Here is a 288,358-nt window from a genome sequence, read left to right on the forward strand (position 1 = left end):
AGTGTATAGATAATAAGATAGATCCTATAGTGATAGGAGTGGTTTTCCTGGTGGCTCAGACAACAAAGAATCTGCCCGTGTTGTGGGAGGCCTGGTTTCCATCCCTGGCTTGGGAAGATCCCCTGAAGGAAGGCCTGGCATCCACTTCAGTATTCTTGCCTGGAGAATCCCCATGAACAGAAAAGCCTGGCAGGCTACAGTTCATAGTGTCGTAAAGAACCCAACATGACTGAGCAACTAAGCACACACATACCACTAGAAATAAATTTATGCACGCATGCCACCACACAAAAATAGATAAGTAAAAGGCCTTTTGTTTATACAAAAGGCAAACATTTATACCATCAAGCATCATTTTGGAAAGGATGAGGGAAAAATAAGAAAAACAAAATACCACCAATGTATAAATGGAACACATGAAACTCATTACTAATGCTTTTGTAATTTTTACTATGTGCCAATCACTTTTTAAAATCTTCTAAAATATTAACTCATTGAATCTAGCAATAGTTGGAAACAAGTATAGTCTTACAGGTGAGATAAATAAAGCACAATGAGATGAAAAAACTTATCAATCCTCACTAATAGTATTAATAAATGACATAGGCAGAATTTTAACTCAGATCATCCGACAGAGTCACAATTTAAACCCTGTGTATAAGGCTTTGGGAGAAGTTAATGAAGACTATATTCTTTGCAGCCAAAGATGGAGAAGCTCTATACAGTTAGCAAAAACAAGACCAGGAGCTGACTGTGGCTCAGATCATGAACTCCTTATCGCCAAATTCAGACTTAAATTAAGGAAAGTAGGGAAAACCATTAGACCATTCGGATATGACCTAAATCAAATCCCTTATGATTATACAGTGGAAGTGAGAAATAGATTTAAAGGACTAGATCTGATAGATACAGTGCCTGATGAACTATGGACGGAGGTTCGTGACATTTTACAGAGGCAGGGACCAAGACCATCCCCATGGAAAAGAAATGCAAAAAATCAGAATGGCTGTCTGAGGAGGCCTTACAAATAGCTGTGAAAAGAAAAGAAGCAAAAAGCAAAGGAGAAAAGGAAAGATATAAGCATCTGAATGCAGAGTTCCAAAGAATAGCAAGGAGAGATAAGAAAGCCTTCCTCAGTGATTAATACAAAGAAATAGAGGAAAAAACAGAATAGGAAAGACAAGAGATCTCTTCAACAAAATTAGAGATACCAAGGGAACATTTCATGCAAAATGGCCTCGATAAAGGACAGAAAAGATATGGACCTAACAGAAGCAGAAGATATTAAGAAGAGGTGGCAAGAATACACAGAAGAACTGTACAAAAAAGATCTTCAAGACCAAGATAATCATGATGGCGTGATCACTCACCTAGAGCCAGACATCTTAAAATGTGAAGTAAAGTGGGTCTTAGAAAGCGTCACTATGAACAAAGCTAGTGGAGGTGATGGAATTCCAGTTGAGCTATTTCAAATCCTGAAAGATGATGCTGTGAAAGTGCTGCACTCAATATGCCAGCAAATTTGGGAAACTCAGCAGTGGCCACAGGACTGGAAAAGGTCAGTCTTCATTCCAATCCCAAAGAAAAGCAATACAAAAGAATGCTCAAACTTCCGCACAGTTGCACTCATCTCACACACTAGTAAAGTCATGCTAAAAATTCTCCAAGCTAGGTTTTAGCAATATGTGAACCATGAACTTCCAGATGTTTAAGCTGGGTTCAGAAAAGGCAGAGGCACCAGAGATCAAATTACCAACATCTACTGGATCATGGAAAAAACAAGTAAGTTCCAGAAAAACATCTATTTCTGTTTCATTGACTATGACAAAGCCTTTGACTGTGTGGATCACAAGAAACTGTGGAAAATTCTGAAAGAGATGGGAATACCAGACACCTGACCTGCCTCTTGAGAAACCTGTATGCAGGTCAGGAAGCAACAGTTAGAACTGGACATGGAACAACAGACTGGTTCCAAATAGGAAAAGGAGTATGTCAAGGCTGTATTTTGTCACCCTGCTTATTTAACTTATATGCAGAGTACATCATGAGGAACGCTGGGCTGGAAGAAGCACATGCTGGAATCAAGGTTGCCGGGAGAAATATCAATAACCTCAGATATGCAGATGACACCAGCCTTATGGCAGAAAGTGAAAAGGAACTAAAAAGCCTCTTGATGAAAGTGAAAAAGGAGAGTGAAAAATTTGGCTTGAAGCTCAACATTCAGAAAAGTAAGATCATGGCATCTGGTTCCACCACTTCATGGCAAATAGGTGGGGAAACAGTGGAAACAGTGTCAGACTTTATTTTGGGGGGCTCCAAAATCACTGCGGTTGCTGATTGCAGCCAAGAAATTAAAAGACGCTTACTCCTTGGAAGGAAAGTTATGAACAACCTAGATAGCATAGTAAAAAGCAGAGACATTACTTTGCCAACAAAGGTCCGTCTAGTCAAGGCTATGGTTTCCCCAGTGCTCATGTATGGATGTGAGAGTTGGACTGTGAAGAAAGCTGATCGCCGAGGTGTTGATGCTTTTGAATCGTGGTGTTGGAGAAGACTCTGGAGAGTCCCTTGGACTGCAAGGAGATCCAACCAGTCCATTCTAAAGGAGATCAGTCCTGGGTGTTCAATGGAAGGACTGATGCTGAAGCTGAAACTGCAATACTTTGGCCACCTCATGGGAAGAGTTGATTCACTGGAAAAGACTCTGATGCTGGGAGGGATTGGGGGTGGGAGGAGAAGGGGACGACAGAGAATGAGATGGCTGGATGGCATCACCAACTCGATGGACGTAAGTTTTTGTGAACTCCAGGAGTTGGTGATGGACATGGTGGCCTGGCGTGCTGTGATTCACGGGGTCACAAGAGCAACTGAACTGACGTGAACTGAATGAAGACTAATTAGTTGTTTATACAAATGGGAGTTTTGAGAGGATGTAGCATAATAATAAGTGTGTATAGATATTGCTGAGGTAAAGTATGGACTTGCCTTGAAAAATAAAAGCAAAAGGGATGATAGCACTTTAAAATTTTATTCTTCTGTGTCTCTCTTTGTCTGTGTATTTGCCGGTCTCTGGCTCTATACAGACAGAAGATCAGCTAAAAAACAAAAACATAAGTACTTTCTTTTTTTATTTCAGTGGGCATTGCTAGAAACAACCCCAAACTACATGATGCTATTAAACAATTGGGTGAGAAATAAAGACCTAGGATCATGATAAGCAAGCTAGTTGCACAGAAGCACGCTTAGGAGCTGGAGGTATTGATGGCAATGTTACTGGGAAAATATAGAATCACAATATAATAAGCTTATTTTTAAACAGTACATGCTGTTTCTTTAAGTGTTCTGAATTTATATTACATTAAAAACATTTTACCATAATCTGCAATTCTGTTTCCTCTCTGATTCACTTGGCCAGTAAACAATCTCTCCTTTATTTATAGAATGTTTAAGCTACTCTCGGATAACCTTTCCTAATTGGAGAAGTCATTTTAACAGTTTCAGTAAAGTAAACTCAACTCTTCATGTATAGTAACCAGTGAAACTAATTGATAATTTTCTTTCACAGTTGATTTCAAAACATTTCTGTAATGAATCCTTTGGATTATTAAATGAATAAATCTTTAGTGAGATAAAAGTAACTGCATTTATAATACAAATATTAGGTAATTCAGTACAGATATAGGCTGGAAGAGGCACAGGGAGAATTACTGTACAAACTTGAAAATAAAAAAATCTAGAAAATTAATTAAAAACAAAAATATATACAAATAGAAACAAATATGAATATTTCAATTTATTCCTTCTTTTGTTCTAAATTAATGCTTAGCTATTAAGTAAAATATATTATCAAAGTAATAAAATTCCTGAAAATTAAAGATCAAAATAAGAAAGAGGAAATACTAATGAATATGTAATGACAAAATATTTAAAATTTTATTGTGGGAGTCAGATTTTATACATACACACATACATAGTTTTTACTGGTAAACAAACAACAATATTTCATAATAGTTCACATATAGGTATCCCTTGGTATCTGAAGGGATTGGTTCTAAGACTGCCCCCCTCACTCCCATGGACACCAAAATCTGTGCTTGCTCAAATATTATATAAAATGGCATAGTACAGTCAGTCCTTCATATTTATAGGTTCCATATCCATGGATTCAAATTCCATTCATGGTTGGTTGAGTCTAAGGATGAATAGCCTATGGCTCAGGAGAGCCAATGGTTCGGTTCAGTTCAGTTCAGTCCCTCAGTCGTGTCTGACTCTTTACGACCAATGAATCACAGCACGCCAGGCCTCCCTGTCCATCACCAACTCCCGGAGTTCACTCAAACTCACCTCCATTGAGTTGGTGATGCCATCTAATCATCTCATTCTCTTTCGTCCTCTTCTCCTCCTGCCCCTAATCCCTCCCAGCTCAGAGTCTTTTCCAGTGAGTCAACTCTTCACATGTGGTGGCCAAAGTACTGTAGTTTCAGCTTTAGCATGAGTCCTTCCAATGAACACCCAGGATTGATCTCCTTTATGATGGACTGGTTGGATCTCCTTGCAGTCCAAGGGACTCTCAAGAGCCTTCTCCAACACCACAGTTCAAAAGCATCCATTCTTCAGTGATCAGCCCTCTTCACAGTCCAACTCTCACATCCATACATGACCACTGGAAAAACCATAGCCTTGACTAGATGGACCTTTGTTGGCAAAGTAATGTCTCTGTTTTTAATATGCTATCTAGGTTGGTCATAACTTTCCTTCCAAAGAGTAAGCGTCTTTTAATTTCATGGCTGCAATCAGCATCCGCAGTGATTTTGGAGCCCCCCAAAATAAAATCTGACACTGTTTCCATGGTTTCCCCATCTATTTCCCATGAAGTGGTGGGACCAGATGCCATGATCTTAGTTTTCTGAATGTTGAGCTTCGAGCCAACTTTTTCACTCTCCTCTTTCACTTTCATCAAGAGGCTTTTTAGTTCCTCTTCACTTTGAGCCAATGGTACTTGTTACTAAATAAGAAGAGATTTTAAAGACAATAACAGCATCAGTGAAAAACAATTGAATGCCATAACTGATACCTTTAATAGGATAGACTATTATAGTTTCACACAATGGAAATATTGACTGCAACTTGTAGAACATAGTATTGGCAATAACCTTTCACAGTAAAGATTCAGCCAAGCAAGTAGGCCATTTGGGTAATTTCCACTTGCTGAGGATAAATGCCTATCCATTTTTTTTTCACTTTTATTGAAAACAGTAACCCCTTTATATCCATTTCATTTTTCTAATCACTCGGATATTACTTTACTAATTACCACAACTCTATTTGAACTTTGTCAGAGTTCTAACCTGATGATTCTAATATTCCAAAGTATGTAAAAATTACACTTCTTTCTCACTTGACAAAACTGATGATAAAATTTTGAAATTAACTTTTCTACATTTACCTGTGCCATTTTTTCATATTATGTTTTGTTTAATTAATCAATAAATTTCCTCTTTTGTTTCTGTTAATTATATTTGTTTATTCAAATATAATTGTTTAATTATATAATTATATTATATAATAAACAAATATAATTATATTTGTTTATTCAAATATAATTAAATATAAATAATTATAATTAAAATTAAAGTTTGTTACATTTGAATACACCTGACTAATCTATAGCTTTCCTTTTATTTTTGCTTTGTGTTATCATAGACTCTACTTAATCTTTCTTTTTTAAATTTATAAGAGAGGTAGAAACTATTCCAGGATTCTTGCCTGGACAATCCCATGGACAGAGGAACCTGATGGGCTACAGTTCATAGGGTCACAAAGAGTCAGACATGACTGAAGTGAGTTGGCATGCAGCACGTGCATGTGCACACACACACACACACACCACATATACAGATATATATATATACACACATCTACTCCCTCTTGAGCCTCCCTCCCCTCCATCCCAACCCTGATTAATCTTAACTTCAATTTACTTACAACTTAGATTTATTTTAAAGCTTGCAAATTACCTATTATATTGCTGTCTCTACTTGTGCATCTTCTTAGCTTCTAATGCGTGACATTAACTATGAGTTGATTTAAAATATGAATTCTTGGCAGAAGGAACATTACTTGTCCAATTTAGACATCATCTTCCTTCTTGCCCAAATCCCTCATGATAAATCAATTCATAGACCCATAGGTAAATGGTATATATGCTAATGGACTTTCCTGGTGGCTCAGATGGTAAAGAATTTGCTTGCAGTGCAGGAGACTTGGGTTCGATCCCTGGGTGGGGAAATCCCCTGGAGAAGGAAATGGCAACTCACTCCAGTATTCTTGCCTGGAGAATCCCATGGACAGAGGAATCTGGGGGACTACAGTCCACGGGATCACAAAGAGTCAGACACAACTGAGCGGCTAAAACACATATATGTTAATGTTAGACTTCGTTAGTTGTATAAAAAGGTTCCTTAAAATCTGTGCAGTTCATAAGGCAGCTAAAAGCAGAGCAGTTTCTCTTAGCTGGGAATGGATTCCATCATTGACTTGTCAAGCATGAATCATTTATTGGAGATATGGATGAGGTTCTGACTTTCCACTCACTCTTGAATCTATTACAATCTTATACACCCAACACTCACCTTCTCTTTTGAAGGTCACCAAACATTGCCCACTGACAGATTTTTCTCTCTTGCCTTATCTTTATACAACATTGATTTCACGGTTGAGGTCTCATCGATATTGATCCTTCAAAGATTTTTCTCAGCATTTCTTGATAACTGTTAAGAACAGAGAATTAGTATAAATTCAGTTCAGTTGCTCAGTTATGTTGGACTCTTTGTGACCCCGTGAATCGCAGCATGCCAGGCCCCCCTGTCCATCAGCAACTCCTGGAGTTTACCGAAACTCATGAACATAGAGTCGATGATGCCATCCAGCCATCTCATCCTCTGTTGTCCCCTTCTCCTCCTGCCCCCAATCCCTCCCAGCATCAGGATCTTTTCCAATGAGTCAACTCTTGTCATGAGGTGGCCAAAGTATTGGAGTTTCAGCTTTAGCATCAGTCCTTCCAATGAACACCCAGGACTGATCTCCTTTAGGATGGACTGGTTGGACCTCCTTGCAGTCCAAGGGACTCTCAAGAGTCTTCTCCAACACCACAGTTCAAAAGCAAAAATTCTTCTACAAGATAGTACAATTTGTATTTTAAGAAAACTCAGGCAGAAAACATAGTTGAACAAAGAACCATGGCAGCTTTCATAACTCGAGGCAAGCGTAGAGTCTAGACATGAGCTGAAAAAAAGTGGCCTTTTTAGGAAGGAGAAGAATACAGTTAAGCCTTAACAATACTTTAGGTTGGCAGAATGAATATAATAGGGAAATGTCCCAATTGAAAACAATTTATTTGCATACAGTTGTCCTCTTAATTTCATGCCCCCAATTTTGTCAAGAAAGCAAGTAGCAAGGAAGGAGGAATCACATAGTCACATGTATTCTGAGTGTTTAAAATATGGATTCCTGCTGAAATTTCATACAAATGGAAATCAGTAAATTAAAAAAAAAAAATCTAAATTGAGAGCCCAGGTCAAATACTGACAAACAAAAAGGTAGCAGCGACACAACAGATTGAGGCTGAAATAGTCATAGTTGTACTCAATATAATTAGTTGTAGTCATAATTTATAACTAACTTGGGGGCTTTCTTGGTGGCTCAGACAGTAAAGAATCTGACTGCTAATAAGGTAGACCCACATTCAATCCCTGAGTGGGGAAGATCCCCTGGAGAAGGTCATGGCAACCCAAACCAGTATTCTTGCTTGGAGAACTGCATGGACAGGAGAGCCTAGTGGGCTACAGTCTATGGGGTCACAAAGAATAAGAGATGACTGAGTGACTAACACACACACACACACACACACAAAGTCATAGCTCAACTCTAGTAGTTCAAATTGAAATTAAAACCTTTAAGAACCTGAGTAATTAACTTATCATTATAATCCAAGAAATAGGACATTTCTCAGACTTAGTGTAAGAAAAAGAAAACAATACAGAATATTCTCTACTCTGTTTTGAATATACTCATGCATTATGAGATATGAAAGAAGAAAAATGTAAATGATTAATAAAAAATTCGGTCAATAGAAACAGACACACAGATAAATTAGTTATTAAGAAAGCAGATAGACTACTCTGCTCAGGCTGCTTTAAGAAAATATCATAGACGAGGTGGCTTAAACAAGAGATTTATTTTCCCACAGTTCTGGAAGGTGGAAAACCAAGATCAAGTTCCTAGCCAGTTTAGTTTCTGGTGAAGTCTCTCCTCCTGACTTGCAGACCGACACTTTCTTTCTGTGGTTCCCCACATGGCCTTTCCTTAACACATTCATGTCGAGAGAGAATGAGACCTCTGGTATTACTTTTTATAAGGACACTAATCTTATTCAATCAGGCTCCCTTCTTTAAGACCTCTGCTGCTAAGTCATTTCAGTCGTGTCCGACTCTGTGTGACCCCATAGACGGAAGCCCACCAGGCTCCCCCGTCCCTGGGATTCTCCAGGCAAGAACACTGGAGTGGGTTGCCATTTCCTTCTCCAATGTGTGAAAGTGAAAGTGAAGTCGCTCAGTCATGTCTGACTCCTTGCAACCCCATGGACTGCAGCCTACCAGGCTCCTCCATCCATGGGATTTTCTAGGCAAGAGTACTGGAGTGGCTTGCCATTGCCTTCTCCACTTTAAGACCTCAGTTAACCTTAATTGCTTTCTTAGAAGCCCTATCTCCAAATACAGCCACTCTGGTAATTAAGAGTTTCAGCACATGAATTTGGGGGAGGTGACACAAATATTCATATCATAATAGCAACTGTAATTATGTTAAATAATTATATACTTAAAGGTTGAAGATATGGTCAATAAGTAAAACAAAGAAACAATAAGAGAAGAAGCTGGATAAAGCAAAACTTCTGAAAACTTTAATTCTTCAGTGGGAATTAATATCACTTTGGACCTACAATTGAAAGAGTCATAGAATTTGAAGGTAGCTCAGTAGAAGTTATTCAAATCAAAGCAAGAAGAGATTCATCAATGTACTTTGAGATAGTATCTCCAGTAATTGAAATCTTAGAGGAGAGGAGAGAAATATAGGAGAAGGAAAATATTTCAGGAAAAACTGACCAATTTTTTTTTTCAAATTTGATTTAAAATGACATCTGATAGTTTCAAGAAGTTAAAACAGGATCAGCAGCAGCAACAGCACATACACACACACACACACACACACAAAGAATCATGAAAGATGAATGAATATAAAGAAAATGCATCCAGCCATATTTTGCTATTTTGTTCAACTTTCTGAAAACTAGTTAATAAGAAATTCTGAAAGTAAGAAGGTAGAAAAGAAAAATATCAGGGAGCAAAAATAATATTGATGACTGACTTATCAGAAACAGTATAAGCCACATGGCAATGGGAATGATATCTATTAGAATCAATAGAAGAATAAAACAGAATAAATGTGAATAAATCAGAGTTAAATAACTAAAAAATTAAAGATAAAAAACTTTTTTGAAAGTAGAAAAGAAAATAAAAACACATCATTCATAGAATTTAAGTATGGTAGCCATCTCATATGAAGTTATATAGATGCTAAAAGAGTATAGAAATTGGAAGAATATTCATAAATTGCTTAAAGAAAACATAATCACAGTCTAAAATTATATATACAGCTTAAAATATATTCAGATAAAAGAAAACAAATGTATTTCACTGTGAGCAGACTGTTACTACAAAAAAGGCTTAACTACATTCTTTATCTTGAAGAGAAGTGGCAGCAACTGGAAATCTGGATTTTTTTGAGAAAACAAAGTGCATTAAGAATGGTAAATATGTAGTCAAATATATTTTATTCTAAATTTCATTAAGAGACACATGGGAGTTTCAAGGGAAAATACAACTTTCATTTGTGTGGTTTATAATTTAAGTAGATATGAGAGTTATAGCAGAAGATGACCAGGGGAGTCTATACACATGTATGGTTTCTGCATTTATGTCAACTATTATAAAATCCAAATAACCAGAAAGTTAATGGATGATATATTTGAAAGGTTGTTGCTGAATCACCCAAAGACACCAGGACTCTTGGCCTCCAGAGGAGAAGAATTCAATCTGGGGCCACAGACAAGGTTTGATAGCTCAGAGCTGTTGTGTAATAAAGTTTTATTAAAGTATAATTAAAGTATGAAGGAGATAGAGAAAGCTTCTGAGATAGACATCAGAAGGGAGTAGAAAGAGTATCCTCTTGCTAGTGTTAGCAATGGAGTTATATACTCTCCAATGAATCCAAAGAATGTCTGGAAGTTATAAAGACCAGACCTACTCCCATAATTTACATTTTAAAATAACAGGATTAGCCAGAAGGTTTAATCCAGAGACTGCCTTCAGGCAGGATACATTACTGTTATCAGTCAGTTCAGTTCAGTCCTCAGTCCTGTCCAACTCTTTGCGACCCCATGAATCACACCACGCCAGGCCTCCCTGTCCATAACCAACTCCTGAAGTTCACCCAAACTCATGTCCAAGAGTTGGTGATGCCATCCAGACATCTCATTCTCTGTCGTCCACTTCTCCTCCCGCCCCCAATCCCTCCCAGCATCAGAGTCTTTTCCAGTGAGTCAACTCTTCACGTGAGGTGGCCAAAGTATTGGAGTTTCAACTTTAGCATCAGTTCTTCCAATGAACACCCAGGATTGATCTCCTTTAGAATGGACTGGTTGGATCTCCTTGCAGTCCAAGGGACCCTCAAGAGTCTTTTCCAGCACCACAGTTCAAAAGCATCAATTCTTCGACGATCAGCTTTCTTCACAGTCCAACTCTCACATCCATACATGACCACTGGAAAAAACATAGCCTTGAGTAGATGGACCTTTGTTGGCAAAGTAATGTCTCTGCTTATTAATAAGCTATCTAGGTTGGTCATAACTTTCCTTCCAAGGAGTAAGCGTCTTTTAATTTCATGACTGCAATCAGCATCCACAGTGATTTTGGAGCCCCCCAAAATAAAGTCTGACACTGTTTCTACTGTTTTCCCATCTATTTCCCATGAAATGATGGGACCTATTGTTATATAATCCTTGTAAAGTCCAGACCTATTGTTATATAATTCTTGTAAAGACCAGACCTACTCCCATAATTTACATTTTAATATAACATGATTAGACGTGATTTCAGTTCACATGATTTACGTTTGACTGTAGACTTCCTGGGACCCTCGGACTGGCAGATGGCCGAGCAGATTGAGAGGTGACAACCTCCCAATGACCAGATCCCTAGGCAGGTCAAGGCAGGTCGACATCCTGGGATCCCCAGGATGGAGTTGGGCATTCAAAAGGTCTCCAGTGTGACTGTTACTGGGTGGGATTAAGGAATTGTAATCTTAACCCAAAAGAATAGGAAAAACAAGAGACCTCTTCAAGAAAATTAGAGATTCCAAGGGAAAATTTCATGCAAAGATGGGCTCGATAAAGGACAGAAATAGTATGGACCTAACAGAAGCAGAAGATATTAAGAAGAGGTGGCAAGAATACACAGAAGAACTGTACAAAAAACATCTTCACAACCAAGATAGTCACGATAACGTGATCACTGACCTAGAGCCAGACATCTTGGAATGTGAAGTCAAGTGGGCCTTAGAAAGCATCACTACGAAAGAAGCTAGTGGACGTGATGGAATTCCAGTTGAGCTATTTCAAATCTTGAAAGATGATGCTGTGAAAGTGCTGCACTCAATATGCCAGCAAATTTGGAAGACTCAGCAGTGGCCACAGGACTGGAAAAGGTCAGTCTTCATTCCAATCCCAAAGAAAGGGAATGCCAAAGAATGTTCAAACTACCACACAATTGCACTCATTTCACATGCTGGTAAAGTCATGCACAAAATTCTCCAAGTCAGGCTTCAGCAATATGTGAACCATGAAGTTCCAGATGTTCAAGCAGGTTTTAGAAAAGGCAGAGGCACCAGAGATCAAATTGCCAACATCCGCTGGATCATGGAGAAAGCAAGAGAGTTTCAGAAAAACATCTATTTCTGCTTCATTGACTATGCCAAAGCCTTTGACTGTGTCGATCACAAGAAACTGTGGAACATTCTGAAAGAGATGGGAATCCCAGACCACCTGACCTGCCTCTTGAGAAACCTATATGCAGGTCAGGAAGCAACAGTCAGAACTGTACATGGAACAACAGACTGGTTCCAGAGAGGAAAAGGAGTATGTCAAGGCTGTATATTGTCACCTTGCTTATTTAACTTATATACAGAGTACATCATGAGGAACGCTGGGCTGGAAGAAGCACAAGCTGGAATCAAGATTGCTGGGAGAAATATCAATAACCTCAGATATGCAGATGACACTACCCTTATGGCAGAAAGTGAAGAGGAACTCAAAAGCCTCTTGATGAAAGTGAAAGAGGAGAGTGAAAAGGCTGGCTTGAAGCTCAACATTCAGAAAACAAAGATCATAGAATCTGGTCCCATCACTTCATGGGAAATAGACGGAAAAACAGTGGAAACATTTTCAGACTTTATATTTTTGGACTCCAAAATCACTGCAGATGCTGATTGCAGCCATGAAATTAAAAGACGCTTACTCCTTGGAAGGAAAGTTATGACCAACCTTGATAGTATATTAAAAAGCAGAGACATTACTTTGCCAACAAAGACCCGTCTAGTCAAGGCTGTGGTTTTTCCCGTGGTCATGTATGGATGTGAGAGTTGGACTGTGAAGAAAGCTGATCGTCGAAGAATTGATGCTTTTGAACTGTGGTGTTGGAGAAGACTCTTGAGAGTCCCTTGTACTGCAAGGAGATCCAACTGGTCCATTCTAAGGGAGATCAGTCCTGGGTGTTCATTGGAAGGACTGATGCTAAAGCTGAAACTGCAATACTTTGGCCACCTCATGCGACGAGTTGACTCACTGGAAAAGACTCTGATGCTGGGAAAGGTTGGGGGCGGGAGGAGAAGGGAACGACAGAGAATGAAATGGCTGGATGGCATCACCGACTCGATGGACATGAGTTTGTGTGAACTCCGGGAGTTGGTGATGGACAGAGAGGCCTGGGGTGCTGTGATTCATGGGGTCGTGGACATTCGGACATGACTGAGCAACTGAACTGAACTGAACTGAATATTAACCCATTGCTGCTTTGTTCACTGCAGATGGAAACAGATTATCATGATGTAAAGCAATCCAAGCCTGTGCCCTGAGACTGGACTGGTGAAACAGGCATAAGACTTATCCTCTTATTGCTCTTAGGAATGTAAGTCACTGATTTCCTCCTCTAGTCCTCCATAAAAGAAGGTTGCTGCTGCTGCTAAGTCACTTCAGTCGTGTCCAACTCTGTGTGACCCCACAGACAGAAGCCCACTAGGCTCCCCCGTCCCTGGGATTCTCCAGGCAAGAACACTGGAGTGGGTTGCCATTTCCTTCTCTGATGTGTGAAAGTGAAAAGTGAAAGTGAAGTCGGTCAGTCGTGTCTGACCCTTAGCGACCCCACGGACTGCAGCCCACCAGGCTCCTCCATCCATGGGATTTTCTAGGCAAGAGTACTGGAGTGGCTTGCCATTGCCTTGTCCAGAAAGAAGATTAAGGTGTTTCTAATGGTAAACATTTCATTGGCTCAGAGGTTAAAGCGTCTGCCTCCAATGCGGGAGACCCGGGTTCGATCCCTGGGTCGGGAAGATCCCCTGGAGAAGGAAACGGTAACCCACTCCAGTATTCTTGCCTGGAGAATCCCATGGATGGAGAAGCTTGGTAGGCTACAGTCCACGGGGTCGCATAGAGTCAGACACGACTGAGCGACGGGATAGAACAGAACAGAGGTCATAACAGAAGTAATGACAAAGGAGTGGGTTATCTGGTCCTGTTAGAGGCATTGAAAGCTTAGTCACTCAGTCGTGTCCGACTCTTTGCGACCCCATGGACTGTAGCCCACCAGGCTCCTCTGCCAATGGGACTTTCCAGGCAAGAATACTGGAATGAGTTGCTATTTCCAAGTGTATTTTAATAATAGTAAGCGGGATGGAACAATGTTCCCTACAAGGGAGCAGGGTCCTGGTTGTAGGATTAATAAGTGACTTAAGAACAAATTGATAAGAGGTAACAGACCAGAATTTCCATAAAAGTGGAGTGGAGATTTGATCCAGAGGTATGTTTGTAACTTTAGGAGAAGGGTGGTAAGGGTTTGGGCCCAAATGGCCTGCAGGGCTAAATCCCAAAGTGGCAAACATTATCCATGGAAGTACAATTACCCTTGAAGAGATGCCACCAACAGATGCACTTTTAGCAGCCATTGTGTGTCTGTCACCTGCCTCAACATGTTCACTGAGAGATGTTGTTTTTGCACATGTGGTAGGAAACGTGGATGATAAAGGTCTGAATGTCCTGAGAGACTGGATATTATACAGTTTTTCCCTCCTCAGGGCCAGCTATTTTCTGGTTGTCCCTCCAGAAGACTGTAGAGGCAAAATTGTGGGCCCAGGTGGGGCTCAGGAGAACAGAATGAAACAGGAGGGAAGGAGGCAGGCAATAACTTTTGAAAGAATGACATAGCCCAAGGGCATAACAAACCAATGACAATCAATTGGGTCCAAGATGACAAGTCAAATTCAACTAAATTTTGATCCTTAATCTTCATGCTAAATGACACACCCAGAGGTGCCAGGAGAGTTCCAAGGTACTGTCAAAAGCCTGAGGAGTGGATGGTTCCTCAGTTGTTAGAATGATCCTCCTACTCATTAGTGTATGAAATCACCCAGCTCCAGAAAACTAACCTCACCACATTCCATGGCCACAGCACTTGTCCTCAACGATGTCCCACACACTGTGGAGTGTGCTTCTCTCTGAATCTGAATAAATCCACCTCTTACCTATAGCTATATCTCTCCCTGAATTTTTTGTAATGAGACATCAAGAGCCTGAGCTTCAGTTCAGTTCAATTCAATCATTCAGTCGTGTCTGACTCTTTGTGACCCCGTGAATCACAGCACACCAGGCCTCCCTGTCCATCACCAACTTCCGGAGTTCACTCAAACTCATGTCCATCGGGTCGGTGATGCCATCCAGCCATCTCATTCTCTGTTGTCCCCTTCTTCTCCCGCCCCCAATCCTTCCCAGCATCAGAGCCTTTTTCCAGTGAGTCAGCTCGTCACATGACGTTGCCAAAGTATTGGAGTTTTCAGCTTTAGCATCAGTCCTTCCAATGAACACCCAGGATTGATCTCCTTTAGAATGGACTGGTTGGATCTCCTTGAAGTCCAAGGTCCTCTCAAGAGTCTTCTCCAGCACCACAGTTCAAAAGCATCCATTCTTCGGTGATCAGCCTTCTTCACAGTCCAACTCTCACATCCATACGTGACCACGGGAAAATCCATAGCCTTGACTAGACAGACCTTTGTTGGCAAAGTAATGTCTCTGCTTTTTAATATATTATCTAGGTTGCTCATCACTTTCCCATCTATTTCCCATGAAGTGATGGGACCAGATGCCATGATCTTTGTTTTCTGAATGTTGAGCTTCAAGCCAACCTTTTCACTCTCCTCTTTCACTTTCATCAAGAGGCTTTCTAGTTCCTCTTCACTTTCTGCCATAAGGCTGGTGTCATCTGCATATCTGAGGTTATTGATATTTCTCCCGGCAACCTTGATTCCAGCTTGTGCTTCTTCCAGACCAGCGTTCCTCATGATATACTCTGCATATAAGTTAAATAAGCAGGGTGACAATATACAACCTTGAGGTACTCCTTTTCCTATTTCGAACCAGTCTATTGTTCCATGTACAGTTCTGACTGTTGCTTCCTGACCTGCATACAGGTTCCTCAAGAGGCAGGTCAGGTGGCCTTGTATTCCCATCTCTTTCAGAATTTTCCACTGTAGTAAGGTGCAACCTGAGCTTCAGTAAGTCCTATAGCCAGGCACCATGGGTTTTGGCCAGACTCAAGTCCCAGTAGAGAGGAGCTGAAGGATAGGAGTAAAAAGCAGTGGAAAAAAACGTAGTGAGGAATCTCCTTCGTAACCTGCTGTCAAATCTGCTAAATACCAGATCTGTGCTCACAATTTTCATCGGCCTGATCCTTGGCACAAAGAAGATTAAGGACAGAAGAAACCCTTAACTTCTTGGGCAAAAGCTTCTAAGGTATAGCATATAGAGACTTGGGAAAACCCTGGGGAGCCCATTGCCACTCGCCTGTTTGCAAAGGGTTTGAGGAAACAAGAAATGAGAGATTGTAAAGGAATTAAGATTTCATTAACTGTAAGTCTTTCCAGCCGTAGGTGTGAGGACTTCCTACCCCAGCCAGAGGTCTTCTGGAATCAGTGAATTAAAATGGACTGAAATGGGAGAATTTAATTCAGATGACCATTTTAACTACTACTGTTGGCAAGAATCACTTAGAAGATATAGAGCAGCCCACATAGTCAACAAAAGAGTCTGAAATGCAGTACTTGGGTGTAATCTCAAAAATGACAGAAAGATCTCTGTTCATTTCCAAGGCAAGCCATTCAATATCATGGTAATCCAAGTCTATGCCCCAACCACTAATGCCAAAGAAGCTGAATTGAACAGTTCTATGAAAACCTACAAGACCTTTTAGAACTAACACCAAAAGAAGAAAAAACAAAGATGTCCTTTTCGTCATAGGCAATGGAATGCAAAAGCAGGAAGTTAAGGGGTACCTAGAGTAACAGGCAAATTTGGCCTTGGTGTACAAAATGAAGCAGGGCAAAGGCTAATAGAGTTTTGCCAAGAGAATGGACTGGTCATAGCAGACACGCTCTCCCAACAACACAAGAGAAGATATCACACATGGACATCACCAGGTGGTCAGAATCAGATTAATTATATTATTTGCAACCAAAGATGGAGAAGCTCTACAGTCAGTAAAACAAAAAAAAAAAGAATGGAAGTTGACTGTGGCTCGTTTCATGAACTCCTTATTGCCAAATTTAATTTGAAGAAAACAGGGAAAAGCACTAAAGCATTCAATTCAGTTCAGTCACTCAGTTGTCTCTGACTCTTTGTGACCCCATGGAATGAAGCACACCAGGCCTCCCTGCCCATCACCAACTCCAAGAATTTACCCAAACTCATGTCCATTGAGTCGGTGATACCATCCAACCATCTCATTCTCTGTCGTCCCTTTCTCCTGCAGCCTTCTATCTTTCCCAGAATCTGGATCTTTTCCAAGGAGTCATTTCTTCATATCAGGTTACCAAAGTATTGGAGTTTCAGCTTCAGCATCACTCCCTTCGAGTGAATATTCAGTACTGATTCCCTTAGGATGGATTTCTTGGATTGCCTTAAAGTTCTAGGTACTCTCAAGAGTCTTCTCCAATCTCAGTTCAAAAGCATAAATTCTTCGGTGCTCATCTTTTTTATAGTCCAAATCTCACATCCATACATGACTACTGGAAAAAGCATAGCTTTAACTAGATGGACCTTCGTCTATTTTTTAATATGCTGTCTACATTGGTTATAACTTTTCTTCTAAGCAAACCATTCAGGTATGACCTAAATCAAATCACTTATGATTATACTGTAGAAGTAACAAATAAATTCAAGGGATTCAATCTGATAGACAGTCTGAAGAACTATGATCAGAGGTTTGTAACATTGTACAGGAGGAAGTGATCAAGATCATCGCCAAGAAAAAGAAAATCAAAAAGGCAAAGTGGTTGTCTGAGGAGGCCTTACAAATAGCTGAGAAAAGAAGAGAAGCTAAAGGCAAAGGAGACAAAGAAAGATATACCCATTTGAATGCAGTGTTCCAAAGAATAGCAAGGAGAGATATGAAAGTCTTCCTCAGTGATCAGTGCAAATAAAGAGAGGAAAACTAGAGAATGGGAAAGACTAGAGATCTCTACAAGAAAATTAGAGATTCCAAGGGAATGTTTCATGCAAAGATGGGCTCAATAAAGGACAGAAATGGTATGGACCTAACAGAAGCAGAAGATATTAAGAAGAGGTGGCAAGAATATACAGAAGAACTACACCAAAAAGATCTTAATGACCCAGATAATCACAATGATGTGATCATTCACCTAGAGCCGGACATCCTGGAATGTGAAGTCAAGTGGGCCTTGGGAAGCATCATTATGAACAAAGCTAGTGGAGGTGATGGAATTCCAGTTGAGCTATTTCAAATCCTAAAAGACGATGCTGTGAAACTATTGCACTCAGTATGTCAGCAAATTTGTAAAACTCAGCAGTGGCCAAAGGACTGGAAAAGGTCAGTTTTCATTACAATCCCAAAGAAGGGCAATGCCAAAGAATGTTCAAACTACCGCACTGTTGCACTCATCTCACACACAACCAAAGTAATGCTCAAAATTATCCAAGCAAGGCTTCAAAGTACGTGAAACATGAACTTCCAGATGTTCAAGATGGATTTAGACAAGACAGAGGAACCAGAGATCAAATTGCCAACATCAGCTGAATCATTGAAAAAGCAAGAGAGTTCCAGAGAACCATCTACTTCTGCTTTATTTACTATGCCAAAGCCTTTGTGCAGATCACTACAAACTGTGGAAAATTCTTAAAGAGATGGAAATACCAGACCACCTTACCTGCCTTCTGAGAAATCTGTATGCAGGTCAGGAAGCAACAGTTAGAACTGGACATGGAACAATAGACTGGTTCCAAATCAGGAAAGGAATGCGTGAAGGCTGTATACTGTCACCCTGCTTATTTAACTTATATGCAGAGTACATCATGTGAAATGTTGGGCTGGATAAAGCACAAAGTGGACTCAAGATTACCAGGAGAAATATCAATAACCTCAGATAAACCAGATGATGCCACCCTTATGACAGGAAACGAAGAACTAAAGAACCTTTTGATGAAAGTGAAAGAGAAGAGCAAAAAGTTTTGGCCACCTGATGTGAAGTACTGAATCCTTGAAAAAGACCATATGCTGGGTAATATTGAAGGCAGGAGGAGAACGGAATGACAGAAGATGAGATGGATGGATCTCCAACTCGATGGACATGAATTTGAGCAAGCGTTGGGAGTTGGTGATGGACAAGGCGTGCTGAAGTCCATGGGGTCGCAAATAATCAGACACGACTGAGTGACTAAACTGAACTGAACTGATGCTGTGAGAAGTAAGATTTAAAATCAATGATCTAAGTATGTAACAAACTATAAAGGGGAAAAAATTGAACACAATCTAGGGGGAATAAAAGAAATAATAAACATAAGATTGTAAAATCAGTAGAAGATAATAGACAAAAACATTTAAAATTAGCCATCATAATTTGATACTTGAAATCAATAAATTTCTAAACCACACAAAGGCTAATTAAGGCAAAATATTGATTCAAATTTCAAATATTTAGAGTAACTGAGCATATATTATTGCAGACCATTTAGACATTAAAACTGTAATCAAAGATTTTATAATAATTTTCAAAAATAAATTAGCAGTGTTGATATTTCTTACATTAAGAAATATTTTTGAGATAAAGTAGAAAATATGTATTTGTCATCAGTTCACATGGTCTTCTGGTTCTGGAAAATACATACCAATAAATCAGATGAAGAAATCAGGTAAGAATTATAAATTTAACGTCATGTCACAAGATGTCCCTTTCATTTTCCTTTCTTCTTTGCACTTTAGAGATTCATTTGCCTCATAAATAGTAACTGTTTTCATTCAGAGAAGTTTTGTTTAGTAAAGCTCAATATTCTATGGGATAAGCATCTGGTTTATTACAGATGTGGTATTTTATCTTTGCATTAAAAAAAAAACTAATTGCTTAAAATACTTACTGGAATTGTCAGATGCAGCTTTGGTAACCCATGAGGCAATCAGAAAGTTTAGTCTTACTGAACAGCATTGTCTTATCCAGTGATTCTGAATTGTAGACCCCCCTTCAATCTAATTGTTGGTGATAGTAATAAGCACATTAAAGAAAAGTTTCTCTCAGGCATAGTACCCGAGAGAAATTTTACTCCCTCCAGTGCTTTGTTTTCCCAAGTCAGAAAATGTAAATGAGTTATAGAAGTACAGTCCCTCCCTCATCTGAACATCCCATGAGAAATATACAGGACTAATGCTGTGAATCTCTACCATGGATATACACAAGATGTTTCTGAATAGTCAAGAAAGTCTCATAATGTGCATCAAGAGGTACACCACAGGAGACACAAGACTGAAGTTCTAATTACCTTAGATATTTTTTGATATCAATAAAAAGAAAGTCCTTTCCCCATGACCATGGCCTCCACACTGGACCTGGTTTCTCCTCTTCAACTTTGAGAGGAGTTTATCATACAAAAATTACCTTCCTAAGCTTTATTTAAGTGTGGCACTTCAGGCTTTTCCTAGAGAAGACATGACTTCAAGAAATCAACTAGATTTTAACAAGGTGCTCAATATAACAGTCTTTAGAAGACTGGATTACTTATACCTGAAAAAAAATTAAAGGAGTCTTCCAAGTTGATGTCTGTCTGCACAACACAAAGTTCTTTTGTATTATCAATAACTCTAGCTCAGTTCAGTTCAGTAGCTCAGTCGTGACTGACTCTTTGCAACCCCATGAATCACAGCACACCAGGCCTCCCTGTCCATCACCAACTCCCGGAGTTCACTCAAACTCATGTCCATCGAGTCGGTGATGTCATCCAGCCATGTCATTCTCTGTCGTCCCCTTCTCCTCCCGCCCCCAGTCCTTCCCAGCATCAGACTCTTTTCCAGTGAGTCAATTCGTTGCATGAGGTGGCCAAAGTATTGGAGTTTCAGCTTTAGCATCAGTCCTTCCAATGAACACCCAGGATTGATCTCCTTTAGAATGGACTGGTTGGATCTCCTTGCAGTCCAAGGGACTCTTAAGAGTCTTCTCCAGCACCATAGTTCAAAAGCATCAATTCTTCGACGATCAGCTTTCTTCACAGTCCAACTCTCACATCCATACATGACCACGGGAAAAACCAAAGCCTTGACTAGACGGACCTTTGTTAGCATGTCTAAAAAAATAAATAAATAAGCAATGCTAGATAGTGAAAATATTAATAGAAATTCTTGGATTGGGGGTTTGAAAACTATACTTCAAGAGCATTTTATCTATATCTCACTCAACATATATGTCAGGTCCAACCATAATTCATCCTTAGAAGACTCACTCAGACTCATTCCCCAAAGAGGCTGGTTCAATGTATCAAATCTTACATGTTGTTCAAGTGGGATGTTTTACCAGAAAAAGAAAAATGAGTAGAGAAAACTCAAAGTCACAAAGTCTTGCATTTATCATTAAACAAAACATAATCCTATCATCAAAGAATATTTATTTCATTGGTGCAATTCTGATGTTTCCCTTTAGGAAAAGAGACTATCTTTTACTCTCAGTATAAATTGGGCTAAAAACATTTGGTTTTTCCTTCATATATTCATATACTCTCTCTCTTATACATACACACACATACACACACTCAAAGCAAAACTATTTCTATGTTAAAAAAATACTAGCTGATTAGAGTAGTTTTATTTTATGCTATGCATATAGACAGTGATGTGGCAAATATTCGCTTCCCCCTTTATTTGCTGTCTTCCTCTAATACATGTGGTGGATTTCCCTGGTAGTTCAGCTGTTAAATAATCTGCCTGCAATGCAAGAGAGGCTGGTTCAATTTCTGGGTCAGGAAGATCCCCTGGAGATGGGATAGGTTACCCACTCCAGCATTCTTTGGCTTCCCTGGTAGCCCAGATGGTAAAGAATCTGCATGCAATGTGGAAGACTTGGGTTCAATCCCTGGGTAGGGAAGATCCCTTGGAGGGGAGCATGGTAACCCACGCCAGTATTCTTGCCTGGAGAATCCCCACTGACAGAGGAGCCTGGCAAGCTATATTCCATTGGGATGTGAATAGTGGGACATGACTGAGTGACTAAGCACGGCGCTATTGTTGTAACCATGGCAGTACAGATCTCCTGATGCAGGAAGCAGAGATGAATGATAGCCATAATTTTGTCCCCTTTGCATCTGCATCATATTAATTAAGCAGCCACATTCTAACCATGAAAGCAACATTCATGTTCTAGACTGCCTAGTTCTATACTGCCTTATTCTAGACTTCTTATTGCATAGGGGAAAATTAGAGTTAGAAAATATTTTTTCATAATTTTACTCAATACTGAGTTCTAACACATGGTAATGAATGGGACCAACTTCTAATTAAATTATTTTAAACCACATTTTCCTGTGAGACGAGATGGTATAGTTCACTCGGCATATGCTTTAGCTTTCAAAAAGCAAATAAAATACAGAATTAAGCAACACTGACCAGAAGTGGGGAAGGAATAAACCAAACATTAGATTCAAAATGTAAGTAACAGAATCTGTGTTCATCACAAAGAGTGACCCTTCTTCTTAAAAAACCCTAATAGCTTCATATCTCACACTCAACAAAAGCCAAAATCATTCCTGTGACTTAAAAGACATTCATGATGTATTTATTCCATTGCCCTTCTGATTTCATAACTTCTTTCTAATTCGGGAATGTCCCTTTCACCTGTGGGAACTACAGCAAAAGCAAAATGGAGGCCACCGTACAAGTAAGGTTGAATATTTAATAGGTGTAAATTAAGCTGGGAATATATTTTAGCTTCCTAACAATAAATAATATAACTTTATTATGACTTTGTGTGCATATGTGAGTAAAACTAAGTTGTTTATACATATATAGAACTACAAGTGTTCAAAATGTTTAAAAACTGACATTATTGTCTATGTGTGGATATTTACTTGTGGGCTGAGTAGGTAATATTTAGATGAGCAGTCAAATAAGAAGTACATAATTCTTACATCATTATATGTTTATTCCATGAGATTTACTTACTTCCTTTTCAGAAAAAATATTATTTAATAAAGATGTTCACACAATTTTTATGTTCTCTTACAGAAATGCCAAATTTATTAAACCAGTTAGTTCAATTTGGAGATTCTTTCTCTACTGAAGCAATAACAATGGGAATTGCCAAGAATATTTCTTAAAGCAATATTCACATTGAAGAAAAAGCATGAGTTTTACATATTATTTTCCAATATTTTATTCAAGTAGATTAATTATTATTTATTAAATTTTTAAAAATATTTCAGTATTATGTAACTATGTTTCTTTTTAACATTCTTTTAAAGCAAAATATAGACCTTTAAAGAAAATTTAAATATGCATTTATTTTAAATTTTTCAGTGTTGGAATATAATACAGACAAAAAAAACCAATATATTGATAAATTTATTCAAATCTCTCACAGTGGATATATAACTTGAACTAAAATGACCAAAGCTGGAATCTATAGGAATAACTTCCAAGAATATTAGTACACTCAACATAATAAAGGCAATATGTGACAAATGCACAGCAAACATTATTCTCAATGATAAAAAATTGTAAGCATTTCCACTCAGATCAGTACCTAGACAAGGGTTCCCACTCTCACCACTATTAATCAACATAGTTCTAGAAGTGTTAGTCATGGCAATCCTGGGAAAACTGGTCAGTCACTTGTAAAAGAATGAAACTAGAACACTCCCTAATACCATACACAAAAATAAACTCAAAATGGATTAGAGAGCTAAATGTAAGACCAGAAACTATAAAACTCCTAGAGGAGAACATAGGCAAAACACCCTCCAACGTAAATCACAGCAGGATCCTCCATGATCCACCTCCCAGAATATTGGAAATAAAAGCAAAAATAAAAAAATGGGACCTAATTAAAATTAAAAGCTTCTGCACAGCAAAGGAAACTATAAACAAGGTGAAAAGACAGCCTTCAGAACGGGAGAAAATAATAGCAAATGAAACAACTGACAAAGAATTAATCTCCAAAATATACAAGCAGCTCCTGCAGCTCAATTCCAGAAAATAAACGACCCAATCAAAAAATGGGCCAAAGAGCTAAACAGACATTTCTCCAAAGAAGACATACAGATGGCTAACAAACACATGAAAAAATGCTCAACATCCCTCATAATCAGAGAAATTCAAATCAAAACCACAATGAGGTATCATTTCACACCAGTCAGATTGGCTGCTATCCAAAAGTCTACAAGCAATAAATGCTGGAGAGGGTGTGAAGAAAAGGGAACCCTCTTACACTGTTGGTGGGAATGCAAACTAGTACAACCACTGTGGAGAACAGTGTGGAGATTCCTTAAAAAACTGGAAATAGAACTGCCATAAGATCCAGCAATTACACTCCTGGGCATACACACAGAGGAAACCAGAATTGAAAGAGATACATGTACTTCAATGCTCATTGCAGCACTGTTTATAATAGCCAGGACATGGAAGAAACCTAGATGTCCATCTGCAGACGAATGGATAAGAAAGCTTTGGTACATTTACACAATGGAGTATTACTCAGCCATTAAAAAGAATACATTTGAATCAGTTCTATATGAGGTGGATGAAACTGGAGCCTATTATACAGAGTGAAGTAAGCCAGAAAGAAAAACAATACAGTATACTAGCGCATGTATGGATGTGAGAGTTGGACTGTGAAGAAAGCTGATCGCTGAAGAATTGATGCTTTTGAACTGTGGTGCTGGAGAAGACTCTTGAGAGTCCCTTGGACTTCAAGGAGATCCAACCAGTCCATTCTAAAGGAGATCAATCCTGGGTGTTCATTGGAAGGACTGATGCTAAAGCTGAAACTCCAATACTTTGGCCACCTCATGTGACGAGTTGACTCACTGGAAAAGACTCTGATGCTGGGAGGGATTGGGGGCGGGAGGAGACGGGGATGACAGAGAATGAGATGGCTGGATGGCATCACCGACTTGATGGACATGAGTTTGAGTGAACTCCGGGAGTTGGTGATGGACAGGGAGGCCTGGTGTGCTGTGATTCATGGGGTTGCAGAGTCGGATATGACTGAGCGACTGAACTGAACTGAACACATATATATGTAATTTAGAAAGATGGTAATGATAACCCTGTATACAAGACAGCGAAAGAGACACAGTGTATAAAACAGTCTTTTGGACTCTGTGGGAGAGGGCGAGGGTCGGATGATTTGGGAGAATGGCATTGAAACATGTATATTATCATATTTAAAACGAATCACCAGTCCAGGTTCGATGCATGAATCAGGATGCTCAGGGCTAGTGCATGGGGATGACCCGGAGGGAGGATAAGGAGAGGAGGGAGGTGGGAGGGGGGTTCAAGAAGGGGAACATATGTACACCCGGGGCAGATTCATGTCAATGTATGCCAAAACCAATATAATATTGTAAAGTAATTAGCCTCCAATAAAAAAAATTAAAACCCTTGATCTGGAAGATTCCCTGGAGAAGGGCATGGCAACCCTCTACCCTGGAGAATCCCATGGACAGAGGAGGCTGACTGGCTACAGTCTATAGGGTTATAAAGAGTTGGACATGACTGAAATGACTTGGCACACATGCATACATGGTATTATGGAAAGCTGTTATTGAAATGACTGAATTAAAAATCAAATTTTAAAAAATCTTTAAAAAAAAGAAAAATAAACAAAAGGAATACAGATTTTGAAAGAAGTAAAACCGTCATTGTTTGCAGATGATATGAAACTCTACATACAAAACACTTCCTAACACCACACACAAAAATAAACTCAAAATGCATTAAAGACCTAAATGTAAAACAAGAAACTATAAAACTCCTAGAAGAAAATAAAAGCAAAACACTCTTTGACATTAATCACAGCAAGATTTTCTATGACCCACTTCCTAGACTAATGAATATAAAAACAAAAATAAACAAATGAGACTTAATCAAACTTCAAAGCTTTTGCACAGCAAAGGAAACCGTAAAGAAGATGAAAAGGCAAGCCTCAGAGTGGGAGAAATTGATTGTAGTGAAGCAACTGACAAAGGATTAATCTTCAAGAATCATAAGCAGCTCAGGCAGCTCAATATCAGGAAAACAATAAAAAAAATGGTCAGAAGATCTAAACATACACTTCTCCAAAGAATACATACAATCAATAAACACATAAAAAATGCTCAATATTGCTTTTATAAGAGAAATGCAAATTAAAACTGAAATGAGGTATCATCTAACACCAATCAGAATGGTCATCACCAAAATTCTACATACAATAAATGGTGGAAAGGATGTGAAAAAAAGAGAACCTTCTTGGACATTTGGTAGTAATATAAATTAATACAGCCACTATGGAGAACAGTATGGAGATTTCTTGAAAAACTAGGAATAAAACTACCATATGACTCAGAAATCCCACTCCTGGTCATATACCCTGAGAAAAACACACGATTCTAAAAGACACATGTACCCCAATATTCATTGCAGCACTGTTTACAATAACCAGTACATGGAACAACCTAGATGTCCATTGATAGATGAATGGATAAATAACTTGTGGTATATATATACAAAGGAATATTACTCATCTGTAAAGGGAATGAATTTGATTCAGTTCTAGTGATGTGGATGAACCTAGAGCCTGTTACAGAGAATGAAGTCAGAAAGAGAAAGACAAATATTGTATATTAACCCATATATTAATAAATGGAATCTTGAAAAATAGTACTGATGAACCTATTTGCAGGGTAGAAGCAGACACACAAATATAGATAATAGACTTGTGGACACAGTAGAAGGAGAGGGTGGGATGAATTGAGACAGTAGCATTGAAATATATATATTACCATATGTAAAATAGATATCTAGTGGGAATTTGCTGTATGATGTAAGGAGCTCAGCAGGTGTTCTGGGACAAACTAGAGGGGGGAGGGTGGCAGGTGGGAGGGAGGCTACATAGGAAGGGGACATATGTACACCTATGGATGATTCATGTTGATGTATGGCAGAAATCACTACAGCATTGTAAAGCAATAATCCTGCAATTAAAGTAAATAAATTTAAAAAATATATTAGTACATGTTTGCTTTATAGTCATAAACGTATCTTTGCTTCTTTGTTTTATTAACTTTTTATTGGAATAACATTTTGGTTACATATTTCACATATTGCTTTTTGATTAGAAAAAGAAATTTAAAAAATAATAATTCTTTCAAAATTGCAATAGTATACCTAAATCTGTTGGGTGTTTTATACAGTTTTCACATATAAATAAATGTACATAACCATATACATACAGATAATGTGGAGTCAATATTAAGTTTATATACATCAAAAACCACAATTTGCAGTTCATCTTAAGCTCTTTCCTTGTTTTGCTTATAATTTCTACTGCGTTATGAATCTTGTGCACATGTAAATCAAATTTAATTGTCTTAATAGTATTTAGTTAATATTCTTACTATATATCTGGGAATGGTTACCAGGCCAAATGTTATGTATGTTACTTGTCTTACATTTTACTCTTACCTTTGTTTCCTCATTTAATTTAAAAGTACAAAATCAACAATATCCGATGGACTCTGTGTCTGAACCACCCATTGGGAACTAGGAATTGTCTCTGCAAAGATTGTTCAATATGATCATGTCCATACAAGGATCTTTTTCTATTTTCTTAATTATAAACAATTATTTTCCATTCATTTTCTCAGTTATTTGAAATGTGCTAACTCTATTGACAAGGGCTATAATTGCATATGACTTTTTCTAAGGCCAAATTCTTTATTTCCTTCTTCTCTCTCTTTGTCTTTTATCTCTCTCTGCCTCCTTTCCTCCCTCTTTTCCCTTCCTTCCTTCCCACTTCCCTTCCTTCTTCTTTCCTTAGTCATTTTCATGAGTACTATATCAATAGTGCACTAAAATAAGCACCCTGAAATTTTTACCTTCCTGGAATGATATTTTCTATATAAATATATAGTTTTTATTTAATATGATCAATGAGACAGTAAGTCCTTTGTTTCACTAGCTATATATAGAAGATTAAGTACATCTCAGTTAAAATTTTTATTTTATTCTCCATTTCCTTCAATAAAATTATATATTTCCATATACTTTTTTATATTCACAATGATTGGTATTATGACTGGAGTGTGTGTGTGTGTGTGTGTGTGTGTGTGTGTGTTTTAGTCACTCAGTAGTGTCCAACTCTTTGTGATCCCAGGGATTGTAGCCCGTCAGGCCACTCTGTTCATGGGATTCTCCAGGTAAGAGGAGGTATTAGGTACTTTAATGGAAAGGCAAAAATTATATTTGACTTTTTCCAAGAAAAGAGTGGAGGTGTTTAGATTGAGACTCATTTTTTAACTGAAATTGATTTTAAAATTACTTGATCATAATTTTTAAATCAATTTCAGTTAAAAAAAAAAAGAGCCTCAAACTAGATCCCCTGGAAGAAGACACAGTCACCTACTCCAGTATTCTTGCCTGGAGAATCCCATGGACAGAGGAACCTGGTTTTCTACAGTCCAGTGTGTCACAGAGTCGGACATGAATGAAGTGACTTAGCACACATGCACATTTTGCAATTTAACTACTAAAAAGTGTATTGAGATGGAATTTCTCTATTTTCCTACTATATTTCAGTGACTTTAACAGTCTGAAGAAATAGAAATGGTGGAAACTCACAAAATGCACATATATATGAAATACTTTACTAATGAGTTTATTTTTTAGCTGATTCTACCACCCATGAATGCACCTCATCTAAATTGTCATGTAAGTCTGAATGATCAATATGAATAATCATTTTTAATGGTCAGTTACATTAAGCTTTAGAGGTAGATGCAAAATTTTAATCATTGAATATACTTTATGTTATTAAAACAATCTAAATCTGTATATTCAGCAAATTTTACCTTTTAATTAATGAAGCAACTTATTTAAATAAAACATATAAGATGTGTTCATATCTGTATCTAATTCCCTTGGTAAACCCTAATCAAAGATCAAAGTTATATCAAATAATAGTTAAAGACTCCAATTTTCAAGTTGAAAGTGGTATTGAGATAATTATAGTTTCACATGCAATTGTAAGAAATAAGGCAGAGATCCCTGTATATTTTGTCCATTTTTCCCATGGGTAACATTTTGTAAAACTATAGGCTTCCTTTGTAGCTTAGTCGGTAAAGAAATTGACTGAAATGCAGGAAACCCAGGTTCGATTCCTGGGTCTGGAAGATCCCCTGGAGAAGGAAATGGCAGCCTACTCCAGTAATCTTGCTGGAGAATCATGTGGACAGAGGAGCCTGGCAGGCTACACTTCATAGGGTCACAAGAGTCTGACACGACTTAGTGACTAAACCACCGCTGCCATAGCAACATGATGAGGATATTCACAGTGATAAACTGTGTGTGCTCAGTCATGTCCCACTGACTCTTTGGGATCCATGGACTCTGACTCTTTGTGACCCCAAGGACAGTAGTACGCCAGGCTCCTCGGTCCTCTATTATCTCCCAGAGTTTGATCAAATTCATGTCCATTGAATTGGTGATGCTATCTAACCAACTCATCCTCTGCCACCTCCTTCTCCTTTTACCTTCAATCTTTCTCAATATCAGAGGCTTTTCAAATAAGCCAGTTCTTCCCATCAGGTGGCCAAAGTATCAGAGCTCCAGCATCAGTCCTTCCAATGAATATCCAGGGTTGATTTATTTTAGGATGTCTTTTAGGATCTCCTTGCGGTCCAAGGGGATCTCAAGAGTCTTCTCCAGCATCACAATTTGAAAGCATCAATTCTTTGGTGCTCAGCCTTCTTTATGGTCCAACTCTCACATCCATACATACAAACCATTGTCAGCAAAGTGATGTCTCCGCTTTTTAATACACTGTGTAGGTTTGTCATAGCTTTCCTTCGAAGGAGTAAGAATCTTTTAATTTCACATCTGCCATCACTGTCTACAGTGATTTTGGAGGCCAAGAAATTAAAATTTCTCACTGTTTCCACTTTTTCCCCTTCTATTTGCCATGAATTGATGGAAACAGATGCCATGATTTTAGTTTTTTCATGCTGAGTTTCAAGCCAGCTTTTTCACTCTCCTCTTTCACCCTAATCAAGAGGCTCTTTAGGTTCTCTTTTCATTTTGTCATTATAATGGTATCATCTACATATCTGAGGTTGCTGATATTTCTATATTTCTAGGGTAGTGTCATTTGCCTATCTGAGGTTATTGATATTTCCTTCAATCTTGATTCCAGCTTGTGCTTCATCTAGCCTGGCATTTCACATGATGTACTCTGCATATAAGTTAAATAAGCAGGGTGACATTATTCAGCCTTGGCATGCTCCTTTCCCAATTTGAAACCAGTTCATTGTTCCATGCCCAGTTCTAACTGTTGCTTATTGATAACCTGCATACAGATTTCACAGAAGGTAGGTAAGGTGGTTGGGCTTCCCAGGTAGCTTAGTGGTAAAGAACCCACCTGCCAATGCAGAAGACATAAGAGATATGGGTTTGATCCCTGGGTTGGGAAGATCCCCTAGAGAAGGAAATGGCAACCCACTCCAGTATTCTTGCCTGGAGAATTCCATGGACAGAGGAGCCTAGTGGGCTACAGTCCAAAGGGTAGCAGAGTCGGACACGACTGAAGTGACTGAGCAGGCAGCAGGCAGGCATGGAAGGTGGTCTGGTATTCCCATCTCTTGAACAATTTTCCACAGTTTGTTGTGATCCACACAGTCAAAGACTTTGGTTTAGTCAATAAAGCAAAATTAGAGGCTTTTCTGGAACTCTTTCTTTTTCAATGATCCAATGGATGTTGGCAATTTTACCTCTGGTTCCTCTGCCTTTTCTAAGTCCAGCTTGAACATCTGGAAGTTCTCAGTTCACATACTGTTGAAGCCTCACTTGAATTTTGAGCATTACTTTGCTAGAATGTGGGATGGGTACCATTGTGCAGTGGTTTGAACATTCCTTGTCATTGTCTTTCTTTGAGATTGGGGGGCTTCCCTGACAGCCCAGTTGGTAAAGAATCCACCTGCAATGCAGAAGAGCCCAGTTCTGTTCCCCACTTGGAAAGATCACCTGGAGAAGGGATAGGCTACCCATTCCAGTATTCTTGGGCTTCTCTTGTGACTCAGCTGGTAAAGAATACACCTGCAATCCTGGAAACCTGGGTTTGATCCCTGGGTTGGGAAGATCCCCTGGAGAAGAGAAAGGCTACCCACTCTAGTATTCTGGCCTAGAGAATTCCATGGACTATATAATCCAGGGATCGCAAAGAGTTGGACATGAATGAGTGACTTTCACTTCACTTCACATATTTGGGATTGGAATGAAAACTGGTATATTCCAGTCCTGTGGCCACTGCTTAGTTTTCCATATTTGCTGGCATATTGAGTGAAGCACTTTCACAGCATCATCTTTTAGGATGTAAAATCATTCAACTGGAATTTCATCACCTCCCGTAGTTTTGTTCATGGTGATGCTTCCTAGGGCCCACTTGACTTTGCATTCCAGGAAGTCTGGATCTAGGTGAGTGACCGCAACATTGTGATTATCTGGGTCAGGAAGATCTTTTTTGTATAGTTCTTCTGTGTATTCTTGCCACCTCTTCTTAATATCTTCTGCCTTTTTTTAAGGTTCATATCCTTTCTGTCCTTTTTTTGCTCATCTTTGCATGAAATATTCCCTTAGTATCTCTAATTTTCTTGCAGAGATCTCTAGTCTTTCCCATTCTATTCTTTTCCTCTAATTCTTTGCATTCATCTCTGAGGAAGGCTTTCTTATCTCTCCTTGCTATTCTTTGGAACTCTGCATTCAGATGCATTTTTTTCCTCCTTTGTTTTTTGCTTCTCTTCTTTTCTCAGCTATTTGTAAAGTCTTCTGAGACAGCCAGTTTGCCTTTTTGCATTTCTTCTTCTTGGAAATGGTTTTGATCACTGCCTCCTGTACAATGTTATGTAACTTTGTTCATAGTTTTTCAGACACTCTATCTACTGGATCTAATCTCTTGAATCTATTTGCTACTTCCACTGCATAGTTGTAAGGGATTTTATTTAGGTCATACCTGAATGATCTAGTGGTTTTCCCTATTTTCCTCAATTTAAGTCTGAATTTGGCAATAAGGAGTTCATGATCTAAGCCACAGTCAGCTCTGCGTCTTGTTTTCACTGACTGTATAGAGCTTCTCCATCTTTGGCTGCAAAGAATATAATCAATCTGATTTCAGTATTGATCATCAGGTGATGTTCATATGCAGAGTCGTTGCTTGTGTGGTTGGAACAGGATGTTTGCTTTTACCATTGCATTCTCTTGGCAAAACTCTTTTAGCTTTTGTCCTGTTTCATTTTGTAGTCCAAGGCCAAACTTCCTGTTACTCCAGGTATCTGTTTACTTCCTACTTTTGCATGACAATCCCCTATGATGAAAAAGACATTTGTGTGTGTGTGTGTTAGTTCTAAAAGGTCTTCTAGGTTTTCATAGAACTGTTCAACTTCAGCTTCTTTGGCATTAGTGGTTGGGGTATAGACTTGGATTACTGTGATATTGAGTGGTTTGCCTTGCAAACGAACAGAGATTGTTTTTGAGACTACACCCAAGTACTGCATTTCAAATTCTTTTATTGACTATGAGGGCTACACCATTTCTTCTAAGGATTCTTGCCCACATTAGTAAATATAATGTATAATGGTCATCTGAATTAAATTTGACCATTCCAGTCCATTTTAGTTCACTGATTCCTAAAATGTTGATGTTAACTCTTGCCATCTCCTTTTTGACCACTTCCAATTTACCCTAATCCATAGACCTAACTTCCCTGTGGCTCAGACAGTAAAGAGTCTGCCTGCAATGAGTGAGATTCGAGTTCAATCCCTGGGTCAGGAAGATTCACTGGAGAAGGAAGTGGCAACCCACTCCAATATTCTTGCCTGGAAAATCCCATGGATGGAGGAGCCTGGTAGGCTACAATCCATGGGGTCACAAAGAGTCAGACACAACTGAGAGACTTCACTTTCACTTTCATGGACCTAAGATTCCAGGTTTCTATGCAATATTGTTCTTTACAGCACTGAGTTTTACTTCCACCACCAGTCACATCCACAACTAGGTGTTGTTTCTGCTTTGGCTGAGCTTCTTCCTTCTTTCTGGAGCTATTTCTCCACTCTTCTCTGGTAGCATATTGGGCACCTATCGACCTGAGGAGTTCATCTTTCAGTGTCACATCTTTTTGCCTTTTCATACTGTTCGTGGTGTTTTAAAGGCAAGAATACTGAAATGTTTGCCATTCCCTTCTCCAGTGGACCATGGTTTTTTAGCACTCTCTACCATGACCTGTTTGTCTTGGGTGGCCCTACACGGCATGGCTCATAGTTTCACTGAGTTAGACAAGGCTGTGGTCCATGCGATCAGTTTGGTTAGTTTTCTGTAATTGTGGTTTTCATTCTGTCTGCCCTGTGATGGATAAGGATAAGAGGTTGTATATATCAGTATATATTTCAGTCCCAAACTCCCAATTTATCCTCTCCCTATTACCCATTTGGTAACCGTAACTTTGTTTTCTATATCTGTGACTCTATTTCTGTTTTGAAAATAAATTCATTTGTACCATTATTAAATTCTACATATAAGAAATATAACATAGTATTTGTATTTCTCTGCCTGACTTACTTCACTCAGTATGACAATCTCTAGTTTCATCCATGTTACTGTGAATGGCATTATTTTGTTCTTTTTATAGTTGAGTAATATTCCATTGTATATTTGTACCATATATTCTTTATTCATTCATCAAAGGAAATTTAGGTTTCTTTCATATCTGGCTCTTCTAAATAGTGCTGCAATGAACATTGGGGTGCTTGTATCTTTTCAAATTATGGTTTTCTCTTGATACATGCCAAGGAGTGAGATTGTTGGATCATATGGTAGCTCTATTTTTAGTTTTTTGTTTTGTTTTTTAAAAGAACATCATTATTGTTCTCCATAGTGACTGTACCAATTTACATTCCATACCAAGAGGGCATGAGAGTTCTATTTTCTCCATACCTTCTCCAGCATTTATTTATAGGTTTTTTGATGATGGCATTGTAGTTTTGATTTGCATCTCTCATTATTAGTGATGTTGAGCCTCTTTTCATGTGATTTTTGGCTAGCCGTATGCCTTCTTTGGAAAGATATCTATTTATATCTTTCACCCATTTTTTTATTGAGTTTTTTTTTTTATTGAGCTGCATGAACTGTTTGTATATTTTGAGGGTTAATCCCTTGTTGGTCACTTGATTTGCAAATATTTTCTCCCATTCTATGGGTTGTTTTTTCTTTTGGTTTATGGTTTCCATTGCTCTGCAAGAGCTTTTAAGTTTAATTAGGCCCAATTTATTTATTTTTGTTTTTATTTTCATTACTCTAGGAGGTGGATCAAAAAAGATCTTGCCATAATTTATAACAGATGGAGTTCTCCCTATAAGACCTGTGTTTTTAACATGTTATTTTGGTTCATACTCGCAAGTTGTTCAATTTTATAGAAATATGTGGTAAGAAGTTCTATAATTGGAAAACTATGATAATCAGAGCTCTAACACATCTTTTTAATCACACAGGCCATTCTTTATATATCAAACATTAGTGTACCCCTATTATATCTTGTTGTGTGCCTGTCTGAACAGCAAACTGAATAGAATTTACCAAAACAATTGCTTGACCTGTTTGATACCCTTCAGCAGACCACAAAAGATTAAATGCTTTCTGTCTAAAGCTATATATAAAGACTAGATATTTCTGAAGTATACAGTTGTATTATATATTTCTAATTTCCTTCTTCCAAGACAATAAGTCAAGACTGAGAGGAACATATGCAACGGTACAACAGTAATTCGAAGTAATTAAGTGGATAGTGAAATATTTTGAAATCTAGCAGAGGCACATTAAATACTCGCATAGAATGGAATTAAAGGTATTAAACCACTGATACTAACAGAACTGAAGAATATATCAGAGAAAAGGAGGTATTTCTCCTAAGCCTGATTTCATGTTTCCTGCAAGATACAACATCTGAAGATTACCTACAGAAAAGAATTGAGATACATACTTATCTCACTTTACATTTTTATACACTGTTTTTAAAGAGTAAATCAAATTACATAGTCATTTAAAAAACTGAGATATATCCAAATTCCCAAGGATGCTAAGACATGTAATGAAAGTAATGGAAAGATTATAAGATATACACTCATAAGTCAATTCATTTGAGTTTGGAACATTTGAAGACAAACACAATTTTAATTTTATGGGTTTAAATATGACAGATTTCTTCATTTCCCTAGAGATATTTATGCTTGGGTTAAAAAACAAACAAACAGACAAAAAAAAAAAAAAAAACAGCTTTTTCAACAAATACCAGAACCCTTTACCTCACCCCAGCTGTTAGGTGACTGGGGAACTAGCAATGCAGATATTTGTTAGTACACACTAGCATAATTGTATGGTAGCTTTATTTGTATGCATTCCTGTAATAGTAGAGTCCTAATGCATTTTACTTGATAAATTTTTATGCAGATCTTACAAGAACATTTTTTCGACCACATGTTGGAACATTTGTGCACAAAAAATTCCCATCTTTATGCTTGAAATTTATGGGAACACAATTAAAATGAGAGGGGTCCAAAGGTATCAAGATAATTACATTTTTCTAATCTTACTAAACAAGATAAATTACCTGCAGGCCCTCTTATAAAAGATGAAATCTTCATAATAAGTGAATTAATCAAGCAGCAGCTTGCTACTGCACTTGCATTTATAACAGAAATGATTCAAAGACTTATTTTATGGGGAAATTAATGGAAACAGGCTTTTCATTCTTCTGCACCAATTGAAAACCTCAGCAACCAGCTGCCCACTTGTCAAGAAAACAGAAAGAAGCTGGAAACAAAGATAAATAAAAACACCTTTTTCCTGGCACTTTTGAAGAGAAAAAGGAGCTCTCATTTACAGCAGCCATCTGTTTGTTATTTAATATGGGTGAATTACATGCTGTAATGAGTTTGTTTCTGCATCACTCAGTGCAATGGAACACAAGTTCACTCTCATAATGTGCAGCAGTTTTTAAAAGCTAATCATTTAATTGGACACAATCGTCAATGACAAATGGAGATGTAAAAACTCAGCCAGCTGTAGAGTGAATATGTAATCATTGTGAAATCATATTATTTTACACGCTTGAAAACTTCTTAATAGTATCTGATGTTGGTCATCACCGCAGACTGAAGAATTGAAGAAACATGGTGAAAAATAGCCTTTCAAATGGCTTTATATAATTGGCCTGTATTAATGCCGGTTTTAGAACTACCATTTTACTTCAGTGCCTAAAGTCTCTCTAAACTGCTTATTATTGTGCTAATTTCAGATTTGAGTTTTATATATTTTTCAAATATTCCATGCTTTGGTAGGCAAGAGTTATCGTTTTGGAGCAGCCCTTTTTTTTTTTTTTTTTTTTTAATCTGCTTTAGTAGAGACATCCACTGATTTGTTGCTCGTGCATGTGACACCACATACAGATAAACATGGAGACCTGAGAGACTGTGTGCCAACAGATTTTTTTTAATCACATGCACACAAAAGCTGTACTTCTGGAAACCAAACCTGAGTGCCTACACCTGCACTCAGAATTTATACAATGCTGCCATGGTCTTTAACAGAAGAATAAAAATCTCCATGACAAAGAATTCTCCCTTTGGATTTTCTACAAAAACACTATGCTTGTTAATAAATTTTCACAATGAGAGTCATCTTCCAATTTCTAGGCAACACAAAGAAATAAAAACAAAACTCAAGTTACTGAATGGGCTATTTTTGTACTTAATTATATAATTTGTGCATGTTTTGTATCTTGTGTGATTATTAAGGACACTCTAACAATATATATTTTCATCTTTATTGTCCTTCCAAGAATGTTAGATGTGGTGAAAAGTTCTCATGACTGAAAAAAATGGGATGGACATATCAGTATATAATCATTTTGGATTAAAAGTCTATTGAGTTATCTCTATCCTCCATTTAATTGCAAACATTTACAACCTTATCAGCAGGAGAGGTAAGAGATATACCTGTTTTGGAAGTCCCTTGCTATCTTATCATCTCTACAAAAATGTTTCAACCACTATTTTCAGTTCCAACAAAACACAAAAGAATTCATGTCTTACATAACAACTCCTATCTCAACAGATTACCTTTCATTAGTCATGTAATGTTCTTTGCTCTAAAGAAGCTTATTTATTTGTCTAATTTTATGTTAAAAAATCAAGGTTTGTTTTTTGCCAATGCAAGTCCCTAATGAAAAAATGCAATAATCTTGGTTTGGTTTCTTTTCAGAGCTCTTAGCAGCCTTTTAACATAGTGACCCCTTAATAAATAGTGTTTAACAAACTTGTGGTTTGTTAAATTGAGAGCAAGCAAGCTTTGAATGCTCTCAAAGAATAAACACACGAAAAAGGGATGTACGTTAATGTTTTTCTCATGTGCCACATTACTATTGAAATACAGAAATTCTTGACACCAAAAATGAAACACAGTACCAAAAAAGTAATTCCACAACCAGAAAAGAAGCAAATTCACAAAAAGAAAGAAACACGGGTATAAAGACAGAACAGAATAGCAACTTGAACATACTAATCACCAAGAAAATAAGATAAAGATAGAGGTATTGTAAATTAAGCAAACAGTCCAAATATGCAGTGCAAGTATGATCTGAAAGAAAAAAACTGCCACACTCTTTCTAATGAATCATTAACAGATAGGAAAGCTGGATAAATCAAGATGAGAAATATAGTATCTTGAAGAAATCCAAAGTCAGCCCTAAATGTAAATTCATACAAGCACAATTAGATCAATAACTGTTCTTGAGTGAACCTATCTAGTCACTATGTTTAAGTTCAAGTCACTTGGACAAAGCTATTCTGATATGAAGAAATAATGACACATCAGAGAGAGCTTCCTTGGAGAGAGACCCATGACTTGGACATTACTCTGAATGATGTGTTAAATGTAAATTACTCACAGGAGAAAACATAATGCTAATGCTAGTGCAAGTCACTCAGTCGTGGCCGACTCTTTGCGACCCCATAGACTATAGAGTCCATGGAATTCTCCAGGCCAGAATGCTGGAGTGGGTAGCCTTTCCCTTCTCCAGGGGATCTTCCCAACCCAGGGATTGAGCCCAAGTCTCCTGTATTGCAGGGAGATTCTTTACCAGCTGAGCCACAAGGGAAGCCCAAGAATACTGGAGTGGGTAGTCTATCCCTTCTCCAGGGGATCTTCCCGACCCAGGAATCAAACTGGGGTCTCCTGCATTGTAGGTGGATACTTTACCAACCGAGCTGTCAGGGAAGCTCATTTTAAAATTTTGCCTTGGTTTGCCTTCAAAACTACTGCTGGCAATAGGGATCAGGAAGAGTCTCAAGAGAAATAGTATTAGTTTAAAAGGAGAAATGCCAGTCAATTGCTGAATGCCCTTATAAGGAAGAAAAGGAGAATGTGTGTTCTAGGATTTATGCTCTAGAAAGGTATGTGTGATCACTGGGAACCCATCACAAAGAGTCAGACATGACTGAGCGATTGTCACTAGGGTTCAAGTGTTTATCCTATATAATTTTGAATTTTCATTGTCTTGTCCACTGCCTAGCTCATAGCAGAGATTAATTGAACTGAATCTCCTAAAGACAGAAATTGGTTATTATCTTTTAATTTCTAGTGTATTGTACACAGTCTAATTCATGACAGAGACTCAATAATATTTGCTGATTAAATGTTGAACGGCTAGTTGGACAGACAATAAATGATATGTGGATGTTACAAAGATGCAGAAGAAGCAAATATTTAGTGTCTGTTTTCTTCTCTTTAAATATAACTTCAGATCTTGAAAACTAAAGGAAGCTCACTCAAATAGTTGATATTACACCTGATGAAATTGAAGCCAACTTGCTAAAATCGATGTCCAAAGTAATCTAGCTAGATCATTCTGATTTCCAGGCAATGTGCAATCACATGATCTTGAGATCTTAATTGGATAGATTTCATAAAATGGTATGCATTTAGCTGAGTTAAATTAAAACAAACAGGGAAAAGGGGTTGACCAAATGTCTTTCTATAATAAACGTCAATACGGACAAAAATTCTTAAATCTCAGGCACTTCTCTCAAGAAAAAATTTTTAAAAAGAGATCATAAGTATATCACTTCATTTGTAATAATCATCATTCTCAAAATCGAAGTATGGAGATTAAAATTATACTAAAATCTATATCACAGTGAGAAGAATCAAGTACAGTGTTATTACCAGTTGGTGACATTTCTTTCATATTGAATAGTTGAATTGATAATTGAATTCAATAATGAAAATAATGCAAATATAAATTCTTAATTAAATAATCTACGCAATCTAAGAAAAATTGAAGACAACCTTTTCAAACATTTATCAAATGTTTACACTTTATTTTCTGTACTTTGGAAATAATCAACAGTCCAGTTTAATAATTCATCAACTGATAAATATGAATAAAACAGGCAAAAAAGTAAAGGTAAAAAGGAGACAAATAAAAACACCACAAAACCAAAACACACAACAACAATACCAAATCCATGTACATAAAATCCTTAATTCTATCTTACATACCTTTCTAAGCAATGCTGATTAGCTGGTTTCTTAACCCATAATAAATTACTAGTTATAAAATAATATTACTTTAAATTCATAGTCATAAAATAACATAAATTGTAATAAAGATTACTATGAAACAAATTTTGTAAAAAATAAAAAATTTATATCAAAGGATGAATTGAGATATTTTACCACCAAAAATTATCACGGCACTAGAATCATTGTATGAGAGCAAAATTAATAATTTAAAAATATATAGTCTTATACTTTATTCTTTTTATGCTTTTATACAGTGTCATTTTTTTATTTTGGTGGCTCCCAGTTTTTCCTAAACTTTTTATATCATAGCTCACAAAACAGGCATCATTTATACACAACATTCAAGTAGGTGGATAAAGATGCTGAGGTAAGTGGCACTCCAGTAGTTCAAGGATTTGATGTCTCAGTAACACTATTACCCATTTGAAACATCAATGAATCCTGCACCAGGCAGCTCTGCAGTTATTTAGAAGAAACTATTCATATTCACTAATAGCTTTATGATGACAAAATTATCATGAATTTCTTCTGCTATTTCTGTATAACTCTGAAAGAAATAGTGCCATCAGTTATGTGTTTTACCACCTTACTTCATAAAGAGATTTTTGTAAATTTGGAAATAAGATTATGGCTAATTTTTTGATTAAATATTGAATTTTTTGAATGAATGGACATCTCTTTTAGGTGTGAGAGATTGTTTTCACTCCAGTATATTAATATTGATAAAGTTTAATGATTTTGAATCTTGGATATATATAAAGTTACACAAAAAAGTTAATAAGGAATTAAAGTGTTGTTGTATTAGTCACTCAGTCATGTCCTACTCTTTGTGATCCCATGGACAGTAGCCCTCCAGGCTCCACTCTCCATGGAATACTCCAGGCAAGAATGCCAGAGTAGGTAGCCCTTTCCTTCTCCAGGGAATCTTCCCAACTCTGGGATTGAACCCAGGTCTCCAGCATTGCAGGTAGATTCGTTACCATCTGACCCACCAGGGAAGCCCAAGTGTCAAGGATTTTCAAAACTGAACTCTGTGTCAAACTATGATCAGAAGGAAGTTCTCTACAGAAGGAAGACTTTCTGCTTTATTTGCCCCTCTATAAGCCTGTCTTCTGAGAGCATGAGCCTGAGGATGAGATATTCCTTATTACTGTAAAGATGATAAACTTAAAAAAAAATAGCAAAAATATTCCAAGGGTCTCCTACTGTATAAAAACATTGCTTTAAGAGAGATAGAATGAAGTGGCTAGATAAAGAATATTTTCTTTGTATTTTCTTCTTCAGGCACCTATATGGAACAAAGACTAACACCTATGAAAAAGCCCTGCTTCAACTTGTTTATATTTTTTTCACACATGAGTAAAATAATGTATACTGCTTTTACTATATTTTCCTTGAAAAAATAGAAACAGACTATTTCCCCAATGCCAAAATAAAAACATTCACTTATTTTTAATGAAAACTTGCTTATTTTAGTAAAAATTTATTTTTAATCTATATTTTATATAGCTATAACAAACACATGCAATATTTCTGATAGATACGCAGTTTCTTTCCACCTGCTCAATCATTCCCTTACACATGAAGTTCCAACAAGTGCACACCATTTAGCAGTCTTTTATTGTTTCACGTTTATAAAGAAATTTACATCTGTCAATCAGTAGGCTGGAAGTCCATGGAAAATAAGGTAATTGACCATAGTTCCCACCTAAATTCAGGCAACCCTAGAGTAACAAGGATATTGTTCAGAGGGCAAATTATTTCTTTTAACTGAGGAATTATAAAAGCATTTATCACAGTGCGCAACTATTTTTCTTACTAATATTGTAACTCATCCATTTAACTGTCATGGAAGCCCCTGCATCTATGCTCTTAATGTAAATGAATAGAAAATAACTGGGTGACTACAATACCTGAGTTAGCAAGATAAAGCATAATGCTTTTGCTGCAGACAAAAAATGAAAAAAACTTTTTAAAAATATACCGTTTAACTAACATAATGCATGTTTCTTTAAAAGCCATTTTTCATGTATTGAGATGATTCTGCCAGCTGCAAAATGACAGAAATTTAAATTCTCCAAAACTGGAAATTATAAATAAGAAAGGCTATATAGAGAAGGATCATTATAAATAAAAGAAATTAAATGTCAACAAATAAATGCAGAATAAACTCATGGGAAGGTGTGGAGACCCAAATTCTGCCATTTGAAATGCGTTATCTTGAGCAAGTCATTTTAATCTGAAAAATGTTGGAAATGCTATACTTTAGGACATCAGTGTGAAGGGTAAACACCATGATATATACAAAGTATTTAGGCACTTAAGTTGGAATGAATACAGGTGCATGGCTAAGAGCATAAGCTTACACTTGAGGTATATGTTAAGTATTCAATCCTCTTTATCAAAAGGTAAAGACAATAAACTAATTTTAAAATTTCTTACATTAAGAAATGTAATATGTTTTACTTTTGTCTTTTTGCAAGTTGCATTTTTCTAACCTGCATTTTAACTTATTTTCATTTTCTGCTTGGGTTTTAAATCACAAAAAGCAAAATCTATGCTGTGAGTTAACTTCACTAGATGGTAAACTTACAGCAGGAAATCTATTCTTGCTGCAATTATTTCCCTAGGAACTGCCAGGATATTTTCAGGAACATCATAGGTACCCAAACTATGATTTTGAGATGTATGAACAAGCAAATTTTCTTAATTTGGTGACATTTCTAGCTATAACAATTCAATCATTAATACATAACTATTAGTTGAGTATCTACTATGTACAGTGCTTTGTGTTGGAAAACGGAGATACAATGACTTAGCCTCTTTCCTTGGAAACACACTATTTAATGATGAGATAGAACCAGAAACCCACACACACAATATGTAAAGTTGTTTCAACAAAAGGACAAAGGAAAATCTAGATGGGAAGGAAGATGGGGGATTGGTGGTGGAAACTATTCCAAGGGACTGACATTTGACTTGATATTGACAGGGGGTAAAAAAAAAAAAGTTTTCAGCAGAGACATCACTTTACTAACAAAGGTCTGTATATTCAAAGGTATGGTTTTTCTGGTAGTCATGTACAGATGAGAGAACATAATGAAGGCTGAGTGCCAAATAATTGATTCTTTCAAATTGTGATGCTGGAGAAGACTCTTGAAAGTCCCTTGGACAGCAAAATTGGACAGAGTGGAGTTCAAACCAGTCAATCCTAAAGGAAAAGGGTCCTGAATATTCATCAGAAGGATTGATGCTGAAGCTGAAGCTTCAATACTTCGGTCACTTGGTGTGAAGAGCCGACTCCTTGGAAAAGTCCCTGATGCTGGGAAAGACTGAGGGCAGGAAGAGAAGGAGCAACAGAGGATGAAATAGTTGGATGGCATCACTGACTCAATGTACATGAGTTTGAGCAAACTCTGTGAGACAGTGAAGGATGTGGAAGCGTGCTGCAGTTCAGTTGGATTTGCAAAGAGTCAGTCATGACTTAGCAACTGAACAACAGATAAAGAAGAGTTGTAGGGAGGAGAGATTTCTAGGAATAGGGAAAAGCCTGTTCATAGGCAATGATTTTTGAGAGAATGGCTAAAAGTAACTCAGTGTGACTAGTCTGTCTGTAGTGGCACACATTTTAGAGTGCCTTGTAAGCCATGTGACAGCCACTATGTAGTCTTCGTAATTCAACTGATGAATGCCTTAGTCTCTAGGAACTACTCTAACAATATACTATAGGTCAGATGACTTCTAAACACATATTTCTCACAGTTCCGGAGACCATGAAGTCCAAGATCATGGACCCAGCTTATTCAGTGTCTGGTGAGGGCCTGCTTCCATGTAGCTGGTGTCCTCATATGGAGGGAGAGGCAGGGATCTCTCCAGGACCACCTTTATATGATATTAATCCCACCCATAAGGGTTTTGCTCTCATGAGTTAATCAACCAAAAGACCCCAAGTCTTAACATCATCATACTGAGGGTTAAGAATTCAACAGATGAATTTGGGGAGGATTAAAATATCCAGTCTCTAGCAGGGAGCCAGTGTCACTTTTACATAAAGAAGTGATTTTTTTTTTTCTCTTCATGTTGCCATTAATTAGACCATGCATATGGGGGGAAATAGCCTTAACAAATACTCTTACTAGTGATAATGAAAGCCTTGTAGAAATTAATCAAAAATATATAACAGGAAGAGAGAAACTAGACATGACATTTTCCTGTTTATTATTAAAATAAATAGAGTCTCTCAGCCACCATCTTTTTCACTGGTCTGTTATGAAAATAAAACAGCCAATGAAAAACAGACATTATTGCAAATGTATTTGGCTACATGAAAATTATCTTATGTTCTGTGATCAGAATTGTTCTTCCGTTTATTGATTGTATGTCAATATACTATATTACTATGGTATACTATGTTGCTGGAGAAGGCAACCCCACTGCAGTACTCTTGCCTGGACCATCCCATGGACGGAGGAGCCTGGAAGGCTGCAGTCCATGGGGTCGCTGAGGGCGGGACATGACTGAGCAACTTCACTTTCACTTTTCACTTTCATACATTGGAGAAGGAAATGGCAACCCACTCCAGTGTTCTTGCCTGGAGAATCCCTGGTGGGCTGCCGTCTATGGAGTCGCACAGAGTCGGACACGACTTAGCAGCAGCATACTATGTTGCATTGCAGAGAAGAAAACCACAAAAGAACTGGTGAAGAAGCAGAGTAGATAGTTGATGAATTCTTACTTTATTTAGATGCTGTTTTTATTAAATACCAGCATTCCAACTAGATCAACTTCTTCATTATCTTTCTAGCAATGCATAAACATTTCTAAGAACAGTGGCTGATGAGTACAAATGATAAGATTAGGGTGTATTTCACTATGCAAACTGCAATACAGAGTTTTGCTATTTGATTAAGAATGTAATGACTTTTCTTATTTTTGCCCTTCTGTTTCTAAATGTGTGTGACACCATCTTGATCCTGGTAAAAAGGATGAAGCATAACAACACAAATAACACTGTGCTGGATTATTTGACCAAAAATGAAAAAATAAAAATTGATAGTCAAAGCACAAAAGTAGGGGAAAAGTATAGATTGAAGGTAACTGGAGGTTTTCAACATCGGTCAGTTTGGCATTTTCCAGAAATCATCTAGTAATATGATCACATTGTTTATCATTAAACTAGGACACTTTGGAAGTGAAATGAGTGCAGTTAATCATTATGCCAAGGCAATAGGTATAAAGAGTCTTCCCCAGGCAAACTAGAGTGTATGGTCATTCTGCCAATAGTACTTTCTTTTGTATTATAATCCTCCTTTAATGTCTATATATTAACATAAGAAATAATTTTACTGAAAATAAATTTGTGGCATTTTAAATAATAATTGAGACTTATAAAACTGTCTAATATTCATTGTAAATAAACAATTACGAATGTTGAATCTTTCACAATCCAGTCTTTGCAGTTTTAATCATCTGGACATTGATAAAAGCTGAGAAATGATTAGAAATGACTTTTTTTTCCTTAGAAGTCTCTGTTCAATATCAAAGTGTGCAGTCTTTGAAAAGATCCCAGTTCCTTGTGCTTTGGGAGCTGAAGTTCTTGGTACTGCCTCTTCTACTAAAATAAATCAAGAAACAAATGTGGATGTTCTTTCCCACTTGGAACCTACTCTTTTTCAACAAGAATTTCAAATTCATCTTTGTTTCACTAGAGTTCTTGCTTAAGTACCACTCAGAACAACTTAGAAGGGAATCTATGGCCTGTCCTCTTAGAGTGGACCCACCTCTAACTGGAGAACCCAACCTGTGAAACCTGCCATAATCATCAGCCATCCTAAATCCTGATCCCATCTTCTAACTCTTTAACCATCTTCCCTTTGTCTAATCCTATCACACTAAGGACAGTGTGTGTACAGGTGTGTTTCTGGCTTATTTTAAACCACAATATGCCGAACTGCCTGGTCCATGAGTTGGGCTCACAGATTTTAAGCCCTGACAATCTTCTAACTTCAAGCAGCTACTGATTATACCACCCCCCTCCACCATCATACACAAACACCAGTTAGCCAGTGACAGCATCTGTGCCCAGACATCTCCTAACCTTGGCTCTCCACAAAATCTGTATCCTTCTGCTATTCATGTTTTGATGTTGTTGAGCTTAGTTTTGTTCTCTTAGGTAAGGGGCATATGCTTTACGTCCTGGTCATGGGTGAAGATACTGACCCTCAGTTTTTCTACCACCCTCTGTTAAAACATGGAAATCCTCTCTCACAAAGGGAGTCACAATAAAAAGTTAGATTCCATAGTTCTTTTAGTTGTATAATGAAATTACTATAGAATGAGTTAAATGGGCTTTTATAAGTTTATCAAGAAAGGAGTTTCCAGGAGAAAGAAGAAATTGTTTTCAGATTCAAACAGAGACCACTCTATTTTAAATTTAGGGCCGTATTTTCTAAAGCTACTGCAATATCCTAAAGGACTCCACTCTATTTGCCCCAGATAGTTGGGCTCACTATCTTTAAGCCCTGACAAGCTTCTAACTTCAAGCAGCTACTGATTATACCACCTCCCCCACCACCATACACAAACACCAGTTAGCCAGTGACAGCATCTGTGCCCAGACATCTTCTGACCTTGGCTCTCCACTATATCTGTATCCTTCTGCTATTCATGTTTTGATGTTGTTGAGTACTGCACAAAGACTTATTGAGAAAGGCAAATATCTCTGTTTGACTTTCCTTTAGGGATAAAACTGAATGATGAAATGTATAAGCTTGAATCATTTGCATTATCTCTTTGAATCACGCAGTTGTGAGCCTTTTCTTATTTAAAAATCCAAATCTCATCTAGGCTAGGTTTATGATTCTTACATTCTGCTATCTTTTGTTAGATTAACAAATTCTGTTAGAAAATAATTCGTTAATCTAAATTCTGTTTAAACAAAAGTATCACCTATTTTGTCATTTCCCAATGAATGAAAATTCACATTGAATTCTATTAATGCAGATTTTAAAGATATTCTATGCTTACTTTGATTTTTAAGGCCTGGGTACCTGCAAATGTACATACTTCAGAAATTATCAATACAGGGTGCTTTCCTAATTGATTGATTTCTATTATTTCATTTCTTAAGTTTTTTATTTATCAAAGAAAAACCTCTCAGCCTCTATACCTTTATTAAAATACATTGCATTATTTTCTCATACTTCTCTTTATTTGTCACCATATATTATGATATGAGTATGGATTTTGAATTTGTCTCCACAGTTCCTCCTCTGGAGTAAAGTCATATAATTTATTTGTTAGAAGAAGAAAGTGCCTAAGATTTTTGACTGACTAATATAATTACTCTTGAGAGGAGACAAAGCAGAAACCTAGTTTATTTTGATGTTTGCCAGCATATCTAAAATGCCAACATGGAAGAAGCTCAGAAGAAAAATGCTGGAATCTTTCAGATGTTAAAGGAAAGTAGGATAACAAAAAGCACAAAAAAGACAGCAAAATCAATAGATGTGCTGATCTATTCACTTTTATTACTGAACTTCGGGGTTTTGAGCTGAATTTCAGCTATTTCACATGTCCCTGGATATAATGAAGGGATGATATAGGCTCCAGTAAGTTATGGGGTTTATCTCATACGTGTGAGTGCCTCATAACTTATTAGTGCCTGAAGCTATAATGAGTTATGTTACAGTTCTCATACAGAGCCTCCAAAACTTGTAACTCACCAAAACCTTGGGCAATTTCATTTATTTAATGCCTTTTTAGTATTGGAACTCTAATCCAGAATTTGTTAATTTTTTTTCATAGTTACTGGGTAGTGTCCCCTGTGGTATGTTAAATCCAAAAGGTCATAAGTCCCTTTATATTTTGCTGAAGTGAACATTCTCTGCCACACCATCTAAAGAATAATATTTGGGGGTGGCACACTAATACATCATGTCAAGCTGACATTTATATCATGAAGTTTACTGTTTTCTGGAGATATTGTTCATAATATAAGCCTTTGACTTGTTTGCAATCACAACTTGGTAGGATATAGTGTTCTGTTAGGCCTCTCTGGTGGTGGTTTGCAATGAATATGTGACTGATCTACAAATTTTCAGAGATGTTTGCCCTTTCATTGTGGTAGGAGTATAGAGAAGATGATAAAAGGCTCTATTCATCAAATGTTGTTTCTGTGGGAGTATCTTTACATTTTCCTGGATTCTCTTTTCAGGTGGCCAGATGTGTATATATGCGGTTTATCATTCTGAACAATAGCCCTGTAGAAAATTGCATTTGTTGGAACTGATTCCAAAAACAAAGTTATATTAAAAGTGAGGGTTTTTTGAACATAATAAAACAAGATTGCTTTTGTTTGAATTTGCTTCTCCACTGTATTACAGCTTTTAGGAAGCTTTGTCGTAGAATACAACATTGAAAATATAGTGGAGAAATTCACTAAGTGCTAAGATTCACCTCTTGTGAAAAAGAAGTTAAAGTAATTTTATGAGAAAATGAAATTATTTAGCTTAATGAATAAAAGTGTTCTTGAAAGAATTCAACTTTTTATCATTTACAACCTTATAATGAAACTAACATTTTACGACCTGAAAGCAATGTCTCCTAAATTAAATATGGCTATCATTTTCATATTCCTGTCACTAATGATTACCTGTCTGTAGGAGTCTACACATGAGATTCTAGCTATAATACATATACTTATACATTTCACCATATGAAGAATGGGTTTCTATCCACACTTACCCCAGTGTGTATTCAACAAATACAAACCAATTTTACATGAAACTAAAAGTACAATTAAAAATAAAATGAAAAAGAATGCATTTGTATAATTGAATCACTTTGCTGTACTATAGAAATTGACACAGAAAATTGTAAATCAGCTATACTTTAATAAAATAAATTTTAAAAAGGTCTTTCTGCCAGGGAACAATACAACATAGTCTATTTAAAAGTCAAAAGTTATTGCTGAATTTTCTCCTTACTGGAATATCTATACAACTTATTTCTATTCCTGTGAGTAATTGAGAGATGATGGAATTTATATCTTACATTTTTAAAGCACTTACATTGCTAATTCCAAAAACAAAAGTCCATTAAAAAAAGATCTAATTAAAATAAAGTAGTTGAAATCCCTGGAGAAAACTAGTTTTTCCCTTAAGAGCTCAGCTGCAATCAAGAAAAGCAGATAAACATCCATGTCAGAGAAATTGACAGACCTAAAATTGATTTCCTTAAAAGTTAAAAAAAATTGTAATGAGTTAATATATTTGTAAATAAGCAGGGAAAAAAAAGAAAAGAAATAATATATTATAAGTGCTCTCCCTCTCATCACAATTTTGTTACTTTGAATTTTATGTTTGTTTCTAAATGTTGGTCAATTTATATTAAAGAGCAATTGATTTTATTATAAATGAAATATAAAAACTAAACAATTTAATGAGGCGCTGACAATTCCAAAAGAGAGATAAGGGAAGCTTTATAAAGGCAAATGAACGAGGACACTCTTCAGCAAATGCAAAGAACCAACCAGAAGAGAAATGAATTGTTTTCACAAAAATGTGGAAAGTTGTTTTTTATCTCCATTGTCTTCTTACCACTTTAAAACAAAGAAACATATAGAGGCCTCTGAATACTGGCTTGAACCAAAATTTTATTTTGATTCTTGATTTAAATATAATGAAATCAAAAGAAACTTTGTTCTTTGTTTTCTTTAGGAAATGAAGTTAAACTAGAGTGTGCCTTTACCTAGAAGTATAGCTGAGTAAAAATTGTCACTTAAATCATCTTCAAAGTTCAAAAAATTCTAGACCTAGAGAGAGCAAGTTTGCTTGATTTTTTTAATTGAAGTATAGTTGGTTTAAAATATTATCACTTTCAAGTGTACAGCATAGTGATTCTGTATTTGTACTGATCATACTCTGTTAAAAACTGTTGCAAGATGATGGTTGTAAGGAAAGATAGTTTATATGTAGAAAACTAAGGGTACTAGGCACATTTAATCTTTAAGGAGCAAAACAGAAGTTAACAATAATCAATTTTAAAATATCTTTTGGTTCTTAGATTATGTGGGCAATTATTGTGTCTTATTTTCAGAGGATATCTCATTCTAATAGAAATAACACAAGTGCATAGAACAGACTATTAATGGAAATAATTTGTTAAAAAAATATTGAAAGGAGTATGAAACAAAGTTAGTAAAACGCAGGAGGGCATGGCAAACCACTCCAGTATTCTTGCCTGGAAAATCCTCATGGAGAAGACTAGCGGGCTACAGTCCATGGGGCTGCAAAGAGCCGGACATGACTAAGTGACTAAGCTCAACACAGCACAAATCTAGAATATTAAAACTGGATAAGAAACTCAAAGAGGTAATATAACTTGATGAAGGATATAGAACCTATTAAAAGCAGCTTACTCCTTGGAAGGAAAGTTATGACCAACCTAGATAGTATACTAAAAAGCAGAGACATTACTTTGCCAACAAAGGTCCGTCTAGTCAAGGCTATGGTTTTTCCCGTGGTCATGTATGGATGTGAGAGTTGGACTGTGAAGAAAGCTGATCATCGAAGAATTGATGCTTTTGAACTGTGGTGTTAGAGAAGACTCTTGAGAGTCCCTTGGACTGCAAGGAGATCCAACCAGTCCATTCTAAACGAGATCGATTCTCGGTGTTCATTGGAAGGACTGATGCTAAAGCTGAAACTCCAATCCTTTGGCCACCTCATGTGACAAGTTGACTCACTGGAAAAAACTCTGATGCTGAGAAGGATTGGGGGCTGAAGGAGAACGGGACAACAGAGAATGAGATGGCTGGATGGCATCACCAACTCGATGGACATGAGTTTGAGTGAACTCCGGGAGTTGGTGATGGACAGGGAAGCCTGGTGTGCTGTGATTCTTGGGGTCGCAAAGAGTCAGTCATGACTGAGCGACTGAACTGAACTGAAAAGCAGCAATGTGGTTAAAGCTTTTGTTACATTCCTATGATCTATTTTGCCTTATATTGTAGTATGAAGAATATCTTATTTCTTCAACTGTTATTCAATCAAAATACTTCAAATTTTAAATTTATAGCTTTCAGCTGTTGTTTTTTAATCACTAAGTGGTGTTCAACCCTTTGTGACTCCATGGACTGCAGTATACCAGGCTTCCCTGTCTTTCACTGTCTCCTGGAGTTTGCTCAAATTCATACCCATTGAGTCAGTCATACTGTCTAACCATCTCAACCTCTGCCACCCTCTTCTCCTTTTGCCTTCATTCTTTCCCAGCATCAGGGTCTTTTCCAAGAAGTCGACTCTTTGCATCAGGTGGCCTTCCAGTGAATAGTCAGGGTTGATTTCCTTTAGGATTTTGGATCTCCTTGTTATCCATGGGACTCTCAAGAGTCTTCTCCAGCATCGTAATTTGAAATCACCAATTCTTTAGTGCTCAGTCTTTCTTATGGTCGAACTCTCACATCCATAAATGGCTACTGGAAAAACCAAAGCTTTGACTCTACAGACCTTGGCTGGCAAAGTGATGTCTCTGCTTTTTAATATGCCATCTAGGTTTTTCAAGGAGCAAGCATCTTTTAAGTATAAGTGTTTTTTTTTTTTTTTATAAATTACTGGTCTTTACATGGGAACCAGATGGTAGCTCAGATGGTAAAGCGTCTGCCTACAATGCAGGAGACCCGGGTTTGATCCCTGGGTTGGGAAGATCCCCTGGAGAAGGAAATGGCAACCCACTACAGTATTCTTGCTGGAAAATCCCATGGACTTAGGAGCCTGGTAAGCTACAGTCCATGGGGTCGCAAATATCTAAGTGACTTTTGTTTATATTTATGCATAAAAATCTTCGAGAAATATCTTGAATGGTACATCCATATTTGCCTCATTTCTCCAGTCTTAAAGTAAGGTTGATCAATGCATCATTTTAAACTAATTACATATTATTATTCTTATGCGTAACCCAAACTAAGCTTTTACTTGGGAGAATTTTTTAAAACTGATATAGGATGTTAACAGGAATACAGACTAACTACTTTATTCTTGACAAACAGTTCAATTGCCTTATACTTCCATATTCTTTATCTCTTTATTAGTCTTATTTAGAAACTTTAATATTCATAATAGGAAAACAAAAAGCAATTGGGAAAATACATCCATTCGTATACATGAATCTTTGTAATCGTGTATCTCAAACTGAGCTGGGGAAGCAGTTACCTACTTCAAGCACATTGTTTCATCAAAAGTCTTCCTGGCTGTTTCAAATAACTTAGATTTGCAGAGAGGATAACTGGAAGGGTCTGGAAGAGTGCTGAAAGTTTTCTGATGTTCCAATCATTGGCTAAACAAAAGTACCTTAAGCTGGATGGCTTTTAAACACAGAAATGTATTTCTCTTGGATCTGGTAGCTGGAAATATGATATTAGGGGCCCTCATCTTCCCAGTTGGAGGCTTGTATCTTCCCGTGGTAGAAGGGACAACTTAGTGCTTAAGAATTTTTTTTATAAGAGCACTAATTCCATTCATGAAGGTGAACCCTCAAGATGAAATAATTCCTAAAGTCCTCACCTCCTTTAACACCAATGACATTGGCTGTTAGGTTTCAGCAGATGAATTTTATGGAAACAGATTCAGTCCAAAGTAGTTGAAGAATGGAGACATATATATGGAGAGAGAGGGAGATTTTCTTTGTCTCTTTTCACAGACTTTATCCCTTAGGGTAGTTTAGATTCACAGTAAAATTGAGAGGAAGGTAGATTTCTCATGTACCTTCTGTCCCCCACATACATAGCCTTTCCTATTATCAGCATCCCTCATCAGATTGTTACATTTCCTACAGCTGATGAACCTATATGCTGCGGCTGCTGCTGCTAAGTCGCTTCAGTCCTGTTTGACTCTGTGTGACCCCATAGATGGCAGCCCACCAGGCTCCCCCTTCCCTGGGATTCTCCAGGCAAGAACACTGGAGTGGGTTGCCATTTCCTTCTCCAATGTATGAAAGTGAAAAGTGAAAGTGAAGCCACTCAGTCATTTCCGACTCTTAGCGACCCCATGAACTGCAGCCCACCAGGCTCCTCTGTCTGTGGGATTTTCCACGAAAAAGAGTACTGGAGTGGAGTGCCATTGCCTTCTCCAGATGAACCTACATAGACTCATCATAATCATCTAAAGTTCATAGTTTACAATATGTAGGGCTCGCTCTTAGTGTTAACAACTTCTATGGCTTTCTTATACGTATGTAATTGCAAGCATCTACCATTACAGTATCACACAGAATAGTTTCACTGCCCTAATATTCCTTTCTCTCTGCCTCTTCATCTTCCTCTCCGCTAATCACTTGCTACCATCAATCTTTTCTGCTATCTCCAAAGTTTTGCCTTTTTCAGAATGTCATATAGTTAAAACCATACAGTATGTAGCCTTTTCCTAATGGTTTCGTTCACTTAGGAATATTTATTTAAGTTTCCACCAAGTCTCTGTGGCTTGATAGCTCATTTGATTTTAGTGCTAAATAAAATTCCATTGTCTGGGTCCACTACATATTTTTTTCTCATTCACCTATAATTTGGTTGCTTCTACATTTTTGGCATTTGTGAATAAAACTGCTATAACCATCCATGTGCATGTTTTTGTGTGAGCATAAGTTTTCAATTTGTTTGGGTAAAAACCAGGAATCACAATTGCTGGATCACATGGTAAAAAACATGCTTAATTTTGAAAGAAACTGTTAAGCTGTCTTCCAAAGTGCTGCACCATATTGTACTCCCACCAGCAATGAATGAATAACCCTGTTATTTCACATTCTCTAAAATTTACTGTGGTTGGTGTTTCAGATGTTGGGTTGGTTATTACACTAAGTGTATAGCCTTATGTGCTGCAGTCCATGCAGTCACAAAAAGTTGGACATGACTAAATGACCGAGCAACAGCAATAGTATATCTCATTTTAATTTACATCTTCTGAATGACATATGATGTATAGCATCTTTCCATTTGGTATATCTTCTTTACTTAAGTGTCTATTAATGTCTTTTCTCCAGTTGTTAATCAAGTGGTTTTTTCTTATTGTTGAATTTCAAGAGTTCTTTGTATATTTTGTACAATAGTTATTTATTAGATGTGTCTTTTGCAAATATTTTCTCAAAAATTGTGACATATCTTTATTCTCTTGACAATGTATTGCAAAAAGCAGAACTTTTTAACTTTAAAAGTTCAGCATATTTGTTTTGTTTAAGGATCAGTCCTTTGGTGTTGTTAAAATGTCATCAACAAATGCAAGGTCATCTAAATTTTTTCAGACAGTATCTTCTAGGATTTTTATAGCTTTGTATTTTGCATTTTAGTTTTTTGATCTTTTTTGTGTTAATTATTTTGAATCTTTGTCTAGATTTTATTTTATTTTGTATACATCTGTTTCTATACCCCCCTTTTCTTTTTTGGATGTATGATTCCTATAGCACCATCTGAAAAGACCATTTTATATATATCATATTGTTTTTCTCAAAAATTGATTGACTAATTCTAGGCTCTTTAATCTGTTCCATTGATCAATTGACCAATACCACATTGTCTTGATTACTGTAGCTTTATAGAAAATTTTTGAGTTCAGTATTATTAGTCATACAAGTTTGTTTTTCTCCTTTGAAATTGTGTTGGCTATTCTGAGTCTTTTGCTTTTCTATATATATTTTATAATCAGGTCACTGATATGCACAAAATAATTAGCTGATATTATGATGGCAATTTTTTTGAAACTATAGATCAATTTGGGAAGAATAAACATCTTAATAATATTGAGTCTTCCAATCATAAATGTAATATTTTCCCCATATTTTCATTCTTTGGTTTTCTTCATTAGAAATTGCAGTTTTCTTCATATAGATTTTGTATATAGTTTGCTAGATTGTATAGTTTTCTTCATTTAGATCTTGTATGCAGTTTTCTAGATTATATCTAATTATTTTATTTTTGAAGGTGCTGCTGCTGCTGCTAAGTTGCTTCAGTCGTGTCCGACTCTGTGCTACCCCATAAATGGCAGCCCACAAGGCTCCCCCATCCCTGGGATTCTCCAGGCAAGAACACTGGATTGGGTTGCCATTTCCTTCTCCAGTGCGTGAAAGTGAAAAGTGAAAGTGAAGCCACTCAGTCGTGTCCGACTCTTAGCGACCCCATGGATTGCAGCCTACCAGGCTTCTCTGCCCATGGGATTTTCCAGGCAAGAGTACTTGAGTGGGTTGCTATTGCCTTCTCCCTTTGAAGGCACTATTATAAATGATTTTGTGTTTTTGATTTCAAATTCTACTTGTTCATTTTTGGTATATAAGATTAGAATTGACTTTTGTATATTAACCTTGTGTCTTGCAACCTTGCTATAATTGCTTATTTGTCCTAGATCTGTTTTGTTGTTGGTGGTTCTTTCAGATTTTCTATGTAAGCAATCATCTGTGAACTAAAACAGTCTTATGTCTTCCTTTCCCATTTTTGCACTTTTTCTTTTCTTTTTTTTTATTCCATTCACTAGAATTTCAAGTGTTATGGAGCGGGAGCATCCTTGTCTTGCTCCTTGTCTTAATGGGAAAGCTCTGCATTTCTAATTGAGAATGATGTTAGCTATATAATATGTTCCTAAATTATTGAGAAGTTCTAATCATGAAAGGGTGTTGATTTGTATCAAATGATTTTGTTACCTCTATTTATATGATCATGTGGTTTTTTTTCTTCAACCTATTGATGAAATGGATTATATTGATTTTTGAATAGTGAATCAGCATTGCATATTTGAGATAAATCTCACTTGATTGTGATATTGGTAGACATTTTCATGAACATATAGATAATAGTTCCTGAACATATTGTCCCACTTGTGTAACAAGTAGAGGAAAAAACTATTGCTAAATGTATGTCAATCATTAGTATGTATGCATGTGGGTGTGCATGCACAGAGAGAGACAGGCCAGGAATGAGAGAGAGAGTGTTTGAAAATAAGATTCAAAAATTCTCTTTTGAAATAATCCATATTGATGATGAATGTATTCTTGAGGAGACTATATGTACTGCAGTCAAAAATATGGTCTCCAAAGCCAAGTCACATTGTTTCATATCCTATTTCAAGTAATCACAAGCAATCTGACCTTGTTCAAGCTTCTGAGCCTCTTTGTGTCTTTGCTTCCCATCCCTAAATAGGAATGATGATGAAAATGATCATTTCTTCTTCCTAAAGTTGCTGAAATAAAAGAATTAGTACAGATAAAGGACCTAAGAAAGCATCTGGTATTTTGTCACCCATATTTAGTATCCATGGTTACAGATAAAGAATCAATGAATTATGAATGAAAAATATACAAGAAATGACAGGTTGAAAGGTACCAAACTTGTGTTCAAGACCTTAATTTTCTCATTATATGTAATTTGATAAAATTAAGTTTTGCAAATCAAAGAACTTCACAATATCTTCCAGTGTGTTCTATTTATTCATATTTGTTTGACTTTTCCAAGGTATTTTCCATTCTTTTTTGATTTGGAGTTAATCTGAAGATTCTCTCTTTTAGATTATCCATTGAAAACCAAGAAATTTTAATTGGCAAATAAGTTAATTTCCAAAATAATACGTATAATAACCAATGTGTTCATGGATATGCACACAAGTTATTTTAAAATAAATTAAGCAAAAATACTTGGAAAAAAACCTTTTTATATCCATGTTGTTGTTGTTCAGTTGCTAAGTTGTGTTTGACACTTTTGCCAACCCATGGACTGTAGTCCACCAGACTCCTCTGTCTCTGGGATTTTCCAGGCAAGAATACTGGAGTGGGTTGGCATTTCCTTCCCCAGGGGGTCTCCCCAACCAATAATCCATGTCAATATGGATTATTTCATATCAGGATTTTTGCATCTTATTTATGAACTCTCTCCATCTGTGCGTGTGTGTCTGTCTCTGTGTGTGCACGCACACCCACATGCATGGATACAAATTGTTGACACATATTTAGCAATAGGTTTTTACTGCATTGGCAGGTGAATTCTTTACCATTGAGCCACCAGGGAATTCCTTTTTAAATCTGTAGATAGTAGTAATAAAAATGTTTCATTAATATATCCAGTCTAGTAGTGAGAAGTATTTGCAGGTGATTTTTGTAGAATTCACATGTTTGTTAGGTAACCAGTGAAATGGTGCTCTGGTGCAATAGAATTCTAAGTAAAGTAAATTGGTTTATACACCTCACAATAGTCCTCATATGGCAAATGGGAGGCTTGCCAGTGACTCTGTGTGGGAGATAAATGATGTATGGAAGACTTGTTTCATATTTTCTCTAGAACTATTGGTGGTTCAGACGGTAAAGAATTTGCCTGCAGTGTGGGAGACCTGGGTTTGATCCCTGGCTTGAGAAGATCCCCTGACATGGCAAGCCACTCCAGTATTCTTGCCTGGAGAATCCACATGGAGGGGAGCCTGGCAGGTTACAGTCTATGGGGTTGCAAAGAGTTGGACACGACTGAGTGACTAAGCACATATATAATACAATTTGCAATCAAAAGAATTTGGTTAAACCATGCCTCTTTTGTTGGAGAGAAAGCCTGTATTTTTTTTCCTTTTGCACAATAAATCTTTTACTTATTTTGTATGTTAATCGTACTGTAAATTATACATATTGCAATATATGTGCTTATAAATGAATTTATGAATATGCATTTCACAAAATAGTATTCTTAGTGTCAAAGAGTTTTTAGACAATTTTTATTTATTTATTTGACTGTACTACAGTCAATAGTTACAGCAAGCAGGATCTTGCATCTTCCTTACAGTTCTGGGGATTTTTAGTTGTGGCATGCAGGCTCTCTTAATTGCAGCATGGGAACTCAACACAGAATGGGGATCTAATTCCCTGATCAGGAATCTAACCAGGGCCTCTGCACTGCTGGTAAGGAATCTTAGCCACCAGACCAACAAGGAATTTCCTAGACAATTTTAAAATTATTTTTGGTACAAGAGATTGTTATTTTGGTCTTTATTTTTATTTCCCCCCATCATAAGATGAAAAAACTGCCCCCAAAAGACCAGCCAGTACAGCAGAATGATTGAGACAATTGCAACACATTTAGCAATAGCTTTGGCTTTCCTTTTTGACACAAATAGGATGAGATATCTGTGAACTATCTCCTGCTTTACAAAGACACTTCATATAACACTATTTCACTATAATCATAGCTTAACGCATGAGCAAGTACTTAGATCTTCATTGTTTCAAATGTTTAAATTGAGCTACACTTTGGGGGTATTTATTTTTCTAGGAAAAATATTTTCAGAGTCATAATTTAATCATAAGGAATAAGTAGAGCAGAAAGTTGGAGGTCTCCCTGCTAAAGTTTATTTTATTTTTTTCATTTGTGTGACTCCTATAGACCAGTTCTTTGTTTTCTGAAGGTCAGGTGACAATTACACTAACTATAAACATTCATTCTATTTCACTACTAAGTGATTTCTACTTTAAATTGCTTCTAAATCTTTTCTCACCCACCTTAAATCCAATATTTATTTTAACCTTGAGCTGCCTAAGACCTTTAATAGGAAGCTTCAAAGCATTTTAAAAATCGTATCCTTTTTAAATCTTTCTCATTTGAATGCAAGTGCCTTGAAAGCTCAAACAGTGTTGGTTGTTCTTATTGAAGTTTATAATGCTTTAGATATTCAAATCAGCTCTATGTCTTCCATTTGTTATGCAAATCTTTAAACTTTATATACTGCATGGTTTATCTACATTAATACAGCTTTCACTAACAGGTCTTACCAGAGCAGACATATACTCTAAAGGTGCATATTTTTAGTGTCTTGAATTACCATAAAATCATAAAAATAGTGTGTATTGCTTTACTCTAATCTGACTCAGTTTTATGTGGTTGTTGAAAGCCCTTTTACATTCCATTCTGTGTCTGGAGGTCTGTGTATAAAACTGATTCAGAAAAAAGCAAAGTGAAGACACCTGCTGGCTTATAGCACAAATAGTAAAATATCTTAGAGCCTGCTGAAAGGAGAATTGGAACAATATGTCATTACTGAAGGCTCACTTGCAAGTTCTAATGTATTATAATGAAAACAGTATGACAAAACTAATGAGACAGTGAAGATTTGGGTAATTGTTCCTACAATGTATGGTAACTTTTCCAGCCGTTATTGGCAAACATAAAACCTAATGAGATTTTATTAATTTAAATGCAGTACATCTGCAAAACATTTCCTTCCTTGCATTCTCCTCTGATAGTCTTCCTTTCCTCATGGACTTGATCCTTTTAAGTTAATTGTTCTGTATCATACACTCTCCAAACAAAATAGTTGACATTAACCTGAATCAAACTTTTTTCCATTTATTTTTGCATATCTTGTCCTGAAACATATTATATACAAGCTTGTGTAGATAATCAGTCCAACATTTAATAGAGAGCATAATATTTGCAATTATAGCAAAAACTGTTTCTGTTAGACTCTTTTGAGTGTCCTTTTAAAGCTCTAGAAATGTCATTATTTTCTTGCTTCGTGAAAGGGAAGAAATTAATTTCCTGTTATTATCAGCCATATGCTTTAAATTGTCAAAAGATGAAAAATGAACATGTAGAAACATTCTGCCTATTGACTGCCTCTTATTTAACCAATCACTATTTGGTAATTTTTTAAGTATTACATTTGATAGAGAGGCTCGGTCTACTTCTAAAGACTAAATTTCAATTTTCTCCACGTTTTTACATATGTAGCACAAATGTTCTTTTGTTTAAAAATGAAAATATTTTCATCATAAAGGACTTTAAAAATAGCATCGTTTTAGACATGAAAAAACATGGAGAATACTGATTTGCTAATTTGAATCTATAATTCATATCCATTCTCAGCTTAATTCACTTTGCTCTGTATCTTTGTCAAACTATCCTGTCATAAACACATCATAGGTGAAATCTTGACTTTGCAGTGTTAGGTGAAAGAACATTTCTTGATAAAGGCACTGGTAACATTGCCATCTCTTTGGTAGAGAAAGCAATAGAGCTGTCAGGAAGTTCAAAAATTATATTGTCTCTACTAGAATAACTGGAAAGAGATCATATTCACTTTCCCTCTGAGTTTTGCAGGTCACTGTGGATTTACAGTACAGCATTTTATTACAGTTTGAGAACTTGGTTAAAAAAGCATAGTTTTCTAGTTCATTGTTATCAAACATTTTTTCATGAAAGCAGATAGACTGGATCAAACTCTAACTATTTCTCTGTGAGTTTTCTAGGTTCTGATTATGACAAAAAGTATTTAAACAGATGGCTATTTTTCTTCTATATTTTTGAATTTAGGTGAATACACTTTATTTTATAAATGAGATAGGATTTGCAGAATATCTTAAAACAATAACTTTCAATAACCTTTTGAAAGTTGGAATCAAAAAAATTTTTAAAGACTTACTTTCCACAAAATAACAAATATTTGGATAATGAAATTAAAGCAACATGTTCTTAAATTTGCCATATGTTCTACAAATATTGCTTGTTTTTTGTTCCAAAATATGTATATCACTTGGAGGAAGCGTTTCCTGGAAGAAATTACAAAACAACTTGTGCCATAGGAGAATGTAAACATATTCTCTTTCCCTTGTTGATTTCATGACAAGGCTCTAAGGTACTTAGTTGTATACTATTTAGGTAAGTATATGATTTTATTAATGCCGCTTAGAGTATTTTCATATACCATGATCTGATGGTTTTCTTTATCGTGATATATTTCAGTGAAGCATATGTTTTGTTGTAAATCACAACAAAGAAAAATAAAGTTGAATGATATCTATGAATTTCTATTGTCAATTGCATCTTTAATATTGAAATAATTCTCATGAAATTATTATTAAAGGATGAGATCTCTGGTTCAATCCTCTAAACTTTGTGTTATCTTATTATCTGTTGTGGCTGCTTAATTTACTCTGCAAATATTTTTTTAAGAATAGCCTATACATCAGACACTGTTATCCATTTAATCTTGCCTATTCTCTCCAAAAAGCTTAGGGTATATGAGAATAGGCATGTAATGTGTATAATTACACAAGTATGAAATTTGTAATAAAATATACAGATTCCTATGGTTTAATTGCTATTTAACAAAAATATGTGGTCTTAATTCTAACTTTATATTACCAATTTACATAGATTTGTGAAAGATTTTCTACCCAATTGTTCAATGTTAATCTCTCTCTCTCTCTCACACACACACACACACAGACACACTCACACACAAAATGGATGAATCATTTGGTTCTTTGGTAATAACAGTTAAGAAATGAGTTGTAAAATAATTATTAAGTTCTTCCTACCTTACTTAATCAGAGACTGTACTTTTCCCACTAAAAACTAAAACATAATGAAAATACTTTATGGTAAGATAGTATAGCATAAAATACATTTTTTTGTATTGCCTGATTTTTCTCATAAGAATCTTTTTAGGAGCTCAGTCTCAACTCTCATATGTGTATTTCACCTAATCTTTGCATTGTGTGTGTGTGTATACTTGAAAAGTAAACTTTAGTCAGACTGATCTTGATACAAATCCTGTATGTTAATTACCAGCTATGGAAATTTTCACAAGTTATTTATATTTTCCAGGCTCCAGCTTGCCTACCAATAAAATGGGGATAAAATGGATATAATGATGAATACTTTGGAGAATAATTGAGAACATTATGTGAAATAATGTTTGTGACATGTGACAGCAAACTATGGCAAAAAGAAGCGTCTTAAATAAATGCTGCTCCTTTCTCTCATCTTAAACATCTTTTTGCTTAATTACGACTTTTATTATAGGTTAACACAACTCAATTTCCTGCTTTCCATGAACATAAAAATTGATGTCCTGCCAGTTTCAACAACCTCGGCTCTCTGTAAACTGAATAAAATATACTTAATAAAATATTGCTTTCTTTTATGGAAAGAACACTGACAAATCCAGTAAAAGTCCTTTATTTTTTCGTTCTCTTCCTCTTACTGTCATGCAGTTCTTGCTTTTGCTTTTTCTTCCTAAACTGCAATGCTAAACACATGGTAGAGAAACACTGTCTTTGAAAAAATAATGAAGTGTCAGAGAAGGAGGTTGTCAATGGACAAAGTAAATTACCTATTTAACAGCATTTTCAATGAAAATTATGTAGTTACAACATTTTTTTAATTAAGCTTCTTATTTTGTATTGGAGTATAGACAATTAGCAATATTGAGATAGCTTCAGGTGGACAGGAGAGAGTAAGATTTTACATTTTGGAAACTGGTAAAAGACATATATGGTAGCAGCAGTGTACTGAGGGTGGGGTGGGAAGGAGCAGTCAGCCTGGTGCAGGCGATGAGAATGTATATTGTCAGTAGAAATTTCAAAAACAGTAATATCACTAACTAAATATCTATATTTTATTGTAATGATAGTGTAGTAATTGAGCAACAATTTCAGTGATAAACTCTTCAATCTGAACAGAGTACACACACCATGCTAATTAGTGAGGGATGATTACAATTCCATAGTCTCCAAATATGGATGTGGAAAGTATTTTTCCGATCTCATGTAGAAAATGAGAGTGATCAGTGACTTATAGTGTTCAGTTCAGTCGCTCAGTCGTGTCCGACTGTCCGCGACCCCATGAATCACAGCACGCCAGCCATCACCAACTCCCCGAGTTCACTCAAACTCATGTCCACAGAGTCGGTGATGCCATCCAACCATCTCATTCTCCGTCATCCCCTTCTCCTCCCGCCCCCAACCTTTCCCAGCATCAGAGTCTTTTCCAGTGAGTCAACTCGTCTCATGAGGTGGCCAAAGTATTGCAGTTTCAGCTTTAGCATTATAGTGTTACTGAGGTACAAGTTAGGTGACCTTATCCACAAAAATTGCTTAGGTCTTGGAGCATATTTTATAGTGACAAATAGCAAATAAGCTATTTTGAAAGAATCATATGGATCATACTAAAACAATATGGGTAGATTACTTCGCTCTTGGTACATATTTTAGGCTCAATTTTTACTAATGTTTATGTTCTTGATAGCACAGCAGAAGCTAGTTTTAGATGTAATAAAAATATCTATTTTTTTTTCAAAAACACAAGATCATGTGATTCAAGGAATACTTCAAAAGAAAAGGGTTGGAAGAGAAGTCAATTTTTCTGTCCATTTACCATGTGACATCATTTCCAATTCATTTACCATTTTACAGTAGTTGAAAAATGTGTAATAAATTCATAGATTAAATACCACTCTAACTAAGAATAATCAATCAAAAATGACAGCTGATTGATTTCTTTTGTAAATGAGAATATACATGTTGTTTAATTGATTTCAATATGCTTGAAAGATGATTTGAAAGTCATATATTCAAAAGAATATTGCTGCTGTTTTAGGGAGAATTTGAGAAGTTCAAAAATGGGACTCATTGACTGACTTGAGATCTTTTTTCCTTTCAGGGCAAGGAAATTTATAACCCAGTCATTCATTTGGAACTCACTGTGAATGCAGATAATCAGAAAAAAAAAAATTAAGCTCATGAAGAAGTCTCAGTATTTAAATTTATCAAGAGTTTCTTCCCAATTACTTTAGAATTTGAATCAAACTATTTTGAATGAAATATAGAATGCCTCTTCTGTAAAGAATCTGCCTGCACTGCAGGAGACCTGGGTTTGATCCCTGGGTTGGGAAGATACCCTGGAGAAGGAAATGGCAACCCACTCCAGTATCCTTGCCTGGAAAATCTCATGGACAGAGGAGCCTGGTGGGCTGCAGTCCATAGAGTCGCAAAGAGTCAGGCACGACTGAGTGACTAACACTTACTTACTTATATCATGAAGAAAAATTATGACCTCCCTTGAGTACTAATGATTACTGAACCTAGGTACCATAACAGGCAAGAAACAGATGGCTCTACAATGCAGGAACATTTTAAAATAAACAGTAATACAAGTTAGAATACAATTCTTATTAAGAATGCACTTTTAACCATGTTAACTGTTGTTTATTTTGTTCCTTAAAACTATTCATAGATCCTGGAAAGGGGAAAATCCTATTAATAGAGAATATGATGAAAGTGTAGTATTAACTGTATTATTTACAATTAAGTCATCTCTGAGAAAAAGAAAGATAAGAATTGTATTTTGGTTTCATGAGACAAGGCCTATAAATATTTTTAATTGCATTCATGATATTTGAGTAGGCTTATTACATATATCTACTCATTTTCTTATTCTAAAATATTTATGTTTGTTTATATGGTAGCCTAACACAGAAGGTCCACACTATGAAATTTTTTCCTCTGACTTGGTAATCTTAAGTGTTTAATTGACCATTTAAAAGCATAGATCATTTCTCTAGTGAACTAATTTAAAGCATAATGGTTAAAGATGTATATTTTTAACACCCAGCATTCAATGTCTTTGATGGCATATTTCCTTGAGAATAACATACTACACATGTAGACAAAAATTGTGATAAATACATTACTTAATCTAATAAAGGTTTAATGATGATGATGAAGATTTACATATGGTTTCTTTTACCAGGTTTGATTTTCACAAATGACTGACCTTTGTTAGGTCTTTTAAAGCACAGAATTACATGACAGAAAGGAATACTCCTTCATACCTGATCGTGCATCTTCAGATCTAGTAGAAATACTAGATCTAATACTAACATAGCAGTAGGAAAATGAACTGTGGAGTTAAATACAGTTTGAAAATCTACCTTCTCCATTAGCCTTTATGTGTACTTTGGCCATTTGTTTCTTATTTCTATCCTTATATAATTAAGGGTGTTTATGGGAAATAGATGGAAAAACAGTGGAAACAGTGTCAGACTTTATTTTTTTGGGCTCCAAAATCACTGCAGATGCTGATTGCAGCCATGAAATTAAAAGACGCTTACTCCTTGGAAGGAAAGTTATGACCAACCTTGATAGTATATTAAAAAGCGGAGACATTACCTTGCCAACAAAGGTCCATCTAGTCAAGGCTATGGTTTTTCCCGTGGTCATGTATGGATGTGAGAGTTGGACAGTGAAGAAAGCTGATCACGGAAGAATTGATGCTTTTGAACTATGGTGTTGGAGAAGACCCTTGAGAGTCCCTTGTACTGCAAGGAGATCCAACCAGTCCATTCTAAAGGAGATCAATCCTGGGTGTTCATTGATAGGACTGATGCTAAAACTGAAACTGCAATACTTTGTCTACCTCATGCGACGAGTTGACTCACTGGAAAAGACTCTGATGCTGGGAAAGGTTGGGGGTGGGAGGAGAAGGGGACGACAGAGAGTGAGATGGCTGCATGGCATCACCGACTCTGTGGACATGAGTTTGAGTGAACTCCAGGAGTTGGTGATGGACAGGGAGGCCTGGCATGCTGTGATTCATGGGGTCGCAAAGAGTCGGACACGACTGAGCGACTGAACTGAACTGATTGAACTGAATTATACATTTTGCACCTAATTTTATGAACATTAAATGAGCTATGTGATTTGTTTGATATGTATCAGCATTTCAAGTCATTTCTTCTTGCGATTTTCTTATCATCTAGCATAAAAAAATTATTGTGATTTTTTAATTCTGCAAAATAAAGTTTTAATTCATAATTTTTTTAAACATCATAAATATTGGAATACAAAGTTTCAATAGATAATAGATTGTATAAATTACATTTTATAGAAGTTATTAATGATCATTTTTAGGGTACCAACCAAACAGATTCAAAACTTTGCTAGAGTTTATTAAATTATGATTAAAATAATGAAATATTGTCTCTGAAATTTGACTTGTACATACGAGATTCACTGAAATCTGTTTTTTCAAAATCTGAAATTTCCTTTATTCAGAAATAATGAGGAGAAACAAAACAAACACAAAAACGAACTTGGATTCTTATTGCTTCAATGAGACATTACTACAAAGTGATATTTCAAAGCGATACTTCAAGTGAAAATCTCATTTCCACAGAGTCAGGAAATTCTCTGAAATGACATACTTAGACGAACACATGAAAGTGAAAGCTGCTCAGTCATGTCTGACTCTTTGTGACCCCATGGACTAAATAGTCCATGGAATTCTCCAGGCCAGAATACTGATTGGGTAGTCTTTCCTTTTTCCAGGGGATCTTCCCAATCCAGGAATTGAACCCAGGTCTCCCACATTACATGCAGATTCTTTACCAGCTGAGCAACCAGGGAAGCCCAAGAATACTGGAGTGGGTAGCCTATCCCTTCTCCAGGGGATCTTCCCAATGAACATGTGTTTCGTTACTATGATGTTGTTGCTATTATTAGTTTAAAGTTGTAATTGTTTATGCACCTCACCTATTGAATTTTTAGGCATGCATTATGAAAACTCTAGGTCATTCTAATCTATATTCACAGAAATGAATGGTTAGTTTTAATTTCCTTTTCCAGTAATAGTTAAGAATTTGACATATAGCCATAGCATAAATAAACAAAGAAATAAAATGTACCAATTGGTGTATAAAACAATTTCTCCAAATTTATCATTTCTGTCCTTAAGATTGCTGCTCACATATGCCAATTTATGACTTGCTAGCATTTCCCTTTGACAACTTTAACAGCATACAAGTAGATTCCTTAACAGAACACAATAAGAAGTGTTAGTGATTGCATCTTTTAAAATTAAAATAGAAAGTAAAATGACTAGTTTTAGTCTTAATACAGTGTTTCACTAAATTATTCAGTCTGACTCCATAACAGTTTTAAACTATCCAAATAAAAGTACTTTTATCACTTGGAGTATTATTATTATTTTTTTTGTCTAGTTTTTAGAGATACTTTTCTAACTAAGCTATCATCGGTGATTAATCAGAAATATGTAGACTTTCAAAGTCATAGAGAAGTTGATTAATAACCTCAGTGTTTGATCCACAGTCAGCTAAACAATATTTACATTTGTATGAACTTTAGCTACAGTTAACACCGGAAGAGAATCCATTCTGCTTTGTGTCAGATCAAATTATTGTAAAATTCTTTCATATATCTATAGTAAAATGCTTGTTTTTAACCTTTTATTACTCAGTTTTCCCCACTTTTAGTTAATACGGATGTAATTACACTTTATTATTCAGAATCCACCTTCTCAAATCTAGGAAAACAGCTTATTTTGTAAACAAAGAATTTTCTCCAGGCCAAGCCTTAGACTTCGGTTTAAATATCCCCATTTCTTTCAGTAGTTTTGAAATGATAACATTTTCAGGATTTTTCTTATTCCATCTGGCTTTTTCTGAATTCAACAAACTTTAATCATATGGTATATTTTTGGTGACAGTTATTTTACTCAAATGGGGTTAACTAGGACTCTCTTTTAGAAGTGTGTTGAAAATTATGCACCATTCTCAGAAGTACAGCATGATAGATTATATAGCCAGGACATAGGATAAATGTATTTAAAGAAAAGATCCAAAGCCTCTTTCCTTTAAAATATTATTGTAATATCCTATTCAGATTCTGCTTAAAATTATAAATTATTCATTAAAAATATCAGCAAGTCTTTAACATTCTTTATATCAGATATGTATAATGTATAATAATAAATATGCAAAAATTAGAAGAAAAAATCAACTCTCTTAGTCACCTGTGACTACGTATAATTCCAAATATATTAATCTCAGATTTTCTTACTGTTAGTCAGGAAGTTAGCCAGGAGCAAGGAGAGATGGCACTGACGGCTGAACGTCTAATAGTTGCCTAATCCTGCCAAGCTATTTACCAATTCTGCCCCTTCAGTATTCCAAAATGATCAGGGGACTGGAAAAATTCCCCACTGGCCTACTGGAGGGACTTTCCCCACTCTGGCACATGTACACACTTCACCCCATCATGTCCTAAGACAATCTTTGGCTGCCATTAGGCTCATTAAATGTCCATAAATATTCTATAAATACGTGCATCTAATTATAACAGATTGAACTATGGAAAGGACATGTGCAGTAGAGTCTCTTGTTATATAACCTGCAACTATCAATTAAGAGGGCTTCCCTTTTGGCTCAGCTGGTAAAGAATCTACCTGCAATGTAGGAGACCTGGGTTTGATCCCTGAGTTGGAAAGATCCCCTGGGGAAGAGAAGGGCTACCCACTCCAGTACTCTGGCCTGCAGAATTCCAGGGACTGTATAGTCCATCAGTTGAGACTGTCAATCAATGACTTCCTGGATTATGTAAAAAATCCTACCTTAAAAACTCTGCACCCAGCCCTCTAGGACCATTGCCTCTATTGGTTTGGCTGACCTCTCTCTTAAGGTGTTCTCTCTGTTCTCTCCTTGTGTGTGTGCTCAGTTGCTCAGTAGTGTCCGAGATTTGTGACCCCGTAGACTGTAGCTCACCAGGCTCCTCTGTCCATGGGATTCTACAGGCAAGAATACTGGTGTGGGTTGACAAAACTCTCTTGCAACCAGTAAAACTGCAGATTCTTCTGTGTCCTTGGGGTTTCCCCGGTGGCACTAGTCGGTAATGCAGGAGATGTAAGAGACATAAGTTCGGTCCCTGGGTCAGGAAGATCCCCTGGAGGAGGGCATGCAGGCACGAGAACCAAGGTCCACAGTAGGAGGGTTCTGCAGACTGTCTTCTGCTACCATTACTTTACCCCCTAAGAGTTTGGATCTCTACAGTTGAGATTCCTCCAGCATCAGACCAGAACAAGAACATTTAATTCAATCACATGACTAATTAGATAAGGATTTCAGAATTGCCATCTGACTTGGCCAAGTCTTTGATAAATTTTCTTATCAATGCCTTTTCTGGTCCAATGTCTACTCTTTCTATAAAATATTAAAAGAAAATGAATAATGTACCTTGTAACACTTTTCTATGAGTGTACTTTTAGCTAGTCAAAAAATCAAAGCAAAACAAAAACAAAGTTATGTTTGGCAAGACTCTCTACTTCTGTAAAATAGTTCAATTATCATATAGCCAAAGATTTTATAAAAGCTTTCCTGCCAATAGTTTTGAACATAATTATTCTTTCCATTCCACTAGAAGAGTTACAGAGGAAATATCTCTATTTCATTAATGACAAATTGAGCTTGCCCACTGAAGTGAAAGAAGACACTGGAATGTTTTTGTGGAAACTGAGTCACAGATAGAGTGTGTAATTGCCAAGGTTCAGACACTAAAACTAATAAGTGGTAGAACTGAAACCCAATCCAGATTTTATTAGTTCCAAAGTCTGTATTCTTTCACTGATACTTCACTATGAAGATCAGGAGTCTTACAATGAGGAAAAAATTAGATATTTTTGTCAAATCAAATATGCATATGATCAAAATGATTCAGATATGCAACTAGCTCACTATTAATGTAGAGAAAATCATAGGGATAGTGGAAAATCGAGAGTGATTTCACATTTTACAATGAGCAAAATTGATGACATGACAATGAACAGGGTATTTTAAAACATAAGTTGCAAGGAATATAAACTGGAAGAAGAGGGTAAATGTACACATTAAAAGAGATGTAGGGTGTCGACTGTTTGTATGAACTATACAGGAACAATTAGGGAAACCTGAGAAATGAATTCAGTGGTTGATTATGTTTAGGAAATTGTTGTTAATTTAGAAAAGTTTGATAATATTGAGTTTATATTTTAAGAAATGGTTCTATATTTCTTAGAGTTTTCCATCAAATGTTTACTGATAAATTTATTTGGAATTTTCTTCAAAACATTCTGTGTGCCTTGGCAGGTGGTTAATTAGAAATAAGACTGGCAGTAAGTACATACAGGAAAAGCCTTTATGCGTTTCTTTCTACATTATTGTATTCAGAAACTTTATTAATAGGTTAATAACTTTTTAAAGTATCTTTGTTTATAGAAATATTGAAAAGCTGTTTATGTATTTATTTCTAAAAATATATATCAATCTCATGATATAAAAAAAGATGCCATCATCTTACTGGGTAGCATTTACAATTTGTTGAACAATACCAGTATTTCTTAAATTGCACTGTATTTCTACCACATTCCATATGTTTTGGTAACATAATCAAAAGTTTTAAAAAAGGGCGTTTCAAAGCCATTTTTAATCAATGAGAATATTTCCATTAGTAAGGATTTTATAGCAGAGATCTGAAGTCACAGTCTTTTTTGGTTTGGTGGGGGTGTCAGATATTCTGTCTACATTGTCTATTATTAGAATGAATGTCAACACAGAGGGAATGATGTTCATGCTGTCACCAGGCGAATGCTTAGACTACATCTGAACATTATTTTTCAGGAAAAATTGTTCAATGATTTGATCACTTGTCAGAAGCATCTCACTGAAGGATCTTGCAAAGACTTCAGTCTTCTTTTCTTTTCCATCTGGAAAACAAAGAACAAAGACCTCATTCTTCAGTACGGTGTATTGAAACCCGTGCATTTTACATAAATCCTTCTGAACATTAAAACTATATTGAATTTGCTTTACCTTTTTGCCACCTCCATCATTGTCATTACCAATTTTGTTATTGTTATTATCCACAGGCTTAACCCAATTTGTTCAAACTTTGGAAAGTGGTGGTGGGGAGGGTGCTCAGAGAGAGTTGCTATATAATTTTGTGCTGAGAAACTTTAAAGAGAGCTCTGTAACCAAGTTATATAGTAGATAATACTGATGAGTATGCTGTAAAGAATATTTTTATGCAGATGGTATCCACAGTGGTATATCTACAATTTCCCCTAAAATTGCCTTCTGTCTTTGAATGATCCACACTGTAGCTGAAAGCAAAACTTCAAAATACACTACCTCTGAAAAAGAGGTCACAGTATGATAGCTACTACCACCTCATAGGAATGTTGGGTAAACAAATGAGTTAATTGATGTGAAAATCCCTTGAGCATTTCAGAAGGAAGATGCAGAAAGAGATCAATTTTTTTCATATTGTTTTAATATAGTTTAGGAGATGCATGCTATTTTACATATAATATTTCTATATCTATATATATGATTAATTATAGAAAATGAAAGACAATTTATTTCTGTATTTATGTTTCTATACAATGGCAGTATATAAACCACTACCATTCTACACTTTTCAAGCTTTTCATATGAATAATGAATGAATACATTCTTGTGCTGGTTGTTTCATCTTTATACATGTTATTTTTTAATCTCATGGAGAAGACGCTATGTACAATTGCATAGACTTGGAAAATATCAGTATATTTGGCAAGTAAAAATTAGAGATTCAGATCCAACTCCTTCCCTTTAAACTCATCAATACAAAGATCTAAATATGTATATTTTCTTAGTAGGTAAATAACATTTGAATTAACATACAATTAGGTATGTACTATTAGCTCCAACACTTGAAATTTTACATGCAGAATTAACTTCTTTTGAATAAAATAAATAAAAGCATTATATTAATCATAAATAGTTTTATAAAATACATTTGGGCCAATAGTTATGTGTATAGAAAATTACACTAGAATTACCAATTCATAAATATTATGAAGATTTTTAGAAGGCAAATTCTTATTTTAGGCCAAACATTAACAATAAAAGACTCTGCATTCCTTATGGGCTACCTTTAAATAATATATTTGTTAACTCTTTGTAGAAACATCTCACTCCAATTTAGTTTTGTATTCATCTCCTTACCCAAAATTACTTTAAAAGACATATACGAAACTTTCTTTCACTGACATGCAAATTATTGATAAAAACTTTCTTAGGGAAATGTACATACTGAAAGACCACTAAAACTTAACCTTGTTGCCCTGGATCATATAGCATTTCCTACTATATGATTTAATCACTAAGGGAGAGCTAAATTTGAGCACCGGTAGAAATTAGTACTTCTGAGAACTATCATCTACTCTCTTGTGATTTAATTCTTACAGAATATTTCTATATTTGTGGAATGCAAAGGATGAGTGAGTTCTCACCAAAATGACTAGGGGACAAAACACAGCAAGACATACCTTGAAATGTCAAAATACCATGCTTAGAGATGAGTATATAAGAGATTCCAGAGAAGGGTGAAAGAATCTATTTTATTTATTTTATAGAATATTTAGAATGGTGTTGGATTATTCAACAGTATCTAAGAAATTTGGAATAAAAATACCTTAAAATTCAGATGAAAGTTCATTTCAAATTTCCAATTCCATTTTCCAGAATCTAAACAATTAAATAGATGGCAGAATTTTCAAACATATGGGGCATAAAGAAGAAAAAATTATCTATACCTTTTCTCATGAAAATAGAATTTGGGGGCCTGTCAGATAGAGGACTCTAGTATTCTCACCAAGATTAATGAATGAAAAATCCAGGTAGGAGTAACTACCTAGCTCCTAGCTTCTTTCTCTTCAAACATTTTGTCATGACTTTCATTTCTCAATTAGTAAAACAAGTCTATTGTGTTTAAACCTGCATCTGTTCATAGTGGGAGAGGAAAAAGCTTCCTATCTGCTTTTGTCCCATTGTTATTTAAATGACAGAGGAAAATATCCTTAGAAATAAATTGCAAATAAATGTCCACCATCCCGAGTCTTTCTCACTTGCCCTTCAAATGATTGTCCTGTATTTAAATCCAAGGACTTCAGTTTTATAATATACATACTTTAGTGGAAAGAGTGACTTTTGTCAGGGGTAGGGGACAGTTGGCAAATTCATACTAAATTTGGATAGTTATGAGAAGCAAATTTGCAAAGACATGATCTAGACTTCCATGAAGGAGGAAAAAAAAAATTAGACAGTTCTTTAAATAAGAGCTATTGGGTTTTTAATGAGCCAGTAAAATCAACCCAATCAAACCAAACTAAACAAACAAAATCATGTCAAAACCTGTCACCAGTCCTTAGGTACAGGGAACAGGACAATTGTCCTATTTACTGTGTCAAAGGAAAGTGTACTATTTGACCTAACTTGTTCAATTCATGAAGGTGAACAAATAGGGATTTTTTTCCTATCTTTTTTCTTTACAGATTAAATTTTCCATATTTCCTAACAACAATAATGCTTTTTATGTCATGTAACCCATTAATATTTGTAGCTATTTTGCATTTAGTTGGTTTCAAATACTAATATGTCATTACCTAAAGCAATTAGCATTTTTATTTTGGCCATTTACTGATACAACCATTACCATTGCTTCATACCACTTCTGTATAAATATGACACCTACATGATTTTTAAAGGATAAAAATCAACATTCAAATAGGATTCTCTTTATTTAAATAGACTTATTAGAAATTTAAAGCAGATGAAGATGGTTTCAATGAAATGAATAAATAATTAAGGCAAATCTGTATACTTGTCAGGAACTCCATATTAAGAATCAGGTGAGGGGAGACAGTCTTCTGACAGAGCTGTCATTTTTTTAGTTAAAGTTAATGTTAATTTTTTTTTTAAATCTTGATGTTCTTTTCAAGATTACTTGATCAAACCAAAAGCCAAAAAAAGAAGCTGCCAGATAACTTACACAGGTAATAATCAGAACCTTTAATCACACATAAAAAGAGCCATTCAATTCTATGTATTGCAAAAATCATCAGCTGGTTGGGAAGGCAGGTTTTTGTACTTCAAGCAGTTTTAATCATTGATCAGGTTGTGAAATAAAATAACAGACTGCATTTTACAAACTGGTCACTAGCAATGCCTCGTCAGCAGACCTAGACAATAATCCCTGAGTGTTGTAGGACTGCAGCCGTTAATAACCTGGCTTGTTAGTTGAAAGCTGGCAAAGTCTCAAGCATTTAAGAGGATTACTGCTATAAACCATATTAATTTTTTTCCTTAACATTCAAGTCCATGGTGATGAAGAGCTTCTGTAATAGAAAGAGTGAAGTCAAACACATAACAGAACCCCGTGCAATTCCTTTTTGTTTAGTGACTGATTTTACAAGAGAAAAATAAAAGTCAGGCTTCATTGTACTAAATTGGAATATTAATGTTTGGTGAAATAATTTTGAATTGCAAATCCTGCCAAATAAAATAAGACATTACTACAGAGTAGCTTGCCAAAAAGGATGTATTTCTAATAAGACTTGTTCAAACAGACTTTTAAAAAAATTAGCTTCTCACTCACTATAGAAAGAATTAGGCAAAAAGCCCAATAAAATCAAAGCTTCCAACTTTTGACCTCAAAGAAATGCATCAGTTTGTGTCAGAGGCAACAGTGCGTGGGTTAAGAGTATAGACTTTGAACATGACTGCCTAGGTTAGAATTCTGATTTTATCACCTTAGGCTACTTGTTAGTTAAGTAATTACATATCTCTCTGCACCTCAGTTTCCTCACCTGTATAGCAGATCATAATAGCACCTAACTCTAGGACTGTATTAATGATTACATGATTTAATATTTGAATAGTTCATTAAACAGTACCTGGCACATCAAAATGCTGTGTAAAGTTTGTAAAAAATAATGATATAAATTAATGAATTTCAGAGGTATAATGAATTAATAAGTTTCACTACATTTGGTCTTTGGTATAGAAGACAAAAGTCTACATTTATAGCTGTTCATTGAAAAATTCTTAAGCAGCTGGTGTTTGCAGGTAAAACTTAAGATAAATTTGAATCCATACACCTCTGAAAATTACACACTTGAAATTATTTCCATGTAGTCACAGTTATTTTATTAGAACTTTTGAGGATGTGCATTCAGAAAATAGGAAAACTGTTAAGGAAAATATTATATATTCATCGTTCTCAACATTAAGGTTTTGCTCAACAGAACATTGTTTTGTGAAGAGTCAAGCTCATAAAGAGTCAGAATATCAGAAATTTTTTCATTTAAAGATGTTTAAGAAACACCACAGGACCTTGCTGAAAAATGTATCCTAGGCTAGTCTAACTCTGATGCCTTGTCATTGAGTCCATTAATCTGCATTTTAACAAAAGTCTTACATTTTTTGGAAGTTTCTCTTGAGAACACATTTTTTAGAAATAATTTAGCTAAGTACTCCTGCTATGGGCTTCCCTGGTGATTCAGATTCCACAGAATTTTGCCAGAATCCAATTGAATGAAATGGATAAGGGGCCAGAAGGTGGACAATGAAAGAGATAAAATGAAACATGTGATAGTATGCTGTTTGTTCATGTTCAGATTTGCTCAAGAGTACATGTATCTATACTTATACTTCCCTGGTGGCTCAGTGATAAAGAATCTACTTGCCAATGTAGGGAATGTGGGTTCAATCCCTGGGTCAGGAAGATCCCCTAGAGAAAGAAATGGCAACCTACTCTAATTTTCCACTGGGAAATCCCACGGACAGAAGGGTCTGGTTGGCCACAGTTCATGGGGTCTCAAAGAGTTGGACACAACTTATCAACTAAAACAGCAACAATATATATCTATATTAGGTTATTTTAATAATAAAATATTTGCTTGGAAGAGAAGCTAAGGATTAAATAACCAATCAATACTTGAAGACTCATTTGGTGTATCTCACCAAGAGATACCCAAGAGAGCATACTTGAAATCTACATCTTTTGCATCAACATATTCAACGATCTTACTGAAGTCATATTAGTTTGTTTTTGAAGATATTTCCTCAATGATACAAAAAAGTTAATTTGTAAGCTTTGTTTCACTTAGTGTCCTAATTATTTGTGGCAACTGTCTTCAATCAAAGGCATTTTGTCACATAGAGACAGCTTTCATGGACGTAACCAGACAGTTCTTCATAGTTCAAATTTATAACATTCTCAATTTAATTAGTTTGACAGAATTTAAATAATACCTATTGACGTTTTTCAGTGTTTACTTAGATGTGCCTTGTAGTATTGCAATTCATCTTCATAACAGTCTTAAGAAATGGTTATTGTTATCTCTCCTGCTTTGTAGATCAAATAACTGAGTCTGTAATAGATAATCTGTTCAAGGTTACCCAGGTCATAATGGACAGAGCCCAGGTCTCAAGCCCATTTCTCTTTGACAGATGAGAAGCTCCTTTCCTCTTCCTCATGCCTTACCCCATGCCTATTTTCCATCTAGTTATTCCTGAGTTATACCCTTTTATAATCAACTCCTGATGTAGTAAGTAAAATATTTTTTTCTGAATTCTGTGAGCTGCCCCAGCAAATCAGTTAAACATGAAGAGGGAACTATCGGAACCTCTGATCTATAGCAGATTGATCAGAAGCACGGGTGACCATCTGGACTTCTGAAATAGGACTGAGGGTGGTGGGGCTGGGCTCAAGGTCCTGAGGCCTTAACTTGTAAAATCTAATGCTATCTCTAGATAAATAGAGTTAGGACTTACTTGAATTGTAAGACACCTATCTGGTGACATAGAATTGTTAGGTGTGGAGAAACCACCTGTATTTGAATAAAGTATTATTGCTGTATAATTTTTTCAACTATACCCTGCCAGTAGATATTTATTTCTGGCAATGCAAGGTAATGGTGGAAAGAGTCTGAACTTTGAAATCAGAAAGGTGAAATGAAAACTTTCATTTTGTCACTTACTATGTGACTAGGGCCAGTTAATTCACTGAGCTTTTGTTTCTTTACTTGTAAGTTATGAGTAATATCCAACTCAAAGTAACATTGTTATGTGTATTTGTTCATAATATACGTACAGTGATCTTAAACAATCAGTGTTCATATGTAGGTGTCATCCATTTATCAAATGGTGAATTCTGAATTAAAAATTCTATTTTGATTTGTTTATTTGCATTTCAGACTGTGGGATTTACTGTATTTTACATCAGTTGTGTCATTTACCATTTCTTACATTAATTTGTTAAATATTATAGAAATTATGACACTTTCCACCTTCCTAGAAGTTCCAGTTAGTTTATTTGGGTCACTTTGATGGGTACTGCTTCAGTATTAAGAACTTTAAATATGATTATTGAGATCAGAAGTGTGTATGTGCGCATGTGTGTCTGTGCAAGTGCACATTTGTACTTATTTGTCTAAAATGGGAAAAGCTAGTCAGAAGTATATTTTCAAATTTCTTTAGAGTTTAGTGTCTTACACTTGAGTCATTTATAAATGTTTATTAACAGGGATGAGCAGATATCTTTCATATGTTCTCATTTTCAAGAACTATTTGACCTTGCATAAATTCAAAAATATGTAACACATTTTAAATGTTCTCATAATTCTCTTATAGTTTTATTTATCATTATGTAAAAATAAACAATCTCCCTGTTGTTTCTTTAACTAATTTCTAATACTGAACAATATTTCTATCACATATATTAATCTATCTTTATTAATATTTTTGTAGTGGAAAGATTCATGAACTTTCTTCTTTCAACATACACAATAAAATCTATCGCAGTAAATTGATAAATATCATACATATATATATGTACATTGCAAATCTAATTGAAATTCTTTTTCTCCAGTATCCAATTTCAGAAATTATTGATAACCCTATTTAGAACAATATTAAATACAACTGAAATAATAAAGGTTAGGAGTGGATATTGGTAGTTATAGATTTATAATGTAACCTTTCACTTCTTAGCTGGAGGTCAAATCTGATTTTATCAATTGAATATGATTATTGTACAGATACATTTTATCTAAAATTATGATTCTTTACTAATTTAAATGCAGTTATATGTGTTTTCCTTTATCCTAGGGAATCTAGCACATAAAAAAGATTTAACTCTGTGTCAATAAAAATGTTTCCTTGTAAATCAATCTATAAAAATTTCATAAGCTATATGTCGTGACAGATTAATATTCTGTAGTTAAGAATCAGATTACTTTGAACCTGCAAGTCTTAAAAATAATCAAACAATATACAGAAATATTCTGTGGAGCAGATACAAAAATTCAGTTAGATCTGTGGATTAGTAATGACATCTTTAGTTTAAGCATAGAGAATATAAATTCTCAGCCATCTGCTCTTTTGGATCTGTTTTCTAAGAACTGCTGACATGATAGCTAACAGATTTAGAAAGTTTATTCAGCTTGCAGTGACCTAGTATGTGACAGTATTGATATATCCCACTATAAAGTGGCTCTAGGAAAAGTCAGGATATTATAATGCACAGCAAATTACACCTGTGAGAAAAACTAATGAAATAATATCACTTGAGATAGGTTTTCCATTATTTTTAAAATATGTTTTCCCCAAAGACAAAGTAAATCCAAAGTTACTACTAAATAATTGCTTTTTTAAAGTGTGTTGACAAGCTGCCATTATTTTATAATTAATGTAGAGCTAAATTTCTACAGTCCTAGTTTCAGTAGGATGTGGTAGGATTCATTCTATACTTCTCTCTTCCAGAGTAAATTTCAATTAAAGGATATGGACAGTGTCTGTCCATGGAAATTATTAAGAGGATGGTTTTTGGCTAAATTTCACATGATTGATGTTATGAAACAAAATCAGTCTTCTTCATCAAGTAAAATTAAGTGTCCAACCATTAGTTATCTGAAGAAGATAATAAAAATATGTTAATTCACAAGGGACAGTATTTTTGCTATTAAACTGAATTAAGGAAAAGATTAATAAGCACTTTGAATTAAATTGGCATCAAAATAACTGATATATAACTGACATATATATTGCTATAGTTATGTAGATATATCGATGGTTTTATATATCTATCTATCGATATAGACAGACATATATAGTTGTAAGTATACATAGATAGTGAAGCTGAAACTCCAATACTTTGGCCACCTGATGTGAAGAGCTGACTCATTTGAAAAGACCCTGATGCTAGGAAGGATTGAGGGCAGGTGGAGAAGGGGACGACAGAGGATGAGATGTTAGGATGGCATCACTAACTCAATGGACATGAGTTTGGGTAGACTCCAGGAGTTGGTGATGGATAGGGAGGCCTGGCATGCTGTGGTTCATGGAGTTGCAAAGAGTCGGATACGACTGAGCGACTGAACTGAACTGATATATAGATAGACAGAGATAGAGATTTAAATAGATCACAAGCATTCATAGTTCTATATTTTCTGTTTAACTGTCAAAAGGCCTGACAGCATTGAGTCTTATTGAATATTTGGCGAATGAATTAGCAGCATAAGAAAGATTCATACCCATATACTTTGACTCATAGTTAGTTCTCTTTTTCCCACTTTATATCCATTAAACTTATTCCTGTAGAACATGATAGAATTTGCTTGAAATCTGGTTGAAATGTATGCTTCTTTGCTTAAGTCTGTGAAGGTAGTCTGTTGGTCAAAGAAGATAAAAGACATTGTTCTTGCTTCTATTTGAATAGATTATTAAGTAGAAATTAGAAGACATAGTCTTGTATCTGCCACTAAAAACTGTGTCTTGTTCTTTCTGGAATTAAGATTATTTCTTTGTGCCTCTGTTTCTACACCTTTGAAACAGAGATAATCTTAGCAGCTACAAAGTAGAAATCTTCTAAATATCTGATATCATATACAATGGTATTTTCACAAAGTAAACACTGACTAAATATTCTCTCTTAACAGTATCTGCATTAAGAAATATGAACACTGAGAACCTACAAGTATGGAATACTGCTTTTTTTTTCTTTTGTTTATCATGTATAAAAAGCTAATGGAAACACTGCCTTATATTCACTCACTTACTTTGAAGCTTTTATATGCTTTTGTTATAGTCATCCTCTCATTCTGTCATTACAACCCTCTCTCCAGTGTCCTCTATATCCGCTAGCCATAGATCATGGATCAGTGGACATAGATTTTTAGACTCAGAAGGACAGAATAGGAGTTCTCTCTCACAGCTGCTGCCTCCATATTTGTCTGTTCCTCCTACTTCATTATCAGTAATATGTTTTACAGCTCTATAACACTACCAGCTTAAAAAGAAAACATATGTTTTGCTTACATATTATATTCAATGGTAAGTATGTAAGTTTTGACCTAGAAGAAACAAATGTGTATGTATAATAAAACAGTCAGATTTGCCTTTCCTATGTATAGATTTGTAGGCTGATCACTTACTATGCATACAAAACTCAAATACGATTGGAGAATAAAAACATGTCTTAAAATTCTGGTAAGAGGCATATCTATAGTCAATTATATAGAAGACATTTAACAACTAAACTGAGTAATGTTTATTTGTGCATAGAAATATTATTTCTAAAATGCATCATGTTCATCTTCCGAAAAAAATCATTAAAATTATGAATCCAATCCAGTTTCCCTAAGGAAATGTATGCCTATTGTTCAGTTTTTAATATCACTTTCCTAAAAGTCAAATAAAGAGACTTCTGATTAAGATTGCAGGTGCTCTAAGTCATTACAGTCATGTTTGATTCTTTGTGACCCCATGGATTGTAGCCTGCCAGGCTCTTCTGTCCATGGGGATTTTCTAGACAAGAATACTGGAGTGGGTTGTCATGCTTTCTTCCAGGGGATCTTCCCAAACCAGGGATTGAACCTGGGTATCCTGCATCTCAGGCAGAGTAACAGAGACCACATTTATCCTACTGCTTATGCGACTGAAAAATATTGACAAAACGTATAGTGCTATGCTCTTCAAACATGGAAAACCTGGCAGTGCAAAACAGTGATCTCTGAGAGAAGAAAGCAAACATTGTGAGTCTACACTGCCCCAGGTGATTTCCTGGGGAAATTCTAAACCACAACTAAGGGACGGGAAAACAAGTAGAACATAATGATCTCCCTGAGTATAGAGATTAGAGATGGGAGGACTTAAGGATGAAGAGGTTACAGTTCACAAGAAAAAATAACAAACAGGAGATATCTCCACAGAGAAAGCTAAAGAGGGTCCCTTTTGAGTCTTCAGCTATGAATAAATTTAGAGTACTAGAGTAAGAAAACAATATGGACCATAGCCCACCAGGCTTCCATGTGTTTCACTATCTCCCAGAGTTTGCTCAAACTCATATTCACTGAGTCAGTAATGTCATCTAACCATCTCATTCTCTGTCACCCACTTCTCCTCCTACCCTCAATCTTTCCCAGCATTAGGGTCTTTTCTAATGAGTCAGTTCTTTTCATCACGGGGCCAACATATTGGCATTGCAGCTTCAGCATCAGTCCTTCCAGTAAATATTTAGGGTTGATTTCCTTTAGGATTGAATGGTTTGATCTCCTTGCAGTCCAATGGACTCTCAAGAGTCTTCTCTAACACCACAGTTCAAAAACATCAGTTCCTGGGTACTCAGCTTTCTTTATGGTATTATTAATGCTTCTAAACATTATTACTAGGTATTCTAAATGTTATTGTCAATATTGATATGCATTTTCGATACAAATATTTTTCTTGCTACTTAGTTTATTTTGGACAATATAATACAAACAAGTCATCTATAACATTTAAAAATTATACTGACATTTCTATATATTGACTTCCCTGGTGGCTCAGACAGTAAAGCATCTGCCTACAATGAGGGGTACATGGGTTCAATCCCTGGGTCATGAAGATCTCCTGGAGAAGGAAATGGCAACCCACTCCAGTATTCTTGCTGGAAAATCCCATGGACGGAGGATCCTGGTAGGCTATAGTGCATGTGGTTGCAAAGAACTGGACACGACTGAGCAACTTCACTTTCTTTCTTTCTTTTCTATATATTAACGATGATCTATCAGAAAGATAAATTACGGAAATAATCCCATTTACCATCATATCAAAAAGAGCAAAATCCCTAGAATAAATCTAGGTCTTTTGCTGGGCCACAGGGGTAATAAGTAAGTAAAAGACCTATACTTAAAAAACCATAAGACATTGATGACAGAAATTGAAAACAACACAAACAGAAGGAAATATATACTGTGTTCTTGTATTGTAAACATTAATAGTGTTTATTTTATGTAAACATTAAACTTACTACCCAAGGCATTCTATTGATTCAATGCAATTCCTATCAAAATATCAATGACATTTTTCACTGAACAAGAATAAATAATTCTAAAATTTGTGTGACCCCAAATACCCAAAATGATCTTAAGAAAGAAGAATAGAGCTGGAAGAATCATGCTCCCTGACTTCAAACTGTATTACAAAGCTATAGGAATCAAAGCAGCATGGTACTGACACAAAAACAAACACATAAATCAATGGAACAGAATAGAGACAAACAAACCCATGCATTTATGGTCAATTAACCTACTACAAAGGATGCAATAGTATATGAGAAGAGGCTGCATGGGGAAAACTGGACAGCTATAAGTAAAGGAATGGAATTAGAATCAACTTTAACACCATATACAAAAATAAAAGCAAAATGGATTAAAAACCTAAATGGAAGGCAAGATATTATAAAACTTCAGTAGGAAAACATAGAACAGCCTGACATAAATTGCAGCCGCATTTTTTTTTGTAACCTCTCTCATAGGGTAATGGAAATGAAAACAGAAATAAGCAAGTGGGACCTAATTAAACTTAATAGTTTTTGCACAGCAAAGGAAACCTTGGACAAAATGAAAAGACAACATACTGAATAGGAGAAACTATTTGCAAATGATAAAGAGTTGATAGCCAAAATATACATAAAGAGCTCACATAACTCAACATCAAAAAACAAACAACCCAATTGAAAAATGAGAAGACCTGAATACACATTTTTCCAAAGATAAATTATGGATGGCTAACAGGCACATGAAAAAATGCTCAACATTGCAAATCATCAGGGAAATGCAAATCAAAACCACACTGAGCTATCAACTCACACATATTAGAAAAGTTATCATCAAAAGAACACAAAAAACAAATCTTGGAGAGAATGGGAAGTAAGGAGAACGATTGTATGCTGTTGGTGGTAATGTAAATCGGTGCAGCTTCTGTGAAAAACAGTTAAGGAGTTTTCTCAAAAATAGCTAAAAATAAAACTAAGCATTTGACCCAGCAATTATGCCCCTGCATATATATCTGAAAAACACAAAAATAATGATTTGAAAAGATTCATAAACCTCAATATTTATGGCAGCACTACTGGTAAAGTATCCAACTGCCAATTCAGGAGATGCAGAAGACATGGGTTCAATACCTGGGTCAGGAAGATCCCATGGAGGAGGGCATGGCACTCCCACTCCAGTATTCTTGCCTGGAGAATCCCCATGAACATATTGGAGGAGCCTGGTGGGCCATAGTCCATTGGGTCACAAAGAGCTGGGCACGACTGAAGCAACTTACTAATGTGTGTATATACACACACACACACACACACACACACACACCATTACTGAGTACTACTCAGCCATGAAAAAGAACAAAATGCTGCTAATTGCAACAACACAAATGGACTTGAAAGGCATTGTTCTAAATGAAAAAAGTCAAAGAGAAAGACATTTTGTATGATATCAATTATATGTGGAATCTAAAATATACAACAAACTAGTGAAAAAAACAAAAAAATAAGAAATTCATAGATATAGAAAACAAACGATTTGTTAGCAGTTGGAGAGGGAAGGGTAGAGGGGCAATTTAGGATAAAGGATTAAGATATATAAGTTATTAGGCATAAACTAAGCTACATAGGAAAACTGTACAGCACAGGAAAATAGCAACTATTTTATAATAACTCTAAATGGAGTATAACCTTTGAAAATTGTGCAGATAGTATGTTAAAAAGCAGAGACATTGCCAACAAAGGTCCGTCTAGTCAAGGCTACGGTTTTTCCAGTGGTCATGTATGAATGTGAGAGTTGGACTCTGAAAAAAGCTGATCGCCGAAGAATTGATGCTTTTGAACTGTGGTGTTGGAGAAAACTCTTTAGAGTCCCTTGGACTGCAAGGAGATCCAACCAGTGTGTTCTAAAGGAGATCAATCCTGGGTGTTCATTGGAGGGACTGATGCTAAATCTGAAATTCCAATACTTTGGCCACCTCATGCAAAGAGTTGACTCACTGGAAAAGACTCTGATGCTGGGAAAGATTGGGGGTGGGAGGAGAAGGGGACGACAGAGAGTGAGATGGCTGGATGGCATTACCGACTTGATGAGTTTGAGTGAATCCCGGGAGTTGGTGATGGACAGGGAGGCCTGGCATGCTGTGATTCATGTATTAGTAGAATATTGAATGGCTTCTTTCTTGACTGACTTTCCTAGAAATAATGTTCCAATCTCTCACCTGATAAAGTAATACTTATATTATTTTCTTTATTTTTTACTTTCTCTTCTAGGCCAACTTCTAGCACCACCAAAATCTAGAAGATAATCATAATGTTGCTGGTTGACATAGGCTGCTTTTTTTTCCCTCATATTTTTACTTTGGTTTATTCATTTGCAAAATGTGGATAATAATATTACTGCAAAAGTAAGATGATACAAAAATAATAAATGATTAATAAAATGCTTTAATAGGTGCCATGAATCTAATGAGTGCTATATGACTTTGCTATTATTATTTAAAAGTATATTTGTAAAGGATAACTTAAGAAGGAACTGAAAGAAAAAGCTGAACAAAGAAAATGTAGTTTAACGAAATTGGAGGCCTGGCAAAAGCTTTCAGTGGAACTTCGAAACATTCAGAAACTTTTTACTATCAAAGTCATCTAATCAATCTTAACACATAGAATCAATATGTTCACAACCTTCTTTAATGTTTTCTAGTCCCATTGCTTGAATTTTCATAGAATTCACTCAGTAAAATTGGCAACAACAACAAAAATTAGAAATAGTACAAATCATTGTAGGAACTCTGAAATAAAACCCATTCAAAAATCAATGTGTCTACTTTAAATAACACATGTACTTCAAGGGAATTGCTTGAGAATTTGGGAACTGAAATTCTCAAATTTTGGGTTCACTCAATGAGTTATACTTTTTAAAATTTTTTCCAAACTTAAGTTTGGTAGAAAGTGAATATGGGATCACGTATTCAAGAGTAAATACATGTTGTTTATTGTTTTTAAGGCATTTAGTGAATTGAGAACGAGGAAAAAAAGTGACCTATTCTTCAAAATTTTTAGCCTAATCATAATGAAAATACTGAAAAGTGATATCAACAATTCTACTTTTTTTTTGGTTTAATATTTCCTTTCTCTTTATTCTCATATTTGATTTTAGAATAGCTTTATTTTGTCTTTATCCATCATGTTTACAAAATGACTTTTGTCCAACATTGGAGTTCTGAGAAATCATTTGTAAGGCCAGGCTAGCTGTGAGGAGAGGCCAACTCCTGGCAACACTTAGGCCTGATGGACTGCACCAACCACTTACCAGTTTGACTATCTCTTCATGGCTGCTTTCCTTTTTTTTTTTTAATTGGAGGATAATTGCTTTAAAATTGTTTTGCTGGTTTCTGCTGTACAACAGCATGCATTAGGTACAAGCATACATATATCCCCTTCCTCTTGAGCCTCCCTGCCACTGACCCCCTGATTCCACCCCTCTAGGTTATCACAAAGCACCAAGCTGAGCTCCCTGTGTTATACAACTGCTCCCCACTAGCTATCTGTTATATACCATGTAATATATGCATGTCAATGCTACTTTCTCAATTTGTCTCACCCTCTCCTTCCCCCTCTGTGTCCACAAGTCCCTTCTCCAAGTCTGCGTCTCTATTCCTGCCCTACAAATAGGTTCATCAGTACCATTTTTCTAGATTCCATATATATATATATATATATTAATATATCATGTGTCTTTTCTCTTTCTGACTTACTGCACTCTGTAGAGCAGACTCTAGGTTCATCCACCTGACTAAAACTGACTCAAATTTGTTTCTTTTTATGGCTGAGTAATTTGGCCACCTCATGCGACGAGTTGACTCACTGGAAAAGACTCTGATGCTGGGAAAGGTTGGGGGCGGGAGGAGAAGGGGACGACGGAGAATGAGATGGCTGGATGGCATCACCGACTCTGTGGACATGAGTTTGAGTGTACTCCGGGAGTTGGTGATGGACAGGGAGGCCTGGCGTGCTGTGATTCATGGGGTCGCGGAGAGTCGGACACGACTGAGCGACTGAACTGAACTGAACTGAATATTCCATTGTGCATCTGGTCCCATCACTTCATGGGAAATAGATGGGGAAATGGTGGAAACAATGTCAGACTTTATTTTGGGGGGCTCCAAAATCACTGCAGATGCTGACTGCAGCCATGAAATTAAAAGACGCCATGCGACGAGTTGACTCACTGGAAAAGACTGATGCTGGGAAAGGTTGGGGGCGGGAGGAGAAGGAGACGACGGAGAATGAGATGGCTGGATGGCATCACCGACTCTGTGGACATGAGTTTGAGTGTACTCCAGGAGTTGGTGATGGACAGGGAGGCCTGGTGTGCTGTGATTCATGGGGTCGCGGAGAGTCGGACACGACTGAGCGACTGAACTGAACTGAACTGACTCCTTGGAAGGAAAGTTATGACCAAACTAGATAGCACATTAAAAAGCAGAGACATTACTATGCCAACCAAGGTTCGTCTAGTCAAGGCTATGGTTTTTCCAGTGGTCATGTATGGATGTGAGAGTTGGACTGTAAAGAAAGCTGATCGCTGAAGAATAAATGCTTTTAACTGTGGTGTTGGAGAAGACTCTTGAGAGTCCCTTGGACTGTCATGAGATCCAACCAGTCCATTCTAAAGGAGATCAGTCCCGGGTGTTCACTGGAAGGACTGACACTAAAGCTGAAACTCCAATCCTTTGGCCACCTCATACAACAAGTGAACTCATTGGAAAAGACTCTGATGCTGGGAAAGATTGGAGGCAGGAGGAGAAGGGGACGACAGAAAATGGGATGGCTGGATGGCATCACTGACTCAATGGACGTGAGTTTGAGTGAACTCTGGGAGTTGGTGATGGAAAGGGAGGCCTGGCGTGCTGTGATTCATGGGGTTGCAAAGAGTCGGACGTGACCGAGCGACTGAACAGAACTGAACTGAATATTGCATTGTATATACATACAAAGCTTCTTTATACATTTATCTGTCAATGGACATCTAGGTTGCTTCCATATTCTGGCTATTGTAAATAGCACTTCAATGAAGATTTGGGTACATGAGTCTTTTTGAATTATGATTTTCTCAAGGTATGTGCCCAGTAATAGGATTACTGGGTCATAGGGTAGTTTTATTTCTAGTTTTTTTTTAAATACTCTCCATACTGTTTTCCTTTGGTACTTATGATTCTTTGACTTCAAATAGATTACATTTTAAAGAAAAAGTTCATAATTTTCAGTTTTATAAGTGGCCTAATTTGATGAGAGATCTACCAGTCTTCTATAATATTTCAGAAAAAATATCTTTGTTGCCTGAGATTTTTGCCAGCAAGTGAGAATGTGTGTATTATTCTATGAAAAACTGATACTTTGATAACTATAATTAATAGTCACAATTAGATTCAACAAAGAGATTTTGATTCTATGGATTATCAAATTTGTTTTGAAGTTCAGTTCATTTCAGTTCAGTCACTCAGTCATGTCCTACTCTTTGCAACCCCATGAATCATAGCACGCCAGGCCTCCCTGTCCATCACCAACTCCCGGTGTTCTCTCAAACCCACCTTTAGCACAATATATCTAAGCTGTGTTATAAATGGTTTTATATAATCATGATGATTCATTTGTCCTATTTCATGTAAACAGCTTCAAAGCATTTATTTGAAAAGTGGACAGGAAGGATAGTGTTTATGAGCTTAGATTATACAAACTACAGGAAAGATATAACTAGAGATTGGCTTCTAATAGATGTATGAACTTGAATATAATCATTTAACATCCTTAGGCCTTATTGCCACTTTTGTAAAATTGAAATAATATCTATTCTAGAGAGTTATTATAAGAATTGAATAATATGATGTCTTGGCTTAGATTCTTTTTTTTTCTTTAATTGTTCTTTTTAAGATTTTTTTATTATTTATTTATTTATTTTAATTGGAGGCTGATTACTTTACATTAATATATTGGTTGTTTTTGCCATACATTGACACGAATCCTTCCCGGGTGTACATGTGTTCCCCTTCTTGAACCCCCCTCCCACCTCCCTCCTCCGCATATCCTCCCTCCAGGTCATCCCCGTACACCAGCCCCAAGCATCCTGTATCATGCGTCAAACCTGGACTGGTGATTCATTTCACATATGATAATATACATGCTTCAATGCCATTCTCCCAAATCATCCCACCTTCACCCTCTCCCACAGAGTCCCAAAAACTGTTCTATACACCTATGTCTCTTTTGCTGTCTCGTATACAGGGTTAAGGTTACCATCTTTCTAAATTCCATATATACGTGTTAGTATACTGTATTGATGTTTTTCTATTATACCAGAAGCACAATCTGAAACAGGAGTTCTAACACAAGAAGTTTATCTGGGTGTAACTTCAGGAAACTCTGATACAAACAACAAGAGGGTAAATGAAGTGAGACAGAGAGGAAAAAATAGCCTAGTAAGTTTATCTAGAAACGAATACTGAGGGTAGGTGGAGCTTAATCCAGCTGTTCTGAACAGGAATCCTCTTAGTTATTTCTTCTCAAGGGGGAGAACCTGGGATGTTATTTGAGGCACATTATAGTGTTTGTGGGGTGGTCTTCCTGGGTGGCTCAGTGCTAAAGAATCCACCAGCAATGCAGGAGTCGCAGGAGAAATGAGTCCAATCCCTGGGTGGGGAAGATTCCCTGGAGGAGGGCATGGCAACCCATGGCAACCACTCCAGTATTCTCACCTGGAGAATCCCCATGGACAGAGGAGCCTGGTGAGCAACAGTCCATAGGGTTGCAAAGAGTTAAACATGACCGAAGTGACTTAACACACACACACACTGTGTCTGTGTAGGTGTGTGTAGTAATGTGGGAGGTTAATTGTCAAGCAATTTCTTTCTTTCTGAGTTGGCTCTTGCCCAGAAAAGGTCCCAGGCAAAGAGATGAAGATGAACTCTGGCCAGTGTTTCTCAGTCAGGGCAGAGGATCACTGAAAGTACCTGCTTTTGTTTCATCATCCAGTGTTTCACAGGCATAAGGAAGTAATAAATAAATAAAAGGTAATTTTTACTATGGTTTCACAGATTCCTTGGTAAACTCCTCTTGGAAATGGAGGTACAAATAAGGTTTATTTCAGAGATCCCCTGAGAAACTTCAATGACAGTATACAAATACTAATAGTATCTGGCACAGTTAAAGGCTATTAAACTATGCTACTCATATGTTATCACTTTTTTTATTACCAAGGTATGAATTTAAAACTGTGGTCTTTCCTATAACATGTCCTAAACAATTTAACCTAATTAAGCAGACAATAATTTAATTTATTAATATATTAGGATAATACCAGAAATTTATAGATCAAATGGCAATGTATTTTCACTATAATTCTTGGTCAGTGTTGTTATGTTAACCAAGGCTTTTGGATTTGACACCTGAATATACAGCAAGAGAAAAAAGAAAAATCTCAAAGCTTTCAGCAAGAATTATCCTAGCTAAAGTTCCCTTGTAGGTGCTAAAATTTCCAACACTTTCCAACAACTTTCAACTAAAAAGTAGTTGAAGAAAATTCCTGAACATACAGGTACAAATTATTTTGATTTAAAAATTTAAATTATCTCCCATATTATGAAATCTTTTATACTAATTTGAGCTATGTTTCTTTTCCACTCAGTCATTTTTAGAAATATAATAACTGACTACATTGTTGGTAATATTTATCTTTTGGAATTTTATATTAAATATTTAGTAGATTTTTTCCCCTGAAATAAAATCAAACTTAAATCTTTTTTCTCAGAGTATAATGATATCAATCTGAATTCTTAGAAACCATAAAACCGTAGAGCTGGGAGGAACCTTGGGAACTGTCTAGTACAGACACACTATTGCACAGATGAGGAAATGAAGGTCCAGAGGGGAAACATGCCTTAGCCAAGGCTGCATGGCTCATTGGCCTACTGTACCTCACTAAGTTGCATTTGCTGAGCCTTTCTTTTTTAAAACCATAATTAACATATTCATTTCCTTCACCTTGGAGGTATTACTTAATATTTGTAAAACGTTAGTTTTTTTTTTTTTACCTATCATATGATAATGATTTTATTAACATGATTTTTACACACACAGTTATTTGTCAAGCATTCTTCAAAACACTTTACAAGTAAGTGTTTTATAAGAGCAAATGCTTTGCAAGTATTTATAAGTCTTTGATGCTTGTGCCAATACTGTAAAGTAGTTACTATCATCATCATTATGTAAAGGATGTGATGAGATGCCCCACAGAGATTTTGTGACTTAACCCACAGTCACACAGTTAGTAAATCATAGAGCAAGGCTTGAAACCCAGGCAGCCTGACTCCAGAGGTCATAGTCTCAATATTATATGAGGCTGCCTCTCATGACTCAAACTAAAATCACAATAATGCATATGAAACCAACAGAAGTCAGTGTGATCTTTATCACTATTTTTAAAACATAGGAAAACAATCAAGATATCTAAGATACAACTTCTTATGTATTAATATTGGCTCCATTTTATTAGCTGTGAGGCCCTAGAAATGTCACACCATATTTAGATTTGCAGGTTTTTAATTTAAATATTGGGAACAATAATATTCCAAAGAAATATAATTATATTAAAACAATGATATCAATATTTTAATACACTGCATTATATTAATATATTGCCTTATATTAATACATTCTCTATAAAAGTTCATTATAAACTTTGAAGATGCAGGTAATGGTTCATTATGAGGAGAAATTGTACAGTGTATGACATACGACCAGTATTAAATGAATAGTAGATGGATGAACAAGGAAATCCAACCAATCAATCCTAAAGGAAATCATTCCTGAATATTCATTGGAAGGACTGATGCTGAAGCTGAAATTCCAATACTTTGGCCACCTGATATGAAGAACCTACTCATTGGAAAAGACCCTGACGTTTGGAAAGATTGAAGGCAAGAGGAGAAGAGGATGACAGAGGATGAGATGGTTGGATGGCATCACCGAGTCAATGGGCATGAGTTTGAGTAGGCTCCAGGAGTTGGTGATGGATAGGGAAGCCTGGAGTGCTGCAGTCCATGGGGTCACAAAAAGTCAGACACGACTGGACTGAACTGAATTGAGGATGGATGAACGGTGAAATCCAAACACAATTTGAAATTTTGACAATTAAAAAATTTTCCTCCATCACAATCAAGAAAGAAAAGGCAAGCAAAAATAATGAAAAGATAATAGGAAAAAGGAGACATCTATTGTGGAGACCATGGAAGTAAGCCTCTTAGACCGCTTCAAGAAATAGAAATCGGTATAGGAGCAAAGTTGACCAACAGTCTCACTTACGAATCCCTTTTGGATTTTCTACCATATTCTTTCAAGTAGATCCATCCTTCCCCTTGCTGTTCCCAGCCAAAAGTTGAATATAGCCAGGATACAGTACTGGCATTCCTGCAGGACAGAGATCTCTTCTAAAGAGCAACTTTTGTTGGAGGCTCCCTTTTGTCCTAGTAGATATTTTCACATACCTATTCTAAATCTGAGGTCTTAGGTTCCTCCTACCCAATCCTTTAATTCCCCTCTCTCTTATCCAGGCTTACTTCATGGTCTGTAGACTCTCACCTTATCTTTTCCAGTACCCCCCTACATTTTCCTTCATAGACTGTCCCCTCACTGAGTCTGTTATATTTTGAACTCATCTTGGCAACTTCCTTTTAGAGGACCTGAACTCACACACCTATTATTTCACCATTCCGAAATTATTACACTTAAACATTTAGTGTGTGGTGTTCTAGAGCCATTTCATACTGACTTACAAAAGCTAAATGTATATTATTTTCCCAGATCAGGCAGCTTCCCAGATTTCCCACAGGTAGCTTCAAATCAGCAACATAAAAGTATTTACCTTGTATAAACTGTTTCCTCCCAGTGAGTCAATTTAGAATCACTTACCAGCACACATCAAGTGTATATCTTTTATATATATGAAGTAATATATTAATTAGTAAGCTATTTCTTCCACTTTTCAATAAATGGTGGATGGTTTTTCCAAATCCATATTCTTCTACTATAGCATTTTTTCAGTTTTGTATTATTTTACCCTAGAAATAAAGCATGCTATATATAGCTAATCCTCTACTGCTGAATATTTATTTCCAACATTATTTTAATGAAAATTCTGCCTACATAAGCAATATTATACTTATCTCAAGCTTTTGATTATCAATACAAGTTAGTTTTTAACATTTTAAAGTTAAATAACAACAATAACAAATTTTGTTATAAATTCCCATGTCTATGACAAGAAGTTTGTAACGACATAGTGAATACGTTTTAATGTGTTAAGTATCAACTCTGCTGTCAGTCTATTCTGGTCAAACCTGATCCTGCCACTTAACAATTATGTGACTTTGGGAAATTTGTGTTTTCACTATTTCTTCATTAAAATTGACTTAAATTTACTTCACAAATTTTTGTGAATATATAATTTGTATACATAAACAGCTCAGAAAAGAGCTAACATAAATAGTATCACAAACCTGCATATGTTTATTATTATCATAAGTAGTATTTAAATGTAGTTCAAAGTAGTGATAAATGCAGCTTTCAGATAGTATGGTAGACTTTACCTGGGAATTTCATATATGTTTCTTTTTGTGGTGAAATGAGTAAAGAGATAATACTTGTTATTTGCTTATGTAGCATTTAGCATGTAACAGTACACATATGTCAGGGAATATTATTATTCCCACTGATAGTATATACATTTCGTTAGCTAGAGGTTGGAATGTGGTTGTGCCTAAGTTCATAAGGATGAAAAATTGTAAGCTCCCTGATACCTAAAAATGAAGAGGAACCAGATATTGGTGTGTATTTGCAGTGTATAACACACTCTCAAATATCCAATTTTCTAAATAAAAACATAATCAATTAAATTTGGAAAAATTTAGTGGAGTATAAAATAGAATATTATTATTTTTTCAGATTATGTTTACAGTTAACATCCATAATAATGCTTGGAATTAATTCAAGTTATTTTACATGGGATAAGAGCATTTGTATAAAATATATATCAACAATTATATCAATAAAGTACAAGACCCATGTACTCTATGTTTTGTGTTTGGTTAATTAGTTATAAAAATTCTTGTCCCTGTCCTGGAGCTCACAAAAGCCAAAGCAATTTTCAGCAAACTAAAAATTATAAGCCAAATTCAGTCTGCTGCCTGATTTTGTAAATAAAGTTTTATTAGACCACTTTTACACTCACTCATTTAAGGATCTTCTGTTGCTGTTTTTGCCATGCAATAGTGCCTGATTTTGTAAATAAAGTTTTATTAGATCACTTTTACACTCACTCATTTAAGAATCTTCTGTTGCTGTTTTTGCCATGCAATAGCCAAGCTGAAAGCTTTTATCAGAGACTCTATGATCTGCAAAGCATGAAATATTTACTACCAGGCCCCTTTATGTTAAAAGTCTACTGACTCCAACTATAAAAACAGAGACTGAGGTTATGAAAATTAACAACTAAACAAGCACACAATCAAACAGAACACAGTGAAATCACATGAAATTTCTATAAACAAAAGTCAATTGATATAGTTAGCATATAAAGAAATGAGGAGCATTAGTTGAATTTTGACAGGGAGAATTCAGATTATTTGCTATAGCAAACAGTATAACCTAATTACAATACTGGCTTTGGTAACTCATGTAATTCATAAGAACTGTGCATTCAAATCACTGGTAAACCTCACCAGTTAAACAAAACCTGAGATATACTACAATTAAGATCTAAAACTTCAAGGCCTTCTCTCCCCATCGTCCAAAAAAAAAAAAAAGACATAAAATACTGTTATGCTGAGATTTTAGAGAAAAGGCAAGTGAAGAATAAGTAATTATGTGGAAAATTTGGGCAAAAGCCACATATTTGCCTCAATTACAAGCAATTTTAAAAATCACCTTGCATGGTTTAATTTTGTAATTTCTAAGATTAAAAAAGGAAACAAAATCTCTACATAAAATGACATGCTTTAAACGTGAAGGGATTCATGATGTAATAGCTCAGGTAAATCTTGGTCTTTAATGAGTATTAGTATTTTTAATGTGCCTTAATTAGGGATAAGAAGTCAGGAATAGTGATGGTATCAAAATTGTAAATTATTTTGTCCCTTTTCAATTTTATCTTGTTTTATTTTCATTTGACCTCTGCTTGTTAGTTAACTACATTTTGTCTGTCTCCAGCCAGAAACAAAGCAGCAAATGCTTTCTGAGATAAGAACAAGTCCTTGTCTTCTGCTTCTGTTTTTCGCCTTAGAGTACATAAACAGGAAAAAAGGGCCCTTGTATTAAAAGACTCCCTGAAAGCAATCTGAGAAACCATATATCTCTACACAGTTTAGGTTTTCACCGTAGTTTTAAATTAATAAGTTAGACTAACTCAAAGGCTTTAATCTAGACTATGGTATTGAGGAATGTACATTAGACATTTCTGTTTCATTTTCTACAGAGCTAGATATAAAAAAGAGTATTTTTTCTTTATTTTACATTTGTTGAGGAGTATTGAGGACCTTAATGCACCATATTGACAGAGTAATAAAAATAGCAAATTGCATTTCAGGCCTTGTGCCAACATCATTAAACTCCCCATCATACCCAAAACAATAATGAGAGCAAAACAAAAGCTTCAGCTCTTCAACTAAACCAGGATTTGGACTGAACTGTAGTCAGTAGCCCTTGACTTAGGTTCCTTTTACACTGAGCCATTGAACAACAGTTCTAGTATATTTTGACTTCAGTTTTACAAACATTCTGTCCTTCTTTCTTCCCAGGTTTATTTTTTAAAGAAAGAGTTTCATTGACACCTGTTCTGTGAATTGGTCACTTAAATGCTTACTGTTACAAAATGATTGAGGGTCCCTCTCCCCATACCCAGCTACCCTGCTCTTCAGATTTACATGTGAAGAATTTAAATGTGCCAGAATTAATACCCCTTTGAGTTAAATCAGTGACCCAAAAAGCCCATTCCACAATTTTAATACTGCACTTGTCCATGGCAAATTGAGCAATAGAAAGGGCTGTTTGACCCACTCTACTAAAATACAGCTCTGTAAGTTATCAGAATATATTAAAAGGAACTCTTCTAAGTGGTCCACTCTGTTTGAAATCAGTCAGAAAAGGATAAGATTTTATGGTTGCATTTATAGATTACTAAAACTGCTATTCCAGGTGGCACAAAGTAACATTTAAAAGACAAAATTTAATTTGAATTTTCAAAGAAGATGCTTTAAAAACATGTTAGTATTTAAAAATATGTATATAAACATTAGAGTGCTATAGCCCTTAATTTAAACCCATGTTTAAATCTACTATGTTAGCATTCATTTAGAAATAAGACAAAAAATATATATATATATTCTTTATTTTTCCCTTAATTTTCATTTATTTTAGGAAAGAAACAGTCTACTTCTAAAGTCCAGAATCTTTTTTTTTTTTTAATAGGCGTCACTGGAGATACTGGTAGAAGAGCAAACTGGGAGAATCATGCCATATATACTCAGAACAAAAATTTTATCTGTTACTTTTCTGAAAATTCTTTGTAATAGAGAGTGCTTGAGTATAACTGCTCAACATTATACCATGTCATCTTCAATTGCTTTATACAATATCTCAGGAAATGGTCCAGCAGGTTTGTAGTACCTAAAATGAGATTCATCTCCAATATCGATTCTCTTATCCCAAGACAGCACTCACAACTTGAAAGTCCTCAGATGCTTTGAAATCCTCATTTTTGTTCAGTTGACTGTGAACATAGCTGCTTGTTCTTTCAAAATTGCAATATGTGGGCAAGTTTTCACTAAATTTCTTCATGAACCATTTAAACTAACCTACTTTCAAGGATTTCTGGAACTACAAACTCAAAATTTTCAGGTACTTTCCCCTCCCTGATTGAATAAAACTAATTGTGAAATAGTTCCAACATTAGTATCCCCCAAATGAGCAAATAGTCTTGTATCTTCACCTCAGTACTTTCTGAAATACCTCATAAGAAACTAGACCTCTATTTTACCATGACAGGACCATTGCCTGCACCATGGTGTGTGATCAGTATGAAGTGATAAATCAATCTTTTGTGCAATCTACAATAAAACACTGTTTCCATGGACTAGATTGTCCTAGCCTAAGGAATGAGTTAACAATGGGCCCAACTTATCTCTTAAGTGAGAAGATAATTGCCAAAATAAATATGAGTAAGGACAAATGAAAACCCAGAATAACTTTACCTAACAATGGACAAAAGAGTAAAGAGTAGAGAGGAAGTCTGAATATCAGGGATTAAATGATAATTTGGAGAATCAGATGAGGTTATTTGTAGATTTAGTTTGAACAGAGAATGGGAATTGGGGACTAAATAACAACTTGGTCTTTCATTGAATAGGAATGGTTCATCCTGAACCACCGTTAAAGGCTTAGTGAACTTAAGGTTGGAGGATCAACTTTCCAGAAACCTCAGAAAAGGAGAATAAAATAATCCAGAAGAAATGGGTAGTAGATGAGATGGCAGTCATTGATTAAGAAGCATAATTGAATGTCTATAAAGAAGATTTCCTCTAAAAAGTTTAGTAACCACCCTAAAAGTACTTTGCTATAATTATTTTTTTTATGAATGAGGTACTTAGAAAAATTCATAAATGTTGCCTGTGTTGGATGATAGTTTTAAGATACTGAACCAAACTCCCCTACCTGCAGATCAGAGTAAAATAGTGTGGAGGTAGCTTGCATCAGACAGGAGTGTACAAGACTTGTGTAGTGGACTTTGGTTAACTTTTTCCTGATATCTATTCCTCTTGTTCTAGTAATAGTTCCACTATTTTTTTCAAGTCTTGGTCATGTTGTTTACATATTATTACATAATAACAAAATATTGCAGTTGTTATATAATATTAAAACAAAATATTATATAATTAGAAGAATTAATACTTATTCTTAATTAATAATTAAGAATTAATACTTAGTAAGGCTCATTTGTATAGCTCTTATAATACACTGAAAACAGTGATAAGAGTCTAATCTTCAGTATATTGGTGCTATTATTATCTGCTTTTTTACTGATGAGACAATTAAGCCACAGGAAATGTTAGTATCTTGTGCATGATCTGTCAGTGAAACGGTGGAACCAGGATAAACTCAGAAAGTCTAGTTCCAATTCAGTTTATAAAATTCTTCCATATTTGCTAGCTATAGTAAATATCACAATTTATTTTGCTAAGTGCTTGAGAAATATGTTTCTTGAAAATTTTCTGCAAGCATACATAAAGTTTCCTCACTGTTACAATTGAATAATATTTGTGTGAATATAGCATAATTCAACAAATTCATCCCCCACTGATGATTGTCCAATATTTTGCTAGTACAAACAATGAGATAAAAAAATCTTTATGTATAAAATTTTACACATTTAAGAGTGAATCTTTGTAATAAAATGATTGCTGAATCAAAGAATATTTAAATGTAATCTCAACTGATACCATCAAATAACTTTCTAAAAATAGCACACATAGGAATACATTTTTTTCCCCACAGCTGGCCAGAGAGTATTTTATCAAATGTGGCTTTTAATTTCTCAGACTGATAGATGAAAAATGGAATCCCAATATGCTTTCACTTATATTTCTTTTCATTATTGAGTAAGGTTGCACAAGTTTTTACAACTTGAAGAAATATTTTCCTTTCTTTTCATTGTCTCTTGATATTACCTTTCCACTTTTCTATTATGTTAACCTCTTGTTTTCTATAAGAGTTACTTACATATGAAGAAAATTATTCTTGGTGATATATTTGCCACCTTTTCCCACTAGCTTTGCAATTTTTTTCATCTTGTCTTTTGATTTATCCTACCTTTCTCTATTTGATTTTACAAAGCAATTTATCTGTGTTTTTGATTAGTACTTTTATGATTTTACTTCAAAACATTTATTTCATTTGGAATTCGTCAGTTAGTCTATTGTGGCGCTATTAAATGTTATATATTTTACATGTGATATTTTTGGCTAGGGTCAGTAGGGTATTGAATGCTTTGTTTTCATTTATTGAGTCTTTCCTTCACAAACATGAATTCTTACTATACATGTGGGCTATGGACATACAAATATGTTTAAAGCTCAGACCAAAAGAACGTCAAAGGCAGTGAAATAGTACTTTCTGTTTCTTGGTTTCTGTATTTCTATAAATCTTGACTAATACACGCAAGAGTAAATTTAGATAACAATGCTAAATTCACCAAAACAGTTAATCAAAAGGATACTTTTAAAAATATTTAAACATTTTTAACTAGAAAGTTATCAAGCACTAAAACATTATTTCCCTGGACTAGTATCTAAGCTTAATTGATGGCAAGTTAAAGAGTAAACATTTTTAATGGTGTAATGGAAGTTCTGTTACTTAGCATAGTTTCTCTTCAATGAACTGTCATTCTAATAAACCATTTTAAATCTCTTAATCATCATGAATTTAGTAATTTAAGATATTTTCTACCTTTTCTAGGAATGGAATTTGTTCAAGATTAAAATATCACCTGAGAAAAATTAAAATATCACCTTGATGAGATTTTGCATTGTAGATCTCATCTTTAAAATCTTATGCATAAGATCCTTTATTTGTATAGAGAAATTGGAATGAATGGTCTCTAATTTAACTCTCAGATCTAGAATGCTATGATACTTGACTATTTCAAACTTTCATCTAGAGTCACTGATTATTGGATAGATGAGTACAAACCAACAGAATGTAGCCTCAGCGCAAATTTGGTTCGAGGGCCAGTTTTCAAAAAACACAAATTGCAATGAAGTCTCATTTTTTTTTTTTTTACTTTAACAAAATCTAAAATGAGAATCATTTAAAATTCTACTTCTTGAATTGAGGCATACATTATTAATCTATTCTTTTTTAAAGTAAATCATGTTGAACATCGCATAAAAACAATGGAGAATCAGAATTAAAATACTGAGTAATTTCTTAGCCACAAAAACCTATAACCAAATATTAACTTACAGAGGTTTCTATCTCAGTTTTGAATCATTCAAAAGATTCAAAATAGCATATTCTAAGACATCAATTTACTCTGTTCATAGGAGAATAACCTTAGTGAACTTTGACCCATCTATAGCTGCTAACCATCAGCTTCCAAAGGAAAATGAAGCTTTCTTCAATGATAGACATAAAAACACCGAGTATATTCCTAATTGCCCAGCTGGCTGAGTTTAGAATAAAACACTGCAAAGCTGATTGGTGAATTGATTTTGCCATTTGTTGTGGTTTTCTGCAAGCATCTAATCAATTGGATAGTTTGTGCTGACCCATTTTTGGGTTATTTTGTTCTCTCTGTTATATTTATCTTCAATACCATTTAGGTTTATATATTTTATACATTTGCAAAATGAAAGCACTCGCAAGCTGATTCTAGACCTTTTGTATGACAGGTACATATAATGTACAAGTATACATAATTTTAAAAACTAAGAGTGTTCAGCATAATAAAAGTTTCTACATCACATATATTCAGTGTTTGTAATTAAATTAAGCTGTGGAATAAAAATTTTGAGATACAAGAATTTGAAAATTGCATCAATGATGAATTTCAGACTTCTTTTCCTTATATATATGACCCATTAATTCATACATTCCAGAATTTGGAAGTAACCTTAATTGTCCTCTATTCCAACAATCCATCTCATGCTGGAATTCCCTCTACAACAACTCCACCATGTGGTTATTTGGCCTAAATCACCACCAGTGACAAGAAACACAGTACATCCAGAGGGAATTGATTTTATTATTGTTCAGCTCTGATTGCTACATAGTCCCTGTTCGTGTTAAACTCAAACTGATCTATCTGAAACTCTTAACAATTGATTTTAATTCTACTCATTAGTGCCTAATACACTATTAGTGAGCAATCACCCTCACTAATGTCACATTCCCATTTAAAGATCTTCCTTCCAATATACAAACAGGTATTCACTTCAGTTCAGTTCAGTTCAGTCGCTCAGTCGTGTCCGACTCTTTCACCTAAATCCATGTACATTTTTGACTGATCTCTTTCAAATATTTTACAGTATGTTGGTAGCCAATTCTCAGAGTAAAGACAAATTACTGTTTCACCTGCCATCTTTCTTGACATGATGGTACTGAAAACTGAAGAGATAGTGATAAAAATCACACACTACCAAATGGCTGTCAAGACTCTTGAGAGTACCTTGGACTGCAAAGAGATCAAACCAGTTAATCCTAAAGGAAATCAACCTTGAATATTCATTGGAAGGACTGATCCTGAAGCTGAAGCTCCAATACTTTGGCCACCTGATGCAAAGAGTTGACTCATTGGAAAAGACCCTGATGCTGAGGGCAGGAGAAGGGGGCGACAGAGGATGAGATGATAGGATGGCATCACTGATTCAATGGACATGAGTTTGAGCAAACTCCAGGAGATAGTAAAGGACAGGGAAACATGCTGTGCTACAGTCCATGGGGTTGCAAAGAGTCAGACACTAGTGAGCCACTGAACAGCAATGTAATCCAAAGCTTCTCAGGGGCTCTGCAGCACCTCCAGCGGCACGTTTCCATGCCCATTTTGTACACTCAGGCATGAAGTTTCCCTTCTTCCACATCTCAAGTCTCACAGAGAGCACTGAAATTCCACCTTTCACTTCTGCATCATCTGTCAAAAGAAGAAAAAAAGGCAGAAGAAAGCTAAACCATTTCAGCCTGACTCGGTTGTGTTTTTTTTTAATTATTATTATTATTTTCCTTAAGTCTATGTTTAAATATTTGTGCAAGGAATAAAAAAAAAATGTACTTTTTTTTTTTTTTTTTTGGTTAGCCGTAGTCTCAACAACAACAAAAAAAATATAGTTATTCTTACTAAAGAGGTTTCCAAATATTGGTATTTGTGAAATATGAACAAGGCTTGTTCATTGTTAGGTCTTAAATCAAGTCATGAGAGATTTCAAAAGATTGAGAACCACAGAAAAAGATGATATTTCACACCCACAAAAATTAAAATGCTTGCAATATTTGTCAAGGATGTATAGCAATGAAAACTCTCACACTCCTGGTAGAAGTATAAATTTGCAATCAACTCTGAAAACAATTTTTCTGTTATTTAGTAACAATGAATATGTGTAATTTCTAACGCAACAATTTCTAGTAAATCTCTTTACTATATTCACCAGGTGACACATGCTAAAATGTTTGTGATAATATAATTCTGGGAAAAAGGATTTCAACAATAGTAGAAAATATAAATACATTTTTTATGAATACATGGCAGTAACATGTTTAAGAATAAAACTTAAAAACATTATGTGTCAATATAAAAATCACAAAATAATATCAATATTATATCTTTTATATAAAGAAAACTGGCAAGAATAAACAATTTATTATTCAGTGATACTAACATGTAGTGCTTTTAAAAGATGAAAGTAAGTCATAAATGGAGAAGGCAATGGCAAGCCACTCCAGTACTATTGCCTAGAAAATCCCATGGACGGAGGAGCCTGGTAGGCTGCAGTCCATGGGGTCGCTAAGGGTCAGACACGACTGAGCGACTTCACTTTCACTTTTCACTTTCACACATTGGAGAAGAAAATGGCAACCCACTCCAGTGTTCTTGCCTGGAGAATCCCAGGAATGCGGGAGCCTGGTGGGCTTCCGTCTATGGGGTCACACAAAGTCGGACACGACTGAAGTGACTTAGCAGTAGCAGTAACAGAAAGTCATAAAAATTTATATAAAAGATTCTCTTTGGGGGAAAGGAGAAAAATAAAGATCACAAGTATAGGAAACGGGAACATAGAGAAATTAAAGTGAGATTAGATATGTCGGGGAAGTATGTAATATCCTCAGGTCTGTCTTGCAGCAAAAATTTGAAACAGAGGACCAGTGTTACAGCTTGTAGTTCAGCTTTATTTGGCAAACAAAGAAAATACAGCCTCGAGGCGTGAGGGTGGGCCTACCCCAAAGAGGCATGTGGCTCAATTTTGACTCTTCTTTTTATATGTTTTTTTTTTCCTCCTCCCCCTGAGCCTGCCCTATGTAAATTGTGTTAGCCAGGAGGGCTGTTTGTTTCTCCTGATTCTCACTGTGATTCTTGGACCTTCCTTTGTTCTATTTTTGTGGGCTTTTTCCTTTCTTTGTCTTTTAGCCACCACTATTTTGGACTCCTTTTTCTAATTCTGACTACCTAACATTTCCCCCTTAAGAGATGGGAGGCCCAGTTCTTTGGGAGTAGGGGTGTCGAGGTCTCTGGCTACTTACTTCCTGCTGAACTGGAAGGGAGAGGGGCATTAGGCCTCTTCCTCTTGCTATTCTAAAGCCTCAGAATCTTTATACTGATGTCCATCTAAGAGTGACTGATATTTTCCGTGGTCAGATATAATTTTATATATCCTTGTTGAACTGGAACTGCAAGTTGTAGCTTATTGATCTGGGCAGAGACAAAATGGGTTAGACAATTGATAATACATGGAGTAATCATAAGAAGCATCAATATGATTATAACAGGGATTAATAGGGTCATTCAGTTCAGTTCAGTTCAGTTCAGTTCAGTCGCTCAGTTGTGTCCGACTCTTTGCGACCCCATGAATCACAGCAAGCCAGGCCTCCCTGTCCATCACCAACTCCCGGAGTTCACTCAGACTCATGTCCATCGAGTTGGTGATGCCATCCAGCCATCCCATTCTCTGTCGTCCCCTTATCCTCCCGCCCCCAATCCCTCCCACCATCAGAGTCTTTTCCAGTGAGTCAACTCGTCGCATGAGGTGGCCAAAGTATTGGAGTTTCAGCTTTAGCATCAGTCCTTCCAATGAACACCCAGGACTGATCTCGTTTGGAATGGACTGGTTGGATCTCCTTACAATCCAAGGGACTCTCAAGAGTCTTCTCCAACACCACAGTTCAAAAGCATCAATTCTTCCGCAATCAGCTTTCTTCACAGTCCAACTCTCACATCCATACATGAACACAGGAAAACCATAGCCTTGACTAGACAGACCTTTATTGGCAAAGTAATGTCTTTGCTTTTTAATATACTGTCTAGATTGGTCATAACTTTCCTTCCAAGGAGTAAGCGTCTTTTAATTTCATGGCTGCAATCAACATCCGCAGTGATTTTGGAGCCCCAAAAAATACAGTCTGACACTGTTTCCACTGTTTCCCCATCTATTTCCCATGAAGTGATGGGACCAGATGCCATGATCTTTGTTTTCTGAATGTTGAGCTTCAAGCCAACCTTTTCATTCTCCTCTTTCACTTTCATTAAGAGGCTCTTTAGTTCCTCTTCACTTTCTGCCATAAGGGTGGTGTCATCTGCATATCTGAGGTTATTGATCTTCTCCCAGCAATCTTGATTCCAGCTTGTGCTTCTTCCAGCCCAGCATTCCTCATAATGTACTTTGCATATAAGTCAAATAAGCAGGGTGACAATATACAACCTTGATGTACTCCTTTTCCTATTTGGAACCAGTTTGTTGTTCCATGTCCAGTTCTAACTGTTGCTTCCTGACCTGCATACAGATTTCCCAAGAGGCAGGTCAGGTGGTCTGGTATTCCCATCTCTTTCAGAATTTTCCACAGTTTATTGTGATCCACACAGTCAAAGGCTTTGGCATAGTCAATGAAGCAGAAATAGATGTTTTTCTGGAACACTCTTGCTTTCCCCATGATCCAGCGGATGATGGCAATTTGATCTCTGGTGCCTCTGCATTTTCTAAAACCTGCTTGAACATCTGGGAGTTCATGGTTCACATATTGCTGAAGCCTGGCTTGGAGAATTTTGAGCACGACTTTACTAGCGTGTGAGATGAGTGCAATTGTGTGGTAGTTTGAGCACTCTTTAGCATTGCCTTTCTTTGGGATTGGAATGAAGACTGACCTCTTCCAGTCCTGTGGCCACTGCTGAGTTTTCCAAATTTGCTGGCATATTGAGTATAGCACTTTCACAGCATCATCTTTCAGGATTTGAAATAGCTCAATTGGAATTCCATCACCTCCACTAACTTTGTTCGAAGTGATGCTGTCTAAGGCCCACTTGACTTCACATTCCAAGATGTCTGGCTCTAGGTGAGTGATCAAGCCATCATGATTATCTTGGTCGTGAAGATCTTCTTTGTACAGTTCTTCTGTGTATTCTTGCCACCTCTTCTTAATATCTTCTGCTTCTGTTAGGTCCATACCATTTCTGTACTTTATCGATCTCATCTTTGCATGAAATGTTCCCTTGGAATCTCTAATTTTCTTGAAGAGATCTCTTGTTTTTCCCATTCTGTTGTTTTCCTCTATTTCTTTGCATTGATCACTGAAGAAGGCTTTCTTATCTCTCCTAGCTATTCTTTGGAACACTGCATTCAGATACTTATATCTTTCCTTTTCTCCTTTGCTTTTCATTTCTCTTATTTTCACAGCTATTTGTAAGGCCTCCTAAGACAACCAATTGCTTTTTTGCATTTCTTTTCCATGGGGATGGTCTTGGTCCTTGTCTCCTGTACAATGTCACAAACCTCCGTCCATAGTTCATCAGGCACTCTATCAGATCTAGCCCCTTAAATCTGTTTCTCACTTCCACTGTATAATCATAAGGGATTTGATTGAGGTCATATCTGAATGGTCTAGTGGTTTTCCCTACTTTCTTCAATTTAAGTCTGAATTTGGCAATACGGGGTTCATGACCTGAGCCACAGTCAGCTCCTGGTTTTGTTTTTGCTAACTGTATAGAGCTTCTCCATTTTTGGCTGCAAAGAATATAATCAATCTGATTTTGGTGTTGACCATCTGGTGATGTCCATATGTAGAGTCTTCCCTTGTGTTGTTGGAAGAAGGTGTTTGCTATGACCATTGCATTCTCTTGGCAAAACTCTATTAGCCTTTGCCCTACTTCATTCCGTGCTCCAAGGTCAAATTTGCCTGTTACTCCAGGTGTTTCTTGACTTCCTACTTTTGCATTCCAGTCCCCTAGAATGAAAAGGACATCTTTTTTGGGTGTTAGTAATAGGGGCATTCAGTTCAGTTCAGTTCAGTTCAGTCACTCAGTCATGTCCGACTCTTTTCGACCCCATGAATCACAGCACGCCAGGCCTCCCTGTCCATCACCAACTCCCAGAGTTCACTCAAACTCATGTCCATCGAGTCGGTGATGCCATCCAGCCATCTCATTCTCTGTCGTCCCCGTCTCCTCCCACCCCCAATCCCTCCTAGCGTTAGACTCTTTTCCACTGAGTCAACTCGTCGCATGAGGTAGCCAAAGTTTTGGACTTTCAGCTTTAACATCAGTCCTTCCAATGAACACCCAGGATTGATCTCCTTTAGAATGGACTGGTCGGATCTTCTTGCAATCCAAGGGACTCTCAAGAGTCTTCTCTAGCACCACAGTTCAAAAGCATCAATTCTTCGGCAATCAGCTTTCTTCACAGTCCAACTCATTAGCCATCTCCAAATCCTCCCTCTCCAGAAGGATCCCCAAAGAGAGATTGTAGCCACCCTGATAACTCTCCAGCTCATTCTTCGAGCTCCTGTAGGATATGAATGTTTTTCTTGAGATTTGTGAGACTTTCTTTAACTTAGATGGAGGTATTGACCCAGAAACAACATGTCTCACTCAGATGGCTCAAGTCCCTCCTTGTTCAGGGATCAGGAGATCTATCTCTTGTGTGTATTTTGGAGTTCAACTCCTGCCAAGCTGTGTTGGCTTTTAGAGTATCCTGAGAAATCTTATCCCTTGAAACTTAATTTTGGGTGTGTTCATTAAAATGGCATTCATTTGTAGTCCTGAATATGTATATGAGATCTCCCAAGGGCTCACAGGTGAATTGAATGTACTCTTCCATTTTCTTCCACAGCTTGACTTGTGAGTATTGAATCCAGGAGTTGTGTCCTGGTACATTGACTTCTGTGGGGGCCTCCTAAATTATCTTTTTTATCGCTGATTTTAAGAATTTGTTGCCTCTTTCTACTTTTCCTGAAGACTGAGGCCTCTAGGCACAGTGGAGATAATACGTAATGCCCAATGCTTTAGAGATCCCTTGAGCCTTTGGGGACCCATCTTTCCAGACTTCAATTAGGACTTGAGTCCCTGGAGAATATAGTGGTAGTTCTTTAGAATCTTTTGGGTCTTGGTTGACACCCCACAAGTGCATAATTTGCTGGAATTGCCCAGTGGCCATGTAATAAATTGGAGGGTCTGAGCTTCTGGATCAAGAAAGAGGTCATTGACATAAATAAAAGGTCTCCCATATAGCATCTCATAAGGACTAGAACAACCTGATCCTTAGGGGCAACACAGGTACGGAGGAAAGCTATCAGTAAACCCTCCTTCCTTCCCATGGGAGTCTCCTAAATTATCTTTTTTATCGCTGATTTTAAGAATTTGTTGCCTCTTTCTACTTTTCCTGAAGACTGAGGCCTCTAGGCACAGTGGAGATAATACGTAATGCCCAATGCTTTAGAGATCCCTTGGGTAACCTTAGAAGTAAATAATGTCCCATTGTTGCTATGTAACGATCTGGACAGACCAAATCTGGTGATGATTTCATGAAGCATTTTTTTTTTTTTTTTACCACCTCCTCAGCCTTCTAAGTCCTGGTGGAAATGCCTTCAACCCATCCTGTGAATGTATCTATCATGACTAGTATTTATACCCTTGAGAAACTGGTTCTGGGTGAAGTCCATCTGTCAGTCATCTCCTGGTTAGATCCCACACCACTGGATGGGCTGGGCCAACTGGGATATATGAGAACCTTGGGGGTTGTTCAACTGACAAGTGGAACAGGAGGAGACCACTTGCCTTATAGTTGCTTGGAGGTCTGTTCCTCTGAGGGACCATTCCAGTAATCTTTGTAGAACCTGACCCCTAAATGAGTAGTGGCATGTAAGGAGTTAACTAATTTCCATTGGAGGTTGCCAGGCAAAAAAAAAGGAGTCCCTCCTTTTGGAACCACCCCATATGATCTTCTTGAAAACCTTCACTCTCAGTTTTAAGAGTCTCACCTCCAGTATATGAAGGGATTTCTGGCAAATTAGCCTATGGAACTAAGGTGGCAACCCCTATTAGGTCGTTGTTCTGTAATACTGCTCTCTTGGCTGCCTGATTGGCTGCTTGGTTCCCTCATGCCACTTCTGTGCTCCCTTTCTGGTGTCCTTTACAGTGGGAGACTGAAACCTCAGTAGGCAGATGGACTGCCTCCAAGAGCCTAAGGATTTGATCACCATATTTGATTAGGGATTTTCAGGTGGCCAAGTGGTCTCCTTCTTTCCAAATAGCAGCATATGCATGTGGCACCAGAAAGGCATACTTGGAGTCAGTGTAAATAGCAACTCTTTTTCCTTTTCCAAGTTCTGATTCTCAAGTCAGGGCTATGAGCTCAGCTAATTGGGCTGAAGTACCTGGTGGAAAAGGTTTAGCCTTTTAGTCTCAAAATTGGAGACTACTGCTTATCTGGTTCTTCTTTTTCCATCAAGACAAAGCTGCTTCCATCAGTGTACCAGATTTCCTCAGGACTAGCCAGAGGATCTTCTCACAATCCTTTTCAGGTTTTTTTCCAATGGTCCAAAGTTTATAGGCAGAAGTGAAAGGGAAGAGAGCTCTTGAGGGTAGGCGTAGTCAGGCCTGGATTTTCCATCAGCACTACTTGATATCTGAAGATCCTTTGATCAGACATCCATAAATGGCCTCTCCCATTCAGGAGTTCTTTCACCTGGTGCCTGGTTAAAAACAGTTAATTTGCTCCCAAAGGAGAGTTTTAAAGCATCTTCTATAAGGACTGCAACAGCTGCAAGATTTTGAAGGCAGGGAGGCCAGCCTAGGGTAGTTGGGTCAAGTCTCTTGGATAAGTAAGCTACAGGCTGGAGCTTAGGTCCTAACTTTTGAGTTAATACTTCCATGGCTATTCCTTCCTTTTCATGAACATAAAGTTGGAATGCTTTTTCTGGGTCTGGTAATCTCAAGGTGGTGCTTGATTTAAGGCTTGTTTCAGTGTAGCAATGACAAATCACTTCAGTATTCTTGCCTTGAGAACACCATGAATGGTATGAAAAGGCAAAAAGATAGGACTCTGAAAGATGAACTCCCCAGGTTGGTAGGTGCTCAATACCCTACTGGAGATCACTGGAGAAATAACTCCAGAAAGAATGAAAAGAAGGAGCCAAAGCAAAAACAATACCCAGTTGTGGATGGGACTAGAGATGGAAGTAAACTCCAAAGCTAAAGAGAGCAATATTGCATAGGAACCTGTAATCTTAGGTCCATGAATCGAGGCAAATTGGAAGTGGTTGAACTGAAGATGCAAGAGTGAACGTCAACATTTCAGGAATCAGTGAACTAAAATGGACTGGAATGGGTGAATTTAATTCAGATGACCATTATATCTAATACTGTGGGCAAGAATCCCTTAGAAGAAATGGAGTAACAATCACAGTCAACAAGAGTCAGATATGTAGTACTTGGATGCAGTCTCAAAAACAACAGAATGATCTCTGTTCATTTCCAAGGCAAACCATTCAATATCATGGTAATCAAAGTCTATGCCCATACCAGTAATGCTGAAGAAGCTGAAGTTGAATGGTTCTATGAAGACCTACAAGACATTCTAGAACTAACACCCAAAAAAGATGCCCTTTTCATCATAGGGGACTGGAATGCAAAAGTAGGAAGTCAAGAAGCACCTGGAATAACAGGCAAATTTGTCCTTGGAGCACGGAATGAAGCAGGGCAAAGGCTAATAGAGTTTTGCCAAGAGAACACACTGGTCATAGAAAACACTCTTCCAACAACACAAGAGAAGACTCTGCACATGGACATCACCAGATGGTCAATACCAAAATCAGATTGATTATATTCTTTGCAGTCAAAGATGGAGAAGCTTTATACAGTCAGCAAAAACAAAAAAGGGAGCTGACTGTGGCTCAGATCATGAACTCCTTATCACCAAAATCAGACTTAAATTGAAGAAAGTAGGGAAAACCACTAGACAACTCAGGTATGACATAAATCAAATCCCTAATGATTATACAGTGAAAGTGAGAAATAGATTTAAGGGACTAGATCTGATTGACAGAGTGCCTGATGAACTATAGGCAGAGCTTCTTGACAATGTACAGAAGACAGGGCTCAAGACCATCCCCAAGAAAAATAAATGCAAGAAAGCAAAATGCCTGTCTGAGGAGGCCTTACAAACAGCTGTGAAATGATGAGGAGTGAAAAGCAAAGGAGAAAAGGAAAGTTATATCCATTGGAATGCTGAGTCACAAAGAAGAGCAAGGAGAGACAAGAAAGCCTTCTTCAGTGGTCAGTGCAAAGAAATAGAGGAAAACAATAGAATGGGAGAGAGAGATCTCTTCAAGAAAATTAGAGATACCAAGGGAACATTTCATGCAAAGATGGGCTCAGTAAAGGACAGAAATGGTGTGGACCTAACAGAAGCAGAAGATATTAAGAAGAGGTGTCAAGAATGCACAGAAGAACTGTGCAAAAATGATCTTCACATCCCAGGTAATCACGATGGTGTGATCACTCACTTACCCAATATTAGTCATGCTGGAGAACTTGGGGATGTCCTGGGTGTTCATTGGAAGGACTGACGCTAAAGCTGAAACCAATACTTTTGCCACTTCATGCAAAGTGTTGACTCATTGGAAAAGACCCTGATGCTGGGAGGAATTGAGGGTAGAAGAAGAAGGGGACGACAGAGGATGAGATGGCTGGATGGCATCACCGACTCATGAACGTGAGTTTGAGTGAACTCCAGGGATTGGTGTTGGACAGGGAGGCCTGGCGTGCTGCGGTTCATGGGGTTGCCAAGAGTTGAACACGACTAAGCGACTGAACTGAACTGAACTGATGCAATATTGCTCTTTATAGCTTTGAACTTTACTTCCATCACTAGTCACTTCCACAACTGGGTTTTGTTTGCTTTGGCTCCGTCTCTTCATTCTTTCTGGAGTTATTTCTCTAGTGATCTCCAGTAGCATATTGAGCACTGACCAACCTGGGGATTTCACCTTTCAGTGTCCTATCTTATTGCCTTTTCATACCATTCATGGTGTTCTCAAGGCAAGAATACTGAAGTGACTTGCCATTTCCTTCTCCAGTGGATCACATTTTGTCAGAACTCTCCATTATGACCTGTCCATCTTGGGTGGCCCCACACGGCATGGCTCATAGTTTCATTGAGTTAGACAAGGCCAAGGTCCATGTGATTAGATTGGTTAGGTTTCTGTGGTTGTGGCTTTCCGTCTGTCTGCCCTTTGATGGAGAAGGATAAAAGGCTTATGCATGTTTCCTATTAGGAAAGACTGACTTAGGTGGACATTGGGCCTTGTTCTGATGGTTACAGCCATGCTCAGTAAATTTTTAATTCAATTTTCTGTTGCTGGGTGGAGCTGTGTTCCCTCCCTGCTATTTACCTGATGCCAAACTATGGCTGAGAAAATGAAGAAAATGGTGACCTCCTTCAAAAGATCTCATGCATGTACTGCAACACTTGGTGCCCCCAGTCCTGCAGCATACCGCCATGACCCACGCCTCTGCTGGAGACTCCTAGATACTCACAGGTAAGTCTGGGTCAGTCTCTTGTGGGGTCACTGATCCTTTCTTCTGGGTCCTGGTGCACAAGGTTCTGTTTATGCCCTCTAAGAATCTATTTCCCAGTCCTGGGTAAGTTCTGGCAGCTTTATGGTGGGGTTAATGGTGACCTTCTCCAAGAGGACTTATGCCGTACCCAAGTCTGCTGCACCCAGAGCCCCTATCCCTGTGGCAGTCCACTGCTGACCTGTACCTTGATAGGAAATGCTCAAACACAGTTCTGTCTCAGTCTCTGTGGGGTCCCTGGGTCCTGGTGTGCATAAGGTTTGTCTGAGCCCTCTGAGCCTCTCTGGCGGGAGTGGGGTTTGATTCTAAATGCAAATTTGCCCCTCCTACCATCTTGCTGAGGCTTCTCCTTTTCCCTTGGACATGGGGTATCTCCTCACAGCTGCTCCAGCGCCTACTGTCTTACTGGGGTTTCTCTGACCTTGGACGTGGGGTATCTCCTTAGCTGGGCACCGCTCCAGTGCCGTGCAGCTGCCGCTTGCTGCTCCCAGCTCACAGAAATGAAATCACCCAGCTCACAAAAGCTAAACACACCACATTTCATGGCTGCCACATACACCCGCTACAGTGACACACACTCTGTGGACTGTGTTTCTCTCTGAAATGAACAAATCTACTTCTTAGCTATTGCTGTGTCTCCCACTGAATTTTTTTGCAATGAAGCATCAAGAACCTGAGCTTCATTATATCCTAAAACCAGAGACACCATGGATTTAGTCTGGGCTCAAGTCCTAGAGGGACATGACTGAGTAACTAAGCAGAGCACAAGGTCCCTAACATGTGGGTTTGAGTCCCAATCCTAGGTAAAAAGTTTCAAACACAACTTTCAGAAATGGAAAGATGATGATCTACACAATATTTTGTAAGCAGTGGCATATATGGAGAGGAGTTCTGAAGGACAGGAGGAAAAAGCAGTGGGAAAAACTTGCTGAGGAATCCACTTCATAATCTGCTGGGAAATCTGCTAAATACCTGACTTGTGCTCACAGTTTTCATTGGCTTGATCCTTGGCACAAAGAAGATTAAGGACAGCTTAATAAACAGAGCTGTTGCCTCTTGGGCAACAGCTTCTAAGGTGCAGCAGATAGTAGAGAGCCTTTGGGACACCCTGTAGAGTAGTTCTGTAAGAGTCCCTCAGTTGTACCCTCTGCCACTCACCTGTTTGCAACGGGGTTCAAGGAAACAAGAAATGAGAGATTGTAAGGGAATTAAGATTTTGTTAGCCACATGTCCTTCCAGCCATAGGGATGAGGACCTCCTACCTTAACCAGAGGTCTTCTGGAATCTGAGCTTTCTGCCAAGTTTGTTTTTGCTGTCCCAGTTTCTAGCACACTGGGCTTTTTGTCACTTCCATTGCCCTGGGTTTTCTTTGTGTTCAGCTTCCAACGTGTGAGCTTTGCCGAGTTGGGCTTCTGCTGTGCTTGATCTCCACCTCACAGGTGCCAAGCCGAGGTTGTTTCAGCCAGGTTAAATCTGAGAAATGGCACCAGATATGTCAGGGGAGTGTGTAATATCCTCAGTTCTGTCTCACTGCAGCAAAAATTTGAAATGGTGGACCAGTGTTAAAGCTCTGTTACAGCTCAGTTTTATTTGGCAAGCAAAGGAAAATGCATCCTCGAGAAATGAGGGCAGGCCTACCCAAAAGAGGCACGTGGCTCAATTTTGGCTCCTCTTTTTATACTTTTTTTTTTTTCCTCCTCCCCGTGATCCTGCCCTGTGTAAACTGGGCTAGCCAGGAGGGCTGTTTGTTTCACCTTACGTTCTCACTCATCTCGGATCGTCCTTTGTTATATTTTTGTGGACTTTTTTCCTTTCTTTATCTTCTAGCTATCACTACTTTGGACTCCTTTTTCCTATTCTAACTACCTAACACATATATTAGGTGGAAGGCTGTTTATAATGTTAATATTGTGTATACATTATATCTATTCCTGTGTGTATAACGTGGGCTTCCTATGTGACTCAGTGTTAAAGAATCTGCCTGCCAAACAGATTATGTCAGTTGGGTCCCTGGGTCAGGAAGATTACCTGGAGACAAAAAGGGAAGTCCATTTCAATATTCTTGCCTGGAAAATCCCGTGGACAGAGGAGCCTATCAGGCTACAGTCCATGGGGTTGCAAAGATTCTAACAAGACTTAGTGATTAAACACCAACAATGTTTACATGTTTCATTGAAAACATGTAAAAGCTAAGGAAGATATAAATATGTCTAATTAAAATAAGTTTGTATGAAGCGATGTAATAAAGATTCAAAATAAAAAGGCAAAGACATGAAGATAATGTAAACATAAGTAGGACTTAATTATGAACCTGTCTGACATTTAATATTCAGAGTATTAAAGTCATTGAAAAGACACATTACATAATAATTTAAGGCAAATTTTATGAATACGTGACAGTTCTAATTCTATACAGAACAAATAACACAGGCAAGGGGGCAAAAACTATTAGAAAGGCATAGTGAAGTCCGTTTCAATATTTTTTCCACTTATTGATGAGTCAACACAATACCTAAAGGGACTTATAATATTAGGCATTTAAATTTTATTTTTTAATGAATAAAATGAATCATTAAACTACAGCATTGGTTAAAGCTATTAAATGCAGAAAATATTACAATAAAATAACCAACAACATAAGGGAATTGAATAATTCCATAATATACATATAAAAACCTATATATCTACCTACATAAACACATTTGCACATATATTTCTTTCTGCACCTAATTATCTACAATTAATGCTAAAATTTCAAAATGCTAAAGATTTTAAAGGCCAAATATTCTGATTTTAATCTAATAAAATTAAAAATAAGAACTAAAGAGTGAACAAAAACATACTTACTGGCTTAAAAATAAGAAAACATCAGTATATAAACATTGGAAATAAGAAAAAATCAAAACTGATAATGCAAATTATCTAGCAATCAATTAACCACATTTCATTTGATTAGCAACACGGTATTCAAAGGAGGATGTGAAGATATTCAAAGACAAATGAGAAGATGATTGCCTTCCTTATTAAATTACGCAAAAAAATAAAGAAACTAGGAAATTGCTCTAATGGTTTTTTCCATTATATTTACTACTGTCAGCAAGAATCCCTTAGGAGAAATGGAGAAGCCATCATAGTCAATAAAAGAGTCTGAAATGCAGTACTTGGGTGCAGTCTCAGAAATGACAAAATGATCTCTGTTCATTATAAAGGCCAACCATTCAATATCACAGTAATCCAAGTCTCTTCCCCAACCAGTAATGCTGAAGAAGCTGAAGTTGAATTGTTCTATGAAGACCTACAAGAACTTCCAAAACTAACACCCAGAAAAGATGTTTGTTTCATCATAGGGGACTGGAATGCAAAAGTAGGAAATCAAGAGATATCTGGAGTAACAGGCAAATTTGATCTTTGAGTAGAAAACGGAGCAGGGCAAAGGCTAACAGACTTTTGCCAATAGAATGAGCTGGTCATAGCAAACACTCTTCCAAGAACACAAGAGATGACTCTACACATGGACATCACCAGATGGTCAATATCAAAATCAGATTGATTATATTATTTGCAGCCAAAGATAGAGAAACTCTATACAGTCATCCAAAACAAGATCAGGAGCTCACTGTGACTCAGATCATGAACTTCTTATTGCCAAATCCAGACTTAAATTGAAGAAAATAGGGAAAACCACTAGACCATGCAGGTATGACCTAAATCAAATCAGATATATCATACAGTGGAAGTGACACATAGATTCAAGGGATTAGATCTGATAGAGTGCCTGAAGAACTATGGACAGAGGTTTCTGACATTGTTCAGGCTGCAGTGATCAAGATTATCCCCAAGAAAAAGAAATTCTAAAAGGCAAAATGTTTGTCTGAGAAAAGAAGAGAAGTGAAAGGCAAAGGAGAAAGGGAAAGATATACCCATTTGAATGCAGAGTTCCAAAGAATAGCAGGAAGAGACAAGAAAGCCTTCCTGAGCTATCAGTGCAAAGAAATAGAGGAAGACAATGGAATGGGACAGACTACAGATCTCTTCAAGAAAATTAGAGATACCAAGGAACATTTCATGAAAGATGAGCACAATAAAGGACAAAAATGGTATGGACCTAACAGAACCATGAGATATTAAGAAGAGGTGGCAAGAATACACGGGAAAGCTATACAAAAAATCTTCATGACCCAGATAATCAGGATGGTGTGATCAGTCACCTAGAGCCAGACATCCTGAAATGTGAAGTTAAGTGGGCCTTAGGAAGCATCACTACAAACAAAGCTAGTGGAGGTGATGGAACTCCAGTTGAGCTCTTTCAAATCCTAAAAGATAATGCTGTGAAAGTGCTTAAGTCAGTATGCCAGCAAGTGTGGAAAACTCTGCAGTGACCACAGAACTGGAAAAGGTCAGTTTTCATTCCAATCCCAAAAAGGCAATACCAAAGAATATTCAAACTGCAGCACAATTGCTCTCATCTCACACGCTAGCAAAGTAATGCTCAAAATTCTCCAAGTCAGGCTTTAATAGTACATGAGCTGAGAACTTCCAGATGTTCAAAATGTATTTTAACAAGTCAGAGGAACCAGAGATCAAATTGCAGTTGGATCATCGGAAAAGCAAGAGAGTTCCAGAAAAGCATTTACTTCTGCTATATTGATTATGCCAAAGTCTTTGACTATGTAGATCTCAACAAACTGTGGAAAATTCTGAAAGACGTGGGAATACCAGACCACCTGACCTGCCTCCTGAGAAATCTGTATGCCGATCAAGAAGCCACATTTAGAATTGGACATTTAATTACAGACTGTTTCCAAATTGGGAAAGAAGTAGGTCAAGGCTATATACCGTCACCCTACTTATTTAACTTGAATGCAGAGTATATTGTGAGAAATGCTGGGCTGGATGAAGCGCAAGCTGGAATCAAGATTGCTGGGAGAAATATCAATAGCCTCAGATACGCAGATGACACCATCCTTATGGCAGAAAGTGGAGAGGAACTAGAGCCTTTGATGAAAGTCAAAGAGGACAGTGAAAAAGTTGGCTTAAAGCTCAACATTCAGAAAACGAAGATCATGGCATCTGGTCCCATCACTTCATGGCAAATAGATGGGTAAACAGTGACACACTTTATTTTCTTGAGCTCCAAAATCACTGCAGATAGTGACCTTATCCATGAAATTAAAAGATGCTGGCTTCTTGGAAGAAAAGCTATAACAAACCTAGACAGTATGTTAAAAAGCAGAGACATTACTTTGCCGACAAAGGTCTGTCTAGTCAGTTATCGTTTTTCCAGTAGTCAGTCACATGGATGTGAGAGTTGGAATATAAAGAAAACTTAGTGCCAAAGATTTGATGCTTTTGAACTGTGGTGTTGGAGAACTCTTGAGAATCCCTTGGACTGCAAGGAGATCCTAGTAGTCAATCCTAAAGGAAATCAGTCCTGAATATTCATTTGAAGGACTGATGTGACGCTGAAGCTGAAACTCCAATACTTTGGCCACCTGATGGAAGAGCTGACTCATTGGAAAAGACCCTGATTCTGGGATAGATTGAAGGCAGGAGGAGAAGGGACAACAGAGAATGTGATGGTTGAATGGCATCACCAACTCAACAGAGATGAGTTTCAGAAAGCTCTGCGGGTTGATGATGGACAGGGAAGCCTGGCGTTCTGCAATCCATGAGGTAGAAAAGAGTCAGACAGGCCTGAGCCGACTGAACTGAACTGAGTGAAGGAAAGTAGAAATTTGTAGTTTTATAAAGATAAGAGCTAAAGTTGAATAAACAGGAAAAGAGGAAAAGTAAATGTAACCACTGGTTTGCTAAAGATGAAAATGTCATTTAGAAGGTTTGTGATAATGAAGAAATAAGAAAAAGGAAAAACAATAAAAGTTAAGGGAAATTAAAATAGGTGTGTATGTATGTGTGCGCGCACGTGTGTGCACTAAGTTGCTTTAGTAGTGCCTGACTGTGAGACACTATGGACTGCAGCCTGCCAGCTCCTCTGTCCATGGGATTCTCCAGGCAAGAATACTGGAGTGGGTTTCTATGTCCTCCTCCAAGGGATCTTTCCGACCTGGGGATTAAACCCACATCTCTTATGTCTACCTGCATTGGCAGGTGAGTTCTTTACCACTAGTGCCACCTGGGAAGCCCAAAATAGCTATAACCATAAGTAAAGTACATTAAAAAAAAACCTGAAAATTTATGATAATTGAGTTATTTATTAATGAACTAATAAACCAGTATTTACCAAAGAGTCATTGGAAACTATAAAAATTGGAAAAGTTGATTTAAAATCTATCAGTAAGAAATACACCAGAATGATTTCTATATGAAGTTTTAAAAATATGTTATTTCAAATTTGGAAAATGTTATAAAGCAACCTGATTTCTTTAATGCACCTGCATAAATTACACCAAAAAGAAAATCAATTTACAGAACTGCAAGCAACATCCAAAAATAAGAACTTCTAAATTCATTTAAATTAATATCAGAACTATTGCTATTGTCACTATTGCTTTTACAGAAATAAAAAAAAGGTTTTCATAATAAAATATAAATGTGTATTAACATATAAGATTAAAAATCTACAATATTACTAATGGCACTATATCTTATTAAATAAAATGGTGAAAATTATAGGCAGTATATTCCTGATGAATATTATTATACTTTGAAACGTAAAACAATCCAAGTGAATAAGAAACATACCAAAATTCACTAAAGTAATTCAATATGAAACAATACTAAAATACTTAGCTGTTATCCTAAATAACAAACAGCAAAAATTGAAATGTGTATTCTATGCATAATAGAAACAATCATCACAACAAAAGTTATTTGGCAAAAGTTAAAAAGAAAGATGTGTGTGTGTTAGTTGCTCAATCTTGTCTGACTCTGCGATCCCATGGACTGGAAACTACCAGGCACATCCGTCTATGGGATTCTCTTCTCCAGTCATCTTCTAGACCCAAGGATTGAACCCTGGTCTCCTGTACTGCAGGCACATTCTTTACTGTCCAAGTTACCAGGGAAGCCCCAAAAGAAGGATAAGTGTGAGTGCTCAGTCGCAATCTATGTATGTAAAACTCAGGAGACTAAAGATGCACATCAAGATAAGAGCAAATAGAAACATAAAACACATTCTTATTTATAATCATATTACAAAAATATAAAATTTCCAAAATCCAAGTATACACTTTATTACACTAAAACAAAGTACTAATTTACTTTATTTAGTATCCAACAGGGTCACTACACTAAAAATATATACTTTGGTATATTTGAAGACAGGTTAAGGGAAAATATGACAACTAGCAGTGAGACTAGTTGCCAGGGACACATAACCATCTGTGCCATGACCTTGACCGTTGACACAGTAGCTAATTATAGAAAAGTGTTTGAATGAATGGTTTTGAAAAATAATGCATTAGAAATATGTGGCTATTTCTAATACTTGAGCAAGAATAGAACCATGAAATTGAAAGATGCTTGCTTCTTGGAAGAAAAGCTGACAAACCTAGATAGCAAACTGAAGAGCAAAATCATCACTTTGCTGAAGAAGATCCATATAGTCAAAGCTATGATTTCTAAAGTAGTCATGTATGGATATGAGATTTGGGCCATAATGAAGGCTGAGCATCAAAGAATTGATACTTTCAAATTGTGGTGCTGGAGAAGACTATTGAGAGTCCCTTTGACTGAAAGGGGATCAAACCAGTCAATCCTAAAGGAAATTAACCCTGAATATTCATTGGAAACATTGATGCTGAAGCTGAAGCTCCTATTCTTTGGCCACCTAATGCAAACAGCCGAGTCAATGGAAAAAGATTCTGATGCTGAGGGCAGGAGAAGAAGTGTGCAACAGAGGATGAGATCATTGGATGGCATCACGGACTCAGTGAACATGAGTTTGAGCAAACTCCAGGAGATAGTGAAGGATAAGGAAGCTTGATGTGTTGCAGCCCATGGGGTCGCGAAGAGTCGGAACATGAGTGACTAAACAGCAACAGAAAGGATGGAATAGTTTTTTTTCAAAACAATATTATTATTTCACAGATAATGATTGTCAGGTACTCTGTTCTTTACTGTTATCATTCTCTCAGGTATCACTAAACAAGTTAATATCAGATATTCACAGTATAAGAAACTTTTCAGAATACTGTCTGCTGTATTCTGTCCCTACTGTGTCTATGGCCTTATTTTTGTTCTTATGTAGGGACAAGCATTGGAATACAATAGAAATTAGTATGCAAGTATTTTGAGTTAAGCCAGCTAATAACTTGCCAACTGCTTTGGCTTTTTCTTTAGAGCATTATTCAGTGTTTATAAAAATGATCTGCCAGTATTCGATTTCTGTAAGCTAAGGCACATGTTTCTCCCCATATAATGTGGTATCTGCGCTCAGAAGGCAGGAGCAGAAAGGATGGAGGAGGTTTCCACATCTGTCTCCTCCAGGTGGCAGTTGTATCTCCTTCCCCACTGTTTTCTTCATTAATGCAAATTTAGCCTTTTAAGAATTGGCAATTGTTTTGCAAAATTTGAGCATTTTTTGTCCCCTTAGAGGAATAGATCTGAGGATTTGCAGGACTGATTAAATTAAAAAAAAAAAAAGTTATGGAGTAATCTTGTGTCCTCATGTATATTGCTGTGTTTCTCAACCTGACGGCACAGTTTACTGGCATGATTATCAACACTGTAAACAAATCTTAATTCCAAGAAACCTCATCCTGTGAGGAATTTGGATAAGAAGTCTGAAAATGAAATATTTATGTTCTTTTACCAAATGGATGGAATCTGAATCTTATCCTAAGATGCAACTCATTCTCTTCCCCACTAAATCTTTAAAACATGTGAGTGCCTGGCATATATACACAGTTTATAATTGCAATTGGATGTAAGAGGACTTAACAGCATCATAATCTTTGTAAATTTGACAGTCATGAAGAGAAAGGAAATTTTAAATATAAGAAGCTTTCAGAGAGAAATACTGTAGGAAGAGGTTATGTATCATAAATAACCACCTACACAAACGAACATGTTACTCTGCACGGATGGCATAACAAGTTGTCATTTAAACAGACCACCTGAAAGAGAATCCAAATCCAAAAGAAACCAGTTTGTGGAAGTGATAGCCTCCCACATTCTGGACAGTAGTTTTAAAGGAAAATGCGGAATCTTAAACATCCCAGAGGAGACAAAGACTCAAGAGTAAGATACCCATCAATGTCCAACTAGGAAATGAAAGCAAGTCAGTGTATTCACAATTGGGAACTTAATACAGACAACTGGATCCACAGATGGTGGCCTACTGAATTAGCAACAGCAGGAAGCCAATACCACCCCAAGCTAGGAAGATAGGGAGAGAAGCAGGGTCCTGGGGTCACCCCGCAAAAAGGCGAGTGGAGCTGCCCAGGGGAAGAGAGAAGCACAGAGGAAATGCAGCTGCCAATAGAGAGGGAGAGGGAATAACACTCTTCCTTGCTCCCATCCTCTCGATCTCCTACCAGTGCCCCCCAAACTCAGCCAGAAGACAACAGACAAGGAGCAGCCCTTTGCAAGAGGGAGCAGGAAGGAGCAATGACATGGAAGGAAGGTGTCTGAGAACAAACAGGCCTTGGACTGGGCATAAATTCTGCTCAGGAATATAATGTTTTAAAAAAATAATTTCCCTTTTATCTACTTATTTGGCTACACCAAGCCTGGGCTTCCCTCATAGCTCAGTCAGTAAAAAATCTGAGGCCTGGGTTCAATTCCTGGGTCGGGAAGATCCCCTGGAGAAGGAAATGGCAACCCACTCCAGTATTCTTGCCTGGAGAATTCCATGGACAGAGGAGCCTGGTGAACTACAGTCCATGGGGTCACAAGAGTCGGACACGACTTAGCGACTAAACCAAACTACCACCACCACCAAGCCTTGCTTGCAGCATGCAGGATCTACAGCTGTGACACTCGAAATCTTAGTTGCAGCATGTGCTATCTTGTTCCAAAACGAAGGGTTGAATCCGAGCCCACTGCACTGGGAGCATAGAGTCTTAGCCACTGGACCACCCACACTAATTTTTATTGTGCTGTTATAAATCCCACACAACTTACCAAACTTGAATTAGAAAAATTCTTTTTTCTAAGAAATTGTTATCTTACTTGGACTTAAAAGTTTAAGGCTAGGCACTACATGTACAGTGACTCTAAGACTTATACAATATTAATTCTAATCAAGTTTCTATAGTTGAAAATAAATGTTTTTCGAAAACTTAAAAAAAAGAAATAAAATAATGGAAAGGGGATTTTCTGTGTTTTTCCTTTAAAAAAATTGCAGAAAATATCCTTCATTTCCATGTTTTCATTCATTCACTTATTCAGTAAATAGTCTCTGAAAACCTGTGTTCGAGGAATGATGCTAGTTGCTGTTCAGTTCAGTTCAGTCGCTCAGTCGTGTCCGACTCTCCACGACCCCATGAATCACAGCACGCCAGGCCTCCCTGTCCATCACCAACTCCCGGAGTTCACTCAAACTCATGTCCACAGAGTCAGTGATGCCATCCAGCCATCTCATTCTCTGTCGTCCCCTTCTCCTCCCGCCCCCAACCTTTCCTAGCATCAGAGTCTTTTCCAGTGAGTCAACTCGCCACATGAGGTGGCCAAAGTATTACAGTTTCAGCTTTAGCATCAGTCCTTCCAATGAACACCCAGGATTGATCTCCTTTAGAATGGACTGGTTGGATCTCCTTGGGTATTATCTGCAGGAAATTAGATTTTAGAATGGCAGACTATGTGTGTAGCAGTTCTAGTATAAACTGTGCAATAATAAGATGTTTAAAAGGAATGCTCACTGGAGATAATGAGAGCTAAATGAGAAAGTTCTCATAGGAAATGGTGACCTGTGGCAGGCAACTTATAAGATGTTTTATTTTTGGAATGATGCAGTGCTATTCCTGGAATTCCTTCTTGAAAAGTTGTTCTTTGTTCAGTTGCTAAGTTCTGTCTTACTCTTTGTGAACCCAAGGACTGCGGCACACAGACTTCCTTGTCCCTCACTGTCTCCCGGAGTTTGCTCAATGTAATGTCCATTGAGTAGATGATGCTATCCAACCATCTCATCTTCCGTCACCTTCTTCTCCTTCTTCCTTCAATCTTTTCCAGCATCAGGGGCTTTTGCAATGAGTTGGCTCTTCTCATTAGGTGGCCAAAGTATTGTAGCTTTAGTTTCAGCATCAGTACTTCCAATAAATATTCAGGGTTGATTTCTTTTAGGTTTGACTGATTTGATATACTTGCAGTCCAAGGGACCCTCAAGAATCTTCTCCAGGGCCACTGTTCTGAAAGCATCAGTTCTTTGGCACTCAGCCTTCTTTATGGTCAAACTGTCACATCAGTACAAGACCACTGGAAAAACCATAGCTTTGACCATAGGAACCTTTGTCAGCAAAGTGATGTCTCTGTGTTTTAATACATGTCAAGGTTTATCATAGTTTTCCATACAAGGAGCAATTGTCTTTTAATATTATGGCTGCAGTCACCATCCGCAGTGACTTTGGAGCTCAAGAAAATTAAATCTACCCCTGTTTCCACTCTTTCCCTATCTATTTGCAGAAAATGATGGGACTGGATGCCATGATTTTAGATTTTTGAATGATGAGTCTTAAACCAGCTTTTTCACTTCTTGGAATGACCACTGTGCAATTCCTTCCCCTTGAGTGGGGATTGGATCTAGTGACATGCTTCTTGTAAGAAGTATAGAGCAAAAGTGATGGGACATCACTTCTGTGATCTACTGATAAAAGACCAAATTCCATGTATCTGGAATGTTCTCAGGCTCTTCTCCCATGCTCATACTGCTAAAGCAGTATGGTACCATATGCATATGCTCATGTGGCAAAGAACTGAGGTCAGCTCCTGGCCAATGGCCAGCAATGAGCTGGGAATGCTCAGCTCATGAGGAATTGAATGTCAACAAACATGTGTTTGAATTTGGGAAATGGAAGTGAATACCTGAGATGCCTGTAGTCCTGGTGCACACTCTGACCACAGATTCATGACAGACTCTCAGTCAGAGGTCAAAGTTCTGCTTGAATTCTGGCCCTCAGAAATTATGAGATGATATTTTTTTGTCTTAAGATACTCTTTTGGAATAATTTGGAAGTAGACTGGTAACTGAAACAAAGCTTCAGCAACACTGAGTGGAAGGATTATTAACTCAAGTAATAATCTTTGAGAGTCTCTTGTACGTTCATTTCAGTTCAGTCTCTCAGTCGTGTCCGACTCTTTGCGACCCCATGAATCACAGCATGCCAGGCCTCCCTGTCCATCACCAACTCCCGGAGTTCACTCAAACTCATGTCCATCGAGTTGGTGATGCCATCCAGCCATCTCATTCTCTTTAGTCCCCTTCTCCTCCTGCCCCCAATACCTCCCAGAATCAGAGTCTTTTCCAGTGAGTCATCTCTTCTCATGAGGTGGCCAAAGTATTGGAGTTTCAGCTTTAGCATCAGTCCTTCCAATGAACACCCAGAACTGATCTCCTTTAGAATGAACTGGTTGGATCTCCTTGCAGTCCAAGGGACTCTCAAGAGTCTTCTCCAACATCACAGTTCAAAAGCATCAATTCTTCAGCACTGAGTTTTCTTCACAGTCCAACTCTCACATCCATACATGACCACTGGAGAAATGATAGCCTTGACGAGACGGACCTAGGTTAGCAAAGTAATGTCTCTGCTTTTTAATATGCTATCTAGGTTGGTCGTAACTTTCCTTCCAAGGAGTAAGCGTCTTTTAATTTCATGGCTGCAATCGTTAGGTACTCCATATACAGTAATGGACAAAACTAAGGCCTGTACTCATCCACCTATGGCCTAATAATAAACTATCCAATAATAATTATGCAAATTAAAAAAAATTAAGTTGTGCTAAGTTCAATGAAGGAAATGTGTGTGTGCAAGGAGTGTGTCAAATAAGGGTATTCTGGCTAGGCTGGGGAGCATGTTATGCCTCCCCTTAAGAAATTACATACTGCAAAAAAGAAGTAGGTATGAGGGTGAGACTAAAATTTTTTGTAAGGAACAGAAAACTCTCCTTGCTAAGTGAAGGGAAAACATGTGCAAAGACCTTGGGGCTAGTACCTAGAAAGACAAAGACTGTGACATGTTAAGCCTTATTCTATAAAACATTAAGTACTTGGGATTATTTCCTAGAAAGCTATAAGATTTTGAAGTTTGAGCAAGGACATTAATAATCATATTTATCATTTTAGAGGGGCTGCTACTGTTACCTTGTGAAGAAAGCATGGATACTGAGATATCAACGAGGATCTGAGAAAAGATGGTGGCTTTGCGACTGTGATGATGATGACTATGATGGGTATAGAGAGTAGAAAGGGAATAAAATGATCTATAGAGTGTAATTAGCTGTGATGCTACAACATAAAATTATAAAATGTCTAGATATTACAGAAACCCAACATATTTACTGAATGTGAATGTATTTTGTTTCATCAATCAGAAGCGCTTAATGATAACTTGTAATGTATAAAAATATTCATCATATATGGGGAAATGATGCAAAAAGATTAATTCTACTTTGCTATAGGTTTCAATAGAATAATACTGCTTTTGTTCCTCTACAAAGATGATCGTAATAACTTACTTAAAAGACTTAATTTTTGCCATAGATTTGCTAATGATTTTTATATTTCTATGTTCATCCATTTCAACTCTTTTCTTTTCTAACACAGCTACAAAGATTGACACAAATTGAGAAAAATAATTTTATTGAATCCATTTGAGGAAGAGAAAAGTATACAGTACATAATAGTGGAATAATTTCTCACTTATTTGCCAACTTTTTTTTTTTTTCCTTAAGAAGATCAAAGTTCAGGTAATTAGTAATGTAAAGTGATATATTCCCAAAAATCTATCAATGGATACTTGAATGAAAATGATCTTCTTCTTTAATACAAGAGATTCTAGGAGATAATTCGGTCTAATCAGTTGAAGGGACACTTTCTTTCAAATCTAACTTTGTATAAAGAAGACTATTTCATGTTATCAAGCATTCCATATTATTCTATTATACAAAATATTATAGTCAGATCAAATGATACTGCATCTTTGATGATGAGCATATAGCAGCAGGATTCTTTTTTTTTTTAACCTATTGTGTAGTTATATGGATCATTTAGAGGAAAACTAAAAATAGCACATTTACTCTGATATGGCCCTTTGCTTTTCAACTTATATCCTACTTCAAATAGATACATAACAGTTATGACTTTTCTCTAGTTAGACTCTCTAAAGAGTCACTTCTGAAAAAAAACATGCCATGAAATGCAGTCAGTATTATACTTATTATTTTAAGTATTTTATAATACTTTAAGTATTTTATAAATAATATGTATTTGTTCCTCTCCAGAGGACTATGAAATTACCAGCTTTCCTAATTAATATACATGTTTTTTTCTGTATCAAGTTTTATAAAAGTTTTAAACTTAATCATTTCCTCTAAAATGCTACAGAGCAGCACCTAGAAATTTGCTTTATTTTGAATTCTGTACTACCTTCAGCTCCAAATTCTGTGATTTTCTTAATAAAAGCACATCTTGTTTTGCCAAAGGCTGGTGCTTTCCCAGGAGTCTAGTTCCCTGCCTCCATTTAATGATTATTGGGCATAATTGTTCAGGTTTCACTGATTAGCATCTATCACCTTGACAGCCGTTTTAACCTTATTCCGATAAAGGGCAAATACTGTCTCATCATCTTTGGGTTATTACACTTTGTTCATACTCAGTGATTATTGACTCTGTACCTCCAACTCATATTTAAATAAAAGGCCACTTATACCATATTAGACAACCTATGCTTTAATTTTATGAAGGTCATGCTTATGCCAGGAGCTGTTAAGCCATCAACCTAGACTCCAAACATCTGCTCAGGGTTAGCATTAGATAGATCCCCAGAAATCCACAGTAGAAATACAATGAAATTGCATATAGTAAAAAAAATTAGAATGCATTTAATATTGTATCAATATCGAAGAAAAACTATTTAACAATTATATGTGAGGGATTGTTCTGGCCACTACAACTTAGCTTACATAGAAATTTGATAAACACTTTTATTGATCATCCATTGAGAAATTAAATACAGATTTCTGGAAACAAATACAAAAGATGATGAATAATTTCATTCTTCTTTCTTCAGCTCCTAAGGGTTTTTCTTAAAAGCAAAACTAAAGTATCATAATAGGAATATCTGTAAACATACATTTTACAAATGCATGATACTTAACACCAAATTTTACTGAGTACCTTAAAGGAAACACTTATGCAATTTTTTTTTTTCATATGATAATATAATTCTGTAATACTGCCAAAAGCAGTAAGGAAGTCAGTCAAATAATATCTTCTTCCCCAAAGTTTGGCAGGAGATCGTGCTCTGTTCTTAAAGAGAAAAACTGCTATTGAGATATCTGCCTTTGTCATTTACAGATCAATCTACTGCAGATTGTTTCACAGTGGAGCTCTTACACAGAAGATAACTAACAGGGACGAGGAAAGAGATCTCTTGTCCTAGGACTGAATTACCGCTGCACTACTGTTTCTAATTTTGACAAATTAATCAAACAAGCCTTCCACTCATTGCTGTCTTAACCCTTATATCACAATTGAGCCATGGGCATTTTTACTTCCTTTGCACGCTAAAGATCATAAGACCTCAGAAATTTATTCATATAATAAAAGTTGAAGGCAAAATTTAGCATGAGTTTATATTTAGTCACTGAGTATGTAAAATTGGTGAAACCACTGATTTTAAAATTAAGTCTCTAATATATTCTCTTTCTTAAGAAAAAATATATAATATTAACTTGTAAAAATTAAATGGTGTGAATTCCTTATACAAGTGTTCCAAGAGACAGACTTCAGGCTCAGATTTATCAGAGCATTGAAAAGATATGGAATAATTCAAACATTTTGACCTCAATAGAAAACATTCAGTTCAGTTCAGTTCAGTCGCTCAGTCGTGTCTGACTCTTTGCAACTCCATGGACTGCAGCATGTCAGGCCTCCCTGTCCATCACCAATGCCCAGAGTTTCCTCAAACTCATGTCCACTGACTCGGTGATGCCATCCAACCATCTCATCCTCTGTTGACCCCTTCTCCTCCCACCTTCAATCTTTCCCAGCATCAGGATCTTTTCAGATGAGTCAGTTCTTTGCATCAGGTGGCCAGAGTATGGGGGTACTATAGAAAACATTAGTCAATATATAATAAATTTCAACTATTTTAAGATATTATTCAAAAGAGCAGATAATTATAACTTACTAAAATCCATGTGTTTGTGGGGACATGCCACATGATATAGGTGAGATCACAAATCATTGGGAAAATTAAGGGTTGCTTTTGGGAAAACTGATTTACTCTCTGGAGAGAAAAAAAATAAATCTGGATTCCTATATTTTATATTTTACAAAGATAAAAAATTAAAAACCAAGCTATGAAATGCCAAACTTTGAGGTTAATACAAAGAAATATGAGATTGGTGCTGGAAAGAACTGCTTAAACAGCACAGTGAAAATTAAATTTCATTACATTGAAATTAAGGACTTCTATTGAATAAAGGACGCTATGAATAAACATAGAAGTCAGAAGACAGGCTTGTAGATATTATATACAGAAATAAAAACACCCAAGGAATTTATTACCTTTGGCTTTATCTTCAAATTGATAATATCCAGAATCTCACCACTTTTTATCATCTTTTCTGACATCAAGTTCAAGTTGTTATCTTCTTTCTCCTGGTTGCTACCATAGCTTCTTGAATGATCTCTCTGCTTCTACACTTGCCCACCTACTGTCTCTTTCCAACATAGCAACCAGAATGATTTTTTTTTACATCATAAACCAGAGCATATCATTCTTTTGCTCAATAATTGCCACTTTTATCCCATCTCACTAACAGTAAAAATTGTGTCTGGTTTCTACCTATATTTCCTATCATTTATCCCTTCTGTTGCTTTCATGCTCTTCTTCAAATAGTTGGTATTATGTGCTCATCTTAAGTCTCTGGTTAGCTTCTCCCAGGGATGCTTCTTCCAGATAGTTTCCCAAATAACAGCCACGACTTCTCTGGCAACCCACTCCAGTATTTTTGCCTGGAGAATGTCATGGACAGAGAAACCTGGCAGGCTACAGTCCATGGGTTTGCAAAGAGCTGGACATACTGAGCGAGTAACACACATAACACATCTCCAAGTTCTCATTGAAATGCCACCTGCTTGAAGAGTTCTACGCTAATCACCCTTCTCCCAATATCTTTATCCTGTCCTACTTTTCTTTCTTCTCTGCTTATCACCTTCTAATGTACTATTTAATTCTCTCATTCATTATTACCTTGCTTATTGCTTTCTACTCACTACCATCCTCCTCTGAAACTGAAAGGAGTTCAGTCTTGTCTGATCCTTTGTGACCCCATGGACTACATGGTCCAGGGAAATCCTAGGACAGAATACTGGAGTGGGTAGCCTTTCCCTTCTCCAGGGGATTTTCCCAATCCAGGGATTAAACCCAACTCTCCCACATTGCTGGAGAACTCTTTACCAGTTGAGCCATAAGGGAAGCCCACCATCCTCCTCTACTGTCAATTAAATCATTACCTTCAGGCTAGAATACTTTTGTCATCAATCTATTGCTCACCTGGTCTAAGTGCTTAAAATCAATGCTTACAGAATAGTGTGTGTGTGTGTGTGTTAGTCACTCAGTTGTGTCCAACTCTTTGTGACTCTGTGGATTATAAGAGCCTGCTGCCAGGGTCTTCTGTCCATGAAATTCTCCAGGCAAGAATACTGGAGTGGGTTTCCATTCCCTTCTCCAAGGGATCTTCCCAAGCGGGATTGAACTCTGGTCTCCTGCATTGCAGGCAGATTCTTTCCCATCTGAACCACCAGGGAAGTGTCAATAAAAATCTAATTAGTGAATGAGTTAATGAGAAAATGTATGAAGAGAAGGAAATTATAAAATTGTCCTGAAAATCAATAAGCAAAGATGAGAAGCAAGCATTCCAGGCAAGAAATTGTCAAAATTAGAAACTTGTATATCACCATGGTTAGATGAGGTGGAGAAAGGGAACCTTCCTCATGCACTATTAAGGAATGAAGCTGTTAAAACCAGTTTGGGATTATACTGGCAATTCTTTGTTAGGTTAGTTATGTTTATCACCCATGGCTCAGTGATCCCTTGGGTTGCTAGTCATCTCACAGGAGGTGCCTATACACATATTTGTTACAGTATTTTTTGAGCCAGTAGGAGATTGGAAAAGACCTAGTTATACATGACTAAAGAGGCGGATAAATAAAATATACAGATGCACACCATGGAGTCCCATGAATTAGTTACAAATCAGGAATTAGCTATGTATCAAGCAAACCAGATTATAGTTTATAGAGCTAGGAATTAGATACATATCAAGGAAACTAGATTATAGTTTATAGACTGATTATAGAAATAAATACTGAAACCATGAAGAACATAACTGAAATACAACTTTGGTGCATGCAAATTAAAAACACACAATGCGACGCATGATACAGGATGTTTGGGGCTGGTGCACGGGAATGACCTGGAGGGAGGATACGGGGAAGAGGGAGGTGGGAGGGGGGTTCAAGAGGGGGAACACATGTATACCCGGGGCAGATTCGTGTCAATGTATGGAAAAACCGACCAATATATTAATGTAAAGTAATTTGCCTCCAATAAAAAAAAAAAAAGAAAACCAAAAAAATAAAAAACAAAACCACAATGCTTATTTTACAAGGACACACATGTGTTCAATAACTTAGATCAGTCATATTGTAGTGGTTGTCTATTAGGAAGAGAGAAAAGGGCCTGATGATGACCAAAACCAACTGCAGCAGTATTTCAATGGCACAAGAACAGGATCTGGCTCCTAACCTGCCCTCCAGGAGCATTAGCATCTTTTGTTGCTTCTTTCATCCCTTTTCTACCTTCAGTTTTTTGAAGTCTACCCAAAAATACAGGGATTTGCAACCAAATCCCTGTATTAAATTCCTTGTGTAAAACATCTAGAATGGTTTATCTTTCCTTGACTGTATGTTGACCAGTACAATACTTGATGACATTAGTCTACAATGACTGAATGATTAGATCAAGCTTTGAAGTTGAGAAAAAAGAAAGTAAAATGGAAATGATAGGTTTAACAGGTATAGCATTTAAAAGAAAAAAAAATGTCAAATGAAAATATATTTATAAGCTAGAATTTATTTAAATATTTCTTCACTTTACATTTGGGTTTTCCAATAATTTATTAACAGATGGTTGGTGTGTGTGTGTATGTTTAAAGAGAGAGCAGGAGGATAGAGAGCAGAGAGAGAGATAAGGTCAAGGAAATAATCATGGAATATTGTACCAGTAGGGCATGTTATCCCCAGAAATAAGGTATGCTTTGGATGAAGCAGTTCTGTTTTATGAAGAAATTTTCTGGAAGGAAGGTCAAATATCAGGCTTCAATGGCCAGTACCTCTGGCAGCTGAAAAATAAGTGCCTTGATCCTGAGGGGGAATCTGAGCAACACACCACAGTGGACAATTAAGGTGCCAATTTTCTGTCACACTGTCCATTACACCAACTTGTATCCTCTCCTTTACCATCTGTGCCCCATTGAGACTGGGTGTGACAATTGGAAAAGTGTGACCCTTTATCTTCCTCCCTCCCACCTTCTTCCTTCCCTCCTTTCTCTCCTTTCTTTTTCTCCTTAATAACATATCTCTAAGAAACAAAAATAGGGTGGAAATTGTGTTTGATATTGATAGCAGATCAATCATTTCCCTTCCTACTTAAAAAGATTAGAACAATAATTCTTTTGTTCATCTATTTCTTAAGTGCAATCTTATTAATTTATTGCTGTGTGTTCAATAATTAAAAAAGAAACCTTACGTTTATTTTTAATTTTGAAGGCATTCTTATTCAGCTAAATAGTTCTCTGGCTTTTTTTTATATAAACATGTATCTTGATATCAGGATGAAATAAGCACAAGATAGTGACAGCCTAATGACAGAATTACAAGAGCTGCCAAGTAGAAATGAAATGTTAGATATAAGGCATCCAAATATTATTTTTCTTCATATCTAGTTTGTCTTGTAAGTGAAGAGGAATTATCTTTCAGAAAGTAATCTGTAGGCAGAGAAGTTAAAATATTCCTATCTTTTTTCCAGTAATATGAATTATGCTCTATTTAGTGGAAATTTTTAAACTCATGAAAAAAATTAAGCTCTTCTTATGAGAGGATCATAAAACGAGCACTCAACCTTCAATTACACTAATGCCAACAGCCAATTTTGTATATTAAAATATTTGGAATGCATATTAGTAACTCCTGACTTTTTAATGTTTGCAATAGCATAAATATTTTGGTATTATATATTGTTTCATCCTAGCTAAACTGATGTTGAGTAAGTTACTTAACCTTTTCAAAGTTTTGTTTTGCTTTGCTTTTTCTTCTGTAAAAAGGAAATAAGAATTTATATCAGTATATGTAAATAATTAGATTTATCAAGGCATAGATTTGTTTGATTTCATAATCTAAAGAAACAGAATTTAAATTTCTGAAACATTTATGTAATCTTTTACGGTAAATATAGGAAGGATAAATAGTCATTCTTCAGGATTATCAAATCTTTTGTTTTTCATTAAATACCCAAAGGTGTGCCTTCCTTGACACCCATCAATTGCAAAGCTAGAGGGGATGTGGATCAGAGGAATCAATGCCCTTCACTCTGTCATCCTAGGACAATGCTGTGCCAGAGTGCCTCTTATCAGAAAGCAGTTTCAAGCACAAAAAAGTGAGCACGTGAAATTAATTTCTCTTAAAGCAAATTTGTCCACTTAGATTGAAACAAGGGCCTAAAGACTCATGTACACAGACATAGACACATGTGGTTTCAGTCCAATACTGAAAAATTCTCAGACCTAGATACCTAAGTTCTGTAAATCAATGAACTAGAGTATTGCATGAAAAAAATTCCAAGTTGGAACTCTCCTATATTGAACTTGAATATGAGGGGGCCACTGCCCTTCCTCAAAGACCAGCAGCTCATGTGGGAACTAGGCTTATGCTGTCATCACAGATCAGACATTGCTGGTTAGTTAAAGAATCGGTTTTATTTTTGTTTTCCTTTCTTTCTTTGTTCCTTTTTTCCTTATTTGCTGTCTTCCTTTTCATTCATAATAATAACCTGTGGCACAAAGAAGCAGTGAAAGTAGTGTGTTCATTGGCTATCACTAGAAACTAGAAAAATAGATAATTGTAGCTGTATTTACTCTCCAGAATTATGGGATACCCATGTTGATTAAATCAGAAATAATCATATACCATCCAGGATTATTTCTAATATATGGTCCAATAATTGCTCAAATGCTCAATAACTTCATATTAGAGCTATATAACATGTGACGATATCATCAACCAAATACTTCAAAATTAATCATTTTTCCAGATTTTACTTGGTTACCACTATTATTTTAAAATTGCCATATTCAAAAGTTATAAATTATATATTTTACAAAAGTCTGTGTAAAATATATTTGTATTTCAAGTGTACCAGAAAATGTGGGTGGAGTGAAGGGCAGGAGTAAGAGAGAAAAGAAAAGGAAAGCCATAGTTCCTGCTACCACAGTAAGGAGATCCCACTTAGGCAATTACATCTGACATTGGTTCATTAACTTTTATAAAGCATCTTAAACTTATGATGTCATCGTTCAATAAGTCAGAGGTCCTGATCTTAAATACAATAGTCGTCTAAAAGGATAAAGATTAGTGTGAACTAGAAAGGTCAGAGGAATTAAAAATGAGGTATAACTTGAAGTGGAATATGAAGGATATTTAGAATTAAATATGTGAAGAATAAAAGGAAAAGAGTCTGTAGAGAAGAAAGGAGTGGAATCAAAACTTTGTACAGTTGACTTTGAACAATGCAGTATTTAGGACCACTGACCACAGCTCCACACAGTTGAAAATCTGTGTTTAATTTTGACTCCCTGCAAACTTAACTACTAATAGCCTACAGTGGATCAGAAGCTTTATGAATAACATAAATAGTCATTAACACTAATTTTGTTTGTTATATGCCTTGTATATTGCATTTTTGCAATAAAGTAACTAGAGAAGAGAAATGTTACTTAGAAAATTGTAAGGAAGAGAAAATATATTTACAGTAGTATACTGTATGTTTTGATATGTAAGTTTACATTATCTGTTTAAAATATCAGTCATTTGTTATTGTTTTCATCAATATTGTCTTGTTGATACAAAATATTATAGATATATTACTAACACTTTAAAATGAAAAAGTAATATGAAAAAGAAATTTACATTTATTCACAGGTATAATGATTCATGTATTAATAAGGAAGAAGCAATATAATTGCTTATTGTTGTCTAGTGTAATTGATACAGTAGCTTCATGGTAACCTAGTCTATATACTAATGAGCAAATCTTTTAAAAAACATATGGCATACAGTATTATAGTAATATTAATAATAGTGTATTAGAAACACTTTTTTAAACACTTATTTATGATGGCAGGCTGACACACAGTTTCTCCAAATATAAGAGAGAAAGACATACTATAAGGTAATTAATTCTTTGAAAGCAAAGTTATAAACTAATAAGAAACTAACCTTTTATTAATTTATATTAAATATCATTCCCCTTACTTCTATGAAAGGATAGGCCATCCATTTCAATGTGAGCTTCTCACACAATGTCTTACACATATATTTTTTATATATTTATTAAAAAAAATATGGAATTCCATAAGTAAGTAAAGTCGCTCAGTCGTGTCTGACTTTTTGTGACCCCATGGACTGTAGCCTACCAGGCTCCTCCCATAGGATTTTCTAGGCAAGAATACTGGAGTGGATTCCCATAGGATATCCTAGGCAAGAGTACTGGAGTGGGTTGACATTTCCTTCTCCAGAGGATCTTCCCCACCCAGGGATAGAACCCAGGTCTCCCGCATTGTAGGCAGACACTTAACCATCTGAGCCACCAGGGAGCTATTCAAATCCTGAAAAGATGTTGCCATCAAGGTGTTGCATTCAATATGTCAGCAAATCTGGAAGACCCAGCACTGGCCACAGGACTGGAAAAGGTCAATCCTCATTCCAGTTCCCAAGAAGGGTAGTACTAAAGAACATGCTAACCATTGGACAATTGCACTCATCTCCCACGATGGTAAGGTCATGCTTAAAATCTTGCCTGCTAAGCTTCAATATTATGCTAACCAAAAACTTCCAGATGTCCAAACTGGGTTTATAGAAGAAAGAGGAACCAGAGATCAAATTGTCAACATTTGCTGGATCATAGAAAAAGCTAAGGAATTAAATCAAACAAACAAACATAAAGAAAACCTCTGTTTCATTGACTACGCTAAAGCCTTTGACTGTGTGAAAGTGAAGTTGCTCAGTTGTGTCTGATTCTTTGCCACCCCATGGACTGGAGCTTATCAGGCTCCTCTGTCCATGGAATTTTCCAGGCAAGAATACTGGAGTGGGTACCATTTCTTTTTGCAAGGGATCTTCCTGACCCAGGGATCAAACCCATGTCTCCTGCATTGCAGGCAGACACTTTACCATCTGAGCCACCTGGGAAGGCCTTTGACCGTGTGGATCATAACAAATCCTGGAAAGCTCTTAGAGAGATGGGGATACCAGACCATTTAACCTTTCTCCTGAGAAACCTGTGTGTGGGTCAAGAAGCAACAGTAAGAACCTTGTATGGAACAACTGATTGGTTCAAGATCGAGAAAGGCCCATGACAGGGCTGTTTGCTGTCACCCTGCTTGTTTAACCTATACACTGAGTACATCAGGAAAGATGCCAGGCTGCGTGAGTTACAAGCTGGAATCCAGATAGGTGGGAGAAACATCAGCAACCTCAGATATGTGGATAATATCACTTTAATGGAAGAAAGCAAAGACGAAAAAAAGACCTCTTGATGAGGGTGAAGGAAGAGTGTGAGAGAGTCAGCTTAAAACTAAATATTAAAAAAAAAAAGAAAACTAAGATCATGGCATCTGGTCCCATTACTTCATGGCAAATAGAAGGGGAGAAGGTGAAAGTAAAGACATATTTCCTCTCCTTGGGCTCTAAAATCACTGTGGATGGTGACTGCAGCCATGAAACAAGAAGAAAATTGCTTCTTGGCGGAAAGTGATGACAAAGCTAGACAGTGTGATGAAAAACAGAGACATATGCCTACAAAGGTCCATATAGTCAAGGTTGTAGTCTTCCCAGCGGTCATGTTTGGTTGTGAAAGCTGGACCATAAAGAAGGCAGAACACCAAAAAATTGATTTCTTCAAACTGTGGTGCTGGAGAAGACTCCTGAGAGTCCCTTGGACAGGAAGGAGCTCAAACCAGCCAGTCTTAAGGGATATTAATCCTAATATTCTTTGGAAAGACTGATTCTGAAGCTGAAGCTTCAGTATTCTGGTCATCTGATACAAACGGTTGTCACATTGGAAAACTTCCTGATGCTGGGAAAGACTGAGGGCAGAATGAGAAGAGGGCATCAGACGATGAGCTGGCTGGGTGGCATCATTGATGCAATGGACATGAACTTGGGCAAACTTTGGGAGATGGTGAGGGACAGGGAGGCCTGGTGTGCTGCAGTCCATGGGGTTGCAAAGAATCAGATATGACTGGGTGACTGAGCAACAGCAACCATTGAAAAAAAATCCATATATAAATGGTGCTGTGCAATTCAAACTATGTTTTCAAGGGTCAACTATACATAACTACTTAAAAGTTATATTGTAGGGTTGTTTCTCCTAGAAACAGGCTCTAAGAAATTAGAGCATTTAAGGAATTATCTTTGGAATTACCACCTGTGGATAGGTCAGGAAGAAAGCTGGATTTGATAAATAACTTAGGCTTGATATATTCCCATTGATGACACAGCCAACCCTATATGTTGACTTCAATGTCATAGGCAGCTTGAACTTGGCATGGCTCTTCGGAGTTATCTTAAGTTGGAGAGGAAGGGAGGCATGTATCAGGTATCTATCAGTGTTTATCAGGCACTGGCTACCATCAGTTCATGAAAATAGGCATGACTTTGAGTAAGAAAGATTTCTTCAGATGAGACAGTCTTCAAAGCAGGCTGAATCTGAGAGCCATTTTTGTTATTCTCATAGAAGTGGGGGAAAAAGAACTTCATTCTTAAATGGGAATCTGAGCATCACATCAAAATCTACCATATTATCTAAAACTACATTTTTATGTTGTTGTTAGCAATAGCACAGACATATTTCAATGAAAGAATATAAGTCCAAAAGAATGAATACACCATAGCTGAGAATTGAATGAGATATTTTATGTTGGAGATTAATAGGCGATATATTTAACGTATATTTTTGGAACTTGGCTTGAGGGTTATAAAATCTGAAAGAGGAATTTGAATTTGATACAAGTAAGCAATATAGTCGGAGAAGGCACTGGCAAGCCACTCCAGTACTCTTGCCTAGAAAATCCCATGGATGGAGAAGCCTGGTAGGCTGCAGTCCGTGGGGTCGCTAAGTGTCGGACACGACTGAGCGAGTTCACTTCCACTTTTCACTTTCACACATTGGAGAAGGAAATGGCAACCCACTCCAGTGTTCTTGCCGGGAGAATCCCAGGGACAGGGGAGCCTGGTGGGCTTCCATCTATGGGGTCGCACAGAGTCGGACACGACTGAAGTGACTTAGCAGCAGCAGCAAGCAATATAATAGTCTTTCTGTTTTCATGATTGGATTATTACACCAGTGGAATGATGGATGAGCTGAAGGACAGAAGACTGAATGTAGAGAAGTCAACTAAATGATCCTTTAATGACAATGGGGTTAGTAAATATGGGTGGAAGTGTTAATATGGGTAATAAAAATATTTACATATATATGAGAAACATTTTAATAACATAAAAAAGACAACAATTAAGCATAACAAGAAGAGAGAAACAATGAATTGGATTTTATGTCAGTGAGTGTGCATGGTTAGTCCTATCTGACCCAATGACTGTAAGTAGCCCACCAGGCTCCTCTATTCATAGAAGTTTCCAAGCAAGCATACCGAAGTGGGTTGCCACTTCCTATCCAGGACATCTTCTTGATGCAGGGATTGAACCCTCTTCTTCTGAATCTCCTGCATTGCAGGTGGATTTCTTTATTGCTGGACTGTTGGAGAAGCTAACAGGAAGACTTAAAAGACATTGGCACCAGGGAAAGAACTTCTGCATTTTTATAGACTTTCAAATTAAAAATTAAATTATAGTATTGAAAATTTTATTATCAGGAAGTTATAGGAAAATTTGAATATTTTAAAGCAAGGGATTTTTAAATTGTGTAATGTAGATAGGCTTCCGCAATGATCATGTATGGGTGGTATCCCAAGTAATTGATTTTACTGTGCATTTAGAACTGGCAACACTAGAATTCATTAGTTTGAGAGGAAAAGACCCCAGAAGGTGTGAATAACCTATGCTTTATCTGTGTTGCATCAGAAGTTGGTTATACTTCTCAATAGGCTCAATAGCTGGCCAGGAAAAAGGGTATATCCACAGACCCACTGCTTCTTTTCATGTGTTATGAGACAGATCCTCTAGGCTCTGGATGAATAAATGATAACAGGCTACGTAAGGAGCTGACACATTTGGGATTTCTCTAGAATCTTCAGTGAAGGAGATATTTTTGATAGTAAACTATCAAAATAGCACTATGCTACACAGTTGGAAGGAAAGTGAGTATCCACATTGCAATATATTTATTTCACAGAGTGACTTTAAATTGAATTTTCTATCAAAATTCAGTTAATTTTTGCAGTTTTTTAAAATAACACTTTATTGGAATAAAATTCACATACAAGTAACTCTTTTAACTATTCAATTAAATGGTTTCATGTCTATTCATAAGGCTGTATAATAATCACTATTTAACTATATAATATCTTGTCTCCAGTCAGAGTTCCATAATCATCAGTGGCCACTCCCCATTCTCCCCTTGCAACCACTAATTTCTGCTCTGTCTCTATGAAGCCCCTCATCTGGATTTCTCAGACTTTTCATCCTTTCTTTTTTAAACAGAACTTATAAAGAGTAAGGACAATATTTGACCTCAAATCCATTTCATGCTAAGATGAAAAAAAGCCTTAAAGAAAGAAAAGGAGACCAAAAGTAAACCAGTGCAAACACCTCTTGATTCCTTGGTTTTTAGTGTAAGTAGAAATTAATGAACATAAATGAGTGATAAGTTCTTAAAATGAGATGCTAATGTTACATTCTCCTCCAGTATAGAAGGTAAGAGTCAGACACCTCTAACACAACAGTGTTAACGCCAACAGTGAAGCAAATGTTTCTATTTCTACAGCAGTCCTGAGTCAATGACATGTGAAACCATATTTGAGTTGAAAGAAGAAATTAATTAAAAATAGAAATGCATAAACGTGGAGTTTGAAGAATTCTCCAGGGTCACTTCCTTCCTGCAAAGTAAAGTTTCTTCAGGTTCTCTCTCTGAGTAAGACTCCCTCTCTGCCAACTTAGTGTGACTAGAATGATTGTCCCAGCCAGCATTGTGGCTTGCCTTGTTCGCACTACCTGTTCAGATAATCAATCAGGGAACAATGTAAATGCTGTTGCCTATGTCAATTAAATTAAGTCAAAAGTGTAACAGCAGTGGAAAAAAAAAAGAAGATCCAACAGTAAAGCAAAAGCCCAAGACACTGGAGCACCTTATGGTATGAGCAAACAATTCACTACACAATTTCTAGAGAGAAGAAGCTCACAAACTGTTAAATACTGTTTTCCTTTGGGTAAAATTTTAATTAAAAAAACAGCATGGATGCAGATTTCAGATTGTCACTATTCAAATAGCTGAGAAAGCTGTTTGAATTTTAAAAACTTATAGTATGTCATTTAAAAATATATATTTTGCATGTATTTATATATGATTTGATCAATGTTTGTAAGATCACAGTAAAACAAGAAAAAAAATCAGGATAAAGTTGGCCTTTGTATGTTACATTGTGGGGAAATAAGAGGCTGGTTCACTTAGGTTTCGGTGAGCTTGGTTGTTTCCTGATAAAATTATATTTTTTAAATTGCTGTAAATAACCTAATCAAATGTCTCGTGTCTTTATTAATCAGTTATTCAGTGAAAGAAATTGATAAGAAACCAAAGGAGATCTTAGGAATGAACTATGTAAATAATTGATACTGAGAAAGAAGAAACAAAAACAGCAAACAAAGCAAAATAAACAGAAATTGACTAAATGAACTGCTTTCTTTATTGCTGAAATTATATGCTGTGGCATTATTCATAAATCTGGGAGTTTGAAAGTGGTTCTTATTGAATGATAGATAAATTTCCAAGTATTTTTCTTTTTTTTTACAGAGCACCTTAAATAGTTAGAATTACATTTACAGAGGTCTATTTTGCTTGATTTTTATATAGTTCTTTTGAAACTACTATATCTAGAAATAAACCATACAACCAGCTGACAACACAGGCTTTACTCTTCACTTTCGAAAGGTTTCACTATTATGCAAAGCCATATTTATCATTTCAAAATATGTAGTATGTAAGCATTTAACTTAGTGTATATATTATAGAGTTTTTCTTGTTATTTCTTTGATATCATTGCTAACAAAAGATTTTCTACAATGGAAACTGTAGGTAGTCAAAAATTTATTTATATGAATTATATACAAACATAAACTAGGCATACAGATTTATGTTTTGTGTGACCCTTTTAACTCTCTGTGCTTGCTGTTAAGTTGTATATTTTTCCACGGGAGCACGTAACTCATGAGAAAATGACTAACATTGAAAACTCAGTTAAGTCTCAAAAATAGGCATTAGTTCTCAGACATGACTCTCCTTTTGGGAAATCAAAGTTTTTATTGCTGGATAAATTAATGTTTCAAATGTATGAATACAGATGCTGCTTGCAAATTTGTCACAATCTGTCTTCCAGCAGAAGAATTTATACTGTATACAGTAATAGAAAATAGAAAACTGCATATTTCACTAAATTGCAGCTGTGTGTGGAAGATTTATGTGATTATTTTTTGTCAGTGAAACATGTCATGAAACACCCATGTATTTCACTGGAGAATTGCAAATGGACCATGTATATTTATTTTAAAACTTATTCTGCATTTATTTCACAAAGTATATAATGCCCTTATCACATTAAAAGAACAAGTATATTAAATCTGTTCAGAATAATTTCATTACTTCAAAAGCCAGTTTATATTTTAAACACTGAACAGGATTTTAACTTTCAACTTTAGGAAAGTAACCCATATACTTTTCTATCCAAACATTTTGTTAGATCTTGAAAAGCTGTCAACACTCAACAAAATGAATTATAAATGTATTAAATATATCATGAATTTATTATTGGTAAATAAGCCTGAGCATTGTAGGCCCAAAGGCAAGCATTATATGGAAAATTACCTGATTGTCCATGTCATTGTGTGTGTATGCTTAAAACCAACAGCGATTTCTTTTTTTACCTAAAATAGTTACATCCTGTGTTATTGTTATGTATGTGTGTGCTCAATTGCTCCAGTCATGTCCTACTCTGTGAATCTATAGACTGTAGCCTGCCAGGCTACTCTGTCCATGGGGATTCTCCAGGCAAAGGTCCGTCTAGTCAAGGCAATGGTTTTTACCGTGGTCATGTATGGATGTGAGAGTTGGACTGTGAAGAAAGCTGATCACCGAAGAATTGATGCTTTTGAACTGTGGTGTTGGAGAAGACTCTTGAGAGTCCCTTATACTGCAAGGAGATCCAACAAGTCCATTCTAAAGGAGATCAATCCTGGGTGTTCATTGGAGGGACTGATGCTAAAGCTGAAACTGCAATACTTTGGCCACCTTATGCAAAGAGTTGACTCACTGGAAAAGACTCTGATGCTAGGAAATGTTGGGGGCGGGAGGAGAAGGGGACGACCGAGAATGAGACGGCTGGATGGCATCACCGACTCTGTGGACATGAGTTTGAGTGAACTCCGGGAGTTGGTGATGGACAGGGAGGCCTGGCGTGCTGTGATTCATGGGGTCGCGGAGAGTCGGACACGACTGAGCGACTGAACTGAACTGAACCATTCCCTTCTCCAGGGAATCTTCCCAACACAGGAATCAAATCCAGGTCTCTTGAATTGCAGGTGTATTCTTTACCATCTGAGTCACCAGAGAAGCCCATGCTATAATTGTGTATGTGTCTGTCTGTATAGTATTATTGTTTGGTTTTGGTATCTTTATTCCATTCATTTCTCCTATTGAATCAACTATATCAACTCTTTATATTCTTTCCTTATTTCTATTATTCCCTCTTTTGCTTTCCTCCCAAAGAAATTTCTTTTGTAACAATGTCACTGCCATAATACTTAAAAGTTTCACTTTCTGCCAAAATACGTGTGTTAAAAATTCTGCTTGATCTTCCTAACCCAGCGAACGAATTCATGTCTCATGTTTCCTGCACTGGCAGGCAGGTTCTTTACCACTAGCATAGTATGTATCATGGTGCTGGGATAAACAACAACAACTTGCCTCTGATTTATACTACAAACTAGAGGATAAGAGTAGTTTCTTTCCAAAGAAGTTGGAAATTGGCCCTCCTCCAGTCTGTCAAAATATTAACCTAGAGATGAAATTGATGCCACTGGATCATCAACTGGACCATGGCATAATTTCCAGAAGCCATGGAGCATTATAACTAGAGAGTCAATAACTAAGTCATTTCTACAATTGAAAATAAAAAGATGGTCAGAACTTATACTTGAAATCAAATTGAGGTTAACTTTATAAAAAATTAATTCCTAATTTGTAATTTGACATGAAATTTTCTAGAAAAGCTAGAAGAATAAAATGGGTCATAAATATTTCTTGCTCCAATATCTAATAGAAATATAAAATAGCTCAAAAAGGAAAAAGAAAAAGTAGAAGCAGCATCCAGGTGAGGCATGGGACAGCCTCACATCATGACATTTCAAAGGCAACCACAAAAGAAAACAGAAGATTCTAGTTTCCAAAGACAAGGCTCAATTCCCAACCCAAACTCCACCCTCCAGAACAGAGACTAAAGAGTCATCAAAATCCTGAAAGCTTTCATTAACACCCCTAAATTGGAAAATGATGAGCCATCAAGATTCATCATCCTTTTCATTTTATATCTTGGGGCAGGTGGGAGAAGAGACTGATAAAACATGGGATGTAACAACCTAAATTTGCTAACTAATGGAAGCATAGGATATAGAGGGTCACAATGAAGTGAAAAAAAATTTGCAATTCTATGAAATTGTATCTTGTATCTTATGACTATGAAATTCAGGCCTTACTAGAATACACCGTACTAGACATTTAACACTGTATCAAAAACGAAAGAGCAACTTTGGCCATCAAGAAAGTTTAATTCGGGCTGTAGAAAAGGGGCACAGGTAGAGAAACTGATCTCGGAAAGATGTAAGGGGAACCAAACAGATTCTAATTAACGCATCTTTTCAGTTTAAGCACAAGCAAGATGCAAGTTATCACATGACAATTATATGAATCAAGGAAATATCAATAACCTCAGATATGCAGATGACACTACCCTTATGGCAGAAAGTGAAGAGGAACTCAAAAGCCTCTTGATGAAAGTGAAAGAGGAGAGTGAAAAGGTTGGCTTGAAGCTCAACATTCAGAAAACAAAGATCATGGCATCTGGTCCCATCACTTCATGGGAAATAGATGGAAAAACAGTGGAAACAGTGTCAGACTTTGTTTTTTTGGGCTCCAAAATCACTGCAGATGCTGATTGCAGCCATGAAATTAAAAGACGCTTGCTCCTTGGAAGGAAAGTTATGACCAACCTTGATAGTATATTAAAAAGCAGAGACATTACTTTGCCGACCAAGGTCCGTCTAGTCAAGGCAATGGTTTTTCCTGTGGTCATGTATGGATGTGAGAGTTGGACTGTGAAGAAAGCTGATCGCCGAAGAATCGATGCTTTTGAACTGTGGTGTTGGAGAAGACTCTTGAGAGTCCCTTATACTGCAAGGAGATCCAACCAGTCCATTCTAAAGGAGATCAATCCTGGATGTTCATTGGAGGGACTGATGCTAAAGCTGAAACTCCAATACTTTGGCCACCTCATGCGACGAGTTGACTCACTGGAAAAGACTCTGATGCTGGGAAAGGTTGGGGGCGGGAGGAGAAGGGGACGACGGAGAATGAGATGGCTGGATGGCATCACCGACTCTGTGGACATGAGTTTGAGTGAACTCCGGGAGTTGGTGATGGACAGGGAGGCCTGGCGTGCTGTGATTCATGGGGTCGCGGAGAGTCGGACACGACTGAGCGACTGAACTGAACTGAACTGAACTGAAAGTAGCAAAAATGGAACTTCCTTGGTGGTCCAGTGATTAAGAATTTGTCTTCCTTAGAGAAATGTCTGTTTAGGTCTTCTGCACAATTTTTGGTATCACCTCACACCAATCAGAATGGCCATCATTAAAAAATGTACAAAACAATAAATGTTGGAAAAGGTGTTAAGAAAAAGGAACCCTCCTGCACTCTTCATGGTAATGTGTATTGTTACAGCCACCATGGGGAACACTATCGAGATTTCTTTTTTAAAAACTATGAATAAAATTACCATATGACCTAGCAATCCCACTACTGGGCATATGCCCTGAGAAAATCACAATTCTAAAAGAAAAATGTACCCCAGTGCTCATTGCAGAACTATTTACAATAGCAAGGACATAGAAGTAACTTAGATGTCCATCAGCAGATGAATGGATGAAGAAGTTGTGGTATATGTATATACAATGGACTATTACTCAGCCATTACATGGAACAAATTTGAATCAGTTGGGAAGTAAGCTAGAAAGAGAAAAACAAATGTTGTATATTAATGCACATATATGAAAACTAGAAAAATGGTCCTGATGAACATATTTGCATGGCAGCAGTAAGGAACAGACTTGTGGACAGATGAGGGAAGGAGAAGATAGGATGAATTAAGAGAGTAGCACTGAAGCATAAGCATTGCCATATGTAAAATAGATAGCCAGTGGGAATATGCTATATGATGCAGGGAGCTCAACCTGGATCTCTGTGACAACCTAGAGGAGTGGGATGGGGTGGAAGGTGGGAGGGAGGTTCAAGAGAGGGGACATATGTATACCTGTGACTGATTCATGTTGCTGCATGGCAGAAACCAACACAACATAGTAAAGCAATTATCCTCCAATTAAAAATAAATAAATTAAAATAAGAAAAGAATTTGCCTTCTAATGTAGTTTTGATCCCAGGTTGGTGAGCTAAGTTCCCATATGCCTCATGGCCAAGAAATCAGAACAAAACAATGGAAGCAATATTGTGACTAACTCAATAAAAACTTTAAAAATTGTCCACACTCAAAAAAAACTTAAAATTAAAAAAAAGTTATTATTTTTTTAAGTAGCAAGAACAAAATGAATTTGAAGAAAGAAAGAAGGAAGAGGAGAAAGAGAAAAAAGAGAGAAAAAAGAAATGATGGAGGAAAATATGTAATATAAAAAGTCACAAAATAACTGGTTTTTAAAGAAAATATAAGCCAGAGTAAGAATAAATTTTCTGATAAATGTTTTATGATATAAATGGAAACATTAAGACAATTCATTATAATAAAAACTCTAAAACCACATTATAAACAAATCAAAAAACTAGAATAAAATGGAAGATTGTGAAGCAAAATAAACAAAAGGAAACTGATATAAGGATAATAAAATTAATATATACACTGGAAAAATTTAGAGGAACTGCAAATTACTGACATAAAACTTTGTGATAATAGAAGATAATATGAATATTTTTGAAAAATTAAGGTAATTCAGGAGACAATATAGGTATGAGGCATAAATAGAGATAATTCAACATAAAGTTTGGAGAACTAAAGAGAAACAAAACTTTTTAAAATTCAAATGGGAGAAATTTAGACGCAATGTAAAACAAACGAATTCATAGTGTGAAAGAGAGACAGTAATTCCAAGCAAGTGAGGGAAAAGCACAGAAACTACTGGTTTAGCCACAGTAATTAAGCATTATTTTGACTCCTACTTGAAATAATGTTCTGATAATGAGAAAAAGAACTTCCCTGGTGGCTCAGACAGTAAAGAATCTGCCTGCTGCAATGTGGAGACCTGGGTTCGATCCCTGGGTTGTATCCCTGGGTTGGGAAAATTCCTTGGAGAAAGAAATGGAAACCCACTCCAATATTCTTTCCTGGAGAATCCCATGGACAGAGGACCCTGGTGGGCTACAGTCCGAGGAGTCACAGTCAGATATGACTGAGTGACTAAGGACAACACAATGAGGGGGGAAAAAAAGGAAACTGCTCAAGAATGGGGAGACAGTGTTGGTAAGTATCGAATCCTTTTGTGAGTGAAATAACTGTGGGAATTGTGGTTTCAGGACACATGTGAATGTTTAGACCTTGTCAGTAAATAATGAAAAACATAAATAACCAAAAAATTGGTGGTCTAGTAAGTGGAAAACATGAAGAGTTCTAATGTTCTCTTCTTTCCTAACAGAAATCAATCAATATTATCTAAAATTGATATAATTTTCAAAGAACTCTTTCAACTTCTGAACATTTTTTGAAAATTCTTTTCCAATTCTTGTAAATTTTAGGGAATGCTTCTTAGATACAGAAATTTTTTTTAATGGGAGAATTTTGTTCAATTTAATTCAGCTTTTTTAAATTTGTTAAAAAACTATTACACTTAAATATTTTCTTAAAATATACAATACAAAAATTTACCCTTTCTAGTATTACTTTTTCCTTTTTTTCTATTCATTTCTTCCTTCCTTCTCCTTTTTTTCTTTAGTTTATGCCTTCTTTCTTTGCTTATTTTTAAAGTATTGTAGCATACCTACTTATTTCAATGGTTCTCAAACATTTTGTTCTCAGGAACTCTTTCCACTAAAAAATCATTAAGGACATCAGAAAACTTTTGTTCATGTGATTTTTATCTACAGATATTTATCAAACGTGAGCATTTAAAAATATATGTTTTTTTAATCTATGTAATCTATTTAGTTTATGTAAAATTAAAATCTCAAATATTGACTTTTTTATAAAAAAATCTATGGTTTACAAGCAAAAAATATTTAGCAGGATGAGTGACTTTTTCTTATCTTTTTACAGTTCTCCATAAGGTTAGATTAAAAAAAAAGCTTCCACACTCAATCTGTTGCAAACTTTGTCTGTATCAGAAGTATTAATAGATAAAGTAAATCCAGTCTCATGTAGATAGACAGTTGGAAAACTGAGGAAAATAATTACATTCGATACCACACTAAAACTCAACAAAAGGAAGTTTCCCACAAAACTAGTTGCATTATGAAATCATATCAATGAACTTTTCATAATCTATCACATTAAAATCCATTGATCTACCTTGTACATTGAATAATTATTTAAACATGAAAAATTTTGTAACATCACATGTTGGTCATTTGGAAAATATTGAATTCATAGAGTTATATAGGTCTTAATATTAACATTTACATACACAAAATGAGAATAAATTACATTAATTTTGCCTTCATTCTCATCAGCTATATCTATAAGGACCAGGATGTGGTTAAGTTCGCAGAGGCAAATTTCAACATATTTTGTCTGTCAATCATTCTTCAAGGTAAGAGAACGTTTCATGGAAAGTGGGGCTAGTGTAGTGCACAGCACAAATAAGCACACAAAAGCTTTACTTCAAGGTAACCAAGATATTAAATATGCTCCTCTTTCAAGAATATTTTGAAGTGTAGCTGGATCTGTTTTTAACTATTAGCACATTGTGATGAAGATTACAGTGACTCTAAATGCTATTTGGTGAAACTGCCTTAATTTGTAATAAGGGAGCAAGTTATACAGAACCCAGCTCTAGTATCATCAGTGCAAAAGACCATTCAGTAAAAAAGGCATGTATTGTCTCAATGTTACAATAAAAATAGTTTAGCCTTTTTTATTCCCTAAAATGATTCCTGAAGATATCCAGGGCATGGCAGACTAAATTTTAAGAACTACTAAACTATTTTATTCATCTATCCATCGATTTAGTAGGCATTAAGACATATCTGTCTTATGATATGTGTTAATTTTACAATGGTTTAAATATTTAATGATGATTAAAAATTTTAATAATGCTTATGTCTTGTGAAATCAGAGTGTCTTTATTTTCTTCTTTGTACTTTGCTATACTGCTTGAAATATATATAAGTAACATTTTTAAAAGATGATGTCCTATTCTTAAAAACAAGAAGAAATTGTGAGAGATTCATTACTTACAAACTTCTGTAAATGAGAGAAACAATAAAAACAAAGATATAATAAGAAAGGTAATGTGGGAAGAAATAATTAGACAAGACTAAATGGGACAAGGGCAATGTGAACATGCAGAAGAGGCAACAAACCAGAGAGAATGTAAAGAATTGTCCTGCTTACAGTGGGGCTGGCCCTTGCTCTCTTTTGGAAGGAACTAAAATCTGCTATCAGAACCACCTGTGTATCTCCTACAGTTTGGTACACAAGAGCCAGCTCACATTTCTCCTTACAGAACATATGTTCAATCATTTTAAACAAAGATTTTGATCTTCTTCACAAAGTTTCTGGCAAAAAAAAAATCATTCTAAATATCAAATCCTAGTGTCTACCGTAAATAAAGTCAGAGTAAGGTTTTCTTGAGAGTCCCTTGGACTGCAAGGAGATCCAATCAGTCCATTCTAAAGGAGATCAGTCTTGGGTGTTCATTGGAAGGACTGATGCTAAAGCTGAAACTGCAATACTTTGGCCACCTCATGGGAAGAGTTGACTCACTGGAAAAGACTCTGAGGCTGGGAGGGATTGGGGGCGGGAGGAGAAGGGGACGACAGAGAACGAGATGGCTGGATGGCATCACAGACTCGATTGACATGAGTTTGAGTGAACTCCGGGAGTTGGTGATGGACAGGGTGGCCTGGCGTGCTGTGATTCATGGGGTCGCGGAGAGTCGGACACAACTGAGCGACTGAATTGAACTGAACTGAAGACTTTCTTTCACACAAGTACTCACACACACAAACCATACAGACCTATGTTTAAATTGGGTTATTTGTTAGGATATGAAACAAACAGCACAAGGGTCATCATTTCACTTCTTATTGGGTGCTTTTAAAATATCTTGTTACTTTATTAACAGAAAATTAAATAGAAAAAGTGCAACATTCATTTTATTTATATCAAACAAAAAAGTACTATTACAAATGGTTTTGAGCCCTCCCTTACACATAACCAGACACAATTTACAAACTGAGTGGACTATTTCTACACTTTGTTTCAACAATTGTATCTTTGAGAGTACTTAAAACACTCTTGATTTCTAGTGTCATCCTTTTAGGAACAAAGATTAAAATTGGAAGCCAACATTTTTAAACTGTGAAGTGCTGGATCCAATTACTCACAGCAACTAAAAGCAGAGTTTATTTTAATAGGATTTGCAGTAAAACAAGGCATATAAAAATCAGATGCATAGGCAAAGGCTTTTTCATCTTTAATCATTAAGCTACCAGTACAAATTGAGCCCTGAAGTTATTTCATTCCCAAAGGAGATCAGAGATTTAAAGAATTCAAGGGGATTAAACATTTGTGTTTGAGTGAACATGCTAAGTGTTTCTGTGCTTACTATCATTAAAATAGTATTTCCAATACTTTATTTTAGATCCATATACCATATTTTTTCTTCTTCTCTAAATGATGTCTTGTAACTCCTAGGAAGTGACATTAATAGCTGATACAGTGAATGCTTTGTTATTAACTATTCCAAATATTGCCTATATTTAAAGTTTTGCTTTTTTTTTTTTTCTAAGACATTCTTCTTCCTTAGGCATTTCTGAGTCTCTAATTGTCCTGTTTACATTTGATCTCAAATTAGGGAGGAAAACTTAACAATGGTAGAATAACCTTTCATTAAGCTATGGCTTCTGAGGATAAATTTTAGTGTATATCAGAATCAAAGAACTAATGTACAAAGATTCAAAGTTTGGGTGTTAAAATATTAGCTGTGAAAGCTTTTGGATCTGTAAATATACAATTAATGACCCTTTTTTAAATTTCTTATGTAGGATACTATTAATATGTATAAATAGAGCATTTCCATGGAAGAGGCTTAGTAAGCTAGATGGATAAATACCATAAGAATTTCTGTTAAGCAAGGATTAAGGAAAGTAAGTTTATTCAAATAAAATAAATATTGAGTACTTGGTGTCTATGGCTATTTTAGTCACTGAATTGCAAAATACAAAGTAACTGTATGTCAATAACATTGTTAATAAAACATATGTATACTGATAGTTTAAACTGAGGAAGAAGACAAAGGTTACATGAAGAACAGGCTAATTAGTAGAAGCTGCTTACCTAAAATGCACAAGAAGCATATTGACAAACAGGCAAAAGGGCAAACCTGTCCTAGTTAAAAATAGCCATGTGCTGAGTACATTGCTAGGTGCATTATAATTTTTTTTCTCATTTATTTTTTCAGTTTAATATATGAGATAGTGTATCAGTTATTGTGTTCTCCTGAAAGTAACAGAAAACATGAAGTCAAATTGGCTTAAATATTAAAGAAATTTAATATCTCACTATAATTGGAATTTCAGAGATAAGGCAGACTTTGGATGCAGTTCTGTTTGGACTTATATCATCAAAAACTCACAGTCTTTCTGCCCTTCTGCACTGTTTTGTTAACCCCTCATCTTACTTCAATATAGTTTCATTCATGGCACAAGGTGGTCATCAATAGAAACTGAAGACAAATGACTTCTTGTAGAAAGAAAAGGAGGGAGTCAAGTATATGTGGTTGACCTTTGAACACGTGTTTGAACTGCACAGGTTCACTCACACATGGATTTTATTTTTTTCAGTATTAAATATCACAATACAAGTCAGTCCATGGTTGGTTGAATCAGCAGATACAGAACAACAGATATGTAAGAACTGCAACATGTGGAAGGCTGATTATAAGTTACATGTTGATTTTCTGCTGTTCAGATGATCTGCTCCCTAACTCCCTCCTTGCTCAAAGATCAGCCTAAGTATAAAGCCTTCCTTCAGTATGATTCAGTCTGCTTAGGCTCACTTTTGGATGAATAACAGGGTTTACAGTAATACCATATGTTGACTTAGAATAACTAGTTTCCCTACCAGGAGCTGGGAATTAGTTAATCTTTCTCTGATTTTGAGAGTGAGTGAATTCTTGAATAAAACTGGAAACAAAGTAAAAGTTATGGGTGGAGGTTGACCAAGAGTTTATTCAAGAAAGAAAGACACTTCGGTCATTGTTAGCATTTTGCAACTATGTAAGGTGGGCCTGATGCTAAAGCTGAAACTCCAATACTTTGGCCACCTCATGCGACAAGTTGACTCACTGGAAAAGAGTCTGATGCTAGGAAGGATTGGGGGTGGGAGGAGACGGGGATGACAGCGAATGAGATGGCTGGATGTCATCACCGACTCGATGGACATGAGTTTGAGTGAACTCTGGGAGTTGGTGACGGACAGAGAGGCCTGGCGTGCTATGATTCATGGGGTCACAAAGAGTCGGACATGACTGAGCGACTGAACTGAACTGAAGATGGGCCTTAAAGTTGCAAAGTAGCTGAATAGACAGCTGAGAAAAGGAAGACTCAGGTTTCTAACCCAGGTAGTCTGATTTCAGAATCTATTACCTGGAGCAGCATGACAAGTGCTAGAGAACAGCCGTTAAGTCAAGAACTTCTATCAGCCAAAGTCAAGGGATCTTAATTTCCCAAGGGAGGAACAGGATTATCTTTGGGTGCAGAACAAGTCTGGTCTGCTCTGATTACTACATCATGTCACACTAAAATGATTAAACCTGTTATATATTATGCTGTCAAGTGGTGATTTTAAATCTTCACCTACAAATTGATATCTAGTGTTTTCTCTATAATGAAATGTTTCGGTATACAGAAATACACACATACACTCACATATATAGGCTGTCCAGCTTTTATTCTTACTTATAAACATGTAACTTTTTATTATCTCTTTCTAATTTTTCAAAAACATGAGGAATTTAATAAGAAATTTTACTTAGCTCAAATCAATTACATTCATCATTTAAAAATACTTTTTAAATTAATTAAATATATTTTAATTGGTGGATAGTTTCTTTAAAATATTGTGATGGTTTTTGCCATACATCAGCATGAATTAGCCACTGATGTACATGTGTCCCCCCATCCTGAATACCCCTCACACCTCCCTCCCCACCTCCTCCCTCTGGGTTGTCCCAGAGCACCGACTTTGAGTGCCCTGCTTCATGCATTGATATTGCACTTTTCATCTATTTTATAGATGGTAATATACACGTTTCAATGCTATTCTCTCAAATCATCCCACCCTCACCTTCTCCCATAGTCCAAAAGTCTGTTCTTTACATCTGTGTCTCTTTTGCTGTCTCACATACAGGGTCATCATTACCGTCTTTCTAAATTCCATATATATGTGTTAATATACAGCATTTGTGTTTCTCTTTCAGAATTACTTCACTCTGTATAATAGGCTCCAGTTTCATCCACTTCATCAGAACTGACTCAAATGTATTTCTTTTTGTAGCTGACTTATATTCCATTGTGCATATGTACCACACGGTCCTTATTCATTCCTCTGCCGATGGATATCTAGGTTGCTTCCATGTCCTAGCTATTATAAACAGTGCTGCAATTAACATTGGGGTACATGTGTCTCTTTTAATTCTGGTTTCTTTGGTGTGTATGCCCAGCAGTGGGATTGCTGGGTCACATGGCAGTTCTGTTCCGTTTTCTCACTGTTCTCCATAATGGTTGTACCAGTTTATATTCCCATCAACAGTGTTAAAGAGTTCCCTTTTCTCAACACTCTCTTCAGCATTTATTGTTTGTAGACATTTTGACGGAGAAGGCAATGGCAAGCCACTCCGGTACTATTGCCTAGAAAATCCCATGGATGGAGGAGCCTGGTAGGCTGCAGTCCGTGGGGTCGCTAAGGGTCAGACACGACTGAGTGACTTTACTTTCACTTTTCACTTTCACACATTGGAGAAGGAAATGGCAACCCACTCCAGTGTTCTTGCCTGGAGAATCCCAGGGAAGGGGGAGCCTGGTGGGCTTCCGTCTATGGGGTCGCACAGAGTCGGACACGACTGAAGTGACTTAGCAGCAGCAGCAGTAGCAGCAGCAGACATTTTGATGACAGCCATTTTGACCAGAATGAAATGATCCTTCATTGTGGTTTTGATTTGCATTTCTTTAAAAATGAGCGATATTGAGTAGCTTTTCATGTGTTTATTAGACATCTGTATATCTTCTTTGGAGAAATGTCTGTTTACTTCTTTTGCCACTTTTTGATTGGGTTGTTTATTTTTCTGGTATTGAGCTGCCTGATCTGCTTATATATTTTGGAGATTAATTCTTTGTCAGTTGTTTCATTTGCTATTATTTTCTCCCATTCTGAAGGCTGCCTTTTCACCTTGCTTATAGTTTCCTTCGTTGTGCAAAAGCTTTTAAGTTTAATTAGGTCCCATTTGTTTATTTTTGTTTTTATTTTCATTACTCTGGGAGGTAGGTCATAGAGGATCTTGCTGTGATTTATGTCAGCATCTCTACATATTAATATAACCACTTCCCTAAGTTTGATATTAGTCACTTATTTGGGATATTACACACTTAACCATGCATGCAAGCATTTGGAAATAATACTTGTTGTTATTTTGTTTGCTTTAAAGCCTTATATTTTTTTCCATATGTTCCTATTTTCCTCATCATTATGCTTTTTGAGATGCAGCAATGTTAATATGTAGCCTTGTTTATTTATTAGAATGTTTTATTATATTTGCCTTTTTATTTTATAATATATTTTACAATTTTCCTTCTGATAAACTTTCCTCCACCTTCTCTTACCATCACTTGGTATTTTCACAAATTTTTTTAAAAATTGCCAAGCTGAAAAAATTATATAATATTTCATAAAGTTTTGTCTTTCAATTCCCTAAATACTATTTAATTTAGGAAACATTGCATATTTATTGGCCATTTATGTTTCTATTTCTTATACTTTGTTCATCTTTTTCACTCCTGGTTTATATGCATTTATCCTATGATTTTATGGTTTCTTATTATTTTTCGACATTTTTTATTCTTTGGTAATTAATTATTTACAAATATTTTCACATAGCCTGTGTTGCCCTTCTCTTTGTCTCAAAACAAGCTAGTCATCTGGGAAAACCATGCTATTCTATTCAACTGGAAAAACAAATGAAAAATCAATCTATCTATTAATAAATACATAAAAGAAAAGGATCATGAATCTTTTATTGGAAAATTAAAGGTGTTTTTATCTCATATTCATCTAACATACTCACTTCTTAAACCTAATTACTAAAAATTACAGTCAAATTTTGGCCACATGATGCAAAGAGCTGACTCACTGGAAAAGACCCTGAGGCTGGGAAAGATTGAAGGCAGGATAAGAAGGGGACGACAGAGGACAAAATAGTTGCACAGCATCACCAACTCAGTGGACATGGGTTTGGGTGGACTCCGGGAGTTGGTGATGGACAGGGAGGCCTGGCGTGCTGCGGTTTATGGGGTCTCAAAGAGTCGGACATGAGTGAGTGACTGAACTGAACTGAACAGTCAAACTAGGCGGGGTACTCACCTTCAAGCAGGGGGTAGTAATCCACTTGCTCAAAGTCTTCTGATCCACACTTTCCTAATTTTTTCTAAATTCCTGCTCAATAGCACAATCAAATGTGCACAAACTCCAAAATAACACGATTAAATGCAAATTATAGCAACTGTGACTGTCTTGGGCTCAACACTAAGTAGTGGTCTCTTCCCAGCTCAGACTACCATTAAGAAAGCAACATTTCAATCTGGACTGTCCCATGAATCAATTATGTGACCAGAGACAAATTACATAACTTCTCTTTAACTGAACTGTTATCCTTGCTGAAGTCATAATACTAATGTATTGGTAGTGATTTTTTAGGCTCAAATAAAGTATGCATATTGAAAATCTCTGAAAAAAATGAAAGATGCACACAAATGGCAAACATCATCACCATCATTAGTATCATGATTATAATCTTTCTGCATATTATTATCCCTATTTATCTCTATTACTTATGAGCAATTAAGATGTAAATCTCAGCCATGAACACATAAGCCAAGGTGAGCTGAACAAAGTACATACCCAGGACTTTTCCTCAATGTTTCAAAAAAAGAGATGTTTCTTTTATCTCTGACTACTAGATGGAGGAAAACCATAAATTTAGATCTGCAAGTGGTCACTGTGGCTAGAGAGCTTGCTTAAGAATAAAACTATCATAGAGGAAACCAGAGAATATAGCGAGGAGGAGAGAGAGAGAATATCACAGATCCTTGAAGATGTACTTTGCTTTTTGAAGCCAGATCCTTCTTTTGAACATCCAGTTGCATTAATAAATCAATAAATTTACTTTAGCTGCTGCTATTCAACTAGAGTTGATTTTTTTAAATTACTTTCACATGAAAGTTGAGTTAAAGAGTCAGATTACCTTATAAAATCTTCTTAAGAATAAACATCCTCATTCCTAGGAGGCATCAAAGCCGCTTGGAAGTTATGATGACTTTGTCAGATGTTGTCACACAGAATTAGAAGCTACTTCCTTCTATTTTATCCCCTAAAATGGACAAAATTAAGACATGCTTTTGACAGTTTTACTCTGAATATCCCATATCACTAAGGAAAATGTTACTAAAAGATTGTGTATTTTTGAGAAACATGTACTCTAACTAAAGGAATAAGCAGTGTGAACTCTGGAGTATACACATAAGCAATATCTGTGGACAGAGAAATGGAGGATACATTGCAGATGGTGGGTCTAGGAGAGCCGTTCCCTGTGTCCTTGATGTGTTTACTGCTTCAGTGATTGTGTTTGAGTGTGTTGACTACCAAGAAGTATGCAGATCAGCTGTCTGAGTAGTTGGCAAAAGGTTAAAATAGCATGCCTACATTTGGTTTGATGTTTGAGAATATTTGGAGAATATACTCTCCTGCTTAAAGGATCCTCATATCCAGAAGTTGTGGGTATGGCCTGCTTAGAACATATGGGTACTAGATCTACTCTGGGTTAGACTTTTGTCCCAATCTCACAATGACTATCTCAGCATCTGAGTGTGTCTTAGGGAAGTGAAAGGAGCAAGGAAAGATCAGCAGAAAGAAATATGGTGATGCCATTGATTAAGACATGGGTAATGTGTTTGGTTTCTCCAGTGGTCATGTATGGATGTGAGAGTTGGACTGTGAAGAAAGCTGATCGCCGAAGAATTGATGCTTTTGAAATGTGGTGCTGGAGAAGACTCTTGAGAGTTCCTTGGACTGCAAGGAGATCCAACCAGTCCATTCTAAAGGAGATCAGTCCTGGGTGTTCATTGGAGGGACTGATGCTAAAGCTGAAACTCCAATAGTTTGGCCACTTCATGTGATGAGTTGACTCACTGGAAAAGACTCTGATGCTGGGAGGGATTGGGGGTGGTAGGAGAAGGGACGACGGAGAATGAGATGGCTGGATGGTATCACCAACTCTGTGGACATGAGTTTGAGTGAACTCCGGGAGTTGGTGACGGACAGGGAGGCCTGGCGTGCTGTGATTCATGGGGTTGCAAAGAGTCGGACATGACTGAGCGACTGAACTGAACTGAACTGAATGTGTTTCTGGGTTACCACAAGAAGTTCAAAGTGTTCCAAGTGAGTTTAGAGGGCTTTGGGAAACTGGTTAATTACATTTTCTTGTAGACTCTTGGAGAACAGCATGCTGAGGAGTGTATATCCCATTCTCGTATCTCTTTTAACATTTATTTTTAAAATGTAAAGAATTTTCTGAATCTTTGCATGTTACCTTCTAAGGAATCCTATTAATCTCTGCATCCACTTAAGTTTTAGTTTGTCCAGAAGAACTGATGTCTCCATTCTTAGATGTTTCTCATTTCTTAGATAAGGAAATAAAGTTGGTGAAAGCTGATAAACACTGACATTTCATGTAGCTAGTAACGATAAGAATAACACATGAGAACACATACCCCAAAATACTCAACTTACAAAACTGTAAATAAACATGCGTTAAGGAAAATATTCCCCAGATGCATGAACTCTCAATTTTCATTCTAGAATTTCTTTTGTATTAATTATACACTGCTTAAGTATGTTCAAGTCAGAAGTAATAAAGTCTCTGATCTGTTATCCTAAAATAACAAGAGTTTTGAAGAGGAAAGTTAAAAAACTCAACATTTTCTGTACAGGAATCATAGTGTCTCTAGATGTAACATGAAGCAAATGGAGTAATTTGAAATCATCAGTGTTATCTTATTTTTAAAAACTGATTTAGACAAATCTTCTACACCTGGGAGTAAAAGGCCCTAATACCTCTGAATTGTACATAAGAAAAAGCAAGCTGAGGTGATAGGAACCATAACACTGTACAGATAGATTCTGCTGGTATTTTGCCGTACTGCATGACATGGTGTTCTTGCATACAATATTCTAAAAAAACATAATCTGTTAGGCAAAAGGAAAAGATTAATTAATTCCAAAATTAGTTACAATTGTTATTTGGAATTAAGGTTAAAACTAGTAATTTTAGGGTTGTCTACATTGTTCTACATGAAAGATCCAAAAACAGTGAATATAGGACACATGAAAGATTATTTTAAACAAAGATGTCTTTTCTAACATTTAAAATTATCCAATAATGAGATGGCCAAAAAAGCACATGAAAAATACATTCAACATTACTAATTCTCAGATAAATGAAAATACAATGAGGTATTACCTTACACTGGTAAGAAGGCCATCATCAAACAGAAACCAGCAAAATATTGTAAAACAATTATTCTCCAGTCAAAACAACATTTTTTAAGTCTGCAAATAATAAAAGCTGGAGAGGGCATGGAGAAAAGGGAACCCTCCTACACCATTAGTGGGAGAGAAAATTGGTGCAACCACTGTGGATAACAATATGGAGTTTCCTTTAAAAAACCTGAAAATAGACCTACCATTTGATACAGCAATTCCATTCAGGAATAATCCAGAGAAAACCATAATCTGAAAGGACACATGCACTCCAACGTTCATCGCAGTACTATTTACAATAGCCAAGACATGGAAGCAACCTAGATGTCTATTATCAGAGGAATGGATAAAGAAGATGTGGTACACATATACAATGGAATATTACTCAGCCATAAAAAATAATGATACAATGCCATTTACAGCAACATGGAAAGAACTAGAGATTGTCACACTAAGTGAAGTAAGACAAAGACAAATATCATATGACATCACTCATAAGTGGGGTCTAATTAAGCAATAAAGATACAAATGAACTTATTTATAAAACATAAACAGACTTACAAATCTTGAAAGATGATGCTGTGAAAGTGCTGCACTCAGTATGCCAGCAAATGTGGGAAACTCAGCAGTGGCCACAGGACTGGAAAAGGTCAGTCTTCATTCCAATCCCAAAGAAAGGCAAGGCCAAAGAATGCTCAAACTGCCGCACAATTGCACTCATCTCACACGCTAGTAAAGTCATGCTCAAAATTCTCCAAGCCAGGCTTCAGCAATATGTGAACCGTGAAATCCCAGATGTTCAAGCAGGTTTTAGAAAAGGCAGACGCACCAGAGATCAAATTGCCAACATCCGCTGGATCATGGAGAAAGCAAGAGAGTTCCAGAAGAGCATCTGTTTCTGCTTCATTGACTATGCCAAAGCCTTTGACTGTGTGGATCACAATAAACTGTGGAAAATTCTGAAAGAGATGGGAATACCAGACCACCTGACCTGCCTCTTGAGAAACCTGTATGCAGGTCAGGAAGCAACAGTTAGAACTGGACATGGAGCAACAGACTGGTTCCAAAAGGGAAAAGGAGTACATCAAGGTTGTATATTGTCACCCTGCTTATTTAACTTCTATGCAGAGTACATCATGAGGAATGCTGGGCTGGAAGAAGCACAAGCTGGAATCAAGATTGCTGGGAGAAATATCAATAACCTCAGATATGCAGATGACACTACCCTTATGGCAGAAAGTGAAGAGGAACTCAAAAGCCTCTTGATGAAAGTGAAAGAGGAGAGTGAAAAGGTTGGCTTGAAGCTCAACATTCAGAAAACAAAGATCATGGCATCTGGTCCCATCACTTCATGGGAAATAGATGGAAAAAGAGTGGAAACAGTGTCAGACTTTATTTTTTTGGGCTCCAAAATCACTGCAGATGCTGATTGCAGCCAGGTAATGAAAAGATGCTTACTCCTTGGAAGGAAAGTTATGACCAAACTTGATAGTATATTAAAAAGCAGAGACATTACTTTGCCAACCAAGGTGCGTCTAGTCAAGGCTATGGTTTTTCCAGTGGTCATGTATGGATGTGAGAGTTGGACTGTGAACACAGATGATCGCCGAAGAATTGATGCTCTTGAACTGTGGTGTTGGAGAAGACTCTTGAGAGTCCCTTGGACTGCAAGGAGATCCAACCAGTCCATTCTAAAGGAGATCAATCCTGGTTGTTCATTGTTCACTGATGCTAAGGCTGAAACTGCAATACTTTGGCCACCTCATGCAACGAGTTGACTCACTGGAAAAGACTCTGATGCTGGGAAAGGTTGGGGGCGGGAGGAGAAGGGGACGATGGAGAATGAGATGGCTGGGTGGCATCACCGACTCTGTGGACATGAGTTTGAGTGAACTCCGGGAGTTGGTGATGGACAGGGAGGCCTGGTGTGCTGTGATTCATGGGGTCGCGGAGAGTCGGACACGACTGAGCGACTGAACTGAACTGAACTAAACAGACTTACAGATATCGAGAACAAACATGGCTACCAAAGGGGAAACCTTGTGGGGGAGGGTTAAATGTTTGAGATGAACACATACATACTACTATGTATTGGAAAGATAATCAACAAGCACAGGGAATTCTACTCAATATTCTGTGATAACCTATATTAGAAAATAATCTATATGTATATCTGAAACACTTTGCTGTAACCTGAAATTGGCACAACATTCTAAATCAGCTATGCTCCAAAAAAAGTACAATTTAAAAAACTATCCAGTAATATTGAAAAAAAAAGTCCAGAGACTTTTCTGTCTCTAAAGTTAAGAATGTTGGAAATAAAATTTTTACCTGAAATGGGAGACTTCACAAAATGTCTTCAAGACCCTTAACAATTCAAGATTACTTTTGCATGTTTATTTATTTTTTTCTCAGAACGAGTGAAACCTATAGACACAAACTTTTTTGTAATTTTGTAAGCAGTTGTAGATGCAACAGACACCCATCTGTCTATGTTGAAAGCTCATGCCAAAAAGTAACAATTATCAGAATTCAATTCAGTTCAGTTCAGTTGCTCATTCCTGACCAACTCTTTGCGACTCCATAAATCACAGCACGCCAGGCCTCCCTGTCCATCACCAACTCCCGGAGTTCACTCAAACTCATGTCCATCAAGTTGGTGATGCCATCCAGCCATATCATTCTCTGTCATCCCCTTCTCCTCCCACCCCCAATCTTTGCCAGCATCAGAGTCTTTTCCAGTGAGTCAACTCTTTGCATGAGGTGGCCAAAGTATTAGAGTTTCAGCCTTAGCATCAGTCCTTCCATAAATGAAACTGAATGTTCTGATTAACTCTAAGAGCTGATGGCCATTCAATGAATGAAACAATTAGTATAACGTAGCTAAATTCAGGAGAAGGAAATGGCAACCCACTCCAGTGTTCTTGCTTGGAGAATCCCAGGGACGGCAGAGCCTGGTGGGCTGCCGTCTATGGGGTCACACAGAGTCGGACACGACTGAAGTGACTTAGCAGCAGCAGCAGCAGCTAAATTCAATCTCCAATTCTATGTAAAATAAGAAGTACATGAAGAAGACTCTTCTATTAAGAATATTGGGTTTTTCAAATTTTCTTAAAACATTTTTTGTTTGCCTTTGACTGTGAGTGATAATTTTCAGAAAGAATTCCATGGCCAAGCACTCATTTTGATAGTTTCCATAATATTATCATTAGAGAAATTTTAAGACTAATTACTAAAATTTTCTGGAATAAGGTTTAAATCCTAAATAGTTTTATTCATCATAGGTTAAGTACATATTTATTCTTTACAATGTTTCATACATAATTTAACATTTAAATCACTTGCTGTCTTTGTGAATTCAGCTTGACATTTCTTTCAGCAGCAACTCAGGCCATTGTTTCTAATTGCATTTTTCAAAATTCTTGTGTGTTCTGTTTTCCACTTTTAAAATTATTTCTGAAATTTAATTGACATCTTAATGAATGCATTTTGTACCCTTTGAACATCAGCCAATTATAGAAGCTATCCTTAAAAGGTTGAGACTCAAAAATTATTGTAATTTTTAAAGTGCGAGGGAATAATAGTAATTTTCTCATAAAATAATACTGTTTAGAAATAGAATTTAGTTATTTGATTTTCTGTTTAAGAGAGGAAAGCTTTGTCAATTATTGCTAAAATGTTGCTTTTTGAAGACAGAAAAACACTGTAAAATTAATTGAAAGCTAATTCTATAGAGATATATACTCAAAATATTTTAAAATTATTATCTACTTTACAGGAAATATATAGGATAACAGCTGAGTCTTAATAGTTATGAGCAATTTATAATTACAACTCTGGTTTCCACATTAGTTTGAGCAGAAAATCATTTGAAATTATGAATAGTTTTCATCATTTGATGATTCACATTTGTCTTTTATGCTTGAAGGGAATATAGTACAAAAACATTATTTCCTGTAAGAATTATATCACAGAAACTTGTCATTAGCAGCAATGTATAGTTAAGCTAGAATATTCTGTTCAGAAAAATTCTCATAGCCTAAGTAAAATTTCCTAACTAAATGGCAACAGGCCCTTTTAATACTTATAGTCACCACTTCCTTTCAGTGTGCATACAGACATACATACATGTGCCCACACAGACAGGCACACAGATTTTTAAGACTCTTTGAGAGTTACCACAGATGATGCTAATACTGGGGATCTGAAACCTTTTCTTCTGACATAACACAAATAGAAGTTGGTTGACTTTTTGCAGTGGGGGGAGAGAGTGGGGGCGGTTCCTACCCAGGAAATGGACATTGGTAGGTACAGGGTAATAACTGCTTTCTTTTGTACAGCACTTTAAAGTTTTTATCTTACTTGTTATCTATTAATAAAGGTTGTGAACCCATGGATTTGGATAACAATTTGTTTACAGGATTATTTACTTTTCACCAAGCTACATCCTTAAATCAGGTTCATTCTCTTTTATTTGTCTCATTCATGAATTCGAGCAATGAACACTTACTAGCTGACAGGTTTGGGGATGCAAAAGTAAGGAAGGAAATATGTGCTCCCTTGTAATATAGTATAGGGTATATTTCAAATAAGTGAAATAAGAGAAAGCAAAATATTTTACATGGGAAGTCCAAAATTTGGAGTTTTCATTTGCCATTGAAAGTCCAGGAAGAGCTTTAATTACTTTTTTGTTGTCATTCAGTTGCTAAGTGGTGTCTAACTCTTTGTGACCCCGTGGACTTCAGCACTCCTCTTCCCTTAACTATCTTTCAGAGTTTGCTCAAATTCACGTTTATTGAGCTGGTGATACTATCTATCCATTTCCACCTCTGGCCATCCCCTCTCCTTTTGCTTAGGATGCATCTTAAAAAAAAAATAAAAGGTAGTTGTAGCCTAGGCAGATTGGTATGTACTAGAACTATAATGCACAACTAGCTGGATTTGCAATCCAGCATTTCAAAAGATATTTGGCATCATCTGGAGACATTTTTGATGCCAAGAGTGAATGGTTGTGTGTGCAACTCTCATCTACTGGGTAGAGGTCAAGGATGCTGCTAAACATCCTACCGTCCTAAAACCAGACCTATCAACTCTCCAACCAAATAAAAAGAATTAACTGTTCCAAAGTGTCAATTTGTCAAGGTTGAGAAACTATGAGTTAGAGACATTATAGACAAAAGGAGTAAATACATGGAGGAAAACACTCTATTGGCTTATGAAAATATAAACTGCTATGTGTACATAGAGGGACTGGGCACAGAAGGAGCAAGAGTGTTCCCTCAATTATGGAAAGGAAGAAAGAGCCTGTATTCTAGGACAGCATAAATTTTATTAGCCACATCTTTGTATCTGTACAGTACAGCACATCTTGAAGAGTAATAGAATATTAAAATAATAATGGGGCTTTAAGCCTTCTAAAGAAACAAAAATTAACAGATACATAAGTAGTTCAGTAAAATAATACCATGATCTTAAAAAAATTAACTAAATGAGAAGTAACAATATGCTATCTATAATTTTTGGTCAAAAATCAATAGAGATGTGTGTGAGTGTAGATATATATTCAAATTTTATTTCATCAGAAATAGATCGTGGGCTCCCAAATCACATGATAACATCTACTCCTGCTTCAAAATATGCAAGTTTAGAAGAAGCTGATCATATGGATTGCCATTAGACCCCAGATAAAGAGGTGGCAGGTGTGGAAGAGAGATTATATTTTAGACTATAAAATAAAAATGAAATATATTCTATATGTGTACTTAAAAGACTACCTGTTATCTCAAATGGTGCTAGTTTTCAAGCTAGTGTCTTACACAGTGCCTGGTAAATACTTATTTAATGATGGTGTAAATATTTTTTTAAGAAAGAGAAAGAAAAGAAAAAGGAAAGTTAAGAAATAGAGTCAGGAAGGAAGAAAAGAAGGGAAGAAGGAAATGGAGAAGTACTGTCAAAAGCTCAGAATTAAGTACTATAGTTCAAGCTTTTTAGTTTTTGACCACTGCTGAATTCTAGTAAATAGAAGTATGTCTAAAACATAGTTCAGTTCAGTTCAGTTCAGTTCATTCACTCAGTCGTGTCCGACTCTTTGAGACACCATGAATTGCAGCACGCCAGGCCTCCCTGTCCATCACCAACTCCTGGAGTTCACTCAACCTCATGTCCATCGAGTCGGTAATGCCATCCAGCCATCTCATCCTCTGTTGTTCCCTTCTCCTCCTGCCCCCAATCCCTCCCAGCATCAGTCTTTTCTAGTGAGTCAACTTTTCGCATGAGGTGGCCAAAGTATTGGAGTTTCAGCTTTAACATCAGTCCTTCCAATGAACACCCGGGACTGATCTCCTTTAGGATGGACTGGTTGGATCTCTTTGCCATCCAAGGTGCTCTCAAGAGTCTTCTCCAGCACCACAGTTCAAAAGCATCAATTTTTCGGTGCTCAGCTTTCTTCACAGTCCAACTCTCACATCAATACATGACCAGAAGGGCTCAAAAATATTCATTAATTGAATGAATAACCTAGTGTCACTCAACTTCCCATTCTTCAGTGAGCATACAAAAACTTTATCGGGGTAGGAAGGGGCAACATAATAATCAGTAATTACATCAGTGATGAATGCCTATTTGAGTATTAAATGTAATAATTACACATTCAGTTCAGTTCAGTTCAGTCTTTCAGTCGTGTCCGACTCTTTGCAACCCCATGAATCGCGGCATGCCTGGACTCCCTGTCCATCACCAACTCCCAGAGTTTATGCAACTCATGTCGATTGAGTTGGTGATGCTATCCAAAAATCTCATCTTCTGTCATCCCCTTCTCCTCCTGCCCTCAATCTTTCCCAGCATCAGGGTCTTTCCAAATGAGTCAGTTCTTCGCATCAGGTGACCAAAGTATTGGAGTTGAAGCTTCAACATCAGTCCTTCCAATGAACACCCAGGACTGATCTCCTTTAGGATGGACTGGTTGGATCTCCTTGCAGTCCAAAGGACTCTCAAGAGTCTTCTCCAACACCACAGTTCAAAAGCATCAATTCTTCGGCGATCATCTGTCTTCACAGTCCAACTCTCACATCCCTACATGACCACTGGAAAAACCATAGCCTTCACTAGATGGACCTTTGCTGGCAAAGTAATGTCTCTGCTTTTTAATATTCTATCTAGTTTGGTCATAACTTTCCTTCTAAGGAGTAAGCGTCTTTTAATTTCATGGCTGCAATCAGCATCTGCAGTGTATTAGGGACTTAAATCTATATATATGTATATATATCAGATATATATATTGGAGACATCTTATTACAGGAATGCTATCCTATTTTAACTTTCTCTCTAATTCATTAGCCTTGTCTTAAATAAAAGTTTCTAGGAAAACTGTCCCATTATAATACCATTTGTAATCTTATCCTACTTTTTTATAGAAAAGTAGGGTATACTTTGAAGTTTTATGTAATAAATTAAATATTTGATTTTTTGTGTATTAACTTTGGCTTGTTACCATGTGTATTTTTGGCTTGTTACCAAAAAAAAAAAAAAAGGAATTTATTCAGAGAAGGAGAGACTAGATCTAAAATCAGTAATATTGTTCAGGAGCTCGAACAATTAAGGTATTGCATTCTGTTTATTTGTTTCTGGCATAAAGATATATGCAGCAATGTGGTTTGTATATCAGGTATTTAACATTTCTTACACAGTCCTCTGAACAAGTAACCCTTTCACTACCACCTGTTTAGAGCATGTGATTGGTAAGGTTTAAGCTGAAACCCTTGGCAGTGTCCTTTGAAAGACATATTAAAGAGAAGGTCAAGAGTGTGTTGACATGGAACCTTAGCTGGGTTCTGTCGCCTTTCTTTGTTTCTCCCTTAATGTTCTTACCTGCTGAATGGGTGCATGTGTGCTTGCTCAGTCGCTTCCATCGTGTCCAACTCTTTGGGACCCTATGGACTGTAACCCCCCCAGGCTCCTCTGTCCATGGGATTCTCCAGGCAAGAATATTGGAGTGGGTTGCCATGTCCTACTCCAGGGGATCTTACAGACTCAGGGATTGAATCCAGGTCTCCTGCACTGCAGGCAAATTCTTTATCCACTGAGACACCTCTATTAACACAAAGACCAACTGGATTGCTAAATACAAAGCAATTTTTAATAGTAAATGTTTACACTTTGAATGCTTTACAGTAGACTTTATGAGCATATAGTTATACTGTATATTAAACCCATTCTCTATGTTAGAGTATATTTTCATTTTCTGGGAGACAGCATTTTATTTATTTGAAAATGCTCTATGCAATTTTGTGAATTGTGGAATGTTGAGCACTTTAAATGATGTTTTAATTGGGAAGCTTTTTTAAGTTGAATATAATTGCCCTTTCAAGTAGAATTGTTAATATTATTAAAGGAAAAATTTTGAAAGTTAGAAACTCATTTAGCGAAAAGGAGGATATAGAGTATTAATATTTTTTCAAAGCTATAAAAATCTTTCTATGAGGTTACTCCTAGTGGCATTTAGTGTTTTTCTCATAGTTTGCTGTATCTGAATTATTCCAAGAGTAAGTTATTAACAGGAGATCTAATTTGAGATTCCATACTACTTATAATTACTGGTCTGTGATGATAGTTTTACTTTGGTGTTCATTTTTCTTCAGCATGGAATTTGCTAATGGAGAAATAATAATTTGTTTAGCATTTTTTTGCTTTAGTTGTTTCTAGAATATCTATTGTGAATAAGGGTTTAGGAGTAATTTTGCCTTTTAAATAACATAAATATTAACAAATGCCATTTGATTTACTTACAAATTATATGAGAAGAGCCATGAAATTTTCCTAACCTTTTCTGTAGCTCAATAAATCACAAACAGACAAGAAAGTTAAGCTCTACTTCAGTGGAAAATCAGCAGACAGATGTAGCACACATTCCCCTCAAAATAATTCAGAACCTGTTTCAATTTATCAAATGCCTACTTTATCTGTCAAAACAATGTCCTTTCTCAAATAAAGGGCATTGTTTCTGTTGCAAGAAAAAGGTTCTGATGTATTGTTATCTGCAAATGGATGGCGGAATAATGGAACAACAGGCAGTGTTTCAAGCTAAGAGATCAAAGGCCAGAATGCATTACAAATCTTGTTAAAATAAATGAGGGTAAGAGCATAATTCTAATAAAGACATTTATAGTCTTAAACAATCTTTCTCTCTTTTTAAAAGAGATCTTTATAAATGAACCTAAATCCTCTCACAAACACCAAAGGTTTTTGGTTCCTTCTCTCAGAGAAGTTCAGCATTCAAAGAAATACAGATTTGTAGAGTTCTCATGCAAGTTGGATATCAGGACCTTTTTTAATGTGCTGACAATGCAGAATTTTACCAGCACTGCTAATCTTTCTGTTTGTTGCCTTTATCCACTCATATAGTATTTGAAGAGGAAAACATTTGTTCATAAAACATCCAAATCTAAAACATATCTTATTATGAAAATGCTGAACTAAATAAATGTTTCTTTGGTAAAAATAGGCTAAAAATGTAATCTCCCTTATTGTAAGTGATTTTTCTTCTTAAGTAATCTCATTACTTGAATATAGAACATTTAATGTAAATCTTTTAACTCTGATTTAAGAGGTAATATTTCCCTCTTTAAGAGTATTAGGGTAATTCTAATATAATTGTGACAATACTGAACATTAAAGTTGTGCTGCACATGTACACAGTCAGCTGTTATTTCCTAGCTATTGTCATGCACAAACATTTGCTTTAACCTAAACATATCAGGTATTTATGATGATTCTTGCAGCTTAGTTGATCTGGAGCTGAAATCTGACAATGCAGCCGGATAGATTTGTTTTCTGTGTGATTGCAGGTTGCTCTCCTTTACTTTATTCTAGCTCTTTGTTTAGTTTTGTTTTTAAATGCAACCGTGAACTTTGTCAGATGCCAGAGTATCTTTTTAAAGCAAATCTAAAACCATTTTGGCTTGAAAAGTAATAACCTTTGGAATTGATGAGTATAAAATACATTAATTCATGATCATCAAATGATAAAATAGGTGTTTGTGACCATATATATCCATACAAGCCTACAGTTGAATAGTCTCGAAAAACTACTGGGGAGTTATTAAAGACTTCAGGCATTTGAGAACAATCCTTGGAAATGTAAAACCTTTTATTTTACATAATGTAATATGGACTGAAATGTTTACTGCCTGACACTAAGATTATAAGATAGTGTGATTAAACATAGTTTTGTCATCTAAAACTTAGTTTTCTCACTTCTATCAAAAAATTATTGAATAATAAATATTTCAAACACATGTGAATTAAGCACTCAGCAAAAGACTGGCATTACATTCAAATAATCACTTTTCTTACAAAAATGCTTTTGTGCTCACCAAAATCCTTGGCATTTAAAGAATTCTATGACCACAATTTCTGCTCACATTTTTAAACAGCCTATAAAAGGAAAGTACTAATTGTGTCCCTTTGGAACATTCAAATCAAAATTACTAGCTGGCCTGTAGAATTTGTTCCAAAGTGTTTCAATAGATGATATAATCACTAACCTATGGAAGTCTAGGTTAAAGTACTTTGATTCCCTGTTACATGTTGGTGACTGTGCTGATATTAGAGGCGGAGAGAATGCTAAGACATCATCCTAGTTTCAGGGAGTCATAAGCCCATATTGTAAGAACAGCTTAAACACTTCAATTATTTTGTTCACTCTCTCCCTACCATCTCATATACCCTAGTTCAGTTCAGTTGCTCAATTGTGTCAGACTCTTTGTGACCCCGTGAACTGTAGCATGCCAAGCTTACCTGTCCATCGCTAACTCCCAGAGCTTGCATAGACTCATATACCCTAAGTCATAGACTTAAGTAATATGAATTAAAATTAAAACACTAAGCTTCAAAGATTTTTAAATATAATTTGTTTCTTCAAGAAATATTTATTACTCAGGGTATTATTTTATTTTGTAAATTTTTAATAAATATATAAACATCTTGTATATCCATAAGCCCATTTATACATCCATGAAATCCAGGGTGTGTATAGAGATGTTTACAGACATATACAAACCTATATGATGTGTGTGTGTGTTAGTCACTCAGTTGTGTCTGACACTTTGCGACACTATGGATTGTAGCCTGCCAGGCTCCTCCATCCATGGAAATTCTCTAGGTAAGAATACTGGAATGGGTTGCCATTCCCTTCTCCAGGGGATCTTCTTGACTCATTAATTGAAACCAGGTCTAACAACACTGCAGGCAGATTCTTTACTGTCTGAGACACCAAGGAAGCCCCTATACAAACCTATGGTCATCTGTTTATCTACCAGCCTATTTATCCATCCATCCAAATCAGTAATTAAGACCCTTAAACACTGAGTCAAGCACATATGAATTCGATTTCTGTCTTACCAGACGTATGGCTGAACAAGTCAGTAAACCTCTCTATTTGTGCTCTTGACACTCCTCTGTAACATAAGGCACTGAGGGGTTCAGTTCAGTTCAGTTCAGTCACTCAGTCATGTCAAACTCTTTGCGACCCTATGAATCACAGCATGCCAGGCCTCCCTGTTCATCACCAACTCCTGGAGTTCACCCAAACTCATGTGCATTGAGTCAGTGATGCCATCCAGCCATCTCATCCTCTGTCGTCTCCTTCTCCTCCTGCCTCCAATCCCTCCCAGCATCAGAGTCTTTTCCAATGAGTCAGCTCTTCACAAGAGGTGGCCAAAGTATCGGAGTTTCAGCTTTAGCATCAGTCCTTCCAATGAACACCCAGGACTGATCTCCTTTAGGTTGGACAGGTTGGATCTCCTTGCAGACCAAGGGACTCTCAGGAGTCTTCTCCAACACCACAGTTCAAAAGCATCAATTCTTCGGCAATCATCTGTCTTCACAGTCCAACTCTCACATCCATACATGACCACTGGAAAAACCATAGCCTTGACTAGACGGACCTTTGTTGGCAAAGTAATGTCTCTGATTTTTAATATGCTATCTAGGTTGGTCATAACTTTCCTTCCAAGGAGTGTCTTTTAATTTCATGGCTGCAGTCAGCATCTGCAGTGATTCTGGAACCCAAAAAAGTAAAGTCTGACACTGTTTCCACTGTTTCCCCATCTATTTCCCATGAAGTGATGGGACCAGATGCCATGATCTTAGTTTTCTGAATGTTGAGCTTCAAGTCAACTTTTTCACTCTCCTCTTTCATTTTCATCAAGAGAATTTTTTTCTGCTTTCTGCTTCAGTAAACCAAATTTAGGGGCAGAGAGACTGTACACAGAAAACTCATAAAATGCATTAGCTTATTGCAGTATGTGAAATCTGTCATCTAGATGATCAGTGTATATAGATCCTCTATGTTTTCAATCTCATTTGTTTCCAATTGTACAGTGTTAGAAAAGTTAACACCTATGAAGGTGTCCAAGAATATGCCTCTAAATAACAGAATATCTTTGGAAAAAACCATGGGCTTCCTTGCACATTATCATAAACACTGAATATCCAGATAGTTTTTAATGCTCTACACTAATCCCAAAGAGATAATGCCAAAGAATGCTCAAACTACCGCACAATTGCACTCATCTCAGTTCAGTTCAGTTCAGTTCAGTCACTCAGTCCTGTCCGACTCGCCGCGACCCCATGAATCACAGCACGCCAGGCCTCCCTGTCCATCACCAACTCCCGGAGTACACTCAAACTCATGTCCACAGAATTGGTGACGCCATCCAGCCATCTCATTCTCCGTCGTCCCCATCTCCTCCCGCCCCCAACCTTTCCCAGCATTAGAGTCTTTTCCAGTGAGTCAACTCGTCGCATGAGGTGGCCAAAGTATTGCAGTTTCAGCTCCAGCATCAGTCCCTCCAATGAACATCCAGGACTGATCTCCTTTAGAATGGACTGGTTGGATCTCCTTGCAGTATAAGGGACTCTCAAAAGTCTTCTCCAACACCACAGATCAAAAGCATCGATTCTTCGGCGATCAGCCTTCTTCACAGTCCAACTCTCACATCCATACATCGCACACGCTAGTAAAGTCATGCTCAAAATTCTCCAAGCCAGGCTTCAACAATATGTGAACCGTGAACTCCCAGAAGTTCAAGCTGGTTTTAGAGAAGGCAGAGTAACCAGAGATCAAATTGCCAACATCCGCCGGATGATGGAAAAAGCAAGAGAGTTCCAGAAAAACATCTATTTCTGCTTCATTGACTATGCCAAAGCCTTTGAATGTGTGGATCACAATAAACTGTGGAAAATTCTGAAAGAGATAGGAATACCAGACCACCTGACCTGCCTCTTGAGAAACCTATATGCAGATCAGGAAGCAACAGTTAGAACTGGACATGGAACAACAGACTGGTTCCAAATAGGAAAAGGAGTACGTCAAGGCTGTATATTGTTACCCTGCTTGTTTAACTTATATGCAGAGTACATCATGAGGAAAGCTGGGCTGGAAGAAGCACAAACTGGAATCAAGATTGCTGGGAGAAATATCAATAACCTCAGATATGCAGATGACACTACCCTTATGGCAGAAAGTGAAGAGGAACTCAAAAGCCTCTTGATGAAAGTGAAAGAGGAGAGTGAAAAAGCTGGCTTAAAGCTCAACATTTAAAAAACTAAGATCATGGCATCTGGTCCCATCACTTCATGGGAAATAGATGGGGAAGCAGTGGAAACAGTGTCAGACTTTATTTTTTGGGCTCCAAAATCACTTCAGATGCTGATTGCAGCCATGAAAATTAAAAGACGCTTGCTCCTTGGAAGGAAAGTTATGACCAACCTAGATAGCATATTAAAAATCAGAGACATTACTTTGCCAACAAAGGTCCGTCTAGTCAAGGCTATGGTTTTTCCCATGGTCATGTATGGATGTGAGAGTTGGACTGTGAAGACAGATGATTGCCAAAGAATTGATGCTCTTGAACTGTGGTGTTGGAGAAGACTCTTGAGAGTCCCTTAGACTGCAAGGAGATCCAACCAGTCCATCCTAAAGGAGATCAGTCCTGGGTGTTCATTGGAAGGACTGATGCTAGAGCTGAAGCTCCAATACTTTGGCCACCTCATGGGAAGAGCTGACTCATTGGAAAAGACTCTGATGCTGGGAGGGTTTGGGGGCAGGAGGTGAAGGGGACAACAGAGGATGAGATAGCTGGATGGCATCACTGACTCGATGGACATGAGTTTGAGTGAACTCCGGGAGTTGGTGATGGACAGGGAGGCCTGGCATGCTGTGATTCATGGGGTCACAAAGAGTTGGAAACGACTGAGGATCTGCCTTCAATCTATCCCAGAATGAGGGTCTTTTCCAATGACTCAACTGTTCTTATTAGGTGGCCAAAGTATCAGGAGCTTCAGCTTCAGCAGGGAAGAAGGAGACAACAGAGGATGAGATGGTTTAATGGTGTCACTGATTCAGTGGACATTAACTTGAGTAAACTGTGAGAGATAGTGAGGGACAGGGAAGCCTGTGGCATGCTGCAATCCATGGGTCCTGAAGAGTCAGATATGACTTAGTGATTGAACAACAACACACAGGATCTACCTACATTTAAGATATTATTTAAAATAAAAATACATGTGAGAGGAGAGAGGCATTAATATGACAGGACAATGGGGATTTCCTGAGGGTGGTGAAGTGTCTATTTTGAGGACTTCCCATGGTGCATTCTGAATTCTGTCCTAAAACTCCCTGAAACTGGAGTTGTCCTACAGCAGTAGAGAAAATATGTACTGTTTCAAATGATAATCTATTACAGACTTTAGCATTTAGAAACACATAGACAAATTTATAAGATTAAAAACTAAATTCCAAGTAAAATAAATTTCAATAGAATTATATTTAATTCTCCAGAAATTAATTTAAATCTCCACCAGTTAAAGATTAGAAAAAAATCAGTCAGAGAAAAAAATAAATCTCCCATACAGAAGACTGGGCTTCCCAGTGGTAAAGAATCTGCCGGATTTTGCAGGAGATGCAAAAGACACAGGCTTGATCCCTGAGTCAGGGAAGATTCCCTGGATCAGGAAATGGCAACCTACTCCAGTATTCTTCACCTGGAAAATCCCATGAACAGAGCCTGGCAGGCTAGAGTTCATGGGGTCACAAAGAGTCGGACCTGAGTGAGCACACAGCACAAGAGACTAGCACTGAACGAGACCCTATATAAAGTTCAACACGATGACACTGACGAGAAAGATGAGGAGAAAAGGTCATTCAGGGAAAGACATTTGTCTAGGGCATTGCTTATTCATAATCTGTCTATTAATCAAAGAGGCAACATTTGAATTGAATCTGAAGCCTACAGAATTCATAAAAACAGCGGTTTCCTTGGTTGATTGGACCATTTGATTACTACAGTGAACCAAGTGGGTGAAGAAAAATTAATCATAAAAGTCTGAAGTTTTTTACAGTGCAAACTACTCATTATTTATTCAAATTTTCATTTTTAATAGCTATTATAGTATCAGTTTAGAATATTTTATTTAGAAGGAGATAAATATTTATAAAAAGTGAGTTATGTAAGAATTAGTATGGGAGGTTGTTTAAACTTAAATATTTTGTGATATAAGCTGAAAATAGATGATAGTATAGAGACTATTAGAGATATTGCTTATTTTTTTCCCAGTATTGTGCATCTTTTAAAAAGCTCAGTCACCTTTCTGATATCTTTATAACTTGTCCTTTTTTTTTTAATTTTGTAAAATTTAAATTGAAATATTGTGCTTGTACTTTGTATCAAATCTTAAAATAACAATATTAAGAAATATTCTTAATAAATTGTAGAAAAATATTGTTTTATTAACTATAGGACATTTATAGTATGAATACTATGCAATCTTTTGATAAATATAAAGAAAACACTAACAGACTGTAGTAACAGTGATCATACATTGATTTAAAACAAAAAATTGACTTCATGAATATTAGGTTCACTTTCTTCTGAAATATAAAATGTACACTGAAAATTAACTTGATATCTTACATATAAGTCACCATATTTTAAACAAAAGATATCTTCAGGAAGCATTTTAATCTTTGCTATATTTTCCATATAGTACTTTTTAATTCATATTTCAACGTTGACATATTTCAAATAGAGAAAATGGACTTTGTAATCCTTTGTATGGTGTTTTCATTCAATTAGCTCTATCTTTCTTTTTCTAAGCAAACAAGATGGCAATTTACTCAAAGTCAACCCGTAATAACATATATCAGCCAGAGTCGAACAAACACAGGGCTGCACATGCTACACCTTTTAAAATCAAACAATTTTAAATAAAAGCAAACATGAACATAAATAGTGTTTCCCTTTGGAATTTGACTGTTGACAGGAAAATGATAAAAACATAAAAACAGTTTGAATTTGTAAGGAAGTTAAATAATTCAGGAAATGTTTTATTAACTGATAGCAAAGAGAACAGGATTTTGGTCTGTGCATTATGCAGCAATGAAAGAGTAAAATATATGATATGTGGCTTATTTTTTTAAACTCTTCCCAACCGTATTAAAATTTCACAAGGTAGTTGAAAACCACATTCTTATCAAGCACTCACAAAAATTGAATTCTGTTTAAATATCTGTTTTTCTCTTAAATGTTAGTTGCAAGATTTTCAAATGTGAAAGAAAAAGTGTTAAGTACAGAGTTTTAAAAGAAGCTTGTGGTTTATATTTTTAACATATAACAGAAATTACAAGGAAGTAGAGTCTAAAACCACAAATAGATACTTTTATCCCTTTTAATGTTTTTTGTTTGGAATCTTAGATTGTTAATTGCTTAAAAATATGACTTATATAATAAATAAGAAGACTGCCTCTAAAATATCATTGCCAAACATTTGTTTTCGCTTAGCTTAGATAAACTATAACAAAATTGAAAGAAATATGTAGTTCGATGCTCAAAGCTCTGTAACAGCCTAGATGAGAGGGGAGTTTGGGAGAGAACGGATACATGTATGATAAATCCCTTTTGCTGTTTACCTGAAAAATAACACAATATACTTCAAAATAAAATGAAAAGTTTAAAAAAGATGTTGTTATGCAAATGGAAAGTTATAAATGTTCAGAAAAGTATTTTTGTACTAAATTCATTAATTATGAGTAAAATATTTTAATATTTGATACGATTATTTGATATAATAATGTCACAAATCATATAGAGGATTAATTAAAGATTAAATAGCTTAAATAATTTCAATTGCATATTAGTGTAGAAATACAGAATTATATATTCTTGGGCTTGGGTTCTAGACCCTCTTTTTCTAGCTATGTGACATTTGGTATATTACTAATTTTTTATTCCAAATTTCTATATTAAAAAAACAGATGTAATAAAATGGCTATGGTAAGTCTGAAAAATGCATTTAGGAGATATAACATAAGAGAGTTGTAGTCAGATGGTCAGCCTACTTTACTCATTTTACTTTTTTCTGCATACTGCACACTGCCTGTTCATGAGGGCACTCAGCACACAGTCTCTGACCAAAAATAAGTAAAACCAAAATAAAGGATTATTTTACAACAATTTAAGTAATATGTATATCCTTTCCTCAGGAACCTAGGTGTTTTCATTACAAATATGATCTGAATCATTAATATATTCATAGAACTTTATTTTGAACTTGCTAAACATTAGGAATAAAAAGTAGAAAACATGAAAGCAGTACTCTCGTGTATGGCAGTGGCACTATAATTTGGTACAGCTTGTTTGGCATATAGGACTTGGTACAACTGTTTTGCACCATAAACATACACCATATAATCAGAGAAAAGACACATTTAAAACTTTTGGCATTGTAATTTGCTTCTGGAACCTCAACATCAGAATATAATTCAGAAAATGTAAAATAATACAAGCATAATATTATCTCTGTAGCATTATTAAATATGAAAAATCATTGGAGATGATCCTTATATTCTTAAAACACAGAGACTCTGTCATATCAGGACCTGTGATTAGTGAATATTTAATATAGGAAAAAAAGAAAATACTAGGTTTGCAACCGTAAACTGTTCTTTCAATTATTCCTTTAATGGGCTATTTTGTACCATCATAATAAATGCAATTATATGAAGATCCCAGATATAATATAAATTGTACATAGGAATATATGAAAGCACACTAATATAACAGAGCTATCATACAAATTAATATAGGAAAAACATTTTTAAAAAATAAGGTAGTCAGATTTACAGTGGTTTCTTCTCTTCCATTTTAAAATGTTTATATTTATTTTTATATTGAAAAAACAATGAGAAAACGTTTCCAAAATAAATCTAAATTTGTATTTTCACCTTACTACTCATCTTAATCAATTCAAAGTGGAATACATGAAAAGTCTGTTTGCTGTGGCAAGGGTCCATGCATCTACCTACCTTAAATGCCTGTCTTATAGTTTTTCCCATCTTCCTATCGTTTTTTAAAAAAATTCTTATTTGGGAACATTACTTCATAATCATAGATACAGGAAAAGATAATATTGATATGAAGAAATGAAGTATAAGTATTCTCATTAATCAGGGTCAATATTCAGAGTTGAAAGAATCTATAAGAGAGACCACAAAATTGTCATGCTACTCTTCAAGCTGTGTCTAACTGTCTGTGAACATATATGATATGGACCCTGGATAGAGTGATTATGTATTACCTAAACAGATCATTTGTGTCAGCATGCCCTCCACAAATTTTGCTAGCTGACATGGAACTCACACAATACATTTTGAGAAATACATCTTGCAAAACACATCTTATACTTGTTATAAAGCAATCTCAACAAGCACATTGTTCTATGTTAAGCATGCAAAACTTTCATATTAGTGAAAGTATATCAAGAAACTTGAACCAAAATTCTGAAGGATTTTTCAAGAAAGTTCTCATTTAAATTATCTTCTTTTTTAGTAGGTTTTAACATATTTCAAAAGACCTTTGAAAATTATATTCCCAAATTATTTTTATAAGCACCTTTATATTTCCATACAAAAATTTAAAATATGGAATTATTCTATCGATGTAACTTGCCTATGAAATATTTCATACATACATACATATATATTCTTAAATTCAAGATAAACTAAAAATTATTCACACATGGATTCACATAAGGGTAACTAGATATAAATAAAAATGCTTTTTTCTTTCAAGAATGTTGATGATCCACTTTATCTCTCACCAAACTTATCCTTCCCATGGCTGCCTTGGCCATCCATAAAGGAAAGCAAAGAAAGTTGTTAGAAATGCCTAAGTAACGAATTTTAGTGTAGAGTGTATTATTTCTGTTATCAATGTATTCTATTTGGAAGTACTTTCTCACTGAATGTTGTCTGTTTGCCAACTTGTTGATACTTACCCAGAGTCTACCTCCAAGTAGTATAGGTTAAAATCCTAGGAAAAAATGTTTGGCATAGTGTAAAATCCTTGATAAATTTCCAATAACAAAGTTCTTCATCAAAGACATAAACCCAGAGATTTATCTAGAAATACTAGAAATATACATAAGAATGATGAAAAGGAAATTTTAAATAAAACTCTAAGAAGGAAGGATAATAACTCTGGCTGATAATCCAAAAATCTCTGGGTACAGAGATAAATCCATTCATAAATAGTATTTCATTTTAAATTTAAAGAAAAATGAAAAGAAGATAAATTTTTTCTAGTAATTTTTCATATTAGAAATTTTAAAAGCTCAGAAGATTAAATAACTTGCTTTAGGCTTTTTAGAATTGAAAACCTTGGTTGAATGACACCTGTTGTAAAACACAAATAGCAGTTTTAATGTAAAAAAATGTGGGCAATCATGGAATATCATCCTAGCATACATAAGTGGTATACATTGTTTATGGATGGAGCTGGAAAGCTAAAACTAAATACAAGTGAAAAAAGCAAAACAGAGATAAGTATATGTTTTATCTTCTGATAAATATTTCATCTTTGATAAATGCTTTCTCAAAAATGGAAGAATCATGAACTGTTTAAATATTCATTATTTTCAAACACTTCAGAGAAGTTTTATCTTAAAAACCTACAAGAGACATAATTGGTGCTATGTAAGCACAAAACACATAACAATTAAGTAAAATAAAAACTTAAAAAATCAATTTAGAAACCATATTTTATGTAGTGAACCCAGATTTTTACTCTGAAGTTCAGAAAATAGAAAGTCTATGATTCTCAGAAAAATTGTACTGACAGTCATATATCTTTCAAGGCAATACTAATCACGACACTAAGTAGTGTAGTATTTGGAAAGATATACAGTGAAAGTGATTGCTTAATGACAACTTTAAAATGAAAAATTTCTAGCCTAATTAAAAGCGTGATAATTAATGGTACCCATATTGAACTCTTCTGGGGTTCTTATCCACTTTGGGTTACAAATCAAAATCTAAGAAAGTGCTATGCCTGTGTGTGTGTGTCTTCAAGACTAAAACCAGTTAGTGATATATGATTTACTCAACTATATCTTACCTAAAAGTTGTGAAATTATTTGGGGATTATGTGACACATAGAGTTCTATGTGTGATACCTAAAGCTACCTTCAGATATGGCCCATGGCCCAGGCCCAAGAACTGAATGATGCTATTGCTACCTTGATGATTAAATATTGACTAGTGACTTGGAGAAGGAAATGGCAGCCCACTCCAGTGTTCTTGCCTGGAGAATCCCAAGGATGGGGGAGCCTGGTGGGCTGCCCTCTATGGGGTCGCACAGAGTCGGACATGACTGAAGCGACTTAGCAGCTTAGCAGCAACAGTGACTTAGCAACAAAATCAGTCTTGTTAAGAGAGGTAATTCTGATAATAAATGCTAAGGTGAAATTAGCAAATAGATAAAAATTCCTGGCCTCACACACATGAATACGCATAGTTTACAAACCCATGCATTGTCACAAGAAGAAGCATTCCAATTTCATACAGACTCCTGAATATTTGTAGCCTTAATATGATTGATATTAGTCTTTAAGATTTGCTTCAATTTTACTATAACCTAATTGTATTTGTATAAAGTCATCATATAGTATCAGTTTCAGGTACTAGAACCACAACTGTAGATAATGTCAGTTGTGACTGGAGTAAGTCATATCATAATACAGGTGTCAGTCTATAGAGATGGAAAACTGTGCTAGGATACAGGATGAATCCAAGGAAATCAATTGGAGCAGAGAGGAAAAATGGTCTCTAGAGATTTTAAAGAGTGTAGAATCTTGGGAGTTTAAATATTCATAGTGTAACTTGGATATTCCAGCTATTAAAGGGGAGAGGTCTTTGTTATATCTTGCTTTATATTGCCTGATAGCAATAAACATCTGTGGACATGAGGGCGTTGACCATAAATAGGATAATAAATGTGGGTTAATCTTACTCTGAACAAGGCAGGGGTAAGGTGACAAGATTACAATATAGTGTCAGGGTGGGGGCATATTTTACCATCATAGTTCTCACACATACCCAGTAATAGACTTTTCCAAACTGACAATCTAATATGCATTTTAAATTGAGTTTATCTCATTGCATGGTTCCATATCAAAGGGGAAATTTGCATGAAAATGTATCTACATATCATTAAAAACTATGGAGATTAAATTTGAGTCTTCTGGAATATGGAACAATGAATAAGTGCAAAACATGTACTGTTGCCTCTAAAACTAAGCCAAGTCTCCTAGCTTTAAGATTTGATACCAATATCTTTCCAGCTTGCCATCACTAATTTACTTTATAGCCTACTCAAATTAATCTACCTTTTTTCTCTCAAAACATTGTTTCATTTTTATTGTTAGTGTGATTTTATTTCACCTACATCACAAAAGCCACATATGAAACACATGTTTATAATTATTATACACTATATCTTTTCTTCTTTTGGCCAAAATGGAATTTTTTTAATCTTTGCATTCTTAGCCTTGCAAAGGAGATTCTCTTAAAAATATATAAACTCTAAAATAATGTACTTTTACCTAAATTGCAAAATGTATGCCTAAAATTTAGCTAGAAAAACACTATAGTTGATTTAAAATTAGCTAATTAAATCTAAACTTTTTTGTTTAAATTTTGAAATGTGTACCGTATATAGCATATGAATACCCCACTTTTTTTTCCATAAGTATTGAACAAAATAGTTGAAATTGTATAAAATCAATAAAACAAAAATGGGAGCTCATTATTAAATAATAGAATGCAAAAGGATTTCAGAATTAACTTCCCAGAAAAATTTAAAATTAAATTTATATAAAGGGTATAATGGAATTTAAAATCTCGATAGTAATAGAAAAAAAATGACAATGAATAATTTACCATGGTACATGAACCTGATAGCTATTTACCTATTTAATACTTAAGAATTTAAGTCTTTTTAATATATCATAAGAAGAAGGTACCACATTGATTCTGCCCCCCCCCTTTAAAGATGTCAGCCAAATTTCAGAGAACAATAGTAGAGGAAACTGATAACTTATTGAACCAGTCATTTTTCAAGGATGCTATTCAAACACTCACATTCAAAACTCTGAAATTAAGCTTTTCTCACACCAGTAATGGTCAGTGAATGGAGAGAAATAATTATTTTTTGCAACATGAGTGTTAAAGTTTATATTCCTACTTTCCTTCATCTTGTACTGATAGAAAATGCAAACTTACACATATAAAGTTGTTTAGGACTGTCAGGGGAGTGTGTAATTTCTTCGGTTCTGTCTTGTCACAACAAAAATTTGAAGTGACGGACGTTAAAGCCTTCCACTCGTCACAGTTCTTGGACAGTGTTACAGCTCTTGGACAGATCTGTGTTACAGCTCCGTGTTACAGCTGAGTTTTATTTAGAAAATAAAAGAAAATACATCCTTGAGATGTGAGAGTATGCCGACCCAAAAGACGCAAAAAGAGAGAGAAACAGAGAGAGCACCCGCGCACGAGAGAGACCCAAACCCCACCCCTGGCCCTTTGGCTCCTCTTTTTATTTATTTATTTTTTATTTATTTATTTATTTTTATTTTTTATTTTTTTATTTCTAAAAAAGAATTTTATTAAAAAAGCACAAATGCAAAGAAATGAACAGAGGAAAATTTATGTGTCGAACCTGGACTGGTCACTTATGATAATATACATGCTACAATTCCATTCTCTCCAATCATTCCACCTTCACCCTCTCCCACAGAGTCCCAAAGGCTGTTCTAAATGCCTATGTCTCTTTTGCAGTCTCTTATACAGGGTTTAGGTTACCATTTTTCTAAATTCCATATATATGCGTTAATATACGGTATTGATGTTCTTCTTTCTGGCTTACTTCACTCTGTATAATTGGCTCCAATTTCATCCACCTCATTAAAACTGATTCAAATGCATTCTTTTTGATGGCTGAGAAATACTCCATTGTGTATATGTACCAAAGCTTTCTTATCCATTCATCTGCAGATGGACATCTAGGTTGCTTCCATGTCCTGGCTATTATAAACAGTGCTGCAGTGAACATTGGAGTACATGTGTCTCTTTCAATTCTGGTTTCCTCGGTGTGTATGCCCAGGAGTGCGATCGCTGGATCATATGGCAGTTCTATTTCCAGTTTTCTGAGGAATCTCCACACTGTTCTCCATAGTGGCTGTACTAGTTTGCATTCCCACCAACAGTGTAAGAGGGTTCCCTTCTCTCCACACCCTCTCCAGCACTTATTGCATGTAGACTTTTGGATAGCAGCCATTCTGACTGGTGTGAAATGGTATCTCATTGTGGTTTTGATTTGCATTTCTCTGATGATGAGGGATGTTGAGCATTTTTTGATGTGTTTATTAGCCATCTTTATGTCTTCTTTGGAGAAATGTCTGTTTAGTTCTTTGGCCCATTTTTTGATTGGGTCACTTAGTTTTCTGGAATTAAGCTGCAGGAGCTGCTTGTATAATTTGGAGATTAATCCTTTATCAGTTGCTTCATTTGCTATTATTGTCTCCCATTCTGAAGGTTGTCTTCTCACCTTGCTTAGAGTTTCCTTTGCTGTGCAGAAGCTTTTGATTTTAATTAGGTCCCATTTGTTTATTTTTGCTTTTATTTCCAATATTCTGGGAGGTGGGTCTTGGAGGATCCTGCTGTGATTTATGTCGGAGAGTGTTTTGCCTACGTTCTCCTCTAGGAGTTTTATAGTTTCTGGTCTTACATTTAGATCTTTAATCCATTTTGAGTTTATTTTGGTGTATGGTGTTAGGAAGTGTTCTAGTTTCATTCTTTTACAAGTGGCTGACCAGTTTTCCCAGCACCACTTGTTAAAGAGACTGTCTTTTTTCCATTTTATATTCTTGCCTCCTTTGTCAAAGATAAGGTGTCCATAGGAGCGTGGGTTTATCTCTGGGCTTTCTATTTTGTTCCATTGATCTATATTTCTGTCTTTATGCCAGTACCATACTGTCTTGATGACTGTGGCTTTGTAATAGAGCCTGAAGTCCGGCAGGTTAATTCCCCCAGTTCCATTCTTCTTCCTCAAGATTGCTTTGGCTATTCGAGGTTTTTTGTATTTCCATACAAATTGTGAGATTATTTGTTCTAGTTCTGTGAAAAATATTGTTGGTAGCTTGATAGGGATTGCATTGAATGTATAAATTACTTTGGGTAGTATACTCATTTTTACAATATTTATTCTTCCAATCCACGAACACGGTATATTTCTCCATCTATTCATGTCCTCTTTGATTACTTTCACTAGTGTTTTATAGTTTTCTATGTACAAGTCTTTTGTTTCCTTAGGTAGATATATTCCTAAGTATTTAATTGTTTTCATTGCAACAGTGAATGGAATAGTTTCCTTAATTTCTCTTTCTATTTTCTCATTATTAGTGTATAGGAATGCAAGGGATTTCTGTGTGTTGATTTTATATGGCTCCTCTTTTTATATGTTTTTTCCTCCCCCTGGGCCTGACCTATGTAAATTGGGCTAGCCAGGAGTGCTGTTTGTTCTACCTGAGGTCCTCACTCCGGTCCTCGGACCTTTGTGCTAGGATAAAAGGTCTTTTCCCTTCCTTGTCTTTTAGCCACCGCCACTCTGGACTCCTTTTTTCTATTCTAACTACCTAACAGGACTATGGAACTTAAGGGTAAAACTGACATCGGTCTATATACTGAGTAACACTGTCATCCTATTGTGGACCAGTTTCCATGCATTCCATCCATTAAATCTGAAGAACTATCACCATATTTCTTCCACACTTTTAATTGACTTAAATTTGACACTTTACTAATATATTCTGGTGGATAAAAGCATACATTCCAGTCATTTCCTACTCCTGGGGATCTTCCCGGATCAAAGATTGAACCCACGTCTCTTGAGCCTCCTGCATTGGCAGACAGATTCTTTACCACTATACAACCTGAGAAGCCCCTGTTTACTACTTAAGTACTCAAATTACCCAAATTTCTAAGATGGAACTTTTAATTTTAGAAACATCCCTGCTAATATGGATGTTTCCTTTATGTTCATTGACTAATATATAGACTCTTATACATCATAGGATTTTGGAGCTTAAATGAATTTTACAGGTTGATCAACTAGTCCAATCTAGTTACAATAGTTGGCTACTGCTAGTTACTTAGTCATGTCTGACTCTTTGCTATCTCATGGACCATTACCACCAGGCTCCTCTGTCCATGGGGTTTCCCAGAAAAAAATACTAGAATGGATTGCCATTCCCTTCTCCAGGGGATCTTCCCAACTCAGAGATTGAACCCAGGTCTCCCACATTGCAGGCAGATTCTTTACCACCTGAGATACCAGGGAAGCCTTCCTGATTACTATATTAATGAATAAACTAGAGTAAGTATATTTTAGTGACTCAGTCAAAATTACACTATAGTTGAGAGAACAAGACAAAAGCTATAGTCTTAATCTTTTCACTAGTAAATTAGAGAAAAATTTAAAATTTCTAAAGGTGTCTATAGAATTTCTATGTGTGAATTGTTTCCTCTGTTAATTTTGTTTTCTTAATTGATATATATGGACTTACTGTGCCAGACATAATAACTGGATGCAAAAGGAAAACCTGATTATTTGCATTTAGATTCATGACTAGAGAAAGGAGACAATTAGAAATCCATTACTTATCAGTTAGGTTGCAAGTGGACTCTATGTCCTCTCTATCTTAACACTATTTTCTAGTGTCTTTTAGATAGTACATTCCCCTACTCCATGCCCCTGAATATAACTTACAAAGATTTGTCCTCACTGAAGTGCTTCTTTTATCCAAAGTATACAAAATGTAACACTAAACGGACCCATTCCCGACTTGGAGATTCAGGAAGACCAGAGTATTAGCAAATATTAAGTTCAGCTGCTTTTAGCGAAAACTTAAAAATAATAGCAAATTAAACAGCAAAACTCCATTTCTCTCATTTTTCAGTGAAACAAGAAAGGAGATAAATGTAGGACCAAAATGTCTGTGTAGACAAAAAGAGAAGAGATTCTTCAAACAATGTGAGGTATTTTATGAAGGCTCAAGACTCTTGAACCTTCATAACAGGAGAAAAGATAGAACATATGGGTAAAGAAGCAAATGAATTGGTTATTCTAGTGGAAGGACAATAAAGTAGGAAGTTCACGGATTTTTGCTTTATTAATGTGAAAATATGTTGAGGAAAGAATTATTATCACAGCCAAGGCTCAGTTATATATACATGTGTAGGCATGGGGTTTACAGCAGACCCTTCATGACAACATAGAAGTTATATAAGCTACAGAAGCCAGTAAATGGTGGACACAGTCTAAGATTCTGAAACGAGGGTGCATACTGGGATGATTATCAGAATCTGTAGCAGCTAAAGTTGTGTGAATAAAATTGTGCTTGTTGTTAGGTGTTCATTACATTATTCCATGACTGTGTCTTTCCCTTATCAGACTGCAAACTCATCAGAAGAGCTTATCACAATTCTTTATCCCCAGCACATCATGTAGATCATATTGATAGAAAATTTTTGAGTGGAGGAATAATGTACATTATTAAAAATGTGGAATAATCATACTTTGTCATGTATAAGTATTGTGTCCAAAAATAACAGCATGCCAAATACAGCTTCCTGTGTCTTATCTACTAACATACACTACCCCCATGGTCCTTGAAACTCAAAGGCGGGGGAAAAAAGCACACAACTTCTAAACAGAGCCTCTGTTTTGGTTTAGATTTGGTACTAAGTCATTGCTCAAAAAGAAGAATCAGATTTCTGACTGCCCCAGGCCACTGTGATTTCTATATAATAGTGATTTTCTGAGACATTTAAAACATTGCTTGTAAGAGGCCACTCTTTTTCATTCTAACCTGAACTTTAAATATATGCTTCCCCCCAACCCACCCTCCTTAGGCTATATCATTCAGATCTATAGAGTATCCTTGAAAGAAAAAAAAAAAAAATCCTAAAACAAGGCCTAGGAACTCTACTTTATTCTTCATAAGATGGAAAATGAAATAGTTATATTGATTATTTTAGTGCCAGAGATGTTCCATGGTTGCAGGTTTGGCACCTTTTGAAGTTGCATTTACTCTTTTAGACTGTTAAAGTACTATTTAATGAATCAATTCAGTCATTTAGTCAATAAGAATATCCTTGTCTCTTAAAAGAGTTAATATACCTTTTCAGGGTGCTTCACTTATAAAAATGGAATGGTTAAGACTCTCGACAAATCAGACTTAATATCAGTTAAAATACACATTTTTCAAAAGGATGGATTTTCTCCTACTGCAATGATATACATGCTATTTGTGAACAAATTCATAGACCCACATGGAAAGAAGCACTTTCTGTTTAGAAATGTCAGCAGAATGAAACACTGTCATAGAATAATGATCTCTTGTTCCCACATAAGTGCCTAGGGAAAACTAAGATGTTCATTTTCAAAGCAAGAAACATTGATCCACTGGGTATGTCCTATTAAAATGACTTTATTTTATTCCATCAAATAGCTGATGTAAATTCAGTCATTTAGTCTGATAGATATGGGTTCCAGAGAATGGCATTTGTGTGTTACACTACTACTAAGTAGATGAAAATCATTGCATTTTGCTTTGCTTTATTTATCAGCAAAGCAGAATTAAGTTTGTTCATGAACACTCAGATTTAATATTGGCAATTTAGAAATAGTATATACTGATTTTATTCTTCTTTGATTTCTTTTAAGCAAAACTTTACAGATCTAATGATAATTTCAGGTACACTATTTTGAATTATATGCATTCTATTGAGAATTCTATATATTGTTATGTATCAGAGAGTAGAAGAGAGTAGACACAATAGCAAAATAACTGAAGATTTGTGGCCAATAACTTTTCAAACGAAGATGAGTGTTCAGTTCAGTCGCTCAGTCGTGTCCGACTCTCTGCGACGCCATGAATCACAGCACGCCAGGCCTCCCTGTCCATCACCAACTCCCGGAGTTCACTCAAACTCATGTCCATCAAGTTGGTGATGCCATCCGGCCATCTCATCCTCTGTCGTCCCCTTCTCCTCCAGCCCCCAACCTTTCCTAGCATCAGACTCTTTTCCAGTGAGTCAACTCAAAGCATGAGGTGGCCAAAGGATTGCAGTTTCAGCTTCAGCATCAGTCCTTCCAATGAACACCCAGGACTGATCTCCTTTAGAATGGACTGGTTGGATCTCCTTGCAGTCCAGGGGACTCTCAAGAGTCATCCCCAACACCACAGTTCAAAAGCATCAATTCTTTGGTGATCAGCTTTCTTCCTAGTCCAACTCTCACATCCATACATGACCAATGGAAAAACCATAGCCTTGACTAGATGGACCTTGGTTGGCAAAGTAATGTCTCTGCTTTTTAATATACTATCTAGGTTGGTCATAACTTTCCTTCCAAGGAGCAAGCGTCTTTTAATTTCATGGCTGCAATCAGCATCTGCAGTGATTTTGGAGCCCAAAAAAATAAAGTCTGACACTTTCCACTGTTTTTCCATCTATTTCCCATGAAGTGATGGGGCCAGATGCCATGATCTTTGTTTTCTGAATGTTGAGCTTCAAGCCAACATTTTCACTCTCCTCTTTCACTTTCATCAAGAGGCTTTTGAGTTCCTCTTCACTTTCTGCCATAAGGGTGGTGTCATCTGCATATCTGAGGTTATTGATATTTCTCCCGGCAATCTTGATTCCAGCTTGTGCTTCTTCCAGCCCAGCGTTCCTCATGATGTACTCTGCATATAAGTTAAATAAGCAGGGTGACAATATACAGCCTTGACGTACTCCTTTTCCTATTTGGAACCAGTCTGTTGTTCCATGTCCAGTTCTGACTGTTGCTTCCTGGCCTGCCTACAGGTTTCTCAAGAGGCAGGTCAGGTGGTCTGGGATTCCCATCTCTTTCAGAATTTTCCACAGTTTATTGTGATCCACACAGTCAAAGGCTTTGGCATAGTCAATGAAGCAGAAATAGATGTTTTTCTGGAACTCTCTTGCTTTCTCCATGATCCAGCGGATGTTGGCAATTTGATCTCTGGTGCGTCTGCCTTTTCTAAAACCTGCTTGAACATCTGGGAGTTCACGGTTCACGTATTGCTGAAGCCTGGCTTGGAGAATTTTGAGCATGACTTTACTAGTGTGTGAGATGAGTGCAATTGTGCGGTAGTTTGAGCATTCTTTGGCATGGCCTTTCTTTGGGATTGGAATGAAGACTGATCTTAAGTGTTATCATAATAATAAAAAAAATGATAGAGTATCATGTCTTGTTTTGATAGTATTTTAATCTGAATGGCACAAAGAAAAGATGGCTATCGCTCCAGGGGGAAATACGGAAAAGTACAGATTTATATGTTTAAATAATATGTATGTACATACATATAAGTCTGGACACAGATGTTGATGGGTACACCTTACATGATGGTAAGGGTAGACTTATAATCCCTTAGAGTAAACTTAATACTTTTCTTATGTTGAACAATGTGTATATGCTGATTCTAGTGGGAAGTTCACAATTCAGATTGTGATATAAGTTAATATGCTCAGAATAAGTGTTTATATCATTATTACCTTTTATGAGGATGTAAATTTTGTGTAAACACAATTAATATGACTGGTGAAAACAGTATTTTCATTTTTGTTATATCACAGAATATAAAATTATGAAAATAAAAAATAAATTCAAAGAAAAGAGCACTTGTTATGAAAAATTTATTTCATATTGGAGAATAGTTGATTATCAATGTCGTGTTACTTTCAGGTATATAGCAGAGTAATTCAGATATATATATACATGTATCTATTCTCTTTCAAATCCTAAAAGACGATGCTCTGAAAGTGCTACAGTCGATAGGCCAGCAAAGTTGGAAATCTCAGTAGTGGCCACAGGACTGGAAAAGGTCAGTTTTCATTCCAATCCCAAAGAATGAAAAAGCCAAAGAATATTCAAACTACTGCATGATTGTACTCATCTCACACGCTAGCAAAGTAAGGCTCAAAATTCTCCAAGCCAGGCTTCAACATACATTAACCATGAACTTCCAGATGTTCAAGCTGGATATAGAAAATACAGAGGAACCAGAGATCAAATTGCCAACATCCCCTGGATATTTAAAAAGAAATAGAGTTCCAGAAAAGCACCTATATTTGCTTTTTTGACTATGCCAAAGCCTTTGACTGTATGGATCACAATAAACTGAGGAAAATTCTTTAAGAGATAGGAATACTGGATCGCCTGACTGCCTCATAAGAAATCTGTATGCAGGTCAAGAAGCAACAGTTAGTGTACATGGAACTACAGACTGGTTCCAAATCAGGAAAGGATTATGTCAAGGCTGTATATTGTCATCCTGCTTATTTAACTTATATGCGCAGAATATCATGCTAAATGCTGGGCTGATTGAAGCACGAGCTGGAATCAAGACTTCTGGGAGAAATATCAATAACCCAGATATGCAGATTAGACCACCCTTATGGCAGAAAGTGAAGAGGAACTGAAGAGCCTCTTGATGAAAGTGAAAGAGGAGAGTGAAAATTTTGGCTTAAAACTCAACATTCAGAAAACTAAGATCATGGCATCTGGTTCCATCACTTCATGCCAAAATGATGGGGAAACAATGGAAACAGTGAGAGACTTTACTTTTTTGGTCTCCAAAATCACTGCAGATGGTGACTGCAGCCATGAAATTAAAAGACACTTGCTCCTTGGAAACAGAGCTATGACCAACTTAGACAGCATATTAAAAAGCAGAGACATTCCTTTGTCAACAAAGGTCCATTTAGTCAAGGCTACGGTTTGTCCAGTAGTCATCTATGGATGTGAGAGTTGGACTATAAAGAAAACTGAGCACTGAAGAATTGATGCTTTTGAACTGTGGTGTTGGAGAAGACTCTTGAGAGTCCCTTGGACTGAAAGGAGATCCAACCAGTCTGTCTTAAAGGAAATCAGTCCTTAATATTCATTGGAAGGACTGATGCTGAAGCTGAAACTCCAATAGTTTGGCCACCTGATGCAAAGAACTGACTCATTTGAAAAGACCCTGATGCTGGGAAAGATTGAAGGCTGGAAGAGAACCAGACAACAGAGTATGAGGTTGTTGGATGGCATCACCGACTGTTGGACATGAGTTTGAGTAAGTTCCAGGAGTTGATGATGGACAGGGGAGCCTGGCGTGCTGCAGCCATGGGGTCGCAAAGAGTCAGACATGATTGAGTGACTGAACTGAACTGTAAAACAATCCAAACCTGTGCCCTGAGACTGGGAATCTGGTGAAATAGCTGCAAGCCTAATTCTCTTATCACCCTGAGGGAATGTAAGTCACTGATTTCTTCCCATAGTGCTCTATAAGAGCAGTTTAGGGTGTCTCCGACTGTAAAAATTTCATTGTCAAAGAGGACTCTGGGTAATAACAGAAGTAACGATAATGGAGTGGGTTATCTATAATGGGCTAGTTGGAGCCATATTGCCTACAGAGAGGGCAGGGTAGTGGTTGTAGGAATTGATGCAAAGTGGCTAAGGACAAAATGACAAGAATAGACTTGCGAGACCTTCTATGACCGAACTCCTAGAGTCATGGAAATAAAAACAAAAGTAACAAGTGGGACCGAATTAAACTCAAAGCTTTTGCACAGCAAAGGAAACTATAAACAAGGTGAAAAGACAACCCTCAGAATGGGAGAAAATAACAGCAAATGAAACAACTGACGAAGGATTGATTTCCAAAATATACAAGCAGCTCATACAACTCAATACCAGAAAAACAAACAACCCAATCAACAAGTGGGATATAGACCTAAACAGACATTTCTCCAAAGAAGACATGCAGATGACCAACAAACACACGAAAAGATGCTCAACATTGCTCATTATCAGTTCAGTTCAGTCGCTCAGTCGTGTCCGACTCTCCACGACCCCATGAATCACAGCATGCCAGGCCTCCCTGTCCATCACCAACTCCCGGAGTACACTCAAACTCATGTCCACAGAGTCGGTGATGCCATCCAGCCACCTCATTCTCTGTCGTCCCCTTCTCCTCCCGCCCCCAACCTTTCCCAGCATTAGAGTCTTTTCCAGTGAGTCAACTCGTCGCATGAGGTGGCCAAAGGATTGCAGTTTCAGCTTTAGCATCAGTCCTTCCAATGAATACCCAGGATTGATCTCCTTTAGAATGGACTGTTTGGATCTCCTTGCAGCCCAAGGGACTCTCAAGAGTCTTCCCCAACACCACAGTTCAAAAGCATCAATTCTTCGGTGATCAGCTTTCTTCACAATCCAACTCTCAGAGAAATGCAAATCAAAACTACAATGAGATATCACCTCACACCAGTCAGAACTGCCATCATGAAAAAGTCTACAAACAATAAATTCTGGAGAGGGTGTTGAGAAAAGGGAACCCTCTTTCACTGTTGGTGGGAATGTAAATTGATGTACCAGTATGGAAGATGGTATGGAGATTCCTTTAAAAATCTAGGAATAAAACCACCATATGAACCAACAATCCCACTCCTAGGCATATGCCCTGAGGAAACTAAAATTGAAAAAGACACATAAACCCCAATGTTCATTGCAGCACTATTTACAATAGCTAGAACATGGAAGCAACCTAAATGTCAATTGACAGATGAATGGATAAAGAAGTTGTACATATACACAATGGAATATTACTCGTCCATCAGAAGGAACACATCTGAGTCAGTTCTAATGAGGTGGGTGAATCTAGAGTGTATTATATAGAGTGAAGTAAGTCAGAAAGAGAAAGATAAATATCATGTACCAGCTTCCCTTGTGGCTCAGCTGGTAAAGAATCTGCCTGCAATGTGAGAAACCTGGGCTCAATTCCTGGGTTGGGAAGATCCCCTGGAGAAGGGAAAGGTTACCCACTCCAGTATTCTGGCCTGGAGAATTCCATGGACTGTATAGTCCATGGGTTCACAAATAGTCAGACATAACTAAAAGATTTTCACTTTCAATGCATATATATGGAATCTAGAAAGATGGTAGTGATGAATTTGTTTGCAAGTCAAAAATGGAGAAACAGACAGAGAACAGATGTTGGACATGGGGAGAGGGGAGGAGAGGGTGAGATGTATGCAGAGAGAAACATGGAAACTTACATTGCCATATGTAAAATAAAGAGCTAATGGGAATTTTTTGTGTGTCTCAGGGAACTCAAATAGGGGCTTTGTATCAACCTAGAGGGGTGGAATGGGGAGGGAGATGGGAGGGAGGTTCAAGAGGAAGGGGACATATGTACACTTATGACTGATTCATGTTGATGTTTGACAGAAAACAACAAAATTCTATAAAGCAATTTTCCTTCAATTAAAAAATAAATTAATTTTAAAAACTCAAATGAAACCAAGATGGTACACAAGTAGATTTCAACTAAACCTTGATCCTCAATCTGCAAGCTAAATGACACACCCAGAGGTACTCTGACAGTTCCAGTTCAGTTCAGTTCAGTTCAGTCGCTCAGTCATGTCTGATTCTTTGCAACCCCATGAATCACAGCACGCCAGGCCTTCCTGTCCATTACCAACTCCAGGAGTTCACACAAACTCATGTCCATCGAGTTGGTGATGCCATCCAGCCATCTCGTTCTCTGTCGTCCCTGTCTCCTCCCACCCCCAATCCCTCCCAGCCTCAGAGTCTTTTCCAGTGAGTCAACTCGTCGCATGAGGTGGCCAAAGTATTGCAGTTTCAGCTTCAGCATCAGTCCTTTCAATGAACACCCAGGATTGATCTCCTTTAGAATGGACTGGTTGGATCTCCTTGCAGTCCAAGGGACTCTCAAGAGTCTTCTCCAGCACCACAGTTCAACAACATCAATTCTTCGGCGATCAGCTTTCTTCACAGTCCAACTCTCATATCCATACATGACCACGGGAGAAACCGTAGCCTTGACTAGACGGACCTTGGTTGACAAAGTAACGTCTCTGCTTTTTAATATGCTATGTAGGTTGGTCATAACTTTCCTTCTAAGGAGTAAGCGTCATTTAATTTCATGGCTGCAATCAGCATCTGCAGTGATTTTGGAGCCCAAAAAGATAAATTCTGACACTGTTTCCACTGTTTCCCCATCTATTTCCAAGGCACAATCAAAAGACCAAGGAGCTAAATGACACACCTAGAGGCACTATGACAGTTCCAAACACTATCGAAAGACCAAGGAGTGGACGGTGGCCCAATTCCTGTAAATCTCTACCTCTTTCCCAAAACAGTTGGAAAGATCACCTCACTCATTAGCATATGAAATTGCCTAGCCCATTAAAAACTAACCATGCCACATCTCATGGCCACTACACTCACCTTCTGCGATGGTCCACACTCTGTGGAGTGTGCTTCTCTCTAAATTTGAATAAATCTATTTCTTATCTAACGCTTTTTCTCTCACTGAATTCTCTCTGGAACAGACATTAAGAAATTGAGCTTCACTAGGTCCTAAAACCAGGCACCATGGATTTGGTCAAGCTAGAGTCCCAGTCATGATGGTTTGAGTCCCAATCTTAGGTAAACAGTTTCAAGAACAACTTTCAGAAATGGAATGATGATGACCTGCCCAATACTTTATCAACAGTGGCATAGATGGAGAGAGGAGCTGAAGGACTGAAAGAAAAAGCAATGGGAACAACGTACCAAAGAATGCCCTTCATAACCTGCCAGAAAAACTGCTAAATGCCTGACTTGTGCCCACAGTTTTCATTGGCCTGATCCCTGGCACAAAGGAGATTAAGGACAGAAGAATACTCATCTACTTGGGCAACAGCTACTAGGGCACAGTGGATAGTGGAGCATCCAGGACAAACTGGTGAGTAGCCCCTGCCAGTGTCCCTCATTTTAACCCTCTGCTGCTCGCCTGTTCACAGGGGCTTGAAATAAGAAATGAGAGATTGTAAAGAAATTAAGATTTTGTTAGTCATATCTCCTTCTAGCCATAGGGGTGAGGACTTCCTACCTTAACCAGAGATCTTCGGGAATCTGAGACTGAGCTGCATGAGCTTTCTGATGAGTTTGTTTTTGCTGTCCTGGTTTCCAGCAGGCTGGGTTTCTCATCACTTCCACTGTGCTGGGTTTCCGTCCTGTTGAGCTTCCACAGCGTGAGCTGTTGCTGAGTTGGGCTTCTGCTGTGCTTGGCTTCCTACACTCTGGGGCTGAGCCGAGGTTACTATAGCCAGGTTATGTCCAAGTCATGGCACAAGATATGTCAGGAGAGTATATAGTTTCCTCAGTTCTGGCTCTCTGAGATAAAGATTTGAAATAGCAGACCAGTGTTACAGCTTGATCACAGCTCAGAGTTATATTCGGTCAACAAAGGATAGTACACCCTCAAGGTGTGAGGGCAGGCTGACCCCAAAGAAGAGGCCTCAGTCTTGACTCCCTCTTTTAATACAAGTTGTCTCCCTCCAACCCCTGCTCTGAGACTGCCCTATGCAAATTAGGGCTAACCAGGAAGGGGATGTGTTTATTTCACCTGAAATTCTAACTCTGGTCCATAGATTTTTCCTTTGTTCCCTTTTCATGGGCTTTTCCCTTTCTTTTTCTTTTAGCCACCATCATTTTGGACTCCTTTTTCTTATTCTAACTATGTAACAATATGTGGTGTAGGTTTGTCATACCTTTTCGTCTAAGGAGCAAGCATCTTTTAATTTCATGGCTACAGTCACCATCTGCAGTGATTTTGGAGACTAAGGAAATAAAGTCTCTCACTGTTTCCATTGTTTCTCCACCCATTTGCCATGAAGTGATGGGGTTAGCTGCCATGATCTTAGTTTTTTGACTGTTGAGTTATAAGCCAACTTTTTCACTCTCCTCTTTCACTTTCATCAAGAGGCTCTTTAGTTCTTCTTTGCTTTCTGCCATAAGAGTGGTGTCATCTGCATATCTGAGGTTATTGATATTTCTCCGAGAAATCTTGATTCCAGCTTGTGTTTATCCAGCCTGGCATTTCACATGATGTGCTCCGCATATACGTTGAATAAGCAGGGTGATGACATACAGTCTTCACATACCCTTTTCCCAATTTTGAATAAGCCCATTGTTCCATGTCCAGTTCTACCTGTTCCTTTTTGACCAGCATACAGGTTTCCCAGGAATAGAGTAACGTGGTCTGGTATTGCCATCTCTTGAATAATTTTCCACTGCTTTTTGTGATCCACACAGTCAAATGCTTTAGCATAGTCAATGAAGCAAAAATAGATGTTTTTTTCTGGAATTCTCTTGCTTTTTGTATGATCCAACGGATGTTGGCAATTTGATCTCCTGTCCTCTGCTAAAGAAATCAAGACTGCTGAGAAAAATATCAATAACCTCAATAGCAATAATAAGAAATATCAATAATAAGAGGATGAGATGGTTGGATGACACCATTGACTCAATGGGCATGAGTTTGAGCAAACTCCAGGAGACAGTGAAGGACAGAGAAGCCTGGTGTGCTGCAGTCCGTGGGGAGCAAAGGGTCAGACAAGACTGGGCAACTGAAGAATAACAGCAAAGGAACACGTAGAAAGAACAGAAATAAACACTTGCTATAGGGAAAGTAAATCAATGACTTGGATATTAGCTATTAATCCGTTCAGTTCCATTTGAGATGTTGAATTAGTTATTAATAGTTGGGGTAAATAATTTTTAAAGCCTTACTGTGTGCTGATCTATTATTCAAGTGGCCTCAGACTGAAAACTCTTCCTGCCTAAGGGAAGAGTCCAATCAGAACAAAATTCCAACAGGGAAGTTGAGAGAATAATGTGCAAAATAGATGGCCCTTGCTTCACAAAGGAGGTCCTTGCTGTGACAGGCAGTTATATGCATTTGAATGGTTGCTTTGTTTCTATACTGGGCAGTTGCTGTTAGTGACCTAACTAAATCCCAATCTCTTCCTTTGTGGTACACTTGTACCCAACATTGAATGAAAGAGTTAAGACATGTTATAAACAAGTGTTGAAAAGAGTCTTGCATTATAAAGACATGTCCCTTGTTTCACTCTCATACAGTGATAGCTTATTCTTTTGGGTTTTTTTTTTCCCCACCTCTTCTGACTTTCTAGATCTTAACAAGCTGTAACTTTTACAGCACATCTGACTCTTAAACAAACAACTGAAGTTCTTTTTTGCTCTCCATCAGGTTCCATGTTGCACTTTCACTCCTATCTTCTGTATTTCTACCACTTTGCCCTTTCCTCAAAAATTTGAAATCCAGAGATTGGTTCCTCATGAAATATATTATTTTGCAGAATTTTCCCAGTTAATTGATATAATTGATTAACCTAAGTTTTACTTAGGTAGTTAAAATAGGAAAAAGGAGTCTATAAGGGTGGTGGCTAAAAGACAAAGAAGGGAAAAGCCCAAAAATAGAACCAAGGAAGGTCCCAGGACCGGAGTGAGAACCTAAAGTGAAACAAACAGCCCTCATGGCTAGCCCAATTTACATAGGGCAGGCTCAGGGAGAGGAGGAAAAAAACATACAAAAAGAGCCAAAATTGAGTTGGGGGCTTCTCTTCCATCTTTTGGGTCAGCTCAAGACTGTATTTTCCTTTGCTTTCTAAATAAAACTGACCTGTATCACGGAGCTGTAACACTAGTCTGTCCATCGCTTTAAATTTTTGCTGTGGCGAGATAGAACTGAGGAAATTACACACTCCCAAGACATACATGGTGCTGTTTCTCAGATTTAACCTGGTTGAAACAACCTCATCTGGGCCCCCTTGATGTGGAGGCCAAGCACAGCAGAAGCCCAACTCGAGAAAGCTCTTGTTGTGGAAGTTGAACATGAAGAAAACCCAACGCAGTGGAAGTGACAAGAAGCCCACCGTGCTGGCAATCAGGATAGCAAAAACAAACTCAGCGGAAAGCTCATGGGGCTCAGTCTCAGATTCCAGGAGAACTCTGGTTCAGGTAGGAAGTTCTCGCTCCTATGGCTGGAAGGATATATGGCTAAGAAAATCTTAATTCCTTTACAGTCTCTCATTTCTTGTTTCCTCAAATCCTCTGTGAACAGGCGAGCAGTAGTGGGTGCCCCAGTGTGTCCTGAAGGCTCAACTATCTGCAGTGCCCTAGTAGCTATTGCCTAAGCCAGTGGGGGTTCTTCTGTCCTTAATCTTCTTTGTGCCAAGGAACAGGCCAATGAAAACTGTGAGCACAGGTCAGCTATTCAGCAGCTTTTCCAGCAGATTATGAAGGGAATTCTTTGGCATATTTTTCCCACTGCTTTTTTCTCCCGTCCTGCAGCTCCTCTCTCCTGGGACTTGAACCTGGCCAAAACCCACAGTTCCTGGTTTCGGGACCTAATGAAGCTCAGGTTCTTGATGTCTCATGGAAAAACATCCAGTGAGAGACACAGCAATAGGTAAGACATGATTTTGTTCAGATTCAGTGTGAAGCACACTCCAAGAGTGTGGGCCTTACAGGGGGTGAGTGCAAGGGCCATGGAATGTGGTGTGGTTAGTTTTGGTAAGCTGGGTGATTTCATATGCTAATGAGTGGGAGAATCATTCCAACAATTGGGGAACTACCCACTCTTCAGTCTTTTGACAATGCCTTGGAAATGTCCTGACACCTCTGGATGTGTCATTTAGCTTACAGATTGAGGATCAAGGTTTAGTGGAATTTGACTTGTCATCTTGGACCCATTTGATTTTAATCAGTTTATGTTATACCCTTGGGCTATGTCAATCTTTCAAAAGTTGTGCCCTGCCCCCTTATCTTCTGTTTCATGCTCTTCTCCTGAGCCCCATCCAGGACCACAATGTTGCCTCTACAATCTTCTGGACAACCAGAAAATAGCTGGCCTTTGGGAGGGAAATAATGTATAGTATCCAATTCCTCTAGATATTCAGACCTTCATCTTCCATGTTTCTTAAACCATGTACAGCATCAGCATCTTTCAGTGAACCTGCTTGGGTGGGTGACAGACACACAATGCCTGCTAGAAGTTCATCTGTTGGTGGCATTAAATCAAGGGTAATTGGGCTTCCAGGGATAATGTTTGCCACTTTGGTAGTTAGCCCTGAAGGCCTCTTGGGCCGAAACCCTTACCACCCTTCTCCTAAAGTTACAAGCATATGCCTGGATCAAATCTCCACTCCATTTTTATGGAACATCTAGTCTGTAGACTTATCAATTTGTTCTTAAGTCACTTAGTAACTCCTACAACCAAGACCCTTGTAGGCAATATTGCTCCACCCCACTTATTATTATTACAATATTCTTAATAACAGGATCAGATAACCAGATAACAGCAATGGATCTTTCACAAGGTTCCCAGTCTCAGGGCACAAACTTGAATTACTTTACATCATGGCATCTATTTCCATCCGTGGTGGACAAACCTGCAATGAGTTAAGACTCAGTTCAGTTCAGTACAGTTCAGTTGCTCAGTCGTGTCTGGCTCTTTGCGACTCCATGAATCACAGCACGCCAGGCCTCCTTGTCCATTACCAACTCCCGGAGTTCACTCAAATTCATGTCCATCGAGTTGGTGATGCCATCCAGCCACCTCATTCTCTGTCATCCCTGTCTCCTCCCACCCCCAATCCCTCCCAGCCTCAGAGTCTTTTCCAGTGAGTCAACTTTTCGCATGAGGTGGCCAAAGTATTGGAGCTTCAGCTTAGCATCAGTCCTTCCAATGAACACCCAGGACTGATCTCCTTTAGAATGGGCTGATTGGATCTCCTTGCAGTCCAAGGGACTCTCAAGAGTCTTCTCCAGCACCACAGTTCAAAAGCATCAGTTCTTCAGCGACCAGCTTTCTTCACAGTCCAACTCTTACAACACCTTAATCCTACCCAACACTGGTCATGCTGGAGACCTTGGGGACTCCAAATCCAGCTAGGTGTCCCAGAAGGTACACCTGCCTCAACCTGCCTAGGGATCTGGTCCTCAGAAAGCTATCATGCTTCAACCTGCTCAGGGATCTGCCAGTTCAGGGGTCCCAGGAGGTCGATATGCTTCAACCTGCCCAGGGACCCAATTCTCAGGAGGCCCACCTGCCTCAACCTGACCGGGGATTCAATCTCCAGGAGACTGTCATGCCTCAGCATGCCTTGGATCTGCACTGTGACCTAGGGACGCCTGGCTCTCAGGTTGCAGCAGTATTGGGTAGGATAAGCTTCAGAATGACTCACCCCTAAGGAAGTCCACCAATGAAAATAGAAGTGGGGGCAGTCCTAAGATGACAGAGGAATAGGATAGGGAGACCACTTTCTCCCCCACAAATTCAACAAAAGAACATTTTAACGCTGAGTAAATTTCACAAAATAACTTCAGAATGCTGGCAGAGGACATCAGGCACCCAGAAAAGCAGCCCATTGTCTTCAAAAGGAGTGTTCCTCCCTCCCAACAGCACGACCGAATAAGTGAGCATTAAAAAGTGTCCACCACCCGCCCTGCCCACCTTGTGTCAGGGCAGAAATTAGACACTGAAGAGACCAGCAAACAGAAGAAGCTAAAACATAGGGAACCACCTTGGAAGTGAGATATGGAGAAGTCTTGAGGCTACTGTAATAATAAGACTGAAAACCAGAGGCAGGAGGCTTAAGTCCAAATCCTGAGAACACCAGAAACTCCTAACTCCAAGGAACATTAATTGATAGGAACTCATCATACGCCTCCATACCTACATGGACACCAAGCACCACCCAAGGGTCAACAAGTTCCAGAGCAAGACATACCACACAAATTCCCCAGCAACACAGGAGCATAGCACTGAGCTTAAATATACAGCCTGCCTAAAGTCACTTCAAACGAACTGACATCTCATAACTGGACACTTCATTGCACTCCAGAGAGAAAAAATCCAGCTCCACCCACGAGAACACTGACACAAGCTTCCCTAACCAGAAAACCTCGACAAGCCACCTGTCCAACCCCACCCATAGTGAGGAAACTCCACAATAAAGAGAACTCCACAAACTGCCAGAATATGGAAAAGCCACTCCAAACACAGCAATATAAGCAAGATGAAGAGGCAGAGAAATACCCAGCAGGTAAAGGAACAGGATAAATGACCACCAAGCCAAACAGAAGAGGAAGAGATAGGGAATCAACCTGATAAAGAATTCCGAATAATGACAGTGAAAATGATCCAAAAATCTTGAAAACAAAATGCAGTTACAGATAAAGAGCCTGGAGACAAGGATTAAGAAGATGCAAGAAAGGTCTAACAAGGACCTAGAAGTAATAGAAAAGAGTCAATATATAATGAATAATGCAATCAGTTCAGTTCAGTCACTCAGTCGTGTCTGACTCTTTGTGACCCCGTGAATCACAGCACGCCAGACCTACCTGTCCATCACCAACTCCCGGAGTTCACTCAAACTCATGTCCATCGAGTCGGTGATGCCATCCAGCCATCTCATTCTCTGTCGTCCCCTTCTCCTCCCGCCCCCAATCCTTCCCAGCATCGGAGTCTTTTCCAGTGAGTCAACTCATCGCATGAGGGGGCCAAAGTATTGGAGTTTCAGCTTTAGCATCAGTCCTTCCAATGAACACCCAGGACTGATTTCCTTTAGAATGGACTGGGTGGATCTCCTCACAGTGCAAGGGACTCTCAAGAGTGTTCTCAAGCACCACAGTTCAAAAGCATCAATTCTTCGGGGATCAGCCTTCTTCACGGTCCAACTGTCACATCCATACATGACCACGGGAAAAACCATAGCCTTGAATAGACAGACCTTGGTTGGCAAAGTAATGTCTCTGCTTTTTAATATACTATGTATGTTGGTCAAACGTTCCTTCCAAGGACTAAGCATCTTTTAATTTCATGGCTGCAGTCAGCATCTGCAGTGATTTTGGAGCCAAAAAAAAAAAAAAAAAAACCAAAGTCTGACACTGTTTCCACTGTTTTTCCATCTATTTCCCATGAAGTGATGGGACCAGATGCCATGATATTTGTTTTCTGAATGTTGAGCTTCAAGCCAACCGTTTCACTCTCCTCTTTCACTTTCATCAAGAGACATTTTAGTTTCTCTTCACTTTCTGCCATAAGGGTGGTGTCATCTGCATATCTGAGGTTATTGATATTTCTCCTGGCAATTTTGATTCCAGCTTGTGCTTTTTCCAGCTCAGCGTTCCTCATGATGTACTTTGCATATAAGTTAAATAAGCAGGGTGACAATATACATCCTTGACGTACTCCTTTTCCTATTTGGAACCAGTCTGTTTTTCCATGTCCAGTTCTAACTGTTGCTTCCTGACCTGCATACAGGTTTCTCAAGAGGCGGGTGAGGTGGTCTGGTATTCCCATCTCTTTCAGAATTTTCCACAGTTTCTTGTGATCCACACAGTCAAAGGCTTTGGCATAGTCAATGAAGCAGAAAGATGTTTTTCTGGAACTCCCTTGCTTTCTCCATAATCCAGCGGATGTTGGCAATTTGATCTCTGGTGCCTCTGTCTTTTATAAAACCTGCTTGAACATCTGGGAGTTCACGGTTCACATATTGCTGAAGCCTGGCTTGGAGAATTTTGAGCATGACTTTACTCGCATGTGAAATGAGTGCAATTGTGCGGTAGTGTGAACATTCTTTGGCCTTGCCTTTCTTTGGGATTGGAATGAAGACTGACATTTTCCAGTCCTGTGGCCACTGCTGAGTTTTCCAAATTTGCTGGCATATTTAGTGCAGCACTTTCAGAGCATCCTCTTTCAGGACTTGAAATAGCTCATGGAATTCCATCACCTCCACTAGCTTTGTTCATAGTGATACTTCCTAAGGCCCACTTGACTTCACATTCCAAGATGTCTGGCTCTACATCAGTGAATATGCCATCGTGATTACGTTGGTCATGAAGATCTCTTTCGTACAGTTCTTCTGTGTATTCTTGCCACCTCTTCTTAATATCTTCTGCTTCTCTTAGGTCCATACCATTTCTGTCCTTTATCGAGCCCATCTTTGCATGAAATATTCCCTTGGAAACTCTGATTTTCTTGAAGGGATCCCTTGTTTTTCCTTTTCTGTTGTTTTCCTCTATTTCTTTGCATTGATCTCTGAGAAAGGCTTTCTTATCTCTCCTTGCTATTCTTTGGAACTCTGCATTCAGATGCTTATATCTTTCCTTTTCTCCTTTGTTTTCACTTCTCTTCTTTTCACAGCTATTTGTAAGGCTTCCTGCGACAGCCATTTTGCTTTTTTGAATTTCTTTTTCATGGGGATGGTCTTGGTCCCTGTCTCCTGTACAATGTCACGAACCTCCGTCCATAGTTTATCAGGCACTCTATCAGATCTAGTCCCTTATATCTATTTCTCACCTCCACTGTATAATCATAAAGGATTTGATTTAGGTCATACCTGAACGGTCTATTGGTTTTCCCTGTTGCTGCTGCTGCTGCTAAGTTGCTTCAGTCGTGTCCAACTCTGTGAGACCCCATAGACGGCAGCCCACCAGGTTCCCCCATCCCTGGGATTCTCCAGGCAAGAACACTGGAGTGGGTTACCATTTCCTTCTCCAGTGTGTGAAAGTGAAAAGTGAAAGTGAAGTTGCTCAGTCATGTCTGACTTGTAGTGACCCCATGGACTGCAGCCTACCAGGCTTCTCCATCCATGGGATTTTCTAGGCAAGAATACAAGAAGGCTTGCCATTGCCTTCTCCGAGTGGTTTTCCCTACTTTCTTCAATTTAAGTCTGAATTTGGCAATAAGGAGTTCATGACCTGAGCCACAGTTAGCTCCTGGTCTTGTTTTTGCTAACTGTACAGACAGAGAGACGCCTGCTCCGGCAGCGCAGATGCGAGAGATGCTGGCTCTGGTGCAACCGACCATTGGCACAGAAGGGTTGCCGAAGCCAGGAGCGGCGGCTGAGAGGAACTACCCCACGTTCAAGGTCAAGTGGGGAAGCCTTGAGGAGATACCCCTTGTCCAAGGTAAGGTGCAGTGGCTGCGCTTTGCTGGAGCAGCTGTGAAGAGATATCCCACAATCAAGGTAAGAGAAACCCAAATAAGATGGTAGGTATTGCGAGGGGTCATCAGAGGACAGACACACTGAAATCATAATCAGAGAAACCTAGTCGATCTGATCACATGGACCACAGCCGAACGTGGTCCACTGGAGAAGGGAATGGCAAACCACTTCAGTATACTTGCCTTGAGAACCCCATGAACAGTATGAACAGCATGAATAATGCAATAAATGAGATCAAAAACACTCTGGAGGGAACCAACAGTAGAATAATGGAGGCAGAAGATAGGATAAGTGAGTTAGAAGATAGAATGGTAGAAATAAATGAAACAGAGAGGGAAAAAAAAGAATTAAAAGAAATGAGGACAGTCTCAGAGACCTCTGGGACAATGTTAAATGCCCCAATATTCGAATCATAGTAATCCTAGAAGAAGAAGACAAAATGAAAGACCGTGAGAGAATACTTGAGGAGATAATAGTTGAAAACTTCCCTAAAATGGGGAAGAAAATAATCGCCTAAGTCCAAGAAACCCAGAGAATCCCAAACAGGATAAACCCAAGGCGAAATATCCCAAGACACATACTAATCAAATTCAGTTCAGTCAGTTCAGTTCTGTCGCTCAGTCACGTCTGACTCTTTACGACCCCATGAATCACAGCACGCCAGCCCTCCTGTCCATCACCAACCCCTGGAGTTCACTCAAACTCATGTCCATTGAGTCGGTGATGCCATCCAACCATCTCATTCTCTGTCGTCCCAATCAAATTAACAAAGATCAAACACAAAGAACAAATATTAAAAGCAGCAAGGGGAAAATAACAAATAACACAAAGGGGATTCCCATAAGGATAACAGCTGATCTTTCAATAGAAACTCTTCAGGCCAGGAGGGAATGGCAGGACATATTAAAGTGATGAAAGAAAATAGCCTACAGCCCAAATTACTGTACCCAGCAAGGATCTCATTCAAATATGAAGGAGAAAGCAAAAGCTGAGAGAATTCAGCACCACCAAACCAGCTCTCCAATAAATGCTAATGGATCTTCTCTAGACAGGAAACACAGAAAGGGTGTATAAACTCGAACCCAAAACAATAAAGTAAATGGCAACAGGATCATACTTATCAATAATTACCTTAAATGTAAATGGGTTGAATGCCCCAACAAAAAGACAGACTGGTTGAATGGATACAAAAACAAGACCGCTATATATGTTGTCTAGAAGAGACCCACATCAAAACAAGGGACACATACAGACTGAAGGTGAAGGGCTGGAAAAAGTTATTCCATGCAAATAGAGACCAAAAGAAAGCAGGAGTAGCAATACTGATATTAGATAAAATAGACTTTAAAACAAAGGCTGTGAAAAGAGACAAAGAAGGACACTACATAATGATCAAAGGATCAATCCAAGAAGAAGATATAACAACATAGGAGCACCACAATATGTAAGACAAATGGTAACAAGTACGAAAGGGGAAATTAACAATAACACAATAATAGTGGGAAGCTTTAATACCCCACTCACACCTATGGATAGATCAACTAAACAGAAAATTAACAAGGAAACACAAACTTTAAATGATACAATAGACCAGTTAGACCTAATTGATATCTATAGGACATTTCACTCCAAAACAATGAATTTCACCTTTTTCTCAAGCATACACAGAATCTTCTCCAGGATAGATCACATCCTGGGCCATAAATCTAGCCTTGGTAAATTAAAAAAAAAAATTGAAATCATTCCAAGCATCTTTTCTGACCACAATGCAGTAAGACTAGATCTCAATTACAGGAGAAAAACTATTAAAAATGCCAACATATGGAAGCTGAACAACACGCTGCTGAATAACCAACAAATCATAGAAGAAATCAAAACAAGAAATCAAAATATGCATATAAATGAATGAAAATGAAAGCACAACCACCCCAAACCTGTGGGTTACTGTAAAAGCAGTGCTAAGGGGAAGGTTCATAGCAATACAGGCATACTTCAAGAAAGAAGAAAAAAATCAACTAAATAACTTAACTCTACACCTAAAGCAACTTAAAGGAAGAAATGAAGAATCCCAGGGTTAGTAGAAGGAAAGAAATTTTAAAAATTAAGGCAGAAATAAATGTAAAAGAAACAAAAGAGACCATGCAAAAATCAACAAAGTCAAAAGCTGGTTCTTTGAGAGGGTAAATAAAATTGACAAACCACTAGCCAGACTCATCAATAACAAATTAAATCAAATCAACAAAATTAGAAATGAAAATGGAGATATCACAACAGACAACACAAAAATATAAAGGATCATAAGAGACTACTATCAGCAATTATATGCCAATAAAATGGAAAACTTGGAAGAAATGGACAAATTCTTAGAAAAGTGCAACTTTCCAAAACTGAACCAGGAAGAAATAAAAAAATCTTAACAGACCCATCACAAGCATGGAAATTGAAACTGTTCTCAGAAATCGTCAGAAAACAAAAGCCCAGATCCAGACGGCTTCACAGCTGAATTCTACCAAAAATTTAGAGAAGAGCTAACACCTATCCTATTCAAACTCTTCCATGAAATTGCAGAGGAAGGTAAACTTCCCAAATGAATTCTATGAGGCCACCATCACCCTAATACCAAAACCTGACAAAGATGCCACACAATAAAGAAAACTACAGGCCAATATCACTGATGAACATAGATGCAAAAATTCTAGCAATCAGAATCCAAAAACACGTTAAAAAGATCATACCTCACGACCAAGTGGGCTTTATCCCAAGAATGCAAGGATTCTTCAATATCCACAAATCAATCAATGTAATACACTACATTAATAAAGTAGAAAGTAAAAGCCATAAAAGCCATATGACTATCTCAATAGATGCAGAGAAAGCCTTTAACAAAATTCAACATCTATTTATGATAAAAACCCTCCAGAAAGCAGGAATAGAAGGAACACACCTCAACATAATAAAAGCTACATATGACAAACACAGAGCAAACATTATCCTCAATGGTGAAAAATTGAAAGCATTTCCCCTAAAATCAGGAACAAGACAAGGATGCCCACTCTCACCACTACTATTCAACATAGTTTTGGAAGTTTAAGCTACAACAATCAGAGCAGAAAAAAGAAATAAAAGGAATCAAAATTGGAAAAGAACAAGTAAAATTCTCACTGTTTGCAGATGACATGATCCTCTACATAGAAAACCCTAAAGACTCCACCAGAAAATTGCTAGAGCTAATCAATGAATATAGTAAAGTTGCAGGATATAAAATCAACACACAGAAATCCCTTGCATTCCTGTATACTAATAATGAGAAAATAGAAAGAGAAATTAAGGAAATAATTCCATTCACCACTGCAATGTAAAGAATAAAATAATTAGGAATATATCTACCTAAAGAAACAAATGGCAAGCCACTCCAGTAATATTGCCTAGAAAATCCCATGGATGGAGGAGCCTGGTAGGCTGCAGTCCATGGTGTCACTAAGGGTCGGACATGACTGAGCGAATTCACTTTCACTTTTCACTTTCACACATTGGAGAAGGAAATGACAACCCACTCCAGAGTTCTTGCCTGGAGAATCCCAGGGACGGGGGAGCCTGGTGGGCTTCCGTCTATGGGGTCACACAGAGTCGGACATGACTGAAGTGACTTAGTAGTAGTAGTAGTAGTAGTAGTAGTAGTAAAGAAACAAAAGACCTCTATTTAGAAAACTATAAAAACACTGGTGAAAGAAATCAAAGAGGACACAAATAGATGGAGAAATATACTGTGTTCATGGATTGGAAGAATCAATATAGTGAAAATGATTATATTACCTAAAGCCATCTATAGATTCAATGCAATCCCTATCAAGCTACCAACTGGTATTTTTCACAGAGCTAGAACAAATAATTTCACAATTTGTATGGAAATACAAAAAACCTCGAATAGCCAAAGCACACTTGAGAAAGAAGAATGGAACTGAAGGAAATAGCCTGCCTGACTTCAGGCTCTACTACAAAGCCACAGTCATCAAGACAGTATGGTACTGGCATAAAGACAGAAATATAGATCAATGGAACAAAATAGAAAGCCCAGAGATAAATCCACGCACCTATGGACACCTTATCTTTGACAAAGGAGGCAAGAATATACAATGGAGAAAAGACAACCTCTTTAACAAGTGGTGCTGGGAAAACTGGTCAACCACTTGTAAAAGAATGAAACTAGAACACTTTCTATCACCATACACAAAAATAAAACTCAAAATGGATTAAAGATCTAAATGTAAGACCAGAAACTATAAAACTCCTAGAGGAGAACATAGGCAAAACACTCTCTGACATAAACCACAACAGGATCCTCTATGACACACCTCCCAGAATATTGGAAATAAAAGCAAAAATAAACAAATGGGACCTAATTAAAATTAAAAACTTCTGCACAACAAAGGAAACTATAAGCAAGGTGAAAAGATAGCCTTCAGAATGGGAGAAAATAATAGCAAATGAAGCAACTGACAGAGAATTAATCTCCAGAATATACAAGCAGTTCCTGCAGCTCAATTCCGGAAAAATAAATGATACAATCAAAACATGGGTGAAAGAACTAAACAGACATTTCTCCAAAGAAGACATACAGATGGCTAACAAACACATGAAAAGATGCTCAACATCACTCATTATCAGAGAAATGCAAATCAAAACCACAATGAGGTACCATTTCACGCCAGTCAGGATGGCTGCTATCCAAAAGTCTACAAGCAATAAATGCTGGAGAGGGTGTGGAGAAAAGGGAACCCTCTTACACTGTTGGTGGGAATGCAAACTAGTACAACCACTATGGAGAACAGTGTGGATACTCCTTAAAAAACTGGAAATAGAACTTCCATATGACCCAGCAATCCCACTTCTGGGCATACACACCAAAGAAAGCAGAATTGAAAGAGACATGTGTACCCCAATGTTCATCGTAGCATTGTTTATAATAGCCAGGACATGGAAGCAACCTAGATGTTCATTGGCAGATGAATGGGTAAGAAAGCGTTGGTACATATACACAATGGAGTATTACTCAGCCATTAAAAAGAATACATTTGAATCAGTTCTAATGAGGCGGATGAAACTGGAGCCTATTATACAGAGTGAAGTAAGCCAGAAAGAAAAACACCAATACAGTGTAATAACTCATATATATGGAATTTAGAAAGATGGTAATGCTAACCCTGTATGCGAGACAGCAAAAGAGACACAGATGTATACAACAGTCTTTTGGACACTGTGGGAGAGGGCGAGGGTGGGATAATTTAGAAGAATGGCAGAAATAACAGAGAACAGGAGAAGGAGGCCAAGGCCCAGAAAAGGAAGAAAAGGAAAGACAAGGCATGGCTAGATGCTGGCCTCCCTCCAGGGAAGCCCTATGACAAACCCTGAGTCCTTGAAGGACAAGGCGTAGATGTCCTTAGGCATTGCAAATGCCTAATCTGTAGAGAGGTTGGACATGGGACCAAAGAGTGTCCAAACCATGACAAGTCTCCTAAAACAGCTTGTTACAAATGTTATCAATTAGGGCACTGGGAAGGACTCTCCCCTAGGTACTCAAGAGCCTCAAGGTTAAGTGCCAAGCCTTCCCTTATGATGAAGGGGCCCGCTCCAGCCAGCCTGCCTGTCACAGATAACCATCACAGGGCAGGAGCCAAGGTTGCAACTGGATATGGCAAGTAGGTCTGAGAATTTCTTGGTTGACACAAGGGCTACCTATTCTGTCCTGACCTCCTACTCTAGTGCCTTCTTCTCCCAAACTTGTACTATTTTGCGTGGTACAGGAAAAACAAATACAAAAGATTCATTCAAGCTCTTCTTCTTTGCTGGGATGGACAAATATTTTCCCACTAATTTCTGTAGCCCCTGACTGTCCTACTCCCTTATTGAGAAGAGATCTTTCCCTGCCTTCAAAATCTTGCAGCTATTGTAGTCCTGATAGAAAATGCTTTAAAACTCTCTCTTGGGGGCAAGCTAACTATTTTTCACCAGCCTCCAAGTGAAACAACTCCTGAATGGGAGAGGCTATTTATTGATGTCTGATCAAAGAATCCTCAGATAACAAGTAGTGCTGATGGAAAATCCAGGCCTAACTATATCTTCCTGTGAAGTTCTTAAACCAGTTACCTTCCTGCCTACCCCCAAGGGTGCTCTCCCCTTTCACTCTTGCCTAGAAACCTTGGACCACAGGACAAAACACAAAGAGGAATTGTCAGAAGATCCTCTGACCAATCCAGAGGAAATCTGGTATACTGGTGGAAGCAGCTTTGTTTTGGATGGAAAAAGAAGAGCTGGATATGCAGTAGTCTCAAATTTTGAAACCATAGAGGCTAAACGTTTGCCATCAGCAGTCAAGGTTCCAGAACAGGACTCCTGGATTCACTACTCAGGAATCAAGCTGTGGAAAAAAACAAAAGAGGACACTCGATCCACCTGTGAGCTCCTGGGAGATCTCAGATACCTATTCAGGACAACAAATGAGTGCCATTCTAAGGAACACCCCAAAATTAAATTTCTGGGAATAAGATTTCTCAGGATAGCTCTAAAGAGCCAACACAGTTTGGCAGGGGTTGTACTCCAAAATAGACAGGAGATAGATCTCCTGATCCCTAAACAAGGAGGGACTTGAGCCAGCTTTAATGAGACATGTTGTTTCTGGGTAAATATCTCCAGCTAAGTTAAAGAAGTCTCACAGTCCTCAAGAAAAACATTCAGATCCTACTAGATCTCAAAGAATGAGCTGGAGAATTCTCAGAGTGGCTACAATCTCTCTTTGGAGGAATTCTCCTGGTGAGAAAAAAGTTGGAGTTAGCTAATGCCCCTACTAATCCCAGTTATCACCATATTGATGCTGCTTATGGTTATCCCATGTATTATCAATTGTCTAATCCGTTTTGTCTCTGCCCAGGTCAACAAGCTACAATATGCAGTGCCAGTTCAACAAGGATATATAAAATGACAGCCAACAGCAGAAAATATCACTCACCCTTGGATGGACACCGCTATAAGGACTTAGGCTTGAGGCTAGCAAGAGGGGGAGGCCCAATGCCCCTTGCTCTTCCAGTTCAACAGAAAGTATCCAGAGAGACCTTGACGACCCAATTCCCAAAGAATTGGGTCTCCCATCTCTTGAGAGGAATGTTACATAGTTAGAATAGGAAAAAGAAGTTCATAATGGCAGTGGCTAAAAACAAAGAAGTGAAAAGCCTGTGAAAATAGAACACAGGAAGGTCCAAGGACTGGAGTGAGAACCTCAGGTAAAACAAACAGCCCTCCTGGCTAGTGTAATTTATATAGGGCAGACTCAGGGGCAGGAGAAAAAACATAAAAAGAGTAGCCAAAATTGAGCTGGGGGCTTCTAATCATTTTGGATCTTTTGGGTCAGCCTGCCCTCACGCCTCAAGGATGTGTTTTCCTTTGATTTTTAAATTAAACTAAGTTGTATCATGGAGCTGAAACACAGGTCCATCCATTGCTTCAAACTTTTGCTACACAGAGACAGAACCGAGGAAACTAAAAACTCCCCTGACACTTAGATGGGGCTTCCCTGATGGTTTGGGTGGTAAAGAATCTGCTCAAAATATGGTTCAGTTCAGTTCAGTTCAGTCGCTCAGCTGTGTCCGACTCTTTGCGACTCCATGAATCACAGCTCGCCAGGCCTCCCTGTCCATCACCAACTCCTGGAGCTCACTCAAACTCATGTCCATCGAGTCGGTGATGCCATCCAGCCATCTCATTCTCTGTCCTCCCCTTCTCCTCCCGCCCTCAATCCTTCCCAGCATGAGTCTTTTCCAGTGAGTCAACTCGTCGCATGAGGTGGCCAAAGTATTGGAGTTTCGGTTTTAGCATCAGTCCTTCCAATGAACACCCAGGATTGATCTCCTTTAGAATGGACTGGTTGGATCTCCTTGCAGTCCAAGGGACTCTCAAGAGTCTTCTCCAGCACCACAGTTCAAAAGCATCAATTCTTCGGCGATTAGCTTTCTTCACAGTCCAACTGTCACATCCATACATGACCATTGGAAAAACCATAGCCTTGACTGCTGCTGCTGCTGCTAAGTCACTTCAGTCGTGTCCGACTCTGTGTGACCCCATAGACGGAAGCCCACCAGGCTCCCCCGTCCCTGGGATTCTCCAGGCAAGAACACTGGAGTGGGTTGCCATTGCCTTCTCCAATGTGTGAAAGTGAAAAGTGAAAGTGAAGTCGCTCAGTCATGTCTGACCCTTAGCGACCCCACGGACTCCAGCCTACCAGGCTCCTCCATCCATGGGATTTTCTAGGCAAGAGTACTGGAGTGGCTTGCCATTGACTAGACGGACCTTTATTGGCAAAGTAATGTCTCTGCTTTTTAATATGCTATCTAGATTGGTCATAACTTTCCTTCCAAGGAGTAAGCATCTATTAATTTCATAGCTGCAATCAGCATCCACAGTGATGTTGGAGCCCAAAAATATAAAGTTTGACACTGTTTCCACTGTTTTCCTATCTATTTCCCATGAAGTGACAGGACCAGATGCCATGATCTTTGTTTTCTGAAAACAAAATATGGTAGACAAGAGTTTGATCCCTTGTTTCAGAAGACCCCCTGGAGGAGGGAATGCAACCCACTCCAGTATTATGGCCTGGAGAATTCCGTGGTTAGTGGAGCCTGGCAGGTTACACTCCATGGGGTCTTCAAAGAGTCAGACACCACTGAAAGATTAACACGTTCACTTTCACTTTACTTAGAATTTCTTTTAAAGCCATAAATTAGAATAGAAGATACATTTTATGCATAACTCAAGAATTAGTCATGAAGTAATTTTCATTTCTCCACACTCCTGTGTTTTTGTACATTTCACCAAGTGCTATTTTTTTTTTTCCAAATTATTCTACCATCTTAGATACATAAGGGCAGACGCATTTCCTTTCAATCTATTTTTAGTGACTCTTTTTTCTTCATGGACAAAAATCGATTAGGGTATACTTAAATACTCTAATTTAGTATCAAAAATTAAAATCGGCAGGACTAAACGTTTTTGTGGTTATATTTCTAAATTAAAAGTGAAAGGGAATATATATTGGCACATTTAACTGAATAAATCAATACAATTCCAAATCATTCTGCTTCATTTTAAAGTGTCTTTGTTAAAAAAAAAAAAATCTATAGTGACTAATTTATGAACTCCTAGAACCATTTAATAACCTTGTTTAACCTTTGAAATGTTTCATAACTTTAAAAAGCCCAATGAACACTGTAATCTCAGAATTACTGACTTCCTTTTAAGTAGTGGAATGTAAGTGAAAGGTCCTAGATTCTTCTTTATTTCACTGAAAACACTCCTCAGGTGACCCTTTTCACATCTCATTATTTCTGTTATCCCTTGTCAGATAGCTTATTGTGTTTATAAATGTTGAGAATGGGAGTGATTTTTAACAAATTCAGTTGCAGCATGCATACTTGCAGTAAATAAAAAATACACTGCAAAGAGATAGAAAAAATAATTTAAGGTAATTTACAGGTTACACTTTGTTAATGAATTTGTTTCCTATTACATGCAAGAAACTATATAATTTAGGATATTGAAAGTAGTTAGTAAATTACCACATGAAAAGTAAAAATTTTAAAGTTCTTTTACCAGGATACTCACTTAGTTCTCTCTTCCCTTTATGGTGTGTGTGTGTGTGTGTGTGTGTGTGTGTTTAACTCTTGGAAACCCCTAGACTTGTTAAGTGAGCATTTAAGCTTTGTTGATCACACATAGATAACAAAATATATAAGGACATATTTCCTGGTCACAAATACAGTCTCAGTGGAGAAAAAGTCAACAAACATTAATCAATAGAAAGTAATATAAAACAATACATCACTTATTTCCTTGTTTTATAGCCTAGTATTTTCCTAGGAATTAAGGAAACAAGATAATTGAGGAAAAATCAGAAACTAGGTAAATGGCAGTAGTAGTAGTAGTTGTTGTTTAGTTGATTACTTGTATCTGACTCTTTGTGACTCCATGGACTGCTACATACATGGCTTCCCTGTCCTTCACTGTCTCTTGTAGTTTGCACAAACTCAGGTCCATTGAGTCGATGACACTATCCAACCATTTCATCCTCTGTTCCCCTCTTCTTCTCCTACCCTCAATCTTTCCCAACATCAGGTCTTTTCCAGTGAATAGGTTCATTGCATGAGGGTGGCCAAAGTCTTAGAGCTTCAGCTTCAGCATCAGTCCTTCCAATAAGTGTTCAGGATTGATTTTCCTCTAGGACTGACTGATTTGATTTCCTTTCTGTCCAAGGGACTCTCAAGAGTCTTCTCTAGTTCTACAGTTTGAAAGGACCAATTCATTGACACTCAGCCTTCTTTATGATCCAACTGTCACATTCATACATGACTACTGGAAAAACCATAACTTTGCCTTTATGGATGTTTGTTGGCAAAGTGATGATGTCTCTGCTTTTGAATACACTGTCTAGTTTTGTCATATCTTTCCTTTCAAGGAGCAAACCTTTTTGAATTTCATGGCTGCAGTCATTGTCTGCAGTGATTTTGGAGCCCAAGAAAACAAAATCTATCACTGTTTCCATTTTTGCCCCATCTATTTCCCATGAAGTGATGGAACCAGATGCCATGATCTTTGTTTCTTGAATGTTGAGTTGTAAGCCAGCTTTTTCACTCTTCTTTCACCTTCAGATGGTAAAGAATCTGCCTGTAAAGCAGGAGACCTGGGTTCGATCCCTCAGTTGGGAAGATCTCCTGTAGAAGGGAACAGCTACTATTCCAGTATTCTGGCCTGGAGAATTCCATGGACTGTATAGTCCATGGGGTCTCAAATAGTTGGACATGACTGAACTACCTTCATTTTCATCTTCATCAAGAGGCTCTTTAGTTCCTCTTCACTTTCTGCCATTTGAGTGGTGTTATCTGCACATATGAGGTTATTGATCTTTCTCCTGGCAATCTTGATCCCAACATGAGCTTCATCCAGCCCAGCATTTTGCCTGATGAACACAGCATTTAAGTTAAATAAGCAAAGTGACAATATACAGTCTTGACTTACTCCTTTCTCAATTTGGAACCAGTCCATCATTCCATGTCCTGTTCTAACTGTTCCTTCTTGACCTGCATACAGATTTTTCAGGAGGCAGGTAAGGTGGCCTGGTATTCCCTTCCCTTTAAGAATTATTCACAGTTTGTTTTAATCCACACAAAATCTTTATTGTAGTCAAGGAGGCAGAAGTAGATGTTTTTTCTGGAATTCTCTTGTTTTTTTCTATGATCCAATAGATGTTGGGAATTTGATCTCTGGTCCCTCCGCCTTTTCTAAATCCGACTTGCTCATCTGTAGGTTCTCAGTCCAACATACCGTTTAAGCTGAGCTTGATGGATTTTGAGCATTACCTTGCTAGCATGTGAAATGAATGCAATTGTGCAGGAGTTTGAACATTTTTTGGCATTGCCCTTCTTTGGGATGAACTGAAAACTGACCATTTCTGGTCCTATAGACCTGCTGAGTTATCCAAATTTGCTGGCATATTGAATACAGTACTTTTACAGCAAATCATTTAGGATTTGAAATAGCTCAACTGGAATTCCATAACTTCCAGTAGCTTTGCTTATAGTAATGCTTTCTAAGGCCCACTTGACTTCACACTCCAGGATATCTGATTGTAGGTGAATGCCCACACCATCGTGATTATCTGGGTTATTAAAACCTTTTTTTGTATAGTTCTGTGTATTCTTGCCACCTCTTCTTAATATCTTCTGCTTCTCTTAAGTCCTTAGCATTTCCGTCCTTCATCATACCCATCTTTCCATGAAATATTCCCTTGCTACCTCCAATTTTATTGAAGAAATCTCTAGTCTTTCCCATTGTAATCTTTCCCTCAATTTCTTTGCATTGTTCATATAGTTCAGTTCAGTTCAGTTCAATCGCTCAGTCGTGTCCGACTCTCCGCGACCCCATGAATCACAGCACGCCAGGCCTCCCTGTCCATCACCAACTCCCGGAGCTCACTCAAACTCATGTCCACAGAGTCGGTGATGCCATCCAGCCATCTTATTCTCTGTCGTCCCCTTCTCCTCCCGTCCCCAACCTTTCCCAGCATCAGAGTTTTTTCCAGTGAGTCAACTAGTTGCATGAGGTGGCCAAAGTATTGCAGTTTCAGTTTTAGCATCAGTCCTTCCAATGAACACCCAGGATTGATCTTTAGAATAGACTGGTTGGATCTCCTTGCAGTCCAAGGGACTCTCAAGAGTCTTCTCCAACACCACAATTCAAAATCATCAATTCTTCGGCGATCAGCTTTGGGAAAAACCATAGCCTTGACTAGACGGACCTTTGTTGGCAAAGTAATGGCTCTGCTTTTTAATATACTATCAAGGTTGGTCATAACTTTCCTTCCAAGGAGAAGGCGTCTTTTAATTTCATGGCTGCAATCAGCATCCACAGTGGTTTTGGAGCCCAAAAAAATAAAGTCTGACACTGTTTCCACTGTTTTTCCATCTATTTCCCATGAAGTGATGGGCCAGATGCCATGATCTTTGTTTTCTGAATGTTGAGCTTCAAGTTAACCTTTTCACTCTCCTCTTTCACTTTCATCAAGAGGCTTTCTAGTTCCTCTTCACTTTCTGCCATAAGGGTGGTGTCATCTACATATCTGAGATTATTGATATTTCTCCCAGCAATCTTGATTCCAGCTTGTGCTTCTTCCAGCCCAGCGTTCCTCATGATGTACTCTGCATATAAGTTAAATAAGCAAGGTGACAATATACAGCCTTGAAGTACTCTTTTTCCTCTCTGGAACCAGTCTGTTGTTCCATGTACAGTTCTGACTGTTGCTTCCTGACCTGCATACAAGTTTCTCAGGAGGCAGGTCAGGTGGTCTGGTATTCCCATCTCTTTCAGAATTTCCCACAGTTTCTTGTGATCCACACAGTCAAAGGCTTTGGCATAGTTCATATAAGAAGGCCTTTATTCTCTTGAATTTTCCATTCAATTGGATATATCTTTCCCTTTCTCCCTTGCCTTTTACTTCTCTTCTTTTCTCAGCTGTTTATAAAGCCTCCTCAGAGAGCTACTTTGCCTTCTTGCATTTCTTTTTCTTTGGAGTGATTTTGGTCACTGCCTGCTGTTCAAGGTTATGAACCTCCTTGCATAGTTCTTCAGGCAATCTGTCTACCAGATCTATTACTTGAATCTATTTGTCATCTCCACTGTATAACCATAAAGGCTTTGATTTAGATTATACTTGAATGGTGGTTTCCCTACTTTCTTCATTTAAGCCTGAATTTTACAACAAGGAACCTCTGGTCTGAGCCACATTCAGCTCTAGGTCTTCTTTTTGCTGACTGTATAGAGCATCTCCATTTTTGGCTGCAAAGAATGCAATCAATCTGATTTTGGTATTGACCATCTGGTGATGTCCATGTATAGTGTAGTCTCTTATATTGTTTGAAAGGGTATTTGCTATGACCAATGTGTTCTCTTGGCAAAAGTCTGTTAGCCTCTGCCCTGTTTCATTTTGTATTCCAGGGCTAAACTTGCCTGTTACTCCAGGAATCTCTTGATTTCCTACTTTTGCATTCCAATCCCCTATGGTGAAAAGGACACCTTTTTTTTTTTTTTTTTTGGTGTTAGTTCTAAAAGGTCATGTCTGTCTTCATAGAACTGGTCAGCTTCAGCTTCTTTGGCATTAGCAGTTGGGGCATAGACTTGGATTACTCTGATGTTGATTGGTTTGCCTTGGAAACAAGCCATGATCATTCTATCGTTTTTGAGACTGCACCCAAGCACTGTATTTCAGAATCTTTTGCTGACTATAAAGTATACTCCATTTCTTCTAAGGGATTCTTGCCAATAGTTGTAAATATAATGGTCATCTGAATTAAATGTGCCCATTCCCACGTATTTTAGTTCACTGATATCTAAGATGTTAATTCTCACTCTTGACATCTCTTGCTTCATCACCTCCAATTTGCCTTGACTCATGAACATAACATTCCAGATTCCTATGTAATATTCTTGTTTACAGCATCAAATTTTTCTTTCATTAGCAGATACATCCACAACTAAAGGTCACTTCTGCTTTGGCCCAGCCACTTCATTCTTTCTAGAGCTGTTAGTAAATGCCCTCCACTCTTCCCCAGTAGCAGTTTGGATATCTTCTTTCCTGGGGTCCTCATTTTCCAGTGTCTTATATTTTTTGCATTTTCTTACTGTTCATGGGGTTCTCTCAGCAAGAATACTGGAATGGTTTCCCATCCCTCCTCCAATGGACCATATTTTGTCAGAATTTTTCACTATGACCTGTTCATCTTGGGTGGCCCTGCATGGCATGGCTCATAGCTTCATTGAGTTATGCAAGTCCCTTCACAATGACAAGGCTGTGATCAATGAAAGGGACAGTATTCTAACTATCGGCTATAAAATAGAGTAGATTCTCAGAACTTACTAATCTTGTATAATAGAAACTGTACCTTTTGACCATAATGTCCATGTTTCTCTGTCTCCTGGGCGCCTCATCATAATCATTCTACTCCTTGCTTCATGAGCTTGTGTAGTTTTGATTCCTCACATGGGTAGAATCATACAGCATTTTTTCTTCTGTGACTGGCTTATTTTTTCTTAGCATAATTCTCTTTAGGTTCATCCATTTTTGTCACAAATTACTTGATATCCTTTTTTAAGGATGAATAATATTCCTTGCTATATAGATGCAATATTTTCTTTATCCAATTATCCACTGGAGGACATTTTAGGTTGATTCCATATCATGACTACTGTGAATATCCTGTAATGAATACAGGGATGCAGGTATCTCTGTGAGATCCTAATTTCAGTTCCTTTGGTTAAATATCCAGAAAGGGGTTTGCTGGATTATATATTAGTTCGATTTTTAATTATTCAAGGAACCCTGTGCTGTTTTCTATACTGGCTGCATCAATTTGCATTCTCACCAAGAGTGTATCAGAATTCCCTTTTCTCCACATTCACTTTTCAACACTTTATATCTTTTGTTGTGTTTGCATTTTTCTTTGTTTGATAATAGCATTCTAACAGGTATGAGGTGATATCTCATTGTGATTGGTTTTGGTTTATATTTCCCTAATGATGTTCAGCACCTTTTCATTAACTTATTGGTCTTTGTATGCCTTCTTTGGAGAAATGTCATTTCAGGGCCTTTGTCCATTTTTAATAAGATTATTTGGTTTTGGGTTTGCTTTTGAGTTATAGTAATTTCTTTAATGTTCTAGATATTACTCCTTTATCAGATATATGATTTATAAATATTTTCTCCTTTTCCACAGGCTGCCTTTTCACTTTGCTGATTATTTCCTTTGCTAATCAGAAATCTTTGCATGTGTGCTAAATCGCTTCAGTTTTGTCTGACATTTTTCAACTGACCCTGTGAAGTGTAGCCCACCAAGCTCCTCTGTCCATGGGATCCCCCATGCAAGAGTACTGGAGTGGGTTACCATGCCCTCCTTCATGGGATTTGTTACCCTGAAATCGAAACTGCAATTGCTATGTCTCCTGCATTGTCAGGAGGGTTCTTTACCACTAGTGTCACATGGGATGCCTGCAGAAGTCTTTAGTTGAATGTAATCCCATTTGTTTGTTTGTTTTGCTTTTGGTATAACATTCAAGAAATAATTGCTAAAGGAAAGTCAAAGAGATTTCCCCTTTGATTTCTTCTGGAAATTTCAGTTTCACATCTGGCGTTTAACTCTTTGATCCATTTTAAGTTGATTTTTAGGTGTTAAATATTGTGTCCAATTACATTATTTGCATATGGATATCCATTTTTTAATGCAATTTGTTGAAAAGATAATGTTTTCCCCATTTTTTATTCTTGGTACTCTTGTCAAAGATTAGTTAAACACATATACATGAAAGGATTTAATTCTGGCTTCTTTATTCTGTTGCATTGGCTTATAAGTCTGTTTTTATGCCAGTACCTTATTGTTTTGATTACTATATGTTTGTAATACATTTAGATATCTGGAATTATGATTGCTTGCAACTTTGTTCTTGTTCAAAATTCTTTTGGTTATTCTAGATCTTTTGCAGGCTCATATAATTATTTTTAAATTACTTATATGAAATGTGCCATTAGGATTTTGATTGAAATTGCATTGAATTTGTAGATTACTTTGGGCAGAAAGGATATTTTAACAATGTTGTCTTCCAATCCAAGGCAAGGAATGTCTTTCTACCTACTTGTGTGTTTTAAACCTCCCTTCACCAGTTTTACTGTTTTATTGGTGATCTAAGTTATTCTCTAAAGTTTGCAGTATTCCCAATGTATCAAAAACTATTTTGTTTTAGGCTAATACTAACTTAATTTTAGTATAGAAACTTAACCCCATATAGTTCCTTTGTCTCTGCCCTGTACCATGGCCATTAAACATTTTAAGTCTATATTATTACAAACTCAAAAATATATTCTTACAGTTATGACTATTTTATCTCTTTTAAGAAGCCTAATGAATAGAGTAAAAGCAAGTATGTATTTATAGAGTTTGTTCTATCAAGCTCCTAATTACCATTGTTTAATTTCTTCCACTAGATTCCAAGTTACCTTTTGTTACAGTTTTTCTCAAATCCAAATATTTTGTGCTTTAATTTTTAAATATATTACATTGATATATGTTATAATGCCAATATATATTATAGTATTTATGTTCATATATATGTTATAATACCAATGATACAATTATATATTATTTTATGAAATTGCTTATTAGTAGTAGAAAGGATAAGTAGTGCATAATTATACTATCCTCTATAATTTTATCTATATCTTTATATATATAATATATATCTTTATATATAACTTTTATAATCTTATATATATATACATATGTATCTATATATATGCATGCATGCTCAGTGACTTCAGTCGTGTCTGAAATATATCTGCATAATTACCTTTTCTGGTGTTCTTTATTTTTCTGTGTATTCAGATTACTTTCTAGTGTCACTAAGTTTCAGATGAAAGAACTTCCTTTAGTGTTTTAGGTAGGGAAGGGCTACTGGAAACATATAAATTTTGTTTGTTTTGAAATGTCTTTCTTTTCCCTTCATTTCTTTTATCAATTTGAATATATGTCAAACTAATTTTTCAGTTCTTGTTTATGATTAATCAGCTTATAATCTTATTTTCTTTCTTGTAGACAGTGAATTGCTTTTCTCTTACACTTTCAAGATTTTTTTTTTTTTCTCTTTTCATACTTTTCCAGTGAGTTGGCTGTTCACATCAGATGACCTAAGTATTGGAGCTTCAGCTTCAGAATCAGTCCTACCAATGAACATTCAGGGTTGATTTCCTTTAGGATTGATTGGCTTGTATAGTATAGAAACTTTATTCCTGGGAACAACCCTGATGCTGGGAAAGATCAATGGCATAAGGAGAAGAGGGTAACAGGATGAGATGGTTGGATGTCACCACCAATTCAAAAGACATGAACTTGGCAAACTCTGGGAGATAGTGAGGGACAGGGAAGCCTGGTATGCTACTGCCTCTGGGCTCAAAAAGAGTCAGACATGACTTGGTGACTGAACAACAATTTCACACTTTGATTTGTTTGGATGTGGTTCTCTTTAGTGTTTATTCTACTTGGAAGTGTTTTATTTCCTTTGCTACATAGATAAGTGTTTTGTCGTTAAATTTGGAAAGTTTTCAGCAATTATTTCTTCAAATGTTTTTCTGTCCTTTTGTCTCTCCTCTGTTTTCATTACTCTCAGGATAAATATATGGGTGTGCTTAATGTTCTCTGAGGAGCTTTCATTTTGCTTCTTTGTTTTTTATCTCTGGTTTTCAGACTATATAATATCTATCAATCTATCTTTAAGTTTGTTAATTCTTTCTTCTGTCAGCTCAAAACTATTTCTGAGATCTTTTAGTGAATTTTCAGTACAGTTACTGCACTTCTTAGCTCCAGAATTTCCATTTGGTTCTTTTATTTAAAAAATTGTATTTTTATGATATTCTCCATTTGATATTTTTATTATATCTTCCTTAATTTTATGGTCATGATCTAACTGCTTTGGGGACTTCCTTCTCTGCTAAGTCCAATCTGGACTCCTTCAAAAGAAATTTCTACTGTATTTTTTTTTAATTATGTGTCATAGTTTTTGTTCAAAGCTGGACATTTTAGGTATTAGCAGCTCTGGAAACTGATCTCCTCACCAAGGTGTTGATGCTGTAACTGTTTACTTAATCATTTGCTACTATATTTAGGGTCATGGCTGAAATAATTTTGTAAAGTCTATTTACCCTGATGTGTGTAGTTCTGCAGTCTTTGCTCAAATATACTTGTTTGTTTGTTTTTTAGACTGACTACCTAGCCATCATCCCTGGGTCAGTATGAGCCACTTAATGGGCAAAAGTTGTACTCAAACATTGATAACTAGCTAGAATAGTGCCTTTTACTTTTGGACGTGACTGTGTGTGGTTGGGAGTGGGGATTGGTTTGCTATCACAGTTTGAATTAACATTTTTGCCACTTGTTTAACCAAGTATGAATATCTTGATTTTTTTTTTTCTCTCATCACTCCCAAAAGGGTGCAACTTTAGATTTTCCCATAAGCTTATAAACATCCAAGAATTTATGTGACTTTTGTTTGAAGCCTGGCTTCTATAGTATTGCTCCTGGTCTGAGTCACCTATTTTCAGTCAGTGTTTGATAAGGGGTTGTACATGAGCCCTTTGTTCCAATGAGGATTCCACTCTTTGTCAATTGATTCATATGCAGCTTGTGAAATGGTCTTAAGTACCCTCTATGTTCCTCATCAGATACTTCTGGATGCATGTTGCCTAGCATTATATTCGGCCTTCCCAATCTGATCTCAGGATGGTTCTTCTTGGATGTCTTTATTCTTGGTTCTCTTTGTTAGACTCCTTCAGTTCAGTTCAGTTCAGTCGCTCAGTCGTGTCCGACTCTCCGCGACCCCATGAATCACAGCACACCAGGCCTCCCTGTCCATCACCAACTCCCGGAGTACACTCAAACTCATGTCCACAGAGTCGGTGATGCCATCCAGCCATCTCATTCTCCGTCGTCCCCTTCTCCTCCCGCCCCCAACCTTTCCCAGCATCAGAGTCTTTTCCAGTGAGTCAACTCGTCTCATGAGGTGGCCAAAGTATTGGAGTTTCAGCTTTAGCATCAGTCCCTCCAATGAACATCCAGGGTTGATCTCCTTTAGAATGGACTGGTTGGATCTCCTTGCAGTATAAGGGACTCTCAAGAGTCTTCTCCAACACCACAGTTCAAAAGCATCGATTCTTCGGCGGTCAGCCTTCTTCACAGTCCAAATCTCACATCCATACATGACCACGGGAAAAACCATTGCCTTGACTAGACGGACCTTGGTCGGCAAAGTAATGTCTCTGCTTTTTAATATACTATCAAGGTTGGTCATAACTTTCCTTCCAAGGAGCAAGCGTCTTTTAATTTCATGGCTGCAATCAGCATCTGCAGTGATTTTGGAGCCCAAAAAAACAAAGTCTGACACTGTTTCCACTGTTTTTCCATCTATTTCCCATGAAGTGATGGGACCAGAAGGTTAGACTCCTTATTGTTCTGCATTTCACTTGTATCTGTAGTGTCAAGGAACTAAAACTGCCTTTGAAATTTTTCTCCATTATCTCAAGGCATGGAATTCCTCATTCTCTGCTCCAAATGAAATCAGTTTCCTCAAGCAGCATTGTGAAGATTAAGTCCTATTGCCTCTCTCTCTGTAAGTTCTACAATACAGTACCTCACAAAAGCTGAGGGTGGGGATTGGATCCCCCTTGCCCTGGCATGATATATCTGCTCTATAAACCAGACCTGGTAGGGTGTGCCCTAGACTTTTTGTCTTACCCTTCCTGCTTGGCACATTCATCATTAAGTGCTGGTGGTTTATGAGAGTTCAGGGTCCAGTATTTCTGCCTACCATACCTTGAGCAGAACTTGTGCCCAGCAATTAATGGCTGGGTTGAAGAAGGTTATCCTGAGCATTCCAGCCGCAATGCCCAGAATAGAGCTTCTGCAACAGGGGCCTGTGAGAGATGAGAATCACCAGCAGCCTGCCTGTTCTGTGGGGAAAGTGTAGTCCCAGACTGGATCTGGAGGGACAGAGAGCTCTGTCTTCTTGATTGTACCTGTCTGGAGAGAAGGACTAGGGATTGTTTCTGTAAAATGGAAGAATCTATGAAGGGGAGCTACTCATGGTTCCAACACCACAGAAATTTGCTCTTCTTAATTAGATTTAGTGAAATGTATTGAATCAGTTCAGTACAGTTCAGTCACTCAGTTGTGTCTGACTCTTCGCAACCCCATGAATCACAGCACGCCAGGCCTCTCTGTCCATCAGCAACTCCCAGAGTTCACTCAAACTCATTAAATACATTTGCTATATATGTCTAGGCAATTTCTAGAGACTTTTTCTTTGCTTGAGTTTTAATATAATTTTCTCCAGATAAAAGTTGTTTGTTGAGGTGTTTTCTGTGTTCCTCACTCTGCTATTCCAGAATTAGTCATGCAATACCTGTGTGTGTTACTGCTGTGTGTGTATTCCCAGTTGCTCAGTTGTGTCTGACTCTTTGCAACTCCATGGACTGTAGCCTGCCAGGTTTCTCTGTCCATGGGATTTCCCAGTCAGGAATTCTGGAGTGGGTTGCCATTTCCTTCTCCAGGGGCTCTTCCCAGTTCAGGAATTGAACTCACATCTCATTCATTGGCAGTCAGATTCTTTAGCACTGAACCACCTGGGAAACCCTTGTGTTACTACTGACTGCATCTCAAACCCCAGTGATAATAAGGTGTTCTCCGGGTTCAATGACAACTGATCCTGTGTGTGTCTGTTAGTTGCTCAATCATGTCTGACTCTTCGCAGCCCCATAACTCTAGCCCACAAGGCTCCTGTCCATGGAATTCTCCAGTAAAGAATACTGGAGTGGGTTGCCATGCCCTTCTCCAGAGAATCTTCCCAACACAGAGATCGAACCTGGGTCTCCTGCATTCAGGCAGATTCTTTACCATCTGAGCTATCAGGAAAGTCAAATAAGTTCTGTAATGAAAAAAATAATGCTGCACAACCAGCTTCATATTAACTGAAAAACTGTGTGTGGCAGGAGGGGGCCAAGAGTGGGAAGAGGGTGAGAAATATATTGGGAAAAGTCAAGCAATATTTTGAAATCTGCTGCAATAAGAGACCAAGAAAAAGGAAAGTGAAAGAATGTTTCTAATTACCCATTTAATATTTCATTTGTAGTATTAAAAATTATAAATAAATATATGTATAAATATTTAAAATAAATATTCCCATCAAACAAGTACTCATATCTCGTTCTCCATTAAACTATTTATAAAATTCATGGTAGTCATGTTTAAAGTATTGAATTATCTTGAGATTTTTAAATTTATTTCTCATAGCTTCAAAGAAATATAAACTTCCTCTGGCCTTGCTCTTTGTGCATATTAAATACTGGTTTAGAAAATTCCTCAGTTGATATTTTGTTCTTCCTAAAATATTGCCTCTAGAGAAATTCCTAATGACAACCACTCCTCTAAGCACTTTATTACAACTGCTTATCAATTAATTAATGAACAGAGGGATATCTTTAATGAGGCTTCTCACCTTTTTGGAAAAGCTAAATTAAAATCAGAAATCCCCTCTAGTGTGAAATAACTATTTTCCACTTTAAGTTAAATGATGTTATCAAAACTAAACTATCAACTGGTATGTTTCCATTTACTGGACACTTTTTTCCAGTTTCCAATATTTCTTAAAATAACAGCACCCTGTTTATACCATTTATCTAAATGCTCTTCATATAACTCTCTAGAATTAAACTGCAAACCATAGACAGGATGGTGCCATGTCTGCTACTGTTGGATAGAAATAGAATAAAGGAAAGCTCCATATGAAGAATAACTGCTTAAAATTTTTGACAGGTAAGAAATTATCAAGATGACATAAAGTGGAAAATTATAGAGAAGTCTCTGTTCTAACATGGAATAATCTTTCTAATAGTGTGTGTCTTCTTTTGGCTTTCCATGAAAAATGATGACTTGTCTGATTATTACATCTTTACCTATCCAGGGTACTAATTAGTCAGTGAATTCAAACAATATAAATTCTGGATAATTTAGGGTTCAAAGTACTCTTTAGTCGTGTGCCAGGGGCAAAATACAGAATAAACTTCCCAGTATCTAACTTGAATAAAGTAGTATACTTCTCATCAGTATGGTTCTTAACATCAATTTAAATGTAATTTATTTTTAGTTAAAGATAGCTTCATTTTTAAGGGATTCCTCTGTTTCTGTAAATTTGATGTAACATTCTTCGAAAATATCTTTGAAAGTCACTTATATAGTATTTACTATGTGTCATGCACAATTCTAAGCAGTTCTTTAATTACTCAAATAATTTAACAATGGTATGAAATATATATAATCATTATTCCTCTTTCATAGAGAAATTCACATGAATTAACTGTGGTTACAGAGGGGTAGTTTACCACCAGGAGTCACAATAAAGATAAATGGCAAACTGGAGTTGTGACAGTAAATCCAGAATACATGCTCCAACACACCATGCCATGCTTTTTTTTGAAAAAAATAAAATTTTCTCCTGATTTATTTTTTAGCAATGTGTTTCACGATCATTATCATCAAAGCATTAAAGTACTGGGTGATGCTATACAATCTGTTCTGGGCAAAATTAGTCACATAGGAAGTTCCAGCTAAGTATGGCCACATAATGTAGCATGTATTATAATAGCCATATTGACATTATTTTTGAAACATTTTCTAAGTTTGGCAGTAATTTCCTTTTCCAATTTAGAGTAAAAGTGTGTCATTAAGAATATTCTTTATCCAAATGAAAGGACATAACAAAACAGAAACAGTCATGGATACAGAGAACAAACAGGTGGTGGTGGGAGGGTGGGGGGAAGAGAAAAATGAGGGAGATTAGAGGGATAAGCTTTCAGCTATGAAATAAGTTACAGGTATGAAGTATACAGTGTGGGGAATATAGTCAATAATTATGAAATCTTTGTATGAAATCTATGTCTGTCTTTGTTGACAGACAACAACTAAATTTATCACAGTGTTTATTTTGAAATGTATAGAAATATCAAGTCACTGTTATATAACAGAAATTAACATAGTGTTGTATGTCAGTTATACTTCAAAACCAAGCAATCAAACTCATACAAAAAAAACAGATTTGTGGTTCCAAAGGTGGAAGGTAGGGGGAGGGGAATTAGATGAAGCTTGTCAAAATGTACAAATTTTCTGTTATAAGAAAAACTACCAATCTTGAAAGAGGGCTTCGCTCTTAGCTCACAGATCACAAGCGTCGGACACGACTTAGCTCGCTTTTTCTTGGAGAAGGAAATGGCAACCCATTCCAGTATTCTTGCCTGGAGAATCCCATGGACAGAGGAGCCTGGCGGGCTGCAGTTCGTGGAATTGCAAGAGTCAGACAGGACTTAGCACCTTTTCTTTCTCATGGCTCAGTAGGTAAAGAATCTGCCTGCAATACAGGAGACCTGGGTTCAATTCCTGGATTGGGAAGATCCCCTGAAGAAGGAAATGGCAACCCACTCCAGTATTCTTGACAGGAGAATCCCATGAACAGAAGAGCCTGGAAGGCTATGGTCCATGGGGTAGCAAGAGTCAGACATGACTTAGTGACTAAACCACCACCACCAACCCTGAATACACATTGGATGGGCTGTTGCTGAAGCTCAAGCTTCAAGACTTTGGCCACCTGATGCAAAGAGATGACTCATTGCAAAAGAAACTGATGCTGGAAAAGATTGAAGGCAAAAGGAGAAGGGGTAGGCAGAGGATGAGATGGCTAGATAGCATCACCAGCTCAATGGACATGAATTTGAGCAAACTCCAGGGCATAATGGAGGACAGAGGAGCCTGGTGCCCTGCAATCCATGGGGTAGCAAAGAGTTGGACTTGACTGAGTGATTAAACAACAATCAGTGAAAAGCACAATATGAGAAATATAATTAACATGGCTGTACATTGTAAATGAAAATTTTCAAGAGACTGATTACTAATCTCATCACTAGGGAAAACAGTTGTTTTTCAAGTCTTTAATGTTGTGTTTCTATGAGATAATGAATGTTCACTAAACTTATTTTGGTAAGCATTCATGACATATTTTAAGCCAAATCATTATATTGTACACCTTAAACCTACATAGTTCTGTGTGTCAATTGCATCTCAGTTAAACTAGAAAAATACATTCAAACTTTATAATAATGAGAAAAAAGGCAATATTAGATAGAAAACAAGAAATTTGGACCAAGGATCAAAAGGCTAAAGTAAGCTGAACATTCAATAAGTGAAAAAAAATTCTGGTAAAGCTTTTTCTTATTTCAGAAAATTCTAAGTAAGTAATCATGACACCATGAATATTTCTGAAAACAATTTTTTAGGTTGGTTTATTTTTTAAAATATAAAACATTGAAAGCTATGTATGTGAAATTTGTATCACAAAAGTTGTTTTTTATGAACCACACATTAGAAAAATGTCTTGCTGTGTTCAGTTTTTGTTGGGAAAAAAAAAAGACTTTCTTATACTTCCAGATATTCAAGCTGGGTTTAGAAAAGATAGGGGAATAACAGATCAAATTGCCAACATTTGCTACATCATAGAGAAAACAAGGAAATTTCAAGAAAACATCCACTTCTCCTTCATTGACTATGCTAAATTCTTTGTTTGGATCACAACAAACTGTGGAAAGTTCTTAGATAGGAATACTAGATCACATTACCTGTCTCCTGAGAAATCTGTATGAAGGTCAAGAAGCAACAGGTAGAAGCTTATGTGAAACAACTGACTGATTCAAAATTGGGGAAGGAGTATGACAAGGCTGTATATTGTCACTCTGTTTATTTAACTTATATAAAAAGTACATCATGTACCATTATATGCAGGACCACCCAAGATGGACGGGTCAAGGTGTAGAGTTCTGACAAAACGTGTTCCACTGGCGAAGGGAATGGCAAACCACTTTAGTATTTTTGCCTTGAGAATCCCATGAATAGTATGAAAAGCAATCTGTACATACATGTCTTTTTGTAAATGTTAAGTGCTGTGCTAAGTCGCTTCAGTCGTGTCCAACTCTCTGAGACCCTATAGACTCTAGCCCGCCAGGCTCCTCTGTTCAAGGGATTTCCAGGCAAGAATACTGGAGTGGGTTGCCATGCCCGTCTCTAGAGGATTTTTCTGACCCAGAGATCAAACCTGCATGTTTTGTATCTGCCGAATAGCAGGCAGATTCTTTACCCACTGATCTATATATAAGAAAAATAATAAAAAAAATCACCTACTATAAAATGAGTATAACTATTCTTTTGGGATTTTTTTTGAATCAGCACAAAGCAAAGAGTAGTGTATATACTAATAATATTTATAATCTCTAGCTTATTTTAATACACTGGATCTTTTGTTTCTGGTAAGAGCTATTGCTTTCTTGTGTAACTTCCTGATTAAGTTTCAGTAAAATGTGCATATAATAACAATACATTGTATTCTGTATGAAAAATTTCCTATATATGTCATCCTTTTTTTGCTGGCCAATGTTTGTTTGTACATTAACAATAATAGAATATTGAAGTCATATTTATTTGAAATAATTTAGATCCTATCAGGAAGTCACTGAGAAAGAAGGAAAATATGGTGATAAATAAAGATTGGATTGCTTGCATTTTCAGGAAGTTCTCTGTCTAAAGAATCACTTCAAAGGCTATCTTTTCTTTCAAAGTTCTAGTATGATAATTTTAAGGAACCTTCTCATAATTTCCATGTGTATGTTTCCATTTGTGTGGGGACAAGAGTGAAAGATGAGTAAATGTTTACCTAAACCATATCACTATTGTATTTTAATCCTATCATTTAAGTAATACATTTTATGTTGCTCAATTAGCCACACTGTTTTCTGTCTTTTTATCTGATTAATTTGAAATACATGAAAGCGGTGGTTAAGATAGGTTTCATTATTTTAAGTTTGTTAAACATTTTATTTAGATACTCATTTTTAATTCTGTATATTATTCCCAAGCTGTAACCTTTTTAAAAGGATTCTTACAGGAGACTTTTACATATCAAGGTGATGAAGACACAGTGTAAGGAATAATACAGTGTCTTTCTTACCTAGCACACCTACGCTTTGACCATAATTTGGTTGGCCATAGAATCTTTATTCATTCAATTTTTGGCTCAGTTTACCATTTTAAAGAATCTAACCATTTATTTCAGGGTGTAGCTATGAAAATTAAATTAAGATTATTCATACAAATGAATATATGCATATACATTATATTTATCCCAGTAAATATATTACTGTTTAATGTTCAATATATTTCCTTCCCTGACATTTTGTAATCATTAACTTATTGGCTTATACCTATTCTACCAAGTCATCAAGTCTTTACTCTGTTCTCATGCTGTTTAATTTTGGCATATACAGATACATAAAAGAGTCTTGGTCCCCCAAAACACAAAAAATGAACATAGATAAAGATAAATAATGTAATTAGGTAAATGCTCCAATAGAGATTTGTTCATGGTGGATTGTAATTATTTTAATAATCATGTGCTTTGCTTACAAATTTATATTTTTCACACTTTATTTCCACACTCAAGTGTTTGTTACACAGTTTAAATAGATTATATTACTTTTCTGTTTCTTTAAATAGCTATTTGAATTTCATAGCATATAGCAAAAAGCATGCATTACTAATTTAATTTTATATATGCAGTTATGCTTTTGACTTTGTTATTTGGATGGTTCTATCTGTAGTAGGTAAAAATTCCCAACTGAAATTAATAGATGCTTATTGACAACAAATACTTCATTGAAATACATGAATTTTAGTAGTGATTCATCCCTACTGGAATGAATGACATGTGTAATTTATAGATCATATAGTTAAGGAAGGAACCTATTGGATCAGTAAATCTGAGTTGTCTGCTTGGATAGAATACAGCCCCCAAATAGAGGACAGAATGTTTGATCTTAGCCAAAAGGCCATGAACAAAAGCTATTTTAATTTATTGCAATTAAAATGAATGGGATTCAATCTAACACATTTATGAGGATGCGATAACTATCGAATCACATTCATTTCAGTGGGGTGTGTTAGTCATCCAATTCTATTCATTTCCATGGGGATCCATTATTTATCGAATCACATTTATTTAAATGGGGATTCATTAGCTAAAAAATCTAATTAGTTTCCATGTGCATGCATTAGCTATCATGTCATCCTTCCTTTCAAAGACAATTCTCTAGTTATCAAATCCCATGCATTTATGTTTGGATTGGATTCTAGAGTTTGAAAAAGCTGTTACTCTTAATTAAATGGTTGCAATAAACTGTTATCGTTATTATAGTGTTGCATATTTAAGACTATTTTCTAAATATCCAAAGACTTAGTCACCCCAATTTTCAATACCTAAATGAAATGATCTCTCAAATACTAAAACATTTAATTTAGCAAATGTCTAAAGGTCCAATATGCTTTTTTTTTAATATAAGGATTGAATTACTTTATTAGGTAAGGCTGCATAATCTTTTTTTCCTGAAATCTAGCCATTTGGTGATATTTTCATGTTCAGAGAGACATTAAAAATGAGGGGAAAGAATGTCAACCTGCTAAAAGGCCATATGATTAGGTGCTTAGATTTATGAGTTATGTACACTAAGCCAGTGTAACAGTATATGTGTCATTAGAATCATAACTGGATGGATTTAATTTTCACTTCTTGGCCACAATTCCACCTTTTTAATTATTAAAAATAATCCAAATTTTGGAGAAATCAAGACTTTCTTTTGCCAGGTTTATATATTAAACATAACTGAAAATTATCTCTACTGAGGTATATTTAAGCAACAAATACAGTTACTTTATACCAGTACACACACCGTTTTAAAATTATCTTGATACATCTTGGATTTATGTAGCTAACACAGCTTTTCCCATGTAAATGATCATTTAAATAGTAGTGATTTAAGTCATTTTAGTTTATGAAAATTTCAGGGACACAGAATAATGTGAACACATTACTTCAGTGATATCTTAAGGTTGTGTTGAACTAAGATATCTTTTAAATTATTGTGAGCTTTGAGGTAGTTATTGGGGTTTTTTAGGTCTTTTTCAAGCTTACTACCACATTTCACAAATTGGATGGTCATAAACACTTTACTTGATTTACTTTACATTTAGCAATGCCATGTTTCTGCTCAAATTAATTTGTTTGAGAAAAATAAACAAAAATGTGTAGGAATTAAACAGACAAACAGATCAGGGTGAATAAAGTACATTGTGCTAGCTGCTAATAATTTATATTGCTTTACAAATTTCATAGTTTAAGAATTAAGAACAACATAATCCTATATCATCATTTCTCTAATATTTGAATCTTGTATCAACCATTATATATTAAAAACCCACAAAAGCAAACATAAAATATAAATTTATATTCAGTTCAGTTCAGTTCAGTTGCTCAGTCGTGTCCGACTCTTTGCGACCCCATGAATCACAGCATGCCAGGCCTCCCTGTCCCTCACCAACTCCTGGAGTTCACTCAAACTCATGTCCATCAAGTCGGTGATGCCATCCAGCCATCTCATTCTCTGTAGTCCCCTTCTCCTCCCGCCCCCAATCCTTCCCAGCATCAGATGCTTTGCAAACCCAAAATGCCTAGGATTGAATCCCACTAATATCATTTGGTATCACTGAGACTTTGGTAAACTTATTTAAATTTCTGGTGCCTCTATTTCTTCATCTATAAAGTGAAGGATCAAATCAGCTACCTAATCAATCATTGGGAGAATTATATCGTATAAAAATCCTTGTAAACTACTTACTGGGGTACCAGTATGCACACTTATTCTCAGAGCTCTATAAATCTGTAGTACCTCTATGAATATAGTTTCTACTCAAAGTGTTATAAATTAGCTGTTTTGTCATTCAGTTCAGTTCAGTCGCTCAGTCGTGTCCGACTCTTTGCGACCCCATGAATCACAGCACGCCAGGCCTCCCTGTCCATCACCAACTCCCGGAGTTCACTCAAACTCATGTCCATAGAGTCGGTGATGCCATCCAGCCATCTCATTCTCTGTCATCCCCGTCTCTTCCCACCCCCAATCCCTCCCAGCATCATAGTCTTTTCCAGTGAGTCAACTCGTCGCATGAGGTGGCCAAAGTATTGCAGTTTCAGCTTTAGCATCAGTCCTTTCAATGAACACCCAGGATTGATCTCCTTTAGAATGGACTGATTGGCTCTCCTTGCAGTCCAAGGGACTCTCAAGAGTCTTCTCCAACACCACAGTTCAAAAGCATCAATTCTTCGGTGATAAGCTTTCTTCACAGTCCAACTCACACATCCATACATGACCACGGGAAAAACCATAGCCTTGACTATACCAACCTTTCTTGGCAAAGTAATGTCTCTGTTTTTTAATATACTATCTAGGTTGGTCATAACTTTTCTTCCAAGGAGTAAGTGTCTTTTAATTTCATGGCTGCAATCAGCATCCACAGTGATTTGGAGCCCCAAAAAACAAAGTCTGACACTGTTTCCCCATCTATTTCCCATGAAGTGATGGGACCAGATGCCGTGATCTTAGTTTTCTGAATGTTGAGCTTCAAACCATCCTTTTCACTCTCCTCTTTCACTTTCATCATTACTAAATATTAAATGCTTCCCTGGTGGCTCAGACAGTAGAGAATTTGCCTGCAATGTGGGAGACCTACATTCAATCCCTGGATGGAGAAAATCCCCTGGAGAAGGGAATGGCAACCCACTCCAGTATTCTTGCCTGGAGAATTCCATGGACAGAGGGGCCTGGCGGGCTACAGTCATGGGGTCACAAAGAGCTATACATAACTAAGCAACTAATAGTTGATTTGCAATATGGCTTCCCTAAGAAGACAAGAGAAAAATTAGTAATAAACTATCATCTGAGAATATTTGCCTTCATGTTTCTTCTATGAAAATAAGCAAGATCAATTAAATTTAAGCATGCAATGCAATTATAATTCAGAAAAAAATTCATTTTCTTGACAGTGTCAGTATTTTATATAGTTATTTATATAAAAGTTTTATTTATTACTAAAGGCAAATAAAGATAGCTCCATGATTTGGCAATTTGCATTCCCCAATTCCTTTACAACTTAAAATTTGTTTTTCCAAAGACATAAAAGTCAACTTGGTAGTTTAGCCTTCATCTCAGTCAAATATAGCACCTATCAGAGAATGCTGAGGGACTGTGGACAGCAGATAGACACAAAAGCACGTGAATGGTGTCCAAGTGATCCCATTTTCTCCTGCCTTGTGAGGGAACGTAGAAGTGCATTAAAAGAGTCAAGAAACTAACAAAAGCACTGTTGAAATGAAATGACTACTTACTTTATTCAGGAACTTCAACTGTGCAGTGAATGGTCAATATTGTGGTCTAAGGTAGTGAGTACGCACATTTTCTGATGGAATACCCACCCATGGTTACCTTGTTGTTTTATAGGGCAACGCATGCCATGTCTCATATGCCACACTTACCATTCCCACCCATCTGTCTATTCTGTATCCAGATATTATGTCAGATAGAAAGAAGGGATGGGACTCTGAAAGATAGTCTTTCAAGCCACTGACTATCCAAAGCGGTGCTTATATTTTTAGATACAGTGGAGATTATCAGCTTCAACTGTCTGATCTCTCCTGTCCCCATGCTTCTGAAGTATTAAATCAATTAGTCATAGAAAAATACAGAAACTTCATTTTCTCTGCATATCTTAGACTTGTATAATTTATTTTGCAAACCCATCACACTTATTTAACCCATTATATTCCTTAAATATTATTTTGGTAAACATGCATCCCAGATTTAGCCAGTTTTTTATGTCATACACTCTTAAAATCCATATTCCAATTAAGTTTAAGAGTTGAATATTTTATTAGATTTCCTTCCTAGGCATTTCTAGTAGTATCCAATGGGACGATTTTAGAATTCACTGACTCACCTCAATATAGCTTGTCTCCTCACAGCTCCCTTTTAAAATACTCATCTGTTTTCATATTGAAATCACCTCCCTTCGACTGTCTCTTTCATCACACTTTTTTCTATTGATATTATTTCAAATTTGTGTATTAAATGCTGATATTAGTCTCTACAATCAATTCCCCAGATGTTAACTACAAGCAGTTCAGTTCAGTTCAGTCGCTCAGTCGTGTCCGACTCTCTGCGACCCCATGAATCACAGCACGCCAGGCCTCCCTGTCCATCACCAACTCTCGGAGTTCACTCAAACTACAAGCAGAATGTAACCAAATGCCTTAGGATAACTAACAGACAGGAATTTTAAATGGGGATAATGGAAACAGAAAATTATATGTAGCTGATCTCAAATTTCAGAGAACTTGCCCACTTTTGTATCCCCTACTAAATAGTATTCTTAATGTTCTACTTCTCTTCAGGTAGATGTAGAGAGCTTTCTCTCTGCATTAGGAACACACTTGGATGTTTCTCCTTTACTTGTAGCCTAGGTGTCTGTTTTTAAGATGCATTAAAAACAGCAACAATAACTAGTTTCCCTCCTGCCTTCCTACCTCAAGCAGTGAACCTCTACAGTCATTCTCTTCTCTAATGTGGGCCACTTATCAGGCTATTTTCTAAGGATTACTGACAATAGTTATCACTCCATTTCATCTCCAGAAATTGGCTTTGCCATAGAACTCATACCCATTCATGGGAGTTTTAGAGTAAATAGTGTGATAAATACAAAGAATATTTGGAATTTACTACTGGGAAAATTGAAATTTTAGAATTCTAGAAGAGACCTTAGTTATTTTCTATATCTGTGGGTGTAATATGTTAAAGATTGTGTTTCCATTTATAGGCTAAAACATATTTCAGTCTGTGTCAAAAAGTAGCAAGAATTCATTGCATGATGGAGAAGCTAGGGTTATAAAATCTAGATTTTAGACCATATTCCTTCACATATAATCTTTAAAAAGTTGGGAAAATACATTACTTTATGAATCTCTCAATATTCTTGGTTATGAATCAAGAGTGTTGAATGGGCTAAAATATTTGGCGGTGTGCTACTACAAGAGGAAGATGACAAGGTCTTACTCTACAGCACAGGGAACTATATCTAACATCCTGTGATAAATCATATTGGAAAATAATATATATATGTGGATGTGTGTATATTTATAGCTGAATCACTTTGCTGTACAGCAAAAATTAATGCATTGTAAATCAACTATACTTCAACAAAATATAAAACTTTTGAAAATTAAAATAAAATATTTGACTATTTGCTACTCCTAGAGGAAGAAAACTGATGGATGGAAAATACTTAATCATATAACTGGTGACTATGTTTTTGCCTATATTTTAGTAATTTTTTACTTTACATTTTAGTAATTTTTTATATTTTGGTAATTGTCTATATTTAGTAATTTTTTTTAACATTCATTAGTTGGCTATCCTATCTCTGGGCAATAAGGCTCTTTCGATTCTAGTCCTGATCTATCTTTCTAGCTTCATTTCTATCAACAGGCTTCTCCTATTCCCTGAGTTCCACTCATACTGAATTTTCCCTGAGCATCTCACATGCCAGAGCTTTTCCAATTCCTCATGATGGGATTCTCGGACCATCTTTATTGCCTGGCAAGACTTCTCTACTTCTTAATATAATTAACTCTTCTGATTAACCATCTGTGGTCTTAATGCTCCAGGTTGGCTGCCTCTTTTGTCTAATTCCCATATACAATATTTGGTTCATGTCTCTATAAAAACACTGTGTAAAACATGTAAAGGTGTGACATCTTGAAAAGAACTAAATATTGTAGTCAGACAATTTCTGAATCTCAGCACTGTCCATCTGAATTACATCTCTGAGGACAATTTACTAATCTCTGTAAAGTTTAGTTCAGTTTTTTTTTTTAACATTTAAAAATGTTAAAATTCCTGTTTTATATTGTGGTGACCATTAAATTACAGTATATATAGCTGTCTTAACACATAATAAATGTCCCCAAAACGATAGTATCCTTTCTCTCATACTTCATGTTTTCATAGTCAAAATGTTTGTCGATAGATGGAAAATGCTTCTCTTATTCATGTCCTATGACCTAGATAAACGAAGCTACTTTTGTGTTTTAATTCTTGCAGACTAGCAAGAGTTTTTAATGAAATACCCTTTTTGTCAGAAATATTACAATTATAATCTCTCAAAGAAATTGCCACTTAGCGTATGCTGGTGTCTACTGTGAGCTCAGATAAAACCTCCTTGTACCTCATGCTCTCCATTCCTACCCTTGGGTGTCAAGAGTCATTTATACCATTTATTTTTCCAGAAGTGACAGCTTTCACTCTACCCTGGGGTTTTGTTTATTGCTAGAATTGGCTCATTAGGCAGAATTAGAAGGTGTGGATGCAATAACAAGAATGTCCAGCAACTGCCATGAGAAACCTCCAATTGGTAAGCAATCCACTGTAGTAAATGTCTTTTAACTAAGAGACTCACTAGCTAAAATGTTATGTAAATATTTTACAATAGAATTGAAAAATAGGAACATGATGAGAAAAAATGAAAGACTGAGACTCGAAATCCAAGCTATTTGTAGGAAAATCTCTTGAGATACCAGATAGTTGCAGAGGTAATTTGTCATTGGCAAGAGTATGCATAACCTATTTTGTAAGAAATTGTGAAAAAGAAATACAACTACTGATCTGTTGATGTATTTTTGTTACAAACCCAACAGCAGATTTAACAGGCTTGTTATTGTAAATGAATTAGAAAGGAAGTATCTTTCTAATATACCTGTTGACCATATAGCACTGGGAGGGGAGACTTTCACTTTTAGGAAAAATAGTATGCTTTCACTTATTAATAAACATTTATGAATTACCCATAAATCTGACACAATAAATAGCTATGACATGGACAAGAAGCAATGAAAGTAACTGTAATGCAGGATTATTCCATGCAGAGAGTGTTAAAGCATATATATATATAAAACTATAAAAATCAAGATATGTTGTTACAACTTTATTATACACATATTTTATGTAAGAATATTTTTCATAATAGAATTGTAACACTAACGCATACAATAACAAATAAGGATACAAAAATAGATCTTAATTTCAAGGGCAGAATATTCCTGTTAACTCTCAGAAATTTTCAGTAGAACCATAGACTACATCTAAATTCTCAAAGACAGAACCATATGAGCTTTAATTTTATATGTTTTTAATTAGCAATTTTTAATACCTCATTCTGCTGTGATGACTTTTTTATGCTAGAATTCCCCCTCCTCTTTTTCCTCCTGTGAAGTTGCACCACATATCACATGGCTAACTCTTGGCACTTTAATTTCAACCACTCTGGCTTCCAAAAAGGACCCTGCACACTTTGCAGTTTCTGTTTTGTAATCACTATAACAGCTTTATAAGATATGCAGCGGTATACACTATGCATTTTAGATTAGAATCTGCCTTCCCCGTAACTTTTAATCATTTAGCTTTCTGGGGGGGCTTCATCATTTCTGTTAATGGAAAGAAGACATTTAAACATTTGTGCTACCATTTTATTTTCAGTCTGATCCATACCCTAGCTCTAGTACAGGACACATGGTCATGTATACTGTGTGACTATCTCTTCAGTATCTCTTCCTATTCATTAAAGGAGAGAGATTATTTTTTCATCTCATAGGGTGATAAAATAAAACACTTATATTTGGGTGTTGAATTACCTGGACACAGTCATCTCAGAAATAATTTCCATTAGATAGCTGTGCTATTGAGTGTCTAGTGATTAACAATGCATTCAGAAAGTACATTTTGTCATTTGATTTTATTTTAACCAGAAGCTACCACTAGAACACTATGGAACTGGGTGTAAGAATTTTATATTTTCCTAGTGGGAGTAGGTTTTCTAATTATTTTTTAAACTTTTCATTTTGTATTGGGATATAGCCAGTTAACAGTGTTGTGATAGTTTCAGGTGAACAGCAAAGGGGTTCAGCCATACACATACATGTATCCATTCTCCCCCAAACTCCCTTTCCATCCAGGCTGCCACATAATATTTTTTTTTAATGTGACAAAGAGTAATCAAAAATGTTCACTAATATTTTATATCAGTAATTTCAAGAGGAGGTTTGATCATGTTTCTTGCTCAAAATAGCAACAGGACTCAAAATTACAATAAAACTCTTTAATAAAATTATTTTCTAAAAATATTTTTAGACTATTTCTCCCTGAGAAATATTTCAATAGAGATATAACAACTATTTGTTTTTGTTCCCCTTAGGTATTTCTTGTCAGTTCAGTTCAGTTCAGTCGCTCCGTCGTGTCCTACTCTCCGCGACCCCATGAATCACAGCAGCCAGGCCTCCTTGTCCATGACCAACTCCCGGAGTTCACTCAAACTCATGTCCATCAAGTCGGTGATGCCATCCAGCCATCTCATTCTCTGTCATCCCTGTCTCCTCCCACCCCCAATCCCTCCTAGCATCAGACTCTTTTCCATTGAGTCAACTCGTTGCATGAGGTGGCCAAAGTATTGGAGTTTCAGCTTTAGCATCAGTCCTTCCAATGAACACCCAGGATTGATCTCCTTGTAGACTGTATTTAAAAATACACATTTACACAGTATTCAATTTGAACCTTATCTTTATATGTAACAGAGTAATCAATGAGAAAGAACAAACAATATATATCAATGAGAAAGAACAAACAATATATTTTAAGGTGTTGCTTTTCAGAACATTATTTATCAAAAATAAAATAGTTTCCAAAAACAAAATCACTGCTTTTCATGCAGTAGCAATGAAGATATTTTTGGTACATTTAAAGCTGAAGATTTACTTGAAGAAAATATAAATTTAAAAATTCAATTTTATAGCAGATAATTTGAAATATGTGCCCAAACTTAGCAGTTTTCAAATGCTCTGTATGTTTTATTTCTTATTTTAGGATAATGCTTATTAAACTTGACACTTTCTGTTGATTTAGTTGTCTATGAGTTAACATAATTATAAATATATGGGGCTGATAGCATGAAATACAAATTTTGTTGTACTTGTATAAACTTTTACTATATTGGGGAAAACACACACACACAGGAAAAATTTAGGGGCAGTTCCTGTCTGTACTGGTTTTGTGAAAATGCATTCAAGAAAATTCATGATTGTTGTAAGTCGTGAAATGATGAGATGGAAAATTAAAGTCCACATTAGGAACTATGGTAAAAGGAAAGCAACAGTTTTTAATTTATTTCCAACAGAGCAGAACCTAAATTCCAAAGTCTAGTCATTAAATAATAAGGTAGTTTTTATTGAGGAGACATGCAAGATATCCAATATAATTAGATAGTAGGCCCTAGAGGATTTACAGGACTTAGGAATTTTTAGAGTCAAAGAGCTAAGTAAGCCAGTATTAACAGACCTACCCCTGATATGAATAAATCCCACATCTGCAAGTTGTTTTGGAATTTTGCTTTGAACCTTGTGAGGGTCTGTAACTCAACAGCCCTTTCTCTTGGATGGGTTACAACCATGTTTAGCTGTATATTGGGTAGCCTTTGGGTGTCTCTCTTCTCTCTCACTTCCTGTCTCAAAAGTTCTTTCTCCCATTTTTCCCCCCCTTTAGGTGCAAACTACAAATCATTTAAATTAAGTGTTAAAATATTTTCATTATCAAGATATTATTTTCAGATTTTTAAATGTTGTGTAATAGAGGAACTTCATGTTGCTTCTCATGGTTTAACATGGAAATATAATTTTTCCCACATGATTGGACTTTTCAACATTAGTGTAATTTTCCAAAGTATTCATAATGAACTCTCAATTTAGAAAGGGAAAAACAATGAACCGATATGATTCAACATGTGATAGGCAATTTTATAGACAGAAAATTCAATAGCTGACAGAAATATGTTTTGTGCTCTGATAGACAGTCTGAGGCATTGTTTTTAGATTTATTATATTTCTCTGCAGTTCAATCTCATTTTGTAGCTTTTCTTGTCTCCCATGGGCCCATTTCTTTTGGTTTGCTTTGTCTTCAGTGTCTAAATCTGGAAATCTCCTTTCTTTACTTTCCCCCATTCTTTCCTTATAAAAGGTTTCTAGATGTAAGCACTTTCCAGTCATTTTAATTTTTTAAACAAGTAAAAGAGAGCTGCATGCATGTATTAATCCATTTTTAATAGACACTACTGAAAGACAGGGCATTTTCCTCAGATTGTTTTGAATTGCTATTATCTTAAAAGAGTTTTATTTTCATCAATATCTATTGTGACATTCAGTTAAAATGACAAAGACTCCCATGCTGGGCAAACTAAAGAAACCCTTTAGTTCACTGAATAAAAGACCGAGGCTGGCTGTGGAGGATTTTTTAAATATTTTTGTTCATATTCTTTTGATGCTATAGCTCCTCTTAAATAATTTTCATGTACTATTAAAAGAACATGGTATTTAGTATACAGACAACTTTTTCACAAGGTTAGCGGTGATTATGTAAGATTTGGTACATTGCTGCCATCTATGGACCAAAATTGAATATGCCTTTTAACGCTAAATTTGCCTGATATTTTCACATATATGTACATTTCCTTGTATAAATGCTAGTGAATAATCATAGATTTATTTATACGTATAGAGAGTCTACTAATTAGCATCTATTGAAATGGAAAAGAATGACTAAGAGACATGGATATAGTGAGCACAAGTATCAGCACTGGACAGCACAGTCTGTTACATAAGATGAAAAGTATTTTCACAAGCTTACCCTTCCAGATTATGAGTAGAGAAAATACTGTTGCACTATTAACTCCATTCTACAGTGAGGAAACAGGCTGAGAGAGCATTAGCAGTTTTCCCAAGTTTTGAAGCTGATCAGGGGAACAGTTGGTTTCAATGCAATTCTACCAGCCCTACTCTCTGGAATCTCTTTCCAACACTTTGCAGGGCTTGAACTTTCAGAAGACTTGTTTATTAACCCTTGTTTATAGTAACCATTGTGTATACACAGCTATCACCTAACCAGAAGCCTGCTTCTTCATTCTTTTGACATATATTCAAGGCCCTACTCTTGGCCAAGAACTCTTTAGGATTTTAGAAACTGCTGGGATTGAAAAGGACAAGATCCTTGCACTGTTTGAGCTGACATTTTGATGTGTAGAGAGGCAACAAAAACATTTGTATACACGGATGGCCAAGATGAGTTCAGAGAGTGCTAAGATCCATGGTGGGGCAGGGAATTGGTAGTATGAAAGTCAGAATCAGAGCATTGCTAATACTTATGAAAATCTAAAGGAGGTGAAAGTCACAATCAAAGATTTTAGGAAAATAAAGCTTAGTTGAAAAGACAGAACAGATAATTCTATAACTAATTATTAATATGTAATGTAATGGTGTGAATATCAGGAAATAGTAATTTAAAAAAATGTGTAGCTCACATTCTACTTCTTGCGCCTCAGTGGCACAGAATAAGTAAAGTTTGATACTGATAAGAGTGATAAAGAATGACCTCATAAAGGATGGAATCTCAGCCAAGTCTCAAAGAGAGCAGTTGATCTTTACAGGGACAATACTGAGGCAGAGGAAACATTTGTGCAAAGGCCCAAGTGAAGGATAATTAAGGGATGCATTTTATAACATCAAGGTATAGGGGAAACATTTGTTTTTCTCCAACACAGGCACTTAGCACCACCTCTGGTTTTGTTAGATATTGTATTGCCAGTGTCTTGCTAGGTTTTTGGCTGTGGTTCTATGTCCAGAGCCACATTCTTAAAATAATATTTTTATCACACAAGCTTCCTTTCAAAAAATACAATAATCTTTATTGCTCTTAAACATTTATTTTGATTTACATTCTAAAATATTCAAGAAGTACATATTGAAAAAAACTTAGCAAATAAAATAGCAAGTAAATGTAGGAATGTATAACAAGAAAATATTAGCTAGTAAATGGTTTTCTTCCTATAAAGTGAGCATTTCTTACTGGAATATTTTTATTTTCAAAAAGTCATCTAATTAAAACTAACTTTCTCTCTATGACATATCATGAGATACCTATTTTCATCAATGAATTCAACTTAAATTCTAGCAACTGGAAAAATATATGCAACGACCATGTTCTTTTTTGTTAAAGATTTATTTATCCAATTTACTTTTGGCTGTGGTGGGTCTTCACTGCAATGCGAGCTTTCCCTTGTTGTGGAGAGTAGGAGCTACTCGTCCTTGCTTGAGGTGTGAAGGCTTCTCATTGTGGTGGCTTCTTCTGCGGAGCACTGGCTCTAGAGCATGCGAGCCTCAGTAGGTGTGACGCACATGTTTAGTTACTCTGTGGCATGTGGAATCTTCCAGGACCAGGGATCAAATCCATGTCCTCAGCATTGGCAGGCAGATTGTCAATCACTGTTACACCAGGGAAGCCCTGTGTTCTTACTTAGAAAACACATACAATGGCTTGTGTTCTAGAAAGCAATAAAGCAGTATAAGAATCAGACATTTTTTGGAAATAAAAGCTACAACTCCCTTTCTTGTTGTAAAGGGCTTCTCATTTCAGTTCTAAAAGGCATCTCGAAGGAATCTAGTGCATACCCAAATTTTAATATCTTAGATCAAATACTTATGAGCAAAAATATACGGTAACTGTTTTTTTGTTGCCTTAGTTGTGAAATGTGGAACATAGATGTTTGAGGCAGCAAGAATTGTTAAATGATTCATAGGTATATATTCATTTCCAACTTATGTCCATGAGTTGGAGATTTATCTTTGACCTGGTCAATTCGATCAGTGTAAATAATCTACCCTGAATCTGAAATCCAAAGTGGTTCTTTGGGTATGTAATTGAGCCAAAGAATTGACGAATTGTCAGTTCACCTCTATGAAATTTGGCCGCACTTGACTCTCTATATAAAGACAATGATACTAATTGAAAGCACAAGTACGTTTTAACCGTTATTCAGACAAGACACACAGTAATAAACTAAATTCTTTAGTTTTATTCATCTATCATGAATAATGTTATTACTAAGAAATGCATTATGAAAGCTATATTTTATTTTCTTCACAAATTACATGAAATCTTAGCTGCACACTTTTACAGCTCATGCCATAATAAGCATTTTGGGCTCAAGTCCTTTCAATGTATTTTGCTCTGCTCTTGAAACTTTTTTTAAACACCACTACAAAATTGGGCTTCCCTGGTGGCTCAGAGGTTAAAGCGTCTGCCTCCAATGCGGGAGACACAGGTTCGATCCCTGGGTTGGGAAGATTCCCTGGAGAAGGAAACGGTAATCCACTCCAGTATTCTTGTCTGGAGAATCCCATGGACGGAGAAGCCTGGTAGGCTACAGTCCACCGGGTCGCAAAGGGTCGGACACGACTGAGCGACGGAACGGACGGACGGATGAATAAATTTAAAATGATTGACATTGTTAAGAAAAGGACTGTAATATACTGCATCTGACTTTTTGCATTTAAGTGTTCTGGTAAATAATCCTGGACATGCCAGCAAAGCATGGATAACACCTCCCTCAATTCTGTTTCTCATTTAAGAGCAAGAACCAGGTGATGCTCTGCATTTGTTCCTCCATTTTAACTTTGTATTTATAATTTCCAATATTTGTAGATCTCAAATCTTCTTGCCTTTCTGAGTGTGTCTAACTTCCTATAACAGTTGTTTGATTGTGGTTTTTAAAGGGATAGAAAGATGATAGAAGGAAAACTACAGTGCAGGATGTAATCAGAAAAATTTTCCCACTGAAGGTATACTTCTCCCTTCAGGATTATTTTGTGTAATATACTGAGGAAAAGAATGTGGGGGATGGAAAGGAGAAGAAGCATATTCCAGAAAAATAAATTTTAAAAAAATGTACAAAAATACAAAGACAGGGGCAAGCTTTCAATCTCACAGAAGTATTGTCATTTCTGGAGCATATGTGTGAAAGAATGTGAAGAGTCTAGAGAAGGAGCAGGGAATTGAATACTGATGGTCATTATACACCATGCTAAAAACTTTAGAGCTTTATATTGTATAATGAAGTAGAGGGAAGTAAGGGTAGGAAGTGTTTGGAATTGTGGCATGATTAGATTCTATTTTAAAAATATATGTTATTTAATTGGAATGGGAACAAAGTCAGAGATATTACTTTAACAGTCCATGTTATTGATGACTTAAAGGGGTGACTTTAGTATGAAAAAGAGAAGATGGAAATCATCAGAGCCTGCTCACCAAATAAACATGCAGGCTTTTTGACTTAAATATGCACAGTATGAGAGTTGTGAATTTAAGTTTTATTCAGGGACTTTACTGAGGACTGTAGCCTGGAAGATAGCCTCTCAGTAGTTTGGAGAAAAGCCAGTTTATATATATGCATTTGGGGGGCTAGGAAATACATGTGGTCAAGCAAACATCTTGGTTAAATATTTTTGCTAATCAAAAAGAACATGCATCTTGAATTAATGATTTTAGTACTTTTCTATGCATGGGAGGATGTGAGAATTTGAGGTCATTGAAATTTTCCTGAAATATGTATCTAAGTCTCTATGGGCCTGTTTATCCAAAACACAGACTGCCTGTTTTTCACCCTGAATTCTCCCCAAGGTAAAGGTCAGTGGGCAGTTGCAGTGGATTGTGACAAAGTCAGACACGACGGAGAGACTTCACTTTCACTTTTCACTTTCATGCATTGGAGAAGGCAATGGCAACCCACTTCAGTGTTCTTGCCTGGAGAATCCCAGGGACTGGGGAGCTTGGTGGGCTGCCGTCTATGGGGTTGCACAGAGTCGGACACGATTGAAGCGACTTAGCAGCAGCAGCATGACAAACCTTGTAGAACTGTGTGGTAAACATCTCTGTTTTTCTTTGTTTGAAGGCTCAAAAAGAAAGAAGGGTTTAAGATAGCTTCATTTTCTTCTGTTTTGAGTAATGAGATAAATAATGCTCTCCTTAACTAGAATAAATCGTAAGGAAAAAGGAACAGGTTTGGAGGGAAACAATTATTCATTAAATTTTAAGTCTGTTGAATATCCTGAATGGAGTGAACATAGATAATTTGTTTTTTCACTGGGAAAAATAACAAATATACTGGTCCACAAATTTTGTTCTGAGGTACAAGATATTTAAATCTTAGAAAAGGAATCCAAAGTAAAAAGGGCAAATGACATGGATAAGAAGGTTTACATACTTTCTGACATATATTAATTGCCTAATAAAGATTTTACTGAATGAGTAAACAATTATGTTCCAGGTTCTTGTTGAGTGATAAGAACACATGGCGGCAGAGATAGTACTTGCTTTCAAAGAGACTGAAGTCCACTGGGGGAGATAGAACAATAAAAGTGCCATTAGTGGAGGATACCTTCAAAGTTCTCAAGAGTGTAGACAAATTTGGCTACTTCAGTGAACCATGAGAAACAAAAAGGAACCACCACTGGAGTTGATTCCAGTCTCCCTTCCCTATTGTATTATTTGTCCCTTCACACCAGCAATGTTCAGGTTTGCCCAGATTTACTTGTACTTGTGCGTGTGTGTGTGTAATTAGTTTTATGTGTGTAATTAGTTTTATCACATGTGAAGATTTATTTACCCATCACATGGTGAAGATACAGAACAGTTCCATAAACACAAGAATTGCTTGGATTGCCCTTTGCTAGCCTAATTTCTTCTTTTCCCTTCTTCCTGCTGAAGCTGAAGCTCCAATACTTTGGCCACCTGATGCAAAGAGCCAACTCATTGGAAAAGACCCTGATTCTGGGAAAGATTAAGGGCAGAAGGAGAAGAAGGTGACAGAGGATGAGTTGGCTGGATGGCATCGTACCCTCAATGGAGACGGTTTGAGCAAACTCCAAGAGATAGTGCACAGGGAAACCTGGCATGCTGCAGTCCATGGGGTCACAAAGAGTAAGACATGACTGAGCAACTGAACAATAACAATAAATCCTTCCTTCCAGGTTCTTAACCTTTGGCAACCACTGACCTGTTCTCTAGTTCTATAATTTTGCCATTTCAATGTTGTCTTTGAAATGGATTCATGAAGTATGTAGCATTTTGGAATTGGCATGAACCAACATGATTCTCTTCTGAATCATATAATAATAATTATATAATAATTCAGACATATCTGAATTACTGTATATCAGTAGTTTGTTTCATTTATTTTTTTGTTAAGCAATATTCCAAAGCATGCCTGTGTCACAGTTTGCTTAAACATCTACCTGTTGAAAGACACGTGATTTGTCTCTAGGTTTTAGTTGTTATGATTAAATGTGCTGTAGGCATTCATGTACAGCTTTGTGTGTGTGTCTTTATTTCTCTGGGATAAATGCAGAGGAGGAGCGAAATTGCCCAGTTCTATAGCATCACTACGAACAAAGCTAGTGGAGGTGATGGAATTCCAGTTGAGCTATTTCAAGTCTTGAAAGATGATGCTGTGAAAGTGCTACACTCAATATGCCAGCAGATTTGGAAAACTCAGCAGTGGCCACAGGACTGGAAGAGGTCAGTCTTCATTCCAATCCCAAAGAAAGGCAATGCCAAAGAATGCTCAAACTACCGCACAATTGCTCTCATCTCACACGCTAGTAAAGTCATGCTCAAAATTCTCCAAGCCAGGCTTCAGCAGTATGTAAACCGTGAACTCCCAGATGTTCAAGCAGGTTTTAGAAAAGGCAGAGGCACCAGAGATCAAATTGCCAACATCCGCTGGATCATGGAGAAAGCAAGAGAGTTTCAGAAAAACATCTATTTCTGCTTCATTGACTATGCCAAAGCCTTTGACTGCGTGGATCACAATAAACTGTGGAACATTCTGAAAGAGATGGGAATCCCAGACCACCTGACCTGCCTCTTGAGAAACCTGTATGCAGGTCAGGAAGCAACAGTTAGAACCGGTCATGGAACAACAGACTGGTTCCAAATAGGAAAAGGTGTACGTCAAGGTTGTATATTGTCACCTTGCTTATTTAACTTATATGCAGAGCACATCATGAGGAACGCTGGGCTGGAAGAAGCACAAGCTGGAATCAAGATTGCTGGGAGAAATATCAATAACCTCAGATATGCAGATGACACTACCCTTATGGCAGAAAGTGAAGAGGAACTCAAAAGCCTCTTGATGAAAGTGAAAGAGGAGAGTGAAAAGGTTGGCTTGAAGCTCAACATTCAGAAAACAAAGATCATGGCATCTGGTCCCATCACTTCATGGGAAATAGATGGAAAAACAGTGGAAACAGTGTCAGACTTTGTTTTCTTGGGCTCCAAAATCACTGCAGATGCTGATTGCAGCCATGAAATTAAAAGACGCTTGCTCCTTGGAAGGAAAGTTATGACCAACCTTGATAGTATATTAAAAAGCAGAGACATTACTTTGCCGACCAAGGTCCATCTAGTCAAGGCAATGGTTTTTCCCGTGGTCATGTATGGATGTGAGAGTTGGACTGTGAAGAAAGCTGAGTGCCGAAGAATCGATGCTTTTGAACTGTGGTGTTGGAGAAGACTCTTGAGAGTCCCTTATACTGCAAGGAGATCCAACCAGTCCATTCTAAAGGAGATCAATCCTGGATGTTCATTGGAGGGACTGATGCTAAAGCTGAAACTCCAATACTTTGGCCACCTCATGAGACGAGTTGACTCACTGGAAAAGACTCTGATGCTGGGAAAGGTTGGGGGCGGGAGGAGAAGGGGACGACGGAGAATGAGATGGCTGGATGGCATCACCGACTCTGTGGACATGAGTTTGAGTGTACTCCGGGAGTTGGTGATGGACAGGGAGGCCTGGCGTGCTGTGATTCATGGGGTCGTGGAGAGTCGGACACGACTGAGCGACTGAACTGAACTGAACTGATGGCAGTTGCATGTTTTATAATAAACAGCCAAACTGTTTTCAAAATTGTTGCACCACTTTATATACCTACCAGAAAAACCTGAGGGATATTGTATCTCTTCATCTTCATTAGTATTTGATGTTTTCAGAGTTCTCTCTTTTTTTTTTTTTGTCATTCTGATAGATACTTGGTGAAATCTCATGGTGGTTTTTACATTTCTCTGATGATGAATGATGCAAAACAAATTTACATGTGCTTATTTGCTATCTGATTATCCTCTTCGGTAAAATGTCTGTTCATGTCTGGAAGTTCTCAAGAGTGTAGACAAATTTGGCTACTTCAGTGAACCATGAGAAACAAAAAGGAACCACCACTGGAAAAATGTTAGGGATATGAAAAACTCGATATTAAGGGATCTTTAAGGGATGGTTCTTTGGAGATAAGCATGTGGAAAAGAGTAAATTCAAGGCTGATACCCAGATTTCTGACCAACTCATTGTAAATAAAATGTCCAGTTCAACAGGTTTAAGATAAACCAAAACAAAACAAAGAAGAGAATACAATCATTAAGAGATATTTGTGAAGATCCTTGTGAAGTATATACATGTATTTAATTTTATTCAAGAGGTCTAAACTCTTGAGAAACCTGTATGCAGGTCAGGAAACAACAGTTAGAACTGGACATGGAACAACAGACTGGTTCCGAATAGGAAAAGGAGTACATCAAGTTTGTATATTGTCACCCTGCTTATTTAACTTATATGCAGAGTACATCATGAGGAATGCTGGGCTGGAAAAAGCACAAGCTGGAATCAAGATTGCCAGGAGAAATATCAATAATCTCAGATATGCAGATGACCTTCCAGTGGTCATGTATGGATGTGAGAGTTGGACTGTGAAGAAAGCTGATCGCCGAAGAATTGATGCTTTTGAAATGTGGTGTTGGAGAAGACTCTTGAGAGTCCCTTGGACTGCAAGAAGATCCAACCAGTCCATTCTAAAGGAGATCAATCCTGGGTGTTCATTGGAAGGACTGATGCTAAAGCTGAAACTGCAATACTTTGGCCACCTCATGCGACGAGTTGACTCACTGGAAAAGACTCTGATGCTGGGAGGGATTGGGGGCAGGAGGAGAAGGGGACGACAGAGAATGAGATGGCTGGATGGCATCACCGACTCAGTGGACATGAGTTTGAGTGAACTCCGGGAGTTGGTGATGGACAGGGAGGCCTGGCGTGACCCCTCACGGGGTCGCAAAGAGTCGGACACGACTGAGCGACTGAACTGAACTGAAACATTATTTGCTGAGAAGGCAATGGCAACGCGCTCCAGTACTCTTGCCTGGAAAATCCCATGGACAGAGGAGCCTGGTTGGCTGTAGTCCATGGGGTCGCTAAGAGTCGGATATGGCTGAGCGACTTCACTTTCACTTTTCACTTCCATGCATTGGAGAAGGAAATGGCAACCCACTCCCGTGTTCTTGCCTGTTGAATCCCAGGGACGGGGAAGTCTGATGGGCTGCCGTCTATTGGGTTGCACAGAGTCGGACACGACTGAAGCGACTTAGCAGCAGCAGCAGTAGCAAACGTTATTTGAGTATGTGATAAAATTTGTTCATTGTGTTTGATTATTTTAGCTTCTCTGTAACTGTTACATCCTAAGAACTGGTTGAAATTTTCCAGGAAGATTATTTAAAATAGATAAGTCAAAAGCTCTCCCAACCTCTTCAGGTAAAGTAATAGTGCTTACCAACTATTCTGCTAATGAATACACACTTTCCTTACTTTATGGACTATCACATAATTCTATAACCCTTCCTCAAACACACACACACATACAAAGCATGAATTTTTCCCACATATAAAATAATAAAGAGGAAATTACTATCTTCTGTAAGAAAAGAGGAAAATAAAAAATGTTTGTGCAACTTTACTGCATAAGAAGACGTAATTTTGAGTTCTTGAACCATAGGAAAATAAACCGCAGGTGAAGAGACCATAGACTGTAAATGCCAAATAAATACTTTCATAGGTCTGTGAAATGATAACAGCTCAGTTGATGTTAACTTGATGTCTCCGAGTAAATGATTGTGCTCAGGAGGAGCTGGATATGGCTTAAAGGTTAATGGCTGCTTTCGTAACTGTGCACACTGTATTCATACAGGCATCAACTCCTTTTATAAAACTCTGTTCCAATGAGACCAGCAATTTCTAGTTTCCAAGAACCAAACCTTTTCTTAGGATAAAAAGGAAGGCAGAGTGTTGTAAAAATCCTTCCCACTGCTTTGTCTGTATTGACGTTGGTGACTTTTTACTTTATGTCTTAAAGATATTTCACAGTGGATACAAAATTGATGGCACTTTCGTGGAAATTTTAAATCCCCACAAGATTGACTGAGATCTGGAGTGGGACAGGGAGTGGAGAGTTGAAAAAAGATGATACAATGAAAAATAGCTATGCTTTAAGGATGATTGTGTTCCCTGTAGCTGACAAATTAAATGTATTAAGTACTTTGAGAATAGTGGTTATTTATTATTGAAATATATTAAGGAAAACAAAATGACAAAAAAATAGAAAAAGGAAAAAGAATAAAATTCAAGTACTATCATCTATTAATAATAACCTTCATTTATATTTTCTGAACATTTAATTTTTAAAAATCTTCAGATAGATATTCTTATGATGTACTACTCATACATATGTTATAAAACAAAAACGATATGAAAGATTTTATGTTTCATAAAACAAGTCACAAGAGTGTAATGATTCAATAGTTTTTATTAATAGTTGATTTACATTTATTTTATATTGTTTTCAAAAGGTAACTTCTCTAATCTGTGGATTTTTGTAGAAATGTTAAGTACTTTGGCACTCTTGATTTTAGCTATACCAGCCCACTCCCAAACAGAAGTTCAGCTAATGACTATAGGAATAATGACTGCCCTTATTTGCATGAAGATAATAATATGCCAGGTCTTATTCAGATACTGATCTGTCAGTCAAACCCTTTATCTTGTATATAATATCTAACTTCCACAGTATAGAAAGCTGTCCATTTATCTAAGACAGTGCCAGGCAGGCAGGAATATGCCATCTGGAACTACATTCATTCCTTAATATATAACCCATGTCTCTTGAATTGTCAGGTAATTTGAAAGGAAAAGTATCACTGTACATCTTTCTCATTCAAATTACATTGTCCATCTTCTTTCTCCTAGCCTTTATCCTGCCTGTATCTCAGAACACTCTCAGAATATAAAATTAACTAGGCAAAAAATAGGAAAGTTACCTATACCAGTTATTAAAATATGAGCCTAAATTGCAAGTCCAATTTCTTTTCATAGCCTGGTGTTTTATAAAAGTATATAAGCAATTTAACTATCTATTATTGTATATCCAGGGAATTGGAGGTTTATCAGAGAAATGCTTTTGATTTCAACCTCAGTGAAGTCGAGGGTAGATTGGAAGGGAAGCTTTTGTTCTGGTCACGGAAGAAGAGTCTCAGTTAGTTGGGGGAGGGAGTAGGTGGGTTGAAATGTAAGTCTTGTGTTTGAATTCAGGTGGCGGCTAGTCCTTGCAAAAGCCATATCAAAGTACTCTGTTTTTCAGACTTGTTGTTGTCAAGGGAAAGAGAGAAAGGGGAAGGAATGGATTGGGAGTTTGGGGTTAGCAGATGCAAACTATTATATAGAGAATAAACAGCATTGTCCTACTGTACAGTACAGGGAACTGTATTCAATATCCTATAATAAAGCATCATGGAAAAGAATGAGAAAGAATATATATGTGTATAATTTAATCAGTTTGCTGTACAGAAAAAATTAACACAAAATAGTAAATCAACTAGAATTAAATAAATTTTAAAATAAGAGTATTCTGTTCTTTTATGAAGTGTGTTCTCATGGATGCACGGGGCAAAGCTTGAAAGGGGTATGTGTGTATGTATAATATGCACACACATTTTAAAACTGTGTTTTTAATTGAAAGGTTTATTGAGAAAAAAATGAAAGAGGACATGAGTTGGAAATCTATCTTGCAGCTAAAGAAGCTTTAGATTGTAATTCTAATTTGCTTTGGGCTATTGGATTCCTTGGAAAATTTTAAGTGGGAATTATGTTTTCCTATAGTTTAACACGTGTGTTTGACAATAATAACTTAATAATCATTAAATTTGTGTAAATAGAGATGAATTATTTGTGCACTTTCTTTGGGCTTTCTGTTATCTAACAGTACCCAGAAAAGTCATACATCCGATATGAGTTTCAGTTAATGATAAAGAGGCTCATTTTTTTTTTTTTTGGAGTTTGTTATACTTTATTTTTATTTTATTATTATTTTTTTACTTTACATTATTGTATTGGTTTTGCCATACATTGACATGAATCTGCCCCAGGTGTACATTTGTTCCCCATCTTGAACCCCCCTCCCACTTCCCTCCCCATCCTATCCCTCTGGTTCATCCCAGTACACCAGCCCCGAGCATCCTGTATCATGCATGGAACCTGGACTGGCGATTCAATTTAAAGTTAAAATGCAGACGGTTTCAAAGTTTCTAAAAGAGCAGAATCAAGATTGCTGGGAGAAATATCAATAACCTCAGATATGCAGATGACACCACCCTTATGGCAGAAAGTGAAGAGAGACTAAAAAGCCTCTTGATGAAAGTGAAAGAGGAGAGTGAAAAAGCTGGCTTAAAACTCAACATTCAGAAAACTAAGATCATGGCACCTGGTCCCATCCTGTCATGGGAAATGGATGGAGAAACAGTGGAAACAGTGTCAGACTTTTTTTGGGGGGGCTCCAAAATCACTGCAGATGCTGATTGCAGCCATGAAATTAAAAGACGCTTACTTCTTGGAAGGAAAGTTATGACCAACCTAGATAACTTATTAAAAAGCAGAGACATTACTTTGCCAAGAAAAGTCCATCTAGTCAAGGCTATGGTTTTTCCAGTGGTCATGTATGGGTGTGAGAGTTAGACTGTGAAGAAAGCTGAGCACAGAAGAATTGATGCTTTTGAACTGTGGTGTTGGAGAAGACTCTTGAGAGTCCCTTGGACTGCAAGGAGATCCAACCAGTCCATCCTAAAGGAGATCAGTCCTGGGTGTTCATTGGAAGGACTGATGCTAAAGCTGAAACTCCAAAACTTTGGCCACCTCACACGAAGAGTTGACTCACTGGAAAAGACCCTGATGCTGGGAGGGATTGGGGGCAGGAGGAGAAGGGGACGACAGAGAATGAGATGGCTGGATGGCATCACCGACTCAATGGACATTGAGTTTGAGTGAACTCTGGGAGTTGGTGATGGACAGGGAGCCCTGGCGTGCTGTGATTCATGGGGTCACAGAGTAGGACACAACTGAGCGACTGAACTGAACTGAGGAGAGCAGAAGAGCGTGTGCTGATTAAACATGTGTGAGAGAGCAAGGACACAACAGAAAGAGGAAGGAACTTACAACTGTCTCTTTGCGTTTCTTCTCATGTGGTTGTAAATAATTTTGTTATCAAATTATACAGACTTGCAGATGACAAATTTTTGAAGTGAAAGAAGGTGTCTTTCTTTCAATTTCAGTTCAGTTCAGTTCAGTTCTGTTAGTCGCTCAGTCATGTCCGACTCTTTGCGACCCCATGAATCACAGCACGCCAGGACTCCCTGTCCATCACCAACTCCTGGAGTTCACTCAAACTCTTGTCCATTGAGTCAGTGATGCCATCCAGCCATCTCATTCTCTGTCGTCCCCGTCTCCTCCCACCCCCAATCCCTCTTTCAATTTAGTTTTATTTTAATTGGAGGAAAGTTGCTTTACAATTTCATGTTAGTTTCTGCTGTACAACTCCGGGAAGCTGTCAAAATTATACATATATCCCTGCCCTCAGGAGACTTCTCCCTCCACTCCACTGCTGTAGGTCATCACAGAGCCCAGGATGCCTCCCTGTGTTATTTAGCAGCTTCCCACATACTATTTTACACATGACCAGGTTTCTTTTTATGGAAAATGAGGAATTCAAAAGCTCTTTAAGAACTATTGGTGAAGGTAATTTTTTAAAGTAATATATTACAGGATTAGGTTTTAATAAATTATGATAGAAATTGTATATGAAAGAATTTTCTAGAATATTTTTATTAAATTGATCAAGCTTGGAGTATAATTGCAAATGAACAATTTAACATGCTTCATAAACATAGTGTAATAGTTTCCTTAAAAGATCTGTTTACTAGATTGGGATTTATACAAATTATTCTGTAAAGTATTATCAGAAATCCTCTTCATTTAGATATTTTATCATGCTTTTAGAAGGTGATTCTAGATAATGAGATATTTGTATGCTTAAGTATCAACATACTTTTAGAATGCAATATTCTTCAGAGAACACTATGCCAGTTAGCAGAATGATATAAGAAAAAAGAAAAAAAAAAGGAAGAAGGCAGAAAGGCAGGCAGGCTGGAAGGGAGGACGGAAGCAAGGAAGGAAGGAAAGAAGAAAGGGAAAAAGAAACAAGAAAGGAAAACAATAAGGAAATTGAACCTTGGAATCTATGGAAAGCGCAACAATGACCTCTAGTGGCAAGATGTTAGAATGTCAAGCGTGGGTGAAATTCAGCAATGATCTTTCCTTTAAATATTTAGTAAAGATTTCTCAGTCTTCAAAATGAGGATTAATTTGTGGAAACAAAATTCCTCTAAATGAGAATCTCATTAACTTCCACATACTATTAACTACCTGGGTAGTTGATCTATAATTTATATATCACATTTAAATTATCTCCCATAGGTTTGTTGTTGTTGTTGTTTAAACAACACCAACAAGCTTATTTTGGTAACTGCATATTTTATGTTGGAGATGACATAACTTATCTGATCAAGTTATTCTTAAGTTAACTTGGGTTTTAAAAGAGTACTGATTTATGTGCTGTGCACTTGATAATATATGTGAGCCATCTCGTCCCTCTGCTCCACCATCTGCTTCCTTCACACACGGGCACAATTGTAAAACAGGAAGAATGCTTCTTTTCTCTAACAATGACAAAACTATATTTTAATTTTTCAGTTCAGGGTGGTGGAGATGTATAAATATAATTTAATAAACATATACCAGACATCAGTTCACAAAAAAACCTTTATTTTTTACTTTGTTCTCACAACTCTGGGCAGAAATAGGTTTGATATTTTAATGATGTATAAATTTATGGGATTATTTTAATCCCAAGTCCTTAATCAGAATGGCAACTAACATTTGTAATCTTGAATATAATTTTTTAACTCTTTATTTGTTGAATATTTCTTGAATAATGAAATATGCCACAAACTGGCCCAGATGTTACTTTATGTTTCTTGATTTTTTTTCCCAAACAACAGTGATCATTGACTTAACATTATTATTCACACTTTTTTGAAGACAGTGCAAAAGCTTAGAAAGGTTAAATGAAACACAAATCTAAGACATTTCAGATTTAAGATTTAAAATCAGAATAACTACCCACAAATCCTAAGCTTTTCCTACCACACCTCATGGCTGTTGCCTTGGTTCCTTTATAAAGGAATTTATCACAATAAATATAAAAATACAACTACCACAACTAATGCCAAGTATATTTTATTTTTATCAAATTTTAATATGTATAAACTATTCTAACATATTTAATATTTTAATCTCACATTTTAATATGTTTAATACATCTGGATTTTAAATAGGTCCAGTCATAATGTTTTCATTGTGAAATATCCACTACTCTTCAAGGAACTCTTTTAAAGTAATTTTTTTTTTTTTCTGATCTTAACTGATACATGAAGGAAAATGATCATGTCCTTAATACTCAAACAAAGCATGGCTACATATGTTTGTCTAATCTACAGAAAGGTAGAAGGGAAAACCTTAGTTTTGGAAAGATATTTTGCTCATATTTCTTTACAACACTTCAGCTGCAGTCTAAATTAGTCAGGGATTTTGATCAGATCCAAATGGAAGGAATTTTCAATGTGGGCATTTCTGCCATATGGGATAACAGCATGGGGCACATGACAACCACCTCCCACTGGACATGAGTGTACAGAGCTGTTTAATACCTGCTAAATACATCAATTAAAAATCCTTACTACTTGTAAAAAATGCCATTTAAGAATCACGTTGTTTAGCAGCTGTTACATGACTTTCCCTATAGAATTATAGAAACACAAATCCCACTTCAGTCAATTCTAGAGAGAGTACCTGTCAAGTTTTAACTAACAGACATATTGTATCTCAAAAACCTGGACCAAACTTGGACCTTTAGTTTCAAGTTAGCTAAATCAATATACAATTTTGAATAATCAAATTTTGAATGAAGTAAAATAAACACACAGAGAGACATAATAGTTCCATCTAGAGCTCTGTCTGGTGGGGTTTGATTAGTTTAAATTCTCACATAACCCTCTTAATTATTTATTTTTAATACATTTGATATATATATATAATATATATATATATATATATATGTAAAATGGTTACCATGATAAAATTAGTTAATACATCCATCACGTCACCCAGTTGCCTGTGTGTGTGTGTGTGTGTGTGTGGTGAGAACATTTAAGATCTACTTTCTAAGCAAATCTCAAGGATAAATTAAAGCACTGTTAAACATAGCTACTACGCTGAATATTATATCTCCTGAATTTATACATTTATAACTAGAAGTTTGTACCCCTTGACCAACATCTCAATTATTGCATGTCCCAGACCTTGGAAATCACTATTTTACTCTTCTTATAGGAGTTAGACACTTTTAAATTCTACATCATAGAGATATCACATGGTATTTACTTTTCTCTCTCTCCTGTATCTCATGTAGCAAAAGGCCCTCAAACTTGCTCATGCTATCACAATTGAAAGATAACTTATTTATGGATGAATAACATTATATACATGTGTTCACGTTTTGTTTAACTATTCATCCATTGAACGACACAGGATTTTTCTGTCTTAGCTGTTGTGAATACTGCTGCCATAACATGGGGGTGCAGATATTTCATTGATTCTACTTTTGTTTCCTTTGCTGTATATCCAGAAGTAAGATCCAGGGATTATGTGAAAATGAACTACTATCATACACTGCATTAAAAGACTGAAAGATAAAAAAATGTATGATAATATCATTAGATGCTAAAATACGTTTGAAAATATTCGACATTCTTCTAATATAAACACTCACAATGGCCTGGTTATAGAAGAAATGGACTTTAAAATAAAGACATATATGACAGTTAAGTTGAGTTCAGTTGCTCAGTCATGTCTGACTCTTTGTGACCCCATGAACTCGAGCACACAAGACCTCCCTGTCCATCACCAATGCCCAGAATTTACTCAAACTCATGTCCATTGAGTCCATGACGCCATCTAACCATCTCATCCTCTGTCATCCCCTTCTCCTCCCACATTCAGTCTTTACCAGCATCACGGTTTTTACCAAGGAGTCTCTTCTTTGCATGAGGTGGCCAGAGTATTGGAGTTTCAGCTTCAGCATCAGTCCTTCCAATGAATATTCAAGACTGATTTCCATTAAGATATACTGCTGGATCTCCTCGCAGTGCAAAGGATGCTCAAGAGACTTATCCAACACCACAGTTCAAAAGCATCAATTCTTCAGCACTCAGCTTTCTTTATAGTCCAGCTCTCACATCCATATGTGACTACTGGGAAAACAATAGCTTTGACTAGATGGACCTTTGTTGGGAAAGTAATGCATCTGCTTTTTAATATGCTGTCTATGTTGGTCATAACTTTTCTTCCAATGAGCAAGAGACTTGATTTCATGGCTGGAGTCACCATCTGCAGTGATTTTGGAGCCCCCCAAAATAAAGTCTGTCACTATTTCCACTGTTTCCCCATCTATTTATCATGAAGTGATGGGACCAGATGCCATGATCTTAGTTTTCTGAATGCTGAATTTTAAATCAACTTTTCATTCTTCTCTTTCACTTTCATCTAGAGGATCTTTAGTTCTTCTTCAATTTCTACCATAAGGGTGGTGTTATCTGCATATATGAAGTTACCAATATTTCTCCCAGAAATCTTGATTCCAGCTTGTGTTTCACCCATCCTGGATTTCACATGATGTACTCTGCATATAAGTTAAATAAGCAGGGTGACAATAGACAGCCTTGATACACTCATTTCCCAATTTGGAAACAGTGTGTTGTTCCATGTCCAGTTCTAACTGTTGCTTCTTGACCTGCATACAGATTGCTCTGCAGGCAGGTCAGGTAGTCTGGTTTTCCTATCTCTTTAAGAAATTTCCACAGTTTGTTGTGATCCACACAGACAAAAACTTGGCACAGTCAATAAATCAGAAGTAGATGTTTTTCTTAGCTCCCTTGCTTCTTCAATGATTCAAAGGATGTTGGCAATTTGATCTCTGGTTCCTCTGCCTTTTCTAAATCCAGCTTGAACATCTGGAAGCTCATGGTTCATGTACTGTTGAAGCCTGGCTTGGAGAATTTTGAGCATTACTTTGCTAGCGTGTGAGATGACTACACAGTATCTCAATAATCTTAGAATAGTCAGCATTCTTGCCTTGAGAATCCCATGAACAGTATGGAAGGGCAAAAAGAAAGGACACTGAAACAGAACTCCCCAGGTCCATAGGTGCCCAATATGCTACTGGAGACCAGTGGAGAAATAACTCCAGAAAGAATGAAGAGACTGAGCCAAAGCAAAAACAACACCCAGCTGTGGATGTGACTGGTGATGGAAGCAAGGTCTGATGCTGTAAAGAGGAATATTGCATAGGAACCTGGTATGTTAGGGCCATGAATCAAGGCAAATTGGAAGTGGTCAAACAGGAGATGGCAAGAATGAACGTTGACATTTTAGGAATCAGCGAACTAAAATGGACTGAAATGCATGAATTTAACCCAAATTATAATTATATCTATTATTGTGGGTAAGAATCCCTTAAGAGAAATGGAGTAGCCATCATAGTCAAAAAAGAGTCAGAAATACAGTACTTGGATGCAGTCTCAAAAATGACAGAATGATCTCTGTTCGCTTCCAAGGAAAACCATTCCATATCATGTTAGTCCAAGTCTATTCCCCAACAAGTAATGCTGAAGAAGCTGAAGTGAAATGATTCTATGAAGACCTACAAGACTTCTAGAACTAACACCCAAAAAAGATATCCTTTTCATTATAGGGGACTGGAATACAAAAGCAAGAAGTCAAGAAACACCTGGAGTAACAGGCACATTTGGACTTGGAGTACAGAATGAAGCAGGGCAAAGACTAATAGAGTTTTGCCAAGAGAACACACTTCTCATAGCAGACACTCTCTTCAACCAACACAAGAGAAGACTCTACACATGGACATCACCAGATGGTCAACACCGAAATCATTTTGATTATATTCTTTGCAGCCAAAGATGGAGAAGCTTTATACAGTCAGCATAAACAAAACCAGGAGCTGACTATGGCTCAGATCATGAACTTCTTATTGCCAAATTCAGATTTAAATTGAAGACAGTGGGGAAAACCACTAGACCATTCAGGCATGACCTAAATCAAATCCCTTACAATGATACAGTGAAAGTGAGAAATAGATTTAAGGGACTAGATCTGATAGAGCGCCTGATGAAAAATGGATGAAAGTTCGTGACATTGTACAGGAGACAGGGATAAAGACCATTCCCAAGAAAAAGAAATGCAAAAAAGCATAATGACCGTCTGAAGAGGCTTTACAAATAGCTGTGAAAAGAGAAGCAATAAGCAATGGAGAAAAGGAAAGGTATACCCATTTGAATGCAGAGTTCTAAAGAATAGCCTGGAGAGATAAGAAAGCCTTCCTCAGTGATCAGCTCAAAGAAACAGACAAAAACAATAGAATGTGAAAGTCTAGAGATCTCTTCAAGAAAATGAGAGAATCAAGCAAACTTTTCATGCAAAGATGGGCTCAATAAAGTACAGAAATCATTTGGACCTAACAGAAGCAGAAGATATTAAGAGCTGGTAAGAATACACAGAAGAACTGTACAAAACAGATCTTCACAACCCGGATAATCACGATGGTGTGATCACTCACTTAGAGCCAGACATCCTGGAATGTGAAGCCAAGTGGGCCTTAGGAAGCATTACTATGAATAAAGCTAGTGGAGGTGATGGAATTCCCATTGAGCTATTTCAAACCCTAAAAGATGATGCTGTGAAAGTGCTGCACTCAATATGCCAGCAAATTTGGAAAACTCAGCAGTGGCCGCAGGACTGGAAGAGGTCAGTCTTCATTCCAATCCCAAAGAAAGGCAATGGCGAAGAATGCTCAAAGTATCGCACAATTGCTCTCATCTCACATGCTAGTAAAGACATGCTCAAAATTCTCCAAGCCAGGCTGCAGCAATACATGAACCATGAAATCCCAGATGTTCAAGCTGGTTTTAGAAAAAGCAGAGGAACCAGAGATCAAATTGACAACATCCACTAGATCATGAAAAAGCCAGAGAGTTCCAGAAAAAAAAGTCTATCTGCTTTATTGACTATGTCAAGGGCTTTGACTGTGTGGATCACAATAAACTGTGGAAAATTCTGAAAGAGATGGGAATACCAAACCACCTGACCTGCCTCTTGAGAAATCTGTATGCAGGTCAGGAAGCAACAGTTAGAACTGGACATGGAACAACAGACTGGTTCCAAATAGGAATAGTAGTATGTCAGGCTGTATATTGTCACCCTGCTTATTTAACTTATATGTAGAGTAAATCACACGAAATGTTGGATTGGATGAAGCACAAGATAGAATTAAGATTGTCAGGAGAAATATCAATAACCTCAGATATGCAGATGACACCACCCTTATGGCAGAAAGTGAAGAAGAACTAAAGAACCTCTAGATGAAAGTGAACGAGGTGAGTGAAAAAGTTGGCTTAAAGCTCAACATTCAGAAAACCAAGATCATATCATCTGGTCCCATCTCTTTATGACCAATAGATGGGGAAAGAGTGGCAGACTATTTTGGGGGGGAGGGGGAGAGTCCCTTGGACTACAAGGATATTCAACCATCCATCCTAAAGGAAATCAATCCTGAATGTTCATTGAAAGGAATGATGTTGCAGCTGAAACTCCAATACTTTGGCCACCTAATGCGAAGAACAGACTCACTGGAAAAGACCATGATGCTGGTAAAGATTGAAGGCAGGAGGAGAAGGGGATGGCAGAGGATGACATGGTTGGATGGCATCACCAACTAAATGGACATGAGTTTGAGTGAATTCCAGGAGTTGGTGATGGACAGGGAGGCCTGGTGTGCTGTAGTCCGTGGGGTCACAAAAAGTCGGACACGACTGAGCAACTGAACTGAACTGAATTGTCAAGGCTAGGTTTTTCCAGTAGTCATGTATGGATGTGAGAGTTGGAATATAAAGAAAGCTGAGTGCCGAAGAATTGATGCTTTTGAACATTGGTGTTGCATAAGTCTCTTGAGAGTCCCTTGGACTGCAAGGAGATCAAACCAGTTCATCCTAAAGGAGATCAGTCCTGAGTGTTCATTGGAAGGACTGATATTGCAGCTGAAACTCCAATACTTTGATCACCTGATGCGAACAACTGACTCATTTGAAAAGACCATGATGCTTGCAAAGATTGAAGGTGGCAGGAAAAGGGGAGGACAGAGTATGGTATGGTTGGATGGCATCACCGATTCAGTGGACATGAGTTTGGGTAAACTCCAGGAGTTCATAATGGACAGGCAGGCCTGTCGTGCCGCAAGCCATGGTGTTGCAGAGTCAGACATGACTGAGTGACTGAACTGACTGAGATAACTACAACTGTGAGGTAGTTTTAACATTCTTTGGCATTGCCTATCTTTGGGATTGGAATGAAAACTGACCTATTCCAGTCCTGTGGCCACGTTGAGTTTTCCAAATTTGCTGGCCTATTGACTGCAGCATTTTCACAGCATCATCTTTTAAGACTTTAAGTATTCAACTGGAATTCCATCACCTCCACTAGCTTTGCTCATAGTGATGCTTCCTAAGGCCCACTTGACTTCACATTCCAGGATGTCTGGCTCTAGGTGAGTGATCACACCATCGTGATTATCTGGGTCATGAAGATTTTCTTTGTGTGTAGTTCTTCTGGGTATCGTTGCCACCTCTTCTTAATATCTTCTGCTTCTGTTAGGTCCATACCATTTCTTTCCTTTATTGAGCCCATCTTTGCATGAAAGGTTCCCTTGGTATCTCTGACTTTCTTGAAGAGACCGCTAGTCTTTCCCATTCTATTGTTTTCCTCTTTCTTTGCATTGTTCACTGAGGAAGGCTTCCTTATCTCTCCTTGCTGTTCTTTGGAACTCTGCTTTCAAATGGGCATATGTTTCCTTTTCTCCTTTGCCTTTCACCTCTCTTCATAGGTGTTTGTAATACAGAGCAATTAGGCAAGAATTAAAAACAAAAGGCATCCTAATTGAAAAGGAAGGGGTAAAATTATCTCTTTTTAGAAGACATATATAAGAAACCTGCACCATTTTGCCTTTTTGCATTTCGTTTTCCTGGGGATGGTATTGATCACTGCTTCCTATACAGTGTCATGGACCTTTGTCCATAGTTCTTCAGGCACTTTGTCTATCAGATCTAGTCCGTTATATCTATTTCTCACTTCCACTGTATAATCGAAAGGGATTTGATTTAGGTCGTATCTGAATGGTCTAGTGGTTTTCCCTACTTTCTTCAGTTTAAATTTGAATTTGGCAATAAGGAGTTCATGATCTGAGCCGTAGTCAGCTCCGGTCTTGTTTTTGCTTACTGTATAGAGCTTCTCCATCTTTGGCTGCAAGGAATATAATCAATCTGATTTTGGTATTGACCATCTGGTGATGTCCACATGTAGAGTTTTCTCTTGTGTTTTTCGAAGAGGGTGTTTGCTATGAGCAGTCCATTCTCTTAGCAAAACTCTGTTAGCCTTTGTCCTGCTTCATTCTGTACTCTAAGGCCAAATTTGCCTATTACTCCAGGTATTTCTTGACTTCTTACTTTTGCATTCCAGTCCCCTATAATGAAAAGGACATCTTTTTTGGGTATTAGTTCTAGAAGTCTTGTATGTCTTCATAGAACCGTTCCACTTCAGCTTCTTCAGCATTACTGGTTGGCAAAGACCTGAATTACTCTGATATTGAATGGTTTTCCTTGGAAATGAAGAGAGATCATTCTGTCGTTTTTGAGATTGCATCCAAGTACTATATTTTGGACTCTTTTGTTGACTATGATGGCTACTCCATTTCTTCTCATGAATTCTTACCCACAGTAGTAGATACCGTCTCTTCATTCTTTCTGGAGTTATTTCTCCACTGATCTCCAGCAGCATATTGGGCATCTACTGACCTGTGAAGTTAGTCATTCAGTGTACTTTTTTTTGCCTTTTCATATTCTTGATGGGGTTCTCAAGGCAAGAATACTGACGTGGTTTTCTCATCCCTTCTCCCATGGACCATGTTTTGTTGGATTTCTCGACCATGATCTGTCCTTCTGGAGAGGCAGCTGTGCAGTGCTAGAGTGGTGGCTGCACAGTGCTGGAGTGACTGTGAGGATATAAGGACCAAGAAGCCCCAGCAAGACAGTAGGCGTCTGGAGAGGTGGCTGCATGTCATTGGAGCAACTTTGAGAAGATACCCTACATCCAAGGATAAAGGAGAAGCTCCAGCAAGATTGTAGGAGGGGTGGAATCATGTTTAGAATCAAATCGCATGCCCACCAGATACACTCAGAGAGCTCAAAGTTACCTTGTGCACATCACGACCCAGAGGCCCCACAGAGACTGAGACAGAGCTGTGTTTGAGTGTCTCCTGAGGAGGTACAGGTCAGCAGTGGATTGCTGCAGCAGCAGGGACTCTGGGTGCAGTAGACCTGGGCACGTCATAAGCCCACTTGGAGGAAGTTACCATTAACCCCCCATAGAGCTTCCAGAACTTACACAGGACTGGAAACAGACTCTTGGAAGGAACAAAGGGAACCTTGTGCACACCGGGTCCCAGGAGAAAGGAGCAGTCATGCCAGAAGAGACTGACCTAGAATTGCCTGTGAGTGTCCAGGAGTCTCCGTTGGAGGCATGTGTCAGCGGTGGCCTGCTGCAGGGTTGGGGGACTGAGTGTAGCAATACATTCATGGGACCTTTTGAAGGAGGTCACCATTATCTTCATTACCTCCGCCATAGTTTGGCCTCAGATCAAATAACAGGGAGGAAACACAGCCTCACCCTTCAACAGAAAATTGGATTAAAGATTTACTGAGCATGGCCATTCCATCAGAACAAGACCCAGTTTCCCCCAGTCAGTCTCTTTCATCAGGAAGCTTCCATATGCATCTTATCCTTCTCCATCAGAGGGCAGGCAGACTGAAAAGCACAATCCCAGAAAACTAACCAATTTGATCATATGGACCACAGCCTTGTCTAACTCAATGAAAATATGAGCCATGACATATATGACAAGCCCACGGCTTAACATCATACTCAGTGGTGTATAGTCAAAAGTATTTCCTCTACTATCTGGAGCAGGACAAGTTTGGCCACTTTCAATTCTTCTATTCAACATAATCCTGGAAAGGCTAGACAGAGCAATTAGGCAAGAATAAAAACAAAAGGCTCCCTAATTGAAAAGGAAGGAATAAAATTATCTCTCTTTTTAGAAGACCTGAAGACCTTTTAAGAAACCCAAAATAATCCACAAAAACAAAAATGTAAAAACTAACAAAAAATTCAGTAATGTCACAGGTTATAAAATCAACATACAATTATATGTGTTTCTATATTTTAAAATGAACCATCTGAAAAAGAATAAACAATCTCATTCACAATAATAAAAATAATAAAATACTTCAGAGTAAATTCAACCAAACTAGTCAAAGTTTGAGCTGCATGATCTATTTGTATAATTTGGAGATTAATCTCTTGCTTGTCTCATTATTAGCAAATATTTTCTGCCATGTTCTTTTGCTTTGTTTACAGTTTCCTTCACTGTGAAAAAGCTTTCAAGTTTATGTCTCATTTGTTTATCTTTATTTCCATTACTTTAGGAGGTGGATCCAAAAAGATACGAGCCATATATGACAAACCCACAACTAATATCATACTAAATGAAAAACTGAAAGCATTTCCTTTAAGACCAGGTACAAAACAAAGATGTCAACTCTCACCACTTTTATTCATAGAATACTTAGCCATGGTAATCAGAAAAGAAAAAAAAAAAAAAGAGAATCCAGTTGGAAAAGAAGTAAAATCATCACTATTTGCAGATGACATGATGCTGTATATAGAAATTCCTAAAGATGCTACCAGAAAATGTATACAACTCATCAATGAATTTGGTAAAGTTGCAAGATACAAAATTATTACACATAGATTTGCTGCAATTTCTATAAACGAACAACAGAATATCAGAAAGATAAATTAAGGAAGGAATCCCACTTACCTTCTTATTAAAAAATTGTAACATACCTAGGAATTAATCTACCTAAGGAGGTAAAGACCTATAATCCAAAAATTGTAAGATAGATGAAAGAAATTAAAAAATAACGCAAACAGATGGAAAGATATACTATATTCTCGGATTGGAAGAATCAATCTTGTCAAAATTACTATAATACATAAGGCAGTCTTAGATTCAATGTAATCTCTATCAAATGACAAATGGCATTTTTTGCAGATCTAGAACAAAAAAATCTTAAGGTTTGTATGGAAACACACTGTACACAAAATACCCAAGGCAATCTTCAGTTCAGTTCAGTTCAGTCGCTCAGTCGTGTCCGACTCTTTGCGACCCCGTGAATCACAGCATGCCAGGCCTCCCTGTCCATCACCAACTCCCGGAGTTCACTCAAACTCATGTCCATCGAGTCGGTGATGCCATCCAGCCATCTCATTCTCTGTCGTCCCCATCTTCTCCCACCCCCAATCCTTCCTATCATCAGACTCTTTTCCAGTGAGTCAACTCGTCGCATGAGGTGGCCAAAGTATTGCAGTTTCAGCTTTAGCATCAGTCCTTCCAATGAACACCCAGCGTTGATCTCCTTTAGAATGGACTGGTTGGATCTCCTTGCAGTCCAAGGGGCTCTCAAGAGTCTTCTCCAACACCACAGTTCAAAAGCATCAATTCTTCGGCGATCAGCTTTCTTCAGTCCAACTCTCACATCCATACATGACCATGGGAAAAACCATAGCCTTGACTAGACGGACCTTTGTTGGCAAAGTCATGTTTCTGCTTTTCAATATGCTATCTAGGTTGGTCATAACTTTCCTTCCAAGGAGTAAGGGTCTTTTAATTTCATGGCTGCAATCAGCATCTGCAGTGATTTTGGAGCCCAAAAAAACAAAGTCTGATACTGTTTCCACTGTTTCCCCATTTATTTCCCATGAAGTGATGGGACCAGATGCCATGATCTTTGTTTTCTGAATGTTGAGCTTCAAGTCAAACCTTTCACTCTCCTCTTTCACTTTCATCAGGAGGCTTTTGAGTTCCTCTTCACTTTCTGCCATAAGGGTAGTGTCATCTGCATATCTGAGGTTATTGATATTTCTCCCGGCAATTTTGATTCCAGCTTGTGATTCTTCCAGCCTAGCGTTCCTCATGATGTACTTTGCATAGAAGTTAAATAAGCAGGGTAACAATCTTAGCTGGAGCTAAAGGTAGAATCAACTTTCCTGACTTCACACTATAATAAAAAGCTATAGTAATCAAAAGAGTACGGTACTGGCACTTATAGAAAAATGGAGCAGGATAGAAAGCCCAGAAATAAATTCATGCACCTATGGTGAATTAATCCACAACAAAGGAGGCAAGAATACAAAATGGAGAAAAAACAGTCTCTTAAGTAAGTGCTTCTGGGAAAATTGGACAGGCATATGTTAAAGAATGAAGTTAGAACATTATTTCTTAGCATGCAAACCTTTTAAGCTCTAAAGGACTACATAATTGTCAATACAATTAAATTTTGGAACAAAAAATAATTAGGGTATTTTTGGTTATTTTTTGACTGGAACAGAAATGAATAACATCTCATTATGTATGTTCCTATTTTTCACTTCTCTTGTTCTCACTCTTTTATTTCCATCATATTCTAATTCTCTTGTTAGGTCACTGGGGCGTATCTGTAACTCACTCCATATATTTTTTTATAGCTAACTTTTAATTCACTTCATCCAATTCTAATTTAAATGATTTTATATTTTAGTTTGCAAGAGATAATATGTTCATTTAGTTGCCAAGTCATACATGACTCTTGTGATGCCATAGACTATATAGTCAACCAGTCTCTTCTGTCCATAGGATTCTCAGGGAAGAATACTGGAGTGGGTTATCATTTACTTCTCCAGGGAATCTTCCCAACCCAGGGATTGAACCCACATCTCCTGCATCTCCTGTATTGCTAGGAGGATTCTTTACCACTGAGCCACTGGGGAAGCCCAAATAATATTGGAAATGATCAAGCACGACTTCTTATAACATGTGACTGTATTGGCTTCCCCAGTAAGTTCTACAGTGATATTTCATCATTTAAAATATCTACTTCTGTTGAGTGAGACAGGATATAGGCTGCTCAGTTCAGTTCAGTCACTCAGTCGTGACCGACTCTTTGCGACCCCATGAATCACAGCATGCCAGGCCTCCCTGTCCATCACCAACTCCCGGAGTTCACTCAAACTCATGTCCATCGAGTCGTTGATGCCATCCAGCCATCTCATTCTCTGTCGTCCCCTTCTCCTCCTGCCCCCAATCCCCCCAGCATCAGAGGCTTCTAAGGCTTGTCAAAATCTTTTTTTTTTTTAATTTGAAGCACCAGACTGATGTATTATGAGTATCTCTCAAAAATGCATTTGCTTGTCAAATGCTGAAACATAGTGACATTTCAAGGACCAAAATTTTATATAGTGAATATGAATGATTGTTTATGATACATTGAAAATGTGGACCAAGAATATTTCAAAAATAGACTCTTAAAAACTTAGAGTCCTACTGTTTTACCACATAATTGTTAAAACTGTGTAAAACACACAGCAATAAATCATCACAAGGAGGGAATACACATAGTTCTATGTAGATAGTATATAGATAAGGTGATTAGATATTCAACAAGTTATCCTTTTCATTTGTACTCACTGTATCATAAATCAATTTATTCTCACAAATAAAATCAATGTTAACAAACCAGTTATTATGCATTGACCAAAATGCTCCTCTCTTCTTGGCTAACACAATGTTTTAATCAGAAAGGTGGTATGTATAATCACCCTGGTACATTGATTGTTTTAGGAATACTAAGATACATCTGTTTAGTTCTTTCCATATCAAGAAATGAATTGCCATTTCTTCTTTATAACCCTGTATACAAAACAGCAAAAGAGACACAGATGTATAGAACAGTCTTTTGGACTCTGTGGGAGAGGGTGAAGGCAGGATGATTTGGGAGAATGACATTGAAACATGTATATTATCATATGTGAAATGAATCGCCAGTCCAGGTTCGATGCGTAATACAGCTTAGGGCTGGTACACTGGGATGACCCAGAGGGATGATATGGGGAGGGAGGTGGGAGGTGGGTTCAAGATGGAAAACACATGTACACCCATGGCAAATTCATGTCAATGTATGGCAAAACCAATACAATATTGTAAAGTAATTAGCCTCCAATTAAAATTAAAATAAAGAAATAAAATTAGATCATCACTCTGTATTAATATGCAGAAAGAGTTGTCAATTGACCAAGCGAAAAAAAAAAAAAAAAGAACTCTAAGAAGTCCTTCAAGTAGGTATATCGATAGGCCAGTTTGCTTTAGAGGAGATGCTTCTGGAAACTTTATTTTGAATGATCTACTCAAAGAGAAAGATTATTGTGACTAAGCAGAAAATACAATTATCACAACTCATGGAGCCAAAATCTCTAATATCAGATCAAGAACTTTGTATTACTTTATAATCTCTAGCTAAAAATGGGATCTTGAAATAAACATGATAAAAATTTCAGCTGTAGTGGCAAATGTTCTCAAGTGTTTTAAAACTTTTCTTTAAGTCTAGATGGAAATCACTGAGGCAAGTCCCAGAATTACTGATTCAATGGCACTGATTATGCATGGAGTTACACATTGAGTAGTAGAAATCTGGTCATTTGTATTAATTGATATCTCCTAACAAGCTACTCTGGGGCATCTTTAATAGTTTGAAACACCTTTTAGCCAGACCACTTGCTTGAAGGAGTTGGGATTTTAATAGGGAAAATTTCAATATGTTTTTTCTTTTGATCTCAAACAAGTTCCATGAAGATTCATTCTCAGGAAGAACTGATACTATTAAGCAATTTAACACTAATTATAGGTACAGAGCTTAATTAAAGAAGCTGAATTTTAGATTAAACTTATTGCACATTCTATAAAGTGTTCCCTAACATTGAAAAGGTCTTTCTTTGAAAGTGTTCCATAAACTTTATGAATTTCAAAGACAAACAGAATGCCTCACTTTTAGGTTACCTTGAGTGTTTCTACTCTTTTTAAAGCTATTGGAAGTTACACAAATAATTAGATAAAGAGACAAAACTTCCTCCCAAAAAGCCAAGGTGAAGAGCTCCTTAATTTGATGCATTGAGTGGAACAAAATAATATGAGATTGCCATCTGAAGGAAAATGTGTTTTCACTAAAACACAGTCACTCTTCAGTGAGTGTATTAGATATTAAAATTTTAAAGTGTTTTGCTTTCTCATGCCCCTTGCCCATCAGTCACCATCTTCACGCAATCTGGCATTCCCATTTTGAGATATGGTTCACTCTGACATCACATGCAGTTGCCAATGTGATCAGATAGGCTTAAAAGTGTGGGTCACAGAGGACTTATATCATTCCTAGGAATTTGGACCCAGCATATTCTGAGAATGTCAGCAGCAGATGGCTCAAAGAGTCTGCCTAAGCTATTGCTCCCTTGGGCGATAAGACAGGTGTCTGGTCATAAGTATTGAACAACAAAAATATCCACACTGCATATGTAGTGCCACAATTAAGGATTTGGACTCAGAAGAGAATCATGAGACAGAACTGAAATCAGTTTACATTAGAGGTCACTGAAAATATTTTCTGCCTTTCAAAGAAGAGACAATGGTAAGCAGTTCTGAATTTTGTGACCCTTGATCACATGTTTTCATTCTTAAGAAGTAAACACATCTCTTGTAGTTGTCATTGGTTTTTATTGGAATGAACAAATGATGTCTCAGTGGTGTCTCAGGGAATCGTTGCAAAATACCCTGAATTTGGAGACTTAAGTGAACGACTTAATGATTCACTTCTATCACTCACAAATTTATTTTCAAGATCATTTACTTAACCTGTATATTTTTCTTAATTTCTTACATGTAAATTAGACAAATAACAAGTCTTTCAGAGAGATGATATTAGAATTTTTAAAAGTTAGTGGAAACACGTAGAAGAACACATTACATAAAAGGTCACCAATAAATACTAGTTAGGTTAGCTTTAAAACTGTTGTTCAGGTCAGTTCAGTTTAGTTGCTCAGTTGTGTCCGACTCTTTGCTACTAGTTCAGTTCAGTTCAGTCGCTTAGTCGTGTCCGACTTTTTGCGACCCCGTGAATCACAGCATGCCAGGCCTCCCTGTCCAACACCAACTCCCGGAGTTCAATCAAACTCATCTCCATCGAGTAGTTGATGCCATCCTGCCATCTCATTCTCTGTCATCCCCTTCTCCTCCTGCCCCCAATCCTTCCCAACATCAGAGTCTTTTCCAGTGAGTCAACTCTTCGCATGAGGTAGCCAAAGTATTGGAGTTTCAGCTTTAGCATCAGTCCTTCCAATGAACACCCAGGACTTATCTCCTTTAGAATGGACTGGTTGGATCTCCTTGCAGTCCAAGGGACTCTCCAGAGTCCTCCCCAACACCACAGTTTAAAAGCATTAATTCTTTGGCAATCAGCTTTCTTCACAGTCTAACTCTCACATCCATACACGACCACTGAAAAAACCATAGCCTTGATTAGATGGACCTTTTTTGGCAAAGTAATGTCTCTGCTTTTGAATATACTGTCTAGGTTGGTCATAACTTTCCTTCCAAGGAGTAAACGTCTTTTAATTTCATGGCTGCAATCAGCATCCACGGTGATTTTGGAGCCCCAAAAATACAAAGTCTGACACTGTTTCCACTGTTTCCCCATCTATTTCCCGTGAAGTGATGGGACCAGATGCCATGATCTTATTTTTCTGAACGTTGAGCTTCAAGCCAACTTTTTCACTCTCCTCTTTCACTTTTTCATATTTCTAAAAATTTTACAGTTGTCTTTCAGTATATGGATAGAAAGTTTTATTCACTCTTTTATCCCACATAAGATTTAAGGCCATTGTTATAAGTATATAACATAAAATTTCTGTGAAAGTTGGATAAGTGGAATTCAAAGAAAGAAAAATTAGACAAATAAGAATCGCATGTAGGTGTTTATACCCCATGACTCTACATGTTTCTGGAGAAGTGTCATAAGTTTGATTTGGAATCCTTAGTAACTAAAGAGAACAATATGTTCTTGAGAATGATAAAGTTCATAAGAAGAACAGATACACGTTTAAGACAAAGACTATTTTTTTAATGGTGATGGACTTTTCATTAAGACCACAAGATAATTATTGAAAAACCCTTGAAAACATTCTTCTAATATACACAGTAAATGGATATGTGTGGCTATTCTGTTAGCATTTCTAGTTTACAGGCACTATTGCAATTTCTTATGGCAATGATGGTAAACAAAAAATAGCATCATTTCTATCCATATAATATTTAAAATTTTTGCAGAGTGAGATAGAAGCTAAAATATAAAGTGATGATGGGGAGGTGGGGATTGGGAGGGATGCCCAAGAGTGAGGGGATATAGATACACATACATATGGCTGACTCACTTTTTTGTAAAGCAGAAACTAACACAACTTTGTAAAGCAATTATACTTCAATTAAAAAAAATAAAATGAATAATGTAATTCCAAATGAATTATATACTAAACAGGGAATGAAATTTAAAAAGAGCCATGAGATAGAGTAGAACTAGAAAGATCCTTGTGGAAGATGTTTAGTGGTTGCTTTCACTGTGTTTACTTAGTCATGCACGACTTTTTGCGACCCCATGGACTTTAGCCTGCCAGGTTTCTCTGTCCATGGGGATTCTCCAGACAAGAATACTGAAGTGGGTTGCATGCCTTCCTGCAGGGGATCTTCCCAACCCAGCAATTGAACCAAAGTATCCTACATTGCAGGAAGAGTCTTTACCATCTGAGTCAGCAGGGATGGCCAAGAATACTGGAGTGGGTAGCCTATCCCTTCTCCAGGGGATCTTGCCGATGCAGGAATCAAACCAGGGTCTCCTGGTTGCTTTCATGAGAACGGTTAAAAAAGTGATTGCAATTAGGTGAAATTTAACCTGAGAATCATAAGCAGTAATGGTAAGTTCAATGAGAGTAGCTCTCAGGGATAAAGAAAGGAATGTTCACAGACTCAGAGACAGAGATGAATTTGTTGTGTTCAAGGGAGAGAGGAGGTTCTTGTAAGTAGAGTACAGCTGAGGGAGGCAGAGTGAGATGAGTTTAGAGAAGTAAATGGAAATCATGCTACACAGTCTTTTAGATTAGTTAACATATTTTAATTTTATTCTAATTTTCATTGAGGACTTACTGGAGGGCTTTAAGAAGAATAGTGATAGGACATGAATTTAGCGTGGTAAAAAGTTTTAAATTGAAATAAAATTTAAGAGAATTACATTAACTAACAATTCTTCTGTACATATTATTTTTTCAACTCCATTCTACATAAGTATTGGAATGCACTTTCTTAAATTTAAAGTTGGTAAATATTTGAAGAGAAGGAATATTTGTACCCCTGTCTAAAATGTATTTTCAGTTCACAAATTGCAATTTGTTGAAAGGATAATTGTAAATCATAGAGTTTGTTGCAATATGAATAACAACCTGTTGGTGCTGTACTATAGAGATATCGTAAACTTCAAAGAAAGAGAATGTTTGGGAAAGAAAGAAATATTTACATTGCATGGTAGTAGCAGGAGAATGATGTCTATAAGTTCACAATTTTCTAGGAATTATATTCATACAGCTAAACCCAATGTGATACCATACCTACTTCCATTAAATAATAAAGAAGCTAAGAAATCACTGCTTTTATTTAGATGTGATATTAGATGAGGTATTAAGTCTTACAAAGCATACCAAATTGTTTTTAGGCTATCTGTGCTTTTATGTATAGTATTATCTTTAGGAATATGGTAAACAATAATAGTAATATAGGAGTAATGGAGGAGGCTAATAATGTTAAAAATACATTTTCAAGCATTTCTCTTTCTCTTATTTTTTTTAACACACTGGATGCATCAAGATGATGCAAGTTTATTCATGGATATGTGCATCTTCTGAATATCATTAAAGAAATATGACTTCAGTGAATACTGCAAAATGAAAGGTATTATAGATGGAAAAGGAGTTCCAATAGCAGAAGTTCATAATTCTTTAAATTTTCTTCTGTTTCTTAAAGAAAAGTCTATGTGACCTTATTAGAATGTATTTAATTCTTATAAATGAATACGTCTTTATTTCCTTGAAACAGAATGAAAATTACTTAACCTATTGACCCAGGAAGCAAATGGACTAATATTCTAATCTGTAACATATCCCAGTGTAGCCATTTTAAGCATTGAGTCCATTCAAATATTAGATTAGAGTTCATAAGTCTTGCTCACTTCTGATAGATGATGATATAAATAATTATATGGCTTCATTCTTTTTGTCAATGCCTCATCCTTATTGACAGAAGATTATCTTTTGGGAAATAGTGAAAGAAAACAGAATGAAAAAAAAAAAAGAAAACAGAATGAACAGATACTAGTCAAACAGCTCTTGCTAAACTAAAATATAATCTAAATGATAATATAACCATAGCATAAGGATACTGAGCTATACATTATAAGTTCATCATGGTCGTTGCAATCAACTTTAATCATAAGTTCCAAGAAAATTCCAAATAAATTCAGAGGAAATCATTCACACTAGAAGAAGTCCCAGGCTTGAATCACAGTGTTGACACTTACTAGTGTGTAACCTTAGAAAAGCTTTTTAAACTCCTTGAGACACACTTTTGTCATCTGTGAATTGAGTATATTATGATTTTGAATTTTGACCAGAAGCCACTATAAGGATTATCAGAGATCATGAATGTACAATGTCTAGTATGTTGTTTGGCACATAAAAGATCTTCCATAAAAAAGCTGAGACTGCAATACTTTGGCCACCTCATGCGACGAGTTGACTCACTGGAAAAGACTCTGATGCTGGGAAGGGTTGGGGGCGGGAGGAGAAGGGGACGACCGAGGATGAGATGGCTGGATGGCATCACCGACTGTGGACTTGAGCCTGAGTGAACTCCGGGAGTTGGTGATGGACAGGGAGGCCTGGCGTGCTGTGATTCATGGGGTCGCGGAGAGTTGGACACGACTGAGCGACTGAACTGAACTGAACTGAACTGATAAGTAGTAGCTTTTTTTTTACCCCCTAGGTCATCATTATTGTAAGTTACAGAAATTCTAACAATTTCAAATTTTCAGTGTAATCATTACAGAGATGGAAACATTAATTGTAATAAGTAAATATTATAAAAATATTAAATTTCAGAGATATTCGTTAAAAATAATGGCCCCATTACAATAGAGTTTCCAGAGTCTTAAGAATTGTGCTAGATAACAGTACTCAAAATAATTCCACAGTAACATATACATTGTCAATATTAAAAACTTTTCCATTTAGAGAAAATATTTCACTAAACAAAATTCTCTGAATCAAATGACACCAAATAACACCTTTTTATGCTCCTTACAGGAAATACAGTTTGAATACTTGACCATCAATGTCAACTTATTATGATAATCACTTCCAACACAATTTTTTGAGATATTGTTGTTGTTCAGTCATGTCTGACTCTCTGTGACCCCATGGACTGCAGCATGCCAGGCTTCCCTGTCCTTCACCATCTCCTGGAACTTGCTCAAACTCATGTCCATTCAGTGAGTGATGCCATCCAACAATCTCATCCTCCATTGTCCCCTTCTCTTCCTGCCTTCAATCTGTCCCAGCATCAAGGTCTTTTCCAATGAGTTCACTCTGCATCAGCTGCCCAAAGTATTGTAGCTTCAGCTTAAGTATCAGTCCTTCCAATGAATATTCAGGATAGATTTCCTTTAGGATTGACTGGTTGGATCTCCTTGCAATCCAAGGGACTCTCAAGAGTCTTCTTCAACAGCACAGTTCAAAAGCATCAATTCTTCAGTGCTCAGCCTGCTTTATGGCTCAACTCTCACATCCATACATGACTACTGGAAAAACCATAACACTGACTACATGGATCTTTGTCAGCAAAGTAATGTCTCTATTTTTTAATATGCTGTCTTTTGATATATAAGCATCACTAAAAAAAAATAGATGGAATTTAGGAAAATGTATTTTAAAAATTGATACTCAGGAGAATGCCTAAAAACTTAGTCCTTCATTATATTGTTGTCAAAAGAGAATTCAGAAATAATCTTTAACCTGATTCTTCAAATTTCACTTCCTTATTGATTATATTTTCATCTTTTTAAAACTTTTCTTTAACTTGAGAAAAGTACAGCACAAAACTAAATATAAATATTAAGAATGCAAAATTTAACAAATGCAATTTGAACTACGTATCCCTCTCCAAAAGAATTTAATAATACAGCTGATGGAAGTAAATGTCATTCGATGAGTTACAGTTGATAAAGTAACTATTTTCTCTTTATGTAATTTTATTTATTTCATAACTGACCTGATCTTTTCTATAGTGGTATGGAAAAACTGTTATAAATACTATAATTATTGATATTCAGGAGTATCTGCAATTTAACCTCTAATATGAACGCCTTATACCCATGAGAAGATGGGCACCACAACATGCTGTTCAGTTGAAATGTATCATGAGTGATAATAAGATTGATTCTTCATTTTAAATATCCTTCCTCATGATATCAAAGCACTTTTTAATAATTTTTTTGATTACCTTAATTGACAATGTCCTTGGAAGAGAACACAGTGACACTGTTTTATGTTGCTGTGTAAATATAATTGTAGATTGGGCAGCAGCTTATATGTGTATCCTTTTGACTCACATAAATAGCAAACTGGCTTTTCCTTTCACTCAGTTTATTAATTTCAGACCAAATGGGCCTATAAGGTTTTCATCTCTATACAGCTGGAAAAGCATTAAAGAATTGACTATACTGGTGACTCCATTAAGACCGAGAACAACATGATCTAGTTTCAGGAACTACTTTTAAACTCAGGCTGCAAACACTTTGTCATTTTTATACTGATCATCTTAGCAGAAAAATAAAATATAGCTCTCTAGGCAGAAATCCTCTTACAAAGTGCATAGACCTTGTATACCCAGTGACAACATAGATGATAAATACGGAACAGCTCAGGAGAAAAATTCCCCAGCTTCCTTGCACCCATGTATCCATTATGCCGGCAAATAAAAAAGGCCATGTGCTCTGGAAAATGAAATCTAAGTGATGCATTCTTCATTTTCCTCTCCGTTTTTCATAGGTCATATGAACATTATTCTGTAGAAATTGGGGAATTCTGAATGTACATTTAAAAATTCATTTTGACCAACGTTTATTAAATGCATACTGTATGAAAAACATTTTGTTTGGCATGGAGGGCTATGGAGATAAAGACCATGTGGCCTTTAGAGATATGTTTACAAGATTATCAAACTACAAATAGGTTAAATATATTTAATTATTCAGAAAGGATATAAACCTCAGGCTTACTTTAGGGCTGCTGCTGCTACTGCTACTAAGTCGCTTCAGTCGTGTCCGACTCTGTGCGACCCCATAGAGGGCAGCCCACCAGGCTGTGCCATCCCTGGGATTCTCCAGGCAACAACACTGGAGTGGGTTGCCATTTCCTTCTCCAATGCGTGAAAGTGGAGTCTCTCGGCCGAGTCCGACTCTTCGCGACCCCATGGACTGCAGACTTCCAGGCTTCTCTGTCCATGGGATTTTCCAGGCAAGAGTACTTGAGTGGGCTGACAGTACCTTCTCCTACTTTAGGGCTAAAATCCTTGAAATTTGAAAACCAAGTTGTCACTAGCCAGGTTCCTTACTCTAAAGAAATTTTAAATACATATGAAAATATATATATATATACACATATATATGAAAAAATTTATATGTGGAAATATTTTCATTCTTATAACTTTTAATATCTCAAAGCATTTAAATAATTTTATTAAAGATACATAGGAAAATAGGAAAAATTATTTGACAATAGCCATATTAATACTTTAGTTTTTATTTGGTGTGTTTGCAATAGTAGGGTAAAATTCAAAATTGCAGTCCTTCCATAATTAATTCATCATATGGCAAAAAAACAGAAAACTATTTTTCTTATGTTTTTAGTTAGTCTAAATAAAAAAAGGCATTGGATTTTCACATAGGTATACACAATCGATAATGTATAATGGAAAAAATAAAATTTATTCTTTCAGTGTGTACTATTCGGCTATGCAAAATCATGCAGTCTAGAAATGTATTTAGCAAGTGATGTGATATTTTTATTTTGAAGTAATTATTGCAGTTTTCACCATTTAGGTTCATTATATTATTTACTTCAGTTTGCTATCTCAAATTTGTTATGAATTTGTGATTACTTAAAATTTCAAAACTATAATTCCTAAATTTTAAGGATTTTTTTCCAAAGATTTGTTTGTTAGAAGTCAGAAATATTTTTAAAAGAATTAATGCCTTGAAAATTTTTATTATACAAGGTTAAATTAAGGGAAAATGGTATAAGAGAGAAAACTCTGGGCTGACCTAGAATACATAAATTTTAGGTTTATCATTAGTGTTTTTGGTGACTTTATGTAAACCATTTAATTTTAGATATACTTAAGTTTCTTTACTTTGAATGATCTCTAGGAAATAACTTTATAAGTTGCTAATACAAATTTTGAAATAATTATAATTTTCAAAATAAATCACTTTAGGGAAGATGTGATCTGCTCAAATTCTGTTCTAAGTAAACAATTTGTTAAAAGTGCTTCATAAAATCCTAGAGGTTCCTAAAACTATTTCATAGGGTCCTTGTGGTCAAAATTCTTCTCATAATATACCAAAATACTGTTTTCCATGTCCACTAAAATGATGTTTTCACTCAGGGTGCAAAAGCAATAATGGATAAAATTGTTAGAACCTTAGCATGAGTTAAGATGATAAAACCAAGCCTCATTAGCTGTCGTTATGCTTTTCACCACTGCATAATAATAATATTTAAAAAGAAAAATATTTTTTAAGATGTTTGATGGCGCAGCAAAGGACATTTGCTTTTAGAAATCTCAAATTTGAATACAAGTCTTTTTAGTGTCCTGGGTGGAGAATGAGATGAGCTAACAAAGCACTTGTGCTGCATTCCCAACCTCAAGTAACATCCATGAACAAAATGTAGTTGTGTGATTAACTTCAGCTTTGAACTATTTTTTTATGACAGACTATTTTTACTTTAAAACAATGACAAAGTATGATTATTTAAATATAGGTATTTGGCAGATATTTCAAACCAATGAATGTCATCTTGTTCAATCTAGAAAAATGCTACAGATGAACTTATTTGCAAAGGAGAAATAGAGACACAGATGTAGAAAACAAACTTATAGGTACCAAGGGGAGAAGAGGGTGGTGAGATGAATTGGGAGAGTGGGGCAGACATACATATACTAACATGTATAAAATAGATAATTATTGAGAACCTACTGTATAGCACAGGAAACTCTACTCAAATCTCTGTGGTGACCTAAATGGAAAGAAAATAGGAAAAAGAGGGGATATATGTATACATAAAACTGATTCACTCTGCTGTACAACAGAAACCAACATAATATTGTAGAGCAACTTTGTGTGCGTGTATGTGTGTTAGTCTCTCAGTTGTGTCCAATTCTTTGTGACCCCATGGACTGTACCTCTGTTCATGGAATTCTCGAGGCAAGAATACTGAAGTGGGTTACAATTGCCTTCTCCAGGGGGTCGTCCAGACCCAGGGATCAAACCCAGGTCTCCTGCATTGCAAGAAGATTCTGTACCACTGTGTCACCTGGGAAACCCAAAGTAACTATATTCCAATAAAATTTTTTAAAAATCAATGCCATCTTAAGGAAAAGAAGTGATAATATTTTTGCCAGACTTCAAGTGAATACTAGAATTTTGGAAAAAGTAGTATCCTCCCATGTAAGCTTGAAATTTTCCCAACACAAAAGATTTTTCACTAGATCAGTGGTGATATAAATAAACGTATTTTTAAAAACTGTATATTTAAATGTGTCAATAATGTTAAATACATATGTTTCAATGAACTATTTTATGTAAAATTGCTTGATTTCTTTATTGATTTCCTCTCATCCAAGTGATTTTCCTAGCAATTGTTAACTATTCCAGTACAGGATCAAATGTAGACTTTCATGTGCTTTCTAAATTCTCATTATTCCAAGATTTGGTCTCAAAATAGTCCTTGCTGGTGTTACAGTGTCACTGATACACTTACTGTTCTGCAAAACTCCGTCATGTCCCTTTCACTATATTGTAAAGTGAAAGTTGCTCAGTCATATCCAACACTTTGTGACCCTATGGACTATACAGTCCATGGAATTCTCCAGGCCAGAAGATTGGAGAGGGTAGCTGTTCCCTTCTCCTGGGGATTTTCCCAACCCAGGGATCAAACTGGGGTCTCCTGCATTGCAGGTGGATTCTTTACCAGCTGGGCTACCAGGGAATGAGATATGAATTTCAATGTGGCTTAAGGAGAATAGAGTTTCTTGGAGTAGACTAAGAACCATTGTTGCTGTTAAGCTGCTAAGTCGTGTATGACTCTTTGCAACCTCATGGACTGCAGCACTTGTCTTTGGTGTATTATGCTAACCAGCTCAGTTTAGTTCAGTTCAGCCACTCAGTAGTGTCCGACTCTTTGTGACCCCATGGACTGCAGCAAACCAGGCTTCCCTGTCCATCACCTACTCCTGAAGCTTGCTCAAACTAATGTCCATCGAGTTGGTGATGCCATCCAACCATCTCATCCTCTGTTGTCCCCTTCTCCTCCTGCCTTCAATCTTTCCAAGGACCAGGGTCTTTTCCAAGGAGTCAGTTCTTTGCATCAGGTGGCCAAAGTTTGAAGTTTCAGCTTCAGCATCAGTCCTTTCAATGAATATTCAGTACTGATTTCCTTAGGATGGACTGGTTGGATCTTCTTGCAGTCCAAGGGACATTCAAGAGTCTTCTCCAACACCACAGTTCAAAACCATCAAGTCTTTGGCCCTCAGCTTCCTTTCCAGTCCAACTCTCACATCCATACATGACTGCTGGAAAAACCATAGCTTGGGACATAGTATGCTGACAAAGTTACATAATTTTTCTGACATTCTTTTGTGAAAATAAGATTTTAAAAAATCAACACAGTATCCAGCAAATAGAAAACTTCAATGCATGTTAACATTGATAATAATAGCATCAAATCTATTAAGGAAACTTTTGCCTTACTCATATAGCCATTAGTGTTTTTATACCCATGAAATGTACAATTTCAAGCGGTCAAAATAAATTCAAGGATCTTGCTTTAGGAAGATGGCTCTAAACTCTAATATTGAGATTAGAATGCTGAAATGCAAAGGGAAAATTAAGGTCTCTTGAATTTTTTAAAATTGTACTATTCTTGGAAAATATTTATATATTCCAAAATAATAAGAAGTTATCTTAGAAATATCAATGTTTCAGGTTTTTTAGTGTAGTACTCCTTATAAAACACAATTATTGTTAAGAAACATGGAAATGAGTTATTTATCTCTTCATCAATTAAGACCAATAATTTAGAAAAGAATAACTTAGATATTATTCTACAGAATGTAGAAATAGGCGACTATTGGTGGACTTAGTTTTGAAAAATAAAGCATATAATTCATTTCATATATGATAAAGAACTTATATTTTTGACTGAAAAATCCCTCCTTAATATTTACACATAATAGAGATTAGAAAACATAAAATCTATATAAATATAGATATATACATAGTCTGACCATGATATACATATTTGTGTGTATATATAAATACATATCTAGCCCAAGAAGAATTGTGTTTGGAAAATATAATTCTCAGTGGATGAAATATATATCTGATTTTGAAGATGATAAATCAGGAGCAATAAAACATGTTATCACTAGCATTTTCACAGAAAAAAGTATGTAATTCTGTGTAGGACAGAATTTTAATTTACACTTCATGAATTTAGTAGAAATTATAATCTATATTGATATCAACATTCAGTCAGAAGTATGCCACTAATTTTCTTTTCATGCTTGACCTATGATTTGCTACATTTTCACCAAGAATACTAATTTATAGTGTTCATTTTTTCTAGACATCCATTTTCACATTTTTAAACACTCTGGAGTATTGCAAAATGGATAGAAATTGTATTATAAGCTCATTTAGTTAGCTCTCGTTGACATTCCCAGTTTCTATCACTTCTTTAGTGAGTATTTAAATTTGTCTTAGCAAGAAGGTTTTAATTTTCTTAAAGAAAAGACCTATGAGTCACCCAGTAATTTTTCTATTGTCATATTTATATACTCCATTGTCTCATTTATAGGTTGTAAGTTTTTCCTCAGGCATCAAAGATAATTTATAGTTCTCATGTGTATTCAGCCCTGGCATATAGCTTGATTATTCAGATAGCTTGGGCTCTGTGGGGGCTTCTGGTAGGTTTTATGTTAAGTACTGAGTATACAGAGATAACAGACAAAAATCCCTGCCCTCAGAAATTCATAGTCTAGTGTGTAGTAAAAATTGACATACAAACTCCTAGAGAACATAGGCAAAACACTCTCCAACATAAATCACAGCAGGATCCTCCATGACCCACCTCCCAGAATATTGGAAATAAAAGTGAAAATAAACAAATGGGACCTAATTAAAATTAAAAGTTTCTGCACAGCAAAGGAAACTATAAGCAAGGTGAAAAGACAGCCTTCAAAAAGGGAGAAAATAATAGCAAAGAAGCAACTGACAAAGAATTAATCTCAAAAATACACAAGCAATTCACTGCAGCTCAGTTCCAGAAAAATGAACTAATCAAAAATGGGCCAAAGAACTAAACAGACATTTCTCCAAAGAAGACATACAGATGTCTAACAAACACATGAAAAGATGCTCAACATCACTCATAATCGGAGAAATGCAAATCAAAACCACAATGAGGTACCATTTCACACCAGTCAGAATGGCTGCTATCCAAAAGTCTACATGCAATAAATGCTGGAGAGGATGTGGAGAGAAAGGAACCCTCTTACACTGTTGGTGGGAATGCAAACTAGTACAACCACTATGGAGAACAGTGTAGAGATTCCTTAAAAAACTGGAAATAGAACTGCCATAAGACCCAGCAATAGCACTCCTGGGCATACACACCGAGGAAACCAGAATTGAAAGAGACACATGTACTCCAATGTTCATTGCAGCACTGTTTATAATAGCGAGGACATGGAAGCAACCTAGATGTCCATCTGCAGACGAATGGATAAGAAAGCTGTGGTACATATACACAATGGAGTATTACTCAGCAATTAAAAGAATGCATTTGAATCAGTTCTAATAAGGTGGATGAAAGTGGAGCCTATTATACTGAGTGAAGTAAGCCAGAAAAGAAAACACCAATACAGTATACTAACGCATATATATGGAATTTAGAAAGATGGCAATGATAACCCTGTATACGAGACAGCAAAAGAGACACAGATGTATAGAACAGTCTTTTGGACTCTGTGGGAGAGGGCGAGGGTGGGATGATTTGGGAGAATGGCATTGAAACATGTATATTATCATATGTGAAATGAATCGCCAGTCCAGGTTCGATGCATGATACAGGATGCTTGGGGCTGGTGCACTGGGAAGACCCAGAGGGATGATATGGGGAGGGAGGCGAGAGAAGGGTTCAAGATGGGGAACACATGTACACCTGGGGCGGATTCAAGTCAATGTATGGCAAAACCAGTACAATATTGTAAAGTAATTAGCCTCCAATTAAAATAAATAAATTAAAATAAAACAATTTAAATGCAGCATGATCAATGATCTGATTAGAGTACTATAGAGTGATTTGAAAGAAACAGGCAATCTTCCTACAATATATATATTATTTTTCTTTCAAATGGTTAAAGCACCTTTTCCAAGTAGGGAAAATCCTGCAAAAAAAGTTTTGCTCCAAGTTTCTGATAAAGGCAAATGACAGAAACAGAAGAATTTGGCCCACAAAAAAGATGTGGTTATTAGTTGGGATAGTAGATAGTACATTTGAAACTGAGAGGATCATTTCATTAGCAAGTTCAAAAATCAACATTGATTTATTCAGGACTGAGATTTCTAGGGAATATCTGTAGAATTGCTAAGTCTAAATAATCAAGTAAGTTAAGAGAAAGATTTAATAGCTCCTATATGCAAGATAAGATTCAAGTTTGGGCAAACAATCCAGTTCCCTAGTCCAGCACACTTTAACTGAGCTTTTACACTACCCTCCTTGTGTGTGTGTGTGGCTCTGGAAGGCCCTTGGGGTAGGGGTGATGCAGAGGAGGGGAGTCATCAAAAAGGCCCCTAACGTCTCATGTGGAACCAAGACAAGAGAATTGATTAGAGGGCCAAAGAGGTCAAAATAAATGCTATAAAATTAGTATATGCAAGCTATAGGTATTTAAAGAAAGCAGCTTTACTTTTGTTTGAATGATTAGAGAAAGTTTGCTGGATGGAATGTTATTACTTGCGCAACTTGTGGGACACTCAGGTTTTAGTAACTTAGAATAATTGTTAAAAGGATGGAATTAAAAACAAATAGTGGAATTAATATCACGGTTTTTTAAAAAAAGGATTTAAGAACTTGGGGGTCTTTAGAGGTTTTTCAGTCCAGACATCCTATGACAGATGAAGAAACAGATCAGAGAAGCACAGTGACTAGCCTAAGGAAACCCAGTTAATAAATGAGAGTCATAGGACCATAATTCACATTCCCAACTGCCAATCTTGAGATTTTCTGTTATTTTCTTTTTTACTTTGCTGATAAATGCACCAATATGCATTTTTTAATGAACAACCACTCAATATTATGTATCTCTAAGCTATTTTCATAGGTTATGAAAGCTCATAACTTACAACTTATGAAATAAAATATTCATAAAATATGACTGTGGACTTAAAGTTTAAAAATATACTGCACTCTAGAGTCATATAACAGGGTCCTAACAATTTTGAACTACACTACTTGGTGATCACTATTTGCTCCAATTTATGAAAAGGATTTGATTCTTCCCAAGACAATGAGAGTAAATCCCCATACAGCTTCTTAGTCTATCTGATTCCAAGAAATTTAAAGATGTGGATTAGTAAATAAAATACAGCATTATTTTGTGGCATCCTGCAATGTAAATTGAAATCAGTTGTCACAAATGACTTAATTTGCTATGGGACAGAAGTCATTAAGCGGCTTGGAGTTTACCTCCTACCTCAGAAAGGTAAAGAAAATAAGACTTGGGGCAAATAATTCAAGCATCATGATGTAGTTTTGTTTTCCTGAATCCTGTCAGGTATAACACTTTTCAGTTGATTTACTTGTGCTTCCAGATAGATTGTCAATACCATTTATGGATGTTGATCACAGTAATACAGGCAAACATCAAAATATAAGTGATTAATTTCTAATATGTCACTTTTAATATGCAGATATACGGATGTTTTTGGCTAGACATCTGTGGACAAAGAATGTTGTATGTAATTTCGGTAAGCAAAATATATCTCTGCCATCAATCCATCAACCACTGCAGCTGCCCCCAACTTTGTACCCTGAGAGGGGTTCAAGATGAAGAAAAACAGGACACTGGCTTTAGATAGTTAAAATGCATATCAAAGAGATAATTTCAAGAAGCCTTGAAGGACTCTTACCTCTTCCCCTACTCAGAAAAGTACAAATCAGTACCTGGATATGTTTTTGTGTGTTTGATTAGCAGTAATCTTTTGATGTTTGACTACCTGCTTGTTTGTTTGGTTTATTTTTCCAGCAAAAACTCCAGTCTATACAAACTCCTCCCTTACCTCTTCGGAGCAGTTCCTCAGAGCTGTCCAAGTGGCTGTCTCTGAGGCTATAGTCCTCAATCTGGTCCTGGAATAAAACATAACTCTTAACTTTTCAATTGTGTGTTTTTTCTGTTGACACATCTTAATCAAAGAATGGCAGCAATAGTCCTTGTGGATCCCTGGACTTATCTAGATTTATCTAAACTATTTAAATAACTGAATACAAAGATGCTTTCAGTAATATATCAAAATTAAAAGTCTATTTTTCAGTGGTAATGGTACAGTGAAATTATTTTAAAAAGTGCATGTGGATTTGTCCAAACATGAAAAGGACATTTTGTGACAGAGCAATGTGCTATTTTAATTATTAGAGATATACTACAGATATACTACGTTAACGATGATTTAAAACCATTTTTATCTTACAAAAGGTACAGGATAATAATGAATTATTCAAATAATTTTGCCATGTATTTGTAAAGAAATGCTGAATGTTTAGGAACCTTTGTCAGTAGTCTCTTTTGTCATAGGTATAAAGAAGACATTTTAGTTAATTGATTAATATTGTCTTTCACATGAAACTAATAGCAATATTTTACATTTTATTACTTTGTATTTGATTTACTTGGATTTTGCCTTTCTGAAAATGTCAGAATAAGTAAATCCTTGTCAACTTGTTACATGTTTAAATAATGTTGTAATGTACTTAAAATGTCCATTAGAATATTTTTTTATCATTAGAATATTTTTTATCTTTATACAGTCTTCACATTTTAAGAAACAAATTCTTATCTTAAATATACTGATATATGTTAATTATGTCATAAATTGTGATACATTTTCAGGTTCTGTCAATTGTGTGTGTTTGTGTGCTCAGTCATGTCCACCTCCTTGTGACCCCATGGTTTGTAAACTGCCAGACTCGTCTCTCCATAGGATTTTCCAGGCAAGAATACTGGAGTGGGTTTCCTTTTACAGAGGATCTTCTCTATGCTGGGATTGAACTGGAGTCTCTTGCCTGGTCTCCTGCGTTAACAGGCAGATTCTTTACTCCTTAAGACACCTGTGGTGTTGGAGAAGACTCTTGAGAGTCCCTTGTACTGCAAGGAGATCCAACCAGTCCATTCTAAAGGAGATCAATCCTGGGTGTTCATTGGAAGGACTGATGCTAAAGCTGAAACTGCAATCCTTTGGCCACCTCATGCGACGAGTTGACTCACTGGAAAAGACTCTGATGCTGGGAAGGGTTGGGAGCTGGAGGGGAAAGGGACAACCGAGAATGAGATGGCTGGATGGCATCACCGACTCTGTGGACATGAGTTTGAGTGAACTCCGGGAGTTGGTGATGGACAGGGAGGCCTGGCGAGCTGTGATTCATGGGGTCGCGGAGAGTCGGACACGACTGAGTGACTGAACTGAACTGAACTGAACTAAGATACCTGGGAAGCACTAGGTGCTAATATAATAATGAATAGAATTTATTTATAAAATATTTTGGATTGAATAAAAGTTAAATTGCACTTACTATATTTCATCTGCTATCAAAATGAATCTTATTGATCATTTCATTAATGTGTTTTATTGACTATTGCTGCAGTTAATTATATCAATTGGTTTTGTAACTATACTATAATAAACCTTATTTGGTTTTGGTAAACTGCTATGTATTACATTGTTTGATAATGTAATTAATGTCTTTTTTCTCTAGTGGCATTTGCCTGAATGTTCATATGTGAGATAAATTTCTAATATTATTTATTATGTTATATTATCAATTATAATATTTCATGTTATATTATATTGCATTACATTCTTTATCAAATACATTATTATTTAGCATATATAATCATGAAATTAATTGCTAAGTATCTCACCTTCTTATTTATGTTGGACTAGATTATTTGACATGAAAATGATTTGACTTTGCAAATATGAAGGATTTGCAATATGTCATTTTGGATGTGGTGATTTAGCAGATTGGTTTAATAATGCTATACTTATTACATACATAGACTTATATTACTCTATTTCTTCTTAAATTAATTAGCTAAGGTTTCCAAAAAAATCTGTTATCAAGTTTTCAAAAGAAAACCACTATCATTAAATTTTAAATAAGAATATGTTGCTATATCTGCTTTACCATTTATAATTATTTCATTTTTTCCCTGGACTTGATTAAATTTTTCTTGGTTTTATTACTTACTGTTTTACCAATCCATGCCTTTTCAAAGCTAAAGTTATACTGAATTATTATTTATTTTTCCCATTTTATAGTGCAATTTTTGGTGGATTTTCTCATAAATTCTTCAATTAGTTATGCTGAATCTTTTGTTTAAAATGTATATGACAATGCTGTGTTTCAAAGATGAGCAAAAAATATCCCATATATTTACACATTTTTTATTTAATTTTCATTTTCAATTTCATTAACAGTTGGTTTGAGACAATGTACTATTTATTTTCATATAGAGTCATTGTTTTCTTTACTAATATATTGATTTTTACTTTCATTGTATAAATTTACTCTGATATTTACTGAAAATATAGACTGATTAATTTTCAATCTTTGAAATTTATTGAAGCTTTTTTCTAAGATTAACCTATGTGTCTATATGCATATACATGCAAATAAAATCATTTTAGTATTTAAGGAATGCCAATAAAAATTATCAACTTATAATACAGATTCAAAGAGATCTAGCTATCAAAATATATGTCTATGATATTATTTTTAAAATCATCTGTATTTTTTCTTTTTGTCTACATTTTCCTCCAGATCCTAGTTGCTAATGTTCCATTATCATTTGAATTTATTTATTTATTGCTATAGTGTTATTTATGATGTTGCTTTATCAAGTATTGATGTTTGAAAGAAATTTCCAAAAGATTATTTGAAAACATTAACAATATTGTATTATTTTTAAATATTTTATATAGCATGAATATTTAATGATCACTTATAAATTTATTGCAAAAGTTGTCTTCTAAGCATATAAAGTTTCATTTCTGCTTAAGTTTTACTTTGAATTCTAAAATATGTGGCTTCTTTTATAAATACTCATGGCATTGATTATAAAAAGCACACATTAGAAAGGAATACCAGTTAATTGGCTACACTTTCTTTTACTCAGGATGGTGGCATAAGGAAATTCATGAATAGATTGACATATCTTTAACTGTAAGTAGACAAAAACTTAGCAGCAGCAGCAGCAGCAGCAGACAAAAAATAATATGAAGTTTAAAGGACAGTAATATAAGACCTGTGCATATCATTATGACCTAGCTGAGACTGTATGTGAACAATCAATTTGGCTCTATGATTATCTAAAAAATAGCACAGAAAAAGACAAAGAAATTTTTCAGTTACCCCAAAACAAGGGAACAATCAAAACCTCTATTTGTTCAGGAGAATTAAAGCTGTTTTGTATACTTACACCAAAAGAAGAGTAATTTCAAGGTGCCTGAGTTGAAGTGGGGGGTTATGGAGAGAAAACACTACATGATTGAATGAGAAATATTCTAATCATCTTTACAGTGAATTTTATAGGTCTGTGTTTTTAGAGACACCTTCAATATAATCTGGTGAGTTTATATCAAACTGCAAATCAGTAAAAGCAGTTTTATGGGAAGCCAATACAATATAATCAAATGTGGGCATGAGAGTCCAGCAAAGTGTTCTGGTCAAAACAGCTGCCTGAGATTTAAAAAAAAAAAAAAAGAAGCAGCACACACACGAGTACTCGTCCCCATCTATAAAACTGAGAGAACTTGATTTCCCAAGGGTCAGTCAGAATCTTGGGTTTCCCAGGTGGTGCAGTGGTAAAGAATCTGCCTGCCAATGCAGGAGACATAGGAGATGTGAGTTCCATTCCCAAGTCAGGAAGATCCCCTGGAGAAGGAAATGCTACCTATTGCAATATTCTTGCCTGGAGAATCCCATGGACACATAGGGTCGCAGAGAGTTGGATGCAACTGCACACACAGTCAGAACCTAGGTCTCCAAAATCATCTTTCTTAGACTCTTCCTCCAGGTAATATTGCTAGAGTCTCTCCAAGTGAAATGCAGGTCCTTCCAGAAGAGGATAAGTTATTTTTGGTCAAAGCAATTTTTAAGCTAAAAGCTAGTTTAAAACTCAACATTCAAAAAACTAGGATCATGTCATCTGGTCCTATCACTTCATGGCAAATAGATGGGGAAACAATGGAAACAATGACATATTTTATTTCTTTGGGTTTCAAAATCATTGCAGATGGTGACTGCAGCCATGAAATTAAAAGACACTTGCTCCTTGGAAGAAAAGCGATGACAAATATAAACAGCATATTAAAAGGCAGAGACATTACTTTGCCAACAAAGGTCCATAACGTCAAAGATATGGCTATTCCAGAGAACTCTCAGAATCATGAACAGTTTTTCCTTAATCTTATAAGGATTCATTTTTCATCAGCTGCTTGAGATTCAGATTTACATGAACATGGTTATTAGACTGGAGTGGCCCAAAGGAGCATCAGGTATCAGGCAAAGACTTTTGCAAAGCCCACAATTGGGTGAGCACCTGGCACAGGGATTTTGCGGTTTATTGGATTTACTTTATACTCCATACTCCATCTTTTGCAACTATTTTATAATCCTCTAAATAATTCAAGAATGCTAAGTTCTTAAATGGCTTCCCAGGTGGTGCTGGTGGTTAAGAACCCACCTGCCAATGCGGAAGATGTAGGAGATACAGTTTTGATCCCTGGGTCATTAGGATACCGTGGGGAAGAAAGTGCTTAATATTCTACCATATGTTGATTATTTTTCTATAACTTTCTATATTGTGTTAATCTTTGAAATTAATAGATTGAATTGCTAAATGCTAGAAATCATTCACTCATTTTTCTTTAACTGCTTTTATTATGTGTTTCCTAGGTGGCACTAGCGGTAAAGAACCTGCCTGCCAATACAGAAGAGTTGCAGGTTCGATCCCTGGGTTGGGAAGATCTCCTGGAGTAGGAAAGGACAATCCGCTTCAGTATTCTTATTTGTGAAATCCCATGAACAGAGGAGCTTAGTAGATTACAGTCCACAGGGCCCTAAAGCATTGGATGCAACTGAGCACACATTATGTACATTACCTTGCATATTTATCTTAGTGAGCTTTTATATACATTTCTGTATAACTATTCCTAAAATTGGAATTTCAGGCTTAAATAGTATACAAATCTTCAGCTTCAATGCTTGCTGTTCTTCCGTCACTAAGTCGTGTCTGACCCATGTCTGCAGCACACCAGGCTTCCCTGTCTTTCATTATTTCCCAGAGTTTTCTCAAACTCATGTCCATACCTCATTTCAGAAATATATACCAATTATATTCCTATAAGCATGATATTAAAATTTCTATAGCTTTAGAGTCTCATCAAAATCTGATATTGTCAGGTTTTAGTTATAGCAATTCTGGTAGGTGTGTAATATTATCTCAATATATATAATGTATAAATGTCTGTGTCTCTCTGTGTGTGTGTTTTCCAGAAATGTAATTGAATATACTTTATCATGTTAATAAAACTATATAAAATTACTATTGGAAATACCATTATTGGATTCTTCAAAATTTCATAATTTTATATAACTTTAAACACAGAAACTTCACAATTTTTTCTTATGAACGAAGATATCAATCAGTATTTGGTTGTGTTCATTATTTAATTATATGTATTACAAAAACATTATTTACTCCTTTAACTGGGAAAAAATAGGTATTAGTATTTCTAAATGCAGAATGGTTTGAATAATTTTTAGTATATTATGATAACCACTTTCTGTATGTTATAGAATTCTCACATTTTAACATTTTTCATATTTAGCTTCCTACTACAGCACTTTTGAAATCAATTCCGTATATAGTTCTTAATGAATATAATATTGATGGAGAAAGCATGCTTAACACTATTAAATCATTTTTATGAGGTTTTAAATGAGAGAAGTGTTTGTATTTCACTCTGAAACTGTGAATTTATCAGAATTCAGTTCAAGCCATCAGTTTTATTTTCAGAAGCTAATTTAATGTCAGATATTAGTCTAAATTGTTCTCAAAGGTACAGTTTTCCTGAGAGTAAACAGGAATCAAGTCAAACCTTTATATGACTACTTGTGGAAGTCCTTTCAGAGATGGTGGTGTCAACCAAAAAAGGGACTTTACCTC

This window comes from Moschus berezovskii, chromosome 13, assembly GCF_049115385.1.
Source record: "Moschus berezovskii isolate FMDL1 chromosome 13, NW_MosBer_1.0, whole genome shotgun sequence".
Taxonomy (NCBI): Eukaryota; Metazoa; Chordata; class Mammalia; order Artiodactyla; family Moschidae; genus Moschus; species Moschus berezovskii.